Source organism: Pezoporus wallicus, unplaced genomic scaffold, assembly GCF_028554395.1.
Source record: "Pezoporus wallicus isolate ANWC-B61680 ecotype Strahan unplaced genomic scaffold, APGP_CSIRO_Pwel_v1 contig_13399, whole genome shotgun sequence".
Taxonomy (NCBI): domain Eukaryota; kingdom Metazoa; phylum Chordata; class Aves; order Psittaciformes; family Psittacidae; genus Pezoporus; species Pezoporus wallicus.
In genome coordinates this window covers 1-275,665 of record NW_026639844.1, presented here as the reverse complement: position 1 = coordinate 275,665, position 275,665 = coordinate 1, and the positions used below count along the sequence as shown (strand labels likewise).

General features: G+C 53.0%; 14 protein-coding genes across 24 annotated transcripts in view; 8 read left to right on the top strand and 6 right to left on the bottom strand.

Annotated features, from left to right (window-relative positions):
- LOC130603069 (uncharacterized) overlaps window positions 1-18,383 on the top strand; it is a 27,984-nt gene extending 9,601 nt beyond the window's left edge. Inside the window, exons 7-15 of the mRNA XM_057416546.1 lie at window positions 5,613-5,761; window positions 7,772-8,083; window positions 14,144-14,494; window positions 14,653-14,967; window positions 15,078-15,428; window positions 15,654-15,755; window positions 16,162-16,183; window positions 16,631-16,670; window positions 17,659-18,383. Of these exons, the coding sequence (XP_057272529.1) occupies window positions 5,613-5,761; window positions 7,772-8,083; window positions 14,144-14,494; window positions 14,653-14,967; window positions 15,078-15,428; window positions 15,654-15,755; window positions 16,162-16,183; window positions 16,631-16,670; window positions 17,659-17,913 (1,897 nt within the window). The 3' untranslated portion in view covers window positions 17,914-18,383. The remainder of the gene's footprint in view (window positions 1-5,612; window positions 5,762-7,771; window positions 8,084-14,143; window positions 14,495-14,652; window positions 14,968-15,077; window positions 15,429-15,653; window positions 15,756-16,161; window positions 16,184-16,630; window positions 16,671-17,658) is intronic.
- Window positions 18,384-19,532: 1,149 nt separating this feature from the next.
- On the bottom strand, window positions 19,533-23,934 carry PDYN (prodynorphin). Its single transcript, XM_057416552.1, has 3 exons — window positions 23,444-23,934; window positions 20,706-20,853; window positions 19,533-20,480 (listed from the first exon to the last, which is right to left on the bottom strand). The coding sequence occupies exons 2-3, from the start codon at window positions 20,832-20,834 to the stop codon at window positions 19,932-19,934; spliced, it is 678 nt and encodes a 225-aa protein (XP_057272535.1). The 5' UTR covers window positions 20,835-20,853; window positions 23,444-23,934; the 3' UTR covers window positions 19,533-19,931.
- A 3,778-nt stretch (window positions 23,935-27,712) lies between these two features.
- On the top strand, window positions 27,713-38,977 carry STK35 (serine/threonine kinase 35). Its single transcript, XM_057416593.1, has 3 exons — window positions 27,713-28,546; window positions 33,607-34,354; window positions 38,890-38,977. Exons 1-2 carry the CDS (start codon window positions 27,955-27,957, stop codon window positions 34,317-34,319), a joined length of 1,305 nt encoding a protein of 434 aa, XP_057272576.1. The 5' UTR covers window positions 27,713-27,954; the 3' UTR covers window positions 34,320-34,354; window positions 38,890-38,977.
- A 14,213-nt stretch (window positions 38,978-53,190) lies between these two features.
- Window positions 53,191-54,105, top strand: FNDC11 (fibronectin type III domain containing 11). The gene has a single exon (XM_057416610.1). The coding sequence runs from the start codon at window positions 53,191-53,193 to the stop codon at window positions 54,103-54,105; it is 915 nt and encodes a 304-aa protein (XP_057272593.1).
- Window positions 54,106-57,686: 3,581 nt separating this feature from the next.
- Window positions 57,687-76,181, bottom strand: HELZ2 (helicase with zinc finger 2). The gene is made up of 19 exons (XM_057416541.1): window positions 74,927-76,181; window positions 74,649-74,832; window positions 73,923-74,030; window positions 72,833-73,356; window positions 71,836-72,468; window positions 70,066-70,849; window positions 69,356-69,431; window positions 64,624-68,125; window positions 63,789-63,874; window positions 63,283-63,414; window positions 62,894-63,061; window positions 62,520-62,661; window positions 61,719-61,835; window positions 61,080-61,272; window positions 60,286-60,420; window positions 59,929-60,147; window positions 59,474-59,630; window positions 58,894-59,061; window positions 57,687-57,960 (listed from the first exon to the last, which is right to left on the bottom strand). Exons 1-19 carry the CDS (start codon window positions 75,916-75,918, stop codon window positions 57,836-57,838), a joined length of 8,445 nt encoding a protein of 2,814 aa, XP_057272524.1. The 5' UTR covers window positions 75,919-76,181; the 3' UTR covers window positions 57,687-57,835.
- Window positions 76,182-85,597: 9,416 nt separating this feature from the next.
- On the bottom strand, window positions 85,598-97,969 carry GMEB2 (glucocorticoid modulatory element binding protein 2). Of its 3 annotated transcripts, none has more exons than XM_057416542.1 (9): window positions 97,667-97,969; window positions 94,102-94,199; window positions 93,269-93,399; window positions 91,630-91,733; window positions 90,189-90,346; window positions 88,567-88,638; window positions 87,877-88,014; window positions 87,218-87,340; window positions 85,598-87,119 (listed from the first exon to the last, which is right to left on the bottom strand). In XM_057416542.1, exons 1-9 carry the CDS (start codon window positions 97,795-97,797, stop codon window positions 86,473-86,475), a joined length of 1,602 nt encoding a protein of 533 aa, XP_057272525.1. In that variant the 5' UTR covers window positions 97,798-97,969; the 3' UTR covers window positions 85,598-86,472. The 3 variants fall into 3 exon arrangements, with proteins under 3 accessions (XP_057272525.1, XP_057272526.1, XP_057272527.1); XM_057416543.1 differs by having other exon boundaries at window positions 93,269-93,396; window positions 97,667-97,967; XM_057416544.1 differs by lacking the exon at window positions 97,667-97,969 and having other exon boundaries at window positions 93,269-93,391.
- An 11,118-nt stretch (window positions 97,970-109,087) lies between these two features.
- On the bottom strand, window positions 109,088-120,798 carry STMN3 (stathmin 3). 2 transcript variants are annotated; one of them, XM_057416592.1, is made up of 6 exons: window positions 120,783-120,798; window positions 120,467-120,632; window positions 111,486-111,581; window positions 110,893-111,068; window positions 110,007-110,198; window positions 109,088-109,525 (listed from the first exon to the last, which is right to left on the bottom strand). In XM_057416592.1, exons 2-6 carry the CDS (start codon window positions 120,483-120,485, stop codon window positions 109,466-109,468), a joined length of 543 nt encoding a protein of 180 aa, XP_057272575.1. In that variant the 5' UTR covers window positions 120,486-120,632; window positions 120,783-120,798; the 3' UTR covers window positions 109,088-109,465. The 2 variants fall into 2 exon arrangements, with proteins under 2 accessions (XP_057272575.1, XP_057272574.1); XM_057416591.1 differs by lacking the exon at window positions 120,783-120,798 and having other exon boundaries at window positions 120,467-120,739.
- Window positions 120,799-125,260: 4,462 nt separating this feature from the next.
- Window positions 125,261-162,533, top strand: RTEL1 (regulator of telomere elongation helicase 1). The gene is made up of 34 exons (XM_057416545.1): window positions 125,261-125,275; window positions 125,506-125,623; window positions 126,530-126,719; window positions 127,099-127,192; window positions 128,075-128,156; window positions 128,376-128,436; window positions 128,662-128,737; window positions 129,396-129,480; window positions 130,151-130,216; window positions 130,719-130,872; window positions 131,430-131,468; window positions 132,109-132,187; window positions 132,840-132,937; window positions 133,627-133,682; window positions 136,359-136,433; window positions 137,184-137,262; window positions 140,573-140,705; window positions 140,854-140,967; window positions 142,714-142,754; window positions 143,539-143,624; window positions 143,899-143,976; window positions 144,605-144,682; window positions 145,891-146,034; window positions 146,844-146,959; window positions 147,832-147,955; window positions 148,955-149,108; window positions 150,676-150,830; window positions 153,809-153,904; window positions 155,812-156,022; window positions 156,287-156,424; window positions 156,982-157,098; window positions 158,824-159,066; window positions 160,634-160,740; window positions 162,426-162,533. Exons 2-34 carry the CDS (start codon window positions 125,522-125,524, stop codon window positions 162,531-162,533), a joined length of 3,579 nt encoding a protein of 1,192 aa, XP_057272528.1. The 5' UTR covers window positions 125,261-125,275; window positions 125,506-125,521.
- Window positions 162,534-172,159: 9,626 nt separating this feature from the next.
- ZGPAT (zinc finger CCCH-type and G-patch domain containing) lies at window positions 172,160-208,682 on the top strand. The gene is made up of 7 exons (XM_057416605.1): window positions 172,160-172,170; window positions 202,517-203,331; window positions 204,291-204,424; window positions 205,457-205,606; window positions 206,623-206,754; window positions 207,547-207,940; window positions 208,394-208,682. The coding sequence occupies exons 2-7, from the start codon at window positions 202,682-202,684 to the stop codon at window positions 208,530-208,532; spliced, it is 1,599 nt and encodes a 532-aa protein (XP_057272588.1). The 5' UTR covers window positions 172,160-172,170; window positions 202,517-202,681; the 3' UTR covers window positions 208,533-208,682.
- Window positions 175,053-181,421, top strand: TNFRSF6B (TNF receptor superfamily member 6b). Its single transcript, XM_057416594.1, has 4 exons — window positions 175,053-175,172; window positions 175,917-176,298; window positions 178,274-178,471; window positions 181,118-181,421. The coding sequence occupies exons 1-4, from the start codon at window positions 175,053-175,055 to the stop codon at window positions 181,390-181,392; spliced, it is 975 nt and encodes a 324-aa protein (XP_057272577.1). The 3' UTR covers window positions 181,393-181,421.
- On the bottom strand, window positions 192,639-201,172 carry ARFRP1 (ADP ribosylation factor related protein 1). The gene is made up of 7 exons (XM_057416609.1): window positions 201,048-201,172; window positions 200,619-200,706; window positions 199,743-199,825; window positions 199,364-199,445; window positions 198,998-199,068; window positions 194,888-194,988; window positions 192,639-193,530 (listed from the first exon to the last, which is right to left on the bottom strand). The coding sequence occupies exons 1-7, from the start codon at window positions 201,138-201,140 to the stop codon at window positions 193,443-193,445; spliced, it is 606 nt and encodes a 201-aa protein (XP_057272592.1). The 5' UTR covers window positions 201,141-201,172; the 3' UTR covers window positions 192,639-193,442.
- A 5,336-nt stretch (window positions 208,683-214,018) lies between the features above and the next one.
- LIME1 (Lck interacting transmembrane adaptor 1) lies at window positions 214,019-216,474 on the top strand. The gene is made up of 5 exons (XM_057416607.1): window positions 214,019-214,169; window positions 214,681-214,732; window positions 214,835-214,922; window positions 215,030-215,397; window positions 216,079-216,474. The coding sequence occupies exons 1-5, from the start codon at window positions 214,054-214,056 to the stop codon at window positions 216,424-216,426; spliced, it is 972 nt and encodes a 323-aa protein (XP_057272590.1). The 5' UTR covers window positions 214,019-214,053; the 3' UTR covers window positions 216,427-216,474.
- Window positions 216,475-221,775: 5,301 nt separating this feature from the next.
- SLC2A4RG (SLC2A4 regulator) lies at window positions 221,776-226,215 on the top strand. Its single transcript, XM_057416606.1, has 8 exons — window positions 221,776-221,908; window positions 222,750-222,901; window positions 223,745-223,854; window positions 223,940-224,184; window positions 225,354-225,454; window positions 225,541-225,808; window positions 225,905-225,984; window positions 226,071-226,215. The coding sequence occupies exons 1-8, from the start codon at window positions 221,804-221,806 to the stop codon at window positions 226,180-226,182; spliced, it is 1,173 nt and encodes a 390-aa protein (XP_057272589.1). The 5' UTR covers window positions 221,776-221,803; the 3' UTR covers window positions 226,183-226,215.
- Window positions 226,216-231,954: 5,739 nt separating this feature from the next.
- Window positions 231,955-275,641, bottom strand: ZBTB46 (zinc finger and BTB domain containing 46). 8 transcript variants are annotated; one of them, XM_057416601.1, is made up of 11 exons: window positions 275,516-275,641; window positions 274,821-275,039; window positions 268,821-268,948; window positions 267,028-267,167; window positions 259,931-260,900; window positions 246,960-247,214; window positions 241,110-241,282; window positions 239,874-239,925; window positions 239,472-239,783; window positions 236,363-236,538; window positions 231,955-232,804 (listed from the first exon to the last, which is right to left on the bottom strand). In XM_057416601.1, the coding sequence occupies exons 4-11, from the start codon at window positions 267,079-267,081 to the stop codon at window positions 232,418-232,420; spliced, it is 2,379 nt and encodes a 792-aa protein (XP_057272584.1). In that variant the 5' UTR covers window positions 267,082-267,167; window positions 268,821-268,948; window positions 274,821-275,039; window positions 275,516-275,641; the 3' UTR covers window positions 231,955-232,417. The 8 variants fall into 8 exon arrangements, with proteins under 8 accessions (XP_057272584.1, XP_057272580.1, XP_057272578.1 ...); XM_057416597.1 differs by having other exon boundaries at window positions 274,821-275,010; XM_057416595.1 differs by having other exon boundaries at window positions 274,821-275,052; window positions 275,516-275,639.
- Between the last annotated feature and the right edge of the window lie 24 nt (window positions 275,642-275,665).

Sequence of the window (275,665 nt, the reverse complement as noted above, 5' to 3'; positions counted from 1 at the left end):
CAGCGGCTAATTGGGTGGATGTCATTAATGCTGGCGGCCAGGAGCTGCTGCTCAAGAGCCGGAGCATCCCTCTTGCGTGTTGCAGGGGAGATGCTTTGCTGACAGCTCTCTTGGTACCCAAGCCCCAGCCATGGCGCTGGTGCCCACCAGGACCAGACCCTGCAGCCAGGGTCCCCCTTCACACTACAACCCACCCTGGAGCTGTCGCACACACACATGCAAACACATGCACAGGCAGAACAGGTTCCCCACACACGTGGACCCCTCTCAGCAGACATCAGCTGGTGCCAACGCGTGTCCTGGCTCCAAGGTTTGCGGTCACTGCTAACAGATAATCCCAGGAACGTTTTCTAACCCTGACAGACATCGCACGGACCCTCTAAATCCCTGATCCCCGGCGCGGCTCCCGCAGGCTGAGCTCCGGGGCAGGATGGCAGCGTTTCACAGCTCTGATTTGCAGCTCCTTATCAGGGCCAGGCCGGACCCTTGGGACTGATGCAATCACCAGGAGCACGGTGGATCTTGCACGGACAGAATTAATCCTCGTGCTTTGCCTTGTCCTTCAGCTTCAGAACAAAACCAGAAAGCAAAGCAGCACAGACCCCTCGCAGAAGCATCTTCCTCCAGCTCCCAGCAGCAGGACCAACACGGAGCTGGGAGTGCTGGGTTCTGCTTGGTCTCAATGGGACCAACGCAAACAGCCCCCAGCTCTGGCACAGGGAGGTTGTGAAGCTGCAGAGGGGATGGCGTGGGGACAGCCAGTGTCAGGGCTGGGATGGTGCTGGTGGTGTTGGGGGCTGGTCAAGACAGCAGCATCCCCATCCAGGGCTGTCTCACTCTTTTGGGGGATAATAACGGGTGACACGGGGTGGTACCAGGTCTCCTGCACCCCAGCTCAGCCCTTCACTGGGGCATCTCCCCTTCCCCAGCACCACCAGTGTCTGTCCAGCACAAATTCCCCCCCTCCCAACCAAGCCTGGGCTTCAACATCCTGCACCCCCGCCGGTGCCTCCAGTGGGAGCAGGAAGCGATGGGCTGAGATGGTTTAACACCATCAATCCCCCCGCGTTAGCATTTCCACTCCCAGCTGCAGCTGCCATGGGGCTCTATGAGGCCGCTCAGCCTGCGGTGAGCTGCAGCAGCCCAGCGCTGCCTGCTCCTGCGGCATCGGGTGTGCTTTCAGCAGAACAATCCGCAATCAGCAAAGAGCCCGCAGAGGGTGCATGAAAAGGAAAAGGCAAAAGAAAACCGAGCCGATGCCGCTCCTCCCTCAGCCACGCTCCTCACCCGCACGGTGCCGCCGAGGGGACACCAAGGTCTTCTCCAGCATCGCCCCATGGGGCCGTAGGCTCGAAGGCAGCCACAGTTCTCATGTGCATCCTGCACCCCATCCGTGCACTGCAGCACCCCAGGAGCCCTCCAGGCTCTGCCACACGGGCCCTGGGCACGGCCATGGCACCGGCAGCCCCAGGCTAATCGTAGGGGCAGCTGGAGGAGGACGGGTTGCATCCTATATGGGGAACCATCAGCAGCTCTGGCAGGGATCTGACCCATTGGTGAGAGCCAGAGCTGTGGGGGCTTGAGAGGGTGAGTTTGTCTGGTGTCAGGGTGAGAAGGCCTCCCAGGACCTAAACTTGGCCATGGTTTTGAGGAGCTGCCTGTGCACTGTGGGGCTCTGGGTACCGACACTGCCACCCCTGCGGAGCAGCACCGTGCAGAGCGTTCCCCCCTGGAGCAGGGATGGAGGCTTTGGCTCAAACAGCTCCCAGGAGCCTGTCAATGATTAACACCCAGCTCCGAAACGGCCCCTGCGGGGCTGGAGCTGCCTGGCTCCCTGCCTGCCTTCCCTGCCCCAACAGCCCCACTGCTCCCGGGGCTGAGCATCCCCCCCATGCCCAGACTGGGGTAGGGAAGTGTCGCAGGGCAGGCACCGCTCAGCTCCCACCGTGGCACCTCACGAGAGCTGGGGTGAGCCCCAGGCAGCCCCACGGCTCCCAGGAAGTGCATGAATCGGGGGGCAGGATTAGGGCCACCCTGTACCCGGCACTGAGCTGCGCTGGTGGGGGGGGGGAGCTGCCTTGCACCCTGGTCCACATCCTTGTGCTGGGCCCGTGCTGCGGATGCAGGAGGCTGCAGTGTGGGGCTGCTGCGGCTTTGCTCACCCCCTGCACACACAGCAATAAACAAAGCCTCCTCCAGAGCAGGATCCTACCACTGAACAAAGGTCACCACGGCCCGCAGAGTGCTCGGGGCAGTGAATGGGCACCAAACCGGCCCGGCCAGGTCCGCGCTTCCAAAGCACCCCTCGCAGCCGGGTTTTCCTGGCCTGTCAGCAGTTTCACCCTAAACCCCCGCTGCCCATCGCCTCCAGGTCAGCCAGGGCCACTTCCAGGCCAGGCACAGGATATAAACCACCTTTCCTGCTCTGACACAGCCAGGAGGAATTCCCCCAGTCGGAGGAGTGCAGGGCTGCATTAAGGAAGCCTGGATGAGTTCCTGCGTTACGTGGCACCGGGATGGGTGAGCTGTGTTGCAGATACGGTCCCTGCTGCAGCTCATTGCATCCCTTTTTGCTCAGTGGATGGTGGGGGACAGCCCGGTTCTGCTGCAGCAGCCCAGGACGATGGTTCCATGAGGACACTGGGAGCATCATTCCACACCAGTGCAGCGCGGCGCAGGCAGTGCCCGCATCCCTCCCTTGTGATCCATGAAAGTCAGTTTATGGGCTGGGAGGGGACGGGCTGATGCTGGCAGAGCACTTGAGGGCCATAGAACCAAGTGGGCTGTGATTAGGGACGCGGAGGCTGTGGTGACAGGCGGCGGAGGCGGCTTCCTTGGAATACCCCGCGCCGGGAAGCACCTCCCCGGCACCATCTGCACCGACCGGCGGGGCCCAGGGCTCAGATGAGGACCTGAGCTAGCTCAGCTCAACCTTAAATCACAGTTAATGCTTGACTGAAGCAGAGAAGCTGTGGCTGCCCCATCCCTGGCAGTGCCCAAGGCCAGGTTGGACACAGGGGCTTGGAGCAAGCTGCTCCAGTGGAAGGGGTCCCTGCCTATGACAGGGGTTGGAATTAGAGGCCTTTTGAGGTCCCTGCTTACTCAGCATCCTGCACAGCCCACCCCTGACTCAGCAATCACAGCCTTAACGAAGCTCCTGCAGCTCATTTCCCCTCCCAGGCCCTCTCCCACATAAAGGGGTGAGCTGAGGACACCCATCCCTAGCTGCCGATGGTGGTGGGTGCTGCTGTAGGAGCATGCAGTGACAGACAGGTATGATACACACCACTGCCCCTTAAACCAGGGTTCTCAGTGCTGGGGTGCTCTTGCTGTGGGTGCTGCTGCCTTGGTCCCTTCAGGTCACGGTCTGCCTCGGCTGCTCCTTGCACACAGGCTATGGGTCACTTCTTCCCCTCCCCATATTAACATATTGCTTGTTCTAAGTTAACATCAGATAAACTAATTTAAGCTCTTTCTGTACTGGATGTCTTGGATTAAATTGGCATGGTACCTAATGAAGCTGAAGCTCCATTTGTTGTGCTGGAAGCCCTAAATATCAGCAGTGTAATTGGTGCTACCTACTTTAGAAGACATTTGTGTGGTTTTTTTCCCCCAGCCTAAAGCCCTGTGGGGATGATGTCTCGAAGCCCGAGGGATGATGGGGAGAGGCAGGAGGGCTTTAGGATGTGTCTGCCTGGCTCATGGACTGGGGAGGTCATGAAATCCAGCACTGGGGCTGGAGGAGGGATGGGATAAATGCGCTGTGTCCTGTGCCTGGCTGCTCCCTGCTGCAGGGAAGCTGTGCTGTGCACTGGAGCACATCTCGAGCAGGGCTGGGCTTGGCTCTGATGCGGTCGCACACACATCAGGCTTGTTGTGGTGAACCATGGAAGCACCGTCTCCCAGGGTGCTGGGGCTGGGCTGTGTTTGGGGCTGGGCCTGGATGCAACCAGGCAGCTCCGAGCTTCCCTGGGGCAGTGAGGATCTGCAACCCCAAATGCCTCTGTTTGTTATTGGGTTACTGTGGAGGGCTCCCATGGGTGCTGGCTGCCTGCTGGTGCTCAAGCACACTTCTGCAGCCGCAGCCCCAAGCCAGCACTGCAGGATGCTGGTTTTAGGGTGTTTTCTAGGCTGATGTCCAAAGCATTGGTGTTTTGCCCTTGTTTATCTCTAAGCTTTCCCTGTTGGTTTGGGTTTTGAGGCTGCACTGAGCCCACAAGCTCTCTGGGACAGCACTGTGTCCTGGTGCTGGTCGCTCGGGCCATAGGTAACCTCCTCACTGCACTGTACCGTGCTTGTCTGAGGCTGGGGAGTGTGGATCCCAAGGGAGAAAGTCCCTGGCAGGGGAAGAAATGCAGTCCCTCCATCAGCAATGAAACGTGGCTCATTGGCAGGCCCAGGCTTGGCACCAGCAGCAGGAACCGAAACCAGTTCCATCCCTATTACTGTGAGTCCCCCTCCAGCAGAAGCCACCGCTGTCCCCTTGGGCTGCCAGTGCTGGGAGGGATGAGACAGGAGCTCGTTAGGGGATGAAGGAGCTGTGTGGGCAAAGCCAGTGCTGCAAGGTCCCAGCTTGTGGCTGGGATCACCCTGGCGAGGCTCCAATCTCCCTGTTGGGTGCTGCCAGGCTCAGACAAGAGGGTCCTGGGCCCCTCTACAGATGGATGCTGCTGCCCTGGCCGGGGGTCCCTGTGCAGGGAGAGGTCCCCATCTCCTCTTGGGGAGAAAGCACTCGCACTGCCCGTGCAGAGCTGGAAACGGGGAAGGGCAGAAGCACACTGGAGCTGGGATAGCTTTGGCTGGAGCCCTCACCCCTACGATGGGGACCAGAGCCCTGCCTCCCTCCAGCATCCGAACCTGCCAGAGCGAGTGATCCCAGCCCGGCTGGAGCACGTGCTCTCCCTGGCAGGGTGTTGGCTGTGTGATTCAGGCTCCTCGCTGTGCTCCAGGCTCTGACAATCAACCTGTTCTTGAAAAGCTCTCCTCAAACAGCCCTGGTGTCCCCCCCACGCTGCCTGCTCCTGGGGCTGGGGAGACCTGGGCTCCGAAAGCATCCCCGTGGGCTTGAGCTGGAGCGTGAGGATGCTGCAGAAGTGAGTGCAGCCTGGCTGCACGCCGCAGCACCGGAGTCTGGCAGCGCTGCCCGCCCTGCCAAGCAGCCTCCTGCTCGCTGTGGGTGTTTGGTGCAGGAGGAAGCTACTAATGATGGCACTGCACCTCCCGAAATGCTCTGCTCCTGCTCTTCTCGGGCATGGGAAGGAGCCCAGCGCTCTTTCCCCCCGCCCAGGTTCATTGCTAGATGGGCAGGGGCTGCCCTTTGGGGTGCATCCTCCAAACCCCCCATGTTCAAGCAGGTCCCTGCGATGCCAAGTGGAAGGGCCGTGGGCAGGAGGGGAGGCAGCTGAGCCTGCCCATATGCTTCCTAATGGGGAGCAATAGCAGCTCTTCCCGGGAAGCTCGCGCTGTGCCATCTGCTCTGCTGTGGTACCTTCTCTTGCAGAGCTTTTTTAAGCTCTAACTTTCCTTCCCAAGCGCTCGGCGGCGGCTGCTGCTTGCGTATGGGCTTGTCTCCACGTTGTGATCGCCTCCAAACAGGTTGTCTGAACCTTCAGCGCCGAGCAGCAGAACAGCCCAGACAGGCTGAAGGCAGCCAGGCCCCCGGGAGCTGCGCTTCCAGTTAAAAATAACCAGGGAATTGGCTGGGAATGGCTGCGCCGTGTCCCCAGCACCTTCCCTCTTGCTGGGTACCCGCTTGCCCTGGGTGGGTGCCTGCTGCCGGGCTGTGCCTGGGTGGGACGTGCTGCCCCATTGCACTGTAGAACCGTGGGGTGATTTAGGCTGGAAGAAACCTTAAAGCTCCTCCAGTCCCAACCCCTGCCCCGGGCAGGGACCCCTTCCACTGGAGCAGCTTGCTCCAAGCCCCTGTGTCCAACCTGGCCTTGAGCACTGCCAGGGATGGGGCAGCCACAGCTCCTCGGGGCACCCCGTTCCCAGATTCCCACAAACCACCGCTAATCCCGTGTCCAATGGCTGTGCAAAGCAATTCCTTATTTCCATGTCACGCCGCATGTGCGGAAGGCCAAAAGCCAAACCCAAGGGCTCCTCTGGGTCCCTGCTGCTGGCTCTCGCTCTCGCCAGCTGTGTGAAGGGGAAATAAACACAACTGGGTTTAAGCACCTCGGAGCAGCGCCGGCCACAGGGTGCTTTACAGTAGGAGAAGCTGCGGCTTCGGTGCTTGAGGGCAGCTGGGGGGGGTCCCAGAGGGAGGTGCAGATGCCTGGAGGGGCCGGTCCTGGCTTCCAGCAGCTAAATTAAGGCTGGATGCAACACATGGGCGTAGCTGGGGCCGAGGGGGAGGCTGGTGGGGCTGGGAGCGCGCAGATTGATGGTGCCAAGTCCCTTCAGAAGCTCTGCTGTTTGTTTGTGCGGGGCTCGAAATAAACCGACAGCCCCAGCGGCTGCCTGGGCAGGAGGAGGGAGCCGGCAGGCGGTCCCCCGGCGCCCAGTGTGAGCTGTGGGCTGGATGGGTGCTACCTGCGGGTGCTGGGAGCCCCCACTCAGCTCTGGGCTGTAGAGAATGTGCCCCATCCCCGTGTGGGCAGAGGGAAGCGGGTGCTTTGGGGATGTGCTGGAGGTGGGGGCTGCCAGCATCGGGTCTGGCTGTAGGTGACTGTGTCCATGCAGGGGAAGATGCTGGTCCCTGGTGTTGAGGTTGCCGTGTGTGGGGGGAGAAGCTGCTGCAGGTGCAGTGGAGAATGCGTCCTTGTGCCTCCCTGGGGAGGACTTTGTGTCAGAGAGGAGCAGGGTGGTGCAGGGTCTGCATTCCATGGATGCTCACATCCAGATACTTTCCCCTTCCTTAGACCCGTCTCCCATTGCAGCTGCCTCATCCTCAGGGTCTTGCCTGCCACGGGCTCCTGCTAATCCTGTCCTGCTGAGGGGACATCATGGGGATGTCCCCGTGCTCCAGGGGTGCAGGGGGCCGGCAAGGAACCTGGAGAGTGGCTTTGGACAAGGGCCAAGAGGGTCAGGCAAGGGGAATGGCTTTAACCTGCCAGAGGGGAGACTGAGCTGAGCTCTGAGGCAGAAGCTCTTCCCTGTGAGGGTGCTGAGGCGCTGGCACAGGGTGCCCCTGTGGCTGCCCCATCCCTGGCAGTGCTCAAGGCCAGGTTGGACACAGGGGCTTGGAGCAAGCTGCTCCAGTGGAAGGGGTCCCTGCCCGTGGCAGGGGTTGGAGCTGGAGGAGCTTTAAGGTCCCTTCCACCCAACCCACTCTGGGATTCCATGATTTCCTCTCTCCCCATCCACCTCCTGTCTGTGCTACCCCAGGGTCCCCTCTTCACTTTGACCCCCCTAAGCTGAGCTGCTCCATGCACGTGGCACCTCCAAAACGCTGCCTGTACATGTCCTGTGGGCAGGGGCATAACCCCCCTAACCCCCCCCTTCCCCGGCGCGTTCAGGGCCCCCGAGGCCGCTTGTCCCCAGCACCCCGGTTCCAGCGCAGGGATGCTGGGCTGCACGCAGTGTCCGGTGGCTACCGGGGCGGGGATCCCAGCCCCAGCCCACCTTAAGGCAGCAGCGCACCGGCGGGACCTTGCGAAAGCCAAGCGCGCTGCGGGGCGGGCGCTGCTCGGTGCTTCGCCCCCGCCGCTGGGAAGCGACCTTAGACCGGGGCGGACGGACGGACACCCCCCCCCCCCCCTCCCCGGTTCGAGCCGGTGCCGCCCCCTTCCCTCTCCACCCTCCCCGGTGCCACGGTAACGGCGCGGAGCGGGCGGGGAGGCCCCGCGGAGCGGTCGGTGCCGGGGCCCGGCCCGGTGGGTGCGGAGGGGGGGGCCGGGCTGTGCGTGCGCTCGGAGCCGGGAGGCGGGAGCCCAGCCCTCCTTCCTCATTCGGGGCTGGGGCAGCGGCGCCCGCTCCGGCCGCAGTCTGCCTTTCCCCTTTTCTTCTGTTATTAAACCCAAAAGCGAAGCGAGGAGCTCCGCAGCATCTCCAGCCCCCGCTGCCCCGACACCGCCGGCGATGGAGCCGCTTCCCCGGAGCCCCTGGCCGCTGACCTGCCTGGTGCTGCTCTTCCTGCCAGGTAAGCCACGGCCCTGCAGCTCCCTTTGCTCTTCCCGTCTTTTCCTCCTTCCTTTCCCTTCCATCCTCTCCTCTCCCCTCCCTCACCGCGCACCTCCCGACCGCGACACGATGCCGTTCGGTTTGACCTTTCTCCGCGGTGACCTAGAGCGCGGTGATGGGCTCCCCTCCCGCAGGGGCCTCTCTCCGCGGCTCCTCCAGCAGCAAACTTCAAGGCAGACATTCCCCTTCCCAGCCAGACGAGGGAATTAGGCAGGGACGTGAAGCGGCATGTTGTTTCCACCCATTTGCTAGCACCCCCTGCCAGCTACGTGAGAGGAAAATCTCTGCAAGCCCAAATTCCTGCTCGGAGGTTGATGGGGAGGATGGTGGAGCAGGCAGGGGGGGAAGGCTGTGGTGAGGGCTACCGGCCTCCTCTGCCATTAACTTCAGATATGCCCCATCAAGGCCAGGCTGGATGGGGCTTGGAGCAACCTGCTCTGGTGGAAGGTGTCCCTGCCTGTGGCAGGGGATTGAAACCAGATGAGCTTTAAGGTTCCTTCTAACCCAAACCATTCAAAGAACTTGTTTTTCTTGTTACCCCCCTGCTACCCCCCCCCCCCCCCCCCCCCCATACAGTTCTTGCTGCTCCAACCCAACTGTTGAGCGCTGAAGTGGTGGGATTGCGCCATCCCCGCAGGCACCTTGCGCCACCCAACCCTGCTGTGAGCATGAGCCATGGGGCACCCCGGGCTCCTGCTGCTACCCCCTGTGTCCCCCAGCCCTCCTTGGACTCCTGCTGCCGGCCTCCGGCATGTCCCAGGGCTCCACCAGCCCCTGGTGCTGCAGCGTGAGGCGATCGGGGTTTGTGCTTGCTCTCTGGCTCTTTCCCTTCCCTTACCAGCTGTGGGAAGTTTCTCGCCCCACCAGGAACGAAGCCCTGTGGTGGCTGCTGCTTTCAAGGAGGTTTTCTTTCTAGGCTGTTTCGTTTCGGTGCTCTTCAGGTTAAGGAATAGCTCTCCTTCCTGCCCACCTCCAGGGAGGATGGGGCAATAGCCACGTGCCTTCAGGAGCACCTTGCTCCTGAGCTTTTTGCCCGGTCGGTCCACAATTCCCACCTTCCAGTGGGGTCCCACTGCAGATAACCCAGCCCAGGCTCCCATGTGGGGGAAGCCCATCTTCTCCCAGGCCCATCGGAGCTATTCACCACCAAAGCTTTCCTTGGGCAGGGAGTTGAGCGCAAACTTGAGCAGAAAGCAAATGCTTTCAGCACAACACTCCTTGCTTTGAGTTGCCTGATCACAACTGAGAAGTGTTGGCCCCAAGCTGAAAACTCCCAGTTGCTGAGAGCCAAGAAGGCTTTGGCGGCGAGCGGTGCTTCCCGGTGAACCGCTGTGATTTCCTGCCACGGGAGAATGGCTCCAGCAATGCGCTTGAGTTTAATTAAACGTGGCCTTGGGAGTAAGAGCCCCATTTTCCCAAGCCAGCCACAGGGAAAGAGCCATCCTGGGGCTGGAAGCCGTGCTTTGCATCCCTGATTTCGGGTGCGAGCATGCGGATCCGAAGCCTTCACTTCCATGCGGTGAACCCGCCTGGGCCATGGCTCAAGTGAAGCCTGAGCTGCAGGAGAGCTGGCCCAGGCCCTTGCTGCTTCCACAGCGCTTCTGCAGAAGCGAAGGGGAAAGGGAAGGTCCTGCTGGAGCTCTTCCTGTAGGGCAAAGAGAAGCGAGGTGCTCGGAAGCCGGGTTGCAAAGCCCCGTTGCAAAATCTGTGCTGTGCAGGCGCTTTTCAGAGCCTCCCCTAAAGAGGAAATCTGTTTGCTCGTGGGGCTCTGGCTTTCGAGCTCAATTTCTGCTAAGGCTGTAGGAGGGAAGCTCGCAAATGGTGGCTGTGTGTGATCCGAGGCTTCCTCTGATGTCATGTCTGTAAGATACAGCCTTTACTACAACCCTCGCGGAGCCACACCGGGATCTGCGTGGCTCAGCAGCTTATCCCGGGGTCTCTCCTCTTGGCTGCCCCCAGACTGCAGATTCCAGGCCCTTTTTATAGGCAGCACCTGTTAGTTTCCCCCATAGGCAGCCCGGCTGCAGGTGAAATTCCAGTGGGATTATTTTGGGGCTTCTCTTGCCCTTCAAGCAAGTGCCCGCAGGGCTCTGGATGCCGGTGGCCAGCTGCACGCTGCTTCTGGAGCACGCAGCCACCCTGGAGCTGCTCACCCAGCCCCTTTGGAAGGGGGGAAAAAAGCTCTATTTTTATCGGGAAGCATCCGAGCAGCCTCTCCTGGATTCAACCCCAGCCTCTCACAATCTGTTCCGTATCAAATACTTCAAAAGGTGGAATACAGGGGGAAGGAAAATGTGTCACCGAGCTGGGAAACTTGCACCGCAGCGGGAGGGCTGGGGGTGATGCTGCTCCCAAATTAAACCCGAATGCCAGGAGGGAGGCTCTGCCAGGCCAGGCGCAGCACGATGCCATTGCTCGTGCCGCTGCTCCAGGCTGGAAGTGCTCCGGGTTTGCCTTGCGAGGGTGCTCCCACCTACATGGGAATCGTCAGGCGATGCTTTGGGGGGCTCTGATCCCCTTTGCTAACTCCGGAGTGTGGGGTAGAGCAGATTGCAGGGGCAGAGCACCTGAGCTGCCCTGGATCTCGACAGCAGAAGAGTCAGTTTGAAAGCGAAGTCTTCAGGAGCTCCTGCCATGGGGTGGCACCGTCAATGTGCAGGTGGGAAGCAGTTTCGTGCTGGAATGGGGAGAGATGGGGCTGCGTGCCGCGTGTTCGCAGCACGAGGACCCCCCTGCATCCCATTTCCAGGCACACTGGGAGCAGACCCGGTGCTGGCAAACAGCGACTGGGAAGGGGTTCCCTGGCCCTACCTCTTACTGAGGTGAGCACGCAGAAAGGGGAAGGAGGGAGGCTGCCGGCTGCAAGGAGAAGTTGCCATGGGGGGGGGAAAGGAGGGAAGGAGCCGCAGTGGAAACTTTGTGCTTTCGAACTTGCATATTCTGGGGGTTTCTGACAACTTCCCCTTTGTGTGTTCCCATGGCAGGGGGTGGCGGCATCGCCCTGGGGCTGCTGCTGCAGGAGCTTGGAGGGGGCTTGGTCAGGGTGGTCCTGCTGGGTGCTGCGTGCTGCCGGCTGCTCTGACCGGGGCTTGTGCTCCCCGGTGGGAGGCAGGAGCGGGTCCTGTTAAAGTGACGTGTTGCTAACGTGCTGTATCATGGCTGAAGCTCATGTTTAATAGATCTCCTGCAAACCCTGAGCGGGGTGAGCTGAAGAGCGGAGCTGCGTGTGAAAGGCTCTAAAGCAGCGAGGCGGCTCATAGCAGAGCACATGGGAAAATACCCCAAAGCCACGTTTTAGTCTGATCTAAGAGGCTACCAAGAGCCACGTGTGCCTTCTGCAGTGACCAGCGCTGCCCGTGCAGCCTCCTGGCAGGCAGCATGGGAGCAGTGGGAAGCCCTTTGTTCCCTGCCTGCTCTGGGAGCAGCAGCACTGACAGAGAAGCCCCGTATGGCAACGGCCCTGCTGCAGCAGCACCTCCAGCATCCTGTCACTGGGCAAGAGCACGGGCCCTGCCTGCAGATCCCTCTGCTGCTGCTGCCGGGAGAGGGGATGATGTGAGATGCACAGGGAGCATCCATAACCCCGCTCCAAACCCCTCTGCCTGCGAAGGTAAATCCCTGTGAGCCCAGGAGCCTTGGGGAGCTACAGCGCCAGGGGTGGCTGCACTCAGCTCAGTTTAACTGCCCCAAGACCCCATCGTCTTGGGGAGCTACAGCACCAGGGGTGGCTGCACTCAGCTCAGTTTAACTGCCCCAAGACCCCATCGCTGCACCCAAGAAACATTCTTCAGGGATGAGCAACGCCTCTGTGCCCACCCCAACCGTGCTCTGGTGCTGGGGTCAGCTCCAGGACCCCAAGGCAGGCGCTTCCCCCCACGTTCCCCCCCTCCGGCACGACGCGTGGCTCGTGGGGAGATGGGACAGATGGAGAGAGGGAGGATGAAGAGGAAGCGCTTGGCTCGCTGCAGGCTGGGCTCTGCTGCACGGGGTGGCGCTGGCCCCTCCGAGCAGGGGACCCTTGTGGGGCTGCAGGGGGGGCACCGCCCCACACAGGTCCCTATTACACAGGGGTGCAGAGGGGAGCAGGCGGCGGCTGCTAATGAGCAGAGTGAGCAACCAGCAACGTGGCCACCCTGGGGATGTGAAGGGGCTGGGGGTCCCTGTGCCCGCCGCAGCCTGGTCCATGGTCTGGGTCACATCCCCATGGCGAGAGGTGGATGACGAGGGGCAGGTGATGCTTCTGTGCTCTCAAACTTCCTCTGTGTGTTTCTTACCCCCTTCTTGGGAAAGGTCAGAAGCAGAAGGCAGTGGAGAAGCTCAGGAGATGGCGCAGCAGCAGCGTGCGCCCTGTGTCACCGTGCTCTGCACATGGTGCACACAAACCCCGGTGGAGGGCAGGGGCTCTCTGCCCTCTGGTTTGGTGTCACCCAAGAAATGTGGATTTGCCTTACAGAGCCCAGATGCAAGACCAGGGATCAGCCTGAGCGGTGCAGTCCGGATGTGACACAAGCCAGGCTTCTGTCTTTCTGCACTTGTCTTACGGGGCAAGCTTGCTCTGGTGCCGAGTGCTGCTAATGCGTTGTCCTTGACATGGCTTTGAAGGGAAACACCAAGAGCTGAAGGTTTTGTCTGTGGGCATCTGCCTATGATGTGGATGCAGCAAAAAGCCTTTAATTTGGGGAGCCCGGATGAAGTGGTGGCTCTGGCCATTGAGATCATGTAATTGTGCAGACAGTGAGAACATCTGTGGGTGCATCAAATACTGCTGGAAGTCAGGAGGGATTCACGGCTGCCAAAATCCCTCTCCAGGCTCTGTGGGAGCCGGCCTTGGCTGGGTAGGGGCAGAGCAGCCTGTCCTGCAGCGGCTTCTCCTGGGAGCATCCAGCCAAGGATCTTGGCCCATCCTGGGGACGGCTGCAGGGGACCAAGGAGTCTCTGCCCTGGGTTTTATCTGCGGTGGGATGCAGGAGCTACCTGTTCAAGCCTGATGGTTTCTGCATGACCGTGACACCGGTTCCGTGTGCCACTTGCCAGCTCTGGGGTTGCAGCAGCCAGCAGTGCCTGGCCCCTGTTATCAGCAGGGTTTAAGTGGTTCTCCCATGTTGCTTAAAACTGTTTCTTTAAGCAGTGACCTGTATTGAAATCTCATTCAGTGTGGTTGTAGTAATGATGTTGGTGCTGCCAAAACCAACCCTTTGAGAGCCATGTAGGCTATGGGGTGGCTCATTCTGCTGCTGTAGCTACTTTAAGGGAGAAGGGAGCAGCAGCATCACTGGTTCGTGGGGCTGAGCAGCTCCTGGTGCATCCTTCCTGCGTAGTGGTGGGCTTGGAGCCCCATCCCTGCCCACTCGGGTGCGCTTTGTTACCACCTGCCCATAGGGAGAGTGGAACTCCTGCTGTTTTCCTGTTAGGTGCTTCTCCCTGCGTGTAGGAAGGTGTATTGGCACCCATGGGGGAACGCTTGGGACAGCAGGTCTCTGGTTGTGTGGGGAGGTGCAGTGGTTGGCTGGAGGAGGGATGCTTGGAAGGGGAGTGCTCTCCTCTGTTGGCAATGAGCAGGGCTGGCATTGGCCTGACTGGCACCAGCTTTGGCTCACGGCTGTGCTCTGCTGGAAGGAATCAGGGCTTGGAGTCACTGCAGAAGTGGGACACTCGGTGCAGTTCGTGGCATTGCAGCTGCGAGGGGAGCTTGTGCTCTGGAGTGCCTCGGATCCTGCGCCCTTGTTTCCTCCTGTGTGACAGAGCCGAGCGGCGATGGGAGGCAGCGGCTGTGCCGGCAGCTGGGAACTGCCTCGTGTCCGAGCTGCTCTGAGCACCACGGGGGTTCATTGGCACAGCTCTGCCTGGCTGGGAGCACAGAGGTGTCTGATGCTTCTGTACCTGCAATCACTGCCCTGGGCTCCCTGCTACCCTGGTCCCCACTGCCCGGAGCCGTGTGCTCAGCCTGGCCCAGGGGTGCGGAAGGGAACCTGGTCGGGTGTGCGGTGCCAGATGTGATGTGGTCTGATGTTCCCCCCAGGTACCGGTGCCCAGGAGTTTCCGGACTTCAAGCTACATCAGCCCCAGGGCAATGTGTCAGTGACAGCGGGGGAGACGCTCACCCTGACCTGCACCACATCTGGAGATGGTCCCGTTGGTCCTGTGAAGTGGCTGAAGGGCTGGGGCAGTGAGAATGAGACCATTTATGAGCAGACGGGCACGTTCCCCCGTGTGACGAGGGCAGCAGCTGGGTCCGGCACAGACTTCACCATCCTCATCAGGGACGTTCGCCTCGAGGATGCCGGCACCTATTACTGCGTGAAGTACCAGAAGTCTGTGCATGGTGTTTCGGTGTTTAAGCGTGGAGAGGGCACTGAGGTGCCCGTGTACGGTGAGTGGGGCTCCCAGAGCAGAAGGGGCTCGGTGCTGCCCCAGGAGCAGGTCCCGTGGGTCACCCCTGGCCATACCCATGTCCCCATGGGAGCCCCGGGGCCGGGCAGGGCTGGCAGAGCCCGGTCTGACGGCCCCGTTGCTTCTGTTCTCCCGCAGCCAAACCCAGCAGGCCGGTCGTGTCCGGGCCATGGAACAGAGCAGGGCCGGGGCAATCGGTGCCTTTCACGTGCACGGCCGGAGGGTTCTTCCCCAGAGAAATCGCTGTGAAGTGGCTGAAGGACGGGGCCCAGATCTCGGCTCAGCAGCCCCAGGTCACCCCCGGGCGGACGAAATCCTCCTACGACGCGTCCAGCACCGTGTCGGTGACGCTGCAGGAGGGCGACGTCCGCTCGCAGCTGCAGTGCGAGGTTCATCACCGCACGCTGCCGGCCCCGCTGCGGAGCAGCTTCCAGCTCAGCCGAGCCCTGCGAGGTGAGGGCTGGGGGGGCCGCGCTGCGCTGTGCGGCTGCCGGGGGGCACGGGGCGCGCTGCGGGCAGCGGGGCCGGGGATGGCCCGCACCAGGCGCTGCCTCTCTCCCCAGTGCCCCCCAGCGTGCAGGTGGTGGCTGAGCCGCCGAGCCCCGTGGAGGTGAACAAGACGGTGAACTTGACGTGCCTCGTGAAGGGGTTTTACCCGGGAGACGTGGCCGTCGCCTGGCTGGAGAACGGGACGGAGATGAGCGCGGAGAGCCCCCCCCCGCCGGCGGAGACCCCGCGGGGCTTGTTCGAGCTGCGCAGCCTGGTGGAGGTGCAAGCGACGGAGGAGAAGAACGGGTCCGTGTTCACCTGCCGCGTGGTGCACGACGCCCAGGGCCCCGTCAGCGGGACGAGCACCCTGCGGATCGCCGCCCCGGCCAAGGGCGGGCTGAGCGACCGGTCCCAGACTGATAACGGTGCGTGAGAGCTGCAGGGATGCTGTAATATGCCCCCCCCAAGCTTAGAAATCCCCCCACATCTGGTCCAAGGACACAGCATCTCCCTATTGGGGTTTGGGGGTTTTCACAGGTACTGATGTGTTGTCCTCAGTGCTTCAGGTGTCCCCCAGCTGTGAGCCTGCAAGGACTGGGTCAGTACCAGTGTTTTCAGGCCCACGGTGACCTTTTTCATTCATGTTTCAGACAATTTGGTCCTCATTTACATCGTGGTGGGGGTGGTCTGCACCTTGCTGGCGCTGCTGGTGGCTGCAATTCTTTACCTCATCCGGGCAAAGCAGAGCAAAGGTAAGGAAAGCAATGGCAGAGGAGAAGCTGCTCCTGAGCCCCTTTTCCCTCATCTCAGGCATCTGGGGATGCTGAATTCCCAGCTCAGCTCCTGCCCAAAGGGGAGGACGGAGCGGAGCCTACTGGGTTGGTTGCAGGGAAGGCTCTGCCTGGTTGCTGCTGTGTTCCAACGGCTGCCAGTCAAACCTGCTTGTTGTTCATTGTGCCCAAAATACCTGACCCTCCCCTGCAGCTCCTGCAGTGAATGGAGCGAAACCCCAGCAAACTGCAGGCACTTGCCTCTGGGGAAAGATGTGTATCTGCTCCTGCAGCAGTCTCTGCATGGGGGCTGGCATTCCATGGGGAAGGAGGGGGGTCCCATTGTTTCCTGGTCTGTTTCTTTCCTAAACCATTTCTCTTCCGGCAGGTAAAAGCTCACCATCAGCCAGGTAAGTGCAGACCTCTAGTCACTGATTAACCCATGGGCCCTTTGAGCTGGACAACCCAGCCTGCAAACAGGCTCCTTTGGGGCTGGGATGCAGCTGGATCCCTAAAAGCTTGTGAAAGGGAAGGCCAGGAGCACAGGCGCTGCCCCTCTCCCTGGTTGTGGTTCTGCCCTTGCAGTGATCTTGTACCCAAACACTTGGCTCTTGGTGGCGCTGGACAAGTGGGTGGGAGGTGGGATTCCAGCCTGCAGGGATGCAGCTGGACCAGCAAGTGAGCAAACACTCATCGGTGGGGATGGGGACTCATCCTGCTGGGTGCTGCTGCAAGGAGCTTGTTCTGCACACACCACCCCCCCACCCCCCCCAGGCTGCTCCATCGCAAGGCTGCTCCATCGCAAGGGAAGAGACAACGGGGCCGTTGCTTGATGTGACTTTTGCTCCCCTTTTCAGGTTACATGAGCCGGAAAAGAGCAGCGAGGCCAATACCCAGGTGATGCACTGACCCCGGGGAGGCAGCGCAGTGGGGAGGCACCGGAGGCAGGAGGAGGGTGGTTCCTGCATGAAACATCTCCGTGCCTCCAGTGGAGGGTGGTGGTTCCCCTGTGAAGCACCAGAGTCTCCACACAGCGGCAGGAGAGGGAAGGAGCGCTGCCCTGGCCATGGGGTAGCCACTTCCAGCATCTTTTCTGCCTTCGCCCTCTCCTCCTCCTCCTCCTCGTGGAAGTCTGGGTTTGTGGTGCCTGAGAGCCAGCTGTGCGATAGCCAGCCAGGCTATTTGTGGAGTTGTTTTGCATTCGGTGACGCAGCTACGAGCAAAGTCGTGATCAGCAGCAATCTGTCCGTCCCACCCAGCCTCTGCCAGCTCCGGCGTGGGCATCGCTGGGCAGCCTGGCCCCTGCTCAGTCCCTGCACCCGGAGTACGCCTGCATCCAGGGTGATGGGGTGGCTCTTGAGTCACGGTGCTGGCGCTGAAGCCTCTCAGTGGTGGTTTGGAGATGTAACGTGGGGTAAAGCATTGCTGTGGGGTTGTCCCAGCCGGCTGCTGGCATCGCTCCCCTTCATCACAGCCTGGTTTGTGTTGGAAGGGACCTTAAAGCTCCTCCAGCTCCAACCCCTGCCACGGGCAGGGACCCCTTCCACTGGAGCAGCTTGCTCCAAGCCCCTGTGTCCAACCTGGCCTTGAGCACTGCCAGGGATGGGGCAGCCACAGCTTCTCTGGGCACCCTGTGCCAGCGCCTCAGCACCCTCACAGGGAAGAGCTTCTGCCTGAGAGCTCATCTCAGTCTCCCCTCGGGCAGGTTAAAGCCATTCCCCTTGGCCTGTCCCTACAGGCCCCTGTAAAAAGTACCCCCTGTACAAGCAGAGACCAAGCTTCAGTGGGACCGACTTCACTGCAGGGTTTGGGCTGGTGCATGGGTGGTCATGGGGAGGCTCCTCGCTCATGCTTCCAAAGGAAGAACTCCTGGTGTCCCCCACAGGAATCCGACCCCAACAACCTGACCTACGCGGACCTGAACTTCGACAAAGAGAGGAAAACCATCCGCCGCATGGTGGAGGTGAGCCAGCAGTCGGAGTACGCCTGCATCCAGAGCAGCCGGGCGCCCAACGGCGATGACAACCTCACCTATGCCGACCTGGACATGGTGCACCTCAGCAAGGCACCCCCGCGGCCGGCCCCGCGCCCCGAAGAGGCCGGCTCTGAGTACGCCAGCGTCCAGATCCCGAGGAAGTGAGCAGGGCTGCAGCGGGACCCCCGCGTCACGGGGAGCCAGCCTGCCCCTGCCCGGGAGGATGTTCTTGGGAGCACCGAGAGCGATGTGAAGATGCGCTGCGGTACCCGCGTTTTGGAATGGAAATGGAGCCCCCCGCACTGTGGGGGTTGGCTCCCATCCGCAGAGACCTGATTTGGGGGGGGGGCAGCTTTGTCCCGGGGCTGCCGGCTCCATCCCTTGGGGATCCCCCCCCGTAGCCATGGGGACTGCTCAGCCTCGGAGTGCCGGGGTTGCCCGTGAGCGGGTTAATCCAGCAGAGCAGCGACAGTGCCTCCACGCCGGCTCCCATGGGAATGCCACTGCCGCCCTGACCCCGCAGGGATGGGCTGGAGCCCCTGCACTGCCTTCTTGGGCTCTGCTGCCTGGAAACCAAACTGGCTTTAAAGGAAGGACCGGAGCGTCCGCATCTCTCTTCCCAAGTGTCCCTTCTGCGGGCCAATGATGCTGGGAAGGCCGGCGAGCCGAGCCCCCCCCCCCTCCAAGGCTTCTGCCCATCCTGCCGCCCAGGGAGGCTCCAGGTACGCCCCCTCCCCGGCACAGAGCATCCTTTTCATCACCCTCTACACAGCCTTGCCCTGCCCCGGCACCCACCAGCGCTGCCCCAGGCTTGTACAACGCGTGCAGCTCGTCCTCGGCCGGTGCCCCCCCCAGCCCGGCTCCCTCCCCGCAGGTACCGTGTAACATGTTTTGACTGTTCGCCATGTAACTGTTAATTTCTCGAGCTAAACCCCAATGTTCCGTGCTGTACGTGGGTGTTCTGCTGTGTACTTAACACTAGAATTAAGATGTGCAAAACGAAGACCGAGGCCCCAGCTACGACCCCTAAACCCCACAGAGCTCTAAAGGGACTTGCACAACCCCTCCCCAGCTCTGAGCAGGGGCCAGGCAGGTTGCCCCCAGCCCTTCCTTGGGGATCAGTGTCTTCCAAGTGCCCCCTCCCTGTGCCCCACTACACAGGGATACCACCCTGCGCTGGCTCCCATAGCACCCGGGTGGCCTTGCGGCATGGGGCTGGCCCCCCATGGTTGCTGGGGGGGGGGGGGGTGGGCTGGAGGGACTGGGGATGTTTTGGGAGTGGTGGGACTGCTTGTACAGAACTTTTTTGGTTTCTTCTTTTTGCTTGCGAGATATTTTTATAATAAAAGTGGAAAGTCCTGTGCTGCTCCCCCCCATCAGCGTGTCCCCGTGCACTGGGGGCTGCCTGTCCCACAGCAGGGAGGGGGGAATCTCAGCTTGCACAGGGAGGAAGAGCAGCAGGAGGTTGAGGTTGGGATGAGGGCTATAGGACTGGTCCCCCTGGGCACCTCTCCCCATGCGGCACTGCTGCATCCAGGGGCAGCAGTGATGGTGCATGGGGTCCTGCATCCCCATCAGCATCCATGGCACAGGCAGGGTACCACTTCATGCTGCCTGATGGTCTCGGCTGGCACCCATGGCACCCCCATCAACCCACCAGGCCCCAGCTTCGGGGTGCATGGTCCCTTCATGCCAAGGGTGTGGAATGGCCCATGGAGGATGCTCAGCACAGCTTTGGCTTTGTTGGTATCTGCCTTTTATTGGCTTGGGGGGGGGGGGGGGGGAAGAAGGGGCACAGGTCCAATGCTCCAGCTCATCCTTCCCGGTGCTCAGAGGCCATTGCCCTCTACATCAGCCATGATGGTTCCCAGACCCTGCTGTGCTCTGCAGCTGTGGGAGGGTGGAGGATATGGGTCCCCCCCCTTAATTTGCCCCCAGGAGCCCTGGGGCTGGACCCGCAGCCGCACCAGCAGCAGCCAGAGGGGTGGCACTGTCCCCTTGGTACCTGGGGTCCCTAAGGGATGGGCAGGTGAACCAGGGAGGGATCACTGGGGATGGAGACCTGTGGTCCCCTGGGTGGATGAGGCAGGGATGACACCGGCCACACCGGACTGGGAAAGGGATGGGGCCGGGGGGTGACGGCACAGTCCAGGCTGGCAGCGTGGGGACCCTGATGCCGGGCTCTATAGGTCCAAGACCTCCCCTGAGTAGGCGCTGGGGTCCTCGTCCGCCCGCGTGTTCACCTTGAACTGCCGCCGCAGGAAGCCCCCGTAGCGCTTCTGATTGTCCCACTTGAGCTTGGGCCGGATGCGGCGCATGAAGCCGCCGTAGCGCTTGTGCAGCTCCTGCCCCTCGGCCCCGGCGCCCGTGGGCTCCTCCTCGCCCCCAGCCCCTGCCAACCCCGGGTAGTCCTCGGGGGCCTCCCGCTCCCCGGGCTTGCGGCCGAAGCCCCCGAACTTCTTGCTGAGGCCGCCCTTGCTGTGGGCGTTCTCGCGCAGCAGGGACAGCAGCTTCCCCTTGGACATCTTCTTCATGAAGCCCCCGTAGCGCTTGGCTGGCGCCAGCGGCTGCTCGCCAGGACCCAGCTCCTGCTCCGGCTCGGCCTCCTCCTCCTCCACCGGCTCCGTCCCCTCAGCCAGAGCCACCAGCGGGGCCAGGAGCGCCAGCGCCTTCCTGCACGTGTCCCACTCGGGGCCCGGGGGTGAGGAGCCCTGGCATTCCCACAGGCACATCTGTAAGACAGCAGCCCCAGGACCCCCGCTGGCATCACCTTGGTGCTCCGGGTGATCCCTGTTCTCCATCCCACCCTGCTTCTGCGGTTCCCACAACCCAAGCACGGGAGTTCCTGTCCCTTGTGATCCCAAGCGTAGTGAGGAGCTGCAGCTCACCCGCGCCCATCACCCCGGGGTACCCGCACCACCACCCCGTGCAGCAGCACCCGTGATGCTGTGACTCACCAGGGGCCAGATGCTGGTCTCGGTGCCGTGGGTCTGTGCTGCACAGAGGGAGCACTGGGTCACGCAGTCGGCCGATGCCGCCGCAGCCAGGGAGAGGCAGAGCACCAGCACCAGCGCCCTCCGCACCATTGCACCCCGCAGCCGCTGCCTGGGGAGGGAGAGACAGAGCCCATCAGCCTCCCTGTGCTGGCATCATCACTGCCCCACCGGCACCCTTAGTGCAGGGCACCTTCCATCTGCACCTGCAGGGCTGCTCCTGGGGACTGGCACCAGGACACCGTGCCCGTGTAACTCCGGGTGCTGCTCCTGGGTCCAGGCAGGGAGAGAAGGGGACAGGAGTGACTGCAGGGATGCTGCGGGATGTGATCGCTCACCCTGGCTGCAGCCTGATCTTTGGCACAAGCCCGGAGCCTCTCAGGGCCCCAGGTCTACTGAGGTCTGCAGAGACCATCATCCCATCCCACCCCATCTGATCCCCATCCCATCGCTCTCTCCTTCCACACCATTAGAAAGAAAAGCCCCTTTTTGTCTTCACTGTTGAGTTTCTCTGCAATATTGTGATCACCACATTAACACAGAGGAGATTAACCACGGGCTCTCCCCTTGGCCTTGGGGAAGAAAAGCAAAACAAATGCAGCCACCGGCAGAAAGGGGACAGGGTGATGCCATCAGCAGATATGAAGCCACCCCATACCTGCACCGCCCTGGTTCCTCTCACTCCCACTACTACTGCTTCTGCTGCAGCAGAAGGAAAGGGGAAAAGCTGGATTCCAGGCTCAAGCCTACCTGCAAGCCAGGACCACCACCTCCCAGCCTGACTGGAGCCAAGCCAGAGCCTCTCACCTTCATGGATGAGACCAGGGAGGGCTGAACTCATGGTGCAATGGCTGGGAAAGGGGCTGTGCTGCTCCAGAACCCCTCAGCAAGGCTGGAGGGGACAGTGCCAGCCCTGGCTGCGGTGCCACAGGACCACGGTGCCACCGGGACCATGACAGCCCTGGGTGCAAGAACCAACCCCAAAAGGATGCGCTGGCAGCAAGCCCCTGCCCACCTCCTTGCCTGCTTTCATCTAGGGTGGAAAGACATGACCCAGAGGGATCTGTTACACATTAATGACGCATATCAGAGACTATTGTATTCTCCAGCACTATCTGCTAATGCTCTGTAATTGGTCCTGATGAAGAAGTGTTAATGCCACGGTATTAATTCAGGCTAGATTAAAACTTCATTTGAATTAATCCACACCGCCGTGTGTCGCGCTCTCTGCATTCCCCGGCTGCACCGCGCAGCCCGGAGCGTGGCACCTCTGCCAGTCCTGGCACCGGGATGGGCACGGAGGGACCTCAGCCAGCCCTGGCCACCAAGACACAGCAACGGGACCTTGGTACCGCACTGAGACAGCACCGATGAGCGAGGACCTGCTCAGGTAAGTGCCGGCTGCAGCACAGAGGGGAATGAAGCTCCTGAGAACCACCCGCTGCTTCCAGCAGCTCCACTGGGAATCTTTTCCCTTCTTTTCCTACCTGTTTCCCTTCCCTTGCCTGTGCCGTGTGCCGGTGTCACCGGAGCAGCCTGCAGGGATCACACCATCAGTGTTCACCCCACGCTGCAGGTGCGACCGGCACCGCACAGCTCAGTGCCTGGCATTTCAGACATGGTGTGTCCCATCCCTGCCACCCGGCTCCATACGGAGCACTCCATGGCACTCAGGGGAGCTGCAGCGTGGCCAAGGACCCCCCATGCCCATGCAACCCAGAATACCCCACTCCAAATGTGCCTTGTCCATCTCCCTGCTCCTGCAGCCAAGGGGTGTGTGTGTGGGAGGGTGACTGGGAAAACTGGGACAGGAAAAGGGAGAAAAGCAAAGGGCTTTGAATAAAAGCGAAAAGCAGCAGCACACAAAGGGGGGAAGAAGAAAAGCGGAGTTAGAGCTGGATCCTGCACTACCTGGAGGAGCACGGAGGCTCCGGAGCCATCCCTCTTGCAGGAACACCTCGGTAGCGATGCCAGTGGTGGGTCCTGGCACATCCTACCTGTGTCAGGCGCCTGCCGGGATCCCCTGCTCCCCATCCTGCTTCCACTCGAGTGCTCGGTGCCCAGGTTTGCTTGTGTGTAGAAAAGCCCCAAGCTGCATCCATGCACCCCGGGGCCAGTTACAGACCCAAGGAGGGACGGGGAACCCTGGTGTGTGCCAGGAAGCACAAGGAGCGACCCTGCATCCTGATTAACCTGTGGTTATTGCTGGCGGGATGTGAACAGCTCTCCCCGATCTCTCCTCCCACACAGGTCTAACCTGGGCAGGTTGGGACCTTGCACGTATTGCTGGTGGAGACGAACAATCCCTTTCCAGCAGTTCCTTTCCTCACCTTTCAAAACGATCTGGAAGCACCTTCGGGACAAGGCTCTTCCTAAAAGACAACGACTTTTGGGACAGCATCACAGCAAACCCCAAGCTGCTGCTTGAGACAGAAACCTCCCTCCGTCCTCTCCCCCGGCTCCCTTTGTCCCTCTTAGCCCTGTGTGACCCGAGGCCAGACGTGGCATCAGCATGGAAGCAAACCTCAGCTCTGGACAGCAGCTCGTGGGCTCTGAGCCCGCTCGAGGGACGAGGAGCACATGGCCGCAAGCCCCTCCGTGACCCGCTCCTGGCACCACGGCTCAGGTCTGCTTGTCGAGTCCCCCTTATTGAGTGGCACCACGCGATGGGAGCGGGGCGGTGACCCCGGCTGCAGCCCTACCTGCGCTGTGCCCTCGACGAGCCGGGTCGGGACCGGTGGATGCGCTCCCTCCGCGGGCGTCAGGCTGAGCCGCGCATCGGCGGTGCCGGCAGGGCCGCGGTGCCGCCGGACTCGCCACCCGCCGCCTCTCACCCCGCTTTTATGGCCACGGAGTCTCCTCCTGCGGCGGGGCCCGGCTGCGCTCGGCGCCGTGGAGCCAATCGGGGCGAGGGAGGCTGTGAATAATCAGCCCCGCAGCATCCTCAGCACCTCCCGAGCAAGTTCTCCCGCTGTGCCAGGGGCTCCCCAAAGCCCCCCCCCGGCTGCCCCGAGCACTGGGGTGCACGTCCCATCACTGCACTGCCACCGACAGCACCCCTCCGGGACCCGCGTCGGGGCCAGCCTCGTCCGTCAGGGCTGAAACTTAGGCACCAGACACAGGAGGTGGCAGCTCGGGGTCCATCTGCCCCCCTGGCTGTGTGCTGGAGGGGTTTTGCTGCTGGGGGTGTGAATCCCCCCTGAGCGTCACATTCAAATCCTGCCCAAGGGGGATGAAGTCCTGATTCCCCCCTGCGCCCCGCGCTCCAGGCTGGGGAGATGCTGGGGAGAGGACTGAGCCCATCTGAAGCGACCAGGACAGGCAAAGGAGGGTCTGAACACACTGGGAAAGGCTGGTCCCCCTCCAAACCCACCCAGCCTGGCTGCTGTCAGGCAGCAAAGCCCTTGCACAGACACCCCCCCACCATGTCCACACCGTCGGGGCTTGGACTCACGAGACTGCCCCTCTGTTCCTCCTCTTGAGGACAAGCCCACAGAGCTGAGTCAGAGGGGCACGGAGACCAGAGTGGGAGGATGGAGACCCCCCGAGCCCCCCCAGCATCCCATCACCCCCAATTCCTGTCCAAACACCTCCAAGCCTGATTTGGGGGTGAAGGAGGGCAGCACCAGGCAATACCAGACCCTCAGCCCATGCACCACTGTCCCCCTGCACCATGTCACTATAGAGGTGTGGGGCTGGGGGGTCCAGGGCACAGACCCCACGGGTCCGGGCCAGCCGGTCCTGTTCCTGCTCTGCCAGCAGCGCAGCCCCGTCCTCTCGCCTTGAAGACGGAGCTATTTTTATCGGAGCTCAAGAGGAATGTTTCCCAGCAACCTGCCTTTCTCCCTGGCTCCAGCAGCAGCTGCCGGACCCGGTGGCCCCTGCTCATCCTCCCAGTGCTGGTGGAGAGGCACAGGGGCCACCGGCATGGGCAGGAGCCTCCACTGGGCACCCAGCAACCATGGCTGGATGGGCAAAGCAGCCTGTGCCAGCTGCCTGTGGTCCCCTATCCCCATGGCTGGTGCCACCTCCGCTAGCACCCATGTTTGGGTGCCAAGCTCTGCTTCCCAGAAAGCTCATGGGACCCCACAGCTTTTGCTTGGAGGTGGATTTTAGCTTGCCCAGGCTGGGGCTGCACCAGCTCTGAAGGACCAAGGGAGCAGGGGCAAGGCAAGGGCAGAGCATCCTGCATCTCCCCAGCACTGATGGAGGAGATAGCCCCTGTGGGACCTATCTGGGGGCAGAGGGCATCCATGCCCCCCCTCATTGCGGTGAGCTGGGCTGCGCAGGCACAGAACAATGCAGAGAACAAAAGCTGCAAATTACCCTCAGTCAGGGGCTTCCGGCATCCCCCTGGCAGGTTTAACCCTTGCTGCTGGGATTAGTGGTCCCAGGGACAACACAGCCACTGCGGGGGGGCAGCATTTCTTACACCAAACCCATCCTTTCTATCAAATAGCCCTCCCAGATCCATGAATCCATCCCTAAAGCCCGGCCTCCTGGGGTCAACCTCCAATTCTGCAGGCAAACGGCTCCATGCAGGAGCAACCAGCCCCATGCAGCATTGCCCCAAAGGCTGGTGCCTGCCCGAGGACCACGGAGCCCAAAAGCAAAGCGGCTTCCAGCACCCCCTAAACCAAACAGCCCCTGATGCAGCCACCTCCTGTGCAGGGTAATTGCACAGGAGGGAGATGTGCTTCTGATGATGGAGCAAACCCCACAGGCATGGGAGAGAACTTGTTTGTGATAAGGTTTCTTCCTGATCACAATATTCCTCATCAAGGCTGATTCCCTTTGCTCCAGGGGGAGGTTGAACGACTCCTGTCCCTGGAGCAGAGCCGGTTTATTTTCTATGTGTGCCAGAGTTGGGCTGGGCTGGGCGAGGGGGTCCTCACTGGGGCTGGTTGGGGTCCAGGCCGCCGTGGGGGGGGGGATAACGGGGTCCTTTGGGAATGGAGCTTGGAGCGAGCCCACCCACCAGCAAGTTTAATTAATACTCATCTGTCGCTTCCTAATGGGAAAGTGTCTGTGAGTCACACTGACATTTCCCTGGGACAATGGGAATTAAGCACCTGGGTAAGAGAAACATGAGCACTAATAGGAAAGTTAAGTTTTCATAAGTACATGAGTGAGGAGCGGGCTCGGCGAGGAGGGGGACGAGAGCAAGTGGGAGGTAATGGCACCAACGTCACAGAGCGCTGCCACTCTGCCCGACACCCCCAGCACACACAGGGCCCTTCCAGGGTGCCCCCTCCCCATCGTGGGATGGGGAAAACCATCCCTGCGGGCAGGATGCTGCTGGGGGGAGCGTTTGAAGGCGGCCGCTCCGCTGTGGCTCCTATTGAGCTTTATCCTATTGAGTGGGACAGGGATTTTCCAGAAGCTCCTAAATGCTCGTTCTCCCTCCAGGCCCTCAATCAAGGCCAGGATGCCAGGGCAGGGCAGGGAAGCAGCAGTTTTGCAGGCAGATGCAGGCAAGGGATGCCTGGGGCTGCTGCAGAGTAAGATGCATTTTGTGGGCTGCAAGAGACCCCGGTAGCTCCATGGGGAGAACTGTGGGGGTGAGCTGAGCCTGGAGGACGCTCCCAAACTCCCTTCGGAGTCATTCACTTTGATTGATCACAGCACCCCCCGATGAACCTGATCTGGAGGCAGATGCCGGGCGGGCAGGGGGTGGTCACTGCTGCAGTGTGGAACCAGGACCCGGTCACTGCTGCAGTGTGGAACCAGGACCCGGTCCAGCCCCTCCCTGCATCACACCGCTGTGGCTCGAGGTCACTGCGCAGCCCAGGCGGGCACATGGTGACCCCCCTGCATGGGCAAAGAGGCACAAGTGGCCACTCGATGCGGCACAAAGAGGGGAGCCCACAGAACAGAGCGAGTCACGGCGCTGCCATCACCCCCCACCGGGAGCGCTGGGCTGCGGAACGGCCCCCGCATCCCCCGGCCTTGAGGTGAAGCGGCTCCATTTAAAAGCAAATTGAGTTCAAAGCACTTGCGGGAGCTGCAGCCTGAGCCGCAGAGGGTCAGCTCTGACGTGGGGCCATCACCTGCCCTGTACAGCAGTGCTGGTGGCTCGCGGGGTCTCCATCCTCCCTGGGGGACGGACCACTGCGATGCAGCCCGGAGCTGCTGCGTGATGGCAGCGGCACAAGCCTCGGGAGTGAGTCAAAATCCAGGCTCCTCCGTAAACCGGCTCCGCAGATGCTCTCCTTGACCATCCCTGCCTGCTGCTAACGTCACCCGTGCCGGGGGCTGGGAAAGGCGGGGAGAAGCGGCTGGAAAATGACTTCTCATGGGGTTTGATGCCCCTTTTCCCCCCCGAATCCATCCCGCCCCAGCAGCACGAAGCCCAGCAGCCCGGTGGCAGGATTAGACCCATCCACAGTGCCTGGGGTGGATGGATGCTCGTGAAGTCCGCAGCCGGGGGATGAAGAGCAGTTTGGGGACAGTGTGCAGGACATGGACCCCTGTGCGGGGACAAGGCCACCCCACACCTCCTGCCCGAGGGAGCAACACGGCCAAACCGGCCCCACAGCAGCCGGGACTTGAGTCCCGGGGGTCACACGGTGCTCCCATGGGGCTCCCACCCGCGCTGCAGCCGCCGTGTCCCGGTTCTGGCCATCGGTGCGATCCCCATCCCACGGGCACCCGGGGATCAGCTGGAACCCCCGCGGGGAGCCCCGGGACCGGGGGGGGGGGGGTGTCTCAAACCGACCCCAAGCCCCGCTCCGATCTCCCGGTCACGGCCATCACCTCCCATTCCCGGTGCACCGGGGGGGCGGGTCACCCCCTCCGTTACATAAGGGTTACGTCAGGGCGCCCCGCCCCTCCCGGTCACACGGCCCCCGGCCCGGAGCCCTCCGCCGCGGCCCAGGTGAGCACCGTGGGCTGGGCCCGCGCCGCCTGTGCCGGGCCCGGCGGGGCAGGGCCGGGGTGGGGTGGGGACACCGGGCCCGGGGCGGTGGCACCGGGCGCCCGCCCCGATGCCCGGCCTGTTTACACCGGGGCGGCGCGTACCACAACGGCGGGGGGACAAGGCGGGTGGCAGCCGCGCTGAGCCCCCGCCGCGCTGAGCCGCCTTGGCAGCGCGGCGCCCCCGTTACCGAGCACGGGGTTGGGGGTACCGGGTTCCCACCACCGAGGCCCATCCCGCTGCCGGCTGGGTTCCGCTTCCTGGCTCCGTGCCCGCTCTCCCCCCCTCGCCGCCGCGATGGTTCGTCCCGCGCCGCCGCGATTGGCCGAGCGCTTAAAGGGGCAGGCAGCGCGCGCTTTTCCGCCCTCGCCGGCGCGGCGCATCCCGGTGCGCGGGGCGGGGGGGGCGGCGGCGGCGGGCGCGCGGCCCCCCCTCGGCGGCGCCATGGAGGCGGCGGATGGCGGCCGCCGCGGGACACAAAAGGCGGCGAGGCGGCGGCGGCGGAGAGCGCCTCAGCGGGGCCCTATGGCGGCGGCGGCGGCGGCAGCGCCGGGGCCCGGCCCGGTTGGCGGCGGCGGTGGCGGCGGCGGAGCTCCGCGGTACAGCCTGCTGGCTGAGATCGGCCGCGGGGCCTACGGCGTGGTGTACGAGGCGGTGTCGGGCCGCAGCGGCGCCCGGTTGGCGGTGAAACGGATCCGTTGCGACGCTCCCGAGAACGTGGAGCTGGCGCTGGCCGAGTTCTGGGCCCTGACGAGCCTCCGGCGGCAGCACCCCAACGTGGTGCGCTTCGAGGAGTGCGTCCTGCAGCGGCACGGCCTGGGGCAGCGCATGAGCCACGGCAACAAGCGCAGCCAGCTCTACCTGCGCCTCGTGGAGACCTCCCTCAAAGGTACCCGACCCCCCCCCCCCCCAGTTACCCGCACCGGGCTCTGTGCTCGCATGGGGTGACCGGTGGGACACCCCCAGCCTCGCTCCTCAACACCAGCCCCGTCCTTGGGGGCGCCCAGCACCCTCCCTTCCACCTTAACTCACTGTTTCTCCTGTGGAACATCCCATGGCTCCTCTGTCCTGCTCCTTGCCAGCCCTGCTGTCCCTCTGCCCCAGCCACGCTCCCGTCACCTGCCCCTGTGATGCCCCAGCACCCCCTTTTTTGCTGCCACCCACCCCAAGGACCCCTGTGGGACCCCCACACAGCATCCCCTGTGCTGGGCCCTGCTCTGTGCTGCGCCCTTGGGCTCTGCCTGTGCGTCCTGTCCCCTTTCTCCCCTTCCTTTCCATGCTGCGCCCAGGGACACCTCTCTTGACGCCCTCACCCTGTTCTTTAGCAGCCCTGTGGGCTCTCTCCTTTTGCCCTGCACCTCTGCAGCACCCCATCCCTGACCCCCTCCTCCTGAGGGACCCTGTTGTCACTTCCAGGCTTGGACCCAGCCCTGGGGAGCATCCGCGTGTGCTCACCTCAGCCCTTCCTTGCATCCCTGCCAGCACTTACCCCCCTCTCCTGCACACCCGTTCTCTTGAGGCTTTGCGCCACAGCCACGCAGCCCCTGACCTGCGCCACAGCACACACACGCATCCCTTGGGGACCTTCACTGGTCTCTGTCCTGGTCACATCCCTCCTGTCTCTGCCTGACCCACAGTCCTGTCTGCTCTGAGGTCCCCCGGCCTGCAGCCGTTCGGTGCCCTGGTTGCTCCCTCGAGCTCTTACACCTTTGGGACCATTCTTTGTGTTCTCCTGGTTCCCCCTGTGCTGGCTCCGTGGGTTCAGCCCGGGAAGCACCAGTGCCCATAGCCTGGGCTGACACCCCCGTCTTCCCCTGGGGTCCCTCAGTAGCATCACGGGGCTCTCAGGGGTCACCTTCTTCTCTCACAGCCGATAACTGTGATGGTGACATCTCTGAAATGCTCCCTCCCATCCTCTGCTCCCTCGGCTGCTTGTTAGACCCAGCTCTTGCCCATGTGGTAAAGACGTGGAAAAGTACAGCACCCCTGTCTGCTCAATGCCTCTGTGCCCCCCAGCTTCCAGAGCCAGCTCACCCCACAGCCTACATCCCCAGACTTGTGTGCCAGGACTCCCATATGCTCCTTGAGGAGCTCGATCTCCCCATACTCCCTGGTACAGGCAGTCTCCAGACCCTGCACCAGGCACAGACTTCACACAGGGCTGCCAAGACCCCCATCCTCTGAGCAGCCCTCAGGGTCTCAGACTGCCCCTGCCTCTCCTGTCCCCTCTGCACTCCTGGGAGAGCATGTCTGGACCTGCCTGGCTCTCCACCGTGCGGACCTCATCCTGCTCTCCCCCCGCATTCCACACACACCACCCACGGGAGGCTCCCCAAGGGCACTGTCCTGATTTCTGCATAGCCTGGGTGCTTCCTTGGTGTGCTCTCACAGGCACAGCTCCCTAGAGGGGAGCCAGCTCTTCCCTTTGGCTGTGTCCAGCTGTAGCAAGTCATGCTCTGCCTGCAGATACAAGGTTTCTGGCTCCCTTTGTCCTCTTCACACCCCATGAAGGGGCTTGGGGAAAGCTCCTGGGTACCTATAGGTCCCCCATCTCTAGGCAGGGAGAGAACCCCCTGACTTCCCTTGCCATTTGCTGCCCCGGTTCTGCTGCAGCCCTCTGAAGAGAGGAGCGGAGCTGAGCTCTCCATCCCCAAGGCTGGAGAGCAGCAGTTGCACTCCCCAAACCAGGATGTGTCCTCCCCTCCGGGTGCCCTGTGGGCTGCGTTGGGCTCGGGCAGAGGTTGTGCTCGCTGCCTTCCTTTGGGTCTGATAGAGCGCTGATAAGGCTTTTCAGAGCAAAAGCTGGGGCCAGAGGAGCCTGCAGGTCTGCTGTGTCCCTCCCCATGTGCAGCAGCAGGGCTTTGCTGGGCTGTGCCGCCGTGCTGCTCGGCACGACCGCAGCGGGGCTATTTACGGGCCAGCACAGATGCTGTGCCAACGTGCCGGGGCTCAGGGCACGGCAGGGATTAATCAGCCTTGCTGCATCAGGAGCACCGCTGCCGGGGTACCGGGCACTGTTGGGGCTCAGCTACAGCAGAGCCCAACCCCTCATTGTTTTAATGAGATGGGGAATGAAGAATTTAAGGGCCGAGTGTAGAGAGGAAGCTTGAAGCCTGGAATGAGCCTGAGGAGAGGCACATCCCTGAGCAGCGTGCTTGGTGCCATGATCCACGTGTACCTTCAGGGCTGTGCATGGCCATGTGGCTGCCCCATCGCTGGCAGTGCTCAAGGCCAGGCTGGACACAGGGGGCTTGGAGCAAGCTGCTCCAGTGGAAGGGGTCCCTGCCCATGGAAGGGGGTCGCAACTGGATGAGCTTTAAGGTCCTTTCCAACACAAACCAGGCTGGGATGTTTCTCTGTGCTCCTCTTGTTCCTAACTCATAGCACCCAGGCTTTGTGCTGCCAGCTCCCACCTCTCTGGTGCAGCCTCTTTGCACAGAGGGAGTCCACGGTTACCTGTGGGGAGTGGGATGCTGGGTCTGCTGTCATTACACTCTTTTCTATGGTGATACTAAGCAAATTAGAAGCTGTTAACGAGCTCCCAGGGTAGGGGGTGGGAGGCCTGCTGTGAGGATGGAGAGCTTGGTGAGTGCTGTTCTGTTTGGGCAGGGGATGCTCTCTTTGTGATGGAGAACAGCTCTGGCCTGTCTGCCTCTCTTCAGCTCTTGGCTGCTTGACATCAGTTTGCAAACATCTCATCTTTAGGAAGCGCCTTGCCAGCTCTTTATGTTTCAAGCTGTTTGTTTTGAAGGTAGGAAGATGATTTAACAACTCAAACGCTTTCTGATTATAGAAAGAAAATGAGGAAATATTACTGTTGGCTGCAGCCCCTGTGAGCAGCGCTCCACCCAGAATGAAGTGCACGGGGCTTGCAGCTTCTGCTGGGTCAGCAGCATCCTCCCTCTGCTTGCTGAGGCTCAGGGGCCAAGTTTCACATCAGAACCTTTGTTAGGCTAAGAGCAAGCCTTGAGCCGTGTGAATGCTCTCACCCTCCCACTTAATGGAGGTGGCTGGCTATGTGTGATGGGCCATGGGGCTTGCTGTGCCCATCATGGTGTGGTCCCTGGCTGAGAAGGCCCAAACCCTTCTGCTCCCCATGTTGGGGCTCTGTGGATGTGGAGAGGAGCAGGAAAGCAAAGCTCTGTGTCCTGCTGGATGTCACTGGGGTTTAGCAAAGCCGAGTGGTGTGAGCTGGGGCTGTCCTGGCTCTGGGGGCCGAGCAGCCTCTGCTTCAGTTTCCATGCTGTCATACTGGCCTTGCCAAAGGGGGTGGCTCACACCAGAGAAGCTGCTTTTCCTGGGCAGTGTTTTGGCCTCCAGAGCCAATCTGTCCTGGGCTGCTCCTGCTTGGCCCTTGGGTTCGTGTGCTGAGCCCCCCTCCAGCACTTTAGGGGGCTCATTTAGCGCGCTCAGTGCTTTGTGCTTCCAGCCTGTTCGTGCTCCCTCCCAACATCCAGACCTAGAAGATTGCTGAGGGTGGGAGGTTCAGCCAAATCTTGCTGTTGTTCAGACTTCCATTTCCATAGCAGTAGCCATGGATACAGACTGTTTGTGCAAATAACCAATATTCCCACCCACAGCAATCGCTGACCATCCCAGGGCTCAGTGTTCAGCAGAGCCCTTGGCTTTACCTGCTCCTGGAAGTTCCTGCTTTTCCCAGATGCTCTCTAGGGCTTTGCTAAAACAAAACCCAACGTTGTCAAACGGGTGGAGTTACTGAAGTGCTTTCAAAACACTCGAGTTCCTCTGCGTGACCTTCACTGTGGCAGAGGCGAGTGGTGGCCTCCAGCTTCCCTCCCTTACGGTGTCTGAGGGAGGAACAAACCCTGGTTCCTAGAGCCCTGGTTGTGTGGACAGGCTCTGCCTGTCCTCTCAGTGCTCTGGGCAGGTAAACGGGGGTCTGGAAGCGGGGTTTGCATCCTGGCATCAGCTGATGGGGCTGGGTCTGCCACTGGTATTCCCTAGGGCAGCCTCGTGAGCACAATGCCAGGTTGTCCTGGGGAATACCAGTGGCAGACCCAGCCCCATTAGCTGATGTGATGCTGTTGCATTTCTCTCTGCCTCTAGTTATGTGCCAGAGTGTTTTGCCTTGGCAGGGGGCTTGTGGAGTAGGATGCATTGGACCCGAGATGCTCTGAGCTTAAAGAGCTCAATGGGATGTCTAATGAAGGAAGAAGCTGCTTGGGGGGTAACATTGAGCACAGCAAGTTACATCCATAAGTGTGGCTGAGTGCACCCAGCAAACCTTGTTTACTGCTTGGGCCTCCAGTTTCCTCTCTTGAAAGACTGGTTGGCACTATTAAGAGCTGTATGAAGTGTTTCTGAGCACAAACACAACGCTTAAACACACAAGTTTAGTCTGAGAAGTGCCAGCTTTGACACTGGGGTGTCTGTTCTTAGCCAGGCTGGACTGGCACGACGTTAAGCCATGTATTTACTCACAGTGACACTAGGAAGGTATAAGCCGGTTTTGCCTCCTGCAGCAGAGCTCAGGTGGGAGAGGTTTTGTTCACATAGAACTGATTTTTTTTCCTATGGACTTGCTGCTGTTTTGTGCCTTTGGTCTCTGCTGCTTTGGCTCTCAGAGCCCAGGGAGAATTGCCCTATGGCAGCACAGGAGAATAACCCTCTGGTTCAAGTTCCCTGCAAGCATCTGAGAAGATCCGTGCTTGATCTCACTCGCATGTGTGTGCATTGCGTGGAGCAGGTCCCTGATGCAGTGGGCTCAGGTAAAGGTCATGCTGGTGCATGGCACTCCATGGAAACCTAGAGCCTTTGAAGCCACAGCAGTGCCACTGTCACTGCTGGTACCTGCAAGGGCAGTAGATCCCAGTCATGTTCCTAGCGCCCTTACTGTCCACATAAACCAGATCAGTTCCTTGCCCATGCTGTTAGCGTGGACACTGTGCAGTGCCTGATAAACTCATGCTTGCTCTTGTCCTTTTTCAGGTGAGAGGATCCTGGGCTATGCAGAGGAACCTTGCTACCTGTGGTTCGTCATGGAGTTCTGTGAAGGAGGAGACCTCAACCAGTACGTGCTCTCCCGAAGACCTGACCCAGCCACGAACAAGAGCTTCATGCTGCAGCTGACCAGTGCCATTGCCTTCCTGCACAAGAACCACATTGTCCACCGGGACCTGAAGCCAGACAACATCCTGATAACAGAGAAGTCTGGAACCCCTGTCCTCAAAGTGGCCGACTTCGGGCTGAGCAAGGTCTGCGCTGGCCTCACTGCTCGGGGCAAGGAGGGGGGGCACGGGAACAGGAATGTGAATGTCAACAAGTACTGGCTGTCCTCGGCTTGTGGCTCTGATTTCTACATGGCCCCCGAGGTCTGGGAGGGACACTACACTGCCAAGGCTGACATCTTCGCTCTGGGCATCATCATCTGGGCCATGATTGAGAGGATCACTTTCATTGACGCGGAGACCAAGAAGGAGCTGCTGGGGACCTACATCAAGCAGGGGACTGAGATTGTGCCTGTTGGGGAAGCGCTGCTAGAAAACCCAAAGATGGAGCTGCACATCCCTCAGAAACGCAGGACTTCCATGTCTGAGGGGATCAAGCAGCTCTTGAAAGACATGTTGGCTGCTAACCCGCAGGATCGACCTGATGCCTTTGAGCTTGAAACCAGGATGGACCAGGTTACATGTGCTGCTTAAATTCAGGGCAGGGCACTGCTGTGCTTTGCAGCTGGGTAAGTGAGCCTCAGTTTTTGTGTTCTGTCCCCTGTACCAGCCCGACAATGTACTTTGTAGTGACACAAAGGAGGCTTTTATGTTCCCGGAGCTATTTCTATAGTGACTCATCAGAGCACTGCTGCTGAGGTTTTTTTCCACCTATTCTACTGCAAAAATAAAGTCGAGGTGGGAAACAGAATTAACAGCTATGTGTCCCACTGCTGCCCAAAGGACCAGCAGAGCAGGCAGGGCCGGCCAGGCATCCTGCTCCTCCGAGGTCCCGCTGGTGCATGGCAGAGGGATCTGCACGCACCTTTGGGTACTTCCATCTCTCCCAGGGGCAGGGAAGGAGCTGCCAGTTCTGCCTCCTCTGCTATGTGGAGTGTAGCATCTAATTTCTAGGCCTGTGTCTGCTTAAAAATCAGCTGTGCTCAGCCTGAGCTCAGCTCTGTTCAAGCAGAGTCCCCTCCCTTCTCGCCCCAGCTTGGTTTCTAAGTAGTCCCAAACTCAGAGGTCCTGGTTCTGAGGCCTGGGTGCTCATACATGGTCTGGAAGGGACCCCAGGGACATGGGGTAGTTGGCCCTGCCATTAAGCAGTGATGCTGAAGGGCGGGGAGGTGTTGCCTGCATGGCAAAGCAGTGTGTAAACAGGAGCTGTTACTAGGGGTTGTCCTGGCCCAACACTTCAATTGAAGTGACAAAAGACTGATTGCAGGGGGTGAGGTCTTCCCAGCCTGGTTCTTTCTCAAGCTGCTGCAGAGCTGCCTGAGCATTGCTGGTCACAGGAGACCTCTGAAAGCCTGCCTGTGTCGTGTGCTGGTGCTGCAGCTCCAGCTCCCAGCCCTGCCCTCACCCCAAAACCACCCAGAACCTGCTGGACCAGAGCAGACCACAGGTACAGGAGAGCACAGAGGGACGAGCAGGCTGGCCCATGCCCAAGAGTGAGCCTCCAGCAGCAGGAATGTGGGGGCATTTGGGCAGGTGTTGCTAAAAAAGCCTCATTGCTGCCCACCTGAGAGCTCCTGAGCTTATGTAAAGCAATGTCCTGCCCATCCCCTGCGTGTGTGTGTGTGTTCCCAGATAAGCTTTGTGCTGTGTGCAGAGCAATAGGGATACAGAAATGGAAAGGCCCAGGGGTGGGTCTAGTGCTGTCACTGCTGCTTTGTCCAAACTGGCCCACAGACCATCCCTGTTATAAAATATTTCATTATAAAATGGAATATTTAAGGCCCTGAAGATCTCCAGCACCAGGAATTGATGCGACTGCTGCTGCCTGGGGCTGGTCCCAGTGCAAGTGTGGGCTGGGGAGATTAGGGTGGGGAGTGAATCCGCGGATGTAATGGGTGTGAAGAAGTCCTGGGGCAGGAGCAGGGCTCCCTTCCTTGTGCCCCAGGGCCAGGCGTGGGTCTCCTCTGCCTGCTGGCAGCAGCTCTGCTGCGTGGCTGAGGGGCTGGTCGGGCTTTGCTGTGCCCATGTGCAGTGGCTCTGTGCTGACTCGATGCTGCTCAGTTATGCAAGCAGCCCCTGCCCTGCGGGGAAGCTTCATCCTGCAGAATAGTACAGGCAGGGATGACAAACACCGAGGGACAGTCCTACCCTGGGGCTGTTTGCTTAAAACCCAGCTGCCTTCTGCAGCACCCCCCCTCTATCTGCAGCCAGAGCCAGCCCTGAGTCTGCACTGAGCACACAGTCCATGACGCAGCTGCAGCAGGGATGGATGCACTTGCATAACAGTGTGCCCAGATAGGAGCCCAGCACCAGCCATCTGCTCTGCACACCCAGAACGTTCCTCTGCCTTCTTTCTGGGGTGGCAGAATGTTCGGTGTGCTTCCTATAGGGTTTTCCTAATGCATTGTGTAGTTGTGCATCCAAATCAGCTGACCTCTGGCTGTTATTAAAGGCAGATCTTAAATTGGAAACCTGCTTGAGTGGCTTAAAATGGGATTTAGAGCAGGGCCTGGATTCTGCTCCCAGGTACTTTAAGTTGGCCAAGAAACTCATGTAACCTAACTTGATTGTGGCACTGGCACGTAGCTTATGATGCTGCTGGGTCATGCAGTGGGTCATGTTCTTAGGACAGCTTCAGGCCCTGCTCAGCCTCGGTTTATGCCATAACCTGGAAAGCTGTACCCCTCCCTGAGCCAGGCAATAGGAATTCTGTTTGTTCTTTGGTGTGTCACTGACCTCTTCTGATTTTGCTTCGTGTCCCAGCAGCTTTGCCTTTAGCTCTGCAATGGATGCTGCACGCAAGCCCGTCAGCAGGCTCTGTGCTCTGGTACCCTTCCAAAAACACAGGTGTGGGGTGTCAGTTCTCAGCCAGGGAAGTGTGTCTGGCTTGGTTTCTGCTAGAGATGAACCTGTTATCTCCTTTTATCTCCTTGTTCCCCTTCCCAGCTCTGGTCCAGTAGAGGTGAGCAGCATTTCCCTGGGCAAAATGAAGTTGTTCTCTTCGTTTGCACACTGTCCTGAAGGCTGTTCCCAAAGGCGTGCCAAAGGACAAAAGCCTGTCTAATACAATAAGGCAGTGGCTGTATTGGGCTGATAATGGTCTCCTGGTGGCTGTGGGATGGCCCAGCTCTGTGACTGCCCCCCACTCTAAGGAGTATTTCACCCCCTTCTCATCCTTTGGAGAAGGCTGGGGCTGTTTTCCTCTCTCCTTTCCTGTGTAATGTGAGCATCTTTGTGTGTCTTTTTGGTAGCTGCCCTCTTGAGTTCCCCTGGCTAGATTAGGCCCTCCCATGGGTGCTGCTTCAGTGGGACCCTCTGATGCTGTGGGGCTGTGCAGGGTGTATTGAACAAGCCTGAGTTGTGAAAGTGCTGGGTTACCTCTCCCTCCCCTGTGCTGAGCCCTCTGCTACCACGCAGACCTCCCTGCCACCTCCCATCCCTGCCATGCCCCACGCATTGGTGTCATCCTCATCTGCATTGGTGCTGGGTGAGAACCCCACAGGCTGCTGCTGCTTCATATCCTGCTGCTGCTGAATGAACATTCGAGCTGATTAAGAACTCTAAATGGCATCAGCGGAGGGATCGAAAGCTCTTGAGCCAGCCCCTGAAGCAACGTGTGTCAGTGGGGTGAGCTGTCCTGCCTCAGAGCTGCCAGTGCTGCCCCTCAGAGTGCTCCCAGGAAGCACAAGTGGAAGCATGGCCCTGTTTGCCAATGGAGCTGTACCACTGGAGAAATCTTTCCTTGGACAAGGTTCCTCCTGACCTGACCCGCTGTCCTGGTGCCTCTCAGATCTTCTCAGAGAGGCTTCTTCCTGCCTGCAGCCTGCAAAGGCAGCATCTCCTGGTTAACCTCTGCTGAGCAGCACCGTGCCTGTGGCCCTGGCTCCTGCTGTGAGCAGAGAGGCAGCCTCTCCCTTCAGAAATGAGGTCCTCAGGCCTGGATTCCTTCAGTGACATTCCCGAGGGCAAAGGGATTTGAGCAGTTTGCTGGGCAGTGGCAGTTCTTCAGCACGTCCGCTCTGTTTGGTGTCTCTGCAGAGCCCCTTGCCTGCTCCTGATGGCAAAGGACCTGCTCCTGCAAAAGGGGGGGGCTAAATTCAGCCCCCATCTTCCTGTTTTCCGTGTAACTGAGCTTAGGTCTGGGGGAAAATGGAACTCCTGTTAGCTCAGGAGCTCCCTCCATCAGGTGGGTCCCAAACCACCCCTTGATGGTCCCTGGCCTCAGCTCTGCTGGTCCATCCTCTGATGGCTGTGACACCCTGAACGATGCATTTCCAGCACAGGAGTGACATTTGGGCACGTGTTCCTCTTCTGGGTCCAGCCCTGCTGCTGGCTGGAATGTCACAGGGAATTTGGTGGGATGCAGGCGATGCGGGTGGAAAATGCTGCTGGGTTATGTGCAGGGTTGGGGTGTTTCTGCATCCCTGATTTGGAGGACAGGAGCCTGCAGTGCCAGGGCTGTGGGTGCTACATGGCCAGGGGGGATGCTGTGTGCTGGGGCTTTGACCACAGCAAAGACCTGCCTGTTCTTCCCTAAAATCCCCGGCACTCAGCATCCTCTTGGGCTGGTACAGCCCATCCTGCTCCTCTTTCCATTGCACAGAAGTGGATTTTCACCTCCTCTTGCAGAGCCACTTGAGCAGCCGAGCTGCTGCTGCTGCACAGGGTGAGCAGTGCAGGGTGTCCCTGTTGGCACAGCTTGTTCCACCTCCCCGTGAAGGACCTGGTGCTGGCATCACGTGGAACCTCAAGGCTGTCACATTCGTCCTTGTTCCAGCGGGGCTGTCACTGCTGTGAATCCCATGGGATGAGGCTGCCTCCAGCACCAATCTGGTTACCTTTGCACCTTCCACCCGGCGCAGTTGGTGTGGGCAGTGCTGTTTAGGGGCTGGGTAGTGAGAAGCTGTGCGCTCACTTTGAGTCCTCCCAGACCCTCAGGATGCTTTGATTAAGGCTTGGGAGTGAAAGGAGAGGTGCAGGGAGCGCATGGGATGAGCAATGCTGCTGCAGTCTGAGTTGGTGGCAGGGGGAGGGCTTGCAGGGCACTGGCACAAACCCACTGACATACCTGACCCCTCTTTCTCCTCTCTTGCTTTCCTTGCAGGTTTATTTACCAGGGACCCATGATCTCCATTATTTACGTGCAAGGAGGGAAGCTGAAGCTAAGGGACGATGAGGATGATGATGATGATGATGATACAGAAGATCTCTGGTGTGCAGGATCTCTGGCAATGTGAAATCTTTGGGTGTTACTTTCTGTTGGGATGGGGTGTTCTGGGGGCGCAGGAGGGGGCTGCAGGGGCCTATGGAAGAGCAGCAGCCATGCTCATGAGGCTTAAACACAATCCAGGGAGCAGAGCTGCCCTTGCCCAGCCCTCACCTGTCCCCTGTGTTGCCATTTGACTCTGTGGATGTTTTGAGACAAGATCTGGTTCCATAAGGAGGTGGGAATCAGCCTCCAGGCACCAGCTCTGGGTCTGGCTGGGCACAGCTTTGGGTTTGAAGCTGTTGCTTCTGCGGAGGGGAAATGGGAGCAGGGCGATTGCCAGGTCTGTACCAGCAGTGCAGTGCTTCAGAAACAGAGTCCCTGCAATCAGGTGTTACAAACAGCTAAATCATTTCATAGCCAGGCAGCTGCCGACCGGGGGGATGCTGCCCTGGCTGGGAGCAGTTGACATTAGGATAGAGTAGCATAACCAGGCTGGGAAGGCATTTGGTTGTGATGGGCAGACGTTTGTTCTTCCCAAGCTGGATTTCACTCTTCGTGCTTGGTACCTCACGGAGGGTGATGGGGAGCCCATAAGCATGTTTTCAGTGGACAGAAACAAAGCAGTCCACTGCCCTGATCCATTGAATGCCAACCTTCAGCTGTTAGGAACCTGGGAGACGAGGAGGTTTGGCCTAAATGGCTCAGGGCTGGATTCCAGCCTCCCATAAAACACTCTTCCCTGCTAGCTGACCATCTCTAGGAAGCAAATGCTGCTGTTTAGGTTTGGTTACGTACAGTACAGCTCAGGTAAGGAGATTGCAACCTCAGGCTGAGCAGTTAATACTCGATTTCCTTGCCTATATTTAGAGCAACACTAATATCCTGGGGCTGACCCGGTGTTGATGGTCTTTAGACTTTGCTCACTGTAAATGCAATGTAAAGCAGCACCTCTTCACCACCCCGTGGGTTCTGAACCAACTAAAGCCATTTCTCATCGGGCTAAAACACCAGGTTGGTCTGACCTGGGTGCTCAGCCAGGGCCTTGGGCAGCACAGGGTCCCTGTGAGCCCTCACCCCTGGCTGTGGGAACTGCTCCTTGCCTCTGTGCAGGCTGCAGCTTTCCTGTGCCATCACTGGATCACTGAACTGGCAGCACCTCCTTGTATCTCCTCAGTGTTACCTTGCTGACCTCATGGGGATGAATGGGAATGGAGGAAATTCAGGCGGGCTGAAGCAGGGAAAGGAGGGATGGGTTTCTCTTTCTGTCTTCCGTCTATTCCAGGACACAGAGCTAAGGCTGTCACTGCAGGAAGGCCAGGTCCCTCTTAGGAGGGTGGTCTGGAGCTTCCTGGCACCATCTGTCTGTGACTTGTGAAGGTTTGGAGAGCACAAACTCGGCACCAAGGCCCTGTTCCCACATTGCTCTTCTGGAGATGCTGCTGTGGTCTGTGGCCAGCCGCAGCCAGCCCATGTCTGTACCCATGACCAGGCTGGTCACTGGGGTGTGAGCAGTGTGGGGTTGGGCACAAGGTGCTGAGCTGCACTCTCAGGGGCTTTGCCTGCTCTCATTTCTCTCTAATGAGCAGCAGATCCCTGCAGTGGCCATGCCAAGCTCCAGAGCCCTGCATCCCCCAGGAGCGCTGGACCCACAAGCACAGTGTTAACGCCCTGAGCACTGGACCATCCTTCCTCCACCTGACAGAGCCTTTGCTCCTGACTGTTACAACTGTTAGAACTTAACCTTGGCTTGAACGGGTGCAGCAAGAGGGCTTCTTTACCCTCCCAGCCCTGCTCATGTGGCTTTCCCTGCTGGAAGAGCCCCTCGCCAGGCATTACATCCCACTTGGAGGGAGCTTCCTAGCAGGAGGTTTCCATGCGTGCAAGCCAAGCCTGAGCCATGGGACGTGGAAGCTGGTGAGTGAGCTGCTCACCGGGACCGCTGCCTCCAGCCAGGTGCCTGTACCCTGCAGGCAGCTCCCGTTTGGAAGCGGGCAGGAAGCATAGGCAGGCCTTGGGAGGGTCAACCCTCTTGCTCCAGCCCTTTTTCCAGGCCACCTTCAAACCACACGTCTCCACCTCAGCTTTTGCATTGCAGGTGTGTGTTTCAAGCAGCTTGATGTTAGTGAGCTAGACCGTAGTGCCTTACTTAGGATTTAGCAAACACTTCCAAGGATGAGTCCCAGGGCTGCTAGCCTTTCCAGCGTGGATGTTCCCCTCGTTAGTTTGTCCTATGAAGAGCATTTTCTCCCCGATGATTTTGCTGCTGTTTGTGCTCGACTGCCCACACTGTACAGGAACCTGCCTTGTTTACAGCCCCCAGCATCTCTCCTCCCAGTTACATTGACCCAGACCAGCATTCCCTCTAGAACAAAGTGGGAACAGCTCAAGCCTGCGTGTGCTGTGGGCTGGAGGATGTTCAGGCTTCTCTTTCCAGGCGGGTCTATCCGGGCATCCTCTGCCCAGCTCCTCCAGGCTGAACTTCTCCCTCTGCTGTCGGTGTTTGACATGAGGATGCGCCGCTGGGCAAACTCAAGCTGAAGACAGCAGCACTGAACCTGAAGCTCATTGCTCAGCCCAGGGCCAGGCTGCTTCCATCTCTTGCTGGCCCAGTTGAGCCTGAGCATCCAGGGCAGTGCTGGGGACCCCTCTCGTGAGCCCCAGCCGGTGCCTGCGCCGAGGGAGTGATTGTGTGAAACTGTTTACTTCTGACTATGCTGTTTACAAGAGGGATGGGATGGGGTGGGGGGGAGGGGGGGGACACACCAAGCCAAGCCTCAGGAGGATTGGGAAACGTGTTATCTGCACCAGCCTGCAGCCAGGCCCATGCCATTGGCATCACGCAGGCGTTGCGGGGATCTTCCAGCCAGCTTTGGTCCATGGGGAGGAGAGAGCAGAGGTGGCTCTGGCCTAGAGGGGTTAGGTTAGCTCCCCCTTGTCCCCTTGCTGCCGTGTCTGAGGTTCAGCAGTGCTAGCGACAGATAAGAGTTACCCCTGTGGTCTTCCTTTACTCCTCAGGACCCAGCTCCTTCACATATCAGAGGCTCCCAGAGCCTTTCTGGAGCAATAAGACTGAAATCAAGCATTACCATCATTGTGGAACTCCTCCGTTGTGTGCATTGTCTGTCTCCTCCGTATGCAGTACCGAGTCTGGGTTTAAGCCTGCCAAGAGCCACGGGGCAGCTGCTTCAGGGCACAGACTGGGATATGTTTCCCTGCACTTTCTGCAGGTCATGAGAGCAGGGAAACGTTGCTGCTTCCCTTCATCCCCCCAGGCCCAAGCATCATGCTGCAGCTGCCTGGGGCGAGGGGGTTCTGGGTCCCCTTCGGTGCTGCTGCTGCAGGATGGGTGTGCTGATGGGATGGGATGCAGTGTGTTACCAGTTGTCCTCCCAGCCTCCTACCCCATCAGCCGTGCTCTGCAGAGGGGCAGCAGCTGGGAAGTGGAGCCCCTGCTCCTGTGCTGCTGTAGCCAACTGCTCCATCACTAAGGGATTTGTTGCTGGTGGTGGGGAGAGCAGCGCCTGCAGCTCCTCTGCTTAGCAGGTACCCGCACATTCCAGCATGGGGTCCTTCACGTCCCAACCCATTCCACCCCTTGGAGCAGGGCACTGGGCACTGCTGGAAGGGAAGCCCAGGAGCTGCTGTGTTCCAGCTGTGACAAGCCCCGTTTCCCTGCAGCCTGCCCCAGTGCTTTTAACACCGAGGGTGACGCCCGGGCTGCTGTAAAGGTGCATGGGGAGCGCTTGGTGTCCCCATTCTGCTTGTCCCCTCCTGCAGCTGCCTTCAGCTTGTTCCTCCAGGAAACAGCTTGGCAGTTGAGCTGCTTCCCTATGGAGGGAGCTGCTGGAAGCCCAGAGCGAGCCCTGGCTCTCCCTGCAGCCTCCGGGCCAAGCAAGTGGGAGCCAAGGTTTAAACCCAGACTCCAACCTAAAGATAATGATCTTAGCAAAGGAATCTGTATTTCTCTTTCTTTTTGTTTTGCACAGAAGCTGGTGATTTAGGACCTACGTGTGAACAACTTTATAGACATATTTTTTGTACTTGGTTTACTCGCATTGGTATGAGACGTTCTATTTAAGTTCTTTGAACACTGTGGATACCCTGATGTGTATGAGTGGCAGAGGCTTTGTAAGTTAAAGAGACGTTTGTGTGAATAAAAGCTATTTGATGGGGTTGAAAAGCCACACACAACTTGAACACTGGATCGGTGTGTTTGTTCCTCAACCAGCACCAGGTTAGGAAGGAAGGGGAGTCCCTGAGCAGTGACGGACACGCTCCAGGGCTCTAAACTGGCACCAGCTCCATGCTGGAGAGCTAAGCCTGCATCCGGCTAAGCCCATCCTGGGCTATCCAGCCTGACCCCGGGGGTTTAGGGCACTAAACCAAGGCACAATGGCTGGTGCCAACCAGAACGTGTCTCCCTGGCGTGCGGCTCCACTGCCGTTCATCCTCACCGGGATTAGGATTAGCCCTGTTCTCACTGCGGATACCAAGTAGGCCACAGTGATTAGAGGCACAGGCAAGCTCAGCCCCTGCCTGCATGCTGCCCGTGGGAACACCTTCCTGTCCTGCCCCTTCCCATCCCCGGCAGCCCTGTGCATTGGGAGCCAAGGGATGCGCAGCCTCTTGCTCCCCCGCTCCGGAGGTGGCTGCAGAGCCAGCAGGGAGATGCCCTGCGGAGCTGCTGCCGTTGGAGCCGCAAGTAATCCCTTTGCGCGCACCCCAGCCGCACAGACCCAAACCGGGCTGCTCGCAGCAGCTGGCGCCTCCCATAGCCCCGTGTCCCAGTGCCGTGGCCGACATCCGCAATGGGAAATGCACAGCGAGGCTGAGCCGCGTCCTGCAGCCATGAGGAGGTTCCCGCTGCACCGGGAGCAGCGCCAGCGCTTGTGCCGAGCGCCCGGAGCTGACGTGGGACTCGGGATGTCCCAGCCGTGCCCTGTGCTCACCGCTCCTTGTGTAACAGCCCCAGTGCCTGCACCGGGACGTGCTCAGCAGCCAGTCCCCTCCTGCTGCCCCCCTCCCGCCCCCGGCAGCCCCAGCACCGCGGCCGCAGGCTCCCCCCGCACCGCATCAGCATTGTGCTCCCTAATCGCCGCTGACAGGCACCTGAAACGGGTGGTTTCAGCGCAGTGGGGCCGCACTGGGGCTGGTTGGCCACAACCAGTGCGATGCTGAGGGGCCCCCACAGGCAGCAAATGGGGAGGGCAACCTGGGTTTCCAGTGCATCCCCAGCTTCCAGGTGAGTTATCTCAGGGCTGAAGGGCATCATGGCACCCACTGTGAGAGCAGCGCTGGGTACTCAAACATCTGCCCAAAGCATCCTCCCTGCAGGCAGGGCTCCAGCCGCACTGGGACAATCCCTGATGTTGTCCCTACCCTGGTGACAAGTGCGGTTGCAGAGTGGCTGCGTGATGCTGCTGTCCCCCCCTCTCCAGTCACCTCCAAACTCCCCAGCACAAACGCTGCTGCTGCACCTCCCAGCAGGCTGGGTTTGCTCTCAGGACTTGTCCCGTTTAAGCTCCATCGGTGACAAGGATCATTTTGCCACCTTCCAGGTTCATGGCATCCATCACTTCCCCGCAGCCGGACCCGCAATGCGCTCCCCGCGCTCCTACAGCCCCTCCTAACGTGAAGCTGAAATCCAGCAGGAGCTGGGCTGGGAGCTGGCTCATGTCCCACGCGTGCCGAGGGCGAGCAGGTGAGCTCCCAGCACCTGAGCAGCTTTCCCCAGCAGCAGCAGCAGGGAAGGTTGGTGTCAGTCACCAGGAGGAACGGTGCGCTCCGGATTCGCTCCCTGGAGACCTGGCATTTCCTATGCAAAGAGGTTCTCAACGCCATCAGGATGCTTCGAGTACGTGATCGCTGACAGAAGCACCCCAGCGCCAGCCCTGCGCTCCGTGGGGACCGGGATGGGGCACGTGCTGGGGTAGAGCTGCACGTGGCTTTGGCGCAGGCAGGCAGAGCATGGGGCGGGCAGGAAAACCCCACCATGAGGCCAGGCTTGTCCTGGGTACCAGCTGGGCAAGGACCATCCTCAGCCCGGAGGGGCTCAGCATCAAGTGAGTGCCGCAAGCAGCCCCTTTGCTGTTCCTCTCCCTCCTTTCACACACAGGGGGGTTTTCAAGAGCCTCCTCTCTGCAAAGCCCTGGCTTTGTGTCTCACAGCAAAGCGCTGAAGTCAAAGCCGTATTTCTTGGGAGATCTCTTGAGCTCCTCAAGCAGCAGCCACTTAAGCACCAGCTACTTGAGCTGGGAGGAGGAGAGCAAGGCCTGCTGTACGGGGACGGCACATTCATCTGCCTCATCTCCGCATTGATGAATAGCTCTGGTTTACCCGTGTCAGGCTCCAGCAAAGCAGAGGATGAACACTAAAGCTGCGCTTGAGCCCACACACTCCATTTAGCCGGGAGATGACTCAGACGAGGCTCTTTGTGCGGGTGGAGGTGACGATGAAGCGCGAGGGTATGGAAGCGAGTGGGGGCTCTGCTCTCCCCACCGGCCACCGGGGAGGATGGACCCTGCTCACCCTGCTCTGCCGCAGGGCAGTGCCGGGGGTCCTCCCGCAGTGGAGATGGCATCAAGCCATCCCTTATCAAATCCCTTTTACCCCGGTGCACATCACACCCCAACTCAGGCAGCAGCAGTGCAGCCACCAATGTGTGTGGGAGGGCTGGGGACACTCCACCCTTCCTCCTGCCGAAAACACCGGCAGCTCCAGGGATGCAGCCCCAAGGATGCATCTTCAGGGATGCCGCTGCAAGGATGCAGCCCTTCGCAGCGTCCCAGGGCTGTATTAGGGCCAGGAACATCATCCAAACCACTCCCAGTTCCAACCAAGGCTTCAGGAAAGAAAGATGCCCGACTCAGAAAGCCCAATACCCGCTCTGCCTGCTGTCTGCCCTGAGTGCCCCCTATGAAGCTGCACAGGGCACCCACCCCACACACACTGCCCCTGCCTCTCCCCACAGCAACACCGCACAGGGCAGGGGCAGCAGCTTCCCCCAGGGCAGCCTCAGCTCAGGAACAAAAGGCATTTCTCATCTCCAGCTCATTAATGGCCCGAGCTCCTCTGGGGATGGGGCTCTTGTGGAGCCGAGCAGCGGGGGGGGAATTGAGCCCTCGTTTCCTCTGTTCTTTAAACAAGCCCAGAACTTTGATTCCATTTCTCTCTCCTCACAGGCTGTGCAAAGGGGATCTTGCTCTCCAGAATTGCATCCGCCTCCAGCCCCACTTAGAGCTGCCAAAGCTTCTGCTTCCCCCGGGAGCAGCCTGCGAGCAGCGGAGATGGATGAGCTGACACGGGCATGACTTCACCCCTGCTGCCCTGCTGCCGGAGCCAGCGGCTGTCGGCATTCCCAGAGCCACCCCCCTTGCGCTGCCAGATCCCAGCTCCCCCTTGGATCAACCACATGGAGCCCTGCCCCATGGAGCCGCAGCACCCCCTGGCACCCAGCGCCAGGGCTGGATGTGGTCCTTGGCACGAGCATCCCTGTGAGCAGCAAGCAAAGCCTGGAGCAGTGGCACATGGCTCCGAGCTCTAACTCTGCTCCCTCTGCACGGATCCAGCCCCGTGGTTGCTCCTGGTTTAACCCAGGAAGGGGCCAGGACCTGCAGTCTCGTGAAAGATGCTTGTTTCCCCCTTGAAAAGCCTTGTGGGAATCAGTGAGAGGCACCAGACCAGCCATGCAGGGTTCACCTCCCCTCTTCCACACCCCCAAGCAGGTCATTACCTTACTGTGCCTCACTCCCTCCTGTAACACACCATTTCCCCCTGTCCCTGTGCTTGGGGAACACAGACAAACGTCCCCAAACCCACCATAGCCTCCAATAGCAAGAAATCAGTGCCCCTGCCCCACTCATGCCCTGGGGGGTTTGCAGCCCCCTCCTTGTTTGGGGGCTGCTGTTGGGAACCGATGCTTTGGGCTGATTTATCCTCACTTTGGCACTGCAGAACAGCACGAGGGGTGGGTGGAAGGGAGCAGGAGCCGGGCCATAAATCACAGCACATGGCTCCAGCCCTGCAGTGGGCTCTGCCCCACTGGTACCAAAGGTGCTGCTGGTCACTGGGAGCCCAGTGGGATAAATGCTGGAACTCTGGGGCTGTTTTCACACTGCAGGCTCCAGGGAGGATGGATGCAGGGCTCCTGGCTGTGCTCCCGGCCAGCCCCAAGCAGGTGACAGCAGGGGACAAGGATTCAGGCCCAGCACGTTTCCCACTTCCCATCTTTGCTCTGTCCCACATCCAGGCCAACGGAACCCCTGCCAGGGAGGGCTGTCTCATGGGATGCGGGGCACAGCAGCCTTGCACTCAAGGATGTCTGCGTGGCAAAGCACAGCACAAGGACATCCGAAGGGGCTTTCGATGCGCTCCCAGCAGGATAAAGGAGCTTCCATGACCCCAGTCCGGCTCCTGCACTGGCTCATGAGGAGCCCAGCCCCTGCTGCAGCCTGCATCCCACACACGGGTCCCCTCACATCACCGCTGCAGAAAGCAGGGTCTGTGCCCTGAGTCCCCCTTTGTGCCCACCCCTCAGCACCCAGCAGGGGAGGGAAGCAGAGCAACAGGGGAAGGCTGGGCCCTGCAGTAACAGATCCCAAGGACGGGCATAGAATGAGGAAGATTCTTACCCCAAAACAGCCTTCAAACCCTCTTCTGCCCCAAACTGCAGCAGGTCCCGGCTCTGGGGCTGCCCTCTTTGGGCGTAATGAGCTGGGGATAATTGCTGCCCCCAGGACACAATTAACTCCTTCCTGCCCTGGCCCAGCTGGGGCTTGTGAATCCCAGGACAGCAGCTCCCCCATCGCAGGTTCCTTAGGAAACATCCCTCTTCCTTCTGAATCACGGCCTGACAGCACAGCACCGGTGCGTGGCGATGATTTAGAGCCGGGATATATCTGGAAAGTAGGATTTATTTCAGGTACATGAGGCACCAAGCGCAGCTGGGAGCAAGCAGTGAGTAAATCAGTCACACTTGGTGATCATGGGGCTTTGGAGCAGGTGGGTGCTGAAAGCCCCGCTCCTATGGGACCATGAGCATTAGGTGCTCATGGTCCCATGGTGCCATTGAGGGATGCTGCCGGGAGCCCTGGAGGAGGTGGTGACCCTGGGACACAGCCACCAGCAGCAAGGAGCAACAGGAGAGCCCAAAGAGCTGCTCCAAAGCCATGCACCCTCCATCTGCCCCGTGCGGGAGAGGCAGCACCGGGTGCAGGGTCCATCCTCCTCCCCGTGCCCGCCGTGGTCTCCTCTGCAGCAGAGCCCTGTTTCAGAGCCGCAGCAGATGTGAAATATGGAGATGGAAATTGCCAGAGCCTTTTAATTTGGCTCCTGCCAGTTTCTCTGTGTCAGCTATTGATTCTCCTAGAAAGATGAGGCCCCGCTCCCGCCGACAGGCGCTATCGGGGGGTTTTGCTTACCCCAAGAGCAGCAATATGTGTTTTATTAAGTGTCAGATCTCACTAATGAGAAGAGGGAGGAAAATCAATTGTCTGCTCCTATGTGGAGCCCAGCGGCAGGACTAACGAGTGCTTCCTTTTGGACAGGACAGGGCACGATGACAGACGTGGTAGCAGAGGGCTGGCAGCTGAGTGGAGAGGGGGGGAAAGGTGCTTCAAACACCTTTGGGGTTGTATTCATGCAAAGGGGTTCGTGGCGTGCTGCAACACCCGGTGGTTGGATCGAGCCCTGGTGCTGGGAACAGCACGGTTCCAGCTGCGGACTATGGGCAGGTTGAAGTTCCTATTCCTAAACCCAGGATAGGAGCTTGGCCTGTTTGGCTATCCCATTTCTCCATGCTAAATTTGGGGGTGCACTTTAGTGTTTGTGACAAAACCTCAACGCGGAAGTCTCCGCGCAGCCCCAGTGACAAACCCTGCCATCCAAACCCTGCCAAAGGGAGGAGCAAAGCCCAGGACCTCACCTGTGTGAGATGCTGCTCTCGGCTCTGCAGCACCTTTGTCTTGTACTTGAGCCTTTTCAGGTCAGTTCTGGGTACAGGAGCACCGTGGCCAGCACAGAGCTCACCAGCTCGAAGGCAGACAGAGCTCTTCAATAGGAAGACAGAAGCACAGAAGCTTAAAGAGCTCCTTTTGGGCCTTGGCAATGGCTGGAGAAGGAGCTGGGGTTACCCAGACCCCCACAGGACTCTCCTACATCCTTAAGCCCTGACACCATCGAGGCCAAGGGATCCACGACGAGGATGGGGATGCACGACATGAGCTCCCTGCAGAAACCTGCCATTGATACCCACCACTGATCCCTGCTAACCCCCCCTCCAAGGCAAGGCCATCGACCTCCCGTCATTCCCATTTGTCATCTTCCCTGTTTGTTAGCAATCCCACCTGACAAGCGCCGAGTTAATCTCTGGGCAGCTGTGGACTGAAGCTCCAGCTGCCCTTGGAAGACGCATTGATGCCTTAACCTGACAGGTTGCCTCCTCCTGCGATGCTCTGGGCCGCTCTGATGGATCTTGCCTATCATTCAGTTACAAAGGCTTGGCAGGGAGGCACTGGGCAAGCACATGAGCCAGCAGCCAGGCTAAGCCCTGACCCAACGAGCTCATGGCAGGGAGCATGGAGGCACCTTCACACGCAGGAGGCCTGGCCAGGTTGCTGAGGAGCACGGCAGGCGTGTGTGGAGCTTGTCGCTGTGACCCAGTGGAACCAGTCTCTTCTCCATCACAAACCAACCAACCGGGCAGTCCTGCAGCAAAGCAGAGCAGGGAAAGCCCTTCCCACCCACGTGGTAGCCGCTGCACTTCCTGGAGCAGTTTATGTCCTGTTTCAACACATCTCGAATAGGGATTCTGTTTAAGTTCACAGAGCTCCTGACGCTTGGTGAAAGAGCCTTATCTCACCGTGGACACAAGCGCCGGAGTGTGCCTGGCCTCAGATGGAAACACGGCAAAATCACCCCCAAAAAGAGAAAATCCCCCCCCCCCAGCATGCCATGGAGCCCAACAGATGCCATCAGCGCTCCAGAATTCCCAATGGATGAATATGACCATCCTGGATGAATACTAACATCGGCAAAGCAGCAAAGAGCAAAGCACATCTGTGAGGGTCCCTGGTCCACGCCATGCATGACCTTAAGGAGCCGGCTTCCCTGCTCAGTGCTGCACCCATTGCACCTTGTGCTGAGCTGGCATTTACCATTGCCTGGCCGTCATAGAGTGGTTAGAGTTGGAAGGGACCTTAAAGAGGGTTGGAAGGGACCTTAAAGAGGGTTGGAAGGGACCTTAAAGGGACCTGTCCTGAGGCTGTATCCCTGCAGTTTGCTGTTGAGGTCCAGGCTTGGTAAAAGAGAACCAAGCTTTAACCCATCCCACAGCAGCTCAGCAGCTCCTTGGAGCCCAGACTCATAGGAGGCTGCCTGGTCCCATGGAGCAGAGGTGAAACAAGCTGGAAGCACAATGGGGATGTCTCATATGGGGAAGCAAAGCTTTGGAAATCAAATGAGTGCATTTGATTTCCAAAGCTTTGGAAAGCTTTGGAAATCAAATGCATCAAATCTCACTGTGATGCTGCTCCACTGGGAGCAGCATCACAGTGAGATCATAAACGCCGGGTGTTCCATACTGCCTGTGTTCCGCCTAAGAGCCACAGTGGAATGAAGGAGGCGGAGGGGCAGCAGTGCCGTGCTCCTCACCCCATGTATCCACATCTGCCCCCGGGTGTCCCCGCACACACCGGGAGCTGCATTTCCTCCGGGACTGGAGAAGCAGTTTACGAGGTGAGGGTACCGATGATTCTGAGGCCGATGGCCCTATAGATCCTTGGGGTCTGTCCCTACGCATGGGGACATTGGCTGAAAGGCTGAGCGAGCTGGGCTGGGTCAGCCTGGAGAAGAGAAGGCTCCTGAAGGGGAGACCTGAGAGCAGCTCCAGTGCCTGAAGGGGCTGCAGGAAAGCTGGAGAGGGGCTTGGGACAAGGGATGTAGGGACAGGCCAAGGGGAATGGCTTTAACCTGCCAGAGGGGAGATGGAGAGGAGCTCTTAGGCAGAAGCTCTTCCCTGTGAGGGTGCTGAGGCGCTGGCACAGGGTGCCCAGAGAAGCTGTGGCTGCCCCATCCCTGGCAGTGCTCAAGGGGAGGTTGGACACAGGGGCTTGGAGCAAGCTGCTCCAGTGGAAGGGGTCCCTGCCCGTGGCAGGGGCTGGGACTGGGTGAGCTTTAAACCATCCTGTGATGCTGTGATTAAACCACTGCCACCAAGAACAAAAAGCATCAGGGTGAAAAGCAGAGCCTTGGGGGACACGATGGATGCTGGGGGCCCCGGCCCAGGACCGCACATCACAATGCATCGCCATGGCAACCAGGGCAGCAGGAGGAAGCCACAGCACTTCGTTTGAGCTGTGGGAAGGTGTTGGGGTGCCCCGGCTCCCCTGGGTGCTCCCCAGTTGCTGTGGGTGCCTCCTTCCACTCCACGCAGACTCTGGGTGATCCCAAGGCAACGCGGCTCCAGCTTGGGCAATTGCAGCCTCCTGGCTGCAAGCAGAGTGCGGCTACGGGGAAAGCAGCCATGGCAAGGAAAATACAAGGGGTATGAAAACAGAAAGGGGAAACATGCACAATCGCAGCTCTGTCTGTGGGCAAACAGGCTGCTGGAGAGAGCCAAACCACTCTGAGAGCAGGGTACCACAACCCAACGCATGTGCCGTGCCTGGTGCGCTCCATAGGGGGATGCTGGGAGCTGGCTCTGCTCCGGGTGAGGTGGGGTTTTGGTGTGTGGAAGGAAAAGGAAAAGGAAATCCTGCTTGTTTCTGAGGCCGACGGCTCCCTTGGAGAACAGGTTGCTGTGAATGAGTGAATTAGCTTTAATCACAGCGTGGCAAAGGCCAGGCAGCTGACAGGTTTACAAACACTTGAGAGCCCTCCAAGGCAGTGCTATTGGTTCTGTCATGTATTTAGGAGAAATGAGGCCAAGAAAAGTGGCTCTGCCAATTCGATAGCACCAGCCAGCTCCCACCAGACCGGTAAGAGCTGGAACACCCCGCTTAGGTACGCCAGCTTCAATAATTACAGGCAGAAAATCACACAGGAGGAGAGTTACCCGTTGCTGGGTTGTGTCGGCACAGGCTGATCCAGGACACAAGAACCTGCTTCCAGGCTTCCCTATGTCTTTCCTTTCCAAACCAAGCGCGTGCAGCTGGTGAAAGCCACGCTCTTGATGTCAAGCTGGGTTCTCCTGATGGTATCACCAACAACAGGGCATTTATTTAGCTCCTTTCTGTCTATGAGACACAAGCTGCAGGAGCACCACCGAGAAACCCCTTCTGCCCCGGCACCACCAACCGGGGCAAGTCTTTGCCGGTAAATGAAACACTGAAGGCTGGGGCAGCAGATAAGGCATTGGGAAGGACCATCACCTAAACGCCTTCTTAACAGCCAGCTGTGATCTGTTCACAGTTGCTTTGCATGTGTTCCATTCTCTTAGGGCACATCCTTTAGACACCAACAGCATCCAACAGAAAGCAAGGAGGTATCATGGTCCCAGGTGATGATATAAGCTAAAACCCAAGAAAGGGAAAGCAATAAGGCACTGAAAACCCTAAGTTATGGCTGTCAGTCCACTGCTGAAGGTAGAGGAGCAAGGAGAAGCACCAGCTTTCCTCTTGAAAGCTGTTGTGAGGCGCACTGCATGGTTCTGGCTGCTGAATAGCAGCTCACGTGGGGGGCAGAGGGTTAATCTGAATCACCAAGGTGATTATGTAGCTGTAGACCTGGCTTAGAGGATGGGTCTCAAACGCAACAGCCTGGCAGATTACAGAGGGAGAAAAATAGACATCTCCAGAGATGTAAAAGAATGGAAAGCAATTGCTTACAGGAGTACAAAGGCATCTAATTAGAATGGAACAGAAGATAATAAGATACAGAGGAATTTTGGCAGGGTATATCAGAGAAGAGCTCCTGACAGTGAATATTATTAAGCAGAGGTAGAAATGCTCAAAGGGGGAGGGTAGAAGGAGCCCAGCTAGTTGGAATATGGAAAAGCAGACTACACAAAACATCAGCATACAACCAGAAAGGAAAATTCCTCTGGAGCTCCATGGAGTTTAATGGCTCTTTCCCATCTAAAACTGTTAAGCTAAGCTTGAAGAGAGAGGAGTCACGGTTATACTCCCTCACAGCTGCTTTTCCTGTGGTCCTTGATGTTGTTATTTCCATCTTCTTACGCAGCAACCGAGCTTTGGGGTCATGGCTGCAGTTGCCAGTGAGCCTAACAGCAGCTGGGAGAGCACTGCGCAGAGGGAAGCCCAGGGCAGTGGCACCTGGGATCTGTACGTGCGACAGAGAAGCCTCATCCGGCAGTTCCTGCGCTCCAGCCTCAGCCTCCCCTACCTCCAGAAGCAGCAGAACAAGGTTCGTGCCCTGAAGAGGTGCTCCTTTTACTTGGATATTGAGCCCAAATACGTGAACGTGACAGACCAGAACCATGGGATGCATCGCATCGAGATCCTGCAGCTCATAGGCGGCCAGCGGCTGCGGAGGGTGCGGAAGATGGGAAAAACCCAGACCCAAATCCAGCTGCTGCTGCTAACGGAGCTGTTGGAACAGCTGCACCAAGGCCGGCAGGAGCTGAACTTCTATGTAGAGTTCTGTGACATGACGACTTTCTTCTCCCAGTGGGACAGGATCAGGCAGAAACTGTGCAAGCTCACTGGGTATATGGAAACCCTCCTCTCCTTGGAGTTCCCAGGGAAGATCTGCGTCAAGCACAGCCTGGTGTCCCACATGGATCTCACGGGCAGCAGACCCCCCAGCTTCAGCCTGTCCCTCTATACCAAGATGCCCGTGGTTTTTGATCGCAAGGAATCTTTTGCGCTCGACAACTGGGCCAGGCTCAAGTGGTTTACGGAGAACCAGGAGTCACACCTGGAACAGTGCGAGCTGAGCTTCAAGCTACTGACAGTCGGGTTGGAAGTGGGATTCGGCAGGACCTACCAAGTCAGCTCCAACTCCTGCGTGGTCCACAGCCTGAAGCCCGGCAGATCCTACGAGTTCACCATTAGAAGGTCACCCGAACAGGCCCTTGTCCTTGAGGAGTGGCACGACACCATCGTTCTGACAACGCGCACCACCAAAGACGTGCAGAGAACCCCGGAGGGATGAGGTGACGCACGGGAACGTGCCTCTCCTTTGATATGTTTGAAACCATATGAATGAGAGTTATTAAAGGCAAACCTTATTTTTAAGTGTTAGAACTAAACCTGACCTCGTTCTTGTTTTAAACAACAATTTTAGAAGCATTTTCCCCAAATCCTTCCAGGTTCCAACCTTCTCGCATCCTTTGGCAGCAGTTTAGCACCCAACGCTTCCCCCTGCCAGGACTCACAGGTGGGAGCACTAAATCAGGCAGACACCTTTGAATTAGATGATCTTTGAGGTGCCTTCCAATCCGAACCATCCTATGATTCTATGCAAAGCACAGGTTACGGAAGCATCTCCATCATCCAGGGCTTGCCATCCACTGGAAGATGCCCAGTGCCAGCTCTAGCAATGATGCTTTGTTTCCCCATGCTTCCCCTCCTCTAAAACACTTGAACTGAATCCTAAGCTCTCAAATCACTCGCCTTGTCTTATCTCCATCTCTGGTTCCTCTCACCCTCTACACACTGGCCTGTACTGCAGTTAATGCAGTACCATTTGGTTCAGTCCAGATAGAGCCATCCCCACACAGATTCCAGTTAAACCACCACAGAAACAGAGCTTTTCGTAATAAAATTTATTCTTTAAATAAATCCAAATCATTTTTACAATTATGGCTTAAATATCAAAATCAAACGAAAAACAACCCAGGAATGTTTGAGGTTCATTCTTATAAAGCAGGTAAAAAAATCTGTATCCAAAACATCATTTGAGGTTTGCTGCAAGTCACAGACGTACAAAAGATAAAAGCCTGCCCCATCTAAAGTTCCTCAATTTTACACTTCATGACACTTAACATTTCGTTTCTATTTAAAAAACCCCAACAATTTATTGCAGTAAATTGATTGTCCTACACACATCTGTCCAATCCCTCAGGAACGGGCCTAGGGGCCTCTCCTTTGCCAGCCAAGGAGAGGTCTCCCTGTTCTGGGTGGCTGTGGGGTCACCACCAGCCCAAGGAGGATGGCTACAACCCCATGGACCATTCCTTCCTGCTTGCACAGGTTCCCCTGGTTCAGCCCAGGCCCAAGCTCTAACTAGTGCCAAGGAAAGGAAGTTTTCCTGCTGGATGAATCCACATCTGTGTCCTGCAACAAGGTTCTTTTGTCTGTGAGCTGCAGAAAACATAGAGCCTGGGACTGGACAGGCACCCTGTGCTGCCAGTGGATTCCTATTGGAGTTACCAAAGGTTTGGTCATTGAAGAGCATGTGCTTGAACAGAAAATTCAATTCAGGAGTAAATTCCAAGCTCTGTGTGCAAATGAAACTGGACTGCTTGGAACTCTCTTGTCTCTATTTATGTCAGTGGTTCTCTGTCCATGAGCACAAGGACAAGGACGCGATATAAAGCTGTCATTAACAGTCTATAAAAACTTGGATTAATTGCACTTCCAGCTATCCCTGACTCCTGCAGCTGCAGGACCAACTCTACAGGTACCTGCCCACAGCCCAAGCAGCCCAAGAGTCCAGCCCAGCTCGGGTGGACTAGGGCAGTGTTTTCCAAGCAGTGCCTATAAAATGCATGCTCAGAGGGAAAAAGAAGACGTCTATTGTCCTGCAACACAGAGGTGACCAAGCAAAGCATCTCATGACCCTCCAAGGAGTAGCAGCAAACACTTTTTCCCCACTGAGGGCAAGGGAGATGCTTTGTGAGGTCTCTTTCCTGGTCTATACAAACACATGGGCAAACTCCACTCAACAGCACTGGACGAAGCCACCACTCTTGGGGTGAGTTTGTGTTAGATGTGATGGAATAACCAGCAAAAACCACCAGGGAGGAGGCTCCACGCTTACATTAGATCAGGAAAATGAGACCCGCTGGTTCCAAAGAGACCAAGGTGACTTTGTCAGAACAATGCTGGCACCATGCTGAAGTATTCAGCCCAACAATTCCAGCATCTCCTGCGATCCTCCCCATCACCTCGGAGGTACAAGACTGCATTTCAGTAGTCCACAAAAAGATTCCCGTGCAAGCTTACTTTGGAATTGCAAAAACCAGGCTGGCGCGGAAGAAGATCCCAACCAGGATGACTTCAAAGAGGAACAATGAACGCTGCATCTTCCCCGCTTTCATCGGGCATCTTTAGAACCAGCAGGAGATACCTCCTATGGGCTTTTGTCCCTCACAGAATCACCAGCCATACGCCTATTATCATGCTTCAATAAGACAAGAGCAAGCCTGGGTGGGCTCTGGTGTTCAGATCAAGCCCACAAAGGTAGTTTAAAATGAGAGAACAACAGAATTTCTCCGTAGCTCTTGAGTCAAGTCTATCACAGTCATGAGCAGACAGAAACGCAGCGTTCATGAAGGACTTTTCCAGACACAATGCTTCCTTATTGCACATCCCTCCACACTGGAAAGAACCACGCTGCAGTTTCGGTTGCACGCCCAGCACAGAATTCATCCCGGCTGTGGTGCTGTGAAGTCCTGGGGACCCCTCGCTTGCACCAAGGAGGACTCAGGGTCCCAGCACGGAATATACTTGGTCTGAAACCACCGGGATTGCGCCTTGGCTCCATCCCACATCCAGACACAGCCACGCGCGTGGCCCCGGGGAGACCTGAGGCAGGCACTTCATACATTCAGGGCTGAAATGAGATAAAAGACCCCTTCCCTTCAAACTACCGTGCTTCAAAAAGCAGCTCCGTGATTCAGCAGAGAGCCCTGCACCGGTGTCAGCCGCAGCAGCCTGCCCGAGTGAATCACGGCTTCCAGCGCACAGCACTTTGGCTCCTCGCAACCACAAAGGTACATGATGCGCACGCAAGCTGTGGGCACATTGATCGCTTCCCCATCACCGCCCTTAGAAACTCAGGCCATAAAACTGTGAAACCAATTCACAGAGTTACAAGTCAATAAATTAGAAGCAGCTTTAAAAAAACATGGGGTAGGAAAAGGGGTGGAGGGGGCTCCCCCAGGAGGAGATCCCAAATGGAACCCAGAAGAGGTTAAAATAGGCTTACAAATGCCAGCGTTTCCTGGAAGAAGAGGTCCTTGCTTTCCACTAACGTCACGCTGCTGAGGACGACCTCCTTTGTACAAAGAAGAAGTGAATCTATTTACAAAACCAACTCGGCCTTGGCTCTGTGGTATTTACACGGTGAGAGAACAGTGTTTTAGCTGCACAAAGAGCGGAACACGGTTCTCTCTTTGCTTTCTTCCTTCATTTAAAAACAAGGATAAAACAAAACACATTGGTTTTCTGCTTTGAGAAACGAGAAGCCTTAAAAATCCCCTGGCCTTGGTTTCCAAAGGACTGGTAGCACTCAGAAGCTTTGGTCCCCTATGGCAAAGAGCAGATTGCTGCGTGGCTCCGTTGCACGCAGGAATTCCACCTTCGGCGGATGGATCGAGTATTTGGTCCCCAAAGCACAGCTACACTGGCAGGCAGGATGGAGGCTCCGCTGAGCATCTTCTGGTTAAAAACCAGCACCACCATCGATCAAGTCGCATCCCCATCCATCCATTTCCAATGGTTTTTGGTTTGCTAGAGCTGAAGGTTCCTATCCAAGGTTGCACTGATTTAAACACCCCAAGGTGCACTGAAGCGGAGCTGTGGCTGTGCAGGAAACGTCCCACACACGGCATCTGGCTCTATGGGTGATTCAATAATGGAAAGATTCCGTCCTTCCCAAGGCACACGTAACGCAGTTCAGGTCGAGAGGGAAGAGCTCGTGGAGGTACAGCCCATCCTCACCGGTGGACGGCTGAAGCCTTCATGACTAAGATGCCGTGGCCTGCAGTGTAGCAGTTTTGCTGCCTGTAATGCTGGAGCAGTCTCCTCCACAAAGGGTTGCACTCCAGGAGGTACCGGTTCCCTGGTGGCACAAAGAAGGGGGGAGGCAGCAGGTTAGTGGCCAGAAGAGGCTTGAACAACATCAAGGAAACTCCTGTCTGACCCCTGTAGCCTAACGGTGCTGGGTAACTCATAGGGACATCTTCAGCCACAGCTCAAGGCTCCCTTTTCCAAGCTGTCATCTCTGTGAGCAGCTTCCCTACACATCACAGCCTACTCGTGATTAGGAGGGAACTAAGCAGCCAAATTGTGTTAGGAGATTGCTCCAGCCTGCAAGTGACAGAAACTATGTGGTCCCAACCAGAGGGTGAGAAAAAACAATAGTACACATTGGGAATGAGCCATGAAGGATCTCCACTTTTCAGACTGCCCAGACACACCACTTTCAAACCCATAGGCATCTAAAAGAATAAAGCAAGACCATCAGTCAGAATCACAGAACAGTTCGGGTTGGAAAGGACCTGAAGATCATCCAGTTCCAACCCCCTGCCATGGGCAGGGACACCTCACACTAAACCATCTCACCAAGGCCTCGTCCAACCTGGCCTTGAACACTGCCAGGGATGGAGCATTCACAACCTCCCTGGGCAACCCATTCCAGTGCCTCACCACCCTCACAGGAAAGAATTTCCTCCTTAGATCCAATCTAAACTTCCCCTGTTTCAGTTTGAACCCGTTACCCCTTGTCCTATCATAACAGTCCCTAATGAAGAGTTCCTCCACAGCATCCCTATGGGCCCCCATCAGATACTGGAAGCTGCTCTGAGGTCTCCACGCAGCCTTCTCTTCTCCAGGCTCTCTGTACTAGTCTGGACCTCCACCCCTTTATCATAAAATGGTTTGGGATGGAAAGGACCTGAAGATCACCCAGTTCCAGCCCCCTGCCCTGGGCAGTGATGTCTCACATTAGCACCCTGTTTCCCCATGGGCCTGTGCTCACCTCCAGCAGACCCACCTAAAATGCAGAGTCCTTCCCGAGCTCGGGTGATGCCGACATTGACCTGGTTTGGGTCAGTGATGAACCCCAGGAACTTCTTCTGCCAGCTCTTGGTGGGGTTCCTGTCAATCTCCGCTCGGGGACGGGAGCGCACAGTCGACATGATCACGTATCTCCACTCGCTTCCTGGAAAGCGGAATTGAACCATGGCTTTGCAGAAGGAAGCATCCGGCCACCCCTCCGCCCTACAGAACACTTGGGTGTCTACAAGAGAGACCCACAAAACGGCTGCCACCCTTTGGGTCTCTCCAGCCTGGGAGGCCGGCAGACTGCTCATCGCTGCTCTCCACAGAGCATGTGGTATGGCAGCTCCTGAACACCCCGTCAGGCAGCCTCCACCTTCGCATCTTCATCGATCTCACCCTGTTTGAGCGCCCTGAAGTCTTCCAAAGGATTTGTTATATCACAAATCGTGCGGAAGTTGGGCCCAGGGATGCTGCCTCCATGGATGAAATGACCCTGATGTCAGATTTGCTCAAAGACCCTCGGGAAGGCAGGAGAGAACAGACCCAACGCTCCCTTCTCCTGCCAGCCTCACCTTGACTCTTCGTGATGGTGCAGACGGTCACCCCGCGGATCCTCTCCTTCTGGAGGCTCTTGCTGATCTCGGACACTTGAGCGTTGTATGGGCTCAGGATGGCGATGCTCTCCGGCCGGATGGTGCCATCTAGTGTCAGCTGCTTCGCTATCCTCACCTGGGGAGACCAGGGTCTTCCTCACCTGGGAGCGGTGGCCAGAGGGACCCAGCGTTCCAGCACCCTGACCCCAGAGCAGTGATGGTGCCTGGCTGTGCTGCTGCCCCTGCTCTGGGTCACCCTTCCCTATATCTGCCTCTGGGCAGGGCCATCGTGGTGTGCTCCAGAGAGAGGACACCAGGCAGACACTTGCACCCCACTGAGCTCTATCCTACATGGCTATTCATCGTCCCTTCATGATCCCAGCACAACAACCCCTGCTTTTGCATCTCCAGCAGTGCCCCAGGACCCTCCTCACCGCCTGCTCCACTTCTTCCGGGTTTGCTTTAGAGTTCTCATTTCCTTCCTCAGTAGAAATCATGAGGCTCTGCTCCTTCCCCTCCACGTGCCCGAAGATGATGGGGCAGCAGCTGTTATCCTTGTGATAGAAGACACTGGGCTTATGGGAGAGATGGGGCCACGTTTTCAGCCGCGTGCCATAAAACTCCTGCGATGGGAACTTGCAAATGCTTTTGTGCTGGTAGAGAAAAGGGGAGAAACGGAGGTGAACAAACCCCAAGGAACTCCTCAACCCGCAGCATCTTCCCGGGCAGGTTGTGCCCGCAATGCCGTCGTGCTGAGGCTGGCAAGAAGGGAAGGCGCTGGCGGAACTCACCATGCGGTACTGCGTGTCCAGCATGTGCGCCTGATTGCAGTAGCGCTCAAAAAGAGATGTCTCCATGCCGAGGGTCTTGCAGACGTCGTTGCTGACCACAGGCCGTAGCTGTTTGTGATCCCCAAGCAAAACAACCTGGAGAGAAGAGCGGACACCTCAGCTGTGAGGGTGGAGGCACTGCTGAAGGCAATCAGCTCTTTGAAAGGCTGCTTGTACACAGGCATTTGTTGTTGCCTACTTATGTTATGGTTACAGCAAGCTCAAGCAAAGACCGTGTTGGGCATTACATACAGATCCTGACCCGGATAGTGCAGAGTCTTGTTCCCATCTGACAGGAGAATGACATCATCTAGTGAGCCTGCTGAGATCTGCTCTGCACTTCTTGTCACGTTAATACTTTGTACATAGAATCATAGAACAGTTCTGGTTGGAAAGGACCCCAAGATCTTCTATTTCCAACCGCCCCACCACAGGCAGGGACACCTCCCACTAAACCATGCCACCCAAGGCTCTGTCCAACCTGGCCTTGAACACCACCAGGGATGGAGCATTCACAGCTTCTCTGGGCAACCCATTCCAGTGCATGAGGACATTTTTTGGTAGGAGTGATCCCCACCCTGTAAAGAAGCACCAGGCTGAAACATTGACAAACCATCGCTACCAAGATGCTACCAAGAACAACCTTAAAACCTGGGAGAACTTGGAAGAGCAGCATGATAAGGGGTGGAAGAAACACAGAGGTTTGAGAGCCCTGAGCAGCTCCTCCTAAAGGCACATCGTTGGAAGGGACTCACCTTCTCAGCGTGGCGGTGGCTGACCAAGGGGATGAGGGTCTCGGGCTCCGTGGACATGGCACACTCATCGATGATTATCTGCTTGACATTGAGCTGCTCCAGGGAGGGGGCAGCCGCGGCGGAGCACGTGCACAGGATGACATCGTGTCGTCTCAGCTCATACATGCGAGCAGCCGACAGCAGGATTTTGTACCTGGTGGTCGAGGCAGAAGACACCAGGTTGTGCATAAGGAACACAGCTGAAGGCTCCCCTTGCGGGAACCAGGCAGAGGCTATGCTTTCCTAAATGATTATGGCTCCATCTCCTTCCCTGGAATGAGCTGGTGCATCCACAGAAGGGTTTTGGATGGATGCTTTAGGAAACCTACTTGGGCTTATGGTAGAGGACGCACGTGTCACGGACACGTAATAGGACTTTTGGTCCAGATGGACAACAGCACCAGAGCAGAAGTGTCCTTGGCTTCCATAAGCCAGCACAAACCCACCGAGTTTCCCCCAGTCTATGAGCTTGTGTCAGCTGGTACAGCCCAAAGCTCTTCTCACAGGGGCAAGAGATGGCTGCACTGCGCTCCTGCAGGCAGTGCTTGAGGGGTGGGCCATGGCCAGCGTCAGCCACCTCTCACCGGGGTCTCTACTCACTTCTTGGTTTCTTCTTCTGTTATGTGCTCTTCTTTCTTCATGCGGGAGTCGAAGTTGCAGATCTCCCGCCAGTAAGGGTTGGGCGCCCGGCGGATGCGGTGATGCAGGATTATTTCACTGAATAAAGAGCCAGCATATAAATAACTTCCCCCAACGCACACCCAAGTGATCTCTACACTGCAGCAGACCTCACCTGCTATGCAGAGAAACCCCATTAGCTAAAGCAGTCACAGCCAGACTGTCCCGTCTCTCCAGACCTCACAGTTCACCCTTGAGGACACAACATGCACCCACTTTTCTGCAGCAGTTGCAAGGAGGAATGAAGCTCTTAGGCAGAAGCTCTTCCCTGTGAGGGTGCTGAGGTGCTGGCACAGGGTGCCCAGAGAAGCTGTGGCTGCCCCATCCCTGGCAGTGCTCAAGGCCAGGTTGGACACAGGGGCTTGGAGCAAGCTGCTCCAGTGGAAGGGGTCCCTGCCCGTGGCAGGGGTTGGAGCTGGAGGAGCTTTAAGCTCCCTTCAACACAAACCAGGCTGGGAGTCTTGGATTCTGTAAACTCAGAGACTTTTAGAGCCATTCAAAACCAGAAGATGGAAACTCTAGGACCTTTCCAACAACCTGGCCTTCCTGACCAGGTCCTGCATTAGACTATCCACCTCCAACAGGGGAAAACTAATTACAAAGCAGGTCAATAATGCTGCTCCACAGCGGGAAACCACATTTGTTCTGGCTTGTTGAGCTTTACCAGCGCAGAACACATCCCTCCCCAGCACCCTCAGAGCCTGCAGGGCCACGAGGTCCTACCTGAGCTCGTATTTTGGTTTTGCATCCCGCAGGGCTCTGCGGTAGAGGTGCCGGTTGCTCCCTGGGAAGGGGTATTCCATCGCCTCAATGGCCTCCCCATAGACCCTCAGTGGTTTCAAGGTCTTCATCTTCAGCAGCATCTCTGGGGAGAGAGAACAGGTCTGCTCAGACAGCACCAGGCGCTGGTGATGCTCAGAAAGCTCATGGCCGGTGAGGTGCCCTCTTCTCCCCACCCCTCACTCATCAACCCCACCTTCTCTGGTCCTCACCTCTGGTCTTCTGTAAGGACCAGCCCTGCTTTCTGTCCCCCTGCCCCTGCTCACAGCCACATGTTCTCCTTCAAGCCACTTGAGGAGCTTAAAACCAATAGTTACCGGCAACAACATCAACAGACTTGTTGGATGGGCCACAGTACAGGATGCACTTTCTCCCCTTGGCCATTTCTTCATCAGCAGGTAGTATTTCCTCCTTCTCAACGCTATCCTCATTCAGCTTATGGAACCAGTAGACAATATGAGTTCCAACAACAGTTTTCCCTGTGCCTACAAAAACAAGGAGGTTGTGAGAACACTTTGACCATGACACCCATGCTCTAGACCAGCATCTGGATGATCAGCCATGAAATAAAACCAAGAACTGAAGGGTCTGCCTTGAACAGCTCTGGGTGATGCCAACCCACGTTACCTCCCCTTGTAGCCAAGGACCCTATGGAAAGGAACCTGTCTCTCATAACAACATACTTGTGCTGTCCCCCCAGCCTTACCTGGTGGGCCTTGGATGAGCATGAAGGGCCTCCTCAGAGCATTCAGAATAGCCTGGTTCTGACTCTCGTTCAGCTTCCTCTCGTTGCCAGGGATATCAAAGGATTTTTGCTGCGGGATTTTGGACGTTGCCACTGTTACAGCAAAGAGCCAAGAGAACAGGTTTAGAGGGGGTTACTGGAGACATACATGAGTGATTCAATGGGGGGAAGCAGCAGGTACTGAGTGTACCCCATTTACAAGACCACCTAAAAGGAATCCTTGTCCCATTCCAAGATGTTCTGCCCACGAGCCTTCTCTGTGAGCCCGGGGGATTAAAATATCACCCGTGCCACTCTCTGCAGGGCATTCCCTATTTCCTTCCCTCTGCTGCCAGGCCAGCAGCTCCTCTTGTTCCCATGCCAGGGAAACCTCCTGGTTTAGGAGTGTAACCCCAATGGCAACGACCCCCAGAAGCTGGCCAGAAGCAAGGAGCCACAACATAAGAAAGGCGAATATTTGCACCTACCTCTTTTAGGAGGTTCGTGGCCAAGGGCGATGCTTTTGGCGAGCTCAGAGGCATAGTTGAGCTTCCAGATTGCCTTCTCTTTCCGTCTGACAGACAGGGCAAAGTAAGAATGAATGGAATGTTGCATCTACTGACAACTAACATACAGCTTTGTACAACCCTCCTGTTTATCCTTTTCTCTCTGCTATGGTGTTGCATTAAATCCTTCCACAAAGAACTTAAACCAAACCGACTGTTACTCTGCTCTTTTGCATCTGGGGCTATTTCTCAACTGTCTAGAGAGCTGAGCTTGTAAAGATGCTGAGAGCAAGGAGCACAACTTCCGTCCCAGCTCCATTTTACTGTGGCCCACCCCATTTTGATGGATTGGCTTCCAATTCTTCCCTAAAATTCACACTACAAAAGGAAACACGTTTTGCCCTGATGAAGGCAGAACAGTCACAGGCGCGTAGAGCCCGTGCTGCGTGCAGAGAAGGGTGAACTAGACCTCAACTTGGCTTTAACAAGAGCAGACCTTGCTTCACAGCAACAACAAAGGGGAATGATTGGGAAATGAGGGAGCACTTCTAAGCAAACCCTGATCCAGTGTTTCCCACTGCATTTTATGACACGTTACTGCAGCAACCCAGTAACACCAGAAACAGATGCCTGGGGAAATTTCCCCTATCTCCCCATTCTCAAGGTCAACCAGAAGAGCAAGTGGCCATCTGGATTTGTCACGGGACCAGCCACAACGGCAAGCAAAGCCTTGTCTGGATGCAGCTAAGGAGTCCTGCAGGAAGCCGCTGCTCCGCATGGACACGTTCACCAGAGCACAACCACGAAGCACACTTACACGTCTGGCAGCATCTTTGGGATGAGCTCCACTGTGAACCTGGCAGAGGCCTCCAAGATTTCCGCAGGGATGTTCTCCATAGACATATAGTGGATGTAAAAGTTCATCGTACGCTGGCTCTCCCTGTCCGACTTCTCCTCGTCGCTGAACTCTTCGGTCACCCCATGAGCCACCCAGGTGTAGGTATCTGGATCAACCACAAGTTTGCTCTCTGACCTGCCCTTGTTAAGAAAAGTCAGGTTCTGGAGGCTGTGGCTAAGGCTTTCCTCATCTCTTTGAAGCTTCAGCCCACCCAAGCGAATGCACAAGTAACAGTGGCTGAAGTCCACTTCGATGGAGCACTCCTCCAAACACACTTTGTTGAGGAGGAAGCTCCCCTGCAGCTGCCCTTTGCTTGTCCTTTGCTCTGCCCAGGTTATTTTGACATCGTGGAGGACGATGGAGTCATTTTCAGCCACGGCACACGAAGCAGACTCCATGGCACTCATCAGCATCCACACCTTGTTATACTCCGCTGCGGTCTTGTACTTGTCTTTGGACGGCAGCGTGGCGTAGGCAGAGAAGCAATCGATCGGCTTCTCCGTGTGCTGCAGGCAGACGTCGAACCCCGGTGCCACGCACCACAACTGCACAAAGGGCACCAGGAAGCCCCGGTAGACATCAGTGGTGAGCTGCAACTGCAGCGTGTCCCCGGGTTTCAGCTCCAGGGAGAGCTGCACGTAGTGCAAGCACCGGCTCTTCTGTACCCAGCCCATGTGCCTCCGGCGCAGGTCCTTGCTCTTCTGAAGGAGGGAGGCAGCCTTCCCAAAATCCTCGCTCCTGATGGCTGCAAGCACCTCTTGCCAGGTCTGGGCGCTCAAGAGGGTGACACTGTGGTTGCGGAGAGGTCCTTCCTGCAGGCTGTGCTCCTTCATCTTCTCCGCAGAGTACACCCTCCTCTTCCACATCAGCCTGATGCTGCTCTGCTGCTGCATGAACACGGGCTGCTCTATCAGCTGAAGAGACCTGTAGTTAATGACCTGGGGATCTGGGAGACTCTCGTTGTTCAGTGGAAACAGGACTTTAAAGTATTTGTTCAACCCTTCGACATCCACCACGAAGGCCACTTTCTGCAGGACCTGAGCCTTCAGCTGGGTGGTCATCTGCAGGCAGCGGACTCTCTTCTCATACATCACTGCCTGGGAATTCTTCCTGTTGAAGTCATGACAGAGAAACTCAATGTCGTCCGAAGAATAGACGATGGGCTTGTTGCCGAGCACGGAGTGAAGGTGCCGCTGGACCACGACATCCACGTAGCGACGGATGGGAGAGGAAGCCCACGTGTACGAGTCCATGTGCAGGGAGTAATGGCCCGCTTTCGACTGCACGGTGGAGTTGGAGCGACTGAAATAGGAGCGGCTGAGCAGCCTCCTGAACTCCAGGGCCACCGGGGCCAGCTCTGGGTGGATGTCATCAGTAGCAATGAGGTCCAGCATCTTCTGGAAGTCACGGACAGTGGCGGCTGACTGCAGGTGCTCCCAGATGGGGACCAGGAGGCTGAACGCCACGTTTCTACAGGAGTCTTGGGCAGGAGTCACCTCTCCCAGGTGGTGCGAGAGGTGGATGGACAAAGGGAGCATGTGGCTGTACTTGTTTCTCATGTGTATTAACTGCTGAGGGTTCGGCTCGCACTGACACCGGAGAGGAGTGACGCTTCTGGTGTCCTCCTGGTTGGTGAGGAACTCAGCCACAAAACTGTTGAACATGATCATTAACTCCTCTATCATCTGATGGGACCCCCTGTTCCCTGGGGAGCTTTCCTCGTCCAGCCGGTCATAGAAACAGTCCTCCTGCAGCCGAAACTTCCGATGGACCCTGGAGAAGTGATAAGCCACCGCTACGCAGTCCTCCAGGGTATTGAAAGAGAGGGCCCGTCCTGCTCCCTTGTAGTGGTCCTTAATGAAGAGCTCTGCCTCTTCGTAGGACAGCTGCTTGTCCGAGCGGATCACAGAGAGGGCGAAGACTTCCTTTAGCATCTCATCAGTGCCCTTTTCTATGGTGACAAACAAGGAGATCACCCGACGATCCTTCTGCGGCAGGAGGCTGCAGACGTCTTGGCTAATGTGGGGTGGGAACATGCACAGAGGCTCCTGGTTGGGAGCGTAGTAGGTGACCCCCCGCTTCTTTGCTTCCAGGTCCAAGGCACTGCCTTTGGGAACGACGCCAGCTACATCTGCAATGTGGATCCCAATCTCGTAGTGATCCCCAAGATCCCTGACACTGACAGCGTCATCCAAATCCTTGGCACCCTCGGGGTCAACGGTGAAGGTCACGTAACTCCTACAGTCCTTCAGGTTTTCCTTGCTGAAGCTCAGTTTGCTGCTGGACAGGTACCTGGCTGCCTCCTTGGTGACAGCAGCTGGGTATTTCTTCTCCAGACCATACTCTAAGGCGAGGATCTTTAAGCCTTCTTCCAAAGTCAGTGCCGCACGCATAATCTCCGTTATTATCCCCAAAGGGTAGTAAAACCCTTCCCGCCAGGAGATAACCTGGACGCAGAACAACTGGCATCTCCTCATCTCCTGGCTGATCTTCTCGCAGCTGACCACTCTGTACTTCCCGTTGACAAGCCTGCGGATGGGAATGACGTTGGGTTTCTCTTTCAGCCCTGGGACGAATATCTTGGTGACCGTGGGATCGATGGGTATCATCACCCGGGGATCAAATTCATCCATTATGCAGACGAAGGTGGGCTCCCTGTCCCCGCGCTTTAGGATGCCCACCACCTTCCCCTGCGGACGGTGGCTGCCGCTGTCAGAGGTGCTGCCCTGCAGGATCTCCACCAGCACCTCATCCCCGCTGAAAGCAGTCCCACAGTGAACTCTGCCTTTGATCTGAATGGTCATGGCAGGGGAGTCGTTGAGGGTGAAGGCAGAAGCTCTGTCAAACCCTTCTTTGACCAGCTCGCACCTCTTGTACATTTTGGGGTGCATGTGCAGGTACTCCTGCATCATCTGAGAAGAGAAGCTGACGTACTCCTGCCTGTCTTCCCACAGGCTCGAAGACTCGGACTTCACATTCAGCAGCCCTTCTTCAGACACCGTCACCAGCACGTTCTTGCTCTCATCTAAGAGCTCCTGGAGGATGGGATCATCGGGATTCATGCTCTCAGCCTCAGAGCTCCAGGAATCCGTGTCGCTGTCCTCATCGCCCTCCGGGCTCCTCCTGCTCCAGCTCTCCTTGTCGCATGCAGCCTGTTTGATCTGGGCCATCGTCAGCTCCTCGGGGAAGATGCTCTCCTTCTCAATGCACTCCTGGATGAAGCGCTTCCAGATCTTGCTGCACTGGCCGTGGGAGCACAGGGCCACCGCATCCCCCACCGCAACAACCAGCGACTGTGCCCGGGTCATGATGGTGTTGAGCACTCGGGCTTCGTTGAAGAACTCCAGGTGGTAGGAGGCCAAGGAGCGCAGGTTCTCGCTGGTGTGCACCGTGCTGATGATGATGACCCGGAACTCCCGCCCTGCACCAGAGGGGACAAGGGAGAAGTCACTCATGGCACCCCGACAGAGAAGATCCTGCCCATCTACGCTGCGTTACGTGGCCATGGGCTGATGTAACCTCACTCGGCTGAGTCATGGGAGGGACCTGATGTGATCCAGCAGCTCTTGGGGATGGTGAGGGCCTCCAGGCAGGAACCAGGATGGACACCGTGAGGCCACCACCACCACCCGTGTGCCTGGAGATGGGGGAGAGGCACTGGGGCAGCCCATGGGGCAGCCCGGCGTGCTCAGTGCCACCTGCAGCCCTCACCAGCCCCTCCTCACAAGCACAGGGTTTTCTGTGAATCCCACATTCCTCAGGGCACCGAGGGGAACCAGGGCAGTGACAAGAATCCCTCTCCCCTCAAGGACAAATAACAAAGAGCGAGAGGCACCCTGGTGATTTCAGAGCTGGGAAGAGGCTGCAAAGAAAGGGTGTGGAGGTCAGAAACACACCCCAGGGGTTGGTTTTTCTCACTACGAGGAGTCCCAGCTGCACAATAAAGAGATAATAATAATAAATCCATGGATGAATCATAAACTAAATCCTTGAGCACAAACCCAGCCCTGTCCCTCTCCCATCTTCAGAGCAGCAGGCTCCTCCTTCCGTGGGCTGGTCTGGGATTTCTGCTGTGACCGGTACCCACAGCCCATCCTGGTTTCAATTCTCTTCCCTCATCAGCCTCTCCCACTGAGGCTTCACATGATTCACACATGCCCAAGTCCCTGGGATCTCACTAAGGGGGTTTTCACCCTCCCACAAAGCAAGGGCCTATATTTGAGAGGAGCTGGGTGCAGACTGACTTCAGTGGGAAATCTTACTCACTAAGGAAAAGGCGGAATCAAAGAATTCCCAACCAGAAGGGGATGGAAATCAGCCAAAGGATTTCCAGGCACTCCCTCCTAACCATCGTTCCCTGGGCTGCGGTGGTGGCAGAGCCACGGGGAGAGGAGCTTTGCCTCAAAGCACCACGCACAGCCTCCCAGGGAGGTATTTTGCCATGGGGTCAGCCTGCGTTTTCCATTTTAATGAGGACAACGTGGAGATGCTGGAAAGACCCCTGCTAATGAGCCAGCGTCCCTTCCCTCTGCCCATGACACAGCGGCTGTAGCTGCTGCAGACCCTCCTGTCCCCCAATATGACTGCGGCAGAGCCCACAGAAGAGCTCAAACGCAGCCAGGCCTGACCAGCTGCTGCCCAAGACACAAACCTGGCAGGTTCTCGTAGTTTTCTACCACCACTTCTTGCAGCTGCTTTTTCCTCAGCTCTTGCCTTGTTGCAGAAACCTGGTCAGAAAGAAAGAGGCGCGACTGAACACGGCTCCAGCTCAGAAATGTCCCCATCCAGCACCGAGGTCCCTCACCCTTCTCAGCTGCAGGTTCCCCGAGCAAGTTACTCAACAACAGCCACACGTCCTGGGCTGTCACCAGTGCCCATAGGCTGCCCCGTAGTTAACCTGCCCAGAAGATCACTGAATAGTTTGGGTTGGAAAGGACCTGAAGATCATCCAGTTCCAACCCCCTGCCATGGGCAGGGACACCTCACACTGAACCACTGTCCAACCTGGCCTTGAGCACTGCCAGGGATGGAGCATTCACAACCTCCCTGGGCAACCCATTCCAGTGCCTCAGCACCCTAACAGCAGAGAACTTCTTCCTTCGGAACAATCCCAAGATGCTGAAAGAAACCTTCAACTAAACCATGCCACCCTGCTCCGACCACCCATGACATGCCATCCAAACGGGGAGCACCACAAAAAGCCACTGATGGCATGCAAGACCCCAGCTTCCTCGTTTTCACTAGCACGAGGGATGGGTTTATCATAAATAGAGCCCAGCATTCACCAGGGAGCGTTCATAGCATGGTCAGCAGTGCATGTGCAGCCCCTTCAAGTGGGGAACGTGTGGCTCTCCTTCATACCTGCATCCCGTGGGAGACCACACAGATGCTCTTCAGATCTCGGACACCCCACTCATCCGGCCACCTCCGATAGATCTCCTTCACCTTCTCAATCACTTGTATTATCTCAGAGGTGTTGTGCCAAGAAATCATGGACATATCCCTCTCAGCCACACCAGACACATGGCAAAACATGAGTGGGTATATTTCAGGATGGGGTGGGATGTTCCCACTGGCTGTGATAGCATTGCCTTTGGCAACGTAGAAGTGCTTGGAAACAAACTCAATGATGCCTGCAGTGGAGCGATAATTCGCATTGAAGATGATCCTGCTCTTCGTGGCAACCTCATGCTTCTCCCTCTGGTAGAACTGGAAGAGTCGGTTTAACAGAGTGTGATCAGCAGATTGTCCCCCTCCAACAGAGAACAGCTTTGGGGTGATCTGCATGTGATCCCCAGCAAGGACAATCCGGGTCTCAAAAGTGGCATAGGAGAGTGGAACCAAAGCTTCACACTCCAGCATCTGAGCAGCCTCGTCAATCATGATGTGAGTGAAGTAGCCTGGGGGAACCTTCAAGTTCTTGGATAACATAGAGGTGGTAATAATGATGTGGTGCCTGTCGATCTCCGCCTGCGTGGGGTGCCGGAAGGAGCGCTGGTCTGGAGAGAGGCAGCAGTACATCTGCGTGATGGGGTCCGTCAGGTTGATGGGACGGTCAGTGGATATAATCCTCAAGGGAACAGCCCATGGATGCCCGTTGGTCACGTAGTGATGGAAGTACTCCCGGATGTAGATGTCAGCAGCACTGGAGGGGAACAAAAGGGGAAACCAGCAAGGGCTTGTAAGTGCTGTTCCCAAATGCTGTTCCCATCATCCCAATGCGCTAGCTCATCATTCACCAATACACACCCAAACTCTTCCCAGATTTGGCTGACAATATTCTCATCCCAGGAGATATTCCCATATGCACAGAGAAGGTGCTGGTTATGCAGCCACCAATCCCAAGCCTATTTTGAGTATGGTTTAAACCAGAAGCTGGCAGTTCAGACTAGGGCATCTTCCGATGCGATGTGCTCCATAAAACCTGTGGCCCTGCTGCTCTCCAGGGCCAGGTCACACAGAGCTCTCCTCTGACAGCCCAGGAGGGTGATGCAGGATCTGCAGAAGCAGCTTCAGTGCAAGCAGACAGCCTGAAAGAGGCTAAGATTAGCAGCCACCCATCTATTATACATTACAAACGGAGGCGGTACCAGCCTGCAGGATCGGATGTGGACACTCTTTGAGCATAACTGCTCTGATTCTGACAGTCTTGCCCTGCTTTCTCCGAGGGCAGAGTCAATGGCAGTCACACCGGATCTGCACTTCCTCTTCCCCAAAGTCTCCCTGGAAAAGTCAAAAACTCGCATGTGCAGAGAGCACCACAGTCTCCAAGGGCAAGCAGGGCACCGTGTTATCCCAGCAAGGTCAGCCAAGAGCTTCCTACTCCTGCCAGTGCACAGCAAAGGCTAGAAAGAACTGTCTCTCTATCCCCGTTTCATAATGAAGCAGGAACATGTTGTCTCTTCCACCCATGCCAGGCTTCTTCCTAGCAGGAAGTGCTACAGCCGTTTGAGACGTATCAAATAAAAATGACCTTATTTAAACAAGTAACTGAAATGAATACTAAGGAAAGGGCAGCTCGGCTCCATCTCATCCACCCTGGCTCCCTCTCATCCCACCAGGCAAGCAACAGACCAGCCCGCTTGGACCTGGCTCGCAGCTCTGGTTGCCTCTTCCCTCGCCCCTGCTAACCTGTTAGTGTGCGTGCAGATCAGCACCCGTGTGTTGGGCTGCCTGAGGATCTCAATGGTGGCCATGGCCAAGGTGAACGTCTTCCCTGTGCCGAAAGGCCCATAGATGAGAAGAGGTGGGACCTGCCGGCTGCTGATTGTCTGGCCTGTGATCAAGGAGATGGCGAGTTTCTGCTTGCTGTTCCCTTTCTGTGGTGAGCCAAGAGAGTAGGGGATAGAGCAACTGGCGACATCGGGTAGGACCAGCTTCTCATCCAGCAGATGGTCCACAGCCTGGTGCCACTGCCGGAACAGCAGCTGGTCGATTTGGAACTGGATTTCCACTTTGTGGGACGTGTTTGGCTGGAACTTCAGCTCTGAGCAGCATCTCTTTGGTATCTGCAGCCAGATGGTCTTCTCCGTGGTGGCTTTGTGCTCCACATTCACCTCGTAAACCCGATTGTCTACGGGAGGGTCAAGTGCCAGCAAAGCAGTGGGCACAGACCTGCTCAGCAGATACCCCTCGTCTGTGTCCGGCGAGAGGTTGTAAGGGGTAGGCACTTCAGCAAACAGCTCACCAGAGAGGGCAAACTTCATCCCCATGGAGAGGCTCTGCAGCATGGGGGTCAGCGAGATGACAACCCGCAGGTTGAGTCTGCAAGGAGGAAACACCCGCATGAACAGCAGAGAAGCAGCCCCTGAGCTCAGCAACCACCCTCCCCGCTGCAGAGAGGGGATTGCCACCTGCGCCCAGGGAGGGTCTGCTGGCCCTTGGGCACGCAGAGACAGAAGCTGTGCTTCGAGCTAATCCATGGGCACAGGACAAGACCCGGCCCTTTCCCTGTTATCAGTACCCAACAAGCCGTCTTTCTTGGCACGTTTCCACTTCCCTGGGAAGGCGCCTCAGGACCCAACCCAGAAGAGAAGAGACTTCAATAGCAGCACAGCCCCAAGGGTTAGCAAGGGGCCTTTGGTCCACAGGCACGAGGAACCCCTCCGGATCCAAACCTGGCACTTACTTGGCAATCAGAGCTTGCTCAGCTTCTTCCTCGCGGAAAAGGAAGTTGTGCATCCTCTCCCGATAGTTGAGGTGGGTGATGGGGACGGTTGCACCACCCTCCCGTTGGTATTCCAGCGCCAGCGCAGGAGGCTTGTACTTGGCCAGCAGAACCACGTCTTCAGCAGTCCTCACCACGCTGGGAACGACGATGCGGTTGCCTCTATCCCAGCGCACGAGGTCGACGACGCGGCTGCTCTGCCTGCTGCTGGGGACGTGCTGGGGGGCATCCCGCCGGCCCACCTTCGCCTTCACCTTCTGTATGAGCACGGGGCGGCTGCCGAAGTCAAACACCACCCACTGCTCGAAGACGCCCAGCGTGCAGCTCTCCATGCAGACCTCCACCAGCGCCGTGGGCGGCGAGGAGGGCAGCCTGGCCACGTGCTCCCCGCGGATGTAGTGGAGGCCCCGGGACAGCCCGTTCCCAGAGAGGTAGAAGCTGACTCCGGGCTCCCGCTTCAGTAGTGCCACGTGCTGCAGAGGCATCTGCCAGGAGAGGAGAGGACAGGGATGCGGTGAGGGCAGCCCATGGGATGAGGTTCTCCTACTGGAAACTGCTGCTGCGCTGGACCTACAGAGCACTTGAGATTCTCCTTAAAGGAGCTTTTTCCTCGTGCAACCCCACAGCAATTATTTTGAGGTCTTAAAGAACCTCAGCTTTCAGTGCTATGGCAGTTGAGTCAGTCTGCTGTCAAGAGGAAGCGTTGGGCTTGGAGAGGACAGTTAGAGCCAGGCTCTTGCCCTCAACACCCACAAAATCCAGGGCAGGAAAGGAGCTGATCCTTGTTACTTGTGGTGACACGTGGGAGGTGATGAGAGCAGCAATGAGGTGAGACAGGAGGCACGGTGGCTGCATCCCTCACACACGGCCCTAGCTCAGCCTGAGCCTGAGCAGCTCCCGCATCCCCATCCTGTGTCCAACAGCCCCAGATCCCAACCCCGGTGCCCCTTCCAGAAATCAGAACCAACCCAAGCAACCCCCAAGGCCCCGGGGCTGTGCGGAGGAGCAGGCGCTGGCAGTGGCTCACAGCCTCCCGCTGTGCTGGCCGTACCTGGGAGTGCACCCTGAACTTCCACTGGTATTTCATCCTCCTGTCCTCCAGCTGCACGAGCAGGGGCTGCTCACACACCACCCTGACACCCTCGACGTGCTCGGACATCTGTAGGGGAGGCATGAGAGGAGTGAGACTGAAGGCAGCCCCTCAGGGACCCACTGTAGAGCCCTCCATGGGGCCAGCTGCATCCTTTGACTTCATCCTACATCCTCCCCCGCCCCCCCAGGAGGGGACTCTTGGTAAATCCTCATGCTCAGTCCCCATCCACTGCTCAGTGTCCCCATGCAGCAGCCTTGGGGCACAAAAGGACTCACTGCAGTGTGGCCAAGTACCCTGAGCAGGCCCTTCTCAAAAGGGGATGCTACAGAGAACCATAGAATGGTTTGGGTTGGAAGGGACCTTCAAAGGTTATCTGCAATGAGCAGGGACACCTCCAACTCGATCAGGCCGCTCAGAACCACATCCAGCCTGGCCTTGGATGTCTCCAGGGATGGTGCATTCACCACCTCTCTGGGCAACCTGTGCCAGGGTTTTACCACCCTCATTGTAAAACATTTCCTCCTCACATCCAGCCTGAATCTCCCTTCTTTTAGTTTAAAACCATCACCCCCCATCCTGTCACAACGTCCCCTTCTGCATCACCGTTAGGATGGTGATGCTCTCACACAAGAGGCTTCTTGTGACGTGCCAGATCACCCCACTCCCACCCTGCCCACAACTCACAATCAACACCTCGTTGGAGCACGTCTTATACTCAGCAATGAGCCGGTCCTGGTAGGACAAGAGCCCTTCCTTGAGTGCTTGCTTCTTTTTCTTCACGGCAACCTTCACCCTTTGGATCCACTCCTGCAGCTCCTCAACAGAATGCGCCTGGGTGCAGCTATTCCCCATCTCACACACGTCCACTCTGTCAGGAGAGAGGCGTCCCGGGTGCTCCATGGGGTTCCTCACGGAGCCAGCCCCCATCCCACCTTCCCCGCCGCCCCACGTGCGTGCCTTACCTGCTGCACAGCGAGAACTTGGTGAGCCCGAGCGGCGGCGCACGGTGCACCCATTGCACCGAGGCGTCCGCCGAGAGCATCTGCAAGTGCTCCGCGGACAAGCAGTGGCTCTCGAAGCTCTCCTGCGAGCTGAAGGTCACCATGCAGAACCGGCAGTACAAGTGCACCGCCGCGGGGGCCGCGGGCTCGCCGCCGGCACCGCCGCTGCCCGCGGCCGGCAGCAGCTCGGAGCGGACCAAGCCGTGCTCCCTCTCCGCCTGCCACACGGCCATCTCCACGTCGCTGTGCGCGTACTGGCAGCGCTGCGGGTTGTGCTTGCAGGGCTGGCCCCTGGACACGAAGCGGCAGTAGCTGAAGGCGGACATGAACTCGGGGCAGGGCCGGATGGCCGTGTACTGCTGCTTCCTCCGGCTGTCCGACACCACATGCACCAGCAGCGGCTCCCAGGCGCGGTGCGTCCCGCAGAGCCGGCCCTGGCCGCCCGCGGTGATGCGCTGCGGGCAGCTGAAGAAGCATCGCCGGCAGATCTCCTGGAAGCAGCCCCCGAACTCGCTGGCGATGTCGGCGGCCGCGGAGGGCGCGTTGGCAGCGGGGGGACCCCCGAGCTGCGCCTGCAGCACGGCCGCCTTCAGCCAGCGCCGCTCCAGCTGCTGCTCGCGCTCGAAGTTCCACACCGCGGCCTCCTCGGGGCTCCAGGCGAAGGTGCACTGGCTCCTGTGCTTGCCGCAGCCCAGCCCCATCACGTAGTACCGGCACACGGCGTAGCGCGCCGGAGTGGGGAAGCCCGGCCGCCGGGACACCTTCCTCCACGCCGTGCCGCGGCGGCCGCGGGCGCGGGCCAGCAGGATCTCGTACATGCACTTGTGCTCCACGTCGCGCAGGTGGTAGGTGATCTCGTTTTCCTTCACGCTGCACTTGGAGCAGACCAGGCACAGCTCCAGCTGCTGCTGGAGCTTGCCCAGCGGCACCGCGGGGCCGTTCGCCGTCGTCATCCTCAGCGCTGGCTCCAGCGGAGCAAAACTTCACGGTGGGAAGCTCCTACCAGGCGATGCCAGGGGAAGGAGGTGCCATGGGGCGGCCGTGTCCTAGCTCGCTACGTACCTGCCAGCCATTGGCGCGGGGTCACAAAGCCTGGCAAAGAAACGAGGAACAAGAGACTTAGCAGGAAGCATCAGCAGGTCCCTGGCTGGGCACAGCCCTGCCCCGCTCACCACCGAGCAGCCACGAGCCTCACCCAGCACCCAAACCCACCACGCACCATCAGCACCCAAGGTTTGCCCCTTCCTTATCACCCAGCTCCCTTCACCCACCAGCCCAGGTCCCAGGGGACCATGTCCTGCGGCTGAGCAATGAGCGCTCTCCATGGGGCTCAGCTCGGTCCCTGGTGTGCCATAGCCCATCAGCATTTACCTCCCAGCGCAGGAGCCTGACCCCAAGGTCCCGCCACGGTCCCCACCAACCTCCTCCCCTACCACACCACCCGACTTCCTCTTCCCTCTCCTGGCGCCTCCCCTGTCCCGGTTGGCTCCTGCCAACTTTCTCTTTCTTTTCCCTGCTCTATTCCCTGGGTCCATCCCGGCAGCTCTGCACTGAGCGGGACAGAGCCAGCTCCAAGCCCCAGCCCGTTCTCCCCTGCGGCAAGAAGGTTTAACTGGGATTCATTAACGAAGCAGCCGCCCCCTTTGCTCCTCGGATGCAGCACCCGAGGCCAGGCACTGGCAGGTTGGAACAGGGACCTGCGGGCATCTCGGTAACCACCAGCCGGGAGAGCCCTGGCCCCGTGGTGAGGAAGGTGAGAGGAAGGGGACTCGCTGCTCCCTGTCCTCCCCCGGCCGCACTGGGGCAGTTTCCTGGCTAACGGGAGGCCAGGAGCATCCCTGGGAATGCTGCTGCAGGGCTCTGTGGCTGGGCCATGCAGGGAGCAGGCTGGGGCAGGTCTGTGGCCAGGGTGTGCTGCCAAGGAAAGCCACCAGCCTCGTGCCGAGCATCCGCCTCCAGCTCTGACCCGCAGGCTCCGAGGACCAGCTCCCCAGTGGCACAGGGGACAGCAGCACTCGCAGCTGCAGGGGGTGAACCGCGCTGCTCCTGCAGTCATACAGCTCACCTTTAACGCACAGAACCACAGCCTGGTTTGTGCTGGAAGGGACCTTAAAGCTCATTCACTTCCAAGCCCTGTCACAGGCAGGGACACCTTCCTCTAGAGCAGCTTGCTCTGAGCCCCGTCCAACTTGGCCAGTGCTGAAGCTGCTGCTCCGGCTGAAGCTCCAGGCAGCAAACACGGCACCAGCACCGAAGGGGGAAGCAGCCACAGCATCACCCCCCCTCTCCCAGCTCATCCTTAGCGAGCCCCTCACATCCCATCCCAGCACCACAGCACCCAACTGCTGCCAAGCGATGGAGGAGTCACCTCATCCTCCTCCTCCGCAGCTCGGACACGCACTCGGTGGGTAAACACCAGCCCTCTTTATCTCCCAAGGCCTGGCAGCGGGCCTGGTGCTGGGCACAATTGTGGTGTCTGCTTTGGTGAGCTGCAAGACCCTGCATTAGAGTCCCACAGCAGCGCTGCCACTTCCTCTGCCATGGTTTGGGTCACTGGGCCACGCCAAGACCTAAATCCCCCCCCCCCCACACTCATCTCTGTGCCGTTGCTGCCAAACCTTCACGTGCAGCGTTCCCCTGCAGGCAGCGGTGTGATGGGCAGCACGGGCCTGCCATGGCTCTGCCTGGCCTCTTAGCTATGAACTGACCAAACCTACAGCATCTGCAGGGACCAGCGCGGGCCTGCTCAGGCAGCATCCTCACCCCTGCGCTGCATTCTGTGGGTACCCAGGCTCAAAGCCCCAGCCGAGCGGGCAGGTTAGAGCCATCCCCCTTAAGAAGATAAAGAAGATGCTTTGCACTGACATGAAATAACTTGGGAAACAACCAAATCGTCAGAGAGCAGCTCTAAAGAGCAAAAAGGCAGGAGTAGGGGTGGGACACTGCGTCTGCTTCCCAAGGGATGCTCCACTGGTCCCCAGTGAGACCACAAAGGCAACAGAGTGCTGGGGATGCAGATCCTGCATCCGAGGCTGCTCCTGCCAAACCCCTGGCCCTGGGAACTGAGGCAGAGGTCTGGGGGGACATGGTCTGTCCTGAGCACATCCCATGCCTGGCTGCAGGAAGAAGGGAGACCCCAGCACCTTTGGGGGCACGTTTCAGCTCCTTTGGAGCTAGCAGGGCCCAAAGCACACTCCCAGCTGAAGCAGGGTTAACATCTGCAGCCTGGGAACACTGCAGTTTCCCTCCGACAGCAGCTTCACCTTCCTTCCTCGGGAATTCTCTTCCTTAGGACAAGCCCTCCTGGGAAAGGCACTCACGGCCCGGGTTTGTCACCAGCTGCACAGATGTTGCACAACTCCAAAATACCTCGGTAGCACACAAAGAGAGGGTGGAATCTGACCGCTGGCACTCAGCTCCATGGAGCAGGAGCCGAGCTTCCTGGTCCCAGTGCGTCCACAGCCACAGAGCCCCGAGGAGGAGCAGTCCTGCAGCAGCAACAACGCTGGCCTGATGGTTAAAAGCTCTAAGAACTACATCAGGACCATGCAGGACAGCTGGGCTCTTGCCGGCATTCATGCCTAGGCAGGACATCCCAGCTTGCTAAAGCCAAGAGGGAGCATTCCGCCTTTAAAGGGTCAATTCCCTTGCTGTTTATTTTGTTGAAGAAAGCCTTGGATGTGGAGCAAGCTGCCAGGACACGCTCTGGGGCTGGAGGTGGGAGGGAAGAGGAAGGGGAAGTGCAAACCCCTCTTAAAGCCTCCGCACAGCACCAGCACTGAACTTCAAGCCTCTTCCTCTCTACAACCATCTTATACCAGGAAAGAAAGAGGGGAAAGCTATTGGTTTTGCAATCCAGGCCGGGATGCAGGAAAGATGCAGGCACAAGGAAGCGTGGGGAGGTGAGCCAGGAGACAGCTGTCTTACTGATAACAACCCCCTGATACCAACAGGGCAAAATCCAAGAGCCCGGAGGGAAGTGGGAGCGGACTGAGCTCCCGATTGACCAGCCAGCCCATGGTTTGCACGCTGAATTCCGCATGTTTTAAGCAAAGCAACCCCTTCCCAGCGGTCCTGAACAGCCCAGCCGGGTGTTTAAAGCCACTTGCACCCACTGACGGGTGGTTTGTTGTACACCCACCCCTGCACCAACCACAGCCCCGTCTCCCCCGATCGCACACACCCTCAGCAGGCACCAACAGAGCCACAAGCACCCGCTGCAGCCTCCCTGCAAACCAACCCGACCCACACCATCGCGTTTCCTTTGCCCTCAAGCCGATGCTCCAGGTCAGGGCCGGGCCACGCCGCGTCCCACCGAGACCCCCAGGCCCGCGCTGACACCAGGAATAACCCCATCCCCCTGGGAAGGGTGAAGGGAAGCGTGGCCGCGGCGGAGGAACGCTCCCCTCCCGCCGCCATCCCGGAGGCCTTTTGTCAGGTCCTGCCTGCTTAATGATTAACAGGGATTAGGCAACGCTACGCTGGAGTAAGCCAAGTGCCCCTCGATCAGAGCCGGTGAGGGGGTCAGCGTGCCGGGGTGGGGACAGGCCTGTGGCACCCAGGGATAGGACCCGGACCCGGTTCCTGGTCCCTGCCGAGCACCGGAGCTGGGACTTGGGGGGAGTTTTTGCTCTCTCCTGTGTGAGCACTCGGAGCAGCGATGTGGGACCAGTGCAGCATCCCCCAGCTCCCCATCAGCGACCAGGCGGGCTGGAGGGGTTTGGCACCATCACCTCCGGTTATTTGGCTGCACGAAAATCGCACCCCCTTTGGTATTCGCCTCCGGGGCAAAAGCAACCTTAGAGGCTCTCGGGGCCCCTCCTCGCCCCAGCCTTATCCATCAGCACAATTCACACCGTGTCCCACCCAGGGAGCTGGCACCGCGCTGGCTGCTGCCAAGTGACACCGTGACACCGCTGCCCAGGCACCTCTCCCCTCACTACCGCGTTCCCATTACCCCAGTATAAAAAGTTCACTTTATACTGGGAGCTCCCACCCGCATCCTTGTCCCCCTGCCCGGGGCTGCGCACCCGAACACCGTGACCCACCCCCAAAAGGCTCAGGGATGCTGCGAGCCGGGGCAGGACCGGGATGAGCCCCCCCGGAACTCCCCAAACCGTGTAGCTCCCCAGAGCCCGCTGCAGGGCTACCGGGAGCGCCGATCCCCCCCTCCCCGGTCCACCGGAGCCCCCCACGCCGCTCTCACCGCCGCCGCCTCGGGGTGGGGGGCCGGGGTCTCGCCGCCTCCGGTGGTTTCGTTCCTGGGGCCTCCCCGCATTCAAACCGGGGCCGGACTTCGCGGAAATTGCATCACGGCGGCCCCGCCTCGCCCCGCCCGCGGGCATCGGGGGGAGCCGGTACCGGCACCGGGCGGCGGGAGCCGGCGTTGGGAGAGGGCAGCGCTGCCCGCCCCCGCTGCGATCGGGACCGGCTCTGTGGCCCCCCCGACCCCGGCCGCGGGGGTACCGGTTTCAAACCCTGGTCTTCCCCCCCCCCCCCCGCGCATCCCGGTCCTGCCCCACCGCCGCCGCTGCTGCTCACTGCTCACCCGTGCTCGGTCCCTTCCAGCGCTCGAAGCCGGCTCCGGGGGGGAGCAAAGCAGAGACGAAGCGACGGTCCTGGTCCCCAGGTCCCCAACCCGGCAGTGGCTGAGCCTCCGCTTAAATAGGGATTCCGGGAGGGGCCCCGCGCTGGTTTCCTTTCTGTTCATCAGCATCACTTTCGTTTTCCGTTTGCTTCCCAGCCAAGGTACTCCCGGTTGACAAAGTCCAACCTCAAGCCAAAAACCATCAGCACCAACCCCCAAACGAGCCCGGTCGCGCTGAGGTGCCCCGAGGCGAGCTGGATGCCTGCTCTGTGCAGGGCTGCAGCACCCACACCTCTGGTGGCAAGACCTGCATCCCCGTCTGCAGGACACTGCGCCAGCAGCATCACCCGATGCTGAGCACTCTGGGTGCAGGGGGCTCCTCATCCCTCCAGCATCGCCACATCACAGCCCTCAGAGCCAAGCCTGCAGCAGCTCAGCACATGGCACAAGTGGTGGTGTCAATTTAAGAGTGGCACACACAGATGGATGGGAAGTGCAGCAACCCAAAATCCCCCCCCCAGAACATACACATCCAAGCAAAAGGCCCAGGAGGTTCCTCTAACACCCCTCCAGCCCCACAACCACACCGCAGCACCGGAGCTATGGCAGAGCCTTGGAGGGAGCCCCCACTCTGCTCCCATCCAGCATCACCCCAGGGTGCCCCAAGGCAGAGGGATGCCCAGGCCTGGGGGCACTGGATGGACACCACTGGAGCAATGGGCGGCCATGGGAACCGGCTGCCTACGGGCATCAAAGCCGCTGTCACTGCTGGAGCCGAGGGCACACCAGCTCCCAGCAGCAGGGCCATGGTCTGCTCCGTGCTTTGTCAGCCAGGAGCAAGCGGGGGGGCTCAGCCTCACGGCAGGAGGTGACCCCATGGAGCCCCCCACATCGGCTTTCCTGCTCGGGATGGAGCTTCCCAGCTTTTCCCCTCACTGCTGCCACGGGAGCTGCTCAGCTGGGGCAGCGCAGGAGCCCCGTCCCTGCCCGGGAAAGGAGCGGTCCCTGCCCCATGGAAGATGCAGCTCCAAGTGAGGCCAAAGGGAAAGCATCAGCTCAGGAAGTGAGCACAGGCACCGGGACACGCAACAGCGACGGAGCCCGGCCCCGGTTTGAGCGTGGGCAGAAATCTCCCCCTCCACAGCACTGACTCTAAACGCCTCTGTAACAGCCCAGACACCATCAGACGGCAGCAAGAACCAGAAACAAAGCACCCCTAAACCCATCCCCACGGTGTCCGAGCCAGGCTTGCCCCAGCACTGGGGCTTTGCTCGGGTTTTCCGGGTGTGATGGATGGAGTTTTACAGGCGGGATATTCCCCCTGCAGCTCCCGCAGCAAACAGCTTTCAGTGTCTCACATGCAGCCTCCCGCACACGGACAAAGGCGGCTGGAGCAGGGCAGCAGCCCAGGGAGAAGCCGGGCTCTGCTGCCCCTTACCCCGTGGCCGGAGCAGGGAGGAGGCAGCGCCGCGTCAGGGCGGGGAAGAGCCTGAACCTGGGACGCAGAGCGAGGGGAAAGCCCCGAGTTTCGGTTTCCGTTTCTGTAGCGATGCCGTCAACAGCCACGGAACGGGGGGGGGGGGGGGTACCAGCTGCAGCCCCCTCCCCATCCCCGAGGACAAGCTGGGACCCGGGAAGGCGTCCCATGAGGATGCTGGAGCATCTCCTGCCCTGGTAACCCCCCTAAAGCAGCCCAGAGGAACCGGTCCTCGGCAGGACCACGGCGCGGCTCTGCCTGCACCGCTGCCGGAGGGATGCAGCGGGAGCATCCCCGGGTCTTTCCCAAAAGCTGCCGGATGCCTGGAGGAGAAAACGCATCCGGTCGTGCCCCCATCGCCACAGAACACAGGGAAAACAGGGACTTGGCACGAGGCATCCGCAGCCCTTACGTAATTTAGGGATGCGAGTCCTGCAAACGGAGCAGCCCTGGCTCCCCCCGGGGTGCTGCCCGGCCCCATGATGGGGAGGAAAGGGAAGCACGGCTGAGAACCCCTTGGAAGGCAGCTCCCGTCAGCACCAGACCGGCAGAGCGGGCACCAAGGACCCCCGGCTCACACACCAGTTGACCCATTGCGATTTACCCCAATGCTCCAGTTGTGGGGTGCCCGACTCCCCCACTGTAGCTCTGGGAGCCCATCCCAGGTCCGTGGCAGTGCAGCCCCCTTGGGGATAACAGAGCCCCAGATCTCAGCGCTGCTGTCAGTGCCATGGGGTGACCCTCCCTCTGATCTGCAGGTGGGATGCGCTCACCGTGCTTCAGTAGCGATGCTTCACTCCTACTGCTGAAACCTGGGCTGGAGAACCAGGAGACAGAGCAGCCATGCGCACCGTGGGACACGTACCCTGGCCAGAGCATCTTGCAATGGTCCCGTCCCTGCTGCATCCAGCCCATCGCCAGTGCCCCACACAGTCGCTGATGATCCCCACTGAGAGCTTGCTGCACGTGACTTCCCCCTTGCTTTTCCCTCTCAAGCCTCAGCCCTACCACGCGTTACCAACGGCCCTACAAGCACCCAGATGCTCTCCACAGAGCAGGGAAGCACCGCAGCGCGCTCAGGATCAGCACAGCCACTGCCAGAGCATCCCAGCCTGTCTTTCCAGGGATACAGGGCTTCCCCGCAAGCTGCTGCAAAGGGAGGGGAGGATTGCACCAGCCCTAATCTGCCTGAAGAGCTGTTATTGCTTGGAGAACTGTTGACATCCCTAGGGAGCCTTGCCGTGCAGGGCAAAGGACATCCATGTGGGGAAGTGATCTATAGGCTCCAGAGCAGGTAAACGGGCCTGGAGGCAGAGAAGAGCTGCTGCCTGCTCTGCCCTGGCACTCGCTGCCCACTGCCACAGCCCCAGCACTGCACACACCAACATGGGGATGCCACCAGCCTGAATTCATCCCTCTCCCAGATATCCATCAAGAGGAGGCAGGAGATCCCTCCAGCTGCATTCCCATCCAAACCTGGCCGTCTCCTCACAACCCACAGCCCCTGGATAACCTGGATGGGTCTGTCCCAGGCAGAGACAGCTGGTGCAGGATGCTCAGCCCATAGCTCTCGAGGGCTGGGCAGGTGAACCAATGCATTCTGGAGCCCAGCACTGCTGGGGACAGCAGCCCTGTGACCAGAGGGACCTTCACTCACTCTTGCAGTGCAGGAACAGGGGGCTTTGGGGTAGAAATGCACCCCCAGATCCAGCTCAGCACTGCTGCTTACACTGGAGAGGCTTGAGGCTCACAGTGACCACAAGCCTTTATAGCTCCTTGGTCTAAGGCTGTCCCAAGTACGAAGATAAGACGGAGAAAAGGCACTGATACCTTAACAGCAGGAGGCAGGGAGGGAAAAGGCTCTGTTTAGGCAGGGCTCCTCTTTAAGGGCTGCAAGTCCTGGGGTCAGGCTCAGCTGAAACAAAACAGAACCCAACACCTGAGAGGAACAAACCTCTTCCTCTTCTAAACACAGCTTGAGGAGGTGTTATCAGCACCGGGTGCAGCCCTGCCATGGAAAACCAACCTCTGGAGCCACGTTTGGGGCTCCCCGGCCCCATGCACACCCTGCCTGTGCTGGGGGCACTCCAAGGACAGCCCGGTCCCCCCAAAACACCCATCTCAGCTTAATGTCCAAGTTAAAATTGGTCCTTTGCAACGGGACCCCATGGGCAGCACGGCAGCGGGTGTTGGGGATGGAGGCACTGCTGAGTGCCACAAGCACCCAGTGAGGACCCCGCCGCCTCCTGCACCGTTGCAGGATGCGGATGTCGGTGTAGGCACTGCTGCAGGGAGGCTTCTTCCCAGGATGCTGCTGCATCCACCCACATTCACAGCCCAGGCAAAGGGTGGGAAAGGAAACCTAAAGCCATCCCAGCATCCCTGAAGCAGAGCAGATGCAGTCCCTAAACCCCAGCTTTCACAGAGACTCCTGAATTACCTCCATAAAGACTCTGTGGCTGACAGCATCCACCATGGCATGGGGATGCACAGGCTGGACCAGCGGCGGTCAGTGGGCACAAGGGCAGGATGGACAGAGACACCCTCCTGCTTCACCCAGCTCACCCCAGCATCCTTTCCAACTCCAGGCACCGCTCCCTTCACAACATTCCTGTTCCTGATGGCCACATCCATCACACCAGGGGTGGAAGCAAGAACAAAACTCATTCCATGGGAACGGAATGAAAGCCCTGAGGATGGTGGGACACTGGCACAGGCTGCCCCATCCCTCAGCCATGATGACCTTCATGGGGTTGCTGTTCTGCCACGTTTCCGACCTTCCCAGCTCCTGAAATTAAAAGCATCTGTAAAGAAAACCAAAATAAAACCCTTATTCCATGAACACGTTTGGGATGAAACCGCTCCCACTCAAGGGACGGCACCAAAATCACTTAAATTCATGTGTTTGTCAGGGCCTGTACCGGTGCCAAGGGGGTTTTCTTCCTCTAGGAATCATCCACTCCTAACACAAACTCTGCTCTTGCCTTCCTGTAACAAACCCAGGCTTTTCCCCCTAAATTCCATTCCCCCAGTGCATCACCAGGCCAGCCTCACACCCAAACCCCACTCTTTATGGTTAACACCCCCCCCCAAACACAGCAATGCATCCCAACCCAGACACTCCGAGAGCACCACAGGATTTAGGGCATCCCCTAAAGGATCCTTGCGTGCATGCGGACAGCAACGTGTGCATCCTCAGCGTGCTCTGCCCTGTCCTACGCCCCCGTTGCAGCCCCAGAACACACGGAACCGGTAACACTCTCTTCAGAAAAATATTTATTAGCTCACGGAAGCGACCTCGCATCGCTGCTGCCGCCGGAGCAAGTGGGCAGAGACCCCAGCACATCCAGCACCCGACCCCTGCCCGCCGGAGGCAGCGGGAGCCCCGCTGCAGCTGCACGCGGGCCCTTGAACGGGGCCATGAGACAACGCAGCGAGTTAAAGGGTGGAAGGAGTCCTGGGGGATGGAGCACCCCGCTCCACAGTAGCTGCTCAAATCCAGCAGGGAGGGAACGGCAGCACCCGGCTCCCATGGGATGAGGCGCCCCAACGGGATGCTGGGGACCAGCCTGAGCCTGCACTCTTTAAGTGCAAGGTCCTTGGAGCGCTGTTGAGCTCAGCTCCGCACATCCAACGTTTCCCTCTCCCAGCGCATCCTTCACAAAGGGCTTTGCTTAAAAACTGCTGTTTGCATAAAAAAAAAAAATCCCCAAGAATGGATTTTTATAGAGAAAATAAGAAAGAGACCCTAAATCCTCACAAGTTACAGCTCCTCCGGCTCTCTGGGTTTCTCTCCCTCCTTCCTTCCCCCAGCAGAGCCGGGCAATGCATCACGACCACCATCACAAGCTCCCACTTGTTCCTGCCACCCCAAGCCAGCGTCACACGCGGAAGCCAAGCTCCCAGGGCCTGTGCCCGGGCTGCCATGCACAGCCTCTTCCTGCTCCCGATGGACAACCCGCTCCTGGCGTCCCCTCTCCCTCCCTGCAGCCCCTAGGGATGGGGAGCAGCATTTCCCTGACTCCCATCAGTCCGCAGCGGCCAGATCGGTGCCTGCTCAGTGCTTCACCTGCTCCTCCTTCCGCTACCTCCTTCTCCCTGCCCTGCATCCCTGGCTCCTCAATGGACACTGCTCCAGGTCCGCCTGCAGATGAGGCAGGGCTGATGAGCCAGAGCAGAATAACTATCGCAAGAGAACAGGGGAGGAAAGCTTTATACAAAAGTAAGCTTTTGGTCTCTTTTCTCTGCTCCAAACAGGGCACTTCCACCTCTCCCTTCTCCAGGCATCTTTCCTCCCCCTCCTTCCCTCTGACCTGCCCCTGGTTACCGATGTTGAGCCGCTCTGAGTCTCCTTAACCCCTGCTCCTCGTTCCACAGCGCAGCCAGGGAGAAGGCAAGTTCCACCCAGAGCACGGCCAGCGTCCCTCCAGGCACGTCCCCCCTTCACTTCTGCTCCGCCTCATCAGCCACTGCGCTCACCTCGATGGTGGCGGCGGCGTGCTCATCCCCGGTGGCCTCGGTGGCACCGGAGGGGACAGTCACGACCGTGCTCCCGCTGGGAGCCATCTGAGTCACGTTCTGGATGGCCGTGCCGAGGCCCGGCAGCGTGAGCAGCTGGAAGGGGCTCACCACCTTCACAACCGTGCTGCCGTCCTGCACGGCGGCCGTGCTCAGCACCGTCAGGTTGGAAGCGTCCGGGTGGATCTCCACCGTTCCCGGGAAGGTGGAGCCGGCGGAGGCCAGCACCGTGTACCCCCCCAGCAGCGGGGAGGCCGGGGAGTTGGTGGCAGGAGGCTGGGACGGGCTCTTCCCCAGCACCGGCGCTTGGAGGGTCGAGACCACTTTGCCCAGAGGGAGGTTGGCGAGCTGGGAGACAGGCACGCCGGGGGTGACGGCGAGCTGTGCCGGCTGCGACAGCACCTGGGAGGTGATGGCAGCGGGGCCGGAGGTGGCCCTGGTCAGCCTGGGACGTTTTAAAGGCGTGGGGACAGAGACGGGTGTGAGGGTCATGAGGACGTTGTTGAGATGCTGCGCTTTGTGCTTCAGCTCCTTCGCTCGCTTGCGGTGCTCGTCACACTGCTGCTCCAGAGCTGCAGAGGGAAGAGGGATCAGCAGCAGGGATATGGCAGCGCCCGTCCCACCACGCCTGGTTTACCATGCGCCAGCTTTAACACGTCCGTGCACTTACCTGCTAAATCCCGTGTGTACTGCTCCCTCGAGCGATCCATCTGACACTTGTGGCTGGCCAGGACCTTCTTGACCAGATCCAGCATCCCGAAGTTCTGGACTACATTGTTGAGTAAAACAGCATCTTAAAAACAAGACAGAGACCTTTGAGTGAAGCAAAATTCCCCGTGCAAATTAGCTCCAGCTTGGTAAAAAGCCCCATGACAGTGAAGACATTCAGCTGAGACAGCCAAAAGCTGATGGAAGTAAAACAGGAGGCTGGGGAAGAGGAGAGGACAAGAGAAGTCATGAGAAAGTGCAAGAGGTCACTAGAGTATAAACAGTCCTCTCCTGCTTAGCAGGGGTGATAAGGAATCTGCTGGCACGGTAGCTGGTTGCTGCATCGTTATTCTAAAGGCTTAAATTCCACCTCAGCTCCCAAGCCAAGCGCTTGCCCAGACCCAGAGCCAGTGGACTGGAATCCCAGGGCACAGGGAACTGGAGAATTGAGGCCACCTGAAGTATCCCCGAGCACAGCCAAGAGCCTGCTTGCAGAGCAGCCAGAAGTGGGATTTACTTACGATGAAACCCATGTCCCTGCAGTGCCACCAGATATCCCAGAGGAGAAAAACCCACAGGCCCCTATCCTGAAATGACCCTTGGTCGTGCCCAGGCCCTTACCACCGAGCTGCAGTGGTGGATCCTGTGCTCGCTGCTGCAAGCCCTTCATGGTCTCCACCAGCTCCTGGTGGAACTCCTGGATCACTTCTTCCAGCAGACCCGTGTCCTTCAGGCCTCGCCAGAAAGCAAAGGTGTCATCTGGAGAAAGAGAAAGCAAGGGAGAACCTCAAAAGCCTCACAGGGGTTTTAACAGTGATCCGCTCTGGGTTTCCCTTCTGGCCCCACTAAGGGCGAAGACCTGCTTGGCTGCAGGCACAGGGTACTGAGGCAAAGCCCAAGGAGGGGCAGCTGGAAAAGGACTCGCTTTCCCCATCCTCTGGCACACACAAAGAGGACACTGATGCTACAAGAAGTGCTCAGAGAGCACCAGAGCAGCAAGAAGGATTTTATGACTCCCCTGATTTGATTTTCTTTTTTCCCCTAGAGCCACACCAAGCGCTCGGCCTTAGCTTCGACATCTTAGTGCTGAGGAACAACCTCATCCCAAGACAATGCTGCAGTCACACCTCACACAGGCAGGATATAACACAGCAGTACGTGCCCATAAGAAGCAACCGGATAATCCCAGTGGATCCTCAAGCAGAGCTGCTCCAGCAAGAGGAATCCTGCGCCTCATCCCTGCTGTTTCCCTCTTTCCCTACATCTCCTCCATCCTCTGCAATGCTGAGCCCAGCAGATCCCAAGCAGTACCTCCAATGCTGGTGCTCCAGTCGCTGGCATCCTCACATGTTTCTATGGTAATCGTAGCTGGGGATCCGTTCACTGCAACCAATAGCAAAAGAAGAGAAGAAAAAACCCCAAATCCTGATTTTCCTGTGTGTTTCACGGGCTCTTTCCAAGGGAAGCATTCCCTCCCTCACGCCTGGGACTTCTCCTTTTCATTTCTGTTTGACCAGAGCTCTCGGAGCTGAATGAGACGGGCAGGGTTGCTGTGCCAGCATGAGTTATTTTTTCCACACTGGAGTGCAGCACCCCAGGGGTTACTTCTGCAACCCTTGCACAAGAACACATGCCCACGAGCAGCACTTCCCTCTCATTCCCTGCACACACACAGGAACTGCTTAGAGCAAAAGTCAAACAGATTTAGACTCTGTGTTCCTTTTGGCTATCCTTTTGTAGGACTGGGATGTCTGGAGGGTTTCTAAAGCCTGGAAGGGGAGAGCATCCTCCCATGGGATGCAGGGGGGCTCCCTCCCTCCCTCCAGCTCTGCCAAATCTCAGGGATTTTGTTACCATAGAGCCAAGGGAACCAGCGTCACTTGAGCCGTGGCAGAAGCAGGATGAATGGGAATGTGGCCAGAGACCCACAGTGCTGCACGGAGAGTTTAATGCTCAGCCGCTGCCATTAAACCCAATTACTCTGCTCCTTTACCCTGCAGCCTTCAGGGCTCTGGTTATTCCAGCACAGCCCAGCAGCCTGGGAAGCATCTCCCCTTTAGCAAGCAGATGCCCACGCCTAAGAGGAGGCTTAGACAGGCTGCATCATGCATCGGCACCAGCATCCCCGCCACAACCCCAGGCCGTGGTCCCAAGGGGCTCGCTCTGTCCTTGCTCTCCTCCCAGACACCATCAGGAGCACGGGATGTGGGGCTCCTTGGGGGCTCAGGAGCAATAGGAGTTAAGAAACGTAAAAGCACTTAGAAATTAGAAAGCTTTCCAATAATAAAGCTGCCTGTAATTATAGGTAAAATTAAATTTAGGTCTACGGCTGCGCAGCCACAACAGCATTTAAATCCAGTTTTATGAACTGCATAGATGAGTGTAGATTGAAATAAGGCTCTATTGTATCCCCTAGTTCTCTTTAATCTCTCATCAGACAAAGCAGCCAGGGAGCCCTAAATGAAAACCTCTAAATTGTTCCAGAAGTCAAGTTATTGCTGGAAGGAGAAGGGACTCCTGCTCTGGCACCCTGCATGGCAGGAGAAGCCAAGCTGATCCCTGCTTCCCGGGATGAGCCCTACGGACACAGTTCCAAGGAAAGAAGGGAACTTCATCGAGCAACCACTATTGTTCTCTTACAGACTAACTGCAGTCTTCTCTGCTTCAGTTACCCAGTTAGGGGTAAGGCAGGACAGCTCTTTGGATCATGCAGTGTTACAGAGCAACTAGGTGAGTTACTGCATCTCTGCTGAGATGCTCTAACAACGGCTCTGCTATGGGGAATCCTGCAACAGAGCAGGGAGAGGAAGCAGAGGATGAAACAACCCACAAAGCCAGGAAGAGGCAACAGTGTGGGCAGTTGGTTAGGCAGCATTTTTGTGCTTTAGTGCTTCAATGCCCCTGTTTTGGGGGTGAGGAACGGCTGGACGTACCATCCGCAGAGGCGGGGGTGAGAGGGATGTACTCAGTTGATGCCTGGCTGGTCAAGGACACCCTGGCTCCAGTCAGGTCGATTTTGGTGCTCCGACACGTGTTGGAACAGACCTTTGTGTGCTGGTAGAAATCCAGCTCTCCTGAGTCCATGATCTTCCTGAAAGACAGGGAGCAAGCACAGGGACAGGCACATCAGCAGGAGCAGAGAGCTCCGAGATGCAGCTCCTGGCAGCCTTCACCCCCAAACTTCTCCAAGTTCCAGATGAAAAGCCAAAGCCAGGAGAGCAGGCAGAGGCAAGAGAGTGAATTTCCCTTGCTGGGACTGATGAGCTCCTGGCTTGTTGAGGGATGAAGAAAAGAAGGTCCCAGACTGGTTCCACCAGCACCTTCCCCCTGTGCACACCTGCAGCTTCCAGCACAAGGGGGGCTGAAGTCTCAGCTCAGGGTGAGACAGCACAAAGTCTCCTCCTTCCCTTTTTGACTCTACACCTCAAAAAGAGATGGGGCATAACCCTATTTATAAGCTCAAATAAGGCCTCTCAGCTTAAGCAAAGGAGGTTGCGACATCGGTGTATGACATCTTCCCAGCAAGCATGTTGTCTCCAAAGCATCCCCAGGCTTTGGCAGCCAACAGCCACCTGAGCTTCCCAAGATTTGCTCTCATGGGTTTGCCTCCACACATTCCTCATGAAGTTTTTCCCTTGAAAGACCTGCCTTGCCAAAGCATGCATAAGCCTATTATGCAAAATCTACGTGGAGCAAAAGCTGCTTAGAAGGAATATGGGAGACGCCTGCATTGAAGCAGAAGAATGAAGGCGAAGGCAATGTCACCCTGTGAGATGAGTGCAAACCCACCAGCAACTCCCAGGGAAAGAGGTGATGCTTTTGCATCCTGCCTGCAGGCAGAGCCAGACTTTAATTAAACCACAGTCTCAGGCTGGTGCTCATGAAGACCATAGAAGAATTAAATTACTGTAGTTAAGACTAGAGAAGAGAAACGCTTGCATAAATAAGCTTTGAGTAATTCCTTGGTGCAGAAAAAAAGGAAAGCAACATGAAGCACACATGCTGCAATGGGAGTGTTAGTGGATGACCGATGGACATCCTTTTGATGGGTGACATGGAGAACCTGCAGACAGCACAGCCTAACCACCAGAGGCCATTAAAATCTTCAATGGTTTTATGCCAGCTGGGAACTTGATGTGGTTCACGTCCTAAAAGGACTGCGGAAACGCTTCTTAGCCCAAACCATTCCCTAGGCACAAGGATAAAGCAAAGCCATTGGACAGACCACACTTGGGGCCAGGCTGTTATTAAGACAAACATCCAGTGGTGCATTTGCTCCCTCAGCAGCGAAACAACCGTGCCAAGGGCTCTGTCCTACCCCACCGTTATCCCCCAGGGAGAAGAAGCCTCCACTGCTCCTCTGTGGATACAAACCGGAGCATGATCCCATTCATCCGAATCGCCCGCTTCCAGTCCTTCAGGGTAGACTTGCCCGCCAAGTGGACAAACTCCTTGGGACTAATGAGGTGATCGTCAAACTGCAAAGGGCAGAAGTGCAACATCAGTGTCACAAGCCATAAACCAGCCGCAGGGCTGCCCTGCGAGCACGAGTCCACAAGCTCGTGATGCCCCGGTGGCATTTCCTGGTACCCAGCGGTGGGCTGCAGCCACATCACTGCCTCCACGTGCTCTTTAAGGAATACCACCAAACCAGATGGCTGACGCACGCTTCCCCACCTTAGAGAACATTATTAAAGGCAAATATTGCTCTCATGGATGGCTGGTGAACAGCTGCTCAAAGCCAAGGCTTTGGGAGGGTGTGGAGCAGAGGAATTTGCTGCGTGACCAAGCCCAGGCAGGAAAAACACTCCATAGCTTGTGCAAACTGCCATGAACAGCAGTGACCTGCCCGTGCTCCACTCCACAATGAAACCCAGGCTGTCGCTGCTCATGTTTCAGTCCAGGGGCACTCTACACCCCACACGAGTGAAGGACGGAGAGGCCCAAGTGGTCTTTGGCCTCCTGCTACCGCGCACAACCAGCGCTATCAGGGAAACCTCTGGCCTCTCTCACAGCTCACACCCACTTCCACCGAAAACCAGCTGCAGGGAGTTGGCACACACTGTATCAGCAGCCAGCTCTTCCCCTCCTTCTACTGCCCTACACACCCAGCTGTGCCTGAACCCATGCGCTGCCCTAAAGGCAACCTGCAGAATCATAGAACACCACGTTGGAAGGGACCTCAAGGATCATCTGGTCCAAGCTTCTTGGCAAAGCATGATCCTAACTAGATGGCCCAGCAGCCTGTCCAGCTGAATCTTAAAAGGGTTCAACAGTGGGAAGAATCAGGCAGTCCTCTAAAGAGCTGCTTTAAAGCCCATCTCAAAGGATTTCCCAAGTCCAGGCCTCCTCCTTTCAATGCTCCTGTTGACAAGCATGGAGCTTACTCATCATTAGTAAATGAGAACCTGCTTCTCTGAACACGTATATGGGTTTCAGTACAGAGAGGAGAGTGATTTTAGGCAGCAGCAGCAGCATTAGGTGCAGCAGGACTTGTCCTCTGCCTCGGGGACGGAAAAGACCATCTCTCTTATGAGTGGCAAGGACCTTTGGAAAGCCCTTTTGCAAGGGAGCCCAGAAGAGACGCTCCCTCAGCAGGTATTGTTTAGCCCATGTACAAATGCCAGCAATGCCTCACTCGTTGTATGGTCCTGAGCTCATGCAAATTTTAACCATGAGTTATCCAGGGCACGGCAGAAGCTGTTCACTTGGCCCCCTACCTATAAACTCCTCAACCTTCAAACTGAGCAGACACTGGAAGCGCCCGATTTTCCCAATCTTTCCAATAATGCAGTTAAATTGAAGCTGCATCTCTCCAGGCAGGACTGCTCAGCTTGGCTGAAGAGACAAATATCAGGTCCCACAGTACCAAAACCTCCTCCTTTCCAACCATGACACGGCTGTGATGTGAAGCGGCTCACCAAAGCTCAGCAAAACCAGGCCAAGCCAGGTGAGCTGGCAACACAGGCAAGGGAAGGCATCAGTCCAGCACCAGGGGGGGCTTCATTCTCACCTGCACACACTTCACATTGATCCCTGGGCACACAAACTTTCTCCAGATGAGGTTGGCTTTGCTGTCCCCGCAGGTGATGGGGTAGACAATCTCTGCCTCCAAACTGTCCTCATCTTCAGCCATCTTCACTTCTCACAGGGAACAGCAGAGGGGACAGATCAAAACGAAACGTGAGTCACAGCCTCCCATTCCACACCCAACACATGCAATGAGAAAGCAGTTCTAAAGCTCAGCATTACAAACCACACGTGTACCCAGTGCGTGGTGGGGGGAGCGATGGGGTTTGTGGCCACCACTCACTTGCACTTGGCTACCAAAGCACCCAACCACCCCCATTTCTCAGGTGAAACAGCCCAGGTGAGGAATCAGCAGCCAGGGCTGGAAAAAAGATCACTTCCTGATAAAAGGAATTGGCTGGTTGTGTAATTACAAAGTCACCCTTGGTTTTAAACTGTTTCAAGTCAACTCCAGCCCAGCTGGCCGCAATCTTTGCTCACTACATTCACTGGTAAGCAAAGCCAGCAAGCTTGCTGCAAAGCTGAGATCCCCACCACGAACTAGATGTGCAGGAGCCAGCAGCAACAGCCAGGCTCAGGGACTCATCCTGCACCAGGAGAGGGCAGCAGCAGCCCAGCCAGCAGCTGCCAGCTCCTGCCACCCAGCCCTTGCACCTCCTGGGCTCCCCTGGGTGCTAGGGAGAGCATCCCTGGTACCCCAAGAGAGCATCCCCAGCAGCTGGACCCTACCAGCAGCACCAGCACAGGGCTGTGCCACGTTGGGGTGATGGAGCTGGTGCAGCTCAACCAAGGGGCTATATCAGGGGCTGCACCTACCTAGGACTGCTTCCTTCAGATGCGTGGAAGCTGTAAAGGCGGCAGCAGCTGCAGCAGCTGCATTTTCAGTCTCCAATGTGTCTTCATTTATGTCACCACTGGTACGAGAGTCAGAGAAGCAGAGTTAAGCCACATGGAAATGCCACCCCATCAGTGCCCCATGGAGACACTGCCCCGAGCCACTCGCACTGCATTTTCCCACGAGCTTGAAGTCAGCTCTGGCTTTGAGAGGCTCAGCTCCAGTTTCCCATAGGCAGATGAAGAGCCCCGCAGCAGGACCACTGCCAGCAGCCCGGCCGGCTCCTCCTTGCCTCCCTTTTAAACCCAGCCCCAGCGAGCTGCTCCAGTGCAGCGGGAGCTGCTGTGGAGGGATGCTGTCAGCACAGCCCCTTGCTCACAAGGTGCTGCCAGCCCCTTGTAGCTTTGCTTGAGAAGATCTCCCCAGGACAAACACGTGTGAAACATGCTGCTGCTGCCAGGGCAATGGACTGCCCGAATCCCCTGCTACACGGGGTGCTCCCAGAGCAGAACCTCAAAGAGCTGCTAATACACTACAAAGGAGTTTGACAAACCCTAAAACAGGAGATCCAAGATAATGTGAGCCACGGAACCTCATGATAAACCTCTGAGCCTCTTTCAACTTGATATACTCAATGCATTAGTAACTAGTACGTGGCTATCAGAGTTGGGCTTGTTCAGCCTGCAGAAGAGAAGGCTTCAGAGAGACCTTACAGCAGCTCCAGCGCCTAAAGGGGCTACAGGAAACCTGGAGAGGGGCTTTGGACAAGGGCCTGAAGGGACAGGCCAAGGGGAATGGCTTTAACCTGCCCGAGGGGAGACTGAGATGAGCTCTTAGGCAGAAGCTCTTCCCTGTGAGGGTGCTGAGGCGCTGGCACAGGGTGCCCAGAGAAGCTGTGGCTGCCCCATCCCTGGCAGTGTTCAAGGCCAGGTTGGACAGGGTCTGGTGCAACCTGCTCTAGTGGAAGGTATCCCATGCTGATACCCATATGATCCAACCTGTGCATCACAGCCAGCTCTCAGCAGGGACCATTCCTGATCTGTTTTAAGATTTGGTTTTGCTATGGAAGATGTCCAATTACTGTAGCAAGCTTGTCCTGCAAGGGTGGGGAGGAAACAACAGTTAACTCTTCACATCCTTCAGCATATTAACTTCCCAAGGAAGACTGTAAGGAGAAAACAAACCCGAAATCTACCCTCGTTTGGTACCACGTGAACTGAAAGGCTGGACCTAGTGACTCACTGGCAACCACACTCCCCACCCGTGGCGCCACGGGGACAAGCAAATTCAGGAGCAACTGGTTTTTCCATCCTGACCTCCTAACACACAGCTAGGGTGGAACTGCAGCTTCAAAGCACCCTTCCCTTGCCAGTTGCAGAGCAGGCACCTGGTGAGGAGCAGCACCGAGATAAGGGCATTGGTGTGGACAGAGCTCAGCCTCCCTGGGTGAGTAATTCAGGAGATGCTGCTTCAAAGGCCAGGTGGGACATTACACTGCCCCTGCCCAAACACACAGACCCCAAGGAGGGCAAGGTGCTGGGCATTTGCACATGGGTGAGTGTTAGAGGTAGCAATCTGACATGAGAAAAAGGGAAGAATTATAACCTGGGTTTTCCTCGTCAGTTTGCTGCGTGGTTCTTGCATTTCTCCAAGTGCATTTGGAGAAAAGCCAGCAGTTCCACTTCAGCAGGGTGCCAAGAGGCAGCAGCCACATCTGATGTGCAAAGCCCCGCACTCCCCGACTCTGGAATCCCACCAGATCAAAAACCTCCACTGACTTATCAGAAGAAAAAACCCAGCAGAAGGCCAGCACCTGAAATGGAGCTTCCTCCAGGACTCATCGCATCGACACCACTCCAAAAAGTAATCAAAAGGCATGACTGGATTGGGATAAATAACCCAGCCCACATGTGCCACCCCATCCTCCAGGGAGAAACAAGCTTCTACAGCTTCTATGAAAAGCAGCCTGTGTCTGCTATGGAGATGTAATTGGGTGGGGAAGAGAAAACCACAAAAGAAGGGCGAGTTTCTCCACCCTGCTTCCCCCATCCCATTCCAGAGGGACAGACTGAGGCAGATGGAAGAGCAGGAGAAGCCTCAAACACCTCCCAGGCCCCAGGAGTGCATCCCACCAAGCTGGTCCTGCCTTCGCTGGTTGCCATGACGAAGCCAGGGGAGGATGGCTCTCATCTTCCTCCCCGGGAGGATCCATCAGCCAGATGGAAGAGAAGAGAGTGTGTGCTGATAAAGCAGTGGGCTTGTCCCCTGTCTCCTCCACTCCTGCCTTGCCTGGAACCTTGAGAGAGAAAAACAAAGTCCCCACCAGAAACCTGCACTGGGAATGCTGATCAGGAACACAAGCACCTCATTAGAGCCTCAAGGACAGATCCCTTCCAATCGCAGATGAAAGAGAAAAGCTTCTTGATGGCTGTTACTGTTTCCCCACTCCCCTCTGCCTTTTCCAGTCAATCTTAAGAACACATGAACTAATTAAGCTCTTCACCACTGGTTGCATAATCTCTTTTTCTTAAATAGCAAAACCCTACCCAAAGGAGCACTAGAAAGGAAGAGGCGGCCCCCAAGCTGAGCTTGGTTTCTAAGTACCACATAAGACAAGTTGAAAGCCCTCTGCCCGTGTGAGGAGTGACTGAGCCAAAGCAGAGGAATCCCAGCCTGTGCTTGCAGCCACTTTTCCTACGCCAGCTGGGGCTACAAAGAGGAAACAGAGGGAGAAGGAGGCAGTGCTGCTGCCCAAGGCTATGGAGAGACCACTGGTGGCTCCTGCTGCCCCCCACCAGCCCCACAGCCCTGCTTGTGAGGGAAGTCCCAGCAGCTGGCACAATAGGAGTTGGGCAGGTTTTGCTTCATGAGCCCAAGATCTATGTCATTCCCATCAACCTGTTACTGTCCTGGAGCACGGGGGAGCAAGGAGCCTGCCCACCAGCCCTTCCTCAGAGAGATGCATGGAAAAATCCCAGGGAATCTCTTGGAGCCTGCTAAAATAAGCTCCACTCTGCTGTAGCTAAATAAAATTCATCCTCCCTCCACTGTGTTAGGGCTGAATGGCTCCCGACCATTCAAGGGACATCCAGGAGAGGATGAGAAAAGGTTTCCAAAGGAAAACAGGAGGGAAATAAGAGAGAAAGGAAATCAAACTGCTTGAGCCAGCCTCTGTGCTCCTGGACAACACCACACTGCCTCACATGGGTCTGCAAAGGCTCAGAGCCACATTAAAACCAGAAACCACTCTGCATCCAAAGCCACATCCCAAGTTTCACATCTGGCTGCCTCTCCACTGAGGGAGCTAAGGAAGTTACCATAGGGCAGGCAGCAAGGAGTGGAGCCTTTCATCCCCACCATCCAAAGAGCATCAGTGAGAACCTAACAAAGAACCAGAGACTGGCCAGGCATCACTGAGGTCCCTGCTGTGAGAAGTGATGCAGGAGGAAGGAGCAGGGGATGAAACACACCCAGCCCTGCTCAGCACAACCAGGGTGGGAGGGCTCCCAGCCCATCACCTCGGTGAACACCAGCTCTGTCTCTTACCCGTGCTGGGACAGGTTGGTGGTGACCAGCACCGTCTTGACCTCCTCCACGCCGCCTCCATCCACAGCACCGTCGGGCGTTGTCACCACCACCACCTCCTCCATGTGAACACTGACATCCGGAGTTGCCATCACGAGGTCTCTGCCTGTGGAAACATAAAGGGAAGCCCCATGTCAAGAGGTCTTCCTGCTAAAATCAGTCACGGAAGGACCATCAGTGTGGTGGGAGCAAGGGGAGGGGAGGCTGCAGGGAATCTGTGCTCTGAAAGGAAAGGGATTAGCAAATCCCCAACTGCTGCATCCCAAGAGGAGGGATGACAGAAGGCTTGTAATCCAGCACCCACTGCAGGCCGGGTGAGGGTGATGGGCACAGTAAGAGACCACAGGTGGTGAGGGACAAAGTGTGGGAGCAGATGCGAAGCAAAGAACTGGTCCCGGCCTTCACCAGAAGCTCTCTGAAGGTACTCAGCTTGAAGGTGTGCTTCCAACTGTATTCCAAACTGCCTTGGAAGGGTTTCAGGAGCTCACACTGCCTCCTCCATGGCAGAAATTGGGACCGTCCCCTCCTCCAAAGTCACACATACAAAAAGATTCAAACTCAAAGAGCACTTGAAGCCTGCACCACAACGTGACACCTGGAAACTAAATCAAGGTGTGATAAACCAGCGCTAGATTTCAGTGCTTGAAACCCTGCACATCCTGTACTTCATGCACATGAAGAACCTGGGGGGAAACCCCGAATCCTGGTTGACTGCAGGCACGAGGAGCCGTGCACCTTCCTGCGCCCATGGTTGTGCTCCAGCCCCACTGCTGCAGCCTCCGCACCTGGAGCACAGCGCAACAAACACACGGGGGAAGCCCCGGTGCTCGGGGATGCCATCGCCCACCCCTGCTGCCAGCTCAGCCCCGGGCCTGCTTCCCCCGGGATTCCAGGTGACTCTGGAAGGGAAAGCAGGTTTTAAGCCATTTAAGTAATAAGAGAGGGCAGAAAGGGAAACAAATACCCTTTAGGAACACATGCGTGTGTAAGCACCCCCCAAACACCCCGGCTGTTGTTAACGTTATGAGGATAGCACGATAAAACTTTGCAGATCAGCTTCCGATGGGATCTTCAGCCCTGTTCCATGAGTGAACTATGCCTGCATTACCCCCTCACACCGCAGAGCACATGCATGCTCAGGTATGGAGGCAGGTGACCCCAACACGTCTCCCATAGCACCAACACATCTCCCATAGCATCAACAGACCTCCCATAGCATCAACACACCTCCCATAGCACCCACACCACCAGTGCAGGCCCGGCAGAGACAGGGAGCCTTCAGCTCATCAAGTGCTCCCCATGGCCAGGTCTGGCCATCCACACACAGAGTCCTTTGGCTCCCACCACCTTCCCCAGCCACCATCAGAGCCATGCAGGGAGCTGATGGGTCTGATGTGAGTCTGCAACACAATTCCTGCCCTGCAGAGACTCCAGCCTGACCCACAGGATGCTCTTCCCCTCCACGGAGGCCACAGGGTTTATCCCAACCAAGCTAAAGGCGAAGCAGGCAACAAGAGCTTCGGTGTTTGCAGGAGCAAGGAACAAGCTGGACTGAGGGCAAGGGGAGAGAAACCAAAGGCTTTGCTACAAACCAGCATCTGAAGCACTGCAGGACCGGGCAGGCTGCAGGGCACAAGCTGCTCCCAGTCCCCTCGCTCCTCGTACTGGGGTAAAAGCCTACACTGGGTGCTGCAGATGTGATGCACGGCATAGTTCAAGCACTGTGATTTTCCTTCCTGCTCCATCCCTACACCCATCTTTCCTTTTGGGATAAAACCCTTCCTGCAGCCATAACATCACCCGCAACGGCCTCTATCCTGGTGTCTGGTTTCAGGATGCTCTGGACATCCCACCCGCACCATGGGAAAGCTTCAGCTGCCCAAGCACTCGCATGCCTCCAGGCAGGAACCAGCATGGGGGGGCCTGAAACCAGGCTGAGAACACCGGCAATGATGGGGCACAGGGCAGGGAGCACCCCGCTCCCCCAGGGCTCTGCACCCCTCCTGGTGCACATCGAGTGGTGCTGAGCGAGGCTCAGCGCCTGCAGGAGACCTTTGGGGGGGGGGGGGAGAGAGGAGGGATTTTGGGGTGCACTTTCAGTGGAGGAGGGCACACGGGGGGGAGCCATGGCCGCATGGGGGTCGCAGGAAGGGGATGGATGGGGAGAAGGGATGAAGGCTGCGTGCAGAAGGGGCTGCATGTGGGGGGGGGGGAGCACAGGGGTGCATGGGGAGGGAGCTACGTGGGGAGGGGGCTCCATCGGGGTGCACAGGGTGGTTGGGGGGCAGGAATGAGGGTGCACAGAAGACACAAGAGAGTGCACGGGGGTGCGGGGGTTATGGGATGCACAGGGGGGAAATGAAACCACATGGGGGGGGGGATGTACAAACCGGGGGTGCACCGGGAGGGGGGGGAATGCACAAACCGGGGGTGCACCGGGGTGGGGGGGATGCACAAACCGGGGGTGCATCAGGGGGGATGCACAAACCGGGGATACACCGGGGTGGGGGGGGTAATGCACAAACAGGGGGTGCACTGGAGGGGGGACTGCACAAACAGGGGGTGCACTGGGGGGGATGCACAAACCGGGGGTGCACCGGGGTGGGGGGGATGCACAAACCGGGGGTGCATCGGGGGGGATGCACAAACCGGGGATACACCGGGGTGGGGGGGGTAATGCACAAACAGGGGGTGCACTGGGGTGGGGGGGGTAATGCACAAACAGGGGGTGCACCGGGGTGGGGGGGGTAATGCACAAACCGGGGATACACCGGGGTGGGGGGGGTAATGCACAAACAGGGGGTGCACCGGGGTGGGGGGGGTAATGCACAAACAGGGGGTGCACTGGGGGGGGGGGGATAACCTCGGGGCGCCCCGCCCGGTGCCGTTAGGGCCGGACACGATGTGGTCCCGTCCCGTCCCGTGTTCCCCCCCCACCCCCACCCCGCGGCGGGTCGGCGCGCGCGCTCCCGGTCGTAAGGGGGATGGGGGGGGGGGGGAAGAACAGGGGTGCGGGAGGGGGGGGTGCGCGTGGGCGCGTTCACGCTGGCAGCGCCGAGAGCGCGGGAGGGCCCGCGCTGGCTGTGAAATAGGTACCGGGCCGGCGATGTGCGCATGCGCATGGACGGGGCGACGGTGATCGCTGCCGGGGGGGGGGAAATGCCCCTCTGTGGGGGATCCCCTGCGTGTCCGTGTCGTGTATGTGTGTGTGTGTCCCCCCCCGCCCCGTGCGAATGCCCGGGTCAGTGCGGTGCGGGGCTGCTGCGGCCCGGACGTGCCCCGGGGTCCCGGTGGGGGGGGGGGGGTGGGTGCAGCACCCAGCACCCAGCGCAGCGCGGAGCTGGGTGGGGGTCGCGTTGAATGGACCTTAAAGCGCACCCAGCTCCGTCCCCTGCCACGGGCAGGGACACCTTCCACTAGAGCAGGGTGCTCCGAGACCACGGGTGCACGTGTGTGGATGGGGGGGTGCGTGTGTGTGGTTTTGGGGTGCAGAGCTGTGCTCGTGCGTGGCTTTGGGACAAGGACCAGCTTTGGGTCCTGCCTGTGCTGATGGGCGCAGTGTGTTTTGGGGTGTCCCAGGGGGTTGTGGTCGGTGGTGGGCACCCGGCATGGAGCAGCCAGGCTGGAGCCTGCCAGGACCCATCGAGGTGAGCTTCCATCCCTGAAGGGAGGGGTTCAGGCATCCGGATTCACTCTGTTTGCTGCGCTGCCTTGGCCGGACTGAAAAGGTGTAATAAAACCTGAAGGATGCTCTCTGGGCACTCTTTTGATGTCCTTATCAGCAATAAAAGGAGATAAAAGCGTGTTTTGCACTTCGGGGGACACCTCCCTCCTACCTGAACTCTGAGTCGGGTGTCACATTCAAAGGCCTTTAAGGCACTGAGCAGTGCGGTTGTACCTAAAGGAGGGGGGCTGCACATCGGTACCCAGGGGCCGTGATGTCTCTGGGCCCTGTACACCACCCCAGTGCTGCCGTTGGACCCCGCATCAGGGATTTTCCTGCTGGCTGCAGAGCTCAGGAGCCATCCCCGAGTTGCTGCACCCAAGACGTGCTGCATTTCAGCACTAAATACCATGCTGTGTATAGTGCATACATACACTGCTCTGTATAGGTATGAGAGTATATATACTCTGCTCCCTGGGTCCCCCCCGGCTGCCTGGAGCTCTCATGGGGTTTGGTGTCATTTCTGCCCTGCGAGCTGTGCCCACGGGGTCCAGGCTTTGGGAGCCTGCAGTGATTTGTTGGACACACACACACACACACACACTCTTCTCACTCGCTCTTGCCACGTCTCCCTTCTGCTGCAAGTGGGTGGTTCTGAGACAGGAAGAGCCAGACCAGAGCCCCGAAGAGTTGTGAATCCCTCTTTGAGACGCTCCCCATGTGGTTTAGATCCAGCAGCTTTTCACACCTCCTTGTCAAGTGGCTTTCTCGGCCTCGCGTTCAGGTGCGTCTCTGACCTGCGCAGTGGCATTTTTCATAGCAATCTCTAACGAAGCTGATTGATTTGTAGGGGTTTATTTAACGCTTATTTGTCCCAAGCCTCTTATCTTTTCCCATCCTCCCCATGCAATCCAACCATCTGCCAGCTCTGTTTCCCTCCTATTCCTTCTCGCTTTCCAGTTTACCCAAGCTAATACCAGTGATACCTCCCAAGGAGCTGTCTTTCTTTCCCTCCTCCAAGAGAACCAGTGGTAACCAGCGATGTCAATTCACCCACTGGAAATGGCGATGCTCTTTGCCATGGAAGCCAACACCGTGGTCGTCATCTCCCTGTGGACCTCCACAGGCAGCTCCATCCTTGTGACCTACATAGGGCCAGATGGGGCAGGCAAAAGCTCCCTCTCCCACTGTAACCAGAGCCTGATGGCAGAGGGGTTATAAAGAGGGTAAGAAGGCAGTGAACCCACAGCGATGCTGCCCTGCTCCGGTTTCCATCAGCCTGTGGCCTCTTGCAGAGCAAACCCTTGCTTTTGCTACCAGGCACCAGCAGCAGGAGCCTCCTCCCCAGCACCCACAGCAGGAGGAATTCACCTCCTGGCACCTTATGTGCTCACAGCTCCTTTACCAGCCGACGGACTTGCTCGCAGCCCTAGTGCCAGGCGGGTGGCTGAGGGAGAGCAGCCTCAGCACAGTGAAACCTTTAGGAAATTACTCTGCAAAAACTCTGCTGGTTTTGGCCTGCCCAGATGTGCTTTTGCATTTACCTTCCCCTCGCTCAGACATGGGACAATGATGCACTGTAGGGATCTGATGCCTTGTAGGGATCTGATGTGTTGTAAGGATCTGATGCATTGTAGGGATCTGATGCATTGTAGGGATCTGCTGTGTTGTAGGGATCTGCTGTGTTGTAGGGATCTGCTGTGTTGTAGGGATTTGATGCGTTGTAGGGATCTGATGCTTTGTAGGGATCTGCTGTGTTGTAGGGATCTGATGCGTTGTAGGGATCTGATGTGTTGTAGGGATCTGATATGTTGTAAGGATCTGATGTGTTGTAGGGATCTGATGTGTTGTAGGGATCTGATGCGTTGTAGGGATCTGATGTGTTGTAGGGATCTGATATGTTGTAAGGATCTGATGCTTTGTAGGGATCTGATGCTTTGTAGGGATCTGATGCGTTGTAGGGATCTGATGCTTTGTAGGGATCTGCTGTGTTGTAGGGATCTGATGCGTTGTAGGGATCTGATGTGTTGTAGGGATCTGATATGTTGTAAGGATCTGATGCTTTGTAGGGATCTGATGTGTTGTAGGGATCTGATATGTTGTAAGGATCTGATGCTTTGTAGGGATCTGATGCTTTGTAGGGATCTGATGCGTTGTAGGGATCTGATGCGTTTTAGGGATCTGATGCGTTGTAGGGATCTGATATGTTGTAAGGAACTGATGCATTGTAGGGATCTGATGCTTTGTAGGGATCGTTCCAAGAGTTCCTGAGATATTTTGCTCCCTTGGCCCAGTTTTGATGCTTGAAGAAGCCTTTCGGTGGGCGCTGCAGTCTGCTCCAAGGCTTCAGCATCGAGTCTAAACCTTCTCAGTGCTGCCTGTGGGAGCTGGGCCCCGCAGGGTTGCACATGTGGGCAGAGGCTGAGGGTGGTGGGAGCATCACTGCAACACCCGTCCCCCTCTTCCCGACAGATCCCATTCCTCTGCCTTTTTATCCTTCAGCTCACAAGGGGAGGAAGGGTCTGACCTGGATTAACTGCTTAGAGGGTGACCACGCTTGGTGCCTCTAATACACCTTGAATTTCATGGCACCAAGGATTGTGATTGTTCCCTAAGCCAAACGCAGAGGCTTTGCTTTACCCAGTCCGGTTTTAAGAGCCCAGGTCAGTGTCTGTAGGAAACCTCAGAGGAAAAGCGAGCGATGCTGCGTTTGCACTTAGGGTTTTATCTCTAAAATCAGGAAGGGCACGCTGCAGAAATAGAATTCCTGTTTGGGCTGGAATTTGTGTCTTGGGAAAAGCTCCTGAAGCAAAAGCTTCTTTTAAACCCGAAGCGCACGCTTTCCAGGTCTGGATTTACTGTGCCTGCAATTGCCTTACAGCTTTTCAGTCGTCCTCTGGAAAGGCTTTGCATTCCCTCCCCTTTCCATAAGGGATGTCAGCACCCTCCTTTAAGCAGCTGGTGCTGTTTTTCCTCTGAAAGCAGTGATAAAGTGTGTGTCTCTGTGCCTTTATGCTGGGTGCGAAGAACTCATTTAGCAGAGAGGTGCTCGGAGTCCGTTTTGTCCAACCTTTAGGTCAGTTTTCCATTTAATGCAGTTTATTGGTATTCTCACAATACAAAGAGAAGCCTCGGAGCTAAACCAAGCGATGGAGAGAGATGGACGCAGGTTTCATACCAACTTTATTTCCTTTTGTCTTTGTTTCATGATCACTTCTTTTGCACAACAACAACCTCAGGTTGACAATGAAATGCGCGTGGTTGACCCAAGGGAACCGGACAAGGCTCTGTGAGGGATGGAAAGCCCTTCCCACGACCCCGCGCCAGCTCCCACCCTGCCAAGGTGTGAATCCTGCCCGGGGTGCTGAGCCCTGGGGTTACAGCTCAGCCTCCCAAACCTCTGCCTGTGGCCATGGGTCTGTTGGTTCCTCCCCAGGGTGGCCAGTTGTGAACCAGGGCTCCGTCCTTTGGGACTTCCCATTCTCAGAGCCGTTTGGATGCGGTGGCTCTCCCGTGTTCCAGCATCAGCATCCCCTTGTCATGGGATGGGGAAACTGAGGCCTGGGGGTGCCGGGATGCCACAGTGGGTCCTGCTGCTTCCCTGGGGACCCCGGAGCACCCAACCACTGGCCAGTGCCCCTCTTCTGCTTTACTTAAAGACAACTGACTACAAAGGTGGAGCTTATTGGTCTTGCTTTGTCCTCTCATCCCTAGCATGGATAATAAGAAATCTCTAGCACCGTAAACAGCCATTCCCTGACTCATTTCAAGTGGTGTGAAGGGGGTATGTGCACATCTCCTTTCCACCTCTGCCCCTGTGTGCGCAGCCATGGGGAGGGAGGGAATACCAGGAGCCCCAGGAGACAGACAGGCTCTGCAGAGCCAAGGCCGGAGTCACGCCGGGCTAAGCAAAAGCAAGCAAGCTGAAGGCTACAGTGGAAAGGGAGCAGCGATACCAACCGACCCCCAGGGTAGGATGCATGCAGTGAGGTGCTGCCATCCCTGGGAGGTCAGCTCAAAGGTCTGGGTTACAGCGAGGGGTTGTAATGACTCAGAAAGAAGACGAGGAATAGGCTCAGTCTAGAAGCAGCATCCTTGAAAGGCCCCATTTACAGAGAGAGCTGAGCTCTTTGCTCAACTGGGAGCTCATTCAGCTTCAGCTTCTCTGCCCTAATGGGGGGCCCTTCTCCAGGAGTGCTCTTTGGAAGGTATACGCATGCATGGAATAAACTGCCACCATCTCTTTGCTCCCTCACCTTCGTGGTCCAGGCAGGGATGCAGCCGCCCGCCTTGAGGATGCTCTCCCTAGCGGGCACAACGTCTCGTGTCCATGTGCTGCTGCAGAAAGGGGGCTGCCAAGTTACAAAGCTCGATTATAAACATCTATGGGAATCAAGGAAGAACTTCAAGCCTTATCATAAGGAAGGTGGTCCTGGGAATGGGGGGGTTCATGCCATGTCCGTGACCCTGGTACATGGGAACGGGCTGGGAATGAGGGAGGCTGGGGCAGTAAGGATGTTAATGAGGATACTTGATTAGTCTCAACCGAGGTGTGAAGTATGCTGCTGCACACAACCATTAACAACCCTGGGATATGGAAAGGCATGGAACAACTGTCATCCCTGCCCATGCCACGTGCTGCCAGTCGGGCACAGAGCCACAGCCACGGGCACTGGTGCAGCCCAAGCAATCCCTGATAGTGTCCAGTGGCACTGGACAAACGCCGAGCTCCCTAAATCCCTGTCACATGCACCGGCACCGGGCAAACATCGCTCTGCCTCTCCTATGGATGAGGTGGTTTCCTTGGCACAGCGCATCTCGGCAGCGGGTACCCCATGTTACCGGTGCAAATCCCTCCCTGCAGGAACACGTTTTCCAGCCACATCCGCTGGCCCTCACAGCACCGACCCAACGGAGGGGAGAAAACTGAGTTTCCCAGTGCTCACACCGTGTGCCAGGCCACTCCTGTGCCTTTCCCATGGGATTACTTTTTGCCAGGCAAAGCTATTGCAAGAATCAGCTCCTGCCTGAGATCCAGGCTGGCCTCCAGGAAGCAGGGGGAAGCGCAAAGGGCTGAGGTGGGAGATCCAGGCAGGAACTGAGCCCAGAGAGTCAATGGAGGCTCAGGGGGATGGCTCTCACCAGCACAAGCCACCATCAACCACTTCTCCTCCAGCTCACACCAAACCTCATTGGCTCCTCCTGCTTCCCCTGGGCACAGCCGGGACCCCTGGCACCGGGAGCTTTGGGTTTACACTAAATCATATGTTCGAGAACTGAAGCATCACCTCTGTTCCACCGCTCAGCCCTTCCTGAGGAGCAGCCTGTCCCTGCTCCCACCGCCCTGCCTGCAGGACTCAGCTGCCTCCGGCTCCATGGTCCAGCATCCCGCCCTGCCTGCGCCATCAGCCTCATCCAGCTCCATCTGAGCCCCCAGGAGGGAGTGGGAACGGTCGTTTCTCTTGTTTTAACCCCCTGCTCATGAGTACAACATTTCTGGTAATAATAATCATCATAATCATCATAATCATAGTACTAAAAACAGTATTTACAACAAGCCTCAGGTCAGAATTACACACCAAGCAAACACTCAGCACCACAGAGAGTAGGACAGGGTTAATATCTTGCAGATACCTTCTGAGATCCCACCAGGGACACAGACACTTGACAGCTTCAACCATTTCTGACACACAAACAGTTTTGTTTAAGTTACTCTTAAATTATTAGCATTTGTTTTTCAACACTTTAAAAGTTCTTGCCACTACGCGATGAGGTGATGCTGGAGGTGATGCCGCTCTACAATGATGCTCATCTAAGACAGCTGCTACTATAAACTGATCATTAGCTACTGTTAAGAAATTCAACCCTCAGTTTCCTTCCCTTTGCCCTCTTTGCTCTAAATCCTATGACTTGCTTTTAGTCACTGACAGCACTGGGGCTTTCTAACAGTCCTGTGTCATCCCCCCACCTCCCAGCCCAGGCGGAGGGTGTAGGAATAAGGTAGCCCTTCCCTTTAGGAGCAGAATTCCCTACCATCACACTCTGGCCATTGAAGGATCCCTCCCAAATCCAGCTGGGAATCCTGGGGAGATGAGCAAAGAGCCCCGGGCTTTGTTCTCTTTGGCTTTCCATGGGGTTTCTGTGCCTGCCTGGTGCTCACCCCAGGCTGAAATCGATCCTTTACCTAATTAAAGCACAGGGGAGACAGAAACGTCAGCTTCTGACCAGACCCAGCGATAATTCCTTTCTCAGAGGGGCAATGGGATCGTTATTCCCTGGGCAAACCCTTCATCTGCTCTAGCTCCTCATCGCTTCCAGCAGAGCACAGCCCCGGGGAGGCCCAGGCTGCACCCCTTGTTTGCTTCCATCATTCCCCACGGATCCTGCATCCCGTGCCCAGAACGGCTCTTTGGAGGCACAGCAGAGGACACCAGTTATTAACAATTACACATCTCAGTGCCCTGGATGCCCCTTTGGTTTATTCCAGGCTCTGCGAGGGCAGCCAGGGTGGAGGAACCCAACCACTGCCCTATTCCCTTTATAAGCTAACAACCCAGTGACCTCGAGCACTGCTCAGAGTGGGAATTCTTTTACCTTGTGCCTCAGAGAGAAGCAGCTTCCACTGAATCCTCTGCAAAAGCTGCTGCAGGGCCGTGCTCCAGCAGGGCTGCCTCCCAAGCACTGTGTCCTTGCAGAAGGTGGCCATTCCCTGCTTTGCAGATGCAACATCTCCATTTAGTTTCTCCAGGCTGGGGCAGGGTGAGCAGGTCTGTGGGTCTCAGCACAGGGTCCCTTGCAGTGCATGGTGGCTGCTGGGGCCTTGGCTACCTCCATAAGCTGTGACACTGGAAGATGAGGAAGTCCATGGACAGTCACCTATTTACATCAGACATCACTGCTATGCTCACGTGTTCTCATGTGTTCTCTGCTCATCCCTACCTCCATCAAGGGACAATTTTGTCTTATAAATAAGTCTGGAAAAGCTAAAGTTAGACAAGGAACCAGTGTGGGGACATCTCTCTACCCTTACTGTGGAATTGCTCCCCTGTCGCTCCACCTCATCTGAAGCCACAGGGCTGGAGGTACCGGGCAGCTGGTGTGTCCTGCCTCCTAACGGCACCGAGGAGTCCTACACCTCTTTGGAAGGAGGGAAAGAGGATGATTCTGTTCACTAAAAGGCTCTTTCACAACCACGCACCCTCTCTATTGGATTTGCTTTCCTACTGGACTGAAATCTCATGCTGTGGGAGCACTGGAGACCTGCAGACCGAGCACCCTCTCCCAGGGCTCCCATGGATTTGGGGATGCGATCGTCATCTGTGGGTCTCCCAGGCTGCCTGGCCAAGACCTCTCAGTCCCTGCCCTGTGGGGAGAGGGTGGCTCAGCCCACTGGCCCCTTCTGCTGCCAACCAGCTCTGGGCAGAGACCCTCACCTCCTTCCTCACGGGCTACCAAAGAACCATGCAGAGATGAGGACGCTGGATCACTGCCTGCCTGGGCTGGCTCCAGATGCAGCCAAGAGCTGGGGGGTTCTGCACACCACGGCTCCTGCACCATCCATCCCTCTCATTCCTCTCTCCTACCACTACTGGCAAACACGGGGCTCTTCCCTATTCCACCTCACACACACAAATTACCACTTAGTCTGAAGCTGCTATTTGGCTCAGAGCAAACACCAAGAGGAGTAAAAGCCCCAGGGTAAGAAATCCGTATCTCTGTGACACTGCTGGTTGAATTTATTAATATCTTATGAATTCTTCTTTTTACATCAGTTTAAGAAATATTGGTTTTTAAAAAAGGACAAAACCCTCCAAAGAAGCTGTTTGATTGACTGATCGATCGATTGGTTCTCTATTTCATGTGAACTAATTGCTATTCTGCTTAGAGGTCCCTATGATCTGTGAATCCTCACAAGTACCGACATTAAGGATGCAGAGATAGAGAAGCGTGTAGCTGGGGGACGAACACCAGGGGAGTGGGGGGGAAAGGATGGAGGATCGAAGGTCGCATCTAGACAAACAAAATCAAATGTGTTGGTTGGTCGATTGGTTGGTTTGTTAATCAGGAATCAGGTGCTAGATGTGTAGAAAAGCCCTTTATCCGGAGATCTCCTCCCGCTGTTCCTTGTTCCTGCGGACCTCAGCTGCGTGCAGTTCCTGCAGAGATGGGAGAGACGACACCAGGATGATACTGTCTGCTTGTGAGAGCTCTGTTTCCCTTCTCTCCCGCACACTGGCTTTGCATCAGACAAAAGAAGAGACCGGTTTCCCATCTGACACACCGTGAGGGCTGTGGGTTATGCCTGCAAGCAGCAAAGCATCACATCTGCAGGAGCCTGGAGGTGATGGGAACCGACACCGAACATGTTCACATCCCCTCTTCTGCAAAGCCCTCTCTCCATGCAGCCCATGGGCATGGGATGGCCCTGATCCTGTGCCTTTGAGTTTATGCTTACCAGCAAGACAGCATTTTCTCCATTGACCTTGAAGGACACATCGCCCCTATTTCTGCTCCACCAGCAGTGAAACGCCTGTTCCCCTGTGCCCATCACACTGAGACAACCCCGCAGGGACCGGACCCCCAGTTCCAGCCCTTGGGAATCACCCCCAGCCCTCTCCCGGGGGGCACTGCACTCGCCTTCTCGCGGAGCCGCTCCCTCAAGGCAGCCAGATGTGCTTCACGGATCTCCCTGCTCAGCTCCATCTTGTAGTTGAGCTTCTCCTCGGCCAGGCGGCTGAAGTTGTTGTTCTCCTCCAGCGCCTTGTGCAGCACTTCCCGCTCGTGTTCCCGCTTCTCTGCCAGCTGCTTCAGCACCTGAGCCTCCTGGGTCTGCCGGGGCAAGGCACCGGGAGAGCCATAAAGCAACCCAAGAGGCTCTTCCTGCCTCTGACTCCCCAGAGGGGCTTCCTGACCGTCTCCTGTGCTCAAAACCGCTCTGCCACCCCCCTCCATCCCATAATGCTCTTGCTTGGAAGATGCTTTGGCCCCTTTTTCCTGCCATGGGGCAATGTCTGTGGAGCTCCATGCTCTGGGAGAGCACGAGATGCAAAACTGAGGTGAAATGCGGGTGGGCACAGGGTCACCTCATTTGTTGTTCAGCCTGGAGAAGAGAAGGCTCCTGAAGGGGAGACCTTAGAGCAGCTCCAGTGCCTAAAGGGGCTGCAGGAAACCTGGAGAGGGGCTTTGGACAAGGGATGTAGGGACAGGCCAAGGGGAATGGCTTGAACCTGCCAGAGGGGAGACGGAGATGAGCTCTGAGGCAAAAGTTCTGAGGACTGAGAGGCCCCATAGTGTGTGGGTTTAAGAACAGGAGGAGGCTGGTGATGGGGTCTAATTCCCTGCCTCAACCAGGCTGCAGAACCTCACTCCATGACTCCACGTCCCACCTGACAATTTACAGTGGGATATGGTGCTAAGTGTACGAACACTCTCCCCACCCATCTTAGATCAGTCCTGCTGAGGCAGTTTTGGGGCTCGGTGCAATCAGGACCCATCACGCTGCTGCTGCAGGATGTCTCATTACCTTCCTCCTCTCCTCTGCAGCCTCCAGCCTCCTCTGCAGCTCCTCCAGGGACAGGTCCTTCTTCTTGGGAGGGGAGGAGAGGATCGGGCTCTCAGGAGATAAATCTGAAGGGGACTTCAGGATCACTTCAAAGCTCTGGCCTGATGCCCTCTTATCCAGCTGCTTCACCTCCATATCTTTGTGGGGGGAGAAAAACAGGGACTCTGTGGATCTGTGACACTCAGGAGAGCATCTACCTGAGGGCACTGAGCTCTTTGCACAGGAATTAGGGGGTTCCCATGTCCTGACCTGGGTGATTTTGTTCTATCCCCACAGTTCCCCTATTAGTGATCAGCTTCATCCCCCCATGGCAATGCAATAATTAAGATTCACAGCATAATTACAGGAAGGCCCTCTTGCTGTTAACCCCTTGGACACCACCCCAGTTTGAAGCAGACAGACCCTGCAAGCTGGCAACTGGGGAAATACATGTAAGGTTAATAGAATAAACTGTGAAAGGAGACTGAACAGCAGGATCCCAGGCTGAGACACGGATTGCTCCTCCGGGATGAGCTCCCACGTTGCCTGCAGGAACATCACGCCAATGTACGTACCTCCATACTGGTAGATGGTGTTAGGATGGGGCTGGGTGTGGAAACAGGAGCAGATGAGGGAGAGCAGAGACAGCTCCTTCATTTTCTCCTTGTAGGCTGAAAAACACAAAGCAGCAATGAGAACAGAGTCTGGTGGCAGAGGCAGCTCTTTTTCAGGGAGAAGTGACGCAAGTAGACACAAGGAAACCCATTTGTAGCTACCAGACTCTATGGGGGCTTTTCCAGGCTGCCGTAGCTTGCAAAAAGGTGCCCAAGGAGCATCTGTTCTAGAGCGGATCAAATCAGCTGCAGGGATTTAGCACAGCTAAAGGTCTGAGTGCAGGATTTTCCTTCCAATGGAGCTGAAACGCTGCGGCCTGTGCAGTTACCACATCAGGACAGACCCTCCCTCCATCCCGCTTGCATGCCCATCAGTGCCTGGAAACATTGCTTAACCCCTGGCAAGTCAGGGATATTTCACAGTTCAGCAGTTCTGCCAGCAGGGAGAAGAGGCAGCAACGTGGAGAGCAAGTGGGCATTGGAGTGCAGAAATGGTTCAGGGTGCTGCTGCCGGGGGACGTGCTGGAACCAGCTCCCCGAGGTTCCTCCTTCCCTGCAGAAGCAGAGCAGTGGATTCTGTCACCACCTTGGCCCACGCAGGCAGAGCTCGCTACTGGTCTGCAATCACAGGAAACACCATTCCCACAACCTTCTGCAAAGGAGGAGGAGGGGGGATACATGATCTCTCTGGGCTGGGAGCTCGTTCCTGGGGCTCAGTGATCAGCAGCACCCCCAGCTCATGGTGGGTCTGTTTCTGGGGCAAACCTCACCTTGTATGTTTGGAGCTTAGCACATTTAAGACAGCGAACCGATAGCACACACTTGACAGCCTCCAAATAGGACTTGGAAACAGAGAGTGCTCTATCAAGGCTGTCATGGTCTTTATCAAGAGCATAGCCCTCACAGCATCACTGCTATGTTGCAGGTCAGCACCTGAGGCTCGGCAATGGGGGCTGCTGCCTCTGCCTTAGGCTGAGTCTTTGGGAACACCCAGGCACATGGGGATACCCTTCACAGCTGCGTGTCCTGCTAAACCTGTCCTAAGCATCCTTGTGCTGCCCTTCCTCCTGCTGGCACCACACAGGGCACAGCATTCCCCTGCTCGACCTGAGTTTCCCACATGTCCTTGTGCTTCTGGCGTTGGTTTGCCCCTTCCTTACCCAGCTCCAGTTGTCACCTCCAGCCAGAGGGACCCTGCAGCTGGGCTGCCCAAGCCACCTGCATAGCAAGACCCTCCACAGGCCAGGGAAGGGAAATCCTCAGAACTAAGTGCTAGGAAGAGGCATTAAACAGAACGACTTTGAAAGAAGCATCATCCTCTGTACCACCCAGGAACACCTTTCAGATCATCTCCTCTGCCTTCCTGCAGCTACTAGGCTGGGTTCACACCCCTGCTTCAGACTTGTACTTGTTTTTCTTCCTAGGCACAGAACCTCATCCCAGTTAACACCTTCCCTTTGCTAAAGGCAGTCCCTGAAGCTCAGCTCTTTACTCACCACTTTTTTAGCTTGCTCCACACTGATTTTAACACAAACCAAACAGGAACATTTACATCAGCAGTGCCAGCCACAGAGCAGGACATCTGTGATGCTGTTCTTAAGGACAAAAAGTGTGCTGCATCGTGCTACACGTTGCAGTGTGCAGCAGGAAGCTAACATGTCTCACAAGGTGCTGCCAAGAGCCCTGAGGAGGGTCCCCTGCACTAAATGAGAGACATTACCATTAATATAAACCTGGGGTCCTTGATCCAGCATTATGTCTGGTCCTGGGTGAAACCAAGACGTTAAGAGATGTGTCAAACTCCCGACTCGCTCATTTAATCATCTCCTAGCACTTGGTACTGAGCACAGTGCTGTGTATTTCATTACTTGGATGCCAGTAGGTCTGCCTAACGCTGATTTCATGGTCCTAGGTGCAGATGAGTGGATGCTGCAGTGGTCCCTGCTTTTCAGGAGGGCTGCTGTAGTGCTTTCACAGCTGCCTCCAGTCCATTGGGATCTTCCCTGTCTGGCTTTCCCTTCTGCAGAGCAAACTGACCATCCCTCACTGTCAATTAGAATGACAAGGAGCAAGAAGACAAAAGGAGACCGCTCCATTGAGCTGCAGCAGTGCTTTAATGAGCGGTGCAAGTGCTGCTCATCCTCCTCCCGAGGCTGGAGCCAGCCATCAGATGCAATTAGCTGCATGTGAGCACAGGGCTGGGCAGAAGGGCTGGGAGCTGCCGGGGCCTGGACATGAGTGGGGGTAGATCCCAAAGAGCCATTGGGTTTGCATGGCAAGGTTCTGGTAGCAGGGCCAAAGGGGTGGCTTTCGTGAGAAGCTACTAGAAGCTTCCCTGCATCTGACAGACCTAATGCAGCCAGCTCCAAGACAGACCCATTGCTGACCAAGGCTGAGCCCATCAGTGGTGATGGTAGCACCTCTGGGATAACAAATGTAAGTAAAGGGAAAAGTTTCTGCACAGGACCAATTGCAGCCAGGGAGAGGATGGAGAATATGGAAGAGAAACAGCCCTGCAGATCCCAAGGTAGGGGAAAAAGGAGGAGGAGGAGATGCTCCAGGCACCAGAGCAGAGATTCCCCCACAGCCTGTGGTGCAGACCACGGGGAGACAGCCCATGGAGGTCCACAGGGGAGCAGATCCCCACCTGCAGCCCATGGAGAACCCCACACTGGAGCAGGGGGATCCCCGAAGGAGGCTGTAACCCCATGGAAGCCTGCGCTGGAGCAGGCTCCTGCCGGGACCTGTGGCTCCATGGAGAGAGAAGCCCGTGCTGGAGCAGGGAGGAGTGTGAGGGGTCCTTCCCTGAGGAGGAAGAAGCAGCAGAGACAACGTGTGATGAACGGGAATGGTGGCAACAGACAGAGACCCCGGCCGGTACCGGGAGGGTCCGCGGGCCCGGCCCGGAGCTGTCCGTTCAGCACCACCCCCGGGGGAACCCCCAGGCTGGGGTCCGCCATGAGGAAAAGGAAGGACCGACCCCAGCAGAAATCACCCCTGATCCATGTCCCCAGAAACAGATGGGCCCCTGATCCCCCCCCCCGGTCCAGGAGGTTACACCCCTGGGACACAGAAACATCCACAGTGATGCCCTTGTCCTCACATGCCTTTGATGTGACTCACTCCATGACAGGCAATAGGTGGTCTGTGTGTCCAACGCTTTGTTAAAAGGCTAAAATAAGAAAAAGCAGATCCTCTGATTCAGGAAATCAAAGTCAGAAACATAACCCCCGGCTCGCTATGTAGGAGACTGTGTCAATGAAGATCAAACCCAAGCAAGACCAGAAGGAGCATGCTCAAAAACTCTTCAGGGGTACAAGATCAGCACTGCAAACCTCAGCACTAAAACATACTTCAGAAGTGCCTGCACTCATGTTTGCCAACAGATAGAAGGTTTTGAGAACATATTTATGCCAGTGGACAAAACCCTGGAACCAAGATAAGAGATAGCTGACTGGACAGAACATGACGTGGCCAACAAATCCCTTCCAGGAAAGACCGTGTGTCTTCCAGTGCCCAAAGGTACATAAGAACAATTAGACAGGAAATGCTGAACTTCTTATGTAAGCATTTATTTGCATTTTTACTTTTGCTAATTCAGTAAAAATTCAGCTTACATGGAGCAAACACTGGGTATGTGTATGAATTAGAAAGGCTGGCTCAGTTCCTGAAGGACTTCATACCAGTGCATCACTTTGGGTCTCAGAGGTGCAACAAGAGCTTTGTCTCACTGATGGGTAGAGTACTGGGCCAGGCGGCTCACCCTGGTATGAATTACTGATGCTTCATGTTTCTGATTAGGCAAACACTGCAACAGAAGGATCAGCAGAAGGTTTGTTCACTCTGGTATGGTCTTCATCACTAAGTCATACCGCTTCACTGCTTTCGTATTAGAATTGGGGTGGAACATCACAAATACTGGAGCTGTATAAATTGAGAATTTAATAACTGTAGGAGTTACAGAAAATTAAGTACCTTCCAATAACAAAGGGGGTCGACAAGAAAGCTGGAGAGAGGCTTTGGAAAAGGGCCTGTAGGGACAGGCCAAGGGGAATGGCTTGAACCTGCCAGAGAGGAGACTGAGCTGAGCTCTGAGGCAGAAGCTCTTCCCTGTGAGGGTGCTGAGGCGCTGGCACAGGGTGCCCAGAGAAGCTGTGGCTGCCCCATCCCTGGCAGTGTTCAAGGCCAGGTTGGACACAGGGGCTTGGAGCAAGCTGCTCCAGTGGAAGGGGTCCCTGCCCGTGGCAGGGGTTGGAGCTGGAGGAGCTTTAAGATCCCTTCAACTCAAACCAGGCCGGGATTCTGGGATTCTATGATTAAGCTACAATCCTACCTAAAAAGAGGGAGGCAGATCCTCAGCATTTCTGAATACTTGTGCCCTGGAATCTGCACAGTCGTGTCCTGCTCTGCACACATTCCATTGTCCACCCCAGGCAACAATTCATCTGTAGGAAGTTTCTTCATCTGACCTTTCTCTGGGCTATACACGTTGTGTGGACAAAACTACTTTCTGCCTGTTGCAAGGGGAAGAAGGCTGATCACCGTTCCCCAGGAGAGTAGGGATGCTCCCAGCTTCCTTTCCCTCCAGTGACTCCTTCCCTGTGCTCCCTCTAGTGCTGCACAGAACACACTGCGCATCCAGATCCCTGCTGCTTCGCATGAGCTCTGTGTACAGCATTTATCCATGCCAAGCGTTTATCTCCATGTTAACCCCCCAGGGACCCTACCCAGCGGCTCCCAGAGCAGCTCCAGTACAGGAGATGCACCTCTGCATCTTCCCATTCGTGATGTGCCTGGAGAGTGGGATCAGCACCTATTAATCATGAAAGCTTTTCTTCTCTGCTTCCTCACCAGATAAAATTAAGCCACAGACTGCTTGAGCAGCCTGGCTTTTTGTTCAGTGGTAAATGACATCCAGCAAAACAGAGTGAAGCCACTGAAGCACAACACTGATACTGAGTCATTCCTAATGAACCAGAGGCACAGCAGGACTCATTTATGTGAATTCAGGCAGTTTCAATGGATGAGGCTGGATGTGCTGTGCCTGATAGCAAGGTCAAAGGAAGGTTGTTACAAGCAGATAATTTGGTTTGCAAAGATAACTTTGGAGAAGAAATAATTGCTTCCATAAAGAATAATATATCCTGAAATAATGAGAATAGTCCAATTATAAATGCTGCTAAAGCACAAACAAAGGTGAAGCTGCAGAGACAGGGAACCAGGTCCATCAGCACAAAGACTGCAGTGCCACATACACAACCAAAGCAACCATAGGCTCGATAAGCCTTATGAGAGCAGCAGACTCCAAATGTTCTCACCTAATCCTAAAAGCAATGGCCTTCACTTCAGTCTAATTCACCTCCAACTTCTTGCTCCAAAAACCACATCAGCAGAGCTCACACCACCAGAAAACACTCATGGGCTCTTTTCAGCACAGCACTTGGGCCCCTCACTGATGCCATTCACCATCTCACCGTGAGATCCGAGGCCCAGAAGTTACTGTGGGCTCATGTGGAATCCCCCATGGGAGCAGGCAGATGCGTGGCTTTACTGTGCCTTCTGTCAGGCATCTGCTAAACTATCACCCAGGAACAGTTTCCAGTCACTGGTTCCCTCCCCTCTGGGTTTCATTGGCAGCTCATGAACACATCAACCACGCTAGGCACAGCCAATGGATTAGCAAATCACTCAAGGTGGAGCTCTGGAACGTGTGGGCTGATCTCTGGAAAATAACCTGGGAATCTCCTCTTCCATGGGCTCGGGAAGAGGGAAGGGCCCAGGTTGTGCTGCAGAGACCCGGGGCTGGGAGGGGATTGTCAAGGAGGAGGGAAGCATGGCCTGGGGTGCTTGAGAAGGCAGATGAAGAAGCCAAATGGAGGCAGATGCCCCAGAGTGGTTGTGCAAACATGGGTTCGGACAGGTTGGGTTGGATGAGACAAAGAGCTACAGAGGAGCTGGGGACCAGGTAAGGCCACAGCTCATGAGACAAAGACAGGAGCCTTGTCCTGATCAGAGTACATGGTGCCATCAGGGAAGATATGATTTTTGTTTTACAAAGAACAAGTATTTCCTAAGGATTTAGATCCCTCATTTGGATACAGTGGTAATATGCTTTATATAATAAAACATACAAAAATTGTATACTTTTATATATGTAAAGTGCCTACAATAGATTCTTTTGGCTTGTAAAACTGAAATCCCAATAAAAGCACCGTACATTTCTAAGGCCATATAGACTCCATCAACACCTGAAGAAAAAGAAAACAGTGATTTTCTTGAGAATAGAGAGATGGAGAGCTGGACAGAAAAGACCCTGAATCTTCAGAAGTGTCAGGACAGGTCAATGCCATTGGCTGCACACCAATACCATCCAGAAAAGGGATAACCCAGACCTACACAAAGTCACACAACTGTTCAGTGTAGGAAGGGAAACTCCCAGGCTCTGTCACAGCACATTCATTGCCCATTCGTGAGGCCAGAAATGACAAACCAGTGTTTCCTCCTGGCTCCACCTTCTCAGACGTGCCACTGTCAGAGAAAAGCCCTGGAGGCTGTCACCTTACTGCATCATTTCATAACCTCCTGTCTCTGCTCAACCCAGATGCCTACAAATGATGGGGAAGGTTACGCAGCCCCACAGGATCCAGCCAGACACGGCTCTGGTGGGGTACAAAGGCACAAAGCCTGGTGAGGATGCTCGGGGAGGAGGTGTGAGGGCTCTGCCCTGCAAGGGCTGCCCGGCAGCAGGGCCAGCACCGCAGCTGAGCCTGCACTGAGCATGTGCTGCCGACCCACTGCTCCTGCACCCACAGCAGCCACCAACACCCAGCCATGGCCCCTGTGGTGGTGGGGAGACAAGACAGGGGCTGCTCCCCCTTTCTTTTCATCCCAGGGATGCGTGTGTTTGAACAAACCCAATAACATCCTCCCCAGGGGGATGAGCCCCTGGGCATCAGCTGCAGACACTGCAGCTCCTCTCTCCTCGGCATGGACTTGCTTTTGCTGTGAATAAAGAAGGAAATAAGAAAGCAAGCACACAAGATTACATCCTTAATGTAAGGATTTGCTCGCCTTTTTCTCCTGCTGTTCCATGTCTCTCTCTGAAGTGCTGTAGGTGATGGGGAGCTGCTTCCCCTCAGGGAGCTGGGCGAGGCTCAGCTCTGCTCCCCCCCCTTGGCAAACACTGCCCTATTCTCCTTTCTCCTGGCACAGCACTGGTTTCTCATGACTTCCTACCCCTTGGAACTGTTTCCCTACTTGATCTGAGCCATAAGGAGTGTGGTTTCCCTAAAACACACCTTTCTTGATGATCCTAAGTCTCCTTTGACAGCAAAACTGCATCCTGGGGAAGATGAAATATGCAGTGGGTTGGGAGGGTGAGAATGCACCAGCTGGATAACGCACATTACACCTCCATGTGTTTCACCCTCGTCCATCTCAAGTTCGATGCAACCTTGGGTTAGATGGCTGGTGAGGCTGAGCCGTTCCCTCCCACCCCACCCTGCAAACAAGGTCCAATCCTGCTCCATAGGGAAAGCAGGAGGATGGGTGGGACCTCCCGTGTGGGCACCGCTGCGCACGTTCACCAAGACCCAGATCCTCACAGAAATGTGTTCAATAACCAGAGATTTTCTATCAGAGACACATGTTTTTACAGCGCTGCTTTATCATCCTTCATTGCATGCAAAGCCCACGCAGGGTCAGGATCAGCTGCATCCTCACACGTCCCCCACACCCCTCCATCTCTCTGTCCTTCTCTCCCCTGTGTCTATCAGTCTTTTAAAAGGAGAAAGGGATAGAAAATGCACAGCAGGAATCACGGCAAAGGCCAGGGAAGGAAGCAAGAAGTGTTGCCTGGTCTCCTTCTGGCTGCTTCCCTACCTTGGGGGGCACAAAGCACTGCTTGCTTTTCCTTTTTGTCTGCAGCTCCTGTTCAAGCCCTCCAGCCCAGCCCTCCAGGATTTACCTTCCCCCACCCAAGCTCCTCTTTCTACACTGCAGAATTCAGAATTCCAAGAGGAAACTTTGGCATTTTCAAGAAAAGAACCCTCTAACCGCACCAAACCCACCCACCGTTCATTGTACCACTGCAGGCTTTTCTTCTCCTTCACCCCCATTCCCAATTCCAGCCATTTGAACCCCTCTTTTCCAGTTAAAAGGGACAAGACAGGTCTTTAGGGACCGGCTGGACCGAAGCAGCGCAGCATCCCGAGGGCAGACTGCCACCCTGCAGCCCAGCCCCAGGCTGCTGGGCAGCCGCGCTGCCATTCCCATCACTGCTGCAGGAGGGAGGAAGGGCTTCCCTTGCAGCATTTCATTTCTCCCAACGCCATCAGAGGACCGCTCCCCTATAGCACCTTCTCAGGGAGGAATGGGAGCTGCGGAAGAAATCCGGGGATGGGAAGCCCTGGGAATACACAGAAACCCATCCAGGATTTGGGTTTGGGGGATTTTCTAGGGCATTGCTGTCAGTCTCTTGTCTGTGTCTTTCTTTTCCGTTTCCCCTTTAGGCAATACAAGCTCTTCACAAAACAAAATGCGATTTCTCATTTCTCTGCATCCAGCTACACAGCATCTAAACGGTTCTTAGGGGAAAACCAGCTGTATCACGATACAGAGATAACAATTAACCATCAGGCAGCAGCATCCTCGTGCAGCACAATGGAACGGCAGCAATATTTTACAGTGGCAAGTTTTATCACATGTGTATTCATATTAAAATAAAAAGCCCACCTGCTATCTTGCATCAGAGGGGTGTGTGTATGGGGGAGGAAGGGGAACAATGCTGCCGTACCCGCTGCCTCCTCCTCAGAGAACTCCCCTGAAACACACAGGGGAAAAAACCACCCCAAACCCACAGAATAAACGCTAAAACCCTCTCAAAACCTTGATGGTTCTAGAAGAGCATCGCTGCTGAGCACCCTAAAAGATGCCTGTCCTACCTGAGACGGTGCTGGCCATGCTGCTGCGGCGGAGCAGAGCGGGTGCTGCAGGAGCAGGAGCGCAGGGAGCTGCGGAGGTGCTGCAATGCTGCGGGGAGGGAGGATCGGCTCAGCTGGAGGGGGCTGCAGCCATCCGCGGCAGGGAGAGCCCACAGAAAGGGAAGGGCTGGGAAGAAGGAGAAGGGTCACTAGTTTGGAATATTAATGAGTGGATCGGGCCTCCTTTCCTGGGTGGCTCTGACAGCAGATCCCTCCCAGGCAAAGATGCCTGCCAGAAACCCAGACCCAGCAAGGGGGGGGGGGGGCAGAGACACACCCAGCCCAGCGCTGATGGAAGATGCTTTTTCCTCCTCTTCCTCCCTTTCTTCTCTGCTCTCAATGAGCTTTTTCCTTTGCTGAAAGCAGAAATAAGCAGAAATAATGGTTTTTTCTGTTTGTTTGTTTTAAACCATCCACTCCAAGGCGGTGCTCACCTGCAGGGCAAGGGCTGGGCTCTGCCTTAGCTTAGGCTGAGGTGAAAAACACACACCCCAAACCTTGCACCAGCTTTAGGCAGACAGCAAGGGGAGGAAGGATCCCAGGCAGGCTCAACATATTTAGGTATCTATGTTTTTGCATTGGGGCACAAAAAGGGCTACAGTTTTGGGGTGGAAACTGCTGTAAAAGTAAAGGAGGAAGAGCAGAATGGAGCCTTCTGATGTCAGTGGGGCTGCTCTGGGTTTCTTCTCCCTGTCTGCAGGCATCAGAACCTCTTTTCTTTTCCTTCTCTATTCTGTTTTCTATCATTCCTACCATTTCCATTAGTGGCTGTTGCTAGGGGCCAGTGCATCTGTGCCTACAGAGCATCACACACACCTTTGGGACCAAGGGACCCTTTGCAGTCCCTATGCCACACGGCTGCACTGAGCCCAGCTCAGGGTCTGGAATCCCCCCCAGGCCCTGGTGTTATCCTGCTGCTGCATGTCCCCTCTGCTCAGGAACATCCTGTATCTCCCAGCACGCTGCAATGCAGACACTCCCAAACAATCCCAGTGCTGCAGGGAACTAGAGGTTGTGTGAGTAGCTGCTGGTGCTCTGGCTTGGCCCTGGCAGCGACTACTAAATTCAGTCAAAAAGACAGAGATTTTCCCTTTTTCCTTATTTTTCCCCCAATCTCCATGTGGCCTATTCCTATAATGGTGTATATAAATGAAGAAAAAAAAATGTTATAGAAAGTAGGTCTGATTCAGACTAATATTAACACTATCCACAAACCTTCAGGGCATGTTTGGAACTGGAACTTTTTTATTACCCCTGACCGCTCCCGGTTCTGTCCAAGGCTTCTTTTGTAGTTGCAACACCTTCTACTTTCTCCTTGGGTTGAATCTTTCAGGCTTGAAAGGTTATCTTAAAGCCAGCAGGCTGAAGCGTGTATGGTTCAAGATCACCCTCCTCATTAGAGCAGCCTTACTATACCTGAAAGGGCTACAAGAAACCTGGAGAGGGGCTTTGGACAAGGGCCTGAAAGGACAGGCCAAGGGGAATGGCTTTAACCTGCCAGAGGGGAGACCGAGGTGAGCTCTTAGGCAGAAGCTCTTCCCTGTGAGGGTGCTGAGGCGCTGGCACAGGGTGCCCAGAGAAGCTGTGGCTGCCCCATCCCTGGCAGTGTTCAAGGCCAGGTTGGACACAGGGGCTTGGAGCAAGCTGCTCCAGTGGAAGGGGTCCCTGTCCGTGGCAGGGGTTGGAGCTGGATGTGGTTGCAGCCCCAAAAGGTAATTACAAGTGTGCTTCTTGTGCTCTAATCCTCTGTGCTGCTCTGACAATTTTCTTTTGATCCCTTCCTCTTCCTTCTCTTCCTCCCTTTCCAAACTCTATCCTTAAAATAACTCAAGGTTCATCCTAGGGACACAAATGCCACAACAACAATCCAGCTCTAAGACCAACACCTTTATTTACCAGGTCTGTATGCCGTCCTAAACAGAAGCTGTATCTTCAGTAAACCTCCCCAATTCTTTTGCAACCTTAATAAGAGATAGATATTTCTCTTTAATCTCACAAATTCAGTTTCCCCTGTTCTCAGAAGGAACTGGCACATGGTGCTGACGAAGCCTCACCAACGCCGATGCTGCAGCCCTGGTCACCTAAGGTAAGTGGTGCAGAGAAGAACCCCCCCGGAGGGTAAGGAGCACTCAGCCGGTGCTGAGTCACGTTTGCTGCTGGACACCAGTGCGTTGCTGACTCATCCTGCCTCTTTGGGTCTGGTTACCTTCCAGCTCGCCTCTCACAGAGCTAACACTGCTTCAATCATCACTGAAATACGTTGCAATAATCTGATCTGACACACCACGGTGTTATCCTTCAGTGAAGGAAAGGGGCATTCACAGGAAATAATGACAGAGTAGTCCATGTATTTAGGAGCTTTAAACCTTTATCCTCCACTATAAATACCTCATCCCACGCTCTCACTTCGCAACCTTTACAAAGCCGTTTCTTTTGCAGCTCCATCTCACGCAACTGGCGTCAAGTTAAAGAGCCCACAGGCAGAAACAGGAGCAAAATCAGTTGTCACGTTCTGCATGGAACTCTGGAGGAATAACTCGGTGCTCTCAAGCCCAGCTGCTACAGTTAAAGTCAGTCTGCAATCCAGGCAAGTTCAGCTCAAGGAGCTTAAAGGCCGGTGACCCAACAGCGAGATCCGTAAGCTCCCCTATCCCAACACCTGCAATGTCCGAGAAGTTTGAGAACAGATGCCATATATTCCTTTCAATAGTTATTTTTCTTTAAATATCAGAACACTCCTACATAGAAACAGGCTGTGCAGCTCGCTGGGAATAAATGCATCTTCAAGTTAGCATTAAACAAGCCTCATCCTGGTCTACATCTATGCGGTCACCATCGAATGGCGTGAGATGCAGTCATAGAAAGTACATAGAGATGCACGTATTTTGTCTTAGTGTCTTCCTCATTTAGCTGCAGATGATGGAGTTTGGGGGATCCAATGGCTACCCATTTATTAAAATCCTTGCGTGTTTTCACCAGTCCAGAGCAGCTCAGGGCCCACCAAAACACATCGGGGACCAGCAAGTGCGACCAACACCGCATGGGAGCTGAAAGCTGCAAGAATCACACTGAGGGAAAGCAGGGAACAAAGGGGCAGCACATTCACCCCTAACAAGAGGCATTGTTCTGAATGCAGATGCTACAAGGCTCAACGTAATGACACAGAAACCCTTGTACCTTCCAAGCTGAGCTTCAACAATGGACGCTGCAGTGCTTTGCCTCCTCCTTAGGCTGCAGTGCTGAAGGGCAGCAACGCGCAGCACAAAGCACAGCAGTGACCTGGAGGCAAATCCTGGTCAGGGCACTGCTGGTCACTCATCTCACCTGAGTTGTTATGAAGGGAGATGCTCCAGGGGGACCAAACAGGGCAGAGAGGCTTTAGGAATCATGGAATGGTTAAGGTTGGAATGGAGCTTAAAGCTCATCCGGCTCCAAGAGGAATGGCACAAAAAAGGGGAAAGCTGCAGCCAGTTCCAAATAACTAAAAGAGTTCAGCTTTTTCCTTGGTTTTAACCTTTCCAGTCATGGAAGAGAAGGAGAAGCACCTACAGAGAAATCACACCCTGACACAGGGCACTCAGCTGGGGAATGGGATGGGGCTTGTACTGCACCCCCTTCATGCCATGGTTTGCCACCTTCACCTGTGAAAAGGGCAGGAGAATGAGATGTGATCATAGACTCACACTTAGTGAACGGCTTAGGTTGTGATTCGGAGAAAACTCCAGGAACAAACTTGCCAACAGAGTTTCGAGTTGACAAGCAGGTATTCTTTATTGCGGCGCCGGGAGACACGGGGGATAGCTCCTCCTAGCGTGTGTCCACGGATGGCTATACAGGTCATCCTCATGCGGTCACTGAGCATATTACATCATTTTCCAAAAGGTTTCCTGCATGCATACAAAATGTGGTGGTCTTTAAGGGTCGTTTACTTTTCCCAACAAGCTTAATTAACATTACAGACGTAGCAATCACCCTGGCCTCTACTTACCAGTTAGTTTAACTGCTCCCATTCTGGACATCTGCTAGTCTGGGATACTCCCCATCCCCAGGTCCTGTCCTTCTAGTCTGCTTTTCTCACACCTTTTGTACTGAGGCCCTGAGGGCCTGAAACTGTGTCAACTACCTCCAAGCACCGCAGTTATTTTCCATTACAAAGCCATCAAACTTAACAGTACTTAGAGCTGATTACATTTTGTACTTTTGTGCCTCCTTGTCTCAGTTGAAGGGACCTTAAAGCTCCTCCAGCTCCAAGGACCCCTTCCACTGGAGCAACTTGCTCCAAGCCCCTGTGTCCAACCTGGCCTTGAACACTGCCAGGGATGGGGCAGCCACAGCTTCTCTGGGCACCCTGCGCCAGCGCCTCAGCACCCTCACAGGGAAGAGCTTCTGCCTCAGATCCAACCTAAATCTCCCGTTTCAGTTTGAACCCATCACCCCTGGTCCTATCGCCCCACTCCCTGATGAAGAGCCCCTCTCCAGCATCCTTGCAGCCGCTCTGCTGCTTTTAGCAACCAAAACGCCAACCTTCTGCCTCTGCGGACCCCTCCGGCCTCGCTCCCCTCCTGCCCGGTGCCTCTCGGGCCTCCGCAACAGCAACTCCAAGCCCCCATTACCCCGCCGCCATGCTCGGCCCCGCCGCCCCACTCCCGTCCCCATGGCAACGCCGCAGCTCTCGCGAGAGCGGCCGGCGGCGGATAAGTTCTCGCGTAAGCGCGAAGCAGGCCACGTGACCTTGGCGGGAGGATTGCGTTGCGCGCGGCGGAGCGGGAGGTGAGCGCCGGTTGTGTCCGACGGGGCGGGCGGGCGGGGGCCCTCGGTGCCGGGCCCCGGGTGCTGTGAGCCCCCAGCCTGGGTCCGCCGGTACCGTCCCGAAGCACGAGGTGAAAACGGGGTCTTTGGGTGTTCCGTCGTGCACGTTGAACCCCACCCGCTCCCCGTTTCTCGCTCTGCGCGGCCCCCCCCCCCCCCCCCCCCCCCCCCCGGGTCCCGCTGCCTTGCAGGTGCTCCCAGGGCAGCATGCCCAGGATAACGGTGAACGGCATCACGGTGGAGTTCCCCTTCCAGCCCTATGCCTGCCAGGAAGCCTACATGGCCAAGGTGCTGGAGTGCCTGCAGAAGGTGAGCGCGCCCAGGGGCAGTTTGGTTCCGTTGCTCACACTGTTCCATTTCCAACCGTAGCAAATGACTCCTCTAAATGGACGTTGCCACAGTTTGCTTTACTTCTCCCATACACCACTGTTTCCAACCTCTCTGACCTTCTTTTACCTCGGTTTTACTCTCTAGTTATTGAAACTGGAGGCAGTCAGTGGAAGTGTAGATGGGATGTCTCTGCCTCACGTGGGAAAGGGAAGAGAAGCAAAGCAAGTAGCCCCTGTGCTCACACAGCTTGTCCTTTGCTCCCTGGGGTTTCATAGGATCACAGAATCCTCGAGTCCCACGTTGGAAGGGACCTCCGGGTCCGTCTGGTCCAGCCTTTCTAGGCAAAGCATGACCTAGGCTGGATGTCCCAGCACCCTGTCCGGTTGAATCCTAAAAGTGCCCAGTGCTGGGGAATCCACCGCTTCCCCAGGGAGGTTGTTATTGTTCCAGTGGCCAGTTGTCTCAGTGTGAGAAGTTCCTCTAGTATCCAACCGGGGGAGTAACTTGTGCCCATGACCCCATCTCTTCTCCATTGACTCCTTGTAAAAAGGGAGTCTCCGTTTTTGTAGCCACCCTTTAAACCCTGAAGCATGGAATAAGGTCTCCCCTGAGCCTTCCCTCTGCCAGTCTGAAAAAGCCCAGCTCTCTCAGCCTTTCCTCACGTGGCTGCCCGCTCCTTGGGTCACATCATCTGCATGGTTGCTCTCCCTTCCAAAGTGTCCTCTTTCCCACTCAGTTTGGTATCATTGCAAACATCATCAGGGTACACTTGGTCCCAGCATCCAGATCACTGTATGTTGTGCTTTAAAACCAGGTGATAACTAAGTACCACTGGGAATCTCCGAGTTACTCATTTATTCCCTTTTTGTTTTCTCTTCAACAAAGAAGGTCAATGGTGTCTTGGAGAGCCCCACAGGCACAGGGAAGACCCTCTGCCTGCTGTGTTCCACGCTGGCTTGGCAGGAGCACTATAAAGATGCCATCTCAGCCCGCAAGATTGCACAGCGACTGAGTGGGGTGGAACTCTTCCCAGAGTCATCCTGGGGCAGCGTTGCCCCCGATGATGATATCCCGAGTAAGTGGTGTCATTCTCATCCTCAGCAGGGGCCATGCAGGAGTGTTAATGAACATTTGCTTTTATCTATCTTCTCTAATAACTGTGTGCTAGTAGAAGTCATGGAGCTGCTGTTCAGCAGCTGAAGCACAACTTCATCGTTTTATAGATTTTAAGGGTCCTTACGTGTTTTTTGATTGTTTCTTAGAACATTAGAAACTCATTCAGCTTCTTTTCTGTGTGTGACTAGTTTGGTGACAGAATTTCTTGCTGTCTCTACAAGCCAAGCTGTTACCATAGTACCAGCTGGGAAAGGAAGCTAATACTATCTAATAATATCTCCAGTTCTTCCTGTGTTAATAATGGTTTTCTGCCTTTTTTTCTCTCCACTTTTTGGCAGCTTATTACACGGACATCCCTAAAATAATTTATGCCTCCAGAACTCACTCCCAACTTACACAGGTCATTAACGAGTTAAAGAACACAGTCTACAGGTAAATATGATTTAGGATAATGTCCCTATTCAAAGACAAGGGGGAGAAACCCACCTGATTTAGTTATTGTTTCGGTTTGTGTGGATGCGTGCATGAAAAAATGATCCCCAGTGAAATGCAGTTCTCTTAATGTGCATGTGTAGGGCCTGGATTTCTTTGTTGGGTTTGGGTTTTTCCACAGCTTCTCTTGTTTCCTTTAAACATAGAATTGCCTGAATTTGGTCTGGTTTTGGTTCTTTACACATTTAGTTCTAAATTACCTTTTTTTCTTTCCCTGGGGCATTTCTTTAAGGCAGTAGGAAGCCTTTGCAAAACCTGATTCCTTAGGCTGATGTCGATCTATGGAGAACTCTGTGGTTTTGCTGTACTGGTGTCTCAGTTTCCAGCTGTTGATGTACCAGTGTGCTGTCTGAGCTCTTTGAGCAGGCAATAGTAACCTGTTTAGGTGTTTCTTGTGCAGATACAGCCTTGGAACAGGCAACAAGAACACATTGCAAATGTTTGTAGTGCATTAGTTAAGTCTCAGCCAGCTTGAAGCAGCTTGTCAGGGATGCCAGGCCCCAGCTGATGGGCTCAACTGTCACAACAGAACCCAGATTTCAGAGTGGGTGATGGAAGCTGCTGCTCGCTGCCTCCTGCTGTAAACGGCTGCTTCGTGCCACCCACTGCTACCAGGAGAAACACAGTACCATGAAGTCAGATAACACACGTAGCTGTTACAGACTAACTTACTGCTTCTGGTTCTGACCCTTCGTTTGGGCTCACTTTTTTCTCCTGAGCCTTTCACTTGTGATATATTCCACCCAATCTAGACATGTACAACTTTTGTTTTTCATTCTTGTCTGACTTTTACCTTCAGTTTTGTGCCTCCTGTTTGAACAGGCCCAAGATGTGTGTTTTGGGTTCCAGAGACCAGCTTTGCATCCATCCTGAAGTGAAGCGCATGGAGAGCAACCACATGCAGGTGAGATCAGAGCTTATAAAGCACGAACAGCGAGGCTGTGGAGGGGTCCTGTTGCAGAGAGCCTTACTTTTAGGGTGGACGGAGGAACACATCATTTTAAAACGGAAGAACCCTGATTAGCATTTATTCATTACCTGGTGTTACAGAAAACCAACAGCTCTTCACTCCTTAACGTGCTTCAGGCTGTGCTAATCTTGGCTAAAATACATTGTTTTACAGATCTACATGTGCAAGAAAAAAGTGACGGCTCGTGCTTGTCATTTCTATAACAATGTGGAAGGTGAGTTTGGTGTGGAAGTAAAGCCCTTCTTTTTGGAGGGGGAGAGATGTGCCTGCTGGGTACAGAAGTTTGGGTGAGTTTCCTGTGTGTGTGTGTGGTTTTTGCTCTGTGGTGAAGCCTTTCAAGAATGAAATGCTGGGAAGTGGATGAGTGTGGTGATCAGGGAAACAACAAATCTTGTGGTCCCTGTACCTAAGCTTGTGGTTGTAACTTCTTTTTTTACAGAGAAGAGTACAGAGAAAGATCTGATGAACTCGATCATGGATATTGAAGACTTGGTTAAGAAGGGAAACAAGCTCAGGTGAAAGATCCCCTCTGAGATTTCTCCCCACTTCTGAAAAGAGTAAAAACCATTTCTCTGCTCGTTTTCATTAATACCTCGGTATGAACTTGGCAAACACTATAGTAGAACAGTGATGAAAGCAAAGCAGCTAAATATACTGCAGAGACGGCTTCCAACAAAATCATGCATGCACCAAACTTCTGTTACTGCAGTTTTCGTCATACAGCCATGTATTTCAATCCTTGGTGTGTAAAGACTGAATCAGGTCAGAGTCAGGCTCACCAGTGTTTTGTTTCTCACTTGAGCAGAGGCTACCAACATCAGCTGCCATGGCAAATGATACTGCAGTTCTGTTTCTGATCTGAGAGGCCTGATTTGCTGGGATGAAATAGTTTAGTGCAGCATCTGCATGTAGCCTCAAGGGGTGGAGTGAAAGTGCAGCAATGAAATGCCACTTTTCTCCTTTCATTTATTCTTCCTTTGCACAGATATCATTTTCTACACTTTTATTTGCTTCTGTGAATAGATAACCACCTGCCCTACAATTTGACATGCCAGCTTCAGCTCCTGAAGTTGATTGGAAAACCCTTGAGCATATGAAACATTGTGAATGCTGAATGCCCTCTTGATATTACTGCAAGTCTTACTTGGTACTTTGTACTTCTTTTTTAAACAGAGCTTGTCCTTATTATCTATCTCGAAGCCTGAAGCAGCAAGCAGATATTATGTTTATGCCTTACAACTATTTGCTAGACTCAAAGGTAATGCATGTATTTGCTTTTAAATGCAGTTGTTCTTCTATTTACCTTATGTTGGCTTTTAGTGGGTGAGCTGTGAACTGATGCGCAGTGAACCCATTATGGGCCAAAACTAACCAAACCCCAGGTCAAATTGAGAACCATAGGGGATGCCATTTTGTGGGGTTCTCTGTATAGTTCTTTCCCACAGTTAAGAAATACTCCAGTTTTATCTTGTCTTGCTGGTTTTACAGGATTAGCCTTGCAGAATGGGGTGCCCTTGTTGTTTGGTGATCCTCACATCCTGGTGCAAAGCTTGAGTCGCGTACCACGCAGTATCTTTGCATCCATTCCGAGACATTTTAGTTCCTGCAGCCAGCTGCATGATTCCTAGAATAAGGAAACTTTTTCAGTAGAGTTTGGATATCTCTCCTGGAAATAATTGCTGGCTTGGCAGGGGGAATGCTATTGCAATAAGGTGTCTGTATGTCATGGGTAGGAAATGAAGCTGTTGAGGAAACTAATCTGTTGCTGGCTTTATGCAACTTGGAGTAATGAATAAATTATAGTAAAAGCCAGTTTCTGTCCCACTCCACTGTTCAAAAGGCTGAAAGACCAAATATTAAATAAGTTAAACAGTTAAATCAGATTAAGTGGCCTTTGTGCATCCCCTCATTCCCTTTTTCATCTTCAGAGCCGCAAAGCGCACGGCTTGGACCTGAGGGGGACTGTGGTGATCCTTGATGAAGCTCACAATGTGGTAAGTTGTTTGTGGTCTGTTGCCAGTTCTCAGGCTTCATCCAGAGAGAAAAAAGGACCTGTGCCCTGTTACAAAGAGTCTGTAAAATCCATACTCATCTCCTTGTTGTCAGTGTTCAATATCATGAATGTTTCTTGGTTCTTTGACAGTTAAAGCTTTGTAGTTTAATTCACAGCCCTTTGATCCTACCATGACTTCTTACAAGGTGATGGTTTCCTCCTGAAGGTGGATCTCCACCTTTAGCACCTCATGAGGGTGCTGCTTGTCTTGTTTGGAGAGTTCCCTTCCAGGTGAAGGAAATCATGATCCATTCTGGAAGCTCAGCTGCATCAGCTGTTAAATGCTGTGTGTGGTGCTGCACTTTTGGTGTTCATAAAATGTCCTCTGGCCTGAGCTGGAGATCAGAAATGACATCAAGTTTGGTCATTGGGACTTCATCACCTGTGATGAGCGCTGAGCACCCTGAGCAGTCCAAATAATGCTTCTGTTCCTTATATTTCAGGAGAAGTTGTGCGAGGAGTCATCCTCTTTTGATTTGACACCCTACGATTTGGCTTCGGCAATAGATGCTGTAGATGTTGTACTGGAAGAGCAAGCCAAAGTGGTTCAGCAGAATGAAGTAAATGCTGAGTTCAATATGGAGTTGGCCTCTTCAGGTGTGTTGACAACCACAAGCCATTGTTTCACTGGGATTATTGGTGCCACTACCAAGAACTGGAAAGTAACTTTTCCTAATGGCTTTGAGCTGAAAGAGGGAGATTAAATTAGATATTAGGAAAAAGCTCTTCCCTGTGAGGGTGCTGAGGCACTGGCACAGGGTGCCCAGAGAAGCTGTGGCTGCCCCATCCCTGGCAGTGTTCAAGGCCAGGTTGGACACAGGGGCTTGGAGCAAGCTGCTCTAGTGGAAGGTGTCCCTGCCCATGGCAGGGGGTTGGAACTGGCTGAGCTTTAAGGTCCTTTCCAACCCAAACCACTGATTCTAGGGCATTCATTATTGTTATTGAGTTATCACTGCCAGACAAACATGAAAGCATTTGGCCAAACAAATGTGACATGAGGGTCATGAAAGGGAACAGTGAGCAGAATACAGAGCATGTTTTTCCATATACACAGTTCTAGGCTTCATATCCATACTTTTTTGCAAAGGCATAAAGAAACTGGGAATGAAAGCGACATGAAACATCCTCTTTGAAATCTTTCCTTTCTTCAACAGGCCTGAACATGGAACTTGAAGATATAGCAAAGATAAAGAGTAAGATTGTTTTCTGTGTCCTTGAAAATGGTGGTTGAAACAGTTTCAGGAGGCAAACAACTGTAAATTGGGTTCCTGTAGCGTTTCTGCGGGCATTGCTCATAACTGAGTCATCCATGGAAGTTTAAATTGTCTCTTTTTTTGTGAGCACTCTGTGGAATGTTTAATTATAGTATTTTCCCAAGGAGATGAGTGATGCAGCAGACGAACGCATTGCTTCCTTTTTTGCTAGAAGTTCCCTTGGTTTCTGATGTTGGTGGTGTGCTGCAATTACATTAATTGCATCACTGCTGTAAGACCATGATGATACATAAGTTAATAGCAAGAGCTCGAGCTGTCTCATGCTTGCAGAGCATTTCTAAGAACAACTTTCTCCATCTATAGAGAAGAGTTTAACATTTAGCTGATGACTTAGGCTTATCTAACAATTGAGGTCATGGAAGTTCTTGAAGTTAAATATGAGTATTTAGAGGTGAGACCAAGGAAAGTGGTTCTGATTTGTTTACAGAATCAAGCAGCTGGGCTGCTGCCTTTGATAACAGCCTTAGTAATAAAGTACCTTTGGAAAAGCAGCTTGGATTTGTCCCTGAAAGGAGTTTCTGTGAATTCCAACTTTTTTCCCCTTTTGCTTCTCTTCAAGAAATTCTTCTTCAGCTTGAAAGTGCCATTGATGCAGTGGAGCTGCCACCGAATGATAGTGGAGTCACCAAAGAGGGAAGGTAAATGTCGTCTTGTTAATATAGCTATATCTTAAAAGTGCAGCAGATTCTAGACCCTGTGAAACTGAGTCAGCTGTAGGGATAGGCAGCACTATTCCAGTTTCTGGGAGTAGTATTCCTTCAAGGCTCTGGGTTTCCTGAAATCCCCTTCCTGTTATAATCTTTATTTCTGGTGCAACTTCCTGTTCCAAGAGTGGAGAATCCAATGCTGTGTGTATAGCTGTCATGTATCCTGAGCTGGAAGAAGCCCCTCACTGGCCTGCTTTCAGTTTTGCATCATGGTTTAAACGGAGTGCTGCAGTGATTTGGTTTGAGGTACCTCAGAGCTCTGTAAATCTATTTCTAACCTAAAGCATATTGTATGTTGTAAAAAAGATAATGAAATAGCATGAAATCTGTTTCTAAATTCACGTGTGTTGTAGAGAACTGGTGGGAGATGTGCAGGATGTGGTCAGCGCGCTTTCTGTCACATCAATATTGTTTGCTGTTTATAACCAAATACTTTTTTTCTGGTAAATTCTTCTTTCTCATGGGGACAAGAACATGTTTTGCTATTAGATGGTGAAATTCTTGTCATAGAAGAGTGGCAGTAATTGTGCCCACTGTTATTTACAGTGTTTTCCCATTTGTGTTTTTAATCTGTGTGTTGCAGCTACATCTTTGATCTGTTTGCCAAGGCCCAAATAACATTCCAGACTAAATCCTCACTCCTGGATTCACTGGAGCAGATTTTACAGTATCTTTCAGGCCGTAAGTGTGAATTTGAGAGTTGTTTCACTCAGACTTTTCTCTGCAATGCAGGGAAGGGGAATTCTGCATTGTTTGGGGAGAGGAGGAGAAAGGCTTCTTTAAGATTTAAATGATAAAGCTTTTAAAAGCTAAAATCTGACCCTCGGGACCTTTGTCGTTTCATTAAGACTTGCTGTAAGGTCAGATTCTCATCATCAGTGTGTTCCGTGTGTTCTTTCAAGTGTTTCTCTGTAGTCGCTGGCTTACTTGTGCTAGAAGCTTGGAAGTGGTTGTAAAGGGCTGTTTATAGCAGTGGCAAAGGTTAGTTTTGGCTCTCTGTAAGTAGTCAGTTTTCTATTTCAGTGAGGCTACTGTTAGTTGTGTGAGCTTTTGGAAAAGTAACTTCACAGTTCAAGTGTGCTTATCTCTCTTTTCTTTAGCTGCTTTCCAGTTCTACTGTAGAAGAGTCTTTAAGTGTATGTAATTGTCTTGGTGACAGCTTCCCAACGCATCAGAGGCATGCAGCTGCCTTTGGAATGCCACTTTTAACATTTCTCATTGAATAATGATGGAAAACATGAAAGAATTTACTTGTTTCAGCTAATATTTTCAAGTCATTGTATTCAGTGTTGTGCTGCTCAGATGAGGGATGGATATATACAAATGGATGTAGGTGTGTGTTGTAAAAGTAATTGTGTTATTCTCTCTAGGCCCTGGGATATTTGTCAATACATCTGGATTGCATAAACTCTTGGGTATTATCCAGGTAAATCATTAATGCTGCTTCTGTATGCACCTGAAGGATGGAAGAATTGGTTTAAAAAGTATGGAAAGACACTGGATCTGTTTTGTTTTTGACTGTATGTACACTTGTGCAGTGATGGAAGCCGGTGGGGTTTTGAGGAGAAAGCTGCTGCTTGATGGGATGTTCTGCTTTGCTTTTACCCAGGTTGTTTTACAGTTCTGATGCCCCTTTTGGAGATGCTCGATTTAAACTTGTCTGCTTGTAACCTCCACAAGGTGGAGCTGGGTTATGGAGCTGTTCACTTCCTAACAGCAACGTTTGAGAATACGAGAGCGGGTGAAATAACAGGATTGGCCAAAGGGAAAAAAACCCAAACAGAATATCATTTACATGTATTTTATTCATTTAATTATTAAATAAGGAATGTGTAAACCAAGAATCTTTAGTGCCACAGGAACTAATGGCCACTTATGGCTATCCTCATGGTGCTGCCAGTCCTCTCCCTGGTCTGCATTTACCAAGCATTGATTATGGAAATACTTGGGCCCCATAAAATGAGAAGGTACAATGGCCCAGCGGCATGAAATGCCCTCTGAAGCTGACTAAAGCTCTTAAGATTCTTGAGTAAGCCTCAGAAAGGCAGTGAGGTTTGGACAGCTTAAAGTTCAAGCAAAAGAGCATCTCAGCTGTAGTGTCACATACTGGAAAACTTGCTGGCCCTTGGGATTAAACTCACTATTCCCAGAATCTGCTGATTACAGAGCATCATCTTGGCCTCAGTTACTGGGTGTCAGATTGAATTAGACCTTTTCCTGACGTTGAACGAGACCTTCCCAAATACTTGTGGGTGTTTTTTGGATCAAAAAGATCTCTTTTCCCCCCTCCAGCTTTAGGAAGTGGGTGATAATATGGATAACATTTTAATTTGTGTTAACCATTGCTTTTCTGTCTTTGATTATTTTTTTTTTAATTAAAATTAATCATTTAGGAACTGATGCAAGAAATTCCATGGCGTTAAAGTCTGGGATTCCTATAAAATAAAGTCTGTCTTGGCTGGCAATGTTCAGTCTCTCTGTAGAGTGCTCCGATTTCATTCTCCTCGCTGGTAGCCTGTCTAATGGATCAGCTGCCTGCCTCTTTCAGAGATCCTTGATGACATAGATATTTCTTCTGGAATACATGCTGCTTGCAAATGTAATCTGTGCTTCTAGGAAGCACTGGAATGTGAAAAGGTGAAAAACAGTGGACCCACAGGCAGGAGGAGAGTAAAATCTATTTAAGAGGAAAAATGAGGAAGAACATAGCAATTCACTTCATCTGAAAAGCATCCAGCCCTGCATTTGGCAGCAGTAGCTGAACTCTTTCCCTCCTCAATGTTCTTGCTCATTTCAGTTGTTCAGTATAATTCTTTTTCATCTAAGGATTTACTTGCTGTCTTAGCTTGGTTGTGAATCTTTGTCTAGGGTTGGAATTGAATAGAAAAGAATAATCTTCAGCTTTTAAAATGGGTTAAATGCCAAGACTTAATAATGGAAACAAGCTGGTTATAAATTAATATTGTTTTCTTCCTTTAGAAGACCCCTTATAAAAATATCCTCATATACCCTCTCTCTGGCTATTTTTCAGACATTAATATTCCAGTATCTGAAGGGGGCCTATAGGGGTGCTGGGGAGGGATTCTTCATTAGGGACTGTAGTGACAGGACAAGGGGTAACAGGTTCAGACTTAAAGGGGCAGATTAGATTGCATATAAGGAGGAAATTCTTTCCTGTGAGGGTGCTGAGGCACTGGAATGGGTTGCCCAGGGAGGTTGTGAATGCTCCATCCCTGGCAGTGTTCAAGGCCAGGTTGGACGAGGCCTTGGGTGAGATGGTTTAGTGTGAGGTGTCCCTGCCCATGGCAGGGGGCTTGGAACTGGATGATCTTTAAGGTCCTTTCCAACCCTAACTATTCTATGATTCTATTATAACAGGAATTGTATTTTGATGGGTGGAGAACATCTTTCTTGCTGCACCCAGCTGATACTCTTCTGAGCTTAGCTAGTTCCTTTTAAAAGTCTGAAGAAATCTTGTTTAGAAACATTATCAGGAGTTATAAATACTTGAGAAGCACAGCTGTTTTCATTGAAGTGGCTCTGGAAGGCCAAGCCTGTAAAAGAGCGTCACCCTTCATCATAAGGCATCACATACAGGAAAGGGCAAGAAGCGAAACTCTGAAGAGTTGATAGAAACTTTTAATTTGACAGCTGAGCAGCTAGATATGATTGTAACTTTATCAGTTTATTTTCTAAGGAAAGCATTGTTATTTTAGTGTGTCATGCCTGAAACTTGAGGGATATTGAGAAAGTTCTTTTACAATCGGGTGTGACTGCGATCTCACGAATGCGTAGTTTGTGTTTAACCACAGCCAGAAGTCAGAAAGAGCATGAAGAATGTCATCTGTGTAGTTTGAATGTATCGAGATACTGGCTTGTGTTTGTTGGAACAATGAGAAAGCCATGTGGTTAGCAGGAATTGCATGTAAAGATGTATTCATGCAAGATTCTGTGTCTTTATTTAATAGGAGGAGCAAGGAGATCTAGTTGAGGTTATTCCAGTAGTAACTTTTCTGGAGATGCTTCTCAGTGCAAAGCTGTGTTAGGGGCTTTGCTGGAAACAGTTATTAAATCTTTCCATTTGCTTCCATCCATTTCCCAGACTGTATTCACCATTGATGCTTCAGAAGGTGCAACAGATTTCGGGCTGCATCAGTCGATATCGAAATATTATAAGGTATGGGATGCTTTGTGTTTGACGGCCTCCTTTCCTGGCATTTAATGCCTGTGCTTAGTGCTTCCAGGGCTCTCCGTGTGGTTAGCTGAGATTCCAAGGATAAAAGGGAGCTTCTTTTTAAAGAAACTCCAAAATGAAGTTGGCAAACTGCAGCAAACGTGAATCACTGAAAAACTTTGATACTGCGTACCCTGCAAGAGTTGGTGTGTTCTTCCAGTAACCTCTTATCTTGACTTTAGCCTGTTACCAAGCACATGCAGCAGATCCACTAAACCTCCCCCAACCAGTCCTTTAAATTAGAGTTTGAGACCTATAGGCTGTGATATAAAGAGCTTTAGGAAAAGATCTATTTTAGATAAATGGCAACGTTCGTGTTAAGTCCAAGACACTATTTCTGCTGCCCAGTGAAGCGGGTCTTTCTAACACAACAGTACATCTTTTTTTCCCTAGTCTGGGTGTTTTATTCTGGTGGACAATACCCAAAGAATTGGTTTCTTTGCTTAGGGCAGCCCATGAAAAGCTGCTTCCATAAACTGACTCAGAATAGCTGGTTGAATTGCCTTGTTAGATATGTTATGAAAGACTGGAAACAAAATAGGAAAGACAGGCAGGAAATAACACAGCCTTTTTAACACTATGAAAATGACTAATTATGTTACTGTTGTTAACACGGGCAAGCTGTTTTGAGGGATGAAGTGCTGCTTAATTTCTGTTGCCACCTCCAGAAATGCTTCTGTTCTTTTTGCTCAGGTGCATATTCACCTGGATGACAGTAATCAGAAGAAGCAGCAAAGGACAGATCTCTGGAATTCATCCTCTGCAAGAAAAGGTATGGGACTCGGTCTTGGGGAGGCTCAATCAAAAGCTGGGTTGCAAACTACTCGGCTGCTCCTTTCTGATTCAAATAAGAGCAAACAACTGAAGACATCTGCATCTTCATTACTTCACATCTGTGAACAGGGAGGTCCTCATTGCAGGATTCTGAGTGAGACACCACTTGTGTTATCTGAAATGTTAGAAACTACTGAGAAATAAAGGGCTGAACAATAACTCAGTGAAGGCACGCTCCAGATCTGTCTATATGTAAAAGAAGCTATTAAAAACCCAAATAGCACAGTAGTGTTCCTACTCATAGAGCTGGAAAGTCTTAACCGTGTGATTAGTATGCCTTGTTGCCATGGTCCAAGTTAAAACCATCTGTAGATATGGGACTGGGAGAGATTTTGGTTTTTCCTCCACTTAGTTAGCAGAGAACCAATGGGTGGTTTGGTTGTAGGGGCTTTTTTTGGGCGTATTCTGCAAGATGCAGAGACTTGGAGCATCAGTGTTACCCTAGAGATCTCTTTCTCCAGAACAGGGTAGGTTTTTAAGGCTTTGAGACTTTATGTTTGAGGAATTCTAGGGTTGTTTGAGGGTGTTCCTCTGCAGGTTTATGTTTCCAAGCACAGTTTCTAGTGCAGTGATTCCAGTGAAAGAAAATTGCCTCCATTAGGGAATGGTTGCTTGGGTTGGAGTAGAGAAAATATTCAGACCAGCCCAAGAATGGGAAATCCCCTTCAGGATTGACACTGAGGTTCATGGAACGTTCTGTTACTGTCATACCAGCTAAATTTACCTGTGCAGCTGTGATGTGTTCAGCACAAACTCAGTGTTGCTAAGGCTGTAATTGCCTAAATAGCGGAGGAGTTATACTTGGTTGGCTCATTCTGAAGCTCCCTAAGGAAGACTCGTGATGAGCCAGAGAAATAACGTTTCAGAACATGAATTCTTAGCCAGAAAAATGCCAAGTCAGGTAATACCCTGCAGGCACTGTTAACCTCCTCTGAGATATGATCTCTTTTTGTGCAACTCCCTAAGTTCTTCAGAGCATGTTGTCACTTCTTGATGGTTTCAGTCTCAATTATACTTCTATATAGTATGTATATATATCTCTATATATAGTGTGTATATATATCTATATAGTGTATATATATCTATACATATTGTGTGTATATATATCTATATAGCATGTGTGTATATATATATCTTCAGCTGAGATTTGTCCCTCCCCTTGACTCTGTCCTCCCATCTATTTTGTTCCTTATGCTCTGCAGAACTTAGTATCTGGGACTACCTCAGTATCACCGTGCTTCAAAACAACATATTTAGGATTAAAACTTGGCTCCTGAATCAAAGGCTTGTCCTAAGGCTCCTGTAAGGCAGCACTGAGCTTGGCTTTGTTTGGCTCCAAGACTCCTTCTTTCTGATGCTTTTGGAATAAGTACAGTTAGGGGGAAAACAAACCCCTTTCTGATTAGAGAAGACAGATGCAGATCCCTTAAGCCCTCTTAGGAGAGTACTCTCCAAGGATCTTTGTAATTACCTTGCCACATAACTATCTACTTAATTACTCAGTTAAATGCTCTTGAGAATGTAAATATGTGGTTCATGGAAGTCCTTTTCTTAAGGACAGAAGTAACACTTTTTGGAGAATGAATTTCCATGAATTTAGTGGGCTGGCACCTAATGTCCCCTGAAGTGTTCCCCCAGAGACCTGTGCTGCTTGGGACTCTGCCAGTATTGTTTTAGTGAGATACTGCTCAATTGGAGTTAGAAGTCACAGGAATAAATCGAAGTAGGTTTTGTTAAACATGTGCAGGAGGAGGCTGATGGAAACACTTTGGGTTTATTGCATGATTTGGGGGATGTAGACACAAACTCAACACAAAGCAGACACAGGATTCTTTGGGGATTTAGTAGACACATACCAATATATTCCCTGCTCAAATAAAACCAGTATTTAGAAGTCCTCATGCAACAGACGTATGTTGAGGCTTGAGCTGTGCCCAAACCTAGTGGAGGCTGGACCAAACTGAGCAAGCCTCCAGTTCCCTGTAGAGGCATAGCAGATTGTATGGAAATAGTGCAAACCTTTCAGGAATGGCTGTTTCCAAAGGGCTTTATGGAAATTACTCACTCAAGCATCATTCTGTACAGATGCTGAGATTTCTTAGGCTCCTGACATAAGCGACTTTGCTCCTGTGTGTAGACACTGGCCTGTTCATCCACAGATGCTAACTAAGCTGCACCGATTCTCAGTGTGAATTAAAGATGCAGGTTCTGCCAAATTGTGGAATGTGATTTTTTTTTTTTTTTTGTCTACAATCCAGACACCATCTGGATGGATTTGCCCACATGAGATGAAAGATAAAACTTTAGCTAAAGATAAGTTCTCTTGTAATTCTAAGCAGTGACTCACTGGGCACATGTTAGTGGGGATTTCCTGAAGCTGCCAGCTCCTTTTGGAAAGCCAATCTTGTAATGAAGGGTGGGCACATAAAAGACATGTACATGATGCATATATATATTTGTTACTGAAACTAATTGTGCAAAACAGAATCGGAGCCAAAAGCTATAGTTTTGTTTGTCTGATCTTGTCAGCATAGATGATTGTTGCATTGACTGTCTCTGTTTTCAGCAGCACCAACAGTGGTATGACTATAAGCTGAACAGTGACAGAAGGGCTGGTGTGATATATCCATTTTTCTTTGTCCTCTCTGTTGATAATTCATAGCATGCCAGGCGGTGTTGCACATCTATATCCATACCACATAAAAGATTTGAGCAGGAGTTCAAAGGTTTGGAAGTTGACTATGGAGAAAATAGAATGTTTAGGTGAAAGGCTGTTGGAAATTCCTAATGGAGAAGGGGTTCTTTTCAAGCAAGAGCAGGAGTAGAGATATTTTACCAACTTCAGTCATTTGTCCTTCATCCCAGTATTCTACAGTTCTTCTACCATGCTTCCACTTATCCTTGCCAGCAGGAAGTGAATCGGTGGATGGAGGACCGAGTAGTTTTGTCTGCTCAACCTGCCTGTAACAATGAGATGTGATGCTCTGTCTTTAACCACCCTCTGATTAAAAGTATAATCTGTTTAAGGTGTGATGCAGCAATGACCTTTAAAACCTGTATTTTGAATGGGCATAACAATAAAATCTGGGATGGACCAAAGCAGAACATACCATGTGTCTGGAACTTTACGTTCAGCTGCTGGCCAGCTTGCTTTCAGGAGTTCAGATGGAATGTGCTATTTGAGTGTCAAATTCTAATTTTACCACTAACAGACTTGCTTCTTGGTGTTTTCTCTTTGTTTGATACAGAAAAGACCTTAAGCTACTGGTGTTTCAGCCCTGGATACAGCATGCATGAGCTTGTTCGGCAAGGAGTCAGGACAATTATCCTTACTAGTGGGACACTCTCCCCCCTCTCATCATTTACAATGGAAATGCAGATGTAAGTACCTAGATGTGGGAACAGGTAAGGCACAATCTGCTCTCATGATTTTAGATTTTATACCTGAATCTGTGAGTGTTTGGGGCTGGCAACCAGGAGGGGATCACATAATGAGTATGTCTGGGATCTCACTTTCCTGTTTCTTTAGCCCTTTTCCCGTTCGCTTGGAGAATCCTCATGTTATTGATAAACACCAGCTCTGGGTTGGGATCATTTCTAAGGGACCTGATGGCACTGTGCTGACTTCTACCTATGAAAGAAGGTAATGAACTTCCATGTGGAATTCTGGTTTGAAGTCTTGTGTTCTGACACTGTGCGTCCTGCTTACAGGAGGATGCTCTGCGTTCTGCTTACAGGAGGATGCTCCTGAAATAAGTGGTCTCTGTAGTTCTTTACCTGGATAACCACTGTGCTCAGTAACACCACCCTTTAACTACTAGTGTTAAAACTGAGAGCTGGAGGGCTGGAAGAGATTAAATGCCAGAGCACTGAGTTGCACTCAAGTCCTTATTGACTAGCCTCTCTTTTACCTCTGCATTGCCTTCTTAAGGAAAACATATCCACATGTTTGTCAACAAGCTTTTCATCTTCATTTTTCTTGCTTTTCTCTAGTATTTCATCATTTTGCCTGTGCCTTTCTGGTCTTTGGTACATCTGGTGCCAGCAGAGAAGGCCAAACTCACTTCATTGTGTATTGACTTCATTGCGCAATGCGATGATCTCATTGGTACCTCTGCATACAGTTTTAGGAGGCAGTTTCAGGCTTTGATGCACTTGTCAGGAGGCTCTGTGCGTGCCAGTTCTCTGCAGTTACTAAAGAGAGGCATCCCACGGATGCTAGAACCGTGTTTGGGAATGCGATCCCTCTGTAGTGTTTTGAAATGAGAATCAGTTCTTTGTGTCTGGTACACATGTTCTCCCATTTAGCTTTCTTCACGTCATTCTTCAATCTCTCTCCATTTCAACATCAGAGAGAAAACGCTGGCTGAGAATTCCATGACTTAGCCTGCTGCAGGCCTGCCTTACTCATTTTTAGGAATACAGGAAAATAGATCTCCAAGAGCTTTTACTGAGGAAAAAAAACACCAAATCAGGAGGAATGGCATATGTTCCACAGAACTGGAAAAGGACTCGGCAATTGTAGTGGATTTTACACAGAATAAGCCCTCTGGAAACCCCTCAGACTGTGTTTTTCACTTACAGAAGCTTCATGTGCTGTTTCAGTGTATTTCATTGAAGATGCTGTCTATTGAAGGGAGAAGGTTGGGGATCCCCCTCCTGAGGCCTGGAGCACCTGCTTTTTTGCAGGAAGGGAATTCCCAGTGGGTGCTGTTTTGACAGTGTCTGTATGGTGATGCTGGTATTTTTAGGGCTTATAAAAGTAAATGCCTTTGGGTTTATCCCTGCATATATAAGTTTCCAGGGAAAACAGTACCCAGACCTACAAGGCACAAGAAAGAAAGAACCATAAAGGCATGAGAGCCCAGGTGAGATGTCAGTCAGGGCTGGAAGGCACAGAAATATTCCTCATTGCAGGGCAGTGCTTTTTCAGTCAACCTAACAGTGATTTGCATTATGCCCCAGGTAAGTAATAACCATAATAACCAGATAGTAACCTGACAGCTTCACCACACCTGATTCATCAATAGTTCATTTAAACAGTTGTAGTGTAAGTTGGCAGCATCTCCAGACTCTGGCAGGCAGAGCCTTTAATTGTTAGTATTAATCCTAGAGCTCAGATGCTGCCCATTTCTATTTATTATGCTTTGATACTCCCAAAATTCAGGTCATCTGCAGTGCTAATAAGAATATTTAATAGTTATGTGTAGTCAAGGTTTTACAAGTTTTGTGTCCTTCCTGTGGGTGCTTGCTGCAGGAAGGAGAGCAGTTTTAAGCATGGCTATGCTGTGTGAGATGAATATCACGTGTGAAATACATATAATGTGTCAATATGTGTGAAGTACCTAGACAAGGAAGTACATTTATGCTACTTGATTTTTCCTCATAGGTTTTCAGAGGATTATTTATCTTCTCTGGGGAAAACAGTTGGTAAGTGAAGCGTGTGGATGTCAAATGGGTTGTTGCATGGCATTTTTATAAGAGTCCCAGAAGGAGAAATACTAAGGCAGAGAAAGGTAAAGGATTGCTTTGTGTTATCTAACTGCTCTCTGGTTCTGTGTGCTGCTGTTTGCCCAGGCAGCTGGCTGCTGTCATTGTAAATGTGTCTGCATCCTAGGTTTAATGTTTCCAACTTGGGAGTTGTTTTATTGTCAGGTGTTTCCGTTTGGGTCAGAAATGTGGTCCCTAAACACGGTCAGAAGGTGGCGCAGATGCACGGCGATGATGCAGCCGAGCATCCTTTGCGAGGGCAATTGAGCATCAGAAGTCTGTGTAGTTTCTTGTGGTGCTTTTAAAGGTGCTGTGTCAAGCCTGCCCTAAGTCTGCCTAGAAAAGTGTATTCTATGTGACCAGGAAACTCTTGAAAGCAGTCTTGTGGTACCTCATCATTGCTTTGAACGTTCAGACTGCAGGGAAGAAAATGATCTAAAACTAGGCCCTGCTGTCACAAGGGACACCGTGGCAGATGATGTAGTGTTTGGTGTAGCTCACATCTTTTATCCTGTTAACACTATGCTTTAGAAAGCTAGTTAGGCATCTGTATTAAGGTTTATACCTTCATGACAAGATTATTGAACTGATTTTATGAATGTAAAGCAACTTCTAATACATGAATATTGGTGTTAAGAAAGTAGGAGAGATTTTGGAAGGAGCCATGCTGTTACTTTGCCTCTGCAGTCTTCCCTCAGCTACTCATTTATCCATCTCTCTGCAGGTAACTTGGTGCGAGTTGTGCCAGATGGACTGTTGGTGTTCTTTTCGTCGTACCCTGTCATGGATAAAAGCCTGGAATATTGGAGAGTATGCTCATTGCTCTGCCTTTATTAGGTGTTTGGTTACGTAGATCAGACAGTTTGTCCTTATGCTGCCTAACCATGCTCATTAAAAGTTCTTTGTTAATAAGTTAATTATAAAATCTGGTAATTAAAAGCCCAGGTCAGGCTTCTTTTATTTTGATCACACTATATTGAAGTGCAGTGTTGCAGGAACCAAACCCAAAAGGATCTTAATACATTGTCTCCTCTGGTACGTGCTTACATGGCTGTTTCTGATGTGTTCATCATCTGTTTATCAGGAGCATGATTTTGCTAGCAGAATAGAAGAAGTGAAGGCAATGTTTGTGGAGCCCAGGAACAAAGGAAGCTTTTCAGAGGTGGGTTATTTGCATTACATACCTGTAACGCTTTCAGAAACGTTTTATGTTCAAATGCCTTCCCCGAGGTGTGTTTGGGTTTGAAACCCAAATTACATCCTGGGATAAAATTGATTTTAGGACAAATTGTTACCCTAGGATAACTATAACTAAAAAACTAGGATCCTGGAGTCACTTCACCAGTCAGCATCTCTTAATGTCCTGCAGGACGTTTCCTCCCAGCTTGTTGTGCTTTAGATGCTAAGGAGCTGAGCAGTGTCATCTTCTTTATTTATAGGCATTCTGTTTGCTTCTTAGAGTAAGTGATATCCTTGGATCGCTTTCCCAGTTTGCTGGTTTCCTCAGGGATCTGCAGAACCACACAACAGTCTGTGTTTCACCTTCTTCTCAGAAGCATCTGACATGAATCTTCTATGCTTACCCAGATGTGTTCTAGGCTTCACAGTGATGGTTTTGCTGAGCAAGTGGCTTCTCACACTTGTAACTAATAAAAGTAAAGAAAATGATACTAAGCCAAATTCATCTCATTTTACATCTGTGTACAAGTCAAAATTAGGTAATACCAGCTTTCTACTTGCTCAAAGGGTAATAACATTCCTGCTCTTGCTTAAACTTGTTTACCTTTTAGGTAATAGATGCCTACTATAATAGAGTTGTCTGTCCCAAGTCCAATGGGGCTGCCTTTCTGGCAGTATGTCGGGGGAAGGTAACGTAACTGAGAACTTGTTTCATCTGAGTTCGGATTGTATAGTTGATGGGGAAAAGATCATACGGATTTCAGTACATTCCTATGACTTGACTGTAATTACATGTGGGGAGATAAAACTAAGAGAAGTAGAATGCCCCGAAGCCTTTTCCAAATGATATCAAGTTTATATATGCCTCATTCATGTCTTTATTAAAGAAATATGTCTCGAGTTCCTTAAATGGGATGAGCATCATCGTACTTGCATTTCCTCTTGGCTGCTCACCGAGAGCTCAGCACATTAAATGGGAACAGCTGTCTGGGAGGAGAACTAGAGGAAACATTTGTAATGAAGCGTGTTAGAACAATGCTGCTGAAAACCAGAAATATTGCTTGGCTTTAGAACATTTACATGAACTGCAAGTCCATTTGGCTTTTCAGTTGCACTTTGCAGTGCTGATAAATGGGTTTATGATTAGCAGTGGGAATATTTGCAGAATCATAGATTACTCTTAAAGCCTTTGTGGTGCTGCTTACCAAGAGATTTCCTTTGAACCTTCCGTCCCAGCCTGCAAAGTGGCTGTCAGATCAGTGAAGGACAGACAGAGCTCTTTGTGGTGGGACTCTCAGCTGAGTATTCCCATCCTGCCAACAGCAGTGTATTACCCTGAGAGGAATCGGGTCTGTGGAGAGATCTTGCTTTGCAGTAATGGGCAGTTGAAGGGCATACTGTTTAGCTTGTTGAGGTCAAAGAGTTAATTGTATGACTACGAAGTTGGTGCTATTTGAGAAGATAAACCAGAAGAGCTGTGTTGTCAAAAGCTCTAAAACTCGCTCACTTCTTAACCAGACTTCTGAGACCTTTCCATTATTGCTTTGAAATGACTGTGTTCATTTTTCATGTCAGAAAAGGTTTTATCACGTTCTTATGTCTTGTTAGCAATTCAGGCTGTGGAAGGTTTAAATAGAGGTATTGATTGATACTTCAGATGTCTGAATACAGCTGTTCATTATTGTGTTGGCTGAGGGGATGCTTTGTCAGGGCCTCCTGGAGCAAAAGGAGGAGTTTAAAGGCTTGATATTAAAAGGAAAAAAATCTAGTTGAAACCAGGCAATCATATTCATACGCTATGCTTGTCTAGGGGTTAAATTTAATAGAGGGAAAAGCCTGAATTGCTCTGAAACATCACTTCAGATGCTGTTGATAACAGGAAGCACTGTCTCCTCAGGCCAGCGAGGGCTTGGACTTTGCAGACAGAAATGGCCGGGGAGTCATCATTACTGGGCTCCCATTTCCTCCGCGTATGGAGCCCAGGGTTGTTCTGAAGATGCAGTTTCTGGACGAGATGAGAAGACATGGGACGGGTTCACAGGTGATACTGGGCAGTGTTCCACTGCTGGCTGTTTGCAGCTTTGTGTCATTGTTTCTCCCTCTTGTCTGTGGATTTTGGCTTTTGTTACCCTCCCAGCCTTGTGGGACCTTGAATGTCACAAGGAGGTTGTCACAAATGCAGTCACTTTTAGTTAGATAATGTTAAGGGTTCTGAATTCTTTCTCCAGTGTCAATCAAATAGAGACTCAAAAACTGGTATAATTAAGGTTTCAGTCAAGCTCTTTGTACTATCTATCCATTTTTCTATGGGAATTGTTTGATCCAGAGAGAGTCGGCAGGAGGAGTTGCCTGTGCTGGCTGCTTTGGCCTTTTACAAGAGTATGTATGTTACAGGATGGGGGAATGGCTTGAACCTGCCAGAGGGGAGACTGAGATGAGCTCTGAGGCAGAAGCTCTTCCCTGTGAGGGTGCTGAGGCGCTGGCACAGGGTGCCCAGAGAAGCTGTGGCTGCCCCATCCCTGGCAGTGTTCAAGGCCAGGTTGGACACAGGGGCTTGGAGCAAGCTGCTCCAGTGGAAGGGGTCCCTGCCTGTGGCAGGGGTTGGAGCTGGAGGAGCTTTAAGGTCCTTTCAGCACAAACCACTCTGGGATTCTCTATTTGAGTTTTCTGTGCACTGCAAGTCGGGTGATGTTCAAGTCAACCTTGTTCTGGTTTTCCTAGGCTTCCAGAGATTTGTCAGTAGATTTTGTTGGCTGTGATTTATTATTTCTGTAGAAATAGTGACTGTACAGCTCATAGAGTACGTTTTACCTGGCAATTAATGTTAATTCTTCCTCCCACCTATTGCAGTATCTGTCTGGGCGGGAGTGGTACAACCAGCAAGCTTCCCGGGCTGTTAACCAGGCTATTGGCAGGGTCATCAGACATCGCCAGGACTATGGTGCTATCTTCCTCTGTGATGAAAGGTGAACCCTGGGCTCTAGAGCATAAACATACATCAACATCTTTATATCCCTGTATTTATCCTTTATCTTGTATGTAAATTGCTGATGTTACTGTTTGGAGCAGGCTGTGGTTTATAAGTAAGTCAATTATTTTGTATGACTGGCTATATACTGCACTACTTGAGGAAAGTAGCGAGATCCTGATCCTCTGCTCCCAAAATATCCTGGGTTTGGAGCTGCAGGAAGAGATGAATGGTATTAATGCAGAATAAACCCATTTATTGAAGTCCTGTTTGTAATGCTGCTGGAAATTATGGATAATAACTTACGGGTTTGCATTTTCTCTCTCTCTCACTTGAGAAGGCAGATGCAGTATTTTGTGAGGAGAAAAGATTGTATTACTGAAACTACATAATAGATTTTATAGTAATATTATATTGCATTTATATCCATTAATATCAATTAATATAGTAGGTATACAATAGGCAACAGGAGTTTAATTGGCTGCCTTCAGTGCTGAAGCTCAACTGGGGACAGTGGGCACACGGTTGGACAGGGCCTTGGGCAATCTAGTCTTGTGGAAGGTGTCTCTGCCTGTGGCAGGGGGTTGGAACTGGATGATCTTAAGGTCCTTTCCAGCCCTCACCATTCTATGATGCTATATTATAGAATCATTCTATGATCATAGAATGGTGAGGGCTAGACAGGACGTTAAGGTCTGAACAAATCCATTTTCTCGTGAGTGAGCTCATCACCCCATTGTATTCACTGCACTGTTTCAATCTGTTGTCTTGCTGCTCCTCCCTTGTCCTTTTGGACCCTGATCAAGCGTTTCTTTAATTCATTTAGGCCAACGTGGCAAACAGTTCTCCTCTTTTTCCAATCTTACGCAGGTTCACAACCGGTACTGTGAGATGCAAGCTGCCTTCGTGGGTCCGCCCCTACGTGAACGTCTATGACAACTTTGGACATGCAGTCAGAAGTGTCTCCATCTTCTACCGTGTTGCTCAAGAAGTTGTAAGTGTCTTAAGAAGAAAAACCCTCCATAAATTTTCTTGCTAGTGTTGGAAATGGGGAATACTGAGCCAGGTGAGGGATGCGATGGAGTAATTTGCCACTTCCAAACACTGGGAGGTTTATGGGAAAGAGATGCCTCATTTTCCTCCATGGGTGAGCTGGGACAGGATGTGCTGTCATGCTGGGCAACTCATTAGGCTAGCTCACAAAAATAACTTCCTTTCCCACTTCCTTCCAAACAGAGCTTTTATCAGATGGTGTGCAAATACTGGTACTGATGTTAGCATCAAAAAGCTTTCTGTCTCATGCACAGGGAGAGGGTGTATGTGTGGAAGAATCGTCAAACCCTTAAATTTAAATCAAAGCTGACCTGCATAGAGTGTGAGAGAAACCCATCAGTATTCATGCACTTCATCACTGGGTCATCTTTACTGATACGGCTTTTCGCTTTGCATTAAGAAACTCTTTTTCTCTGTATTAGTTCCTTGATTTTAGAAAGTAAGGTTGTAAAAAGTCTAACTGACTGGAGAAGTGGGCTGGAAGACAGAATGGGGAATTCTCTGTCCCTAAACCAGAGATTTAGATTAAAACAAACACAATTTCACGTACAGACCTGGATGACTTCCTGGAAGATGCTTTGGCCAAATACAGATTGTTTAAAATACTAAGTTACAGATGGATGGTAGTGGGTGACTTGATCTTCTCTGATCCTAAATGGGAGTTTCATGGTATAATAAGAACCACAACCCAAAAAGCTTTGCCAGAGGAGCTGTGTTGCAGGGATAGTGTTGGGAAGCAATTGTTCTTTAGCAGGATCATGGCACTTTTTCTGTTGCACAGGTCACTTAGTGCTAAGCCTGCCTACCACCCTTCATCCACTGGTCTTGCTGTCCAGGATTATTGGGGGAAAAAGGAGGTGCCTTTGGGTTTTTGGCTGCAAAGGAAGGGGTGTGGAAGAGTAGCTTTTGCCTGCTGTAACACTTCATGAACTGTTTGCAGATGCCCCTACCCCTGCCACAAGGCCCTTCTGGCTCTGCTGGTTCCCAAAGAGAAAGCGATGCGGTACCATCTACTTCATCTGAACAGATCCTCTGCCTGAGAAAAGCCAAATACTTGGATGACCATGTTCCCAGTTTGCAGAGGAAACGAAAAGGTAGGTGTAGGCCCTCACAGAGGTATTTTTCTGGTTTAAACTGGACCAAAAAAGGAGGAGCAAGAGACTAGAAACTGGAATGGGAGAGAAAGCAAGGAGGGCTCAAAGAGTGATGTAAAAGTGTGATCAAGGAGGCCATAGCTCAGTATGAGATAAAGGGAGAGCCAGTTGCAGCTATAGAGCAAAGAGGCAGATGGGGCTTGAAGAACCATCCTGCAGCACAGGAGGAGATTGGTGGAATGTCGTTCAAAAAGTAACAACCAAAGTCTGTGTCTGACTAACGCTGACTTTCATGTGTCTGTCTTCCATCCTGTTGTACACATGGCTCTTGCACAGTAATCTGACTTCAGAAAACAGCTGGCATTTACCTTGGAACAGAGAAGTTTATCAAGATTTGTGGTTAGCTCATGCCAGCGTACAAAGTGTTTCCCATGTCAGGTATTCTTTGGGAACGTTCTGCTCTAGATTGGTTGCTAGTTTGGAGCAGAACAATGAAGTTGTGTTTAAAACCGTAGTTCCAAGGCCATGATGAGTGACCGTGAAGGTGATTTCACATTACATGGAAGCCAGTGTGATTGCAGGCTGTCCAAGGGCATTGCTTTTTCTCCCCCAGTTTCCAACCCTGTGCTTATGCTCCTTCCCTTGATTTGAATCCATCTGTTGTGCAACTGAGAGCAAGCAGGTGAGCTTGCTGAACCAATTCACCTTTCATCCATGTGACTGCTAGACCCATCTCAAAGGATGGGCTGCAGTGTGTGGCTGGAGGTGAAGGGAAGAAGCTGCATTGCCTTTTGACACACGTTTTTCAGTGGCATTGCGTTTGCTGTAACACCAAACCGCCTGTGTAATCAGTTTTGGCTAAAGAGTCTCTTGTACTGATTTCCTTAATTTATAGGGTAATATACTTCCTTCTCAGAAGGACTTTTCTTAGTAGCTGACTGTTGAAGTCATTCCACAAAGTAGTGGAAATACATTTTGAAGAGAATGCCTTTTAGAAGCAGCAAATTGATACTAACTTGACCTACAGCTCAAAATTTGTATTTGAAGCCAAATACACCTGGATCCTGGTTAGTGAGAATATGTATTCTTGGGACCTGAGGGTGATTTTCTTACAGGTATTGACACTGTGAGAATTGTAGCCTCAAAAAAACCTTGTTCTGCTTAAAAATAATAAACCATATTTCATGCCAGAATCTCTCAAACACAGGAACTGAGTTTTTGGGAACTCTATAAAGCTAAAGTAGTTAAACGGGGGTTACTGTTGCAGTAAGAATTTTCCCATTGATTCTAAGCTATTTTGAGGTTAAATATGACCATCACTGAAGGAATAGTTTGAGAGAAGTCCACTGCATTTTTGGTAACAAATGCTTGAGCAATGTGAGAGGTAAGGAACCAAAACAGTCGTCTTACCAACTCATATAAGTTTTGCAAGATGGGGGGGGTGTGAAATAAACCAACACATCTGTGTAGATTGCTCCATAGGATTCTGAGCTATTACTAAGGCAAAGAAAACAAAAGAAACGATGTGGAATGTTCATTTGTCATCTCTGTCATGCTGTGATGCCAGCAAGTGGAGATGGAGCATCCAGCCTGTGCATGGCATATGAACCAAAGGCCATCTCGCCTAGAAGACCACGTATCGGGCTCTTGGACGCCTTGGAGCGCAGTGAGAAGAGCAGCGAAGGTACAGAGGAGGAGAGTGACTTGTCAGGAGAGGAAAAGGTAATGGCAAAGCAAAATGCTTGCTTCTAAGTGAAAACTGTAGGTTCTAAAATGAAATGAGTTTGGCATTGATGGAAGAGTACCGGTTCAACCCTCTCTCAAGAGAAACTCACTGTAATCGGCAAGTTCTCATCATTAAGCTTAATCAAAGGGTTTCCTTGCCACGTTCAACTGGATGACCAACAATACATAGTGGTGCTGTGCTCCATGGCTGCTGACCACATAGATTCCTGGAGTTAACCGTGCTCTCTGGAGAGCAGATTGCTCTCAGAGGAGAGATTGGTAGCTACACGGCTCCTCCTGGGTGCAATCTGTGTCAGCACTTGGGCTGTGACCAGATACTGGGTTTCAGAAAGGGTGAGGGATTAGAAATGGCACTTTTCAGATTAAAAATCTTTGCTTTAACTCGGAGAATGAGTATTGTAGGCTTGCAGGATATTTTATCTGAACCAGAAGACCTCTACTCCATTAAGATCAGCAAAGCTGCTTCTGTGCTGTTTTCTTCCCTCTTGGATTGGTGTTTTCGGTACAGTGGTGGTTAGGCTGTGGTGTTCTCACTTTCCCAAAATCCCTGTCTGCAGCTCTCTTATGTGCTACCATGAGTGGGAGTGTTGCAGGGCTGGCTTGCAGGCTCAGTTTGGCTGATGACCAGCATATGGCCTCCAGGAATGCCTATTGCAACATACCCAAGAGGTTTGCTTAGGGGAAGAACGCCTAGGGAGAAATGGGGAGGTATCTGGGGAATATCTGAGGTCTAAGGCAGATGGCTGGAGCTGTGGACTAGCCAGAGGGGAGGTACAGGCTTGGGGAAGCAGACAAGGATAATGAGCATTTAACTTGTCTGCAGCTGAGTGAGAAATTGGCCCCATCACCCATGGGCCTTCACAATGTAAGCACCAGAAGTTGTTCTTTGGAAAGCCAGGCACATCCTCAGGGCTTTGGTGACTCGGCTGCAATATGTGGTTAACACACAGCTGTTGGCATAGTGCAGCGTTTCCTTTAGTCATAGAAGTGGATGGGCCCAAGGGCTTGGCAGGGAGGCAGCTCCTCTCCACTCTCTGGGTTCAGTGTTACTGCTCCTCTGTGGCTGCAGAGAACTGTGGGGTCACCCCGTGCTGCGCTGAAATCAATGACCTCTGGCACTGGAGATGTGGGGAGCGAGCCCTGAGGCATGCAATGAGTGCCTCTGGGGAGCAGCTTTCATTCAGAGTGCAGCACTGAGCTGGTTTTAATCAGCGCTGGATTTGGACTGGTAATGGGGTTGCTGTGCTTTACATCTCCCTTCACCACCCATGGTAGTGTCTGTGTTACCATTTGTTCTTTTATCAAGGTTATGCTGTGCCCTTGTTCCCCCGGTAATGGAAACTCAGCTGCTGTCATTCTGAAACACTTTGCTGGGGTGAAAACCAGGGAAAGAAGCATTAGTCCTCTCAAAAAAAATCAAAATACAAGAGCTAGTTCCTCAATCCATATAGAGAATGATTCGACAGTTCCTTTTGATCCCTTTTCCCTTGAGAAATGCCTTGTGGAAACTTGTCTTTTAGAAGCCTTCTTTCTTCAGGATCATGCTGTTACGTAGTCCAGGATTAAGGAGATGGTTTTGATAGTTTGTTCTGACTTATTGATGTATCATAAATATCTAATTTCTTGCTTCTATTCCGATTCTTCATTCTGTTACATGATGCTTAAATATATTTATATGTGCACTTAAATCATGGCCAGGCTTGTCTGGAATCCCACATCCTTGCAGTGGTATGAGTGCACTGAAGGTTGTGTTTGAGTATCAGCAGCTGACTGTACAAATGGCAAATCTGAGGGTATTTCCTTAGTGGTTTGCTCACTTTTGGTATTGCTGGTTTAGTTGTAGTTAATTTGACTGGAAGCTTTGGGATCTGCATAGACAGAAGTCAGAGTGGAGCATGGGGCTTCTGTTACATCTCACTGCTTCCTCTCACAAATGAGCAACCCTGTTCTGTAAATGCACTGATAGTCACACACTTGCTATGAAATCCCTTTATTAGGCAAGAGCAAAGAGGTAAATCACTTCACATACCTGCTTTCTCAACAGGTATGTAGAAATCAGCTGGCATAATGAGGTGAGCCCACAGTTTCTTGTGTTGGTTGAGTTGGTTTTGATGTGGTTGACTCTGGCTTGATTTGGTATTGGAGAGATGGCTGTTAAGCAGTTCCACTCCTCTGGCTTATGACTGCTCACTTCTCTTTCAGAGGGATGCACCACTATTCCCAGTCCTTGCAGTACAGATGCAGTTCATTGTTACTCGGGATGGGAGGTGCTAAAGGAGCTTGTCAAGCCATGTGTATTTCTGCTCCTGTCTCATCTGCCCTGCTATTTTCTGCAAGGCTGCTTAGGATTCCCTTCTCAGCACCCCTTGAGAGAGGTTTTCTTTAGGAAATGAGGACTTGCAGGAAGGGACACATGAGGCATCAGTCCCACACAGATGTGTGCACGCTCCAGGGCTACCCCGAGATGGGTAGCTGTAAGTCCAGCTCTGCTGGAACCTGCCTTCAAGGCAAACTTTGGCTTTAATTTGCTCAGTTTTGGTTTCTCTTTCTCACTTGTCCAGTAAGTGATCACCTTCCAGAAACACGTGTGTCTTGCAGGCTCTGTTGCAATAAGGTGGACTTGTTTCACTTTCTGGAATGGTTTCACAAAGTTGACCACTGGAAATGGCTGAATCCAGTGGAGAATTCAAAGGAAGGAATCCTTTCCTATTAGGGTGCTGAGGCACTGGCATGGGTTGCCCAGGGAGGTTGTGAATGCTCCATCCCTGGCAGTGCTCAAGGCCAGGTTGGATGAGGCCTTGGGTGAGATGTTTTAGTGTGAGGTGTCCCTGGCCATGGCAGGGGGCTGGAACTCAATCATCTCAAGGTCCTTTCCAACCTAAACTGTACTATGATTCTATGATAATAATATTATAAAGCTTTTCTTTTGACCTTTCTCCTTTTCATCCTCCCAGGCGCAGCGTCTGTCAACACTTTCCCTTCAGCATGAGAAGAGGCTGGCAGATGAGCAGAAAGGAGGAAGGAAGAAAATAAAGCTCATCAGCAACACAGTACGTGTTTCCATGTGTCTGTGTCATCCCTTTTGTTCTGTAGACTGCTTTAATTTGAATTGGAAATTTCCAGGCAGACAGATGACTGATGCCAGAGCAGCTGTGTCTTTCTTCCAAACCATCAATATTCATCAGTGCACAGCTGAAATCTTCCTGTCTTGCTCTTTCTCAAATCCAGACATCACAGAAGAATTCCTTTCTGGCATTGGCCACCTTGTGAGCAGCATCTCCTCCCATTGACCGGGTGTGATGGGTGGTCTTAGTCGTTTTGGATTAGACTAGAACAGAACAGTTCAGTTGGAAGGGACCTCCTCGAAGCCAGCTGCTGGTAAACTCATGAGCATCCCCGTGGTGGTTGTGGTGGTGCCAGCAGTTGTCCAAGGTGCTGCCCCTGGTGCTGGCTGCTGGCAGCCTCCCAGACCCCCCAGCAGGTGAAACTGGTGGAAGTCATCACAGCCCCTGGAGCTGATGGCTGATAACCCCCAAGGTGGAAGGAAGGGAGCAGGTTCGTTGCAGAAGGTTATGTTGGCGGTGTGTCTGGTGTCATGATGAGTCAGCCTAGCTCTCAAGCTTTGGTGTAAATACCATTTCTCTTCTTAAGCCTTCTCCTAAGAATAACGTTGTGCAACGAGACTTGGCTGCCTTCTCTAGGAACAGTCCTCTGAAGCAGTCAGTTCTGGCAGTAGGGAAGGTGAATAGCATCCCTTTTCTGTGAGGGAATGAACGCTCGCAGATGTTAGAAGGATTTAGAACTATAATAATCAGCTGGGGAAATAACATGCATGTGCCTCAAGGGATTGCCTCATCGATGCTGGTTTGTGTCATTAAGACTTGTCACAAGGGTCTCATGGCTTTTATGTGTGTCTGAGCACATTGTAATGCATAGGCACTTCCATAAAAGAGGGGTTGTTGTGAATCTTTTTCAAGTCCTTGCTGCTTATGATTGCTGAAGATGCTTCCCAATACAAGAGAGTAATCTGGCTTGCTCGTGTGTGTAGTGTCCTCAAGAAATCTCTTAGAGGAGTGTATTCTGTTCTTTGTATCTCCTGCTTCAGAGGTGTATGTTTGTCAATTAACTGGGTGTTTGCAGGAGGTAGGCCAGTTAGATTGCTGTTTATTCTGTGGCACTGTGTCCTGGGTTCAGCAGCAGCAGTCATTTTTCTCCTTGGTAGCTGGTGCAGTGCAGTGTTTTGACTTTCAGCTCGGGAACAGAGCTGATAACAAGGATGTTTTGGTTTGGCCAAGGACTTTGTGAGCCTCATGCCCTGCCAGGGAGGAGGGGAAGGCGGGAGGAAGCAGAGACAGGACACCTGACCCAAACTGAGCAAAGGGGTATTCCATACCACAGCACGTCATGGCCAGGATGTAACTGGGGTTAGCTGGAAGGGCTGGGAGACTGCAGGGTTGGAGGAGGTATGGGTCAGTGCTTGGTCGGGCTGGGGGGGAGCAAGTTATCGGTTGGCTGGTGGTGAGGCGATGTATTCTCTTCCCTTGTTATTTCCTTTATCATTGTTATTATTGGTGGTAGCAGCAGTGATTTGTGTTATACCTCAGTTACTAAACTGCTCTTATCTCAACCCAGGGGAGTTGCATTCTTTTCAGTTCTCCTCTCCATCCCCACCGGGAGCAGGAGGAGGGAAAGAAAGGGGGGGGGAAGTGAGTGAACGAGTTTCCTGACTGGGTTTAACCCACTACACGCTGAAACTGGGGTGTGGGTTTTATGGGGGGCAATAACACGTGGATACGTGGGTGACTGCCATAATGCAAGACCACAGTAACATGGTGGTTGAAGGTATTCATTGTTCTGTGTGCTGGCAGGATGGCTCGTATGTTGCTTCCACGTGAATTCCTGTGGGATTAACTGCTCAGGTCATGCTATTTCCTGAGGTGTTTCCCTGTCTTCACAGCAAGCTGAAAAGAAACCCAACCCGACAGAGAATAAGAGGGCCCGAGCAGCAGCGTACTTGGCAACAGTGAAGAAGACCCTAAGCCAAGAGAGCTATAAGCTCTTCTCTACGGCTCTTCAGGACTACAAGATAAGGGACGATTTCCTTGCTGTGTTATCTCAAATGAGTGCTCTCTTTATAGAGGATGAAGAAAACCATGTCTTGTTACGAGGTACGATGGCTTCCCCAGTGTCCTTATGTGACCCTTGTCTTTTAAATAGACTTGGGTACTTTGGAGGTGGTTTAGATTTGAAGTACAGATCAAGCAGGATGATAATCATGAACATCCGTTACTTTATGTCCCCATTTGTCTCCGTGCTACCTGACCTAGAAGTGCTGCCATTGTAGGTTTCTATGGCATTTACTACCTGTTGTGGACTAATTTTTCCCCTTTTCTCCCCTCTTTTCCCCATCTCTTCGTTCTCTCCAATGAAAGACTTTTACCAGTTTATTCGACCTCATCATAAGAAACAGTTTGACGAAGCGTGTTACAATCTGACCGGAGAGGGCTGTGGCTACAAACCTGAGCACAGCCTCCCGTTGGAAGAGCAAGACATCCTAGCCCAGAGCATAGGTGAGAAGCCTGTTTCAGCACCAGGCAGCTGCATCATTTGATGGCCATTACCCAACTGTAAGAGCAAGATGTGTCTAATATGTAGCAATGCAAGGATGGAAGCCAATTTAGTTTAATCAATATTCAGCTAAGTCTTTGCTCTGAATGATCCTCTTGCCTGCCTTCCCATGAGCATACAGAGAGCCTGAGCATTGGTTACTGTGTAGTTACCATACTGTATGATGCCCATTTTATATCAAAAAGGAATTAAAGATCTATTTTAATCACGAATCTAGTCTGTGGATTTAAGATCTTTGTGTGCGTCATCTTTGCTGCCCACATAGTGCCACCGGAATTGTGAACAGAGGGTGATTAAGTCCTCACAGAGCTTGTGAGGTTTCTTTGAAACCCTGGAACAATAAAGCCCTGAATAAAGGAGGGTGTTAGCTCAGCCCCTCGTATCAGAGGAATGCACCTGCATCTTCAGGTGTCCTCTGCATAGTGTGGCACTCTGAAATGCACCATTCTGTGTTCATTGTTCCAATGTTCACTGCTAATGCACTGGGTTGATTTAACAGAAGAAGAAGAGAGTCAGCAGGAAATGACCTTCTGGAAGGACTCATGTGCTGAGCTAGATACTGAGCTCCACCTGAACCAGGGAGGTTTCCACTTGCTAACATGGCTGTGTAGTGCAGGTAACTTCATGTTAAATAAAACCACAGTCGCAAGGTAACATGTTATGTTTGATGTTGTCACTAAGTCCTCCTGGTGGGAACCAATGTCTTTTGTGCTCACCTAGCAGAGAGCTCTCTATTGTAGGTAGGAATGATGGTAATTCAGCCTTTTCAGCAAGGATTGTACCAAATGAACCACAAAAGGCATTAAATGAAAGCCAGGTCGATAGGAAAGAAACCAGCTGAAGCCAGAAGTTTGCACTGAGCACTGAGCTGGCATGTGTCAGGGAGGGAAGGGTGAGTTAAGCACAAGCTTCCTGCTTGTCCACGGTTTGTGAGGAAGCCATTTAAGGAATGTAATTTTAGATGAGGTCAGCCTGAGTCCAGGTATGAAGAAAACAGTTTTGGTTTGGTTTTGGACGCTCTGGTTTTCTGTAGAAACGGAGACCAGCAAGTGTATCCTCCAGCTTGCACGTATTTCCCTCTGACCTCCAGTCTGGTGTTTATCTAGGAAGTCAAAGGCTCAGCTGTGATTTGATCACACATCTTCCTGAGAACAGCTGGGAATTTCTTGTATTTATAAGGCAGTGAGTAGCAGGGCAGCTGGGCAGCTCAGAAGTCTCTCTTTAGAGGGCAAAGAACAGGCAAAGGCTAATCCTTTCTTTTCAGAAAAGAACTAAAAAGCTGCTGTTGCGTGGCAGGCTTTAAAAGCTTTCCGTGCCTGAAGCCATGTTGCTTATTTTGCTTGGATTTCCTGTTTTCTTTTCTGTGGTAAGAGCATTTGAACAAAGCCACCTTATTCTGAGACTGGTTTTTGCAGAAGCTTGTTTCTGCTAAAAGTAAATGAGAAGATGATGGCAATAAATGCATGGGTACCTTCTGCTGCTCCCAGGAGTATGCTCCTGTGGCAGTGTCAGCTGTTAGATATGCAGTAGGAGATATTGATGGTAAAAGTCACACCCGTGGTTTTTCTCCTTTCAGGAAACCGAACTAAGCCCATCTCTTAAAACTGCCTTAACTTCTCTGAAAGGTCCTTTAGTGAAGATTAAGGATCTAAATGCCAAAAGATGGGGCTGTTTAATTTCAATCGGTTTCTTAGCATATAAGTCATCTGTATTTGCATGCCTGTAATATGCAAACCAGAGCTTTTTCCTCTAAAATGTGTCAGAAATCAAAGACTGATGCTTTGAATAGCAGTCTGCTTGGAGTTTAGCATGAGGTTCACAGCTGCCCCTAACCTCTGTTGTCCTCCTACGTTGCTCTTGTGCTGTCTTGTGTGTCATTTCAGTTTTTTGATGCTGTTTTCCTGGTGGGAAACACCAGACACAGGCAGATGCAGACATGCCTTGTCTCCTTCTGTTAATAAGAGGTGACAAATCTAGTCTTTAATTGCTCTCAGCAGGTTACTTACCCTGGTTTATTGCTGAGCCCCATGCGCAGTGTCTTTGTGTCACCTTCTCCTCATTCTCTAGTGACCATCTGACACATTCCTCCAGCTAAAAGGTTGAAAAAAAGCCCCTCCAGACAATGCTAAAAAGCCATCCCTGAACTCGATTTGCTCACTTTCCAGGCACAGGCCTTGGCTCTGCTCAAGGGCATGCCAGAGGGAGGTGTGTGGCTATGCAGGCGCTGTTGGAGTTACCGCTTCACAGTGGTCCAGGAACCCCCTTCTGAATGAGAAGTTGACACAAAGGAGTGGCTCAGTTCCTCCCCAGGCCCTGCTCACACGTGTGCTTTGTCTCTCAGGGCACATTGCTGGTCAAGCTCCAAGGGAAGATGCTGCAGAAGCTTCGAGCTCTACAGGATATGACCAGGAGCTCCTCGAGGCCGCCTACCTCAACGAAATGAGGATGGCTCTGGGCGAAAGCGGTTACAGCTGTTTCCATGATGCTCTGCTAGTTTACCAGAAGACAGATAGATACGATGCTCTGGCAATGGTGCTAGCAAACCTCGCTGCTGAAAAGCCAGAACACATTGGTCTCCTGCAAAGTAAGGGCTGTTTTCAAAATCACTTGTATTTAGTTGAAAATAAGATGTAGGTGTTGTTGCCATCTCGTGTCAGCAATGGCTTTTTGCTGGTCATTAGTTTGCAAGGTCTCTACTCTTAGGAAAAGCTTGTAGCATCTGTAAGCTTCGCTTCAGCAAAGCAGATACGTGGAGCAGCAGGAAAGATCATAGAATGACCTAGGTTGGAAAAGACCTGATGTTCAGAGAGGGGGGAAAAAAGTCAAGGTTATGAAATCTCAATCTCTGTTTGTTCTCTTAGAAATTGGCCATTGAAAAGCTGAGATAAGACCTCAGTAATTCCCGCCCCAACCCTTGGTTAAGCTAACTTCAGTCAGATGATTTCATTACCTTTTGTTCTCCTTAGTTACTACAAGTGGTTGCTGTTTCGACAGTGCTGGCTATTGAACTGACTCAACTGTATTCTCATAACCATTGATTGCTCTACTGGTGCTAAGGTCTTGGATCACTTCCTGGTTTTAGGATAAACAATCACTCTTTCAATTCGCTATTCTTCTACAGAGCTTTATCTGGGAGTAGTTATGGAACTGTGTCATAATTTAGTACCTTTATTGATCATAGTAATCTTTCAAGCTGGTATTTGTTTTATCAGAAGTGGTTTGGGTTGGGTTTTTTTTTCCTTTTATGGGTTTAATGATGAAAGCATTTAGGAAGCTATAAGTGTTCAGAACTTATAATTGGGCTTTATTGTTGAAGAAGGGTTAAATGCTGGTCTTGGTGGCCTCTGCGGGCTGGTTGTGATGGGCATGTCTTGTGCTATGTAACAGCTCAGTTCTACCTGCTCCCGTGTCTCCGGTGTGAACTCCTCTGCAGGAAATGCTGCAAGCCATATGCTGGGAAATGCTGATGCTGTTTCATTTTGTGTCTTCAGGAAATACCAATAAGTATTCCACTGCCCTCAAATAGATGTCAGAGTCTCCATGGTTTTAGAAAAGAGGTTTTCTTCTGCTGCATTAACGACTCAGATTAGTCCTGCCATAACGAAGAGTGGGAGGGGAATGTACTGGGTGGCACTGTGAGTCACAATCTCCCCCTGAGCATTCCGCCTCACAGGCAGGGAGTCGATGTCTTTACCAGGCAAATTCTTTGACCTCAGAAGACTTTGTGGTGGAATTGCCTGTGCTTGGCAGCAAGTCACAGTTGGGGCTTTCAGAGTTTCTGTATTGTGTGGTGTGAATCTCGCTGTTGTCAACAGTAAGGAGAAAAGCATCTTTCTGAGAAAGGCTTTTTGGGTGTTGTGTGTACCCCTGGTGTCACTAGGCCAGCTTTCAGGTGAAGGGCTGGGTCAGGTGTGCGTGCTTCACTGTAGAAAACAGAACTTCAGGGGAAGTTGGGATTATTTTCAGTACTCATCTGGCTTCTAGTAAGGAAAACCCCATAGTTCTAACAGCTACGAAACCATGAACGTTCTACCAGCCTGAGGATGCTGAGCAATATGGCTGCTCCTGTTCAGCTGCCAAAGCATTTGTCCCCTCCAAAGCAAGGAAGTCTTCTATGGCCGATGCATTTGACTGTGTTTTCTTCTGCACAGGAGTTCAGATGTTTGTACATCCTCATCACAAAGATGTTATTGAAGACCTGTGTGCCAGTTTGCCTGAAATGGCCCAGAGTAAGCAAGGCTACCAGGAGAAGCTGCAGGCATGGAGCGGATGGGGTGTGCAGAACTGGTTCGCTATGGGAGGAAGCAGCCACATCCAAGGTTGGGAATGAACGTTGTCAATTCACAAACACGGTGTTGGCTTTGATTATGGTGGGTAATGTTCCTGCACCAGGTGTGCAAAGGACGATCAGGGCAATTGGCCGTGTCTGAATTGTGTTTAAATACCCCAAGAGGTGTGAGGTAGAAGGCAATGTGAGATGGGAAGTGCAAGGAAACAAGAAAACCCAGGTCTAGTGATGCCTTCTTTAAACTGTGAAGTGTGCTATGGGTGAAGGCAGAATCTGTGCACCGAGGTGGGGTTGGGCGCAGGTGTGGATGGAGATCCATGCTGTCTAGGAACCATTTCCACAGAGCTGTTCCTATGCGTTTCCTTCCTGAGAAAGTTGGGGCTGTTCAGCCTGGAGAAGAGAAGCTGCGTGGAGACCTCAGAGCAGCTTCCAGTATCTGAAGGGGGGCTATAGGGATGCTGGGGAGGGACTCTTCGTTAGGGACTGTAGTGATAGGACAAGGGGTAACGGGTTCAAACTGAAACAGGGGAAGTTTAGATTGGGTATAAGGAAGAAGTTCTTTACTGTTAGGGTGGTGAGGCACTGGAATGGGTTGCCCAGGGAGGTTGTGAATGCTCCATCCCTGGCAGTGTTCAAGGCCAGGTTGGACGAAGCCTTGGGTGAGATGGTTTAGTGTGAGGTGTCCCTGCCCATGGCAGGGGGGTTGAAACTGGATGATCTTCAGGTCCTTTCCAGCCCAAACTATTCTATGGTTCTATAAAGGGTCCCTTTCATTCATAAAGCATGTGTTAGTATCAGAAACTTCTGATACCAAGCAGTATAACATTAAAAAATAGTTATTCAAAGGGTGGGTTTCTTCTTGTGCAGTGCGAGCTTCCCTCTAATTGTGCTTTGTGGAGCCTGTGTCTCGTGTTCTGTGCTGCACTGCTTTGTGTGCTGATTGTCTCGTTTAAAACCCAGATCCAGGCACTTCTGAGGCGCTGAGGAGAACTCAGAGGAGCATTCCCTCCTACTTTAACCAGAGAAGCCAATGTGAATTGCTGGGGACCAAAGAAGTCGCTAGGATGAGAGCACCCAGCACGTCTGTACCCAGGCCTTTCTTTCCCCAAGCCTTGGAGCCAGAGAATGGTAGGTATAGGTGAGATTTTTTTGGTTTTTTTTTTTTTGGATGCAATTCCTTAACAGGCAAAGAAATAAAGAGAAAGAAATGAGAATCCTGCTAATGCTCTGTTAAATGATGCCTGTATCTGCTCAGGCGCAATGATGATGCGTGGGGTTTGCGAAGTAGAAGTTGCACTGCAGGCCACTAGCATATGTCCTCTCAAAGCACTTCATTGCTTCATCACAATGGTGTCAGAGTTTCCTGAGAACTTAGGGATCGTTCTCCAAGTTCCTTGTAAGGCGAGGACGTCGCCTCAGCTTCTCAATGGGGATCTGAAGCACCAAAGGCTGAGCGAGGTTATGGGAAAGGCACAGCATAGCCAGGCAGGTACTGCACTGGTGAGGAAGTTCGTGGTCGCTGTTGTCTGGGCTACACTGGAAACGTGGAGGAATGAGGATGCCCCAGGTGATTCCAGTGGAAATACAGGAATTAAGTCATTTCCTCCCTCTCTTTCTCTCTCCCCTTCTCCCCGCTGCCCCTCTCTCTGTTCTAGGGAGATACTTCTGCCCCAACTGCCGATGTGAGACGGATGTGCCTTTCCAATGTCCATCGTGCGACTTCATTTGCTGCAAAACCTGCTGGGACCATTTCTTCCAGGTGAATCTCCTTTATTGGTTTCACCCTGTCCTGAAACAGCATTTTGTGCTTTTCAGAGCCACTTGGGCAGCCCTGGGAACAGAATTCCTCTCTACAGGGGTAACATCCGAACCCCGATGGAAGTTTTCCCACTTGTTTCATGATTCTCCACGTGTTCTGCAGTGTGATTGGAGGCAGACCTCTGCCTTAAGCTGTGGGGTTTAAACCTTTGTGTTTCATTCCATGTTTCCCTGCCTAGAGCTATGCAGGCAGCAAGCTGTGGAGTCAACCTGGGTGGTTTTCCTGCATCTGAACCTTTATTTTAGGGTTTGTTTTTTTCTTGCTTAGTTTCATAATCTTTCCCATCTAAAAACCTACTGTAAAACACTGCCGTGGCATGAGGCAAATCAAGGAGAGGCTGCCCAGGGAAGTGGTAGAGTCACCATCCTTAGGGACATGCTTTAGTGGTGGACTTGGCGGTGCTGGGTTCACCATTGGACTCCATGACTGTAAGAGTATTTTCCAACCTAAATGAGTCTACAAATGTATAGTCTAAATTCATGCTCAAGTATCTCCTGTGTTATCCTCTCCTTTGGTTTGTCCTGGCTGAGTAAATTAGTGGATTTAGGCAAGAGGATGTAACTGATCCCACTGCTAACATGAGGGTGGTCAAACACTGGAACAGGCCTTTTGGAGAGGTGGTTGATGCCCATTAGAGCATGCTTTAACATTTGTTCAGCCTTGAAGTGATCATGGGTGATTAATACGGGTCCCTTCCAATTGTTCTATTCAGATATCCAATACAAAATGGTATCTGGGGAGTGAGTCATTCCCCGTAGGTCATTAGATGTTAATGACTTCCATACTTGCAGCTTACCCGAATAATCTTGCTAAGTTACAGTGAAACCTCACCCTGCGCTGTACGAGGTGATGGCAGAGGAAAGAAAGTATCTGTGTTTTTCTTAGCAAGGTGAGTCAGAGCTGTGCTTTGTGGTAGCACCCCACAGCCCTGCGAGCTGCATGTGCTCCTATAAGTTGGGAAGATCAGGGAAGACAGCTGGAGTTGGAGGTGGATAATCACAACATAATAGCAGGCTTACTGAGTCAGAGGAAAGGTTGGGCTAGCCCAAGCCTTCTGTCGCTGACAGTGGCCAGAAGAGGATCACTAGGAAGGGATGAAAGAGCATGGCAAGCACGAACCATGGTTCTGGCAGGTGAGCTCTCAGCCCTGAAGCTGTTTGCAGCACAAGAACTCTGATGCATATTGAACACAAAGGGATGTGTCATCCCTGCCCTGCAGGAAGTACTACAGCATAGCCAAGTGTTATAGAATCAAGAGACCCTTAAAGGTCATTTAGTCCAACCCCATTATGTGAAGAACCACATGGTTTTCTATTGGCATATTAAACCTGCTTCTTGCTAGTTCAGTTTAATGCCCCACTTGCCTTAAAAAGGACAAGCAAAACACTTCCAGTTCTCAAATGCCCTGTGGATACCCTGCCTTTTGTAAGTGTGCCTTTGGAGTCTCACCGATGCTGTCACCCATTTGCCTCCTTCATAGACAACAGGCACCAAAGTCCTTATTTCTGAAAGTGGGGTTTGATTCTTATGCTTTGAACAGGAACCTGTTGGGCATGGGGGGTGTAAGAAGCATCTTCTCACCAGCTGAGACTTCTTGCTCCACTGTCCAGGGAGTCCTCAAGGCTCAACATGACGGACATTCTACAGTCTTTGTTGTGGAGAACATGAAGCTGGGTGGTCTTTGGCACCTACACCTATGACAGACATTTCTAGTGGTGAATGGTTCTCGGGACACACTAATGTTAGTGTGCTTGTGATATGATTTAAGTGTAATGCAGTTAGTGGAAGGTCAGATGTCTTCTAGTTTGGGCTATTTCTTGAGGACTGATGCAGAGGCACCTCCCAGTGATGAGGCACAACTTTTCACTGCTAGCCATGCAGAGGGGAAGGAAGAACAGCCTGGTTGCAGCGCAGGATTGCAAGCAGGAAGGAGGTTATTCTGTGTTTCTCTGAAACCAGTCCCAGAGGAGCCATCCCCTTCACTTCCATCCACATTCCTACTTGTGTGTTGGTTGAGTGTACAGCTGAGCAGTGGCAAGGGCTGTGTTTGTGACTGGGGTGCCTTTACCAGGAAATGAGCCACCCTGTTTCTTCTGTCTGAGCTCGGAACTCATCAGATGCCCTTGGGCTTTGTCACCCCTGCCTGGGCTGGCTTGGAAAACTCATCTCTTATTTGCTAACACGTTACTCACTGTGTTTCTTCAGCCCCAAAACACTTCGGTGCCTGTTGGCCTGTGAGGAAGTGACTAACAGCCCATCACTCAAACTGCAGTGACTTGGGCTTTGCAGGCTGTTGTTCTTTTCCCATTTCTTTTATTGACATACCTTAGTGGTGAGTGATTCTGGAAGCTCTCGGAGGAGCAGACAGAATTCCCTGCTGCTGGAGGGCTTTTATAGAGGGATTAGTGCTGGTGCATGTTGAGTCAGTGTCTATGGAGAAGCCTTGCAGAGGCTGTGCCAGCGTATGCTGCTTTTGGCTTGAGTTTTCTGTGCAGGGGTCTACTGCTGCTTTCCAGTGCTTAAGGGCATTATTTACTCATGCTCCTTTTGAGACATGAGTTATTCTCATTTGGACCATCCATAATACAGGCAAACAGTATGAGATTTCACAATTACTACTTCCATTTAGAATATTCAGAGCTCTTTGACAAATCGGTGCCCCCTGGGAGGTGAAGTGAGCTTCCTCTCCCTCCATCCATTAGTTTCTAGAGTCAAAATACAAGTGCCTGAGCCCGTCTTCTGTTGCAAAGATTAACTTCCATCCCATTGGGAAGCCTGCACAGTGCCCCTGATGTGGGTAACCATCACTTTAGCCTACAGAGGCACTTTTCTGACAGAGATTTAATTGGATATACTTTCACCATCTCCCTTTTAAAATAAGCTTTTCAGTTTTGCCAGTGATTTGCAAAGTATAAAAGGAATGGTTGAGTTTTATCTGCAGGTCAAATGGCCAAAGAGCAGCCTTTAAACTTGAAGCTGAGTGAAGAACAAACTGAAACCTGGCTGGAGAGCAGTTGCCTCATGTCCCCAGGTCCTCTGCTGGTAACTGAGGAAAGGTGTGGGATTGGTATGAAGAACTGAATGTCCTTGGTTCCCTTACAAACCTCCTGGTCATGACCACGTGTATCACCAATAGCTGGGTGTACGCAGGAGGTCGTTTCCTCCTCCTCTGTGCAAGAGGAAGCAGGAGTTCAGGGAAGTCCTCAGCCATCTTACGGGATTTTACTAGCAAGAAGAACATTTCTGCTTCACAACAGCTCCTGCAGGCTCTGTATTTCCTCATTCCAGTGTTTTAGCTGTAATTAATGAAGGCAACTGCTGTGAAGTTCGTTGCTATTTCACTGGGAGGTGTTCTTCTTCCTTTCATTACTAGTAATTAAACACCTGCAGGGTGACACTGCATTTAGAATCACAGAATTGTTCAGGTTGGAAAGGACCTGAAGATCATCCAGTTCCATCTCCCTGCCATGGGCAGGGACACCTCACACTAAACCATGGTACCCAAGGCTCTGTCCAACCTGGCCTTGAACACTGCCAGGGATGGAGCATTCACAACCTCCCTGGGCAACCCATTCCAGTGCCTCAGCACCCTCACAGGAAAGAATTTCCTCCTTAGATCCAATCTGAACTTCCCCTGTTTCAGTTTGAACCCGTTACCCCTTGTCCTGTCACTGCAGTCCCTAATGAAGAGTCCCTCCCCAGCATCCCTATAGCCCCCTTCAGATGCTGGAAGGCTGCTCTGAGGTCTCCACGCAGCTTCTCTTCTCCAGGCTGAAAACCATAGCAGATTACTGTCTCTTGGGGCCTGCAAAGTGACCGCCGTGGCTTCTGGTTCATATCAGCCCCTTACAAACGTGATGGAGAAATGTAACCTATTTACCTGTGCGTTTTGTTCTTCTCTTGATTTAGATAGCCAGGAAGTGCCCATTGTGCTGCTGTGACCTGAAGAGGCAGCGATTGCTCCATGTGTACTTCTGGTCATAATCTCCCTGAAGGGGCAAGTACTTGGTTATCAGCGAAGAGAAATCGCTGCACTCGGGTTCTCAGGCTGAACAGAAGCCAGAGGAAGGTTCATTTAAATCCCTTTGATCCTTGGCTCTGCGTTACCTGGTGTGCACCAACACGTACCATTTCCTCCTACAAAGGTGATGGGGTCTGAAAGGTCTCGACAGGAGACAAAGCCGAGCGTTGTTCCCTGTTGGAACGAAGAAGTTTGATTTCTTATTTCAGGTTGTAAATGTTCCCGTGGCCGTGCTTAAACTGAAGTTCTATGCCCTGGGGTGGCTGTTATTCATGGGCCCTGCAGGAAAACCCCTGCGCAGCAGCACGGGGATGGAATGGAGCTGTCGCAGGGGGAGGCCGAGCCACCCATTCACCACCGTGGTGTTCCTGGAAGAAGTGATTCACGTTCACCATTTGGTGTTTGGCAGCAGCTGCCGTCTCCATAGCAGGAGATGGTGAAGGGGTGGTTGTTTTACACACAATCCGGGGTTGGATAATGAACAGAAACACCCCCCTCTTTGCATCTGCTCTGCTCACCAAAGCCCAGACTCCTTCCACCGTGCTGGGAGTTCTGAAACGTGCTTCTAAAGAGGTTTTATTTCAGGGCTGGTATGTCCATTGTGCTGTGTTATCCGATGCTTAATTCCCAAGGAGGAAAAGGAGCAAACCAGTGTCAGGCTTTCAAGTAAATCAAGTTAAATGGGTTGAAAGAGAGGTCCTTAAATAGTTCCTCTCTCTGAGTACAAGGGGTTAACCCGGGCTATTGTATCACTTCGGTGTTCAGTAGCTGCTGTAAATCAAACTCTAAATAAACCATTTTTATTGGGTTTTGTTTGATTTAAAGGAAAAAATAGTCATTTTTATTAGGTATAAACCCATTGGGCCTGGAGCCCAATGGCTCTTCAGGGGGGAAGTGGAAAGGTTTCATACCATGGGGGTTTTGACACGTGGCTGGTGCTGTTTGACAAATGGGAGCAAAGGGTTGGATTCTCACTTGGTGATGAGCTCTGTGATGACAGAGACACTTCACCCAGCTTAAAGATGTTCTTCACTAGTTCCGGGGGGGTTCTGCTCCACTGCAGGGGGATTCCAGACCATGGGAAGTTGGGAAAACTCTCTGTTAATAACGGATAACAAACACAAGCTGCATTTAGCAGGAACTTTAAAGGTTATTTCCCCTGGCTGTGGAATTCAAACCCGGTGTCTCTTCACATCTTGTAGTTGCTGGATATTGGTCCTCATTGAGATGTTTCGTTTTCCAGTTTGGAATCCATTGGGCAATGAAGGAATGAGAGATACTGTGCCTCTTAAGCACTGAAGTATTGGATGAACGCGTGTGTGTGTCTCCAGGTCTGGGCTTGCTATCTGCAGAACAAGAAAAGTGGTGGTTTTGTGTGAAATGGGAGCTTTCTGTACTTTATAAGCTAATAATTAGAAATGACAGCCATTTATAGAAGGATTAAGGTCATTTGGGGCTAACGTATATCCTGACATTTAAACCTGTGAGTGAATTTTGCCTTCTATCCACATATCCACTCCTCATAGGGGTTTAGGTCCTGAAGACAAGACAAAATGATGCAGAGGAAGCACTGGAGATTTGCAATGTAAGTAGGACAAATTCCAGCACAATCTGTATAGATGCTGGAACTGGATGATCTTAGGGTCCTTTCCAACCCTAACTGCTCCATGATTGTATGTATAGAGCTGACCAGCAGACGGTTTGGATCAATGGTCTCAAGGAGGCAATAGTGTTAAACGCTTGTTCTTCAAAAGGACATGGAGTGTTGTAACCTGCAGACTGCATTGGGTTTGATGATGGGAACACCACGGTTTGGAGTGAGGTCATGCCAGGATCATGGAAGGCAGCTTTGTTCCCCCAACCCAAAGCACCTCCTGAAAGGTGCCCGATTCGATTTGTCAGCCCTGTTGAGGCTCCATTTCTGCAGGTTATGCCCTGAGGGTTCATCATCATTAGTTCCCTTTCCCATTTTTAACCAGCACAGCAGCTAATAGAGCATTACAGAAGCTCCTATAGAGAAAAAAGTGCTCACAGGGGGAGCAGCTTTGGCCTAATGCCGATGCTTTGCAGTTGATGGCTTTGGAGGGATTTGGGTTCTCTTTGTGGGATGAAGCCTCACGGTTACTTCCAAGCAGATCCCATCTCTTGGATGCTGGCTTTCAGTTCTCAGCCTGGGCAGGCAATGGAAGGGGAAGGCTGGGAGCAGTAAAACACTGTTCAGTGATAAAGACAGTTCAGTGCCTTGTCTCTTGTGTGAAGATCTCCCCTGGGGAGAGCTGCAGCTTCTCTTTGGGCCGCTGGAGGGAAACCCCAGCACGGGCCATGAGCTTTGAACACCCAGAGGCAGCAGTGATGGCGTTGTTCAGGTTTACCTGTTGGAAATCACCTGCCATGGGCTGCAGGGATGCTGTTGGATCCAGCCCGACTGCATGAAACGCTTACAGAGGTACGCGTCATCTGATGGGACAAACTATTCCTCAGCTGGAATAGTTTCCTGCTTGTGCTTTCCCCTTGCTGCTGGAGCTGATTTAGCTCTGGAGACCCTTCCTACCTGGGAAGGTGCCTTCAGTAACTGCCCCCAGGCTCTGAAGTGCTGCCGTATCCCCATCACTGAATGGGCCGTGGAATTCAGTTGGAATCGCTCTGGATGTGTTGCTGGTTCCTGGTGCGGTGGGGACCGCAGCGCAGCAGCTCCGAAGCCTGCATCCCTGCTGCCGGTGTCTCTCGGGTAGGATGGGTGGATGCAGATGTGGACAGGTCTGGATGGGAGAGCATCCAGCCTGCAGGGGTTGTCCTTTGGCTCACCTGCTCATCACTTAGCTCTAGTTTGGACAGCAGGGTTTAACAGCTCTGTGTTCCTGACCTCTCTTGGTGAGGTTTGATGAAGTTGTGCCCATCAGTTTAAAACAAAGGCAAGCTGCTGCAACCCTGGCCAGTGAGGAACAGACAGGCTGCTATAGGGGATTGTCTTGGCCAGTGAGGAGCAGACAGGCTGCTATATGGGATTGTCCCGGCCAGTGAGGAGCAGACAGGCTGCTATATGGGATTGTCCTGGCCAGTGAGGAGCAGGCAGGCTGCTATATGGGATTGTCTTGGCCAGTGAGGAGCAGACAGGCTGCTATATGGGATTGTCCCGGCCAGTGAGGAGCAGACAGGCTGCTGTATGGGATTGTCCCGGCCAGTGAGGAGCAGACAGGCTGCTATATGGGATTGTCCTTGACCAGGGTTTGCTGTAAACCCAAAGGAATTGTGAACCTGAGGGCAGGTCTCAGACCTACCCTTGCAGATCACTTGGTATCACTGAACCGCAACTCCACTGCCTGTTAGGAGGGCGGTTGTGCTGAGCCATCCTTCCCTGCTTTATGGCCAACCCCCAGTAGCAGCGTTCCCCAACCTGGGGTCACCCTTCCCGTTCCTCGCATTCCAGCCCCCGCGCAGTATCTGAGCACTGTGCTCCCAATGGACCACGCTTCCTCTGCCCATCTTCCAAGGAAACGTTGAGCTCCTCGTAACGACAAACGTCACCGCATCTTCCCTGACCTCGGGATGCTCCTAAATGTGTTTAGAGTGCTGCTTCCTCCCCTCATCCCGGCGGTACAGCTGCTTCCAAGGAAGCCTTGAAGGAAAGGGGTCCCGGAGCGGGTCATCAGGATGCGTTGCAGATGGCAAGCCTCGGTCCCCCGGCACCCAGCTGCATTTAGAAGCAGGGGAGGCAGCCGGTGCGTTATGTATGAAGGCAATGAGGACCAGGGGTGTTTCATTACAGCCTGCGTTGCTCCGAGCGGTCAGAGGAGCTGATCCAGAGAACCCAACACTCGGGGAGAGGAAAACCGATGAGGGACACTCCTTGCTGATTTGGGAAGCAAATGACACATGAGTTCCACATCATGGAGGGAGTGGGGCTTAATCTCTCTCTGTTGCCTCTGCCTTGCAGTGCTATGACTCTACCTGGAGCACTGCTTCGAGTTTTAGTGGTGTGTCATTTGAAAAGCTTTTCCCACTGTTTTTCCCCCCATGTAGACTTGGGAAAGGGACCAACAATAACAAAGGGGCTGTTCCATCGGGAAGGAGACCATCCCTGTCTTGGATCCGTGAGCAACTCTCTGCTTTTCAGTGGTTTTCCATGGCTATTTAGGGGAAACCTGGTTTTACCAGAGTGCTTTGGAAGAGCATGAAGCCCTTGGGAGGGTGAAGCGCTGCTCCGCGTGGGGCAGTGAAATGAGAGCCATGGGGATGGGATGCAGAATTCCTTTCCTGAGCTACCTCTGCAGGACTCGGTAGAGGGTTGAGTTGTGGCTTTCTGGTGCGAACCCATTCCAAGGGGTTTGTTGGGCAAGGAAAAGGACAGGAGGAGATGAATGGAAGGTGGTTGTTGTGCCAGATTCTGGGAGGCAGAGAGTGCCCATGGAAGCCCCTTAGCTCCATTGATGGGATGTTTCAGTCTCTAAGCATACGAATCTGACAAATCTTTAGCATTATTAAACCCAGACTGAAGTCAATTGATGGTTTTAATGATGGTTTCATGGTGAGTTGCTGCTTACTTCAAGTTTCCCAGCGTATTGCACCCATCCCAGTGGTTACCCTGATGTGGGATACTGCTTTGGGTACTAGGCCACGTTGAACACAGGGGCTTGGAGCAAGCTGCTCTAGTGGAAGGTGTCCCTGCCCATGGCAGGGGTTGGAACTGGATGGGCTTTAAGGTCTCTTCCAACACAAACCATCCCATTTGATTCTATATGATACAGGAGTGCCTCATCCTACAGCGGGGCCCCACCGCATGGGAAGGTGGCACCCAGCATATGCCTCCTGCATTTGCCTTGGAGATCTTGTGGGTTCCTCTACAAGGGGAAGTGCTTTGCCTTCAGTCTGAGCAGAATGCTGAGGGTGACAGAGCGACAATGAAGCCATTGAGATCAATTCTTTCAGTAACCCTTCTCTGAGCATCCCAGTGTGACTGCTCATCACTTCAGCCGACCCACACGTTCGCCAAAGGCCTGGATGACCCGGTTTCTGTTGCAGCTTCTTGGAAAAGTCCGGATGTGTCAGCAGCTGGGCTGATGAACGGGTGAAGGAACCACGTGAAACCCATGCTAGCAACACCGAGATGAGCTTTCTGCCTGCCAGGAAAGGGAACGTGCCGCTGTGGCACCCCGGGGTGCTCTGAGCCATTGGTGTGGTTGGGGAGAGTCTCTGCCCTGAGGTGGGGGGCTGTGGTGAAGAGCCTTGGGCTTGAATCAGGCTAATGGCAAGTTTCACTCCAAAGAGATGCCCTCAAGAGGCTCTGCCCAGTCCCACAGTGATCAACTGGTTCATTTAGTTAGTGGGATGATGCACAGTGGTGATGCGAGCCCCCAGCGGTCCTTAGCTCGGGAATGATGTTCAAGAGTGTTACACATCTGGAGGGCTATGAGCGATGGGGGTAAACCAGCAGGAAAGCTAAAACCCACTGTAGAGTGGCCTGTGCACATCAGCCCTTCACCTGAGCACAGCTGAGCACAGCCCAGGTTGTGCTGTCAGCCCCCTTTGACTCCTGAGAGAGGCTTTTCTTTGGCGGTGATGGGTAGAAACTGAGCTTGGTAGGGGAGGAAGCTTTGGATTCCTTCTGACCATCAGGGTTCATTTCTGCTGCTGGGTAGCAGAAAACGGGGTTTGAGTTTCTGTCTTTGTCAGCCTGGTTTGCTCTTTCACAGGGTTAATAATGGAGTCCAAGGGATTCACTGGCTGCAGATCCAGTGGGTGAGAGCTGGAGGTGAGAGGCTGGTTCTGGTGTTAACAGGCTCGATGTTAACTCATTGTAACGGAAACCTCCCCATCCTCTCACCTCCTCAATGTTACTCCTTTGCCTTCCCAGAGACCGCATTTCAGTTTGGGGTGCGTGATCTGGTTTTGCCCATTCCCAAATGCCTGTTCAGAGCCCCTCAGCGAGGGAGATGCTGCCGCATCCCTGGGGCTGCTGGTGGGGGCGAGCTCTGTTTCCCCATGCCCATCTCGAGGTACATCACATCCTGCTCCTCAGGATACCTGCAAGGCAAACAAGGGGTTTGTGCCTAGGCTGTGTGTATGGGGTAGTATTAATGTGATGGATGTGACTGCAGCTGGAGGGAACGAGTGTGGAAAGAGTATTTGGGAACGCTGAATGTTGAGAGATGAGGGCAGCAGGAGCCCAGGTCTCGGAAAGGAGACGCATCCTGCTCTATGGGATTGCAGTCCAGGCCCACAGCTTGGTCACGTCTGTAACAGCTCTGACAGATGCAAAGGTGGCCGCTTGTGGGGTTGGGACTCCCAGCACACAGCAGAGTCCAGACTTACACAAACCGAATGTGTGTGCAGTTCTACGTGTGGGGAATGGGGAGGGGAGACTGAGCTGAGCTCTTAGGCAGAAGCTCTTCCCTGTGAGGGTGCTGAGGCGCTGGCACAGGGTGCCCAGAGAAGCTGTGGCTGCCCCATCCCTGGCAGTGTTCAAGGCCAGGTTGGACACAGGGGCTTGGAGCAAGGTGCTCCACTGTAAGGGGTCCTTGGAGCTGGAGGAGCTTTAAGGTCCCTTCAACTGAGACAAGGAGGCACAAAAGTACAAAATGTAATCAGCTCTAAGTACTGTTAAGTTTGATGGCTTTGTAATGGAAAATAACTGCGGTGCTTGGAGGTAGTTGACACAGTTTCAGGCCCTCAGGGCCTCAGTACAAAAGGTGTGAGAAAAGCAGACTAGAAGGACAGGACCTGGGGATGGGGAGTATCCCAGACTAGCAGATGTCCAGAATGGGAGCAGTTAAACTAACTGGTAAGTAGAGGCCAGGGTGATTGCTACGTCTGTAATGTTAATTAAGCTTGTTGGGAAAAGTAAAGGACCCTTAAAGACCACCACATTTTGTATGCATGCAGGAAACCTTTTGGAAAATGATGTAATATGCTCAGTGACCGCATGAGGATGACCTGTATAGCCATCCGTGGACACACGCTAGGAGGAGCTATCCCCCGTGTCTCCCGGCGCCGCAATAAAGAATACCTGCTTGTCAACTCGAAACTCTGTTGGCAAGTTTGTTCCTGGAGTTTTCTCCGAATCACAACCTAAGCCGTTCACTAAGTGTGAGTCTATGATCACATCTCATTCTCCTGCCCTTTTCACAGGTGAAGGTGGCAAACCATGGCATGAAGGGGGTGCAGTGCAAACCCCATCCCATTCCCCAGCTGAGTGCCCTGTGTCAGGGTGTGATTTCTCTGTAGGTGCTTCTCCTTCTCTTCCATGACTGGAAAGGTTAAAACCAAGGAAAAAGCTGAGCTATTTGAGCTATTTGGAACTGGCTCCAGCTTTCGCCTTCTTTGCACCATTCCTGCTGGCAGAGATGGTGCCTGGCTGGTTTTCAGGCTCACTGCAGCGCTCTCCTGCTATTACACTAAAGAGCAGATGAATTCTGTGCCTTTTCCTCCTTGTCCTTGCGGTACAGAGGGATTGGAGCCGCGGAGGCTGGGCACGAGCGGTGCCTTCCCAGCACAGGGACCACTTCCTGGAGGAGCCCTTGGATTATTCCCTTGCCTTCAGAGGGAATCCGGTGAGCCAGGGCAGAAGACAAGGTGCGTGCAGCTGATGTACTTAAGCAGACGCACTGCTAAATGCACTCCTGCCCCGCTAAGCACGCACGTGTACGGCTGAATTCAGCTTCCACTGACAACTGGGGTCCCGGATTTATGGAAAACTACCCCCTGTGCTGTTGGCACCAGCTCCTGGATGGTGTTACCCGCAGGAGGGACCTCGGTTGATGTCCTCCGTGCTCCCGAAAGGAGAAAGTTGAGGCTCTGATGCCTGCAGGAATCCTGCAGCAACGCCGATGCCAAAGCTGCGGAGCGGGGCTGGGTCAGCGGGGTCGGTGCCTCTCCGTGCGCGGCCGCAGGGGGTTTGTGCTGCTCTCAGAACCGGCACCTCCGGGCTGCGGCCGGGGGCAAAACGTGCCCGCCCCGGGGGCAAGCGCCGCCACTGGGAACTTGTTTAACGCTTACAGGGAGGGACCACAGCGTGCTCGGGGGGGGGGGTTCCCCGCCGCTCCCCACGGGGACCAAAGCCGCATCCAACCCTCCCCGCGCTGCTGCCTGTGAGCGGAGGCAGGAAGGGAGCGCAGGCAGCGTGCGGACGGAGCGGAGCGGGGCGGGGGGGGGCCGGGGCGTCGCGGCCGCTTGCGCAAGTAGGGTCTTTCCCGTGGGCTGAGGCAATAAAAGTGCCGCTGGGCGCAGGGGATCGGCGCAGCGCGCACGGTGAGGGATGGGATGGGATAGGGTGGGATGGGATGGGATGGGATAGGGTGGGATGGGATAGGGTGGGATGGGATGGGATGGGATAGGGTGGGATGGGATAGGGTGGGATGGGGTGGGATGGGCCCATTTCTGCTCCCTCCTTGGCCGCAGCGTGTGAGTCCCGCCTGCTCCGGTGCTGATCCGCCTCCCCCGAGCGCGATGCGTGCGGCAGGAGCTCGGTCGCAGGCTCCCACCGACGAGCCGGTTCTTCAGCCGCTCTTGCAAGAGGCTGCTGCGGTGCCCGGGCTGCGGAGAGCCCGTACCGTCCTCGGAGGGAGGGTTTCTGGGATGCAGACGGGGAAATGCAGCGTTTCCTCACAGCCCTTCTCGCTCTCTCTGTTCTGAAGCAGGAGGGATCGGCAGAGCCCAGCCGCTGCCCTCGGAGCCAGCCCCAGCCCCTTAGGAACCCACTGTGCACCCACACGCAGCTCCCGGCGCTCAGAAGCCCTCTGTGCCATGCTGTTATCCCGCCACAGGCCGAATTTAAGGTATCCATCCAAGGTAAGGTATTGTCTGTTCTTAAGTCTGGACACACGTGCTCTGAGAAGGGGGGATAAACACGGCTCTGGGTTTCTCTGGTCTTACACTGGGTATCTGGATGTCAAAAGCATTGAGAGTCCCTCTGGAGCATGCAGTGTATCTGCTGTTTGGGAAACTTCTGCCAAGGTTTTGCTTAGCCCAAATGGTGGGGGATTGACTGGGATGAAAAGAGGGGAATGCGCTGGAGCTGCTTTTAGTACTGAGAGAGGGCAATCGGGTTGTGAAGGTGGCACAAAACGGGCTTGGGAAGCAGCGTTTGGGAAGGATGCTTTGTCACCTGGAGCGGCAAGAGGGGTTGATGGGGAAGCAATGGAGGACAGCGTCTGGTCCCTGCTTTACCCCTGGGGCTGGGAGAGCTTGAGGTGGGAGAATAATTCCTTGTAGCTACACCAGTGAGCACCTCTGTGGTGCAGCCGTCGCCTTTGCTGCTTCTCCCTCTACGAAAGGATGCGCTAAGGGCTCTCTGTGCTGTCTTGGCTGCAGTGGATGTTCGCCCCTCTCCTCCTCCTCCTCCTGGCCCGGCTCGGCTGCAGCACCCAACACGTTTACCAATGGAGAGATGCTGCATCCAACGAGCAGCTCACGTGCCGGCGGTGCCCACCGGGCACCTTCATGGCCCAGCACTGCACCAGGGACAGGCCGACGCGGTGCGAGCCCTGCCCGGATTTGCACTACACGCAGTACTGGAACTACCTGGACAAGTGCCGCTACTGCAACGTCATCTGCGGGGAGAGGCAGGTGGAGGTGCAGCAGTGCAACGCCACCCACAACCGCGTCTGCCAGTGCCAGGATGGATACTACTCCGAGATGGAATTCTGCACCCGGCATTCCAAGTGTCCGCCGGGCTTCGGCGTGGAGAAGCGGGGTGAGTACCTCTGTGTGCGTGCTCCTGGGGCTCTTGTCGCATCCCCGCATCTCTGCTGGAGCCGAAAATCAGAGAGGAATAGAGCAGCTCTTTCTATAGTCCATAGCCTGAGCTGCTCTCTTCTTGCTCACCGGTGTGCTGCTGTCCTTGCTGGTGCATGAAGCTGCTCCTGGCTTCTTCTCAAAGCAGTGATTCTTTGCTTTTTTCCTCCCCTGTTTTTGCTTTGAACGCCTGTGAAATCCCCCAGCAGCACACTCGGGTGGGACGAGGTGATCCTGGTTCCTTGCAGAGTTGGATCCCCCCCATCCTGCAGGAGCAGGTCACCCTGCCAGTGCTCACCACGGGTAGAAAGGTCTGAGCGGCTCCTGCTCCTCCATCAGCCCCCTGCTCCTGATAATCCAGACTGGAAAAGGCTCTGATGAGGCCAGGGCAGGGCTGGTGGATTTGGGTACCTCTGGGGCTGGGGTCTGTGGGTTTTACTGAGCAGTTTGGAGAGGCTGCATTCAAAACATGGACACACTCAGGTTCCAAGAGCATCGAATCAGCCTTGCTTTGATTCATGGCTTGGGGAGATTCCTAAATCCAAGACTGCATCCCCTGCGGAGGTGCAAATCACAGGGGGTTTTATGGGGGTTGCCCAGCACAAATTCACCTGGTCCCTTGCTTGTCCCCATTCAAGCTTTCTAAACATACAAGCTGCCTGTGAGTGGTTTCTTTCTCACCCAGGACCGGGCTCTGCCTCAAAACCACAGCCTGGTGTAACTACAATAAACCAGTGTGGGCAGCGGTGGCACAACCAGCATTACCTTGCTTCGTGCTTTAATGTGGAGGCTTTTGAAGCCCTTCCATGTGTGCTGAAGCACTCCAGGCTCACAGACCAGAGGAGAAATACCTTGTGGTCTTCAGCTGATGCTTATAATTATGCTATGGGATGCAGCTGTATGAAATGCAGTAATGCAGGAGAGGTGAAGTAGGTCTGCAAGTGATGCAGGGAAGCCCCTTGAAATGAACCATCAAATCTGGCTGTAGGACTGAGGAGCCAAATGGGACCTATGAGGAGAAGCTGGATCTTTGGTGGGTTTAATTCGTTTTCCACAAATGGCTTTGCATTGGGAACGATGCCCCAGCCCAGACCCCTCAACACCCCGCAAGGACCTAGCACACCGTGTGAGCAGAGCTGTGAGTGCCCGTGTCTGGATGAGGATGATGGGGTCCCTGCAGCACGGGTTGGATGGGTGCTTTGACCCACGTGCAGTTCCTTTGCAGGGCACAGGCTTTATCCTGGCTCTCCTACCTGCAAACACAGCCCTGAGCACTGGGGCTCTGGTAAAGCCAAAGCTATGGGGTTGTGACAAGGCAGAACCCTCGTTCTTCCCGGGGTGGATGAAGAGGAGACGCAAGGGTGTGAACCAGCGCCATTCCCGTCTCCCAAGGAACGTGCCCTGGTGCAATCGGGCTCGCGTGGCCCTGTCCCTGTGACACAGGAGCGGGTCTGGCCCCGAGCCCGGCGATGGGAAGCAGCAGCTTTCACCTCCTGCCTGCCTTTTACTTTCACTTGGCCGGGAGCCTCCTGACTCCGCTGTGAATCAAAGGCTGCTTTGGCACCCGGCTCAGCCACCCGTCGGGTGCCTCCGGCCCGGGAGGCAGCTCCCCTCGGTGGCAGAGGGGTTCTCCTCTTGGCTCTGGGCACCGGTGCCCGTTTATCAGCGTGTGCCAACTGCTTTGGGGTGGGAGATTCAAACGCTGCTGTTTGCGCACGCTTCGCAGGGGAACTGCAGGCAGCGATTGCAGGCACTGATTGCAGGCAGCGATTGCAGGCACTGATTGCAGGCACTGATTGCAGGCACTGATTGCTCTGGGGAAGAAATGATTGCTCTGTTATCCCCCCTCCCAAATGCTCGATGGTGCCAGGCACCCCGCTGGCATCATCCCCTGCTCCTTACCCGATGACATCCCCTTCCCTCCCCATTCACAGGTACCCCCTTTGAGAACACCCAGTGCAGCGCCTGCCCCCGGGGCTTCTTCTCTTCCTCCGCCTCCAGCACGGAGCCGTGCCAGCCCCACCAGGACTGCGAGCAGCAGGGCAAGGTGGTCAACGTGGAGGGCAACCAGTACCACGACACCCTCTGCACCTCCTGCAGGAGGGACAGGGGCAACAGCACGCAGGAGCCAGGTGAGCTGGGGCTCTTGTGGGGACGCCGGACCCGTGATGCTGCCAGGGTGAGAGCGAGCTCTCCGGTGGCTTTTTTCCTACTGAGATGCAAACTGAGGGGAAACAGCTTGTAAAAACATGGAGTGACCCGTAATTAATCATAATAACGGGTAAAAGCCACTCCGCCTGCCCTCTTCCACCTTCAGGCTTGGTCCTTTAGGGCAAGGGCAGGGTGCAGGGCTCACCCGGAGCCCATGCAGGCTCTTTGCTCAGAGACAACAAAGAACTGGCAGTGAAATCCCATCAGATCTTACCAGAAACCGGGATAACCGGGGATTCCGGGATGCAAGGACAGTTTTGGCAGCCATTCAGCTCTAACTGGTAGCTCTCAGCGATACCCTGTGGTCTGGGTCATGTAAACAGGCTCAGTGTGAAGCACTCCTGGCATGGCTCTTCTCCTTTGGCATTCCCATTTCTCCCAGGCTTTCAGCCTGTTTTCCAGGAGCTTTTGCTATGGCCACAGCGTTGTCTTGCGCAGGATGAGTGGAGCAGCATCCCAGGTTCATTGGAGCTGAGCATGGGGTGCATTTTGCTCTGTGAGGTGGTAGAGACGTGGTGTCCGCTGTGATCATGCTGGAGGCTGAGGGCCAGTGGGCAGAGATCACAGAAGCCCAGGTTGGAAGAGACCTCGAGGATCATCTGGTCCAGCCTTCCTCAGCTAAAGCATAGAGCAAAGGAGCAGGGGAGAGCGATGGGCTGGCTCCGGGGGTGCTTTGTAATGTGCACCCCAAGCAGTGCGGGGACGAGGAAGGGGCTGAAAACCATCCCAAGGGTGAGGGGATGCAGGCAGCTGCTCCAACCCCCCCCCGCTTTGCCTTGACATCAATCAAGACACACGGGACACAAACTCCATGTGGGTGACCTGGGTGGCAGTGAACCTGCCCCTTGAACTTCCCAGACAAATCAGTCCTGGAGTGACGGGATGGCGCAGGCTGGAAGGGACTTTGGAAGTTCATCGGGTCCAACCTGCCATGGCAATGGGAGCCTGGATGAGGTTACCCAGCACCACGTCCAGCCGTGTCCCAGAACCCTCCAGGGACTCCACTGCATCCCTGGGGAGGTTGTTCCAGGATAAAGAACTTTCTTCCATCAAGAAGGGCTTCAGCAAAAGCTTTCTTTGCCAAGAAAGGTTGGACCAGATGATCCACGAGCCCATTTCAGACCTGGCATTCCATCATTCTATGGCAAGCTATTGATGCTTCAGAGCATGCGAGAGGAGCTCTTCCCTTTCCATCCTCTCCTGGCACTGCCAACACAGGCATTCCTCCTTACGGAGCCTGACTCACCCCACGAGCTCCATGCCAGGAGCGTGATCCCACTGGAGACAGGAGCTGGGGAGCTCTGTCATCAGCGGGACGCAGGCAGGCGGGAGCAGCAGCAGCAGCAGCAGCGTCCATGGCCAGCCTGGCCTCCAGCTATTTCTGGAGGAGAGCAGCGTCAGCCGTGGAGCTGGGGTGTATTTATAGCCCTGGTTCATCAGGAGTCCACTTGGGAGCGTTGGGATGCTCCACTTCCACACGGAGCTGAGTGCGGAGGAGAGAATCTGGGCGAGAGCCCGACCAACCCCTGCTGTGACCCAGGAAACGTTCCCAGTTCACAATGGCATGAAACCGGGCTTGTCTCTGCCTGACGGAGGAATGGTTTGGCTTCGCTCCCCTGAGCACTGATTTCATCCCTCCTTGGGGGCACTCCAACAGCGCTTCAACGGGGACTCCAAAAGCCCCCAATGGGGCCGAGCTTGGGCTTGGTCCTGCCTCGGGGTGTGAAAAACCCGCATGGAAAAAGCTGTCGGGGCACAGAGCGGGCTTGAACAGACGGCAGCGAGCTCCGGCTTTCTGGAGTTCCCCTTTCCCGTGCTCCCGGCGCAGAGAGGAGCAGGGAGAAGCTGCCCGGGGTGGTTTCGAGTTTGCAGGCCCTTCCAAAACAAGCTGTTATCCATCCTGGGAAACGCAGGCTGCAGCGAGGGCTGGCGCCAGCCTCTCCGGGCAGCGAGCCGCAGGGATCGGCCTTGACCACGGAATGATGTTGTATTGGGTGTTTTCCTCATGCTTTTCCCTTCCAACCTCACTTTTTCCACTTGCACAACGCCCATTCTGACCCACTGGTTCCACCGCACGCTGCCAGCACCGCACCGCAAGCCCTGGCTTTGGCAGAGGATGCAGCCGCTGTGAGCCAGATGCTGCTGCATCCTTGGGCATGGGCAGAGTAGGTGGTCCCAGCTCGTGTTCACATCATTTATGTGGTCCTGGGAGCTAAAATACCCTCCCAAATCTGGAAGATGGGTTGGGAGAGACGGGTTTCCGGGCTGGCCTCATCACGGGGCTCCCAGTCCAAGCTGTGGCTGGATAGCAATGCCCAGGTGAGGACCACATCATGGAATCATTGACTGCTTTGGGTTGGAAGGGACCTTGAAAGTCCATCCCATCCCCATGCAACGAGCAGCGGCATCCTCATCTATTCCAGGTTGCTCAGAGGCGCATCCAACCTGACCTTGAATGCTTCCAGGGCTGGGGCACTTCCCACCTCCCTGAGGCCAGGGCTGGGAGCTGCTCCCCTGCTGCCCCACCTCACCTTGCCCCTAACCTCTGGATGCTTTCCTCCCAGCAGCTCCAGGCGATGACGACTGTGAGCAAGCCATGATCGACTTCGTGGCGTACCAGAACATCCCCATCCGGAAGCTGAAGCGCCTGCAGCAGATCCTGGAGCAGCCACCGAGGACGCAGGCGCTGGGCACCCGGGCGGCCATGCAGGAGAAGTTCAGGGCTTTCCTCACCCACCTCAGAGAGGGGAACCCGGTCACCAAGGAGCTGCTGCGGGCGCTGAGGACTGCCAAGCTGCACTCCATCGAGGAGCAGATCCGCAAGCGCTTCCTCCTGCGCTGAGAGCACGAACTGCACTTTTCCCGGGTGGTTTCTGGATTGAGTTGTTGGGGGTCTGTGCCTTTGTTAATTTATTGATGTTCCCAAACCCCGAGGGCAGCGGTGGGGATGAGCGATGGGGATGAGCGATGGGTCCTGCTCGGCAGCACTGCCGCTGGGGTGGGAGCATCCCTGTGCCATCAACCAGCGCGGCTCCAGCTGGGTGCTGGCCATCCCCAGCAAGGGTCAATGCTGTATCAGAAGGGAAGCTTGCAGACAGGGTCATTTGTTCTGGGGGGGGGGGTGGGGTGTCTGGTTTTGTTGGGGTTTCTTTAGTTATTTAACAGGGTTTCCCATGGAGGATTCACTTGTCATGGGGTTTGAGAAGGGAGTTCGCTGCTGAGGCCCTCGGGTGTAGGATGCTCCTGAAGTCACTGGTGGCCTTAAAGTTATTTCCAAGCTACCTAGTTTTATACCATGTTTTCTAAAGAAATGGATGTTTAGAGTGTAAAGAAATCAATGCTCGGAAGCTTGCCAAAGAAACAAGGCAAAGAAGTTATTTTATCATACAATCCTCTGTCACCAGAGTCCTTTCCTGGTCTCATTTGGAGGAGAACGATGCTGCTGCATGTCCCAGACCCATCATCTTCTCCCTCCACTTACCCTTGCCCTCTCTTTGCTTCACCCCATGACCACGCACCACCACCGTCAGCTCCATCAGCCTCAGCTGTGAGCAGCAGGATGTAGCCTGACCGTGTTGGGATTTGCCACCAGTGGCAGCCCAAATGCTTCACCCTGAGCACCAGGGCTGTCCCCAGACCCTGCAGCAAGCAGAAGAGGGGCTTGGTCAGCCAAGAGCTGTGCCTTGGGGCACTGATGCTGGCTGCAGGCAGGGCTTTTAATGCCTTGTCGAGGTTGCTTAGGGACCTCCCCAAGGGTGATGCTCTCGTGCGTTTCCCAGCCTGCAGCAGTGATTGAGCCAGCGCTTCCACCGGTGCCTGGAATGGGCTTGGCTCGGGTTTTATAGCTCTTTTTTATGTGAGTAGCTGCCAGGAACAGTTTGTGCTTTGAAAGGGGAGCGTTCCCCTGTTAGGAGCTGTTTCAAGCGCTGCCAAACACGTGCTGCGTGGAAGTGCCCCACACTTCCCCTCCGGAGAGGAAGACGGACATAACCGAGCACAAGAGGGGATTTTATCCTCCCCTTGCTGCCCATAGACACAGCACAGGCTCTTCCTGCTGCCATGAGCTCTTCATCCACGGCAGGCTGGATGAATGGGGCTGACCCTGGGGGCAGCATCCTCGCTGCTCCATCTGGAGCCCTGGATTTGCACTGTCTGCACCCGTGCTGCAGGCAGGACCTGGGCATCCCAGGCTGGCAACGGTCTCACCCCAGCGTTGGGCTCTGGGGATGGAGCAATGCAGGGATCCTGACACTGTCCTGGGTTGCTTCACCCAGGGGACAGAGAAGCAAAAGGCTGACAAGCAGCAGAGGGGACCCCTTGTTCCCACCTCTGCCTTGAGCCAGGATGGATCCTGACACCCCACATCTCACCCCTGCCCTTGAGCTGCTTTATCCATGAGCTGCAGCCGTTACCTCGCTCTGCCAGGGTCGCTTTGACCTGGCCGTGGCTCAGTGTGAGCTGGGTGCTGGTGTTGTACAGCCCAGCACAGGCGGCTGGAGCATCCCTGAGGGGGCTTTCGAGGCCGGCGGTGCTCTGGGCACTGGTCCTATCTGTGGGCTCCTTACCAGCAGTGCCAGACCCCTCTCCAGGTCTTCCCTCTCCCATTACCCGCGGTCTCCTCCCAGACCGGATTCCCCCGTGCTGAGTTAGTTGGGATCTCTGCACTCAGGGTTTCTCCTTGCCTGGCCTCGCAGACAATGGGGCAGCAGGGAATCTTTCTTGTAAATATGGGCCTTTATGAGAGCATCCAAACGGCCCCGCAGGAGCATCCTGCTCCGCTTCCAGGAAAGGGGCTGCGCTGGAACAGCCTGCAGGAGCACCCTGGAGGGCAGCGATCCCCCACCAGCTCCCACCCGGACCACAGCAGCAGCCACAGCCCGACCTGGGGCGGGATCATAGGGGTAATTGGTTGGAAAGGTGAAGAGGATGAAACCCCCTTTGGTTTATGAAGAGGAACAGTCGGCAGCTTCCTGACCACTGTAGTGGCTGCTTCCCCTGTGAGCTGTGGCTGAGGGGCAAGTCTGCGCTAGCGTTTAGATAGGACACAGAGGATGATGCTGTGGGAGCCGTGCTTCCCTCTGCTGTTCAACACCTAGGACCAGGGCAAGAAACAACCCAAAGCACCCCGCGATGTGGATGTCGGTGCCAGGGGCTGCCGGGGTGCCTGCAGCTGCAGCCAGGTGTGGGGATGAGTCAGGACTTCCCCATCCCACCAAACCACCCGTGGGAGCCGCTCGGACACGCTCCAGTGCAGCGAAGGTGGTGGCGTGCGTGGAGCCAGCGCCGGGGGGGAATGATGAACATGGGATTCGTCATAGGTACACGATGAACACGGGATTAAGGGATCGGTGTGAGTATTCCTAGTGAGGTCATAGGGAGCTGGCTCATGCCTTGACCCGGCGAGGAGCTGGCATTGCTGGAGGAAAGCAAAGGGGGATGCAGAGGGGATGTGACCGGTGCAGGTGCAATCCTGCTCGCCGGAGCAGAGTCCCCCCACCGTGGTCCTGGGTTACAGGACAGGTAAATTCCCTCTCTGCCTGCACGTTTTTGGTTTGGAGGTGGGGGTCCTTCAGCCCCTGCCCTCCCGCGTCGCTCGGATGCTCAGTGTAACGCACGCTGAACGTGGGTGCGTTCACCCAGCACCGCTCCAGGAAGGCCCCAGTTTGACCTTCTTCTGAGCAGGCATCTCTCTGTCCTCTGATTGTGGGTTTCCTTCTGCTGGTCGTGGTCCTCTGTGAGCCGGGACTCATCCTGCGCTCCGCACGTGCTGGTTCTGCACAGGCCCAAGGATGGGCAGATGATGGAGATGGAGAGCACCGGCTGCAGAGGGGAAGCAGAGGGGAGGCTGAGGAGGTCAAAATGCCCACGAGCAGGAGCAGAGAAGGAGCTGAAGCACCCAGGGCAAAGCACGCTGTGCTCAGCTGGACTGGGGCGACAGTGACCTGAGAGAGGACCCATGGCTCAGGACAAAGCCGTTGCCACAGCCACCACCTCCTATGGTGGCACCGGTGATGCTGCTGGGATGGATCCGGATCTGCTGTGATTTTGCTGCAGGAGGCCTCCACGTGTGTTTGTTTCTGTCTGAGCCTCCTGTGGGTTTCAGGGGGTGAAGCCTCAAAAGGAGCACAAGCAGAAGAAGTTTAATCAAGCCAAGTGCAAGGTCCTACACCCAGGTCGGAGCAATCCCAGGCCCAGCTACAGGTTGGGCAGAGAAGAGATTCAGAGCAGCCCAAGGAGAAGGACTTGGGGGTGTTGGTGGATGAGAAAATGAACATGAGCCGGCTTCAGTGTGAGCTCACAGCCCAGAAACCAACCGTGTCCTGGGCTGCATCCAAAGCAGCGTGACCAGCAGGGCAAAGGAGGTGATCCTGCCCCTCCGCTCTGCTCTTGTGAGACCTCACCTGGAGCATTGTGTGCAGTTCTGGGGTCCTCAACATCGAAAGGACATGGAACTGTTGGAACAAGTCCAGAGGAGGCCACGAGGATGCTCAGGGACTGGAGCACCTCCTGTGTGGAGATAGGCTGAGAAAGTTGGGGCTGTTCAGCCTGGAGAAGAGAAGCTGCGTGGAGACCTCAGAGCAGCTTCCAGTATCTGAAGGGGGCCTATAGGGATGCTGGGGAGGGACTCTTCATTAGGGACTGCAGTGACAGGACAAGGGGTAACGGGTTCAAACTGAAACAGGGGAAGTTTAGATTGGATCTAAGGAGGAAATTCTTTCCTGTGAGGGTGCTGAGGCACTGGAATGGGTTGCCCAGGGAGGTTGTGAATGCTCCATCCCTGGCAGTGTTCAAGGCCAGGTTGGACAGAGCCTTGGGTGCCATGGTTTAGTGTGAGGTGTCCCTGCCCATGGCAGGGGGTTGGAACTGGATGATCTTCAGGTCCTTTCCAACCCAAACTGTTCTGTGATTCTGTGATTCTATGAAGTTAAACCCCTGTTATTGCAGAACACAGGGACCGAGATGCCCTGACCTGCCCCATGCCACCAGCAAGCCCTTGGCTGCACCAGGGCAATGGGCTCGGCCATTGTGCTCATGGTGGGTCCCCTCTCAACGCACTACGGCCGAGCTCTGTGCCACCAGCCTTGCCTTTCTCCCCATGGGATCTCCCCTCATCCCTCCCTTGTTTCCTCCCCTCCTCCGTTTGTGATCTCTGTTCCCTCCTTTTGCAAGGAGCCCCCTGAGAGCTTTGGGATGTCCCAAAGAGCAACCGGAGGCACAGCAGACGTGGCCAGTGCCCAGCCTGAGCTGGTTGGATGCAGGGAAACCGGGAGCCAAGGACCAGGCAGCGGGATGGTGTCAGCTCCACGTGGCAGGTAAGGGGATGGACTCGGGCTCCCAACCATTAACCTGCATGCGGCCAGGGCTGGGTGAAGCTCTGCCTCCTCATCCCTTCTGTTTCTTGTCATGAAACGAGACCTTTTTCTTGCCTCGTGTTGACCAATCCCCAAACTGGACCAATGAATTCTGTAAACCCCGGGAACAACGTTCATGGCAAGGAAATGGTTTAGTTTGTCAGTATTATTACAGGTTCAGTGTGCACTGGGGAGGGTCATGCACCCCCCTTGCGCTCCCTGCCTGTGCTGGGACCCCTCTTTCCCCGTTGTAAGATGCGATGAGCTTGCAAGGTCCCACTTGTCAAAGGCAGAGTGAGGTGGGAGGAGGCGACAGAACCCTTCAGCCCTCACCTCCCCGAGCAGACCCAGTGCCCTGGGGGTGTTTCACACCCTGCAGACCTCCTCAGCCACTGCTGTAGCACCCAGCCAGCTGTTAAGAAGGGAGCTAATGCAACACGGGCATGACATTGTCCTGTTTAAGAGCCTCGGATCCCCTTCTTGTGGCACTTACAGAGCTCAGCACGGGCATTATCGCTTATTCCCAGCCTTTGCTTCCAAGCTGCTCTTTACAGAAGAGCTTGGGTTTGCCCTCCAGAGGCTTAGAAAGTCCCGTATGGGAATTCACAGAGCAGCGGGGTCACAGCTTCTGTTTGCCTCCCCTGAGTCTGCTCCCCAGGTACTTGGCCTCTCTGCCTGGGCACTGCCTCCTCTTAGCTTGGGTACCAGTCGAATGTATTCCTAAACCCTCTGATGCCCTTCATCTTGCAGCAGTGGCCTGGGAAACCCGGTCAGGAAGCTTGCAGTGACTACACCATCACATCCTTACCCACCCCCTGGCTGTTTAGAACCATAAGTGAATTAGGTATTATTAGCAGGGTCAAGATAAAATAGATTTTCCCCACACAACTGTTTGCTTCCCCTTTAAAAACAATGGCCTTTTCCATCTTGCACAACCTTTAGGGAGAGAGCAGGAGCAGCTTGTTGTGCCTGACTAAGGAGCACTGGGAATCAAAGACCCCGTAGTGTCACCTGGATATGGGGGAGAATCTGTTGTGTGTCGTGTCCCTTACCCCTGCTCATGAAGAGCATCCAGCAGCCAACACATTGGGTGCCAGCAGCATCTAGTGCTCAGTCTGGGGCTTTCCCAGCTGCTGGAGCTCCAGCTATGCCATGATAGAGCTGCAACAGAAGGGAAGGGAGCCGGGAGACTGGGTCATTTTCCTATGGAAGTGCTGGGAATGATGACTTTCATGGCAGGGGTTGGAACAAGATGATCTTAAGGTCCTTGCCGACCCCAGCTGTTCCATGATTCTATGACTTACCAGCTAGGGCTGTGAGGATGTGAGCTCAGTGAAGGTTAGGGTGGGCTGGGTGCTGCTGCTGAGCCTCAGACCTGTGGACTTCAGGATGTTTTCAACCATGCAGTGTAAGGGATTAGGTAAGGGGTTTGGAGAGCTCGGCTTGGCCTCAGGGCCCCGCTCCAATGAGCTGGTTGAGCCTCAGATGGCCCAATGCTGGTTTCTGTTTCTGCCTCCGTACCTCCTCCCGCGACACTGGAGCTTGGGAAGTGATGTATTGGCCTTCGGTCTTCCCAGAAGTGAAGACACGGAGCATTTACTGGGAAATCTGGGAGATGAGGAGCGTGCATCCCCCTCTTCATGACTCTGAACCTGAAAGAACATCTCAGCTCTGGCAAGACCAAACCCACGTTCTTTCACCCAGCTTCTTGTGACTGCTGGGGCATCAGGCAGGAACAACGGAGGCTGTGATTCAGCACCCCTAGGTTACGGAGCTCCCCTGCCCTCTGACACAGCACTTGTACTCCCAGGGCACTTAGGAGGTCCTCAGGCTGTGGTGCAGCCTGCCCCGTGATCCTGCCTCTCCTCGTGGCCCCGCGATGAGCTGTCAGAGTTTCCACCACACTGAGGACGTGGGCGCAGACACGGGAGAGCTTAATCCTTGGGGCTGGTTGCTTTGGATGCGGTGTTTGTCCTTCCCCTTGCTTTCACCTCCGAAGCCAAGCTCTTTGGTTGAAAGGGTGCTGTTCCGTTCACGGGGGCATCCCACGTAACCACAACCACCTCGTGTTAAAACAAGCCTTGTTCGTGTCAGAGGAGCAGTGTTCCAACGGGGCAGGAATAACCCTTGGTGACAGGAATAACCCTTGGTGTTACAGGTCTTTGTGGTCCCCTGATGGAAAAGGAATTCCAAGCGGGCTTTGGTCACAAAACCTGGAAAAATCTGGGAGTGAAGCACAGTGGGTGCCTGTGTGCTCATCTGCTGCTGTTTAACAGGGTGGGCAGTGAGGAGGTGCCACTTGTACCTCCGGTTTCTGGGAACAGCAAATTCCTTATTCCTCTTTATGACTGCCCTATGGAACCCCCCTTTTCTGTGTGTGCCAAAGGAAAGCTACGGATGGTATCAGGTTAGCTGACTTCTGAGAACCAGCATTGTTCCTGGCTGTGAATTGCACTTTGATCACAAATAGGAACACAACAGAAACAACCGGGTTTCTGTTTCAGGAAAGCCTTTCAGGGTACACTTCATTTTACAGCGAATCTGCAGTGGATTTAGGTTCTCCTCAGAGCAGCACTTACGGTGCATTCCGAATCCTGACGTCTTGGGACTGCACTGGAACCACAAGTGCAGTGGTTTGGGTTCCTTCATCCAGATGTCCAGCTGAAGGATGCGCTTCAGATGCTGCTTTGCTGTGCACCAGCAGCTGCTGGGCAATCCCCGAGCAGAGCAGTGAGTACAGCCCCTGTGTGTAGATGCTCACTTGTGCTTCAGGTGATTTGGTCCACAAGGAATAAGGGTTTAAGCCCTGGAGTCCTCCCTGACATGTGCCTCCTTCCCTAATGGCCACAGTGGCTGAAACAGCTAAGAGAGGAATGGGTAGAGAAAACCTATTTGTGGCTGGTAGAAAGAACATACCATCTATGGACTTGCACGTGAAGAAGTCCTGAGTTACTAATGCTAGTGAAGGTTACCGCATATCCATCCAGTGAGGGTTTTGCTTCAAGGAAAGGATGCTTCATCCTGGGAGCTCTCAGGCAAGTCTATCTACTGCCTCATCTTCACAGCTACTTCTGGTAGCATGTGGCAACAGGGCTGTGGGAAAGGCTGCACAGCCAGCCTCCGGAGAGGAGGTGGGAAGATGGCATTTGCCAGAGGAGGCTGACGTTCGGGCACTCGCGGCGCCATGTCAGCCGGTTTAGGAAACGCAGCGCAACCGAGATGGAATGAGGAGATTCCGCCTCCATAAAGGGATCTGATTTGTGCTTAGAAAACAAAGGTCAGGCAGAATTCCCTGGGAGTGTTGCTCCTCCTCCTCTGCTTTCCACTTGAAGAGCACCCCGTTCATGGAAGGAATTTAGGCCGTTCTTCCCCCAGTGATGGTGCCCAAGCTGTCTGTGCCAGTCCTGTTGTTCTCCTACACGAGGTTCTGATGGCTTTCAATACCAATTTGTTTCTTTCTTCCATCACAAGGTGCATCACCAGCCCTTCCCTCTGGGGTAGTGGGTGCCATGGGTGAAGGCTTGGGACTGGATTTAAGCTGTGGGAGAGCTGGGACGGTACTCCTGTGGTTTGGGATACCAAAAAGCCAAAGCATGGGTAGGGAAAGCCCCCAGCAGTGGTCATGGCAGCTGCTTTTTACCAGAGAGGCAGAAAACTCCTGAAGGGTTTTCAGGAGCACAAAGGGCAACGCTGCAGGAAATGCCAGAGGTCCAGCCAATGGAACAACGCGGGATACACAGCAGGGATGCTTCATGTGGGATTTCCAACTTGTCTAAAACCCCAGGGTGATAAAGCACCTGCTCTGCTTTCTCTAATACCCTTTGTCCTAACGAGAGCTTGGCAGAAGGCAGGGGCTCGTCCCACCTCTCCGCTGGCTCTCATCCAGCCCTGGAGATGGATTTGAGGCAGACTTTAACAGAAAACTCGGCCAAAAGGGATTGTTGAGAGAACATCCAGCCTACAACCTGTCCCGTGGCAGGGCCAAGGCCGCCTGCTCTTGTCCAAACTGCTGCTGGAAACCTGCACACAACCACGGGAGTGATTCCTTCCAGAACCGAGGGCAAACTCAGTCAATGGGGCTTCTTTCTCTGGAGCATGAGCAGAGCTGCAAGAGGCAGAACCCACTTTCCTTTCTGTGTGGACACTGCTGCGGTGGCTGCCAGTCAGGACTACCCACATGAATCAGGCTGCTGCAACAAGGTGGAACACATCACCTCGTGTGGGGATGGGATGGGTTTAGCTAGTATCAGCGGTGAGTTATTCTGTGTCTGTCCAGATCCAAATGAAGATGAAATCAGCACCACATAAATAGCACTGTGATCAACAGAGTACCAAAAGCATGAGAAGCATTAAGGAATGCTCTTGCCTCCCACTGCTAACACCTAATAGATGTTTGCACAGCAGGAATATTCCAGACAGGTGAGAGAAAGTTTATCTTCTGCCAATGTTCAAATAAAGTAAGTAGCGTAACTACCAGGGCTATTAGACACTTCCCTTTACCTCAGTGTAAGGCATGCTAAAGGAAAAAGTGATTATTACATACAGGTGATGTATGTGTTTCCCCTTGGGAAGATAAAGTGTCTCTCCAGAGAAAGAACTGGCTGTAACCAGGCGTGGGCAGAATGGCTCTGTCTCCAAGGTATCAGATAGCTGAAAACCTGATTACATTTGAGCTACTCAGAAACATCCCTGCTTTGGTTGGAGGCCTTGCAGGGGGTTCACTTGCAATGCAAAAACATCTTTAATAGAGGTCTGTGCTTCTTGTAAGGACTTGGATAAGCACAAGTCTAAAAGATGATAAATTACTGTTTAAATTACTCATCAAAACATAATATAGTTATCAGCTACCAGCATGTCACCTTGGAGTGTCCCAGTGGGATTCTTTTTCAGTAGAGCTTATGCATTACCATCCCTTTTGAGACAGCTTTTCCATGCCAGCTGCATCCACTGGTCTGCACTGAGGCATCATCAAGAGATAGACTGAAGCTGCAATAGGCCCAGCTGAGGGAGGAAGCCATCCTGACCTTGGGTAGCTGTGTTTATAACCACACAGAGCAGATGCAATCAAAACCCCTGCTGACTTAGCAGCACTCCACTGTCTTCATGCTCCATGAAGTAACGCTCATGGTACCTGCTCAGAGACATCTGAGCCCAGACTGTGCTTGTGCAGCATGATCCTTATCTCACACCTGATACAGCACTGATCCAGCTGGATTCCTCCAGTACAGTCATGCTGCAAAGCAATTCAGCAATGTCCTGTTTACCCGCTGGCTTCTCCAGCACTTGGGAAAGCTTTCGACAGTATCAGGTATCTGTGGTGGTGGAAAAACCTGCTGGTGAGGCTGTTTCCTAAAGCAGGTGTTGGGACCCAAGCAGCTGCTTGTGTGGGCCCCATCACGTAACCAGTTACTGCTCTAGAAGCTGCACTGATACCACACTTTCCACTGCTGGTTTCAGAGGAACCCTCCCTGGTTTTCTGTGCACATCACAGCAGGCTCATATTTATGTATCACAGCTGATGAATCAGTCTGAGAACTGGGAATGCTGAAGTCAGAACGATTTGCTTTAAGGCTTCCTGCTGATACGTGCCACAAAGCAGTCTTTTTGTCGAGGTACCTGTGAGAACAGCTAGGGCCTCACACTCAAAACTGGTTTCTTCCTCCCTGGTCTCCTAGGGAATAGGGAAAGGAAGAGAGGTGAGAAGGGTATGTGGAAAGCTTGGAAAAACCCTGCTGTCCCATTAATCAGACATTGCAAATTACTTGACTAAAGTGTTTTGTCTTTCAGCAAAGCCACTGGTTTCCATCTTCAGTTTAAGCACCGACCCTGCCAACCAAAACAAAGAGCCAGGACCACAAGGATACTCAGGCTTTCCGAGATGGCCAAGTAAGAAGTCACTGGTGTCCAGCACTTTTGTGCACTTCAAGCTCTCAGCCCTTCACATGCAGCACCTGGAGAAGGTGCCACTTCTTATGGCAGGTGAGTGGTCTTCAAGGGATCCTCTACCTTCAGAGAGCGTGTAAGATTTCCCCACTACGTCTAATGGAGCCCAATAACATCTCTGGTGCCTGGGTTAGATCTACCACTGTTTAATCCTTCTGGGATATGGCCCTGACATTGGCACCATTCGTATTTAACCTCGGGTACTGTGTTACACAAGCAATGGAAAGGGATTTGATCTCTCACCTGACAGTTTGTGTGGCCTTCTCCTATCCTATCTCCACTACTGAGGAGGAAGGTTCTGCTTTCCAGTATTCAATTATTTCCACTGACGTGATGTGCTCAATGACACAGTCCAGCTTGCCCTCACTCTTCGACCCAAAATGGAAGGGTCAAAGGGGATGAACTATGTTCTCTTACTAAAACATCCTGCAGTGAATTGTATGCAGAAATTTGAGCAGAAAGTTCAGCAGAAAAGTCCTCTGACAGAAGCTGTGTCTCTAAACAAACACTACTACTGCTCAAATGGTGTTTGAATAATGTCCTCTTACCAATGCGAGTAAACCAGTGCCAGGAACAACTCACCCACTGCCAAACCACTGTAAAAAACACATGTAAGAAGAGATATTTGGTGAGATGTTAGTGATGCATCAGCACAATGACTAGCGGGGTAGGCTACATAAAAAGTGAGCGCTGTTTGGCTTTGAGAGCTGCCTTTCTGCTCGCTCTTGCCTGTCAAAAGACTAGAGGGTTAAGTACCACTATTTCCAAACATCAGCTGTTTCAGCAGGACAAGTTCAAAGAAGTAGGAAGCTTTATTGCATACTGATTTCTCCCTGCCTAGAGGTTCAGCTTTCAGCCTAGATCACAGAGTGGGCTTCAATTCATTCCAGTTACAGAAGATACCAATTATTCTTATCATTAAAGAGAATGCACAGGAGATTGGCAGTCAAAGCAAGGCAGTGCTTCTGGAGCTCGTGTCCTGTTCACAATACCCATTTTAAACAGTGTACCCTTGTGCAGTTGCTGGCCTCCACATCTGCATTTGCCACAGGTAAAAGTTACAAATCAACACGTCGACTGAAAATGGAGTTATAATCAACACTGTCCCTCCCCATTATACAAACAGCAGCATAACAGGGCCAGTTAACACCCCCTACAGCAACCCTGGGGCTGGAGCAGTGTGGTACCTCCTCAGTCTGAAGGGACAGCCATTGCCTAGGCTCTCCCTCCCCTCTCATATTCACCTACACGGTTCCTTCAGGAGTTCCTTCATCTCACTGGCCTCCAGCCTGTTAGACTAACAACTCAAGAACCACAAAGTAATACAGTAGAAAATTAAGTCCTTTGCATCTGCAGCAATGTGTAAGTTGCCACTTGGTCTATGCCCTCTGGTCAATGACTTAATACTTATTGTAAGAGATTCCCACCCCCCACCCAGCTGGAATCCTTTGCTCAAGTATTTTAGACACAGGAAGAGAATGTCTCCAAATTTAGGAAAGAATCAGCTGTAATAGAAATCCAGTGGACCACCTTCTTTAAAGGGAGCACAAAACTGTGTGGAAAAAGACTGTCCATTCCTTGGCTGACTTGGAACTTCTTACGTGATGTCCTTCTTCCTCGGGGGCCGGTGAATGTTCCTCACCACACACTTCACCATCCACTCGATTCCTTCGTTCACTCCTTTGCTAAGGAAATAAATAGACAATAGATTTCAAACCAAGGACAAAACCATGGCTCATGCAGCCCCTGAGCCCCCCACAAGAGCAAGTGAAGGGTTATTTTGGGCATTACTATGTTAGCTTCTCACCCATGCAAACAATGGGAGTCTGATTGCTTTTAACCAGTATATAAACTCCATCCCTTTCTTTTCTGGTGCCTGTACAAGTCTACACCCCACTTAATTAGTCAGTAGCTCTATGGAAACCTTGGGATGAGCAAGCATCAAACCACCTGAGAGCACCTCTCTGCTCTGCAGAGCTTCCCAAGCCAGGACTTCCACAGTTTATGTCAGTGCAAACTGAAACAGAAATTCTGTAAGGAAATTCCACACAGATGTGTTGTACAAACCTCACACAACTGAAGGAGTTGCGCTGCAGAAGATTATTATCTATTACTTCTCTTCTAGTCAGTGCTTAACCACTGTTCTTGGGTTATTCATCTGCTTAATGGCATTTGAGTCTTAGCAATGCTGCCAACAGAGATTTTTCTCATGGTTTAAGCAGCTTTTCTTATCCTTTGCGATGACTTGTATAATAACACACATAAAACCCAAAGCAATCTGAAAGCTCTGGATTCAGCACAGGCAGCAATTCAGACAGCAGTATTTCTGGCCATCTGGAACAGTACTTTAGACTTATGCCAAATTGCACTTATCACTCAAACTGAAAGTGCAACCAAAATATTACAAGACTCAACGCACAACAGTGACGACAAGGTATCAAGAGTCTAGTGGGCTGGTCAAGGTCATGGCAGCAGCTGCGTGCTGTGCAGCTGAGGAAGAATCAGCTTCCCAAATGCTGATGTGCTCTAGTCACTGTATCTTAAACCACAAGCGTCCCCAGTGTAAGAGCACTACTGGAGATTGTAATGTTATCTACACTACAAAGCTCATCTGCACGCCAAGAAGTCCAGACGCAAGAGCGTAATTACACCACCACCAGTGGAACACCACTCATCTCTCTGGCAGTGTCAGAAACAGCTGTATTTCCAGCTGATTTCTTACACAAAAGCCAGGAGCTGCAGCGAGGCAATGACTGCAAAGATTACTGTGTACAGGGAAGGGATGATAAAGCACAAGAATCAGCAGCTCCACATCCCGCTGCTCTCAGACAGCAGTGTATTTCCATTGGGTTTCATATGTGGGATTTACAGATGAAGTTACTGACCCTGTGCAAGTCCAAGGTTCACAAACAGTGATCTGTATCTGCTGGGAAAGAAGTACAGCTCCCCCTCAGGGACTATTAAATCCTACAGTACTGCCCTGCTTGTGTGACTCCCTGCAGCTGCTCAGTTAACCAGCACCCCATCTGTTCTCATACTCACCCAGTCAGAGCAGAGCAGGCTTGGGTCAGGCAGTCCCTCTTCCCAATTTTGTTAATGCAGTCACTAAATGCTGTCTTGATGTCGGGGATGGACAGGCAAGTCTGCAAGGGAAATCAGAAGACCTTGCTTTCTACACTACAAGAGATGATGACCTTCTTCCAAATGAATCCTACCACATCCACAGTTGTGCTTCAGTCAGGGTGGCACAACGCTGTAAGCTCAAACCACCCCAAGACAACACCTATTCACAAAGCCTTCTGCAACTACCAGTTTCAGAACTCCAGCAGCTGGAGGAGCCACCTCTTTCACCTTGTCCATCTTTGAGGCCTTTGACAAGTCCACTTTTCCCATAGCAAAGTGGTGCTGTAGCCATTCCCCCCCCCCCCCCCCCCACTTTAATCCAGGATGATCACGTCCCTTTTCACCCTCTGAAACAATCATGGCTTGCCCTAACTCCCCCAAAGCTGTTCAGTCATTGCTCTCCATAGACATCTGCATCAGGAAGAGTTTTGCCTCTGAGGAGATTTTGCACTATTCACACTGTTACAGCAGAATGATGCTGAATCACAACCCTACCCCTGCTTTCCCCTTGGATAAAGCACAGTAACACCACTGAAGCATCAATTCAGAGAAGCCCTGGTTTAGTGCTTAAGGGGAAGCCGTGCCCTGGAATCCTGTCTTACAGCAAAGGATGAGGCACATTACCCATCACTTCAACAAAGAGCATCTGAGCTTCTCGTGTTTGGGAGGAAATGTCAACTGTGGCCTCCAAGTTCCCCTCTTTTCCACCTCCATAGCCACGTTACAAAACGCTTGTTTAGAGATGTGTTTTGCTTCTCAACTGAAACCACACAAACCAAGAGCAAACTAGGGAAGCTGGTTCTGTGCTCACATCAACAGTGTACCATTACAGCAATACAATCCACAGCTGACCTTTCTGGAGTGATGGTATCTACCCTGCATTCCAGAGGAAACTCGCACAACTGGACAAATATGACTTCCCCAAAGGAATGCACCATGAACCATCTTTTCATGAAGGCTCTTCAAGACCAAGTGCAGCCAGGACTGACCTGCCTGCACAACCAAATTCCTTTTATGAAGAGTTCAGAACCCCAGATTAAGACTCAGGAACAACACACCTAAGTAAGGAAGGTTCCATTTCTGGAGTCACCTGCAGAAAAGTGTGAGCCACTGTTTTAGGCAAGAAAGGTTGAAGTGTAGAGTCTGAATCCATTTGCCAAATCATAGAACTGTAGAACGGTTTGGGTTGGAAAGGACCTGAAGATCATCCAGTTCCAACCCCCCTGCCATGGCCAGGGACACCTCACACTAAACCATCTCACCCAAGGCTCCATCCAACCTGGTCCTGAACACTGCCAGGGATGGAGCATTCACAACCTCCCTGGGCAACCCATTCCAGTGCCTCACCACCCTCACTGTAAAGAACTTCCTCTTTATATCCAATCTAAACTTCCCCTGTTTCAGTTTGAACCCATCACTCCTTGTCCTATTGCTACAGTCCGTAATGAAGAGTCCAGTGCAGGAAAGGTAATGCTGCTGCTTGGTCTCTCATCAGCATAAAACCTGAAGTTTAGGCTCTTTGACCATCTCAAGAGTAATCAGTCAGCAGAACAGAACTAAGACAGAAACAACAGAAAGGTGGACAGCCTCAGGAAAGCTATTTAATATAGATTTTAACCAGCCTGACCTATATTCTGTGCCATCTTTTACAAGCTCATTTTAAGCGAAAACTACAGCTTGCTTGAATTAAAGCAAGCTGATTTAAATCAAAACCAGCTGGCCAGGGAAGCTGTGGTATTGAAGCTGGAAATTTGGCAGCCATGAAGAAGGGCTATTTCCTAACAACTGTATGGAAACTCATCAGCGCTACGAGTCTTCAAATACATGCTGCTACTTACCATGACTCCTCTCATTTTGCAAAGACACGAGGAGGCTCTCCAACATTCTGGAGATTCCAAACTACATTCCTAAGATGTATTTTCAGATTAGGAAGGCAAAACTTCCTCCCAAAGACAGCACACAACTTCCAGTTCTTTTCACATCCTACTTTTCCGCTCAGTTTTTCCTGTATTAACAGTGCTCCAAAATGAAGCCGTTCTATCCTCAAGTTTTAACAGTTCATTCTGCTCAAATATACAGCTTTTCTAAACCTTTAACCAGCTGCATTCACATTAAAATGGCAAATACACATTCTTATTCTGCAGTAGGTAAGCCGAACTACCTGATACTGTCTGATTTGAAAGGGGCTCCACATGAATTATTGTATGTTAGGCATTTAATTCCCCCACAAAGCTTTCCTTTAAAAACCAAACCAAACTCCCTCCCACAACACATGGGACCCAGCCTTTTAATAAATTACAGAATGATCCAGTTTTGAAGCTGCTGCTAAACACAGCATTCCCCTGGTACAACCCCCTACCCCCCATGTACAGCATTGTTATGACATTGGAATTGGTGTTCTATGCACTCTATGACTGTACTTTACCTCTAAATGCAGCTAAAGCCCACTCCTCCCTGGCAGTGCTGAGCAGATGAGATTTGGGGTAGTGGTGCCTATTAACAGCAGAATTCTTTCCTACAAGCAATATCCAAGATCATACCCTAGGAGCAGACCTCTAAATACACAATTTAAGTATTTATTAAATAAATAGAGCAAAACTATACCAACTGATAGTTTATAATCTCTTGTTCTACAACAGTAAAGACGCACTAAATGTGTGGGCTGGTCCCTAAAAGGGCAAGGATTCAGTTGTAGCTTTTAACTTGAGAACCTGTTCCAAATACCTCTTTCCAGTCATATACAAAGTCCCCATTTTTCTTTAGTCTGAAGAGGGTGCCAGAAGCACTGGTCTTTGCAGTACACCCCTACCAAAATATCCATACACCGCCATAGGGAAAATTGGAGCAGCTTTCCAGGTCACTGCATACAGTGTATTTCTCAACAGCTAAAGGCAAGAGTGCAGACTGCTCCCTGCTGTGAAGCTGTAGTGGTGCATGGAAATATGAGAGTATCACACAGAAAAGACATAGCAGTGATCACAGCCAAGACAGGAGCACAGATCAGCAGCTCTGTCTCAATCCCATGCTCTCTTTTAAGTGGAATTAGGCTTCTTCTGTTTCTAAGACTAGATAATCTTGCAATCATGTAAAAAATCTGCTGTGCTGCACACATGAAGCATAACCCCAAATCCTCATTTAAAGCCAAACTGGTGTCTATGGAATTCTCCGGTATTCCCGCAAGAACACTCACTGAGAGAGGTGTAAATCCAAGGGAAGAATCTGGGATACATTTGCATACTGAAAAAGACATGATCACAGCGCCAGGGCTGGTACTTCCAAACCGTACTGGAAGTCTCTGGCTCCATCTAGAGATTCATTCCTCGAACTGCAGCACTGGAATTCCAGCGGAAAGGAAGAAAACATGGAAAATACCACGGAGACTTTAGGCACTCTCCTCCCTGTTTTCCATGCTGGAGGAGGTGAGGACTGCCCTGGATGTGCCTCCTAAGCAGCCACACTGTAGTGTCCACTAACTTGTCAAACAGAAAACAAGAGGTTTGCAGTTCTGGGTACGCTACAAAGAATCCAAATATCACTACCAAGAAAAGGCATTCCATGGAACTCACTGCTGGTTTTGATGGAATGCTCTGGGACAAACAGAATGCTCCATTGAACAGATCTTATCTAGTTATGGGAAAGGGATGACATTGCTTCACATGCATTTATTGGGCTGCTCCCAGGTAGCAGCAGGGCAGCTAAACATCTTTTTGCTGAATAAACAGGAAAAAACAGTATCAAGATACCAAGTCATGATGCAAGAAAGACCAACCATAACTACATAGTCTGTTATCTTCATGTAAGGAGCTCAAAACAGCTGAGACGGACGTGCCTGTAGTAAGCTCATTTATACCACTGGAAAAGGGTTGGAGGAGAAAGTCAGTTAAAGCTAAATTCAAAGCACTTATTTCCAGCAGTGGGGAAGTGCCACAGGATCAGCCCAGGAACATGAAGCATATTTAACATGAACGCAGAGCTCACCTTTCCAAGGCTTATTTGCTCACTTAAGAAGTAAATCTGTAATAATATTACCTCTACATCTTGCTTGTTGGCCAGCACCAGAATGGGAACCCCCTCCAAAGCCTCACTGGTAATCATCTTCTCTGTAAAGCACAGAAACAAAACCAGAGCTTTAGTCACTCCTGGAAAATAAAGTTGTGCAAATGCTTGACATCGACTATGTCAACCTAGGAAGGAAGAAAGAGGCTCCTTCAAGGTCATTATAGGCTACAAAGGTGAGTCTTGTGTTACAGACAAGACAGACTTCAACAAAGTGCAAAAGCACTGCAGACGTGTCATTAACAGGCTTCAAGGACACAGGAATAGATGTGACAGCAATGAGTGAACTGTGCCCCAACACTGTGAAATCACAGTGCAGGTAAAACACAATGTACTCACCAAAAGCTCTTTTAGATTCGGAGAGCCTCTCCTCATCCGTGGAGTCAATAACGTAGATCACTCCATGAGATTCAGCATAATACTGGAAGGAGAACACAGGCATTAGTGCATTTATCCACTCCTTTGTTCCTCTTCCTGGGTTTTGGGGGTGAAATTTTGATACAACTCTTAAGTATGGGTTGGTAAGTGCTGTCTGTGAACACTAATGCAAATATTAAGCATGATCTTTGTTAATCTTGCACAGATACAGGTGAATCTCTGGAGAAGTGCTGATGCTAAATATTAGGGTTACCAAGAAGGCTGCATCATTACTAAATGCTCATCATGCTTCTAAAAGAGACAAAACCATTTCTAAAAGAAAAACAAAAGCATCTCCCACCTTGTCCCAAAGAGACTGCAGCTCCTCCTGTCCCCCCAGATCCCAGAACATGAGCCGAGTTTTGCCAACATCAATAGTACCAACTACAGGGAAAAAAAGACAAAATCCATTGACAGTGAAATGTTCTTTAGAGCACAAACACCTGCAAATCCCCTTAAGAAGTGTGGGGTAGAACAGAATTCCAGAGGAACACTCAGTGGCTACTCTCAACAACAGCCAAATACCCTCACAAATAGCAACACTGATATCAGGGTCATATCAATGCAAATGATACCAGGATCAAGGCAATGGATCAACTGCAAGGAAGCTTAGCTTGATCTTGGAGTGTAGCACTCAAGGGGAGTACTTGGGGGTTTAAGACTTCAGGGTTTTTAACTCAAAAGCTAAGAAAGCTGATGTTATTCTCTTACAAAAGACACGGGGAGTTGCGGGATTCAGTTTCTCCTTCTAGGAACTACTTTGCCCTTGCCAATAGACCTCACAGCAGCTTTCCAGCAGCCTTGCAGTATCTGAAGGGGGCCTATAGGGATGCTGGGGAGGGACTCTTCGTTAGGGACTGCAGTGACAGGACAAGGGGTAACGGGTTCAAACTGAAACAGGAGAAGTTTAGATTGGATCTAAGGAGGAAATTCTTTCCTGTGAGGGTGGTGAGGCACTGGAATGGGCTGCCCAGGGAGGTTGTGAATGCTCCATCCCTGGCAGTGTTCAAGCTTTAGTGTGAGGTGTCCCCGCACATGGCAGGGGGGTTGGAACTGGTTGATCTTAAGGTACTTTCCAACCTGAACTACTCTATGATTCTATTTCTAACCATTTCAAACAAGAACCAGCTCTTGCCCAACTGCAGCAAAGCTGAAGAATTCCAGAGAGATTACTTACTGTTTAAGCCCACAGTGGTTGTGATTTTGGACAGACTCATCCCTTTGTAGTTCTTGTTAAATCGGGTCTTGGTTTGTTCAAGGAAGGTCTGAAAAGGAGTAAGAAGCCGTATTTAGTCTCAAATTGGGGTAACCCTAATCCAAACCTCCCTCTGCGTTTCTGAGGAATCCAGCTGCAACAGACACTGCCCTGCTTAACCTTGGAACAAACCACCCTTCTTGTTCCCGATTTTAGCGAGGAAAGAAGGGATCACGGGTGATTATGGGATGAGTAAAACCCCAGCTACAACCTTCAAGGCTTATGCTAAGTTAAAGTAAGAGGGAAAAGGTGCTTCTTTGGCGTGACATCACTAAAATAACTCACAATACAATCCACCCTGCCTGGTGGATGTTCAGAATTGCACGTGCCCCCCTCATAACCAGCACTTACAGTTTTCCCAGCATTGTCCAAACCAAGGATCAGGACGCAGTACTCATCCCTCTGGAACATGTATTTATAGAGCCCGGACAGCAGAGTATACATCCTGCTCCTGTAACGAGTACCAGGAAGTATTAGCAAACAGATCATTCCCAAAAGTCTCTCATGCCACAACGTTTCCCAACAGCAGATAAAGAAATGATGTTCTTCTTTTATCAGTAACTGTCGTATTTCAGCAATCCCAGGATAAATCACAGATCCAAGGCAGACTGTGAGTAACTCAAGACTGAGTCTTTAAACGCAAGTGAGGGATTATCTTCCAAAGAGCTTGACCTCTTTCTGCACATAGTGCCCAGTGTGCACTGCAAACACAACCCTCATTTGAAAACCACCCTGTTTGCTTCTGGGCTTAAACAAGAGCTAGCTATAACTGTATCCCAGGATCTTTAATGGTTGAACTGAAGGCAGTGAATCTTAGAAGTGCATAAAATCTCCTGCTTGTCTTAATTTAAGCCTTACCCAGTAACAAACTCTGTTACGGTATCCACTATACAAGTGTTTTGTCATCTTACAACGCCATGCAGATGAGGCAGGTAACTGCCAAAAGCACAAGACTAAGACTCAAAGCGACACAAACACTGGCACAGGTTGGCCAGGGAAGCTGTGGCTGCCCCATCCCTGGCAGTGTTCAAAGCCAGGTCGGACACAGGGGCTTGGAGCAAGCTGCTCCAGTGGAAGGGGTCCCTTGGAGGAGTGGAGGAGCTTTAAGGTCCCTTCAACCCAAACCAGGCTGGGATTCTATGACAAGATTTGCTAAGATACAGGAAGCAGCACGGGTACCATCTGACTCACACAGCATTGCAACAACTCTTCTGCTTAAATACTAACGGAACCTCGAGGCAAAGGCTTTGCACGGCAACCATCTGCGACCAAGTGTGCAGAGTAATATTCACTCTGAAGCGAAACGCCGTTCCCTGAAGGGGAAATACAGCTGCTCCGGCCCACGGGTGATGGAGGCGCTTCTGGCGCTGGGCACTCGGCAGGCGGACGGGGCACCTCGGGGCGCGGGGGGGGCTGTCCTACGGTAGGCACCAGGACCGCAGGATGGGGTCCGCTCCCCTTTCGGGCCAGCGAGTGACCCTGGCCGGGCCCAGCTACCGGAGACACCCACCCCCCCCCAGCCTGACAGGGGGGAACGGGCCCTCACCGCCATTTTCCCCCTCACGGCCAGCTCCCGCCCCGAGCGAGGTGATAGGGGTGTCATGGCGGCCGTGCGGGAGGGAAAGGGGAGTTGAGGGGTGAGTGGGGCCGCCACGGCCGGGCCTGGTCGGGAGCTGCCGCCAGCCCCGAGGCGGAGGGGCCGCGGGAGGAGCAGGGTTTCAGCGTCCTGGAGCGGGCGCCGTGGCGGGAGAGGGGAGGGCAGGGCAGGGCAGGGCCGGGCCCGGCCTTTCCTCAGACTCTCTCATCGCCTTTCGCTGCAGGAGCATCGGCCTGGTTCCTTCGGAGGGGAGAAGCAGGACGGGGGTGGATGGTGGCTTCTGCGGACAAGGGTTTGTTACCCAGAAAGGCGCTGGGTTTAAGTAACTCTGAGTACGTGCTAAGTTCCCGTAAAGGACACAGTTAAACACGCCTTTGTTGTGCTGATAATGGATGAAGAGAGTCTGGAAGCAGCAATTCAGACCTACAATGCCCAACTGCAGCAGGTGGAGCTGGCCCTGGGAGCCGGCCTGGACCCGTCCCAGCAGTCGGACTTGATTCAGTTGCAGGAGGATTTAAAGCAGCTGATAGAACTGACCGAGTCCAGCCTTGTGTCTGTCAAAAAGAGCAAACTTCTGGCGACTCTGGATACAAACGCTGCCTCCTCCTCCACCCCAGGAGGTCCCCTGGAGCAGGGCACCGACCCAGAGACGTCTGCCCAAGATGAGGAGTATGCTGCCTTTAAAGAAGCCATTGCTGAGATTGGAAGTGATGCGAAGCCTTCAGCTGATAACAGTGAGATGTCAGCAAAGAGGGATGAGGAAACTGATGGCAGAAACGAATCAAAACACAGTGAAGAGGAGAAGGAGTCTGACAGAGAGGAAGAGGAGGAGGAGGGATTGAGCGGGATGAAGGTTAAAGCTCCCTACTACAGCTCCTGGGGGACGCTGGAGTACCACAATGCCATGATTGTGGGGACAGAGGAGTTGGAAGATGGCAGTGCAGGGGTGCGAGTGCTCTACCTGTACCCAACCCACAAGTCCCTGAAGCCCTGTCCCTTCTTCCTGGATGACAAGTGCAGATTCAAAGAGAACTGTCGGTAAAGAAGGCAAAAGGGGGTGGGAGGGGGTTTCTGTCCTGCTGCTGCTGATGCCGCGGTGTTCCGAGGGATAAACCTGCTCTGGAAGTGCCGCGTTTGGCTTTTTTCCCCGAGGAAAATTGGCCTTTTTATGGCTTTTGAAAGTGTGTTTTGGTGCAGTGGCATCAGCGTGGCTGTTTGCTTCCGCTGAGGCAGAGGTGAGATGGGAAAGTTGCAGAGAATCAACTGCACCCAAACAAGTGGCTACATTAACAACTGAGCGTTCTAAACTAAGCCAGCAAAGCCTGGCTGTCAGTAGTTCGAGCATTCACGAGAGGCCAGAGGGTCTCTTACCACTGGGTAAGGCCTTGAGCAGCTTGATGAGTTGGACTAGAGACCTCTGTATCCATGAGATCCTGCTCGTCCCAAAGGACCCATGAACTTTTCTACTGGATGTATCAGTAGCAAAGAGAGCCTGATGCTCTGGGGTGGGGTGCTTTCTTCATTATATGACATAAATAGTGTGTTCAAGGTGAAAAATTAATAACTTGTATGACCTTAGAGCAGCTCCCAGTGCCTAAAGGGGCCAGCAGGAAACCTGGAGAGGGGCTTTGGACAAGGGGGAATGGCTTTAACCTGACAAAGGAGAGGTGTAGGTGAGACATTAGGCAGAAGCTCTTCCCTGTGAGGGTGCTGAGGCGCTGGCACAGGGTGCCCAGAGAAGCTGTGGCTGCCCCATCCCTGGCAGTGTTCAAGGCCAGGGTGGACACAGGGGCTTGCAGCAAGCTGCTCCAGTGGAAGGGGTCCCTGCCCGTGGCAGGGGTTGGAGCTGGAGGAGCTCTAAGGTCCCTTCCACCCCAAACCATTCCAGGATACCCTAATGGCCATTGAAGATGCATCACCCCTGACAGCTTGTTGGCACTTTCATCTCAAGCCTGCTCCAATGAGGTCGGTAATTCCTCTTCTCCCTTCCCTGGCAGGTTTTCCCATGGGCAGGTGGTCTCTGCGGAGGAGCTTCAGCCCTTCCAGGAGCCCAACCTGAGCACGCTGGAGGTGGGCTCCTCCTGCCTGGCGAAGCACAGTGATGGGATATGGTACGCAGCAAAGATAACTGGTGAGTCTGAGTGGGCTTTGCAGGATTCCATGTGGAAGATGGAGGCTGGTGCTTACATGAATGTAGAACTTGGCTGGTTTGGTTAATGGTAGAAAAGCTGCAGCCCTACAATGGAAATCTTGACATAGCTGAGAAAATACTCTGAATTTTGTTAAACTTGGGAAGGGAATAGGCCAGGAAACAGGAGAATGTTAGACAAAAAGAAGACATAAAGATCAGGATCTGAAGGGGGCCTATAGGGATGCTGGGGAGGGACTCTTCATTAGGGACTGCAGTGACAGGACAAGGGGTAACGGGTTCAAACTGAAACAGGGGAAGTTTAGATTGGATCTAAGGAGGAAATTCCTTCCTGTGAGGGTGGTGAGGCACTGGAATGGGTTGCCCAGGGAGGTTGTGAATGCTCCATCCCTGGCAGTGTTCAAGGCCAGGTTGGACAGAGCCTTGGGTGATATGATTTAGTGTGAGGTGTCCCTGCCCATGGCAGGGGGTTGGAACTGGATGATCTTCAGGTCCTTTCCAACCCGAACTGTTCTATGATTCTATGACAGTGTCTCTGTTAACTGCCCAGGAAGGGAGGAGGCAGGTGATGCAGGGATTTGCATGCATGTTGGGTTCGAATTACAATCATCTCCTCTTGTTTAACCAGAAGTCAGGGACTGGCCCTGCCCATCAGCTGCTGACACAGGCTTCTCCTGACCTGGGATTTCTCTCTTTCCATCTTTCTTTGCCTGTTGTTAGGTCAGTGGGGAGCAAGTCTTTAACTTCACTTTGATTCAGTTTCCAACAGCCCATCTTAATTATTAGAAGTGAACCTTTAAGTCTCAACACAGGCAGCATGGAAGAAGCTTTTCATTGCAGTGGGTGCTTCTTCCTCCCAGACAAAAGCACAAAGCAAAAGCAGGTTTTCTTTAAAACACATGTTCTTTGGCCGTCCCTCTCTCCCATATCATTCCCTGGAGCTAACTCTGATTTAGAAAGCCCTCTGTCAGTTGGATACTTACTGGGTTCTTGTCCTTGCTTTTCCTTCTATAGACATCGACAGTGGTTACTACACGGTGAAGTTTGATTCTCTGCTGCTCAAGGAAGCTGTTGTGGAAGGAGACAGTGTCATTCCCCCGCTGCGAAGTGAAGAGGCTGCCGAGTCTGATGAAGACAGTGTTGATGATTCTGGTTATGCTAAAGGTGCGAGCAAAACACCTTGAGATCTAGGTCTGCCTTCCTCTGGGACCTATGGAATTACTCTCCTGGAGCTGCCCTTATAAGTGTCTCACCTCTGATGAAAGAGCAAAGCACCTCTTTGTATGTTGCTGAGCAGTAATCAGCTGGCATGTTACAATTGCAAACTAAAACCTTTGGTTTATGCAGGCTGTTGGGCTGTGGGTTAATGAAGGTTGGAGGTTTCCATGGGAACTTCCAGTATGTGAAAGAAGAGGGTTTGAAGCAGAGTTCCAGGCTCTCTGCTTCTTATGTGCCTGGCTGAGTTGAGCTAATAAGTGAGTGAGGAGACTTCCTTATCTCTGAGAGCTTTGTGTAGCTACATGAGTAGAGACCCCAGTAACTGTGAGTGTTTGGTCCTTCCAGTGCCTCGATGAGGTTGGAGGAGCAGCCATGCCCTGTTTCACAACTGAAAGCTGACACAAAGAGAGCCCAAGTGACTTCTTTAAGATTAAACAGGCAACACCGCCCCTGTGCCAGTGCCACAGGTACATCACAGGGACAAAGTTGTGTCCTGGAGCTCTTTACATGTCACCTAATAGAGATTATTGCATCCTAATAACACAGAATTAGCCTTGTGGCCTAGAGGAGCTTCATACCAGAGACATGAGCTGGAGGCACAGGATAAGTGTGATGTGCCACTGTGCCAAAGTTTACTCTGATGGTGTATGTCATTCTATCACCATCCTGGAAGGAAGGAAGGAAAAGAAGCATAAAGACTCCTGGAGGACTCTGCCTGGAACTGTGGGGTGGTGCATACATTAAATCAAGTGAGAGCTCATGTTAAGTGACTTGCTGTGCAATGTTCCTAAAAGTGAGAGCTCAATAGGAACCATACAGGGCTGGAGGAGCATCCAAATGGTTCTGGGGTGTGAAAAGTACATTGTACTGGGGGCGTTTCATGCTGTGAGGATGCCCACATGAAGGTTTTGCATAGCAGCTTCATTTCCATGTTTCACTGATTCTTCTCTCCTGTGCCACAGTGATAGATTCAAGAGTTCCAGAGAATGGGGAATGGTCTCCTGCATGCAGCTCCTCCTTCGGTGGCTGGGAAGCTCATACTCGTGGTATCGGCTCCAAACTGCTTGTTCAGATGGGATACGAGTTTGGGAAAGGTAAGGGGGAAAGAAGGGGGTCCTGGTGCTGCCTCCATGGTTCCTAAAGCTAGATAAGAAAAGCAAGGTTTTGGATGAAGCTAAAACTTCCCTGTGCTGAAGATAAGAGATAAGGCTGGAGCTGTGTGAGGCATCACAGCTGTGTTGGGAGGCAAGAAGGGATAACTCAGTTAATGGAAGTAGAGGCACATGTGTGTGTGCACCAGCCCCTCTAGGGTAATAACAGAAACTGGAGGCATTTGGAACCATGGTCAAGTTGATGATTAAAGCCATGAGAGCTGTTGTGTGAGATGTTCAAAGGCTTTAGGTGGAAGGGAGCTGATCCGTGATGCTTCTGATGTCTGTGTTAAAGCATCTGCTGGCTCTAGACGCAGACTTCAAAGCCTGCTCAACCAGCTTCTCACTACACAAATTGCCTTGAGCCTTGGGGGCTTTGGGAGGGCAGTCTGCTCCTTGCAGTTGTCTCTGCTCCTCCCAGAGGAACCAAACCAGTTTGAAGAAGAAGCTGACTTGAGGATCTGAGAACATGGGGCTGAATCTGGTTTGACAGAAACCAGCCTGACCGATGGCCTGGGGTGTCTTATCACATCTTCTGCTGTCAAAGGCTCCTCTCACAGTGTCTGCACCCCCCGTGCTGTGGCCTTTGCTGCTCCCCTTGACTTGGATGGGAGTCACAGCTTCTTGTGCCTGCTGAGCTGTTCCAAGCTTGTGGCTGTCAGCGTGAGCTTGTGCTGGGAGGTGGCTCGGAGAGGGGATGTCCTCACTCACTGCAATCACTTGGTGTCTCCTCAGGGTTAGGGAAGAACTCTCAGGGCCGAGTGGAGCCAGTGCAGGCCGTGGTGCTGCCTCGAGGGAAGTCCCTTGACCAGTGTGCGGAGGTGCTCCAGAGGAGGAAGCAGGGGAAGCTGGACCCAGGCAAATCCAGGAAGTGCCAAGCCAAGGGAAGCAGCCGGAAGCCTTCCCACAACGTGTTTGACTTCCTGAATGAGAAGCTGCGAGGGAAGAGCTCGGGGGAGAAGGCTGGAGGGATGGCAGTGCCCAGGAGGACCAGCAAAGAGATCTACCACGCCAGCAAGAGCACCAGGAAAGAACTGAGTGTCCGCCTCCTCCAGACAGTGGAGAAGATCGAGCAAACCCAGAGGGATATCATAGGAATCCAGCAGGCCCTGGAACGCAACATTGGGCGGTAGGAAAACGGCCTCTTTGGGACTACAGGGGGGACTGAGAATTCTGGGGCTGCTGGGAGAAGGGCTGGGCTTGAGATGAGGTATAGGAGGAGTAAGTGATGTGTGTGGATGAGATCTAAGGGGGAGAGGAGGAGAGAGACTTTAGTGTGTGCTTCAGACCAGCTTGGACACTGGCAGGTGTGTTTGGGGTCCTTTGGCTGGAATTGAGGCTGTGGTGAAGAGAGGAAAGGTGCTGGAGTCTTTCCTTCTCATACCCACCTCTGCCGTGCTGCTGAGCATCAGAGGAGGATGTTTTCTAGCCCAGATTGTGCTGAGCATCAGGTTCTTCCTGGCTTTCAGCAGGTGGCTTGTCCAAATCCCACAGGAAAGGGCAAACCTTCCTGGGACGATGATGACAAGCCTTTGATCTTACCCATGCAGGATGACTTTGCCATTATGTTTTTTGCTTCTAGGCACAGTGTTGCTACAGCTCAGCTGAAGGAGAAGCTGGCTAATGCCCACAAACAGCTGGGGCAGCTGCAGGCCCAGGAAGCCAGTCTGCAGCAGGAGCAGAAGAAAGCAGACACACACAAGAAGATGACTCAGTTCTAGTCTCTCAGAGAGGTGTTTGGCTGCAGTGATTGTCCTTCCAGCCAGCCCTGGTGCTCACAGCCTCAGAGCCTGGGGGAGCCTTCCTGCTCCTCCGGGTCTCAGGCTGCCCAGCCTGGAAAAGGGGCTGAAAAGCAGTCATTCCTATACCCAGATGGCTCCGAGCATTGCTGGGAAGGGGAGGAGCACGCATCCTGGAAGCAGTCAGTGGGCCTGAGCCACAAGAAACAGGATTCTCTGCTCTCTTTGCACACTTCTTCCCTTTGCTATCACTACAGAGTCTGTAGCTCCTCTGATGGTAACGTTGCTGGCTCCACAGCAGCTGAGGAGGGGCTTTGAAAGCCCCACATCCTGCGTCAACTGTGGCTTGTGTCGGCAGCCAACTGACAAACACAGAGCAGAGGCAGGGTCCCAAAGCAGAGCAGGGTGAAAACAACAAAGGCCAATGGCTTCAGCTGCTCTCTGCCTTGCAGGTTTTGCCATGGGGTTCAGCTGAGAGCACAGTTTTGGGGGGAGCAGCTCCTCGTAGCCTCAGTGTAATGAACAGGCAGAAAACTGGCAGCTTGGAGGTGGGCTCTTGTTGCCTCAAGCTTCAGGTTTCATCTGTTTGGGTGTAAGAGTATCCCAGGACATGCTGTAGCCTCTTTGACTTGGCATGGTGCTTCCACAAATGGAGTGCCAAAGCTGGCGGGGATAAGAGGAGAGTAACAGAGCTTCAAACCTCCCAGGTTCTGTCCCAAGTGGCTCGCTGGACATGGGTCCTCTTCTTAAGCCCCCTCAGGGCCTGGATCCAGCCCCTGGCTGAGCCCTGAGATGGGTCTGTGCGGTGCAGCCCTGTGTGTGGCAGAGCTTCAGGCCGGGCTGGAGGCAGTAGAGCAAGCAAAGTGCCCTTCCCTGCAGCGTGGACAGGCTGGACCTGAAGGGTGTCTTCCCCCAGGTTATGTTGTGCATTGGTGGCAGCCAGTCCTTGCCCCAGAGGAGATGGTGGCTTCATCAGGCTGTTTCTGGTGGGCCTGGTGCAGTGGAATTGCTTTTAGAAGAAATAAATGTTTCCAATTTCATGCCAGTATCTTAAGGATCACTTTGTTCCTTCATTTAAGGAATCAATTTCCTTTTATTCCGTGAGTCATTTCTCTGATGGGAGCTTTTGCTCCTTTGGTGCCACCTTTTCTGCCTGTTGTCAAGGTGTCAGCTTGGCCAGGGCTGCACCAGCCAGCTGCCAAACTCACCAGGAAGGCTGAGGCTGAAGGGGAAGGGATCGGAGTTGTGGGATTCAGCATCGCTGCAGGCACCCCTCGGGAAACACGGAGACAGAAGTGAACAAGAGGAACATCTTCAGGGAACCTCTGAGTGACTTTTTCCTCCTGGCATGCTCTTGGATCCTGCTGTGATGGACTCTGCTGATGGGAAAGGTGCTGTGGGCTGCCCTGAGTCATCAGCATCAGTCTGTTTCTCGCTGTATTATCTTCATTGTGTTGAATTTGGGTTCTCTGCATTGGGCTTAACTCAAGGGTTTAACAAGGGTTGCTCAGTGCCCTTCCTTTACAAGTGACTGTTTCCCACACTTGAGTGGTATTAATGTGCCTGGCTTAGCATGAGTGCGCACTGAGGCAGCGCTGATGGGCTGAGCTGGGCAGAGAAACACCTTGGGCTTGTTCTGTGCTCTGACACTATTTAACATCATCACCTCTTCCAGAACCATCAGCCCTGTGTCTTGGCCGAGTGGTGGTTTGACCCTGCCTTGGGATTTCCACAGCCTTCCTTGCCAGAGTCCTGTTGGAACGGCTGCTGCCTCCCTCCCAAGGCAGTTCCCATCCCTGGTGAATAAAGTTGGGGTTTATTTGATCCCTCTCTCCTCACGAGGCAGTGTTCATTTGCAAGGTAATGCTCATCTGTGGTGACCCATCCTTTTCCTTCCATTGCCTGGGGCTAGAGGGCTGGGACCCAAACCAGCCGGGTGGGAAGCAGAGGGTGCTCTTGCAGAGCCCGTCCCTGGGTGCTGCTGGCAGCCAGGGCGGGGAGAAAGCAGCCTCCCATTGGGTGCAGCAGCCACCTCGGCAGCCCAGGAAGCTGTGGTGTGCGCTGCATGGTATCTGCTCGGAGCCATCTGCTCTGGAAGGAGCTGAAGAGGAGCGGGAGAGCTCACATCGAGATGTTCCAACTGGGGGGGAGCCCCTAATGAGGAATAACGTTGGGATAAAAGAAGCCAAATCCTGCAGGTCGGGTGCAAAGGGGAGAGCATGGTTGGATCCCTGCCCTTCACAGGCACCAGCCTTTGAGCCTCTGCGAGGTAAGTGGTGGTTTTCTTGCCTCGTGAACTTGAGTCTGCAACTAAACCAGGGCCTGGAAAGTCCTTTAGAACCACCCCATCTAATGGGAATTGCAGCGTTGTTGCAGATGCTGTTGCAGCGAGGTTGATGGGACAGGCAGGATCCCCGCTCTGCGGCAGGGCAGCATGAGCTGGGGTGAACTCAGGCTGTGGGGAGGGCTGAAAGCTTTGTGCTGCCCCATGCTTTGTGCTCGGGAAGCCTCTGGGCTTGGAAAGGAAGGAAAGGAGCTTGAGCTCAGCACTGCTGGGTCTTGAGGCTGGAGGCTGAGTGGGAGCTGGTTCCTTCCATGGGGAATTGGTGATACGGAGGTGTGGGGAGTCAGGTTCTCCAGTGAAAGATTCCCGGTTGTCTTGGGAGGGTTTGGCTCGTGTGTGGAATGGCTCTTGGGGACTGCTGAGCTGCTGGCTGCAGGGGAGGAGGCCGGAGGGAGCGTGGGCATTGAAACCCAAAGTGATGTGAAACCACGGAGTCTGTGGCAAGAAACCCACTGTGGTGGCTGTGATTCCCGAGCAGACCTGTATCCATCGCCATCACCCACCCAGCCCTGCCTGCTGCCCCGAGGTCCCTGCTGGTGTCTGCTGCGGCTCAGCCCCGCAGGAAACCTCTCGAGCAGGTTCTCAGCTTCTCTCTGCCTGAGTGAGCGTGGAAGGGAGGAGGGAAGGAAGATGCTGAACCGGTGTCGCCTCGAGCAGGGCAGGGGGGCACCCGCCTTTAGGCTTCGAAACTGCGCTTCACAGCATCCCACGTGGGTTGGGTTGGAAGGGACCTTAAAGCTCCTCCAGCTCCAACCCCTGACACGGACAGGGACACCTTCCACTGGAGCAGCTTGCTCCAGGCCCCATCCAGGGCAGGTTCAATGGTGCCTGTTACGGGGCTTTCCTTTTTCATACTTGAAAGTAAAAGCCCTACTTCTGCTTCTTGGGGCTCTTCTCTCACTGCAGCTCCCCAGGGTCCCCGAGCTGGGTTTGTTGCAGCCACGCTCGCAGGCACTGGTGGAAATTGGCTTCTGATGTTTGCCCTGGTTTCGTGCAAGTGCTCTTTTAGGAGCTTCAGAGCCGTTCTTGTGGTCCCCGTGCGCTGAGCACGCCGTGGCGGATGAATCCGAGGCCGGGCCGAAGCAGCAGCGCTCGGTTTCCACCATCAGTTCAATCCTGGTGTTGGGAAGCCCAGGAGGGAACCCTGGGCCTCTCGTAGCAGTCACATCCTGGAGTAAGAAACCAACTGCACTGGTGGTGCCGGGGCTCGGGGGTCACTGCAGGGAGCTCCTCCTGCTCGCAGGCTCCGGGTGCGCATCGCCCGTACGTGGCTGCCACCGCTCTCGTCCTCAAAGCCTCGTGGAGCCTTAGGAAACCCTGCCCGTGTGCCTGGAGCCCAGCCCCGGCACGGGGGGATCAGTGACTCCATTGGCAGCAGTTCAGGTGTGCCTTGGGCTGGGGGAGACGTTCACTGCTCCATCGCACCCGGGCCAGGCGCTGCCTTCTCCGCCCGGATTCCTCCCTTTGGGAGAACCAACGCGTCGTCCCAAGAAGCAGCATCCCCAGGGACTCAATGCACCAAGGGGCAGGCGCTCGGTGTTTCTGCAGGTGGGAACCACAACAGAAAGCAGGGCAGGAGCAGCCTCTGTTAATGTCAGCTTAGGAAGCTCCTTCGTCCTTCGAGCCTTAAACACACAGGGCTGGCAAACGCTCCCTTCCCAGCTCTGATCCCAGCCGGTCCATCCAGCCCCGGCAGACCCTAAACCCTGCCTCGCTCTCCAGGGGTTAAAGCTTCAGCCCGGGAAGTGCCCCAAGGCGTGGGAAGTGCTCAGATAAAAGGGTGCTTGAATGGGCAGGGCCTCACTGGTGCGGGGTGAAGATGGGATGAGGATGCTGTGGGGTGATGCAGGGTGCAGGGGAGCCGTTGGTGCCTCCACGGGCCATGGGGCTGCTGCAGCCCCACAGAGGCACCCGGGGCAGGGGGGCTCCTCACCAGGGCTCATCTGGGTTCAGGCACATAAGGGGGTGAGTAAGAGGTGCTCAGGGTGCCCCATGGCATCCCCGTGTCCCCAGCTCCGCCGGTGGAAGCCGCTCGGATCTCCCAGCCCCATCTTACCTGGGGACTCAGGATCAGCTCCTGAGGCTTCTTCAAGCCGTGCTTCACCCCGGCGCTGGGAGCTGCCTTCATTTCCCTCGGGATCAGGCAGTTTCCAGCTGTGGCATCCACGTCTCCAGGGCCAGGCCAGCCTGCTCTGGGTGCAGGACGTGCACGGGGCCGCGCTTGCGCAGAGCTGGGAGCAGCAGCCGTTGGCTGGACACGGCGCAGGTGAAGCGGTGGCAGCTTTTGCTCTGGGGTTGCTGATGGCTCAGCAGGGACAGGGACGATGGGATGGGATGGGATGGGATGGGATGGGATGGGATCTCACCATGGGAAAGGTGTAGGATGCTGATGGGGCAGGAAGCTTCTGCTCTTTGTGTTGGGCTCCCCAAAACCTTTGTTCCTCTGCAGTGCTTGCTCTGCCTTGCTTCTGCTTTGGTTTGCAAGGGGGGACCTTGGATAAGGCACAGGGAAGAGAGCTGGGTTAGGGTTAGGGTTTTCCTTCAGGAAGAGGAAGGTCGGAGGCCTGGCATTCTCTGTGTGATGCTGGCGGAGGTGCCCAAGAGCCACCACGGCTGGGTCAGTGCTCAGGGGTGATCCTGCAGCCCTCGGGCACCCCACAGGCCTCATGGCCGGGATCGATGGGGCTGAATCCCACCGGGCTTGGAGGGGGAGCCCTGGGGATGGGGAGGGTGAAGCTCGCCCCGCTTCCGGGAAGCTGACTCATCTGTTTGCTGCCTCCTGCCGGAGCCACCCCATCCCCGTGTCCCCAGACAGCCCCAGGGCAATTTGGGGTATCCCAGAGGGGTTTGGGGGCCCCGTTTCCACGTCCCAGCGGCCACTTGGGAGCTTGCCTCTTGTTGGGTTGGTTTGCAAGCGATGACCCCAAGCTCTGATGTTTCCCGGGGTGAAGCAGTGGAGGTGACGTGGGGAGGGCAGCGGCCGGCCAGAAAATGGGGGTCCCTGGGCACGTCCCCCCCTCCGGAGCATCTCCCTGCATGGGGGCTGCGCTGCGGGGCCCTGCAGCACCATCCCCGGCCCTGCCGAGCCCGCTCCCACCCCACCTCCTGTGTTCTCTCCGCAGAGCTCGGCCCCACGGCGGTGCTGGAAGCGGCTGCCCCATGGCTGCAGCGGGGGGCGAGGGGCCGGAGGGGACCCCGCTGCTGCCAGCGGGTGCTGCCCTGGCCCTGCTCGGTGGCCTGGTCTACCTGGGCGCCCTGTGCGCTGCCTGCAGACGGTAGGTGCTGCCCCGCGGCCCCTCTGCCCTCCCTTCTGGTCATGGGGACCCCTCCATGGCCTTTGGGGTGCACAGAGAGACCCCATCAGTGCCTGTCCTGAGCTGGGACCATCGGGATCTGCTGCTCCGTTTGCCCTGAGCCTAAACCCCAGCCCCAGCTCTGCCTGGCCTGATCCTGCACCCCTGTGCCTTGTGACCCCCTGATAGCCCCCCCCCTGCATCCAAAGGGCTCACAGGAGCAGCCCGGAGAGGGCTGAGGTGTGAGCGGGATGGGCAGGGTGGGTGATGCCAGGGGTGCCCCCATGGCTTGGTGGGATGCAGGATGCAACCAACACCTCCCCAGCCAACAGGGACCCTGCAGAGGGGCTGGTGCTGGAGCAGGACGATGGGTTTGGGGGTGCTGCTGCCCCAGTGAGGAGCCACCCGGTGATGCCCATCATGGCCAGGCCGGGGTCTTCGGGCACCCGCTCCTCACCCCCAGCCCCATGCCCAGCCCCGCTTCTCCCCACAGCAAGAGCAGGAAGAAGCAGCTCCCTCCGGACGGGGTGAAGCTGGTGGATGAGGTAAGCACGCTGTGGGGCAGCAGGATGAGCCCTGGGGGTGCTGCGAACCCCTCCCGCCCCAGCTCCCCTCCCTGGCGCTGAGGCTCCGTGTCCCCCCCGCAGTCCCTGCTCAGACAGACGCAGCTGCGGTCGCTCAGCAAGTCGGACACGAAGCTGCACGAGCTCTACCGGGTGAAGGCCGGAGGCCACGGTGAGTGCCCAGGGGAGCGGTGCGCGCACGGGGCAGCATCACCCCCGGTGCCGCGGCGCTGCCGCACGGCTCCGTCCCTGCTCCATCCCCATCTCCCGTCCCCGCAGCCCAGCGCCCGGCCAGCCTGGACTTCACCAGCCCCGCTCCCGCTGACCCCCAGCACGGTGCCGGCGTCCTCCTGCACCGCGAGCTGCCGCAGATCCCGGTCCCCGAGCCCCCGGACCAGACCTACTCCAACCTCCTCTTTCCCCCGCGACGGCGCCCGGCGCCCGACACCGTCTACGAGTGCGTGGCCACGGGGGGAGAGGAGCCCCCGGTGTCCCCGCCTCGGGCTGTGCATGGGGCGGCCGATTACGCCTGTGTGCGCAAGGTGAAGAAGGGGATGCCCGCGGAGGAGCAGGATGCGGCTGCAGCCGTGGGGCCCCCCCAGGCGCTGCAGTGCTGCGATGGCTCAGGAAGTGCCCCCCAGGCGAAGGTACGGCTTTGGGGGTGGCAGGGATGGGGGTTGCGTGGGGGATAACGTCACACCGTGCATCCATGGGGTGCCCGTGTTGAGCAGAGCGTCCCAGCCTAGAGCGAACTGGGCTATGATGCTGGAGCAGTGGTACCTGTGGAGGTTTTCGGGGTCAGGATGGAGCCAAGACCCCAACCACAGGCGATGCTGTTCCCTGCGCTCTGCAAAACACTCCCTGTGTTGTGTACAAAGGGGATCCCGAATGGTTGATCTGCTGTCAGCATCCTCCTGGGATATGGAAGCTGGGAGGGGGGCACGGGCATGGGGATACCCCAGTGGGCTGGGATTGCTCCAACCTTCCACTATCTGAAGGGGACTACAGGGATGCTGGAGAGGGACCTTCATCAGGGACTGGAGCAACGGGACAAGGGGTGATGGGTTCAGACTGAAACAGGGGAAGTTCACGGTTAGATATAAGGAGGAAGTTCTTTATTGTGAGGGTGCTGAGGCGCTGGCACAGGGTGCCCAGAGAAGCTGTGGCTGCCCCATCCCTGGCAGTGTTCAAGGCCAGGTTGGACACAGGGGCTTGGAGCAAGCTGCTCCAGTGGAAGGGGTCCCTGCCCGGGGCAGGGGTTGGAGCTGGAGGAGCTTTAAGGTCCCTTCAACCCAACCCATTGAGTGATGCCTTGGTTCCTTCTGCAGCTGGAAGAGATGTACTCCACTGTCTGCAAAGCCACCAAGAAGAAAACCCAGGTCCCTGCATCACCCCCAGGGGAGGAGGGTGCCCAGGCCCGGTCCTGGTCCCCGGCAGCCCATGGCCCTCTGGACCCCTGCTATGAGTCCATCAATGACAGAGCCTGGACCATTCAGGGCCGCGGCCCCGACCCGGACTATGAGGCCGTGGATGTCAACTGGAAGAGGGCAGCAAAGCGGGACAAGGCCCCCGAGAACCTGTATGAGAGCGTTGGGGACATCTGGGCTGGGGGGTCCCAAAGAGCTGCGGCCAGGATGGCGTCCAATGGCCTGGAAGTGTACATCACCAACCTATAGCAGCCCAGCGTGCTCCCACCACGGTGGCTTCCCATGGGACTGGCTTTCTAGGGGCTTGAACCCCCCCGGGGATGGGCACACTTGAACCCGTGCCCACTGGGGTGGCTGCATCCCCACAATGGCTTTCTGTATGTATTTTATATTCCTTTAAGCATCCTCGTCCTATCGTGACCCAGGTTGATGTTGGGTGCCCTGGGATGGGTGGTTTGGGGGTGCTGGGTGCCACATGGAGCCCGGTGGGACAGGGATGGTGCTGCCACCACAATGGGAATGGGGTTGGGACCAGTCGTGGTGGTGGGGTCAGCCCTGTGGCTCTGTGCTGCAGGATCAGGCCCTTCATCACTGGGGTTATGCTGTGAGTGAGGGGTCTCCATCCTCCTCCCTCTGCCTTGGAGGGAGCAGGGCCCCATCCAGCCCCCAGGAAGCCCTGAGCAGCTTCACTCCCATCACTGAACACCCCCGGTTATGGGGACCAGGGGCCAACCCTGTGCCTTGGGGCAGAGCAGGCTGCAGGCTCTGCTTTGTCCCTGTCACCCATTCCCACCATATGGGTCTGTACAAGAGTGAGGTGCCTCCAGAAGCTGCCATCTCCCAAACACCATTAAAAGGCTGAGATGGGGTTATCCGTGTCAGGAGAAAACACTTAAACCGGATCTAACCCCCTGTTGTGGTGGGTGCTGGTGCTGGGGGAGCAGCTTTGGGCACTGCATGGCTGTGAACGGGTGCACCCACCAGCCCGGATGGGGATGAGCAGCACCAGGAGCTGCCAAAGCGAGCTCTGGGGCTCTGCTCAGTGCTGGAGCTGGGGACCATTAACACAGCGCTTGCTGCTGCTCACCTCCCATGGGTGCTGCAGCCTCAACCCATGCCAGACGTGTTCTGTAGAGCTGGATGTGCGGCCAGAACTCTTTGCTCCCCCCCAGGTGCTCAACCTTTCCTCCTCTCTTCCCCATAGTGAGTTTAGCATCCCTTCCCCATAGCGAATTTAGCATCCCTTCCCCATAGCGCATTTAGCATCCCTTCCCCATAGCGCATTTAGCATCCCTTCCCCATGGTGAATTTAGCATCCCTTCCCCATAGCACATTTAGCATCCCTTCCCCATAGCGCATTTAGCATCCCTTCCCCATAGCGAGTTTAGCATCCCTTCCCCATAGCGCATTTAGCATCCCTTCCCCATAGTGAATTTAGCATCCCTTCCCCATGGTGAATTTAGCATCCCTTCCCCATAGCGCATTTAGCATCCCTTCCCCATAGCGCATTTAGCATCCCTTCCCCATAGCGAGTTTAGCATCCCTTCCCCATAGCGCATTTAGCATCCCTTCCCCATAGTGAATTTAGCATCCCTTCCCCATGGTGAATTTAGCATCCCTTCCCCATAGCGCATTTAGCATCCCTTCCCCATAGTGCATTTAGCATCCCTTCCCCATAGCGCATTTAGCATCCCTTCCCCATAGCGCATTTAGCATCCCTTCCCCATAGCGCATTTAGCATCCCTTCCCCATAGCGAGTTTAGCATCCCTTCCCCATAGCAAGTTTAGCATCCCTTCCCCATAGCAAGTTTAGCATCCCTTCCCCAAGGGATGCCCTGTATCCCCAAGGCGATGCTCTGATGATGGTCCCACGGTGCTGTATCCCAACTGCTTTACAACCATCTGACCTCATCGCACTGGTACTCGCTGGGGCTGACTGGGACCTGTGGCAGCAGAACCACCATGCCATGGTGTGCCGTGCTGTGCCGTGCTGTGCCGTGCTGTGCTGTGCCATGCTGTGCCATGCTGTGCCGTGCTGTGCCGTGCTGTGCCGTGCTGTGCTGTGCCATGCTGTGCCGTGCTGTGCCGTGCCGTGCTGTGCCGTGCTGTGCCGTGCTGTGCCATGCTGTGCCATGCTGTGCCGTGCTGTGCCGTGCCCTGCAGCAGGCAGGAAGCCGCTTTGCCCTCACATCGCAGAGATGAAGCACAAGCACGAGGCTCTCGGCAGCCCCCGCTGCAGACGTTGGAGCCGGCGGCGGTGCCAAACCACAGGTGTTGGGGTGCAGGGCCCGGCCCCGGCGCTGCTCGCAGCCGCTGCCAGATCAGGGCACTGATAGAGCCCGCTGCGATGCTGCCGCGCTCTTCCTGCCCTCAGCCGCTGCGTGGGCTCCCCGGCCTGCATCCGTGCCCTGCTCCCCGTCTCCATCGTCCCATCCCGCAGCTCTTGAGGGCTCCTGCAGTGTCTGAATCCCATGGGAGCCGTGTTTGGGCTGCACCAGCCCTGAGCATCCCGAGACAGGATGGGCCCTGTGGTGGTGGGGTTGGATGCGGGTACCACTGTGCTGCTGCACCAGGGTTAGGCAGGCTTGGCACGGCATCAGGCTGCATCCAGGCTGGGGAAAGCTGCTGCTCTCAGTGGCCAAAGCATCTCCCAAACCTGCCCCAACAGAGGTAAAGCCCCATGGGCAGGGCTGCCTGCTTGTCCATAATTCATGGGATTCGGGACAGCCAGACTCGCATTCACATCAGAGACCAACTGCCCCGTCCTTGGGTGATGGAAACCGTCTCCAGAGCCCCAGCACAAGGCTCAAAGCCTGGGGGGTGAACGAAGGATCCATCCCAAAACATCACTTGGAGTCTCGTGGTCTGGCTGTGAAGGTCTGGGTTAGGTGGGTTGGGAGCATCCCTCTGCATCCTGATCCTGCAGGATCCCTGTCATGGTGCAAGGGGAAGGTGCTGCGAGGGGACAGGGCTACAAGGGGGTGGCTCTATGAGGGGACGGTGCTGCACGGTGCCATTCCCGCAAGGGGGAGCGAGCAGGAGGAGCCCAGCGCATCCTGCACGGTGGCACACGCAGTACGGTGCTGCGCTCTGCAGGGTGGTGCGCGGTGCTGCACGGTGCTGGGTGCTATAGGGATCTCCATCCCATACGGCTCTGCACAGTGTACATGGCAGCACCCAGCACAGGGCTGGGTGCTATAAGGATCTCCATCCCATACGGCTCTGCACACTGTACATGGCAGCACCCAGCACAGGGCTGTGCGCCCAAACCAGGTCCACAACCATACAACTCCACATACGAATGGCTTCAGACCCCACAGTCCCCTACCCCACGTTATCTTCACACCCCACATGTCCCTATCCCCCCTCCAGCTCCATTCCCCATAAGCAGGCAAGTGGCAGCTCAGGAGAGACCGGCAGCATGGGCAAGGCTCCGTCCCCATTGGCAGCACCACTCGGGATGCAGGCAGGGCATGTGGGTACCACAGGGGCATCCCCGGGGATGCCAGGCCGGGATGCTGGAGCCGCCCTGCCCGCGGATGGGGTCTGCCTGGTGGCACCGGAGCCCTTGTGCAATGGGCGAGGATGCTCGGCGCTCGCAGGGGTTGCACAAGACCGGAGCCAGCTCAGCGCTTCGGTGTTAACGATTAAACCAGAGCCGAGGAGCCACCACCACGTCCCACCACGGCTGCTTGTCACAACCGGGAGAGGGGGGGAACCAGAGCCTTGTGCCTGCCCCGGGGCTCCCGCGGTGCCTCCGTTGGGGTCCATTAATCAGGGCCAAAGGATGGGGGATGAAGGCTGCCCCTTTGTGCTCCCGGGGCAGGGTCGGGCCCCCATGGGTACCCCGCTTGCTGCAGATGCTGCCCCTCATCCGGACACCCCGGGGGTGGCCGCGCCGGTGCCTCCCGGTCCCCGGGCCGGGAAGTTCGGTTTTTTCCCTGCTTGTGGCTCTTATTCTCGCTATGAAAGCCCCAGGGAGCAGGGCGGAGGGGGCTCCTCCGGCCACCCCGAGGGCGGGCAAGAGCCACGAGACCCCTGCCCCGCTGCCACACCGGGGATCCAGCCCCCCCCCAACTTCAATGGCCCCGGGACCCCCCCACCCCGTGTCACCGGCCCTGGGCTGATGGGACGGGCTGGGGCAGGCTGGGGCCAGCGGCCGGGGCAGCCGCATGGACTCTGTCCCGGCCTTCAGGCTGCGGGGGGGGTCAAACAGCAGCGGGGCCACAGGCAGGGACCTGAGCACGGGTGGGTGCCGGGCACGGATCCCCCTGCACCGCGGTACCCTCTGCACCCCTCTAACCCATGCAGCCCTAATGCACCCCATGCACCCCTATGTACCCCATGCACCCCCTGCACCCATGCACCAACTGCACCCATGCACCCCTATGCACCCCATGCAGCCCTAATGCACCCCCTGCACCCATGCACCCCTATGTACCTCATGCACCAACTGCACCCATGCACCCCTATGTACCCCATGCACCCCAATATTCCCCAGGTACCCACGGCACCCTGTGCATCCCGGTACCCCCTGCACCCCATGCAGCTCTATGCACCCCATGCACCCCTATGCACTCCACGCACCCCTATGTACCCCATGCACCCCAGTATCCCCCAGGTACCCACGGCACCCTGTGCATCCCGGTACCCCGTGCACCCTAGTACCCCCTGCACCCGTGTACCCCTATGTACCCCATGCACCCCTATGTACCCCCCAGGTACCCACGGCACCCTGTGCATCCCGGTACCCCGTGCACCCTAGTACCCCCTGCACCCGTGTACCCCTATGTACCCCATGCACCCCTATGTACCCCATGCACCCCAATATCCCCCAGGTACCCACGGCACCCTGTGCACGCCGGGAGCTCCATGCACCCCGGTACCCCGTGCACCCCATGCCCCCAGGGCACCCCAAACCCAGCCCTGCCGTTTTGGGTGGATTTTAGCAGCTTCCTTTCCTGTCGGACAGAACCGACCCAACCCTGCAGGCCCGGGGACCCCTTTCCCCCTGGGAACCGCTCTTGCACCCCAAAATAGAGACGATTCCCCCCCCCCCCCAGCAAACACCATAAGTTCTGGGGGAGCCTATAGCTGATGGGGAGCCCTACAGCCAACTGCAGTGGGTATAAACCTTTAGGGGGGTCCCCTACAACTTTCGGGGTGCGTAACTTTGTGGGAGCCCCATAACTTGCGGCGAACCCCTATAATTTATCAGCAGCCCTATAATTTGGGGGAGCACAACCTCCCCCCCCCCCCAAGTTATAACCCGTTCAGTTTCAACCCCAGAACTTGGACAGAGCCGTAGGAGTTTTATGGTGCCCTCCAGGCTGACGGGAGCCCCGGGATTTCGGGGGGGGGGGGGGGGGGGGGGACTTTGGCGGGGGGGGGGGGGGGGGGGGGGGGTTATTTGGGTTAAAATCAGGACTTTTTGGGGTCATCCTGCAACTTTTGGGGACTTTGGCGGGGGGGGGAGCCAATCAGAATGGTCCGAGCGGCTGCGGCGGGGTCGAGCTGACCAATAGCGATGAGGTCGGTGGGCGTGGCCTGAGAGCCGGCGCCGACACCGGGCCAGCGCTCCCCCGGGGCCGGGCCGCGGCCGCCGGTGCTGCCGCCGCTTCCCCGCATGGAGCCCCCTCGGGCGGTCCTAGCGCCCGCCGCCCGCCGCCGCCGCCGAGAGCCTCCCGCTCTGCCCCTGCCCGAGCCCGGCGGAGGCGGCGCCGCCCCGAAGGTACCGGGGGAGGAGGCGGCGGCGGCGGGGACCGGGGTGGGAAGCGGGGAGGAAGGCGGAGGGCGGGGGGTGGGGGGGCGGTGACAGCTGACAGCGCCCGCCCGAAAGTTTCCCTCCGTTAAAATGGCGCCGGGAGGGGGTAAACGGGGGGGGGGGGGGGGGGGCACCCCACGTTTAGGGTGGGATTTGGTGCCGGTGAATCCCGGCTGGATCTGCCCCGGGGGGATCCACTTGGTGCTGGCAGTGCCCCGGGGCTCCTGCCTGGGGGGATCTGCCCGGGCACGGGGTGCGCGAGGGGCGCACTGGATCCCTGGGTCAGGCCCACTGAGCGCTTCCCGAGGGGTCGGTGTGGGATGCAGATCCGGGGGGGGGTCACTTGGAGGGGGGTCCCGCTGGTGGGGCAGGCGGTGGGTGCGCTGCTGTGTCTGCTAAAGGCAGGGCCAAGCCAGCTCCTTGCTGTGCAGGGCTCTGGGGGGATCCCCACTGGATCTCCCGTTGGATCTGCGCAGAGCAGGGATCCCCTTGGTGCTGTCACTGGGCACCTGGATGCTGCCACCTTAGGGCTGGATGCCGGAGGGTGTCAGGTCTTCTCCTGGCTCTGTGGCTATCCCGCTGGATCCCCGCTGTGTCCATAGGGATCTCCCTATGGAGGGATCCACTGGCCGGATCCCTCCCTGCTCTCACCTCTGTGGAGCTCCAACCTAGTGGGGCCTACCCCATAGGCACCCACTGAGTGGCCAGCAGGGTCCTGGCTCCCTCCCCGTCCCGTTGTCGGGATTCCCACGGGATCGATCCCATGGGATCCACACTGACACCACCATCTCTCCCCCCCCCCTCCCAGGCTGCTCATCCCTGCGGTGCTCGGGGGCTGCCGGCGGGGGCCGGGGGGTGGCTGGAGCCCGGCAGCCAGGAGGCGATGCTGCGGGTGCTGGACGCGGGGCTGGAGCGGTGCCTGGCGCTGCATTCCGCCTACATCCCGGTGCCGCGGCACAGGTAGGACCATGGCACCACGGGGACGGGTAACGGTGACCGGGAACACCCTGCCCGAGCCGCCTGTGCCCCGGCAGGTTTCACACCGGCTGCAGGAGGACTTTGGTCGCTGTCTGCAGCACAGGGGCTCTGGTTGGGACCGCCTGGCCCGGGGCAGCAGCACCGGGGCTCTGGCTGTGACCGGCTGTGGGGAGAAGGATCCGGTGCCATACATAAGCCCTGGAGCAGTTCTGGCTCTGGCACCAGCACTTGGGGTTCATTGGGCATCACTGCCCTCCAGTGCTGTATTTACCCATCCCCGTGGCACCAAAGGCTGCAAAGTGGCCCCGGAGCTTTTTCTCTTTAATTCCATTTTTCATAGTTATTTCCCACCTCAGGAAGTTGTTTGGCCCCGGCTCAGCACCAGGATGCAGGTACCGGTGCCCTCTGGTGCAGTGGTACCCATGTGCACGGAGGGTTCCTCCACTCTGGTGTGGTGAACAGCAGTGATTTGGCTGCCTGTACCACTGCCTGTACCACTGCCCAATGGCGTTCCCAGTCAGGCTGCTGTAATGATGCCTGGCATCATCATCCACAGCATCTCAGGGTGCTCCAGGGCACCCATGGGTGCCTTTGCTCATAGTGATGCTCCCGGCATGGTGCAACCCAGTGCCACCCATGTTCCCCTGCACTGGGCACTGGTGAGGCCGTGCCTCGAATGCTGTGCCCAGCTCTGGGCCCCTCACTACAGGAGAGGCATTGAGTCAGGGTAGGGGTTCCCGGCACCTCGGTGGGTGACAGGGGGGGATGAAGGCTCCCAGGGCCTCGTCCATCCTCACCTCAGCCCCTCTTTGCTGTCACTGGCAGGAAGCTCTCGGGCAAGGCCGGCATCGACGAGGTGATGGCAGCCGCGGTGCTCACCAGCCTCTCCGCCAGCCCCCTGGTGCTCGGGCACCCTCCGGCCGCCCCTGCACCAGGTAAGAGCGTTCCCCCGTGCCCCATCCCTGGACACGCGTCCCCGCGGCAGGTCCTGACCTTCCTCCTCCTCCTCCTCCCCACCAGAGCCCGGCGGTGAGGTCTGGAAGGAGGCTCCGGCCATGTCCTCCAGCTGCAGCAGCAGCAGCAACACCAGCGGGGACTGGAGCTGGGACCCGGCCAGCGACCGCTCCACCCCATCCACGCCGTCCCCTCCGCTCTCCAGCCACGTTCCCAGCACCTTCCTGCCCGCGCCGCTGCCCGACGAGGGACCCGACGAGCCCAATGGCACCCACTTTGTGTTCGGAGAGCCCGTCCCGAGGAAGAGGAAGGTGGGGATGAGGGAGGGATGAGGGTGGGGAGGAAGAGGATGGGGAGGAAGAGGAGGATGCGGTTGGGGATGGGGATGATGGAGGGATGAGTGTGGGGAGGAAGAGGATGGGGAGGAAGAGGAGGATGCGGTTGGGGATGGGGATGATGGAGGGATGAGTGTGGGGAGGAAGAGGATGGGGAGGAAGAGGAGGATGCGGTTGGGGATGGGGATGATGGAGGGATGAGTGTGGGGAGGAAGAGGATGGGGAGGAAGAGGAGGATGCGGTTGGGGATGGGGATGATGGAGGGATGAGTGTGGGGAGGAAGAGGATGGGGAGGAAGAGGAGGATGCGGTTGGGGATGGGGATGATGGAGGGATGAGTGTGGGGAGGAAGAGGATGGGGAGGAAGAGGAGGATGCGGTTGGGGATGGGGATGATGGAGGGATGAGTGTGGGGAGGAAGAGGATGGGGAGGAAGAGGAGGATGCGGTTGGGGATGGGGATGATGGAGGGATGAGTGTGGGGAGGAAGAGGATGGGGAGGAAGAGGAGGATGCGGTTGGGGATGGGGATGATGGAGGGATGAGTGTGGGGAGGAAGAGGATGGGGAGGAAGAGGAGGATGCGGTTGGGGATGGGGATGAGGGAGGGATGAAGGTGGGGAGGAAGAGGATGGGGAGGAAGAGGAGGATTCGGTTGGGGATGGGGATGATGGAGGGATGAGTGTGGGGAGGAAGAGGATGGGGAGGAAGAGGAGGATTCGGTTGGGGATGGCGATGATGGTGAGGATGAGGTTGGGGATGACAGGATGTTGTTGGGGATGGGATAATGTTGGGGATGGTGTTGGAGTTGGGGATGAGGATAATGATGGGGATGAGTTTGGAGATGATGGGGAGGAAGAACAGGATGCGGTTGGGGATGGGGATAATGGAGAGAATGAGGCTGGGGATGACAGGATGTTGGGGATGGGGATAACGCTGGGGATTGTGATGGAGTTGGGGATGAGGATAATGATGGGAATGAGTTTGGAGATGCTGAGGGTGGGAATGAAGAAGAGGATGCGGATGGGGATGGGAATGGTGGTGGGGATGAGGCTGGGGATGACGGGGTTCGGGATGAGGCTGGGGTTGGGGGTATCAATGGGGATGACGCTGGGGAGGGGGCTGCCGTCCTGACGCCTCTCTCCTGCAGAACTCCACCAAGGTGATGTTCAAGTGCTTGTGGAAGAGCTGCGGCAAAGTCCTCAGCAGCTCCTCAGGGATGCAGAAGCACATCCGAACCGCGCACCTTGGGTGAGCGCACGGGGTCCCCCCCAGGTACCCCAAACCCCTCCCTAAGACACCCCCCCCCCCACAACCATTCCCCTCTCTCCCCACAGCCGTAAACCCGACCTGGAGCAGAGCGACGGCGAGGAGGATTTCTACTACACGGAGCTGGACGTGGACGTGGAGTCGCTGACGGACGGGCTCTCCAGCCTCACCCCGGTGTCCCCCACCTCCTCCGTGCCCCCCGCCTTCCCTGGCCCCGAGGCGCAGGGACCGGTGCCCCCGGTGCTGCTGCCGAGCCCGGACCTGGCGCTGGGCTCCCCCCGCAGCCCCCCGCAGCCCCCCGGCCTGTGCCACGTCCACACTGACCACGCGTACCAGGTGAGCAGGGGACGGGATGGGGACACACGGGGCTGCTGGGAGGGACCCCATCGCCATCCCCCGGTGCTGACCCACGGCCGGCTCCTCTCCCCACAGGGCTGCCCCGTATCCCCGCGGCCACCGGTACCCCCGGCAGCGCCCGCCCCACCGCCACCCAAGCCGCCCGCTGCGCCCAGGTGAGCACCGGCATCGCCTCCCCGTCCCCTTCGTGCCCCCGTTGAGCGCGTCCCCAACCCCATAACGTGGCCCCTGTGCCCCACAGGAGGCCGCGGGGGGAGGCCAAGAAGTGCCGCAAGGTGTACGGCATGGAGAACCGGGAGCTGTGGTGCACGGCGTGCCGCTGGAAGAAGGCTTGCCAGCGCTTCCTCGACTGAACCGGAGCCACCGGGGCCACCGGGGCTGCAGCATCCCCTCCTTCTTGCACATTTTGCACTCGAGGTGCCTTCGCGCCCCCCCCCCCCCCCCCCCCAAAAAAAAAACCCCCCAACCCCCCCCCCCCCAAAAACCCCCCAAAACCCCCCCCCCCCCCCCCCCCCCAAAAGCTTTATGCACACGGAGCTTGTCCCCCCGTTGTTCCTTTGGAAGATAAGCTAAACGTGCCCCCCCTCCCCTATGCCAGCACTGCGGTTGGAGGGGGGGGGGAGCTGCCGGCTGCTTTTGGGGACCCCCCCATCCTGGGGGCTGCCCATGGCTCAGATAAGCTGTGCCTGCACCCATGGGGGGGCTCAGTAAAGGAGGAAGGGGGGGGGTGTGCGTGTGCGCCTGTTGCCTGTTCCTGCCCCCCAACCTGCTCCTCAGGGGGGCACCCCCAGTGCCCGGGGCAGAGGTGGGTGCCTGCCCCCCCCCCCCCCCCCAAAAGGGGTTTTTCCTCTTTGTATCCCCGTTTCTCTCTCTTCCGTCTGGGGGAGCCGGGGCGATGCTCCGGGAAGTGCCTGCAGGAACGCGCCCATTTGCACTAAGCCAAACTGCACAAAGAGGTGGCTTTTTATTGGGTTTTCCCCCCCCTTCCCTTCCCTTCCCTCCCCCCCCCCCCCCCGGTTTTTATTTTTTTTTCCTCTCATTTTTATTAATTTTGGGTTTTTGTTCCTTTTCGTGTGTTTTTATTTTTTAAATAAAATATATGAAAATTCCTATTTTTAAAGAACTCCCTCCCAGGGCAGTGCCTGCAGAGGCCTCCAAACCTGGGTGGGTTTTAAGGGCCTTTATTCCCTTCAAACCCCATTCCACCCCCACCCCCCCAAAACCCCTTTTTATCCCCCCCCCAAACCCCCTTTTCTCCCCCCTCTCATCCCATCACGCTCACAGGTTCAGGGCTGGGTTTGGCCCAGCCCCTTCCCTGTGCAAGGATGGGTGGGATGAGGATAGGGATGGGGATGGGTGTGCAGCCAGCCCAGGGCAGGTCCCCATTGCATTGGGACCCCCGTATTGCAGGGTCTCCCCATTGCAAGGGGGGGGGGGGGGGTCAGACCACATCAGCCCTATGGGCTGGTGCTGTGCCAGGCTGGGCCCCCCCCAGCCCCAGGGCTGGGATGCATCAGATCCCGAAGGAAAACAATAAATGTTTGGATTCTTTTTTAAGGATTCTTCTTCCGGATTCCTGTGGTTGAGTGGGGCTCTGCATGGGGGGGGGGGGGGGCAGCCCTGGGCCCCTTGGGAGTGGGGGTCATAGAAAGATCCCAGCATCACAGAGGAGTTTGGGGTGGAAGGGACCATCAAGTGCATCCGCTTCCAAGCTCATCCCACCCTTCCACTAGAGCAGGTTGCTCCCAAGCCCTGTCCCCTGGGGCAGGTTAAAGCCATTCCCCTTGGCCTGTCCCTACATCCCTTGTCCCAAGCCCCTCTCCAGGTTTCCTGCAGCCCCTTCAGGCACTGGAGCTGCTCTAAGCTCTCCCCTTCAGGAGCCTTCTCTTCTCCAGGCTGCCCCAGCCCAGATCCAGAGCAGAGCTGCTCCAGCCCTCACAGCAGCTCCTATGGCCTCGCTCCAACAGCTCTGGGCCCAGGAAAGGGCCAGGCCAAGCAACATCACCCCCAGCCCCAAACAGCCCCAGGGTGCTCATCCCTTACACGTGGCTGCTGGCCCTGCATGCACCACCATCACCCCAACCGTCCCCGCAACGAGGAGGAACGGTACTGCCATCGAGCAATGAACCCCAAAGCCATGCGCGAAGTGTAGCAGCAATTATCCCGATTTATTGAAACGGATTGATCTTTGCAAGGATGCCTAAACCTAAACCCCATCACAAAAGGAATTCCTGCCCAGAGGAACGCTCCGGCATGCCCAACCCGGAGAGCAACTAGAAAAGAAGGTCGGCATTGACCTGAACTACATGTACAGCATCAGAACAACACAGCCAGGGCCTCCCACCGGAACTCCTGGATACCCCAAACCCTCCTCCTGCACCTCCCTGGGATATGAAACACATCTTCAATACAAACACAGGTTGATAATAATTAATATAAAGTCAGTATAATATAGAATATTCCCAGCCAAAAAATAATAATAATAATAATAATAATTAATAATCATCATCAATCTTCAAACTCTGTCCTGGGATTGTTCTTTTTTTTTTTCTCCATTTCTTTTTAGCTTTATTTTCTAGACAGGTTTAAAGCACGTTGCAAAATAAATACCTCTATCTGAGAGCATACACACAGCACTCTTGACTAGGCGGGACTGCAGGGGATTCCAAACGAGAGAACGTAGGGAATAGCGACCCATGAAGTATGGCTTCTGCAGGAGCTGATGTGTCCCAAGAGGAGCTCAAATGAGGCTTCATTCTCTCTCCTATTGCAAAGGATTCCAGTTTTTGCATGGAGTTTTAGGGAGTTTCTTCGCTCAAGGGGGAAGGGACATGAACCCAAAACCCCAGCAGGACGTGGCTTTAGCAGTGGGAAAGAGGAGTATTTAAAGGTGGGAGAGCTAAAGCAGGACCCGAGGCCGGAGGGGGTTTCCTTGTGCATGGAGAAGATTCCTTCTGTGCTCCGAACCAGAGGGTTTTGATGGCAAGCAAGGGAGAAGGGCAATAGAAGGCAGGGGGACGGGCACTCTGCAGCCCTGCTCTGACCCATCCCACCACAGCCACGGGGCTTTGGGGTGACCTTAAAATATACCCGAAAATGGGTTATTTGTGACTTTTTGGCAACAAAACGGACAGAGCTTTACAAGGGAGGGACGGGACCAGGGGAACGGCTTTAAGGTCCCTTCAACGCAAACCGTCCCATGCCAATGAACACAAGGAGCCCCTCCGCTTGTTCTCCTTGCACGCCCACCACCAAACCCCATGGCCCTCAGCGCGTTCCCCATGGGGTTTCGGTGGGGCTGGGGCGGGAGGAAGTCGCTCGCACCCTGTTGTGTGTGAGAGGGTGGTGAAGGGCGGCTGGAACACGCCTTGTACTCACAGAGTAGAAACCAAACGAGGACCAGGGAGGACATCCAGGGAGGAGCATCGAGGCTGGGTACAGATACATCAAGAACCCCCTCAGCTGCGAGTTATCGAGACCCAAAGCGTTTCAACTGCTTTACCCGGAAAGGGGAATCCTTCCTTTTGAAACCCAACCTGTAAAGTCCTATACACACACATCAATAGTTAGAAAAACCTAAAAAAGGGGACCCTCCGTGAAGTATACAAAGCCCTGAAGGGAAATACAAAGAGCCAGAGGTTACTGGAGCTAGTGTTGGCTGCAACAGGCAGAACTGCTCTTCTCCAAGGGCAGAAGACACTTGCATAGGCAGCAGATCCCGAGAGGGGCCACGTGGAACAAGGGGTGAAGTCGTATAAAGTTCCAGCATTAAAAAAAGGAAGGGGAAAAGCCCAAATTCCCTGGGTTTGAGCCCAACGGAGCGTGGCTGGTTCCAGACTAATTCCTGCACTTCCATAGCAGCCACCTCCATCAAACCAGAGCGCTTCAGACAGACGCGGGGTGGCAGATGGGTTGGGTTGGTCTATGCAGTCGATGTTAGTCATACAGAGCATGGTGGTGACACGGTCAGAGTCAGCTTTTAGAGTGGATTTTCTGGTTTTCTCTCCATTTTGATACGTTCTTTGCATCGCCAGCTCAAAGAGGATGCCATTTCCCAAGGGGCACCACTGGGAAACGCTTCCCAAGCCACTTGGTTTACTGCCCACCCTTCAAATAGCACAAAGGAAAGAGAACAGAAGTATCTCCAAAGGAATCCCAAAGTGAAGTGCTCCAGAATTCTGCTGACAAAACCCAAGGGTGAGAAAGAGGAAGGCTCAGACCAACATCTCCTGCTCCTCCTCGGAGGGTATGCCAGCAGATCCACACACCAGCGTGGGAGGAGATGGCCGAGATGGAATGTCACAGAAACCCAAGGGAATCTGAATGGGTTTGGGGTTAAAATGGATGGTTAAATAGATTTGCACACAGGAAGAGCAAAGCTACAGCTATCTGTGAAGCACTGTATGTATTTGTCTACGTGTTACAGGTAAGGCTGCGAGTTCAGGACCTCCGAGACCCCCCATATTTACAGGATAAATGCCAATAAATAGAGAGCTCACACAATGAGAGGCCAAAGTCAGGGTGAGGAACCAGCAACCTCGCTCTGGGACCCCCCCAGCCGCTGGAAAAGCAGCATCCAGGGGTCCAGTCGTCATGTTCTGGGGTGTTTATGTCCCTTCAGCTATGGGAGGGGGTTAACTGCTTAATAAAGATGTTTCAGCGTGACCCTTCTGCTCTGTGAGTGCTTAAAGAGGAGGGTGATCCCTTCTCCCTGCCCAAAAGCAACAAGTCCCACTTCGCTCCTTCAATCCTAAGGAGCAGCAGCAGCACACGGTGCTCACGTGGCCGCATGGAGCCCAAAGAGGATTCCAGGGAAGATCCGTGTTTCCGAATCCCCAGCGGGCACCCGAAGCAACAGCTCAGGAGCTGCTGGAGACTCCCCATAAAGGGAATTCTGCCAGGAACTGAGGAGCAGAGAGAGGAATAAATGCCACAAACCCAGGATGTGCCTGAGATCAGGGAGTGAATGAAGAACCAGCTACTGCAGGTGCCAGGATTGAGGTTCCCACCACACTCCATCAAATCCTGGCACCGAGTGGCTGCAGTCCTTCCAGACTGTTTGCTTTAACTGGGGTTTACTGTACAAGACACTGGGTATTTCCATCACTGGATGGAACCAGGCTTTTCACTACGGACCACCAGACCTGCAAGAACATTCTCCATCCCACTGGGATCACCTGTCCCACCACGGGGGGAAAATAGCACCGTTAAGTCATTTGGCTTTCTGGTAACGGGTCGTCTTCTGGGCCAGAACCACCGTCACAGGCAGGGTGTACAACTGCTCCGTGGCAAGGAAAAGAGTGAGGTCGTCAGCTCAAAAAGCACCAGAAGCAAAGAGGTGAAGGGTAAAAACCAGCTTCTGCTCAGGAGCGAGACACTTCCAACGTGCACTGCTGCTGTCAGTTAGGTGGAGCTGGGAGAAGGCATGAACAAGGTAGAATCCAACCAGCTGGAGGAGTCCCAGAGTCTCTTTGGAGATGCTGGGAGAGAAACCTGGCTCTTAGGTAAAATAAATTAGGTTTATTTGAAACTTTACACAGAACCAGTGCAGCTGAAGCTCAGTAGGAGTCCTGCCTACTCGTCATGCATGGGAACTGGGGGGAGAAGACCGATGTACCCAGGTGACATCCTGCCCCCATTAACACCTACAGGATGGGAGCAGCAGGATTTCCACCCAGCTGGGATCTCCTCACCTCGGCCTTTCCCAGCTCCTCCTGCACTTTGCCCAATGTTTTTGCTGTGGTTTGCATATATCTGAGAAAAGGCAGCTGAGCAAAGGGAAAGAACAACAGGTAGAGAATTACCTGTGTCCTTTACAGCAAAGGGTGCTTCTGGGAGCACCAACATGCATTGCAGCGCCTGTGGATAACCAAGGCTGGAAGACAGGACGTGGGCATGACACCAGTAGGTCCAAGAAACGTCATCATCTTCCTCTGTTTGATGGTGACTCTTTTGGAAGCTGAGAGTCCAAGAGAAGACTCCGTAAGGCTCTAATCTGACTTGCCTTTTGATCTATTTGGCTCCATAAAAAAACAATTAAAACTCTCTTCCAACACCTTTGCCAAAAGGCCTGTATCACCAAGGGAAGCCCTCCAACACATCCATCAACCTGCTTTTCTTGTAATCCCACTGCTGCTGGGATTCAGCACACAGACAAGGTGTTAAACAGAATAGAGGAAAGAAACAAAAACCCAACCACCACGAAAACAACCTGCTTTGGACACAGAGCTCTCCCCACACAGGGTCAGGGTGGGAAGGGAGGGAGGACTCGTGCTTCACCCAGGCTCCCATCACGCAGTGCTCGCACCCTCAACCTCATCAACCCGACGGCTGCGGCCGGGGCTGGTGGTGGAGGGAGAAGGGGGAAGGCAAAGTCAGTGGTGCCACTGGGAGCGACCCTGCTAAGACAGTATCGGAGCGGGACAGAGAAGGACCGGTTTAGAAAACACGAGAGTTATTTTGCACACATGGACGACAACAAGGCTACTTAAGTTTCTTTTCCGACACACTCCTTCCTTCCCACCCTCCCTCCCCCTACAAACAAGAGAGCGGAACAAAAAAAAAAACCCCAAACAAACAAAGGAATCCCTAAGAAATCCAGGTAAAATCCTTGTCGTTCTCCCCAGAGTGGTCCTGCTCCTGCAGAGAGTCGACGTCCTTGTCGTCATCTAAAATCACATCATCCTGCGACATTCCCACGTCGTCCTTCCACTTGATGTCGTCGTCGTCTCCCATCTCCTCGTCTCCTTCCACTTTGATGTCGTCCGGGTCTTCCATGTACTGCCCTTCGCCGGGGTAGCACTCGTCTGGAGAGCCTTCTCCCCCGTTGTGGTCCAGGTGAGCGGCTATGCCTCGGCCAGAGCAGTCGGCACAGACGCCGTGGCGGCGGGAGCCGTGCTTTATCCCCACGCTGGCCGCGGACATGAACACTCGGTTGCACACCTTGCACACGTACTTCTTGTCTTTGCTGTGGACCTGGCGAAGGAGAATCACCACAACTGTTAGCGTGGAAGCAAACCAGCTCGGAAAAGACCTTTAAGCTCATCCAGTCCAACCGTTGCCCATCAGTGCCGAGGCCACCACTAACCCATGGCACTGAGGGCCTCGGCTCCACCGTGTGTGAACACCTCCAGGAACGGTGACTCCAGCACTGCCCTGAGCACCCTTTGGGGAAGGAATTGTTCCTCAGCTCCATCTAAACCTGCCCTGGTGCAGCTCGAGGCCGTTTCCTCTTGTCCCATCCCTTGTTCCTTGGGAGCAGAGCCCAGCCCCTCCTGGCTCCATCCTCCTGTCAGGCACTTGTAGGGAGCGATAAGGTCCCCCCTGAGCCTTCTCTTCTCCAAACTACCCCCACCCCCAGGTCCCTCAGCCCCCCAGTACACCCCACCCCAAGCACCAGTTCTCTGCAGACCAGAGCAGAGCAGCTCACAATCAAACGTGTCAACATCACATTAACTCCACGGTCTCCCTCCTGATCCCACTGCTACCGATAACCAAAGAGCAGGAGCACTGGGAATGCATCCTGTATCTGTCCAAAACTGCAGCTAAATGCACTCCTAACCTCATTTCTGACTACTCTGGTGGCTGAAAAATGGCCTGTCACAAATGTTTCTGATCCATAAATCACACTGCATTCCATGCCCAAGAATCACAGGCACACGGAGTTATCGCAGGGAATCAGTGCTAAGTGGGAAAATCTCTGCAGGATACCAGAGATCCCTTCAAGAGTCAAACTCCACGACACAATGACCAAAACTGCATACTTTGAGAAGCACAAAACCACCTCAGCAAAGGTGGAATCCACTGCTGCCTTCCTTTTGTGGAAGGCCAGGAGCTTGCTTAAAATGTTCACATGCCCTTCTCCCTAAGGAAACAGCCAAGCAGTGCAGTGAGAATGCCTGAATTCCAACACAAGGAGTCTCATAAGGTACTTTCATATATATATATGTATGTATATAATAAACCACATATAAAATACATATAAAGATTCATTTTACTTACATATAGCTCAGTTGGAAGGGACCTACAACAACCATCTGGTCCAACTGTCTGACTACTTCAGGGCTGGCCAATATACCTTACATTAGAGACATGTATAGTTTCTCTTTACATATATATTCTTTATATTTTTAATATAGTAACAGCACGCTGGGGCAGCCCAGGAGCTCGCCTCAGTAACTGCCCTACCCCTGATCCACAGGAGATCCTTTGGGAAGTGGTATAGAAACAAAGACGGATCCGCCTTGTATCACACTGTCCAGTGCTTTGGACACTGAGCATCACCATCAGTCCCAGAGCCTCTGGGCCATGTATCCCCAGTACCTAACCCTTTCTTTATCTCATTTCTTCTTTTCATGCTCACAGCAGCCCATAGGAAAGGTTTTCCTGGTTCTACACAGCTTGTGTGGAAAAATCCTTCCTTTCATCCTAAGCCAGCAGCCCGGTGAGGCCAGTTCCCTGCTCCTGCCTCCACATGGGATCACCTGCTCTCACAACTGGATTCTGCATAACCCTGTGCTCATCCACAGCACCCAGCTGAGCTAAAGCTATTTAGAAGAGGACAAACTGACCCATCTTGCCCCCTTCAGCCCTCACAACCACAGGCCACTGGCTCAGGCTTTGCATGACACTGGTCCCAACCGTGTTCAAAGCCTGGATGCTCTTGTGATGTGCTCCGGTCTCAGGCTCTCTGTGCCCTGAGCTAGTCCCCATGATGTGTTCTTCAACTGCATCAAGCACAGCCATTGTGTTTCGTTTCTTTTTAAAGCCCTATGTCTAAGGTTTTTAAAGGCAGCTGGACAGGGCTGCTCTGAGGCATCCAACAGGATCTATAGGTATCACTCGTTTTAACTTCCAGAAGAATGACTTTCAGGCATCAAAAGCTGAACAGGGCTACAGAAAGTGGTCACGGGTACAAAAAAGAAATGATAAAACAGGTACTAAAATGACATGTAATTAAAATACCTGTTAAAAACCTGAGCACCTCTCTCCTCTCTTCCAACCCTGACAGTTTGGTGGGCATATTCAAAGTGAATATATTCCTGGATGCTGCTGAGCAGAGATTACTCTTATTTCCCTTATCACCAAATTAGTGTTAAACACAGGAATGGTGTTTGTCCTTCAGTGTCTGACAATGGCATTAGAAAGACCATATTCTGACTAAATACTGATATTCCCAGGGAGAGAGGGGAACACACTGTGCTGACAACATGCTAAAGGACTGGAAAGGAATAAAAGAGAAAGTTCTCAGAAATAACACCACGGCAACTTGGCACATCAGCCCCTTGTCCACCCCTGTGCAAGGAAGGGGATAACTGCAATGGGCAGCACTGCTGCTTGGCAAGCTCTGCATGGAGAGGGGCCTTTGGACAAGGGCCTGTAGGGGCAGGCCAAGGGGAATGGCTTTAACCTGCCAGAGGGGAGACTGAGATGAGCTCTCAGGCAGAAGCTCTTCCCTGTGAGGGTGCTGAGGCGCTGGCACAGGGTGCCCAGAGAAGCTGTGGCTGCCCCATCCCTGGCAGTGTTCAAGGCCAGGTTGGACACAGGGGCTTGGAGCAAGCTGCTCCAGTGGAAGGGGTCCCTGCCCATGGCAGGACTTGGAGTTGGAGGAGCTTTATGGTCCCTCCCCACCCAAACCCATCTGTTGTTCTGTAAGTTGTGTTACTGCTGTTCAACTGCCTTTGCAGGAAGGCACACAAGGGGATGCACATGCCTTCAGGACTGGGATGAGGGAACTAAAAGTTCTTTGGGGCTTCTTGAGAGTTACAAGCAGGGAAACAGGAATTACTCCAAGCACCTCCTCCAGTGCATTATTCTTTACACTCAAATTTTATCAGATACTATAAATATGATACACATAATAGAAATACGGATAAAGTTACTTAAATGACCTCAACAAATCAATTCTTAGTTACTACCTGTCAACACTCTATTTTTAATACCTCACTGCGTTAGGACCTCATAGCCACCATCCTCAGTATTTCAAATAGCCCAGATTTTCCCTACGACCTTACTCAGAGGGGCACCAGAGCTTGCTGGGGTGCATTACTGACATTAACTATATAGAAACTATTTGCTCTTCCACAGTATCACCTCTATACCAAGCTCCTTAGGAGGGCAAATTAATTCTTACCTAAGAAATACTTAGAGTTTGGCTTAAAACATTGTTCCTAAAGGAGCTGTGACAAGCAGCCAGCGGCACAAGCCTACCTGGTTTGGAGCAGCTCTCTTTAGTAAGGTGACAATTCAGCACTGCCAGACCACAGTAGCTTTACCTGGAATTCTTGCTGAGTGTTTTAAAGCTTCCTAGACTGTGACAGGAGAGGAGATGAAGGTTCCCTATGGATGAACTGGCAGCAAAACACAGCCTTTGAATGGTGGGGAAAAAAGATGCTGCAGAAGCCTTTAGGGGAGCCCCGGAGGGGAAAACGAAATACAGCCCTCACTCACATGAAGCTCCTTTATCTCACCTTTTATCTTCATCTTATCCTTTATCTTATCTCTAAGTGATAAGTGGCTGTGCTGGGCTCTTACCAACGTGTGCCGCTTCATGTGCTCCCGGCGCGTGAACTTCTTGCCGCAGATCTCGCAGGGATAGGGCCTCTCTCCCGTGTGGGATCGCATGTGTCTCTTCAGGATGCACTGGTGCATGGCTGAGAAACTGCAGTAGGGGCACTTGAACTTCTTCCTGATGACTGTGAACTCGTTGACTGCAAGAGAGCAAAGCAGAAGATGCTGATTACAAAAGGTCGGTCTTATGTACTACTTCACTGCTGAATTGGTTCACTGTGAAATCACAATCTCACCCCTCAACCCTCTACAGTGGCTTTAATCCTTATATTATTGCACTTCTGCTATTAAAGAACTTCAAGTACTGTCATCAGACAAGCTCCTGAACACGTCAACACACAAACATTCAGCAACAGTCTGTAATGCACGTTGCCCAGCGCTTGCTGAATGCTAAGTAACAATGCCAAGTAACTCTGTGATTCTTATTATAATGAATTATCGATAAGTATTGAGATCTAAACCTCTAACACTTATTTGTGGAGGTAGCAGATAGCTGGGAGTAGCAGACCACAAACATAACACCCCTTAAAGCTCATTCCAACCCCCTGCCATGGGCAGGGATGCCTTCCACTAGAGCAGCTTGCTCCAAGCCCCATCCAACTTCCATCATGCTTGATGGACCTTGTTCTGCCCCCCTTCACTTGTGCTTTGCTGAGCTAGAAAAGGGGTAGACCTCGAAGCCTTCCTGACACAGCTGAGTCTTTCCTTCATGCCATCTCCATAGGAGCTGCTGAAAGTGGCCCCAGGGGATGCAGATGGTACAAACAGCCCAAGGGTCTCATTTGCCAGGGAAAATACTAATACTACTAAAAATCAATGCAAGCACCTGGGCCAGGGCTGCAATACTGGCACCAAGGAAAGCACTAAGCAATAGCTTATTCCCTGTCAGTAAAGATCACTCACTGTGATCAGGCAGACTCCTGAAGGGCTGGTTTCAAGCGGCTCTGCACTTGCATTGCTTTAGGAACCTCCCAAAGGAGGTACTTTAATGGGGCCTGATGCCCAGAGGAAGCTCTGGCAGATACCTCACCATCCCCACTCACACCTATAGCCTTATGTACAAGATTTACTCACTGGTTTACTCTTCCTCTTTTATATTATAGGAAAAGAATCTGTTGCTTTATCTTCTCCTCTGGATTTGACACCCCCTTGTCTATACAACCAGAGGCAAGGAGCCCACTTTCTTCAGTTCTACAATGCAAAGCTATACATGAGAAACACGTTTCCAGTCTCGTCTATCACAGATATTAGGGACAGGCCACACAAACACAGTCCCCAGGATCTCTATAAACCTCTTCCTGCAGAGTCTAGACAAGGTAAGGAAGCTGTAAACTGATGGAGGGGAGTCACGAGGGGATATGTGTGACCTCCCTCCTGCAGCCCCAGGCCATGCCGGTGCTACTCAACACTACCAACACAGCATGGACCACAGCGAGTGGGACAAGCGGCTCCACACGCCAGGTTTAACCACGACATGCTGGAAAAAACTGGCATGGACATCCCAACCGTAACCAGATCCCGAGATTGTGAGGGGAAAGTGCTTTAGAGAAGGGAATAAGAACTAAGCCAAGCAAGGAAACTCCGGCTTCCCAACCCACAGGCCCTGATGTGGCACGGAGATGTCTCCCAGAGCTCTGGCTCCCAGCAGGAATGGGCAGGGCAGAGCCACACCAGACCTGTTCCCTCTCCACAAGCACAAGGGCAGCAGGATCCAGGATCTCTCTATGGGAAACAGCTTGGCAAGAAACTCTCAAGTCCACCTTGTGCATAAGCAAGTGTTGCTCGTTCTGGTCTCCCCGAGATGCAGCGACATCAGGAGCAAGATCCTTCCTGAACACCTCCAAAGCTCACGTGGAGAAGCTGCTTTCACCCTCTCGCCCTCTCCCACGTTAAGGAATCAATCCTACAATGCTGAAGCTCAAGCTGCTGACAGGCAGCGCTGTACTCGGAGCAGCTGGGAAGCACCACACTTCATTACACTACTTTCACAGTTACTATAATCCCGGTTTGCATGCCAATATATAGCAAGAGATACAGAAACGGTTAATCTTTTATAAAAATACCTGATTTTCATGTAATAAAAAAGGCATTACAGTAAGAGTACCCTCTGGTGACTGATTTTGTATGCACACCCTAAGTTACATTAGATCTGCTCTTCTCAGTTTCAACGTCGCAGTCTGGCTAACTTACATGACAGAAACCACAGCCACACGCCAGTGTATCTCTTAGGAGAGATAGTACCAATAAATACACAAGCCTTGAGACAGTCCTCAAGCCCAAATCATGTCCCCTGTTGCACATGTGAACAGGCAGCGTGGTTTTCCCTGTTCAATGCACAGAAACCCAGACTTCCTACAAAGCTTAGAAGGCTGAGCACCCCAGCACTGCCACAGCTCCCCATCTCCAGATCAGTTGTCTGGCTTGTCTAATGGATACAGCACTAGACCAGAACTCAGCAGACTGAATTCTATTGTTAAGTCTACTGCTAACAAGCTGAGGTATGTTATTTTCCCAGGGAATACAAGGAAAACATCACCATTTCTTTTATAAAGCACTTTGAGATCTACTCACGAGAAGTTTGAGGTCATATAAGCAAGCACACAGTATGATCACACCGGTAAAAGAGCCAAAGTGCCCATTACATGGGCTGACCCGAGTCATCTTTGCACACAAATCACACCATGGCTGCAGTTACACAGGGCCTGGACCCAGCCTGTTATCCCCTACTCAGCTTTGGGGAGTTACTCTCTAATATGACACCTGTGGTAGGTTTATTTGCAGCAGAACAATGGATCAAGTTGCTTTTCCTAGTTTAAGTGTCTCACACACACAATAGCAGCTACGTGTCCTCAGGATCCTCAGTTTGTCCTACACTGCCCCAAAGCCTGAGCCCATGCAGCAGGGCAGAGCCTGGGTAACACTTTCGTGTGGCTACTGAGGCTCTTCCGTGTACCAAAGCCCTGGCCACAGGAGAGACAGACACAAGCACCCGAGTGCACAGGCATAAGGTGCCTGTTTCAGTCTGTCTTGTCTCGAAACAGCTTGGCACAGTTAGGACACTGCATCTTCTTACAATGGAAGTGGATGGACTTCTCGTGCCGATCCATGTTGGATTTCAGAGTGAAGGTGGCAGGGCACTGGGAGCACTGGAAGCGGGAGAGCGGATTGGGAAGCACTCTGTCAGTGAGGCCCGGCCGGGGGCAGTCAACCAAGTCCAATGGGAAAAGCATGGAGAAGGCATGTTCATGGATGTGCTCCTTCAGCTCTTCAGCATGCTGGAAAACCCTCCTGCAGAAACCACAGGTCAGCCTCTTGGCGAGGCTGGAATCCTGGCAGAGGCCATCAGTGGTTCCATCCATGTCTTCGGATCTGGAGAAGCTCGTATCTACAACAGAAACAAGAGACACACAGGGAGATCAGCGTCCTCTGGTGTAAAACAATGGCAGGTTTAAAACACATTTTTCTCTCTGCTTACCTGAATCAGAGTTATCAAACTGCCAAAGTGCTAAAAGTCCATCGTAAGCAGCCTGCAAATGGAAAGCATCCTGGAGTTAAGGCAAGCATTTACAAGAACACGTCTCTGCGTCGGTGCTCAGAGCCCCATCTTACCTCTGCCTTCACCCCTTCCTCAAGGGAGGCTCATCCCTTCTCCTGGCCACCAATCTGCCTTTATGAGGCTCTCACTCTCAAAGCAGCCAAGTTAATGGGCTGTATTTTGCAAGATTTGGTGTTTTGAAGCAAGTAATCAACATGCCTTTTGGGTCCTGGGTAACTACTCAGTTCCCAGCCTCACCAAGCATCCATAGCTCCCACTGTGGCCAACAACAGAAAATCTCTAGCAGACACAACAGAACTGGGAAGTTTTCCCTTAGCCCTACACAGCTACTTCTTCTATCCCCATAGAAAACAAACACCTTCTGCAGAACTCCCTTTATGCGGTGCTTTCTGGCACTGCTGCTCCAAAAGCTCAATAAAAGGTGATGTTTAGGTTTCATGCAGCATTTGCAGTGTGCCAGCGTGTGGCAGATGGCAGCTCTCTATGGGGCAGAGGCGTGATGCAGCCTGGGCAGGTCTGCTGGGGATGGGCAAGTGGTCGCTGTGAGCAGCTCCCTTTGCTCCGGGATGACTGCAAAGGAAAATCTGGGTTTCCATCCGTTTCTTTACTGGAATTAAAGCATCATTCCAAAACACAAAGACTAAGAAATGCCATAGAAAGACATGAATTTGATGTCAGAGTGTAATACAGCAGCCAACCTGCTTCTATCCCAATTTAGCTAGAAGAAATCTAAACGCAGAACACAAGAGGTGGGCAGTGGATAGCTGTGGTCTCAGCTGTTTTTATGCCATTATTATGCTCTTGCATGCTACGTTTTGCAAACAGAAGGACTGACAATAAAAAGGGCATGTATCCTTCAAAACCATAGTTTTGTGAATGCAAGCTCTGCTGAGGAAAGGCACAAAGGCTAAAATTAGGACAGCACCAGCCTTGACCTCAATGGACTTCCTAGGTTTAAAATACCCTGTATTTAAAACCAAAACAAAGCTAACAGATCAAAGTACGAGACAGGAGGTTTCTCAAAGCACTCCTATGTCCCGAAACCAGGACACCCCAAACCAGGCAGAATTTGATGAAACAGATACCTTTGCACTTCAATCTGTTGGCATTTCCACACACACACACACACACACACCCCCACACCCCCGATCTTACCTGGGTGGAGGAAGGCACCTCTCCTTTTGCCATGGTTTCTGGTGACATGCCACCAGAGGAGCAGGCCTCGGGGGGGCTCTGAGTGGCAAGGTGTGATGAAGGCAGCGGGGGAGATGGTGCTTCCACTTTGCCATCACTTTCGCCCCTTGGATGATTCAAGTTGGTGCCAGGCCCTGGGGAACACAGGAAACGAATCTCACCCACGTGCACCAGCACCAGCTGGTGGCTTTACACCAGGCCTCCAAAGGCAGCGCTCGCAGGGTTATCTTCCATCAGCAGGAGCAGGGGATGCAGCAGGACACTGATGCCAGAGGCTTTGGTGTGTTTGCTGTGTTCAAACCAGCCTCCCCACCCTAATGCCTGGTGTGGGTGGTGGTGTCACACCGTGTGGCACCGTCACTAAGGGAGGCCATCGGGAGACAGCAGCACAAACAGCCAGAGCAGTCACACTGCTGAAAGACACCTCTGGGAGGAGCACCATTTCAAACCCATTTAAGCAACATACACAGAGACTGGATTCTGCTACTGACTTGCTTGAAACTTGATGGCAAAGCTCCAGATCTCCAGATCTGACCGCGGTGTATTTATTATATACTGTCAATCCTTGATCTCAAAGTGCTTTACAAAAGAATTGCTTTCATTCTCTGGTGACCGAGCATGGACGTGCAGATACTTGTGCAAAACTATTCAATGATACCCTAGAGGCAGTAAGATTCCAAAAACCTACCATAGATTAAAAAAGGAAAACATCATTTGTCTGTCTGAAACAGAAGCTGCAACAGTCAATCTGTAGCACTGGTCAAATGGTAAATGCTGCTCCACACACTGCCCTGCTAATGCACAACACATCTAAATACGAGTGAGGAGCACGTAATCGAGAGCAGCAGACGTTACAGGCTGTGAAACAAACTTTAACAGCCCCCTTGACTGAACACTGGAACCACATAGTGAGCAGGGTCATTACTTCCGAAAGGCAAGCAGGCAAACTGAGGAGCAAATATGGCATCAAAGGAAATAAATGCCTATTTAAAGCACTCGATGCCCTAAAGGCTGTTTTATTTCTCACACAAAGGAGCCTGATTGAGACCCCACACTTTAATGCAGCTACAAATAACAAGTCCAAGTTTATTCTAGGGCCAAGTACAACACACTGTGATCTGGGGCACAACAAAGGTTTCTGAACGCCAGCGATCCCAAACCCAGCTCTGTATCAGCTCCCAGAGGAAACTCTGCCCTCGTGCCACAGGCTGGATGTTTGCTGTACCTTCCTCTGCTTTGATCACAGATGGAGATCTCACACAAGGGGGTTAACGCTGTTCAAGGGAACAATACTTCACGTTTTCGTGCTGGTGCTGCTCACTTGGGGCTCTTGCAATTTAAAGGCAGGACAACAAAACACTAAACCCCCATAAATTCCAGCCAGGAAAACCATGAATTCATCAGTAATTCCCATTAGAAACTGTGACTCCAGGTCCACAGCAGAATTCCTGCCTAGACATCCACATATCCCTGCGTTTTCCCCCCAACATCCCAAACTGATCCCAACCTCCCTGTTTACATTGAAGCTACACACTTGAGAGTACAGAGAACTCAAAGGCATCTCTGGGTTGCACATCATCAAACAAAGGGTGCTTTAGCACACAGTAAAGAGAAGCCAGTGGGGTCTGGCTGGACTAATTCTGTATTAGCACCTTCATGGATTTATACAGGTTCCTAGGAAACTACACACATGTGAAAGCTGAAGGAGGAACAATAAACTCCATCACCCACCATGAGCCACCACGATGTACAACACAACAAAGCACAAAGCTGAGTTTTAAACCAACAGTTCAGATTTATTTGGTTTCAACAACTGCAGGTAACACAAGAGGAAAAACCCACATAAATGACCCACATGTTGTACACGAGAAGGCAAACAGCACCTGGATTCATGCTCTGTCCCATTCTAATACTGGGAGAAACCTTCCTCTCCTCCTAAATTGGTATTGAAATGGATTTTAGTGACAAGTGTTTTAACTTCTCAATCAGAAATCAATCAGCTCTGCATAGAGACGATGCCTTGGCTTAACAACATTCCTATGAACATGGTATTATCTGGAGAGGAAACTGAGGGAAAGAGAACAACAAAGGTTATTATAGTGCTTAAATCACATCCATTCTCCCATAAAGCTTCACGTACCACGTACAGAACTTCCACGTCAGACTGAACCCCTTCAACTTCCTCCTGGGGCTGTTGACCGCTGGTTAAAGTGTATTCCTTCAACAGCCAGCACCAGTGGAAGTGGTTGGCTTCAATGAACCACTGCCTAAAAATAACATATTAGCCGGTTTGCCCAAAGAAAAGGGCTCTGTGTACCATGGAATCACTTGGCCAGCGAGCTTCATAGGAATTGCTTCTATAAACAGTTGCAGTTGCAAGAGGGTAAACAGGAAAAGCCAAACTTAGACACAGAAAAAAGCAGGCAATATGCTATTCTGGAAACATGGGAGAGTCACCCTTCAGGGGAGCCCAGCACCCCCAAAGGAGAACAAGGACATGGACTGACCAGCGCGGTTGCTAATGAATATTCAAAGTCTCATTCTCTTGATTATACTTGGCAAAAGCAGCTAAAAAGAGTCAACTAAAGCCTTTGAGACTTTAGTAGCTGTGGTGTAACCATCCGGAACAATGCTACCAAAGTTCAGTACCACAAGTGAAGTAAGACACGCGTTATGAAGCCAAGCAGCTCAGGAGGAGGAGCTGGAAACCAGCACGGGATAACCTGCTTTTACAGACAGAGCATGAAAACTGAACCTCTTAGACTGCCTTATCTGAAAGATCCCCACAGCAGACTGGGCAGGTTCAGTAACGAATGGCTCCCAAGACAACCTCAGTGTTACCCATGAGTAACTTACGTGGTCTTTTTGGCTGCAAACCCCACATGTTCTTTAGGTTTCCACCGAGCACATGAACAACATCAGTCTTGATCATACACCATGAACACCAGAATTCTCAGAGCTGCAGGTTGTCTATGACTATGTTACCCAAATAGCAAGCTACTTAAATCTTCCCTCCAGATTTTAAATGAATTTGAACTGGTTTCCTTTAGAAATGCTGCACTTACGTTTGACTCCATCACAGTGATACATCAGCCCTCATACACCCCAGGCTTTGTTTTCCATCAGGAGAATGTTAAGTAATTTCACACCTCAAATGATCGTAACAACATAAAATGAATTAGGAAAGAAGCACACAGGGTAAAGGGAAAACTTTGGGGTTTCCTCTTTTAACTCCTCCAGCAGTGTGAACTATGCAGAAGGAAAAATGAAAACTCTTAACACATGCAGTGACCTGGAGAGTGAGATCCCCTTTAGACACAGCTCATCCCACTTCTACCATGGGTAATAAATACACTCTTCAGCTCTGTCCACTTCCAGTAAGTGTTTCCTCCAGAGAAGACAAATAAACCCAAGCGCTGCTCCTTGAGTCAGTTACTGTAGTGCCTCACAAGCACACACAAGGACACTCCAGTGACAGCAGTTAAGGTTAAAACCAGTTTTCAACTCGAAAGAGATTGATCACTTCGAATTCCTGTAATGAGTGTTTGCTTTACCAATGTGACAGATGAAAACTGTGCTGCACTGGATTTGAAAAGCAATAAAACCTTTTCCTTGCCCTGTGCTCCTGCCTACTCCCCCCACCTTTTTCTCCTTAAATATAACCCAGGACTTAAAATGACTCAACATCCTCAAATTGTGCTTGAAGTAGAATGTGAAAAACACCTACAAAGCTAGCACCAACCCAGACTGGGCTTTTAGATCTCCAGAACCTTCTTACCCCTCACTTTACTGTCCCTTTATACACTGAGGATTCTCATTAAACTTGATGTCCTATTGTATTCATACTGACCACTTAAAAGCGAGTCTTACAGCATAAGGTCTTTTATAAGCGGTTAAAATGAATTGATAACTGGGTTTGAACAAGATGAATGCAAAGTATGTCCCTTAACTCTATCCTCCTGTAAAAATCCTTGTACCAAGCGCCAGCCCCATCCATGCTCTGGTGTGAGAGCTACACCAAGTGACCTGTCTTGTGTTTGCCTCATGCAATTCACTTTGCTCCTATAAAGATGAGATCACTGGAGCTGAGCTGATGAAGCTGAAGTCATAGTAAGAGGACAGGAACACAGGGACCTCAGACACAGGCTGGAAGGACCTCCTGAGTCACTGCACCCACCAATGATCTATCATTCACCTCCTTTTCTAAAGGTACCAAGCTTTATCTTAAACCCTGCTGGTCTCCTGCCATCACCACGCCTGTTTCCAAACTCCATTTCTCTGGTTGGGCAATCTCTAATTTCCAGCCCAAATCTGACTGTCTTCTACTCATCTGTCTTTATGCCAAGTGGTGCTTCAGCTTCTAAGTAATTGAAGGAAGGATGATGGATAGAGACAGCCCTGTTGTTGTCAACATTTATCATGACAGAGATGACAGCACTGATCTCACCTGTCACAAGACAGCGCTGAACCCACGATGCATAAATCACCCTCCTGAGCTCCCCCTGTCCCGGTGCCAGCTGAGGGCACTCTTCCCACTGCACACAAGCCAGAGGCTGAACTGCTCTACAGGGTCTTTGCTGCTGCACTGCAACAAAGGGATTTTCATCCCAGGAGCCTCGTTTGAACCATCTCAATCTGATTTAATTGGAGATCATCCAGTAAGAAAACTACTGTGGAAGGAAGATGAACACTGCAGCACTTCGGCTGCAGAATAAGGCACAACAACTCTACCTTTTCTCTCTAAACTTAGAAAGATCAACTAAAATAGTTTTACTGTTCAGACTGAGACGTGTAAAGAGATACTAAGACTGACATTACCTGGTGCAGTTATTTCCCTTTATCACACAGCTCAAGCCACCAGCTGACCACTTGGACAGGGCTTGGAGCAAGCTGCTCTAGTGGAAGGTGTCCCTGCCCGTGGCAGGGGTTGGAACTGGATGGGCTTTAAGGCCCCTTCCAACCCAACCAGTCTGGGATTCATTCTATGATCCTACAACCATTAAAAGTTATCTATCTTTTGCCACAGTGGAGAGTAAAAGCAAAATAAGTGAACTTTTCTATCTATTTAATGGCTTAATTTTCTCAGTGTAGATTAAAATAGACCTTTTCTGATGGAACCTCAGATGCAGTAATCCGAGAGCCACTGCCTGCTCTATTTTATGCCCCATCTTCTCAGAGCATGATTAAAATACAGCATTAATAGTTTTTTCTTTCTACTTTGATTGTAATGAATACAAAAGTATGCTGAAAAATCAGCTGCCCACACCTAACACACACATCAGCTGTCTCCAGCACGTCACCAGGAGAAAACCCATCCATTTCCATGTGCAAGTGTAACAACACAATCAATAGCTGCTCCTCAGAGAGAGGTCTAAAACTAACCATGAAGAAGTGAAGATCCTTCGATGTACAACCCCACAACTGTTTCCACAGACCCAGGAGCAACAGGCAAGATGTCAGCAATCAGCCAGTTTGCATTCAAACCCTTTGGAGCTCCTTCTTCTACCATAAGGACTCAAATACTTTGTGTTTCCTTTGTAAGTCCCATTGTGCAAATGAGTAAACCAGAGATCTGAGGACGCTACACGCATACACGCTAAATACTTTCTCCCACGGCATCAGCAGTTAACATTGAAGCTGGATCAACACCAGACCCAGCTTTCGTTTTATGGAAAGCGGGATTGAGCAGGACACAAAACTGGATCTAAACAGATGAGCTGTAACACACAAGCCAGTGGCCCGTGTTTTCCTCTCACAAACCGCCTCACTTGAAGTGTCAATAAGCAAAAAAGGAGAGAAACACAAACTTACGGGAGAGGGAGTGGGTGCCTTTGGGCAGGTACTCGAAGAGCAGAGAGCTGTCCTCTCCCAGCATGTCGGCTTTCAGGGACAGCAAGCTGTTCTTGCTCATGAGAGCCGCGCGCAGGTTGGCCACGGTGGCAGCCTGGAGCACATCCTCCTTCTCCGGCGTCAGCGGCTGCGGGATGTACGTGCCCTCCCCGGTGAGGAGCGCTTCCTCCACTCTGCTGTCAGAGCTGCTGGGCTCCGGCACCGGCACCTCAGCACCTGCGGGGGGACAGAGGCTGTCAGAGAGGGAAGAGGATTCCCGAGTGGAACACCGCAACTTCAGCGCCAGGAAGGAAGGGCAGAGGGAGGTGCACGACCTCCCCATGAGCAGTAACTGCAGGAAAGCTTCACTATTTGCTTGAAATGATGATTTCAGGATTATCTGCTAGTGTCGGAATTACATTCACGTGTTAAATCACAGAACCACAGCCTGGTTTGGGTTGGAAGGGACCTTAAAGCTCCTCCAGCTCCAAGCCCCTGTGTCCAGCCTGGCCTTGAGCACTGCCAGGGATGGGGCAGCCACAGCTTCTCTGGGCACCCTGTGCCAGCGCCTCAGCACCCTCCCAGGGAAGAGCTTCTGCCTAAGAGCTCAGCTCAGTCTCCCCTCTGGCAGGTTAAAGCCGTTCCCCTTGGCCTGTCCCTACAGGCCCTGGTCCAGAGGCCCCTCTCCACGTTGCTTTAAAGACCCACTCCACGAAGCTGTACCAAAAAGCCTCAAAGCAAACAATAAGGAAAAGGCAATCATTAGCCGAGTCCTCCTACACCCTGGAGATGGAATACCCCAGCAAGCACAGCAGCAGCGACTATGTGAGCTATCAGAGATGTTTTCTCTTTAAAGCAAACCATTTCCCCTCCTCCATCTGTGTCTTGCTTCCTTAATCTCCCATCACCAGTTTTCGTACGTATCAGCTAAGCAGAGGGATTCAATTGTTTTGACTTCTTACATATTTTGTCATCCCCCTGTTACTGAGCGAGCAGGTGACAGCTATATAAAACACACTTTTCTAGATGATAATGAAGTCTGGTTTAAAAACTAATGCTTCTGCATAAAGGGAAAAGAGGAGACTTCAAAAACCTTACAGAAGGTGGCAGAGAAAGTCAATTCTAACCCGTTGGAGTGGCAACGGAACAGCTTTATCCATCACAGGCGTGCCAATAGCTCTGCTCCGTGGCAAATCCCTGCAAAGAGCTCGGGCCAGGAAGGGTGTCTGTCACCAGCAGGGTGCTGCCAAAGGAGCAGGAGGCAGTAAATCACCTTGTGTTTCCTCCTGGACTCCTCCCCTGCCAGCTCCAGATGCTGATTGACAGCTGCCAGACCCGTTGCTGCCTGCTGCACATAAACGCTAATTGTTAAAACGCACGCAGATTAATTGCAAACCACAACAAGACAGTAAATGCTCCTCAGAAGCCAAGAGCAGTGACAGGCAGTGAAATAGAGGCTTTAAAGCTTCCAGTCTTTACAGCTGATGGAACCTAATCAAACACACATTAAGGCCAAATAAATACCCACTTAGTCACATAAGTACTGACATCCTCACAGTGCACCAAAAGCCCAAAACTCACAAGTTCCCCTTCTCGGTGCCTCCAAAACCACTTTGCGCTCCTCTCCAGCACACGACTTCCTTTACCGAGATTTAGGGAAGAAGCCTATGAATCAAAAGCTCCCATCACTTCCCACTAATCCAAACTGTTTACTACAGCGCTGCAGCCCGACGTAAACCCATAGTAAATGAGCTCTTTCACCGTTCCTCAAGTGAGGGCTCACGTGGAGGCCCCCGAGCTCCATGCGAGCCCTGCCCAGCTCATTCCTCACCCTGCTGAGACAGACCCAGTGACCAGCCCTGCTCGCAGGGAATCCTGCTTGGAGCAGGGAGCCGAGCAGGGATTAGGGCTGCACTGAGCTCATTAGTCTCTTTAGCAAAGAATTATTGTGCAGTTATTCTATTACAGCAGCTGACTTTCCCAAACACAGCAGCTTTAGGGAAGCTTTGTTGGCTTCTTGGCTTCAGTGTTTTACTATTTTCCTTTAGTTTCAAATAAAACACAAGGCTGATTTTTTACAATGTTGGCAACAGCTTTTCCACACAACTCCAAAAGCCATGTTAAACCAGTAAAGTTCTTATATACCCGTGAAAGCCTAATGTAAAAGGAATATAGGAAACCTGATTGGAATCAAAGAATCCCGGAGTGGTTTGGGGTGGAAGGGACCTTAAAGCTCATCCAGCTCCAACCCCTGCCATGGGCAGGGACCCCTTCCACTGGAGCAGCTTGCTCCAAGCCCCTGTGTCCAACCTGGCCTTGAACACTGCCAGGGATGGGGCAGCCACAACTTCTCTGGGCACCCTGTGCCAGCGCCTCAGCACCCTCACAGGGAAGAGCTTCTGCCTCAGAGCTCCTCTCCATCTCCCCTTGGCCCATCCCTACAGGCCCTTGTCCCAAGCCCCTCTCCAGGTTTCCTGCAGCCCCTTCAGGCACTGGAGGTGCTCTAAGCTCTCCCCTTCAGAAGCCTTCTCTTCTCCAGGCTGACCCAGCCCAGCTCCAGAGCAGAGCTGCTCCAGCCCTCGCAGCATCTCCATGGCTTCCTCTGGCCTCTCTCCAACAGCTCCACATCCCTCTGGTGTCAGGAGCTGCACAATTTAAGCCTTGAGGGGCTTCAGGAGAACGACCATCACCATCCCACAGCTCCACCAGCATCCTCTCACCCCAACATCGGCAGCACTGTCGACTAAACCAGCCACTGCCTCCATCTGCCTGCATTTGTGGACACTTGCCAAAGCTTGGGGTGACAGCAAGATCCCACAACTCTCTGGAGCTAATTAAAGAAATGCCAGATAATCTTCTATCCTCCTCTTATGTATAAAATACACTTGACAGTTATAAACAGTAGAACCCTCGGTTAAGTCCACCAAATACTTTCCCTCCCACAGCCAAACATGAAGCAGGGCTGGCAAGTCCTGCTGTTCAGTTTAACACATGTAGGAAGAAACCACATCAAACCCCACAGCACAGGTTGCTGCGTTTCTTTACATAAATTTCTATGTGGGGCTTTGGATAAAGGCCTGTAGGGACAGGACAAGGGGTTTGGAGCAAACTCCTCTAGTGGAAGGTGCCCCTGCCCATGGCAGGGCTTGGAACTGGATGAGCTTTAAGGTCCCTTCCAACACAAGCCGTTCCGGGATTCTATGAGCATCATCTATGAGCATCACTACTCCCACCTCAAGTCTTCATTCCTGCATCCTCCCCTGCTACTCCCTCAGCTGGACCATGACTACGTGTGTCGTTGCGAGGTGAACTCGAGACAGGAACTACTATGTTATAAATAAACTGGTTTATTAAGAAAAGGTTATATTTAAACCCCAAGCAGTTCCCACTCCGGATCACTACATGACTGCACAGACATTTGCACCGGAACAAGTGGAGGAGAGCGTGGGGGGGACACACAACAATTCAGTCCCAAGGGAAGGTGGGAGCCACTTCGAACTCTGCTTTTCATTCAAGGACACTGCTAAACCATGACCTGAGCTGAACTCATCAGGAAAAAACTCAGGTGAAATCAAAGACTTCATCTGCTGAGGTGGTTCTGCCTATTTGTGTCAAGTACCTATAGAGCTCTGCCTGAGAGTGGGTTTCAGCTGTCACCTCAAAGCTGATGTTTCTGGTGTAAGATTTGGCTTCATCTCCTCCTGTGCGACAGACAATGAAGTTTTAAACTTGCAGGTAAAAAAAAGAACAAAAAGCTTTCATTTCTTAGTGTTTATTTCTTGGGAATAGAAGAGAAAAAGGAGCACTCGGGCTGGTAGGAAATGACAACCTCCCAGCAGCTGCTAAATATATCCTTGCAGATACCCCCTTCCTTTCTAATAGAAATCCTTCTGAAGTGTTTCACAACTCCCTGTTAAGCCAACGCAGTGCTCTCCCACGCTGTCATGTTTACACACAGAAGCAATGCCAGGAGCTGTATTGGGTTTGATCAGCGCTGGTTTACAAACATAGCAGTCTACACGTGGATAGCATAAACGTGCTCAGCATTCAAAATAAGCTCCAGTTTCACAACCCAGGAAAAGTATCAGGCAAAGAGAGATATTCAACCACCACATGTAATGATCATTAAATGCTGCTTGAAGGACTTAAAGCTCTTCCCTGTGAGGGTGCTGAGGCGCTGGCACAGGGTGCCCAGAGAAGCTGTGGCTGCCCCATCCCTGGCAGTGCTCAAGGCCAGGTTGGACACAGGGGCTTGGAGCAAGCTGCTCCAGTGGAAGGGGTCCCTGCCCATGGAACTGGATGAGCTTTAGGGTCCCTTCAACCCAAACCAAGCTGGGATTCCATGGTATATTCATCATACCTGTTTTACCAGCAGAAACATTCTCCTCAGCACTTCTAGAATGCTATTTCTGAAATAAACCAAGCTGTTCTACGCAAATACAACCAGGTTTTACACCAGTATTTCTGCAGTGCTGTGCTACGAGCACAAGCGCATCTCCCCGTCTGTCTTCCTCAAAACAGTCATCAGTGTCCAAATACCAACTGGAACATTCCCTCCACTCCTCCAGGGATCGGACTAAACCCCATATTCAACCTCTCTCTTCCCTGTGCTATTTGGGTTTGTAACTCTGAATCAAACTCTGCAGATGTTTTTCCTGTGGTGTGTGTCAGCAAAAGGAGCTCCTGGCTCCAATCCCAGCGGCTCATTGCTGCTCTCCCATTGCCTGTTAGTGACCCCAGCTCAACCCTCTGCAGGGCTACGGGGTAAATGTGGTCAGAGAACTGATCCTCCCCAGACCACGAACACCCAAAATCCAAAGAGAATTCAAACAAAACACCCAAATCCAAAGACACCCAAATTGGATGAGTTGGGTTTGAAACTGTGCTGAAATGGAGTAATAGAGTGGTCCTTGCAGGAGCAGGAATGTTTGGGCAGTGCAGAAATACCTTAAACCACACTTTCCCCCCCTCAAAGTATGCAGAGAACTGCACAGTAACTCCAGACTATCACTTCAACACCACTAAGATTGAGCCTCAGCTTAACCTCTTTAAGTCAGATACCCCATGCACTAAAAGGACTGGCTCTGTTCTCTGCTGCTCCTCAATACAGTCTCTTGCTGTACATGAACAGACACCAACACGAAGGGATAGGAATCGAGCACCCAAATATCACATTGAACATGAACACAGGGACTTGTTAAGTGACATGATGCTAAGCTATAACCTTTGGAAAACCCTCAGAACAAACAGTGACCTTCTAAAGCAAGTGCCTGCAAGAAACACAAAGTAAATTAGAGACCAACAGAGCAAAGTCAGGTTTGGGTTTGATTCCTGCCTCTGTAGGATGAATTCCTACTACATTTGAAGGCAAAAGCAGCTCTTTTGAGTAGGGAAGTGAACGTCTTGAACGGTGCTGATCACAGAGAGTTCTTTTTACGTTACAGTTCCCAAACCGCCTTGATTTCTCACTTGTAGTTTCAGTAGAGAAACAAAACTGGGGTACAGTTTCCTTGCGAAAGGCTGAGATGGCTGTAAAGAGGAGCTGAGCGCAGCCCTGGCACAGGGAATACATAAACCACCGAGAAGGGCACTTGAGAGATGGGAAGTGCCTCTGATCTCTGGAGTTAAAGCAGATTAACAGAATCAGGGCTGCTACCACAGGGAGGAGGAAGAGGAGGGCTTTGGAGCCTGGGGAAAATGGAATGCAGGGTGGGGAAAGGAAACACACTGCGCTTTGAGCTAAAGCTGGGTTAGGGTGGAACCATTTTAAAGCCAGGGTGTAGCCAGGGAGTAAGTGCCTGGGTTTAAAGCAATGGTTTTTGTTTCCAGACTTCAAAATAACCTGACCTAACCCTTTAATAACAGAAACTCAAACAGCTACTCCTGCAAGGATCGCATCCTGATCATTCTGCTACCCATAACCACGGTGATAGGGAGAACCCGCGTTGTTCAGTGAGCACTCCTGCCACCTCCACAGTGATTCTTCACACCACGAGGGAAGAACCAAAGCCCAGAAATGGGGCAGCTCCTGAAGCCAGAGGAATGCAGGACATGGGCTAAGCCCATTTCACCCAGTTTGGCACAAAGAAGGAATTCTGGGGGTGGCATCAGAGCCCAGATCTGTCACCCCTCCAGGTCTGGCACTGCCACCTACCGCTGCTTAAGGTGTCCAAGTACCTTCTCAACAAAACCAACATTAAGCTGCCCCTCAGTCACAGCAAAGAGCATTTTAATGCCTTGTACCATAACTGCGACTTCAGGAAGAGCAGGTGGAAAAATGCAGTAATTCATTTCCAAGCCGCAGGGAATGTGTGATCTGTTGCCTACCCTCAAAAATGCTTCAGCACCTTCCCAAGGAGCTGAAGGGTTCGATCCAAAACATCCAGATTGCCACCAACCACAACAAAGAAGTTAGAATCACAGAATAGTTCGGGTTGGAAAGGACCTTAAGATCATCAAGTTCCAACCCCCCTGCCATGGGCAGGGACACCTCACACTAAACCATCTCACCCAAGGCCTCGTCCAGCTTGGCCTTGAACACTGCCAGGGATGGAGCATTCACAACCTCCCTGGGCAACCCATTCCAGTGCCTCAGCACCCTCACAGGAAAGAATTTCCTCCTTAGATCCAATCTAAACTTCCCCTGTTTCAGTTTGAACCCGTTACCCCTTGTCCTGTCACTACAGTCCCTAATGAAGAGTCCCTCTCCACCATCCCTATAGGCCCCCTTCAGGCACTGGAAGCTGCTCTGAGGTCTCCACGCAGCCTTCTCTTCTCCAGGCTGAACAGCCCCAACTTTCTCAGCCTATCTCCACACAGGAGGTGCTCCAGTCCCTGCTCATCCTCGTGGCCTCCTCTGGACTTGTTCCAACAGTTCCATGTCCTTTTTATGTTGAGGACACCAGAACTGCACACAATACATCCACTTTCAGAAGTGATCTTTCCAAAATCGAGCATAAGAGGGATGTAAATAAGAAACCACCAGTAGGAAACTATTAGAACTTGAGCCTGTGTTGCTTTAGGCCATCAGATATTACTCTGACAACTGACATTTTAACCAGCCCCGTTTTCATTTGTGGCTGTAACAGGTAATCAAACGTCTGCCTTCAGTTGTGACACTGCAACCCGAACTTGGACCACGGCAGGCGGAATGGAGACTCCTGCCCTTCAAAGCAAAAGCCATTCAAAGGAAGAAATGATTGTATTCTGCCCAGTGACTTATCAGCTGCTATGCTGTGTGGGCCACTTCAATCTACATACTATTATTACCTACTGCTACTGCACACTGCCCATTTACCTACTAAAACTCGTCTTAGCATCTCCTTCAATACATCTGTTTTCCTCCCACAAAAAGCTACAGTTTACCAATATACCTTTATTTTAGATAAGATGGATAGTGAATATCAAGTATGGGGTACCATTATCTTAAAAAGTACATTTTCATACCCTTTTTGAGGAGCAGGGAAAGAGGTTTTGGAGAGGCCAGAGCAGATGGATTGATGGATCACTGTGGGAAGCCAGGCAAGGCAGAGCAGCATGTGGGAGCACTGTTATTTACCATGTGGCTGCATTTCAAACTGAAGCAAAAGGGGTTTAATACTGGGCTGCAGAAGTTAAAAGAAAGAGTTAAAAAAACAGGAGAATTCAGTCTCAGCAAGGTTCATCCATCTCTAATGGGAATAGCTGGGTGCAACAGCCTAAAATCAATTCACTGGGCCTCAATGCTCCCCAGGTATTCCCAGTACAGACACGTTCTGGTTTAACCTTGTCACTGCATCCCCTCAGTCTGTCTCAGTCCCACCTTTACTACACCAGATTCAGACTCTTCCTTCTCAGCACTTGTCAGTTCTTATTTTCTACTATCCCTCTTCCACTCCTTATTCTCTTCCTCCTATCTGTCCTGCCTCTCCTTCCCTTGCTCTATCTCCACCCCATGCTGGTATAATCCTTCACACCAGCCTCCATCACTGACTGCAAACCCATCCTCATGAGCTCACTCGCACTGCTGCTTCTTTATTTCTTCATTAATATTACCCTCCAGTGCTAGCTACAGATCTTTTTTCTTCTCATTTAAACAGAAGGTAAATAGATTATTTATAAAGCACTATGTAAAGGCAGAGGCATTACACAGCTTTTGCAGAACAAAAATCCTCAAGCGTTCCTTGAACACCTGAAGCTTGAACACAACCACCACGCTCATTTTTCCTCCTCTTCTCATTATACAAGAGCTCTATTTCACTCTTTGGACTAATCTGCTTGCCAAGTATCACAACAGAAACAACGGCATCTTAATAATAAAAAATAATCAAGGAGACATTGGATGATTTTGCATTGAAAAGGTGAAAGAGTTCCAGGAAATCCCCCAGTTTGCTGAGAGACTTATTTGCAGGAATAAAACCACCTTAAAATCACCTACACATTCACCTACCTGCACTGAGATAGGTCCCAAGACCTCATCTGCATCAAATTAGCTGAGAGTTCATCCAGACCAAGCTCTAGATGGGATAAAGGGATAGGAAAAGGCTTTTCCAAGCAGCTGCCTCCCGTCCTCCTGGAGAGGCAGCAGCACAACTCCCTGCAGCAGGCGCTGAAATCAGACCGTGCCATTGGAAAATGATGAACCTGGAGGTGGCCGCAGCACGAGGGAGGAAACTGGTGCATAATTAAAGAGTTTGGTGATAAATATTAAAGGCCCTTGGAGCTCTGCAGAGCTGGGAGGATCCAGTGAAGTCCTGCCCGCCCTTCCCATGAAGGTCACTGCTTAACTCCTCAAGCTTTTCCTCCAGTCCAAACAAACATCACTACTTGCAACCACAGCAAAGCAGGAAGTTCCCAAACTGCAGCAGCTTTAAACCCCACTGTTGTGTCTTGAAAATAATCACCTTCATTTCACAGTCAACTGCCACAGGAATCCACTCCCAGCTTTAGGGTTCAAACACACAGAGGATGTGTGGGAGTACTTCCGAAGAAATAAACTCCTGAATCACAACCCCTATGATTGAACCAACGCATTAAAACCATCAATAAACCCTTCCAAACGCTCCTTCCAAGTGAGTTTTGTAGTGTATGGAGAGGCAAACGCAGCACCATTCTGTCAGCTTAAAGGCTCTCCTAGTGAGAGCTCTTTGGTGAGAGGCTCTTAAGTACCACCCAGACCTGCAGTCCCACATACTCACGTAACCCTGTACAAACCTTACCTAGCAAAAGGACAATAAGCTATGGAAAACGAAGATGCTCAGGGCATCTTCACTTCTGAATCTCGTAAACATCTTTAAGATTAGCAAAGAGCAAGATGTTTCTTTAGAAAAGCTACAAAATTCAAGAGGAAAAGGTTAACATAAAAGGCAGACGTGTTATTTTTCAAGGCTGTGGAGGAAATTCTTCTTGGCTCAGTTAGGAAGAAAGTTGTTATTTATACAGCCCATCCTTCAGCTTACTTTGGAGAACTGCTGGTCCAAGTTACTGCAGCTTGGTGAGGAAAACGTATATGGGGCTGTTTCATACAAGACTGACATCCTGAACAACCCAAACAGGATGAGAAACAAACCCCTCATGTGTTCTATGCCAAACAGAGAATCCAGATTAATAAAGTGAAACTAGGATGGAGAGATGATCCCCACGGAGCTGTGGGCTTGACTGACAACACCCTGTAGGGACTGAGAGGTTCCTAATCCCACATCTCAACTCGGTTTGTGCTCTATTGCACATCCTGTTTGATCATTCTTCCTTAGATGAAGAGGATACACTCTTCATGGCAGATATTAGGAATTTCTTGCTTGGTTTGCTATTTCCATGTTAGATTACCATTCATAGGATTACTCTAGACATTCCTTTTTATTTTAACCCCAATGTGAACAACTTCAAGGACTCTGCAGCATCAGGAAAAGAATCAACTAACTTGGGAAGAATCTTCTTATCCTTTCAATTAAGGCCTGTGTCTTTTTGAGGCCCCATAGACTCGTGCTTCAGTACAGCCTACCATGTATTTGGGACACTTTAGTACATTCTATCTGTATTGATAAGGACGTATTTCCCACTGGAAGAAGCACCACTACCAAGCATACACGAACTGTTAGTTGTTTCAACAGCAGAGTTTCAGTGACTGCAACATGCTGCTTTGTAACATAAATGAAGTAATCTTGTATAATACAGGAATAGGAGAGTATTTTTATCTGTGCCCCAAATAACCACTGAATTAAAAGGGTGATGCAAGTTCCTCCTTCCAAATCGCTGCCTGCATGTTGCTGAAATGCAGTGGTGCTTGCAAGCAAGACTGAATGAGTATCTTGTACAATCCAAGGAGGAAGCCACTAACACTGAGCTTTGGACCCTCCTAAATCAGCTTCTGCATTGCCAGAAGGACTGTTAGTTCTCTAGAACAGAGGCTTTTGCAAATGGCACCCAAATTATCCCACAATGGGGGCTTTCAGACTTAGCAAGCAGCATCTTAAAATAACTGAATAGATCAGAGGAGTGAATGAGCCAAAGAACAGAGAGTTCCAGGTAACTTTGTTCCTCTTCACTACTTAAGAAAGACCACTCAACGCTCATTTCCTCAGCAAACAAGTACCTTTTCATCCTAGCTATGAATAATACTGTAGGGACACTTCCAAATGGATAAGGCAAAAAGAGCCCTAGGAAGTCTGTTTTAAAGCATGAAGCCTGACACTACTAAATCAAAGCCATCGTCAAGCTGAGATTTAAACACATCCCAAACATGCATTATGCAGTGCAGACACTTGCCTTCATCCATTTTCACACAAGAGAATCCAGTTTTCTTCATGCACGGGAGCTAAGTTGGCACACCTACGCTACCACTGAATTCCAGCAGGAAAGGGAAGAACCTGGGGTACCAACAACCAACCCAAGCAGAAACCTGGGGCTTTTCAACGTGGAGCGGTTCACAAGAGGGCTGCTTCCACCTGCTGGAGATGGGAAATATTAGTGTGAGACCCTCCTGCATTGGGACCAGGACAGTGATGGTTTGGGGGAACAGCTCTGATTTCACCCAAACCATACACCCCCACACACACAGCACAGGGAGGCTTGCTGCTGACAAGATATCCATGTGTTAACCAAAACTGAATATGCAAAGATCTCAAATCCTTTGAAATACCAAAAAAAAATCTACCAAAACACAAGAAACTGTGACCTAAGATACACGCAGGGCTCCTTAGGGGAAGCATGCAGAGATGCTCCTTGCTTTTACGTCCATATGCACCCATCCCATGCTGTGTCGCTGTTGTTTTCCCCTTTGCTCTACAGGCACTAGTGGAATATTGAAACTACTTCCCCAAACACCACCACTGAGCTTCCCCTCTCCCATTATGAGAAACACCTCTTTTATAGGTAAACACCTTTAAAACAAGATTTGGCACAATGCGATTGTGCCTGGCAATGCACTGTGTCAGCACTGCACCGAGCCAGCACCCAAAGCCACCTTCCTCTCCTCTGCAAGCGGTTGTAAGGACACTTACATTTAATTCCTTAATGATTAGGAATTAAAGACCAGAAACTTCATTCAGCTTCCAGGAAGACAATCTCTTTATGTCACCCTGTTTTCAGTCCATGCCCAGCTGCCTAAACCAGTCAGTGCTGCAGCTGTGTTACTGCAGTCACCCCAACGCGTGTGGGTTACTGCATCGACCTGTCCAAGCCCCACACCACCCCTTGGACAGTACAAGTGACTGAGCTGCTTTTATGGGATGCCATGGAAGTGAAAACCAGTTGCATGCAAATAGCACACCAGGCAATGCATGCTGAACCCCGCTTCAAAACAGCCCTGAAACACACACATTATAAACCCAGGATTCATTATAAATCATTAAGTTATCTCCCATTTTTCTTCTAACTGCTGTTGTGTAGATTTTATCATCAGCAATTAGAATAATTACATGCAAGCTTGCAGCAGCAGCAGATAAGCATAAAACATAGTAAATCTAAAGACATCTGAGGAGAGTTACCCCTTCAATGAAAACCACATTGAAACTCCAGTATATAAGCATCTTAAACATCCTTTTCCAGCCCATAAAGACTCTTCAGACTTTCTGTACTATTTATATTGCTTTTTCATCTGAATTTGGCAACATAAGGGTATATAATCTCACATACCCTCCTCCTGCCTGACTTGGGCTCTGGTATGCAATGAAACACAGGCTAACTCACCAGACAGAGCTCTTCAAATCAGCTTGAGGGAGTTTGATACCACACTCCCTGAAAGTCCTTAGGAAAAAACCACCCAGACTGCTCCTGTATCAGCAGCATTCCTGGATCTGCTAATTGCTGGGGATTAATGAATCAAACAGAACTGCTATTTTGAGACAGAAAATAACTACTGAAGATTCAGACCAACTCAAGACCACATTTTTCTCCCCGGCTATACGCTTTAAAAGCAGCCACTCACCCGAGACTACAAGTAGTCACACATCAAAATACACTTTAAGCCACAGCAGTACCTCAAAAAACACATTATTCTTCAGGAGTACCAAACAATTCTCTTGCCATGAGCAGCAATAAGCTGCGGTGGTTTTCCTGCACATGAGAAAGTGACACCTGAATACCAGGAAGCACTGGAGATGGTATCATTCAGACTAAATTACAGCTATGTGTGGTGTAATTACATCATCAATATACTGTGCAAGGAACATCCTTCATCCTTGACATCGGTCTGCACAGCTGCTAAAATAAATTCCAACCTCACCTATCATGGTGGTTTTGGGGGTGATTTAGGCCATTGTATGCTCAAGACCACAACAAAACTCCCAGCCTCTTTCAGAGGAAAACCAGCCAAGTGCTGTGACACTGACGTTCCCAACTCAATTCCTGTTAGCATAGGTTTCTGCATTTTTCTGGCAAGCTCAGCCATTTCGGAGACTGATAAGATCATACCACAAAGAGATCTAATTAACCCAGTGGTTTTAATTTCAGCCATGAAAATCAGAACAGCAACTTACTGGGGTCTCGACTGCTGTAGGGCCATCCTGAAGCAGGTAAGAACGATGGCATTGGAGAGCTTGCCCTGCTGTCCTCCTCCACTTGCTGTGTGATATGCCTCACAGTGTCTTTGTTTTTCCTGTTCTTCCTGCGCCCCGTGGGCTGCCAGCCGTCCCCTACTCCTTGCTCTGAGAACACAGTCTGTATTGCACTATCCTTGCCAGAATGCAGTTCGCTCCCTCCGTAATGCGACGGCGAAACCTGTTCCTCCTTGATCCGTAAAGAGCCATAGCCCATGTCACTAGACCAAAGAGACTGGGATGAAATGTCTTCGTGGCCATCTGGTTTTGGTTCTTGATCCTCTTTGCCATAGCTGCTCCCTCCTTCATGGCAGCTGGCAATGGCTGAGTCTCCAGACGAGTTTGCAGGGCTCGTGCGCCGCGCTAACCAGGGAGATATACTCCTGCCAGCCACCACTGCTGAAATCAGAGCATCCGTACTGCTGCTGGAGGGGGCTCCAAGCTCATAATCAACGAGATCATCTGAAGCATCAGACTTTATGCTTATGTCAAGAGCTGCTTTGATGAAGTTGTGACAGGCCTGAACAATGTCTGTCATCTGCAGGTAACTCGCAGCTGACATCACCTCGATGACGTTGCGGCTGGTCAGCGCGAGGTGTGCGGAGTACATGAAGTCAATGATGGCTTTAAAGCCTTGTGCAGTCACGATGTCCAGGTGGGTGACAGTGGCCTGGTCAGAGGTTTTCTGTACCTGGCAGTAGAGTGTTTTGAAGTAACGACTACTCCCAAGCAGAACGTTTTTGTGAGCCTTAAATATCTTCCCCTCCACTATGATGCAGACGTCGCAGAGGATGCCGTGCTGCCTCTGCTCGTTCAGCTCCCGCAGCAGGTGCCGGTAGTGGGACGCGATCTCCATATCTTCCTTGCGGTTATTCATCTGGAAATCTTTGTGTTTCCTCTTCCACAAGTCCTGCAGGGGGGAGGAAATGACAGGATTTCAAAATCCACTACAAGCTGACAGAGATTTTCAAAGACTGAGACAAACCCCGAGCTGTGCCGAATCAGGTAACCAGTTCATCCCGAAAGGATGCTGCAGAACACAGGCACTGCCTGGAAACACCACACATTCATTACATGATGCAGCTTCTTTTCACTAGACTTCAAATCATTTATGTTAAAAAGGAGATTAGATTTGAAGCTCAGTCCTCCCGTGGCTCATAACATCCCAGAGAAACGCTTCTTTAAATGACTACAGACTCACAAGCAAACCTGTCTTAAGTTACTTGGGTGAAACAACTGTCAATTTTTACTGCTGGAGTTCAGTGAAGTTTGGGGTTGAAACTGTGCTGATGGAGACAAACTGCTGAGGAGCACTCCATAACACACTTTCCTCAAGGGAACAAGTATTATGTGTAACACACTGAACAGATGAAGCCCTCCAACAGCAAAAGCCAATTGAAACCAGGCCCTGCCCTCGCTATATTGCTGTGGAGGGGCTATAAATACAATGCAAGGCAAAAGAGCAACAAGCAAATCCAAGACTACAGATCACAAAATGGGAAGTCCCCACTCAAACTAAACTGGCAATAGATGAGAACTGTGAAATTAATGTTATTTGAGGCTGATTTTTAACTTGGCAATAAAGCACGTTATCTCCTTGGCTTTACATCTCCAACTTTACCCTACAACCACCCCAAGATACTGTAGAGGATAGAGAAATGCTAATGATCACCCGAACATTCATGTTCAGAAAGGATGCTTGCGACCCAAACAACAAAGCACCCACCAAGCCACGATGAATTCTGATCACCTCTCATAAAGTTTGGCACTATTATTCAAACAAAGGCTAGTTAGTGCCAGCAGCATGGCAAGTATCTCATACCTTGTAAGTTATACTCTGAATTACCCTCTTCTTACACCCCAAAACAAGAGAAAAAGTGGATTATGTTGATTCAGATTGAATTTTACCCCACCAGCAAAGTACAAACACAAGAAAAGTAACACATCAGTGCTGATTTCTGCCATTTTATTTAGCTTAGATCACTTACTTGGGACTTGCCATTAAGGTTTCTATACTGTTTAACAGTGATTTAATGGTGCAGCTAATCAGGAGCACTGAGCTGCCACACAGTGTGAAGGACACCAACTCCTTCCTCTCAAGAACTTAAACTTGTTCCAATATAAGAAGTCCCAGCTGTAAAATTAGCACATGTGCCCACATGTCATACAACTGTACAATTGGTTTCTGCTGACAAGACCAAATCTGAATGTAATTATGGGCAAGCCCATGCACCAGAGCCTGGATTTGGGCTGCTGGTGGTTGCTGATGAAACCACAATCACCGCACTTGTGTGGCTGCACCACCTCAAAGCACGCAGAGTTAAATGTAAGCACTGTCATTAAGAGGCTGATGTGTGCTTGCAGCAGCTTTCTAATATATGTCTGGTTCAAAGCCCAAATTCAGGCCCAGCTGTACATCACCTCACTGCAGTCACGACTGAGAAAGTGTCTTGACATGTGCAAGTGGGTTCCTGTGCTGGGGAATGCATTCTTAAGACCTCATTCCTCCTTCCTCCTAGTCTGTGCCAGTGTCATCGTCTACAGGAGCACAACAGCTCCAGTTCAGCTCACACCACTGGCTGGAAAACCACCTCTCAGCCCACAGAACAGAGATGACACAAGGACCTTTCTTCTAGAGCCACCTCACGAGTGAAGAGTTCAAGTTATGCAAGATGCCTGCACAAGCATCTCCAGTTCCACAAGAATGGAGCTCTTCAGCACTGTCACAACTGCTCATTTACAAGACCGGCTGGTCCCTGGTCACTGAGAAGCACTTGCTTCTTCAAGAGAGGAAGGACCATGTTCCTACACCACAAACAGGCTGAACCCGTGTTTATTATTTCAAATCCATGCAGCTTTTCTATGGAATTAAGCAGAGTGCACAAAGAAGCTCATCTTAGTTCTATTTGAATTGGAAGAGGTCAATAATAGAGCAGCTCTACTTTATCTGAATGCTACTTACTTGCTATTGAAATCTGCCCAGAGACCTCAAATCGAGCTCTCACACAGAAGCCACCTCCACCTCAAACACATGAAACACATCAATGCAAATCAATCCAAGGATTAAAAACCCACAGCCTAAAGAACTGATTTTCCAAGTGTTTGGCCTGAGAAGGCTGCAATGGAACCAGCAGCTCTCACCCAGGCACGGAAGGTGGCTGCCACCGCTTCCCAGCCTCCTCCTGTTGGAGGGAGCCACCTCTTAAGCCAGAATGACAGTTTACTCTTGTCTCTACTCCAGAAACCACTGCTGTAGCTACTTTTAGGAGTCGAGGAGTCAGCTTAGTCCCCTCAGGAAATATGAACTGCCACACTGGATAAAGCACGTTGTCCATCACCAGTCCTGCCTTCAACAGCTGCCAGATCCCCATGGTTCAGAGGAAGAGGCAAGAAAACCTCAGAGCATACAATTATGGAGCCAGCAGAAGGTTCAGATATGGCATTTCATTTTGCTGTCCCTTCAGAGGTAGCAAGTCCATATTCCAAGAAAACAACTCCCTAGAATTAGTTTGGGGCTGGGGGAAATCTCCGACAAGGATCATTTTCTCTTCCTCAGTTTCATACAGATGGACAAACACTCCTTTATGCCAATGTCTTCACCCACTTTTGTGAGTTTAAGCAACAGCAGCTTTTCCTCTTGCATGTTTTTCACCTGGAAATTACACCCATTCCTTGAGATTTTATTTACATCTCATGATGGTGAGATCCCACAGCCCTTGTGCTGCACTTGCCCACATCGCCAAGGACACTGGGGACAAGAGCAGAGGGTGGGTTGGTACCTCTGGGGCAAGAAGCAAAAATACTTGACATTCGAAAATATGAACATAAAACCCCAAGTAAAACCAACACCAGTATGTGCTCCTCCATGCAAAGGGAAAACAACTCATCCTTGTTCCAAAGTACTTGAAGAGACAGAGACATGAATGGGAAAGACATCATGAGCATTAAGAGCAGCATCCTCTCCATGGAGAGGCACAGTATCACACAGCAGTGCTGTGGATGTTCCTGTGTTCAGTCCAACCAAAGTTTAACGCTTTCCTAACCAGCAATACTTATTGTAGATGTCTTGATCTTCCCCTCTCTAAAGGTCTGTTACTTCATACCCATCGTTCCACATTCAGCATCTGTCACAGCACTGCACCTCTCCAATGAGAGGTCTTTGGGGGAGAGAATTAAATATGCCTCCAATTCAGAGGAATTAATTAGTTTTCTGTCTACCCATGTCAAACCAGAACATCCGTTTAATGTCAAGGATCACCAGGGAATTAATCCAAGTCAAATTTAAGGCAATTTGCTAGTAGTTAAGAATTCAGGAAGCTTCAAAAGCCTGAACTCTCGTGTTCCAAATTCACATGCTGTTTTGTGGCTTGTTGTTGGGTTTTTCTTCCCGTTTCCTGGTAATGATATTTATCTCCACTTAAAACATGTTATGGAAAGATTCCTTCACCAAAGTAGCACCCTTCAAACTTCCACTGGAAGCACTGTGGAAGACAGAATAACTGCAAAGATTGTTTAGACACAGACCTCAAAGATCAACGACATATTTTGGGGTTTATCGCAGGTCTTTTTAGGACACTGAAGGATCTCAAAGTTCAGCACCTACTAAAAGCTTTCAGCCTGGGCCAGTGCTGACAGCACACGGTCACAATGCAGCTTTCCAAGAAGCCAATGAGCCGTGAAAGCTCATCTGTAGGTTTTCCACAAAATAAATGGCAGCACATCAGCCTTTCTTCCTAAGTCAGTTCACAGACAGCACTGCGGCTGCTGTCTCTCCAAAACCAACTAAACCAACCCCCCTGTCCCTAAACAAACACCACTTGCACGTAACAGCGAAAGGAACAAAAGAAAACAGATTTAATCATCTCTTTCATGCAAACTTCTGTCAAGGTAGAGGCCAGCTTTTTCTTTCTCAGGTCATCAAAACCCTGCTCTTCAAGTAAGCATTAATAATTCAGCTAATCTTGAAGCCTGGCTGGAATGAACCTCATTCTACAAACACAACAGCCACGAAAACTGTTTATTTTACACTATCAGTACAGTTATTTGGACATGAAAATATCACCTGGTGACATAAGAGTCTAAATAAATACAGTCTTCACCTCCTGTTGGAAAGGTTTAAAAGGAATAGCCAGTACTTAACAAAGCCAACTGCTCAGAGCAAGTCCCCACAATAAGTCTCCTGACCCAGATGTGAACAGCAGTAAAATTAAGGGGTAGAAACGTGTTGTATCTAAAGCTCAGTGCGTTATTCGGGTTCAGACATAAAGCCACTTGCAAGAAATGGAGGACACGCACAAAAGTCCCTTCAGTGCAGTCCCCGGGGAAATAGAGGGGACAAAAATAAACTCCTTTTACTCAGAAAGAAAACAGGGGAAGGAAAATAAGGAAAAACCCCAAAGGACTGGAGAGGTTTTGGAGGGTTTCTTGTTTGTTTCCTATTTGCGCTCTCGGAACACAAAGGAACCCAAAATTCAACCTCCAAGATGTCTGTTACAACTTTCTAAACATGTTTCTACACTGAATAGTAGGGACACAAGTTACAGAGTACCAAAACACTCTTAAGTGCTCTCTACCAGCAGGCACCGTGTGCTCCCCAGGGAAAACATGCCAACTGGAATTTGACCAAAAATGTGTTGTTTCCTCCCCCTTCTCCCTTCGGAGAAAAGTAAAAACAGATCAAGGAAGAACTCCAGTTCACTCCAATGGTTTCTTATACAAAAAGGCAACAAACACACCCCACTTCCCTGCTTCCCCTCTGTCCACGTCTCCACTCCCAAGACATTCCAGCATTTTTTGAATTCCTCTGCAAAGAAGCTCTGCAAGGTGAGATCGGGCTCCAAACACCACCTCACACATGACAGTGTGTAACAAGCTTCACTTTTATGCATGTAAAGACAACAGATGCAGAGGATTCCTCTTGTCCATGTGCCCCGTGCTGACAGGAACAGAGAACAAGAACCCCAGTGTAACCTTAGCAACAGCAAAGAGTGGTACCTGCACTCACCCTCCTAAAGGGGAGGAGAAGCACAAGATTCGGGATGTTAACAGGTAACTCCCAGCGATGACACTGCTCATGAGCTTCACGGTGCAAATCTCCACAAGCACAGTGTTTTCTCCTCCCAAGTGCGTTTGAGGAAGAGCATTGAAACACCTCTGCTTAGCATTCTGTAGTAGTTACAGTCCAGAAAGGCTACGAGCAAAGTTCAAACAGCAGGAGCAGAGCAGCATCACATCTTCAGCAGCCAGAACACAGCAGCAAAGAAATCAAACTTGGGGCAGAAAGACATGTCAACTCCCCGTCTGCCCCAGTTAGACTTAGGCAGGAAACACAAAGCATTTTAGACCATATCATCAGTTTACAGCTGCTTTTACCATGAAAATACATTGATCCAGACTCAATTTGGAATTAAAAGAAGGCAAATTTGAACAAGGACACTCTAAACACTACACACTTCTAGTCCTGCATCACAGTGTTACAGCTTTGTTTCCACAACCCAAACACAAGCCACAAGCACAATCCAACTCCAATAAGCAGAACGTAAAATAACCAGGAGCCATCACAAAACATTTCACTCTCTACTTCAAAACCAGCAACTTGGCTTTGGCCTTTGATATCAAACCATCTACCTGAAGTTACAGGGCCAGCAGGGTGGAAAAGTTGGACACTACAGAAGTGCAGCCAAAAGACAGGATTTTGGAAAGGATCTTAGGAAAATCCATTTATTAACCTTCAAGCAGCTCTGACAGCACATGAAGAATTCCAAGAGAAAACCAGGTCTGAAGATGAAAGCTAAGGGAGGGCTGTTTGCCTCCACAGTTTGGAAGGAGGGCAATTGGTAATTAGGACAAGAAATTTAGAAACTGTGAAGTTAAAAATAGGAGGAAAAAAGGCAAAACCATACCAGAGAGGCACATTTTGCTATCGTGTTCTTCACGTCATAAGCAGTGGAGAGTTTTACTGATTTTGCTAGAGAAAGCAATGTAAAATTCCATATTAAAAGAACAATCAATCACAATCCAAGACAATTACTCATTACCAGTAACAAACTGGGTTCCAGGTCTGGTGTTTCTCCTACAACAGCTGAGGACATCAACAGCCCTAGGGCAGCACAGGTAGTGCACCAGTCTTTGACCTTCCGATATCACTGCTGGGACTTCTTGCAGGAGAAGGACAGAACTACAACAAAACCCAAAAGAAGAAGTTATGAGCATTAAACTACAAATTACTGAACTATGGTAATACATTTTGAAGGCTTTTCCCCACAAACCCACAGTTATAACACCCCTGTTTATGGCTTCACCCCCAAAAATGAAAGCATAGCAATACACTGCAGATAATTAAAGCCTGGTACCTTACTGCATTACTACAAACAAGAGTTATTTCTTAAAAGTATGAGAAAAAAGGTATCTAATTTTAGATACTAAAACTTCAAACAGGTCCTTGAAACAACAGGGTTTCCTGTTTGGTAGCTTTTCCAAACATTCTCACTTTAATGACTGTGGAAAGACATTTGTGGCCCGAAGGGCACTAATTCACCTTATCTGACCTATAAAATAGGAGGTTAAAAAGCTACTGAAGCAACACCTGAGAGAGGGTTGCAATGGAATGGTCAAAAGAATGTCTTCTTGACATGTTCAGTTGCCAGTTCCTCCTGGATGACACCATTCTGGGTGAAGAAATTAAATAATCCCAAGATTTTGAGAGAGAATTCAGTGTGAAATACAGATCCTTAGGTAGTAAGGCACATTCCCAGATAAAACATTGATATTTAGGATCAACAAGGTACCAAGATTAGAAATAGTTCATCCAAAGGGTTTTCTGTCTGTGAGGACACATCAGCTGTGACTATCGTCATGTCCATCTGGCTCTCCCATACAAACCAGACTTTATTTTCTTCAGAAGAACACATTCACTGCACTGGAAACATTTAAATTCAACTAAAACTTCTGACTGTGCTTTAGTCAAAGCTTTACACTGTTTATGCACTGCTGACCCCTCTAGCAAAGTGTCTGCCACATATTTCTGATCTCTGCATTCAGATCTCTTCAATCTACAGATAAGCTCTTAATGAAAGTCAGTTATAAATCAATGCTGTTGATCTCACCTTCTGCAGTAAGGGAAAACCTCAGAAGATAAAAATTAAGAAAGCTTTTCCAGTACAAACTGCTGTTACTGCAAGTGGGGAAATGAGTATCTAATACACAAACAGAGCATTAAGGCAAATCCAGGCATTCTTATGGCAACAAGCACAACTGTGAAAATCCTGACAACAAATATGACCCAGCCGAAGCAAATACCACTGAGCTTGTTCTCAGTGTCTATTTCAGACTGCCAAGTCTTGCCTTTCTCTGATTGCTTCTCCATAGCAATTGTTTTGGCTCCTTTTAGTCCTGTTATTTAGACAGTTAAAAAAACAAAGTGGGGGAGTGAGGGAACACATGGAAAATGACTTTGTTAGCAAAGGGTAAAAATAAGTGGTATTTTTCACTCAAACTTAGGGCTGTGACTGTTAAAACTCTGATCTACACCTCTGCCCCAGAGCCCAGAATAAGCCAGAACAGTCCAGTAAGAACAGCAAAGCTCAGACCTGCACTATTTTGCACTGCTCTGCATTTTTCCTTCTTGCTTTGAGCTCTGAACCTGCTTTCCTCTTGTAGTTGAACAGATGAACATCAAGTGACCATGACTAACGGAGGCACCTCTGCTACAAGGTAGGAGCACAACAGCCAGAGGTATTCCTCCAACTTCCACAGCTGGGTAAGATTCCTAAAGGAATCCTCCTCTTTCTCTTAGCACATCACAAAGTATCTTTAAATGCTGAGCACTTACCAACAGTTGAAAATGTTTCCTGTTAGCAAAAACAAATGTCGCGACGTTTCACAGCTGGAAAGTGCATGTTTTAATGAAGAGAGGAGAATGGGCTCTGCTGACAACCTCCAAAGGGCTCACCAGACGTCCTGCATTTGGGAATGGGAAGAATAAGAGGCACAAATTAAAATCTAAACTGTAACTTCATATAAAAGCCTTCAGTGGCACGTAATTGCAAGCAGCACTTTTACAACTTTGCCATTTCAAACAATATTATGATATATTTCTATCAATAAGCATAAAGGAGAAATTATTGTGCTTGTGTTAACTTAAAGAATTTAACATACAAATTTTAACACTATTAACACTCCTCTGCTTCCAGACACAAGTGCTTTGAAGAAGCCACTGTAAAATGATTCCATGATTCTACTTTATATGAGGACTTCAAACAATTTTAACAGGAAGATACAGAAAAAGATGCAACCACCCAAGAGAAAGTAAGTTCTCATTTCCATGCCTGTAAAAGCGATGCAGCCACAATACAGTATTCCAGCCTGTAACAGTTTGCTTATGCAACAGGATGCACCTTTCCGACAGGGCACTAGGTGCACGTTTCTAGTTCAAAATGCTTGCAATAATGCTCCTGCTGCTCTTTCCATTTCCTCTGCATTTCCCTTCTTCGTTTCCCCATGACTTCCATCTCTGTCCATCTGCCTGCCTCACCATCTTCTCTCCACCACGGAGACCTCTAACACAGTACAGAAACAGTTGCTGCTATTGAAGGAACATGGAAGAGCCAACCAGTACCTAAAGAGCAAGAATCTTACAGGGTACCAGGCTCAAGGAGTCTGCTCATACCAACAACAAAGTAAGCAATTAGCTACAGATACAGCTGCTACTTCAGCAGTGAAGATTAAACAGCAACCTCAAAAACCCCAGGTGCCTGTGGCTGGTGCGACACTTACCAGTCCAAATGCCATTAACTCCTACAAGATCCTAAGCTGCCACTTAAAAGAGCATCACAAAAGAAGTCTGAGCAAAAGACTCTGCCCTTGTGCATCTATTACCAAAACTAAAACAACATAAAAAACACCTAAAAAAGAAAGAGGATTAAAGAAGTGTGATCATATCACACTGGGAATTGCCCTGAAAAAAAGCTTCCCCCCAAACTTTCACATTGGTTTCTGGCTTTTTAACTTGGGGATCTTTCTGTAAGTTCCCAAAGTCACTACGTGAAAAGGGAGGGAAGCAAAGAAAGAGGAAGAATCGTGAGGGAATTTTTAAAGGGAAGTATAGCCGTGGGAGCAACCGAGGGGAAGGGCACACAAGAGATGGAAAATGCACACAAGGAGTCAGGAATACCCTAGGAGTAAATATGTCAGCAAAACTAAAGAGAACACAGGAGGTGCTGTGTGTAACTCAGGGTACAAGCACTCAGTGCCTCGGGTAATATCCCACTTTCCTTTTAGTCCAAATCTCATAATCCAGATTTGATCAACTCTTATAAAAAAATAAAAAAGCAGCACAGTGAAGCCAAGAAGGACAGAGCAGCAATAAGAAGGAAGTCAGTAAGTGAGGGTTTTATCCAGCCCCCACCTCGTCCTCCAACCCTACAGCGGTGGGACTGTTCGGAGCACTCCATCCTGACTGCTTCCTTCACGGGTACTTCAATCAGCCAGTTTCAGGTTTGGGTATTTTAAGCACCTAATGGCTAATCCAGACCATTGATGCTTCTGTTTTGGAGCATGATTTGAGCACTGGTCAGAAAGGTATTTCCTCCAATGGTATATTAGTGCAAAAGGTGCACGTTTTGGTTAACCCTTTCCTCACCCAGAGTGAGCCACCTACCTCAAGTATCCACTCCGAGTTGTTCTTCACAAGATGAGAAACAGAGGAACCAAATTCACTTGGATGCATTAAGTTGGTTCAACACATGAGGAGGAAACAATTAGGAAAGATAACGAACATATACACAGCTACAAACACATTCCTTGCTATGCAAAACTCTACTTGCTTTTCTAAGCAGGGCTCTTAAGCAGCAAAGTTCCTGGCACACACTCCGACATCCTTGCTACAAGGCTTATTTTAATCCATACACAAGCTGTGTTTGTAGAATATTCCTGCCACCTCGCTGCCTCTCTCCAATACAGCAGACCCCAACTCAGCTTTACTCCAAAGCAAATGCCAGGCAACTTCCAGCATTCGCAGAATGTTTTTCCTCCTTAATGCCAAGTAAGTGTCAGGGCAGAAGGGATCACTACTGCCTGGGCTGGAAAAGCCATATTCCCAAAATGCAAGGCAAAGAAAGGCAAGTTTCAGCTCTACCTCAGCATCTACAACACCCAGGTACATCCTTACCTCACCTACACACAACAGAGCGCCACAAAGTGGAACACATTTCCATCTATTTGGAATTGCTGTCAAGGAGCTCACATCCTGCACTCACATGCTGTTCAAACCCAACATTTCAACTGCAGGCTGATGGGTCTTAAATGCATGGGTATGGAAGGAAGTTAAAGCAAGTGTTCAGAACAGCTAACTTGGTAAGGGGCAGAAAACCCCATTCAGGAGCCTCCGAGCTCCACTACTGGGGAATTCAGTGAGGACTTCACACTAGCTCGTGCGTATGAAGAATAAGCAGTTTTAGCACAACTGTGATTTTTTGCCAGTATAATAGAAACTGTGTGGAAGAGCTGAGGAAGCTCCACACCCCTGTTTCACAGAAAGGGAGGCTGATAAAAAGCAGTGACAAGACCAGCACATTCAGTCACAGCTGCAGGATGGAACTGAATCCCAAGCAGCTCTCGTTCCAAACTGGACATCCCTGTGCAGCCAAACGCACCACGGCAGCACAGACCTGAAAGCTACTGAACTGTTCAGAGAAGCTGAGAGTCTCTCCTCTTCCATCTCCAGTGAAAGAAGCCCCACAACAAGCAATACATGCTTTTATTTCACATCCTGCCTAACTGACTGAATATCTAGAGGGAATTGAGACAACCAACCACTGACGGTTGTGCTTAAGGGAGCTGTAACATGAATACATCACCAAGTGAAACAGAAAACCCTCAAGAAGGAATAAAGTGAAGGTCTGAAGCAACAACCGGAGTCCTGACTGTCGCTGTGTTTGACCAAAACACCCTAAACGCCTCCCAGAGACCCCGGGGTGAGAGGCAGACCACAGCACTTCACACAGCCCAAATACCTCCCTCCCTCTATCCCACAGCAGTGGTAGGTCCGTGTCCTCTCGCCTAACGTGACCCCTGCTATCTGCAGGCAGCCCCACAACGCGCCTGCTTTCACTATTAATACACTTTGAGTTTCAGATATCACACATAAAACACAGGTAAGTTACTCACTTCAGAATATTCAAGCCAGTCATAAGCCAGAAGTGAAATGCAAACATCAATCCTTCTGTGTCAGTATTTTCCAGGGTAACGCTGGCAGCCAGGAATGGACACGACCTGCTGGCTCCTGAGAATTCTAAGGGACGTGTGGGATAACCATTACAGCTGCAGGTAGCTCTTCAAAGACATAAACTAAGCCCCCGCTTTGCCCTTTAGTTTGCCCATTAAACTGAGCACATAGGAGCAAGGAAACCCCCTGCGAGTGCTTTTTACCAATTATGGGGGGTTTGGAGACTGGGGCTGCCAGTAAAACCAGCAAGGACATGAAGGGGAAAATGCCCTGCGAAAGGTTGAGCTGTTTCTGAAGGAAATCTGCTCTGGAAGCAAGCAGCAGCAGTCTGGATGGGGCGTTATCCTGCTGCTGCGCTGCCGGGAGGACAGGAAACTTTGCTGAGAAACTTCAAAAACACGTATCTGAACAAAAAAAAACCCACCCAAGTGGACAGCAAAGACAAAAAGAACACGTTCGACCTCGCAGCAACACAACACGTTAGCAGAGGAAAAGCAGACTGTTCAACAGCAAATCACAGACCTTTCAAACACGAGGCATTCCGCCTTTCCACGGAGGACTGCTTGGGGAAGGGGGTGCTGCTAAACTGGTTTTCCTTTGAGCACTTCCACTTATTAAGGAGGAAAAAAAACCCTCTTGCGAAGAACATCTCCACTGTTGTACAACTGTCCCAGAAAACAAAGACCACGGGGAGAAAGTGGCCCACTTTCCAAGAACCCCGTGTACGGGTCATGTTTTCAGCAGCTCGATCCTACACGCCCGAGGATGAAGCAGCATTTAAAGCCTACGAATGAACACCTCAAGGGTGACTTATCAGAACCCCCATTTTTTGGTACCACACTCAAATTGACTCAATTACATCAAATGGTCATAACACAGATATGAAAGCAACTGCGAGAGAAGTTTAGCTGTGAGTGAGTTAGTTTCCCCCTCCTGGACAGGCTGCATCAAAACCAAACGACCAGTTTTCTGTTTCAGTTACAGCTATCCCACCAGCGTAGCAAAACACGGACTATTTGCCAGGCACATCCATTTGGGAGCTGCCCTAAACGCTGTTTTGTAGCTGTGCCCCCAGCCCATGGGGCAGGCTCCTGTTCCCAGCCCTCGTCAGCCCCCCAAAAGCACCTTACGGCACTCATTCCTCCCCACATATTGAAAATATTGTGACTAATAACACACACTCCACCCATTTTCTTTTTCCATCACTAAAGGATTTCAAAACCTAAAACTCAACAAACAGCGAGAGAAGCTGAACGGAGTTTAGAAAGGGAAAGGCAAATCCTACTGGCAATTACAAGATGCTATAAGAACATACAATGTTTAAGCAAGGTATTGCTAGAAGAGCAACCCGTTCCCTGCAAGCTGCTTCCTTAAAATTACAGTTCTCTCCCTCTTGGATAATGCAGCTTTTCCCTTTAATTCCCCCCCCCCGAACAAATAGAAGAAAAGAAAGAAAGAAGACTCCCTTTCCTTGTGGAGACCTCACATTTCATGCATTAGTCGCAGGGCTGCTCTTTGCACACTGAGAACCCACACCTGTAATAAAATACTTGATGGAGTTCAAGAACCGAGACCTAGATCCGTATGCCAGCCCCTAAATGCTACACGCGATGCGAAAGGATGCAATTAAAATGCAGGCAGGAACTTTGGTACAGGTGTCTGCACCAGCACTGTTTGCTAAACACGTCTCTAATTAGCATGGCTTTAAACAATGCTGATAATAATCCGGTCCTGGCAGGCTTGCAAATGAATCACTGGGATTGCAAAATGAAAAGCATGAGGAATTCATTAAAGAGCGGTTCAAACTCTCCTTTGTTTATCTTCCCCCTGTCAGGTGTAAAGGATAAATAAACCTGGGATTCTCTCCCTGGATTGCATCCCAGCGCTCAGCTCCACAATACCGCGCTGCTTGAGAACCTCCTCAGGAGGTACCAACGCCGCTTCGTCCCCCCCATCTCCCCTGCACACACACCCCGCTTCCAAAAGAGACATCCTCCCGCTGTTCCAGTCCCGCAAAGCTGCTCCGTTCTCCGTTTGTCATCGGGGATTGAGTTATCAGACACTACTTGTATGACTTTGGGAACTGACACGTCTATTTACAGAGACACAAAGGCAATCCGGCAGCACAACCCCGGCTTCTTACCAGCACCTTTCCTTCCAAATTTAACCACCGCTTTCCTCCTGGGGAAGGAAGGGGGGGGAACGGGGACACGACGCCTCCGTCGTTGCCCAGCATGACAGCAAACATTTCCAGCCACTTTTGCACTTGTTACAGCCCGATGAAAACCCACCTTCATCCTCCCCCCCCCTCCCGCGAAGGAGCAGCGCTGTTTTTCCACGGGGTTTGTTTTTCCTGTCGTTGTTTAGTGGGGTTTGGTGGGGTTATTTTCCCCGTCTAAAAGAGGGTCACTTCCCCCATTTCAGCCTGCAATTAAAATGGAGGCAAGGCCAGGCCATCTATGCCTGGCTTTAGGGGGAGACAATAACCCAAAACAGGCCTGGCTTAAGGAAAGAAAAAAGAAGGGAAAAAAGAAGGAGAGAGGCTTAGGAAAAGGAGCAAGAGGCAGAAAAAGAGCGAAATACAACATGCTTCACCACGATTATTACCTCATCCCTTTATCCCAAGCAGTTTGGAACCACGCTCCTGACAAACTCTTGGTCCAACTTGCACGGATGCTGGGTTTTTTTTTGGGGGGGGGGGAAAGGGTTTGAATGCTGGAGCCGGGATTGAGGCTTGGCTATTCGCAAGTGGAGCTGCTGTTAAAATGCCCCCTTGTCTCTGCTCCTCTCCCTTGAGCTGGGTGTTGACGCAGCAGAAATTACCAGCTGGAAAATTCCCCTTTTGGAGGTTACGGGGAGGGGAGGGTTGGGGGGGGGGGGGGCGGAGAAGGGGAGGGGAGGGCCGGGGGAGGGGGGTTAAACCCTGCCACTTACCAAGTTAAGCCATCCACCCCACACCAAATAAGCCATCGCGTCCCAAAGAAGGCACCGTGCCCCCTTCCGTAGGCACAGAGCGACCGGCCCCCCCGCTTCCCCCCCCCGCCCCGGGGCGGGTTGTGCCCGCGGGGCTGGCTGGGTGGGCAGGGGGCGATGGTAGCGGTGAGCACAGCGGAAAGGAGAAGGAGGACGGAGGTGGTGGGGGGGGGGGCTGTGTGGCAAAGCGCTGCCCGCCTCGCCTCGCCTCAGGGCGGCCGCGGGGATGGGGGCGGCCCGGCGGCCATGGCGACCCCCGGCTCGCCTCAGGGGGGCGAGGGGCGGGAAGGAGGGGGGGGCAGTGAGGGGGGGGGGGGCAGCGCGCTTACCTGAGCCCCATGGAGGAGAGCGCGGTGTGGGAGCGGCCGGAGCTTGTGGCTCCGTCGGTCACTCCGTGCCTCTCCTCGGGGTGGGGAGGGGAAGGGGAAAGGGGGAGGAGGGCGGAGGAGGTGGGGATGGGGGGGGGAAGGAGCCGGTAG

What these genes read in the sequence shown, in the direction of transcription:
- PDYN (XM_057416552.1), bottom strand. Translation starts at nt 20,834, where the DNA reads ATGGTGCGGAGGGCGCTGGTGCTGGTGCTCTGCCTCTCCCTGGCTGCG. An exon ending in AGACCAGCATCTGGCCCCTG is followed by an intron (nt 20,481 to 20,705) that starts GTGAGTCACAGC and finishes GCTGTCTTACAG; the next exon opens with ATGTGCCTGTGGGAATGCCA.
- STK35 (XM_057416593.1), top strand. Translation starts at nt 27,955, where the DNA reads ATGGTTCGTCCCGCGCCGCCGCGATTGGCCGAGCGCTTAAAGGGGCAG. An exon ending in CGTGGAGACCTCCCTCAAAG is followed by an intron (nt 28,547 to 33,606) that starts GTACCCGACCCC and finishes GTCCTTTTTCAG; the next exon opens with GTGAGAGGATCCTGGGCTAT.
- FNDC11 (XM_057416610.1), top strand. Translation starts at nt 53,191, where the DNA reads ATGGCTGCAGTTGCCAGTGAGCCTAACAGCAGCTGGGAGAGCACTGCG.
- HELZ2 (XM_057416541.1), bottom strand. Translation starts at nt 75,918, where the DNA reads ATGACGACGGCGAACGGCCCCGCGGTGCCGCTGGGCAAGCTCCAGCAG. An exon ending in GAGCAAGCTCTGATTGCCAA is followed by an intron (nt 72,469 to 72,832) that starts GTAAGTGCCAGG and finishes TCCTCCTTGCAG; the next exon opens with ACTCAACCTGCGGGTTGTCA. An exon ending in TGGACACGCAGTACCGCATG is followed by an intron (nt 60,148 to 60,285) that starts GTGAGTTCCGCC and finishes TTTCTCTACCAG; the next exon opens with CACAAAAGCATTTGCAAGTT.
- GMEB2 (XM_057416542.1), bottom strand. Translation starts at nt 97,797, where the DNA reads ATGGCAACTCCGGATGTCAGTGTTCACATGGAGGAGGTGGTGGTGGTG. An exon ending in TCAATGTGAAGTGTGTGCAG is followed by an intron (nt 91,734 to 93,268) that starts GTGAGAATGAAG and finishes TGCCCTTTGCAG; the next exon opens with TTTGACGATCACCTCATTAG. An exon ending in GTACACACGGGATTTAGCAG is followed by an intron (nt 87,120 to 87,217) that starts GTAAGTGCACGG and finishes TTCCCTCTGCAG; the next exon opens with CTCTGGAGCAGCAGTGTGAC.
- STMN3 (XM_057416592.1), bottom strand. An exon ending in CACCATCTACCAGTATGGAG is followed by an intron (nt 111,069 to 111,485) that starts GTACGTACATTG and finishes CCCCCCACAAAG; the next exon opens with ATATGGAGGTGAAGCAGCTG. An exon ending in GGGAGCGGCTCCGCGAGAAG is followed by an intron (nt 109,526 to 110,006) that starts GCGAGTGCAGTG and finishes CCATCTCTGCAG; the next exon opens with GAACTGCACGCAGCTGAGGT.
- RTEL1 (XM_057416545.1), top strand. Translation starts at nt 125,522, where the DNA reads ATGCCCAGGATAACGGTGAACGGCATCACGGTGGAGTTCCCCTTCCAG. An exon ending in TATGGAGTTGGCCTCTTCAG is followed by an intron (nt 130,873 to 131,429) that starts GTGTGTTGACAA and finishes TTTCTTCAACAG; the next exon opens with GCCTGAACATGGAACTTGAA. An exon ending in TTCTCTGGGGAAAACAGTTG is followed by an intron (nt 142,755 to 143,538) that starts GTAAGTGAAGCG and finishes ATCTCTCTGCAG; the next exon opens with GTAACTTGGTGCGAGTTGTG.
- TNFRSF6B (XM_057416594.1), top strand. Translation starts at nt 175,053, where the DNA reads ATGCGTGCGGCAGGAGCTCGGTCGCAGGCTCCCACCGACGAGCCGGTT. An exon ending in GTACCGTCCTCGGAGGGAGG is followed by an intron (nt 175,173 to 175,916) that starts GTTTCTGGGATG and finishes TCTTGGCTGCAG; the next exon opens with TGGATGTTCGCCCCTCTCCT. An exon ending in CAACAGCACGCAGGAGCCAG is followed by an intron (nt 178,472 to 181,117) that starts GTGAGCTGGGGC and finishes TCCTCCCAGCAG; the next exon opens with CTCCAGGCGATGACGACTGT.
- ARFRP1 (XM_057416609.1), bottom strand. Translation starts at nt 201,140, where the DNA reads ATGTATACTCTGCTGTCCGGGCTCTATAAATACATGTTCCAGAGGGAT. An exon ending in AACCACTGTGGGCTTAAACA is followed by an intron (nt 199,826 to 200,618) that starts GTAAGTAATCTC and finishes TTTTCCCTGTAG; the next exon opens with TTGGTACTATTGATGTTGGC. An exon ending in CGAATCTAAAAGAGCTTTTG is followed by an intron (nt 199,069 to 199,363) that starts GTGAGTACATTG and finishes TGTGCTTTACAG; the next exon opens with AGAAGATGATTACCAGTGAG.
- ZGPAT (XM_057416605.1), top strand. Translation starts at nt 202,682, where the DNA reads ATGGATGAAGAGAGTCTGGAAGCAGCAATTCAGACCTACAATGCCCAA. An exon ending in AGATTCAAAGAGAACTGTCG is followed by an intron (nt 203,332 to 204,290) that starts GTAAAGAAGGCA and finishes CTTCCCTGGCAG; the next exon opens with GTTTTCCCATGGGCAGGTGG. An exon ending in GTACGCAGCAAAGATAACTG is followed by an intron (nt 204,425 to 205,456) that starts GTGAGTCTGAGT and finishes TTCCTTCTATAG; the next exon opens with ACATCGACAGTGGTTACTAC.
- LIME1 (XM_057416607.1), top strand. Translation starts at nt 214,054, where the DNA reads ATGGCTGCAGCGGGGGGCGAGGGGCCGGAGGGGACCCCGCTGCTGCCA. An exon ending in GGGTGAAGCTGGTGGATGAG is followed by an intron (nt 214,733 to 214,834) that starts GTAAGCACGCTG and finishes TCCCCCCCGCAG; the next exon opens with TCCCTGCTCAGACAGACGCA. An exon ending in GAAGTGCCCCCCAGGCGAAG is followed by an intron (nt 215,398 to 216,078) that starts GTACGGCTTTGG and finishes TTCCTTCTGCAG; the next exon opens with CTGGAAGAGATGTACTCCAC.
- SLC2A4RG (XM_057416606.1), top strand. Translation starts at nt 221,804, where the DNA reads ATGGAGCCCCCTCGGGCGGTCCTAGCGCCCGCCGCCCGCCGCCGCCGC. An exon ending in TCCGGCCGCCCCTGCACCAG is followed by an intron (nt 223,855 to 223,939) that starts GTAAGAGCGTTC and finishes CCTCCCCACCAG; the next exon opens with AGCCCGGCGGTGAGGTCTGG. An exon ending in ATCCGAACCGCGCACCTTGG is followed by an intron (nt 225,455 to 225,540) that starts GTGAGCGCACGG and finishes CTCTCCCCACAG; the next exon opens with CCGTAAACCCGACCTGGAGC.
- ZBTB46 (XM_057416601.1), bottom strand. Translation starts at nt 267,081, where the DNA reads ATGTCCTCAGCTGTTGTAGGAGAAACACCAGACCTGGAACCCAGTTTG. An exon ending in TGGAACCCAGTTTGTTACTG is followed by an intron (nt 260,901 to 267,027) that starts GTAATGAGTAAT and finishes TCCCCCCTGCAG; the next exon opens with GACTTGTGGAAGAGGAAACA. An exon ending in ACATGAAGCGGCACACGTTG is followed by an intron (nt 232,805 to 236,362) that starts GTAAGAGCCCAG and finishes CTCCTTCGCCAG; the next exon opens with GTCCACAGCAAAGACAAGAA.